Source organism: Odocoileus virginianus, chromosome X (assembly GCF_023699985.2).
Source record: "Odocoileus virginianus isolate 20LAN1187 ecotype Illinois chromosome X, Ovbor_1.2, whole genome shotgun sequence".
NCBI lineage: Eukaryota > Metazoa > Chordata > Mammalia > Artiodactyla > Cervidae > Odocoileus > Odocoileus virginianus.
In genome coordinates this window covers 34,020,215-34,308,572 of record NC_069708.1, presented here as the reverse complement: position 1 = coordinate 34,308,572, position 288,358 = coordinate 34,020,215, and the positions used below count along the sequence as shown (strand labels likewise).

General features: G+C 36.9%; 2 protein-coding genes and 1 pseudogene across 7 annotated transcripts; 2 read left to right on the top strand and 1 right to left on the bottom strand.

Moving 5' to 3' along the window:
- Window positions 1–73,792: 73,792 nt before the first annotated feature.
- On the top strand, window positions 73,793–74,739 carry LOC110129101 (mitochondrial fission factor-like). Its single transcript, XM_070461984.1, is given in 1 exon segment — window positions 73,793–74,739. A coding segment is annotated over 1 exon segment (717 nt). The 5' UTR covers window positions 73,793–73,992; the 3' UTR covers window positions 74,710–74,739.
- Window positions 74,740–120,495: 45,756 nt separating this feature from the next.
- BRWD3 (bromodomain and WD repeat domain containing 3) lies at window positions 120,496–251,961 on the top strand. 6 transcript variants are annotated; one of them, XM_020880247.2, is made up of 41 exons: window positions 120,503–120,754; window positions 120,885–120,943; window positions 121,145–121,174; window positions 121,586–121,645; window positions 133,035–133,185; window positions 134,852–134,950; window positions 169,781–169,941; window positions 171,259–171,480; window positions 175,846–175,946; window positions 176,461–176,531; window positions 177,488–177,588; window positions 179,809–179,849; window positions 182,729–182,833; window positions 183,818–183,971; window positions 187,296–187,430; window positions 188,680–188,808; window positions 189,725–189,950; window positions 192,881–193,048; window positions 195,483–195,666; window positions 199,280–199,373; window positions 201,353–201,502; window positions 203,207–203,283; window positions 203,862–204,030; window positions 205,446–205,559; window positions 214,238–214,345; window positions 219,125–219,249; window positions 221,215–221,297; window positions 222,333–222,444; window positions 223,422–223,483; window positions 223,584–223,739; window positions 224,408–224,528; window positions 225,544–225,669; window positions 225,757–225,835; window positions 230,818–230,874; window positions 232,770–232,910; window positions 233,793–233,867; window positions 235,478–235,630; window positions 236,967–237,130; window positions 237,525–237,622; window positions 241,513–241,671; window positions 250,446–251,961. In XM_020880247.2, the coding sequence occupies exons 1-41, from the start codon at window positions 120,724–120,726 to the stop codon at window positions 251,198–251,200; spliced, it is 5,406 nt and encodes a 1,801-aa protein (XP_020735906.1). In that variant the 5' UTR covers window positions 120,503–120,723; the 3' UTR covers window positions 251,201–251,961. The 6 variants fall into 6 exon arrangements, with proteins under 6 accessions (XP_070318039.1, XP_070318038.1, XP_070318040.1 ...); XM_070461935.1 differs by lacking the exons at window positions 120,503–120,754; window positions 120,885–120,943; window positions 121,145–121,174; window positions 121,586–121,645; window positions 133,035–133,185 and adding an exon at window positions 152,199–152,320 and having other exon boundaries at window positions 134,860–134,950; XM_070461936.1 differs by lacking the exons at window positions 120,503–120,754; window positions 120,885–120,943; window positions 121,145–121,174; ... (1 more) ...; window positions 133,035–133,185; window positions 134,852–134,950 and adding an exon at window positions 163,157–163,507.
- On the bottom strand, window positions 217,168–218,486 carry LOC110129093 (tubulin alpha-1C chain pseudogene; annotated as a pseudogene).
- Window positions 251,962–288,358: the final 36,397 nt, after the last annotated feature.

The window sequence follows — 288,358 nt, the reverse complement described above, 5'->3', positions numbered from 1 at the left end:
ATGTGACTGGTAATGGAAGTAAAGTCCAATGCTGTAAAGAACAATATTGCATAGGAAAGTGGAATGTTAGGTCCTTGAATAATGGTAAATTGGACATGGTCAAACAGGAGATGGTAAGAGCGAACATCGACATTTTAAGAATCAGTGAGCTACAAAGGACCAGAATGGGTGAACTTAATTCAGAAGACCATTATATCTACTACTGTGCGCAAGAACTCTTAGAAGAAATGAAGTAGCCCTCATAGTTAACAAAGTCTGAATTTCAGTACTTGGATGCAACCACAAAAACAACAGAATGATCTAGGTTTGTTTCCAAGGCAAACCATTCAATATCACAGTAATCCAAGTTTATGCCCCAACCACTAATTCCCAAGAAGCTGAAGCTGACCAGTTCTATGAAGATCTATTATGAAAAGTTAGGTATTGGAGTCTCCAATTATTGCTTTTTAAAAAACATTTGTTTATTTATTTGTCTCCGCTGAGTCTAAGTCATGGCACGTGGGATCTTTGATCTTTAATTGAGGCACATGGGATCTAGTTCCCTGACCAGGAGTTGAACTCAGGGCCCTGCATGGAAAGCACGGAGTCTTATCCACTGGACCAGCAGGGGAGTTCCTTGAATTAATGTTGGAATTGTTTATTTCTCCCTTCACTTCTGTTAGTTTTACTTCATGTACTTTTTTGCACTGTTATTAACTGTATATGGACTTTCCAGGTAGCTCAGATGATAAAGAATCTGCCTGCAGTGCTGGAGACCCGGCTTTGATCCTTGGGCTGGGAAGATCCCCCGGAGAAGAGAATGGACTCCACTATTCTTGCCTGAAGAATTCCATGGACAGAGGAGCCTTGGGGACTATAGTCCACGGGTCACAAAGTCAGACACAACTCAGCGATTAACACACACAAAACTGTACATGTGTTTATCATTTTAATAATTATTTATAGTCCTTTTAGATTTCTTGTTGCTGCAATTTGCAAGTATATATATTCCCATCATTTTACTTTCAATACATTTGCATCTTTGAACATAAAGTGTTCCTCTTAAATGTAGCATGTCAGTTCAGTTCAGTAGCTCAGTCGTGTCTGACTGTTTAGGACCCCATGTACTGCAGCACGCCAGGCCTCTCTGTCCATCATCAACTCTCAGGAGTTTACTAAAACTCATGTCCACTGAGTTGGTGATGACATTCAACCATCTCATACTCTGTCATTCACTTCTCCTCCCGCCTTCAATCTTTCCCAGCATCAGGGTCATTTCAAATGAATCAGTTCTTCATATCAGGTGGCCAAGGTATTGGAGTTTCAGCTTCAAGATCAGTCTTTCCAATGCATATTCAGGACTGATTTCCTTTAGGATGGACTGGTTGGATCTCCTTGCTGTACAAGGGACCCTCAAGAGTCTTCTCTGACACCACAGTTTAAAAGCATCAATTCTTCGGCACTCAGCTTTCTTTCTAGTCCAACTCTCACATCCATACGTAACTACTGGAAAAACCATAGCTTTGACTAGACGGACCTTTGTTGGCAAAGCAATGTATCTGCTTTTTAATCAGCTGTCTAGGTTGGCCATAACTTTTCTTTCAAGGTGTAAGCGTTTTATAATTTCATGGCTGCAATTGCCATCTGCAATGATTTTGGAGCCCAAAAAATAAATAAATAAATAAAGTCTGTCACTGTTTCCACTGTTTCATCTATTTGCCAAGAAATGATGGGACCAGATGACATGATCTTAGTTTTATGAATGTTAAGTTTTAAGCCAACTATCTCAATCTCCTCTTTCACTTCCATCAAGAAGCTCTTTAGTTCTTCTTTGGTTTCTGCCATGAGGGTGTTGTCATCTGCATATCTGAGGTATTTATCCTGGCAATTTTGATGCCAGTTTGTGCTTCATCCAGTGCAGCATTTCTCATGATGTACTCTGCATATAAGTTAAATAAGCAGGATGACAATACACAGTCTTGACGTACTCCTTTCCCAATTTGGAACCAGTCTGTTTTTCCATGTCCAGTTTTAACTGTTGCATCCTGACCTACATACAGATTTCTCAAGAGGCAGGTCAGGTGGCCTGGTAGTCCCATCTCTTTCAGAATGTTCCAGAGTTTGTTGTGATCCACACTGTCAAAGGCTTTGGCATAGTCAATAAAGAAGTATATGTTTTTCTGGAACTCTCTTACTTTTTCGATGATCCAACAGATGTTGGCAATTTGATCTCTGGTTCCTCTGCCTTTTCTAAACCCAGCTTGAACATCTGGAAGTTCACGGTTCACATACTGTTGAAGCCTGACTTGGAGAATTTTGAGCATTACTTTTTTAGCGTGTGAGATGAGTGCAATGTGTGGTAGTCTGAACATTCTTTGGTATTGCCATTCTTTGGGATTGGAATGAAAACTGACCTTTTCCAGTCCTGTGGCCACTGCTGAGTTTTCCAAATTTGCTGGCATACTGAATGCAACATTTTCACACCATCATCCTTTAGGATTTGAAATAGTTCAACTGGAATTCCATCACCTCCACTAGCTTTGTTGGTAGTGATGCTTCCTAAGGCCCCCTTGACTTTGCATTCCAGAATATCTGGCTGTAGGTGAGTGATCAAGCATTGTGGTATCTGGGTAATGAAGATCTTTTTTGTATAGTTCTTTTGTGTATTCTTGCTGCCTCTTCTTAATATCTTCTGCTTCTCTTAGGTCCATAACATTTCTGTCCTTTAATGTGCCCATCTTTGCATGAAAAGTTTCCTTGGTATCTCTAATTTTCTTGAAGAGATTTATAGTCTTTCCCATTCTATTGTTTTCCTCTATTTCTTTGCATTGATCACTGGGGAAGACTTCCTTATCTCTCCTTGCTATTCTTTGGAACTCTGCATTCAAATGGATATATCTTTTCTTTTCTCCTTTGCCTTTTGCTTCTCTTGTTTTCACAACAATTTGTAAGGCCTCCTCAGACAACCATTTTGCCTTTTGCATTTCTTTTTCTTGGGGATGGTCTTGATCACTGCCTCATGTGCAATGTCATGAACCTGCATCCATAGTTCTTCAGGCACTCTGTCTATCAGATCTAGTCCCTTGAATCTATTTGCCACTTCCACTGTATAGTTATAAGGGATTTGATTTAGGTCATACCTGAATGGTCCAGTGGTTTTCCCTACTTTCTTCAATTTAAGTCTGAATTTGGCATTAAGAATTTCATGATCTGAGCAACAGTCAGCTCCCAGTTTTCTTTTTGCTAACTGTATAGAGCTTCTCCATCTTTGGTTGCAAAGAATAATATCAATCTGATTTTGGTATTGACAATCTGGTAATGTCCATGTGTAGAGTCTTCTTTTGGGTTGTTGGAAGAGGGTGTTCTCTATGACCAGTGTGTTCTCTTGGCAAAACTCGATTAGCCTTTGCCCTGCTTCTTTCTGTACTCCAAGGCCAAATTTGCCTCTTACTCCAGGTATTTCTTGACTTCCTACTTTTGCATTCCAGTCCCCTATAAAGAAAAGAACATCTTTTTTCGGTGTTAGTTTTAAAAGGTCTTGTAGGTCTTCATAGAACCGTTCAACTTCAGCTTCTTCAGCATTATTGGTCAGGGCATAGACTTGGATTACCGTGCTATTGAATGGTTTGCCTTGGAAACAAACAGAGATCATTCTGTCGTTTTTGAGATTGCATCCAAGAACTGCATTTTGGACTCTTTGTTGACTATTATGGCTACCCCATTTCTTCTAAGGGATTTTTGCCCACAGTAGTAGATATAATGGTCATCTGAGTTAAATTCACCCATTGCAGTCCATTTTAGTTCACTGATTCCTAAAATGTTGATGTTCACTCTTGCCATATCCTAGCTTGACCACTTCCAATTTACCTTGATTCATGGATCTAACTTTCCAGGTCCTTAAGCAATATTGCTCTTTACAGCATTGGGCTTTACCTCAGTCATCAGTCACATCCACAACTGAGTGTTGCTTTTGCTTTGGCTCTATCTCTTTATTCTTTCTGGAGTTAGTTCTCCACTGATCTCAGTGGAGATCATTGCAGCTTAGGTAGTTCAGTTTATTTTTTTAGTCCAGTCTGTGGATCTCTGCCTTTTGATTGTATCATTTAGTCCATTCACATTCAGTATTACCGTTGATGTATTTGGGTTTTGTTTTGCATATTACTTTTGATTTTTTATGTCTGGTGCTTTTTGTTCCTCTTTCTCCTTCACCACTCTCTTTTTCATTATGTGGACATTTTTTTAATATACCTCTTGGTATCTTCATTCATTCAAAGAATAAATAATGTTGAATGCCTACTAATTGTCATAGAAAAATGCATACTCTTTTCATTCAAGTAGTTAAGCAATTAATTAAGCCATTACAACACAATGAAATTACATGCTAATAAGAGATATGTTCAGGATGTCCTGTCAGTGCAGGGAATTCCAATAATTGACTTTGGACTCACCTATAACCAACTAAGTGTGTGAGTGCGCGCGCGCACACACACACACACAAACACACACACACATGCTGCACCATCACCTCAGACTGTATCTGGAATTTATTTCTGGCTTCACTACCACCACTACCATCACCATCTTTGCCGCAATATCATGACAATTAAAAAAGGCATTTTTTGAACATTTACATTGTATTCTAGAAAAATTAAATCATATTAATCTTCAAAATGTTTCACCTCTCATCTTAATTTCTGATTAGTGATCTTGTATCAATTCCTATATTTTATATGCTACCTGGAAGAAGAGCTATAATATCTTATTAAAAGTCAACTTCCTTTGCACAGCATAGCAAAAAGTAAGATAGCAAAGTAGAGTTTGACCTTGACTGTGTCTCTTTCTCAAAAGTTGTTTGGATATTGTCTTGTATATAAAAGACAATTGGTGAAGTTTTTATAAAAAAGAATGGTATGATAAAATTTTATTTTATGAATAAAGCTGTGTTAAACTGCATAAAGAATGAACCAGAATAGGGAAGGTTTATGTTAGACTAATTTGAAATCTGTTTACTAGTCCTAGAGAAATATGGTGAAGTTTCAATCTAAAGTTCAGATCAATGGGATTAAAAAAAAAAGTACAGATTAACTTCTTTAGAAAACAGAAGTAGAGTTATAGGTGTAGGAAAGAAATTTATGGTTACTAGGGAATAGTGAGGGATAAATTGGGAGACTGAGATTGAGATATACAAATTACTATATGTAAAATGCACAGCCAAATAAGAACCTGTTGCATAGCAGTACCTAATACTCTGTAATGGCCTACATGGGAAAAGAATTAAAAAAAATGAGTGGACATATGTATATGTATAACCAACTCACTTTACTGTATACCTGAAACTAACAAAACATTGTAAATCAACCATGCTTCAATAAAAATTTTAAAAATAAAGCTCAAATCAAGAGGGCTCAGATTAAAGTAAAGCTACCTTTTTTTGTTATATTGTGAGGATGACTGTAAAAAATCTAGAGTGAAAGGTTAAGTGAACTGTGACTCCATTTACTGGGATGAATAATAAGCATTCCATAGCCTCCAGAATGAAAACCACAATCACTGAAAGCTAACCAAAATGAGCACATGGATTACTGCCTTGTGTAAATCAATGAAGCTATGAGCTATGCCATGTAGGGCCTCCCAGTACAGATGGGTCATGTTGGGGAGTTCTGACAAAATATTGTCCCCTGGAGAGTGGAATAGCAAAATATTTCAGTAATTTTGCCTTAAGAACCCCATAAACAGTATGAAATAGCAAAAGAATTGACACTAGAAGATGAGTCCCACAGATCAATAGGTGTCCAGTATGCTACTGGGGAAGAGCAGAGAAATAGCTTCAGAAAGAATGAAGAATCTAGGCCAAAGCAGGAAAGACACTCAGCTGTGGCTGTGTCTGGTAGTGAAAGTCAGATGCTATAAGAAACAATATTGCATAGAAACTTGTAATTCTAGATTCATGAATCAAGGTAAATTAGACATAGTCAGTCAGGAGATGGCAAATAAACATCAACATTTTAGGAATCAGTGAACTAAAATGGACAGGAATGGGCAAACTTAATTCAGATAACGATTATGTCTACTGCTGTGGGCAAGAATCCCTTAGAAGAAATAGAGTAGTTCTCATAGTCAACAAAAGAGTCCAAAATGCAGTACTTGTGTTCAATCTCAAAAATGAAAGAATGATCTTGGTTCATTCCCAAGGCAAAACATTGGACATCACAGTAATCCAAGCCTATGCCCCAACCACTAATGCTGAAGAAGCTGAAGTTGAATAGATCTATTAAGAATAAAAAGAACATATAGAACTAATACCAAAAAAAAAGTTATTTTCATCATAAGGGACTGGAATGCAAAAGTATGAATCAAGAAATACCAGGAGTAAAAGGCAACTTATGCCTTGGAGTACAAAAGGAAGCAGGGCAAAGGCTAACAGGGTTTTGCCAAGAGAACGCACTGGTCGTAGCAAACATACTCTTCCAAAAACCCAAGAGACGACTGTACACACAGAAATCACCAGATGGTCAAGACTGAAATCAGATTGATTATATTCTTTGCAGCCAAAGATGGAGAAGCTGTACATAGTCAGCAAAAACTAAGACCTGGGGCTGACTGTGGCTCAGATAATGAGCTCCTTATTTAAAAATTCAGTCTTAAAGAAGTAGGGAAAACCACTAGGCCATTCAGGTATAACTTAAATTAACAGTCATATGATTGTACAGTGGAAGTGACAAACAGATTCAAGGGATTAGATCTGGTAGACAGAGTGTCTGAAGAAATATGCACAAAAGTTCATAATATTGTACATGAAGCAGTGACAAAAACCATCCCCAAAAAAAGAAATGAAAAAAGGTAAAGTGGTTGTCAGAAGAGGCTGTACAAATAGCTGAAAAAGGGAGCTGGAAGGCAAAGGACAAAGAGAGAGATATACCCAACTGAATACAGAGTTCCAGAAAATAGCAAGGACAGATAAGAAAGACTTCTTAAGTGAACAAATCAAAGAAAGAGAGGAAGGAAATAGAATGGGAAAAACTAGAAGTCTCTTCAAGAAAACTGGAGATACCAAAGGAATATTACATGCAAAGATGGGCAAAATAAAGGATAGAAGCAGTACGGACCTAACAGAAGCAGAAGAGATTAAGAAGAGGTGGCAAGAATGCACAGGAAAACTACACACAAAAAAAGATCTTAATGACCCAGATAACCACGATGGTGTGGTCGCACACCTAGAGCAAGACATTCTGGACTGTGAAGTCAAGTGGGCTTTAGGAAGCATTGCTATGAACAAAGCTACTGGAGGTGATATAATTCCAGCTGAGCTATTTTAAATCCTAAAAGATGATTCTGTGAAAGTGCTGCACTCAATATGCTACTAATTTGGAAAACTCGGCTGTAGCCACAGGACTGGAAAAGGTCAATTTTCATTCCAGTCCAAAGAAAGGCACTGTCAAAGACTGCTGAAACTACCACAATGCAACTGTGCTTGTTTCACATGCTACCACTGTTATACTAAAAATGCTTGAAGCCAGGATTCAGCAATACATGAACCGTGAACTTCCAGAAGTAAAAGCCGAATTTAGAAATGTAGAGGAAACAGAGATCAAATTGCCAACATTCATCGCATCATGGAGAAATCAAGGGAGTTACAGAAAAAATAATATCTACTTTTGCTTCATTGACTATGCCAAAGTCTTTGACAGTGTGTATAAAAACAAACAAAACACTATGAACAAAGCTAGTGGATGTGATGGAATTCCAGCTGAGCTATTTCAAATCCTGAAAGATGATGCTGCTAAAGTGCTGCACTCAATATGCCAGCAAATTTGGAAAACTCAGCAGTGGCCATAGGACTGGAAAAGGTCAGTTTTCATTTCAATCCCTAAGAAAGGCAATCCCAAATAATGTTCAAACTACTGCACAATTACACTCATCTCTCACACTAGTAAAGTAATGCTCAAAATTCTCCAAGCCAGGCTTCAGCAATACATGAACTGAGAATTTCCAGATGTTCAAGCTGGTTTCAGAAAAGGCAGAGGAACCAGAGATCAAAATGCCAATATCTGCTGGATCATCAAAAAAGCAAGAGAGTTCTAGAAAAACATCTATTTCTGCTTTATTGACTACGACAAAGCCTTTGACTCTGTGGATCACAATAAACTGTGGAAAATTCTGAAAGAGATGGGAATAACAGACCACCTGACCTGCCTCTTGAGGAACCTGTATGCAGGTCAGGAAACAACAGTTAGAACTGGACATGAAACAACAGACTGGTTCCAAATAGGAAAAGGAGTACGTCAAGGCTGTATATTGTCACCCTGCTTACTTAACTTACATGCAGAATACATCATGAGAAACGCTGGGCTGGAAGAAGCACAAGCTGGAATCAAGATTTCTGGGAGAAATATCAATAACCTCAGATATGCAGATGACACCACGCTTATGGCAGAGAGTGAAGAGGAACTAAAAAGCTTCTTGATGAAATTGAAAGAGGAGAGTGAAAAAGTTGACTTAAAGCTTAGCATTCAGAAGACTAAGATCATGGCATCTGGTCCCATCACCTCATGGGAAATAGATGGGGAGACAGTGGAAACAGTGGCTGACTTTACTTTGGGGGGGTCCAAAGTCACTGCAGATGGTGATTGCAGCCATGAAATTAAAAGATGCTTACTCCTTGGAAGGAAAGTTATGACCAACCTAGATAGCATATTAAAAAGCAGAGACATTACTTTGCCAACAAAGGTTCGTCTAGTCAAGGCTATGTTTTTTCCAGTGGTCATGTATGGATGTGAGAGTTGGACTGTGAAGAAAGCTGAGCGCCGAAAAATTGATGCTTTTAAACTGTGGTGTTGGAGAAGTCTCTTGAGAGTCCCTTGGACTGCAAGGAGATCCAACCAGTCCATGCTAAAGGAGATCCGTCCTGGGTGTTCACTGCAAGGACTGATGCTGAAGCTGAAACTCCAGTACTTTGGCCACCTCATGCAAAGAGTTGACTCATTGGAAAGACCCTGTTGCTGGGAGGGATTGGGGGTAGGAGGAGGAGGGGACGATGGATGATGAGATGGCTGGATGGCATCACCAACTCGATGGGCATGAGTTTGAGTCAACTCCGGGAGTTGGTAATGGACAGGGAGGCCTGGTGTGCTGCAATTCATGGGATCGCAAAGAGTCAGACACGACTGAGCGACTGAACTGAACTGAACTGAACTGATCAAAACAAACTGGAACATTTTTAAAGAGATGTGAATATCAGATCACCTTACATGCCTCAACCAGTAATGCTGAAGAAGCTGAAGTTGAACAGTTCTATGAAGACCTACAAGAGCTTTTAGAACTAAAACCCAAAAATGATGTCCTTTTCATTATAGGGGACTGGGATGCAAAAGTAGGAAGTCAAGAAACACCTGGAGTAACTCAAAGGCAAATTTGGCCTTGGAGTACAGAATGCAGCAGGACAAAGGCTAATAGAGTTTTGCCAAGAGAACACACTGGTCATAGCAAATGCCCTCTTCCAACAACACAAGAGAAGACTCAACACATGGGCATCACCAGAAGGTCAACACCAAAGTCAGATTGATTATATTCTTTGCAGCCAAAGATGGAGAAGCTGTATGCAGTCAGCAAAAACAAGACCAGGAGCTGACTGTGGCTCAGATCATGAACTCCTTACTGCCAAATTCAGACTTAAATTGAAGAGAGTAGGGAAAACCACTGGACCACTCAGGTACGACCTAAATCAAATCCCTTATGACTATACAGTGGAAGTGAGAAATAGATTTAAGGGACTAGATCTGATAGAGTGCCTGATGAACTATGAATGGAGGTTCGTGACATTGTACAGGAGACAGGGATCAAGACCATCTGCATGGAAATGAAATGCAAAAAAGCAAAATGACTATCTGAGGAGGCCTTACAAATAGCTGTGAAAAGAAGAGAAGGGAAATGCAAAGGAGAAAAGGAAAGATATTCCGATTTGAATGCAGATTTCCAAAGAATAGCAAGGAGAGATAAGAAAGCCTTCCTCAGCAATCAATGCAAAGAAATAGAGTAAAACAATAGAATGGGAAAGACTATAAATCTCTTCAAGAAAATTAGAGATACCAAGGGAACATTTCATGCAAAGATGGGTTCGATAAAGAACAGAAATGGTATGGACCTAACAGAAGCAGAAGATATTAAGAAGAGGTGGCAAAAATACACAGAAGAACTCTACAAAAAAGATCTTCATGACCCAGATAATCATGATGGTGTGATCACACACCTAGAGCCAGACATGCTGGAATGTGAAGTCAAGTGGGCCTTAGGAAGCATCACTACAAACAAAGCTAGTGGAGGTGATGGAATTCCAGTTGAGCTATTTCAAATCCTGAAAGATTATGCTGTGAAAGTGCTGCACTCAATATGCCAGCAAATTTGGAAAACTCAGCAGTGGCCACAGGACTGGAAAAGGTCAGGTTTCATTCCAATCCCAAAGAATGTTCAATCTGCCGCACAATTGCGTTCATCTCATATGCTAGTAAAGTAATGCTCAAAATTCTCCAAGCCAGGCTTTAGCAATACATGAACCATGAATTTCCAGATGTTCAAGCTGGTTTTAGAAAAGGCAGAGGAACCAGAGATCAAATTGCCAACATCAACTAGCTCAACACAAAAGCAAGAGAGTTCCATAAAAACATCTATTTCTGCTTTATTGACTATGCCAAAGCCTTCGACTGTGTGGATCACAATAAACTGTGGAAAATTCTGAAGGAGATGGGAATACCAGACCACATAACCTGCCTCTTGAGAAACCTATATGCAGTTCAGGAAGCAACAGTTAGATCTGGACATGGAACAACAGACTGGTTCCAAATAGGGAAAGGCATACGTCAAGGCTGTATATTGTCACCCTGCTTATTTAACTTATGTGCTGAGTACATCATGAGACACACTGGGCTGGAAGAAGCACAAGCTGGAATCAAGATTGCCAGGAGAAATATCAATAACCTCAGATATGCAGATGACACCACTGAGAGAGTCATTTCCTAGGCAGGTTGATAAGAAGTCTAGGGGTCCCCAAAGAGAGAGGGGTCTGGATTTCTCAAGGAGGGAGAAAGGACAAACTATTTTGTCCCTCTACATTCCTTAGGATTATATAACAATAATGTATCCTGCTTGAGGACAGTCTCTGGAAAAAACCTTCTGGCTAGTCCTGTTATCTTAGGGTGTAAATTATGGGAGTAGGACCAGTGACATCTTTACAATCTCCAGACACTATTTTGATTCGCTGTAATACCTAATTAGAGAGTATATAACTCCATGGCTAACACTAGCAAGGGGACACTCTTTCTGCCCCCTTCTGATGCCTATGTCAGAAGCTTTCTTTATCTCCTTTATACTTTAACAAAACTTTATTACACAAAAGCTCTGAGCAATCAAGGCTCGTCTCTGGCCCCGGATTGAATTCTTCTCCTCCGAAGGCCAAGAATCCCAGCATATTGCATGTTCAACAACAATGCTTCATCTTGGGGACTCTTCCGGAATTCTTCAGGACAAGGTAAGGATGATTGAAGCTCTAGTTCTTTATTCTCCTAGCGAACACGTTTTCTGCTGTACTTTACTAACTCTATGATATGCTTGTGTGAATCAGTGACATGCCCTGCGCAAAGCAAGTGAGGAGCCCTGCTCTGCGGTTCCATGGTGACCTCATACAGCTTATGGCAGGAATCTGTCAAGGGTTTATACCGACCTGCCAATGTCAAGAGGCTCCCAATGTCTCTTTCGGGGACCAACCAGAAATGGGAAAAGTATGATAACTGAACTCTCCTTTCTTGGTCAAACTTTTCAGTCTCTTTGACCATTTCATAACTCCTTGGAAATTAGAAGTACTGACCTAATCTGTTGGATCATAGACTTTCAAAGGACTTGTGATCTATGCTGTTACTACGTACTATGACTTCGGTCCCAAACCTGGATTGGTAGTCAGGAAGCGCCTAGCCCCCCAGGCATGGAAAGTTTGGAAGCTAGATGGAGCTCTAGCTCCAAGAGCATCTCTGAGGTTAAAGGTTACTCAGATTGGAACTACAATGGATTTTTTTTCCTGAGGTAACGCTGGCTCTTAGTGGACCAGAGGAGACTCTTATACTGGTGTGGTGACACCTGGAAGAAACATCTCAGTTTCATGTTTGTATCGGTCTTATTGTGGTCAGGAATATACTCAGTGTCGTGCACAGGCACTCAGGTGATGAATGTTTCCCCCAGCGGTTTAGTCTGGGAGGCATTCTGGAAGGTTACTCTGATTGCACCCCAGGTGGCATCAGAGGCATGCAAGGTTTTAATGGTGAGGAGCTGGATGTCAGTCAGGGAGGCCATCAGGTCTACCCCTGGTGCATCTCCACCCTGTCTCAGTGGTAGAACCGGGAAGGACGAGTATGTCGCCTGTGTTGGTAAGGGACAGACTGAGTCCCACCAGGAAAGATGGGCTTTGGTGTAAAGTATGTCTACACTCCCATCTAGAGCAGGGGGTGATGCCTCCAGTAAAAAGAGGGCACTGGTCGCTTTTTTTCTCTCTTACAGACGGGAGCTAACAATTCCAGCCTCACTCCTTTGAACTGTATCTTGAAAAACTGGAATGGATTTGATCCCCAGGGCTTAAAGAAGACACACCTGGTCTTCACATGTTACACTGCATGGTCACGGTATCCATTGGAGGACGGCAAATGGTGGCTGATTGGAGGTCTCTTAAGTATAACACTGTTTTACAATTAGACTGGTTCTGTAGAAAACAAGTAAAATGGGTAGAAGTAACATATGTGTTACCCTTTTTCTCTCTGTGAAATATGCCAGAGTTAAGTCCTAAGGGTATAGATTTGGGTGTGAAACCTTCAGCTCCCTCCTGTCCTCCTACTTTGCTAGATGAGATGGAAGACAGGAGACAAAGAGATAAAGAAAAGCAGGTTTCTCCAATCTATCCCTGGGATTATCTGCACAAAGCAGCCAGAGAGACTGAAGAACAGCCACACAAGCTGTTGCCTCTTCATGAAGCACCTACTGGGAGAAATAATCAGTCTATGAGAGTTGATAAGTCTTTTTCTTATCAAGAAATATAAAAAAAATCAAGGAGGATATGGTAGACTATTTAGAGGACGCAGAAAACTATATTAGATCTTTTAAAGGTGTTACTCTGCTTTGTGACCTTTCTCGTAAGGATGTGATGTATATCTTGGGACAAATGCTGACTCCTGACTCAAAGACTCAAGTTTTGGGAAAAGCGGTTGCTTATGGAGATGAATGGTTTGGTAATGAATCAGTAGGGAAGAGGGAGGATGAGATAACCGCCCTCCCCACTGGGAATCAGGCGGTCCCAACTACAGAACCAGACTGGGACTACAACACAGCTAAAGGAAGATGGGATCAGAGTCATTTTGTCAGATGTATTCTTGAAGGACTCAGGTAGGCATGTGCTAAGCCTTTAAACTATGGCAAATTGGCAGACAAAGGACAGGAGGAAAGGAAGCTCCTGGTAAATTCCTAGATAGACTGAGAGAAGCCCTTCGCAGATTCACTGAAATTGATCCTGAAAGTGAAGAGGGAAAAGTGATCTTAAAGGATAAATTTCTCACTCAGTCGGCTCCAGATATCTGCCATAAGCTATTAAAACGGGAGTATAGACCAAATTAGTCTTTAGATACTCTGTTACAAGTGGCTCAGACAGTCTATTATGGTAGGGAATATAAGGAAACGAAGGAAAGGCAGAAAAGGATAAAGGAACAGGCAGAAGCCCTCACAGTGGCTATGAAAACCATTCTTAAACAGCCTGAGAAAAATGCCCAGAGGGACCCAGGTGAAAAGGGATGGGTCTGCTATTATTGTGGAAAGGAGGGGCACCTCAAGCAGGATTGCCCTCAGGCATCTAAGCCAACCCTGGCTCCCTGTCCGGTCTGCAAAGGACCACACTGGAGGAGAGACTGCTCACAGAGGCGTATGTTTCAGGGGTCAGACTCTCAAGGCAATCAGGACTGAAGGTGCCTGGGGGTCCTCACACAAGCTCGTATCCTAATTACACCTGAGGAACCCCGGGTATTAATAACTGTGGGAGGCCACTCCATTGATTTCCTTTTAGACACTGGGACAACTTACTCTGTGCTTACCGAAGCCCCTGGCCTACTTTCTTCCTGATCCGCTTGCATAATGGGACTGTCTGGACGAGCCAAAACGTATTACTTCAGTGTTTCTGTAAGTTGTGACTTGCTCTGTGCTATTTTCACACAAGTTTCTGATTGTGCCAGAGTCTCCCTCACCCCTTTTGGGGAGGGATATACTGAACAAGGTCCATGCCTCTGTTTTCATGAATATGGAGCCCTCCCTTTCTCTCCCTTTAATTGAACAAAATGTAAATCCTAGAGTGTGGGCTGATGGAAAAATCTGTGGGTCGAGCACAAAATGCTATTCCTGTAGTTGTCAAGCTCAAAGACCCACACTTATTTCCACATGAGAAGCAGTATCCACTGAAACCTGAGGTTAAGGAAGGGTTAAAACCCATCATCAAAAATTCAAAGGAGCAGGGACTGTTAGTTCCCTGTAACAGTCCATGCAACACTCCTATTTTGGGTATAAAGAAATCAAGTGGTAAATGGAGACTAGTTCAAGATTTACAAATAATAAATCAAGCTGTTGTTCCTGCACACCCCGTGGTTCCTAATTCTTATACTCTATTGTCTGGAATTCCTGAATGAGCCAAATATTTCTCAGTAATTGATGTGAAAGATGTCTTCTATTCAGTGCCTTTGGCGGAGGAAAGTCAATTTCTATTTGCCTTTGAAGACCCTACACAGCCAGCATCTCAGTTAACCTGGAGGGTTTTGCCCCAGGGATTTCGTGACAGTCCTCACTTATTTGGACAAAGTTTGTCACGGGATCTACAAAATTTTAATAGCTCCGAAGCAGTGGTGTTACAATATGTAGATGACATTTTGCTCTGTGCTGAGACAGAGGAAGCTTGTTCATGAGTCTCAGAAGACTTCTTAAACTTTCTGGCAGGCTGTGGTTACAGGGCATCAAGAAAGAAAGCTCAGCTTTGTCAACAATCTGTTAGATATCTGGGCTTAATCATATCAGAAGAGACTAGGGCCATAGGCCCCCGAGAGAATTAAACCTATACTAAATCATCCCCTACCTATGACTTTAAGACAATTGAGAGGATTTTTGGGAATCACAGGCTACTGTAGCATTTGGATTCTTGGTTATGGGGAACTTGCCCGGCCTTTATATAAACTTATAGCTGAAACTCAGCAGGCCCAAACCGACAAACTGGTTTGGTCTCCAGATGCTCAAAATGCTTTTAAGTTTCTTCAGACTGCTCTCCTGGAAGCTCCCACTCTGAGCTTGCCCACAGGGTCAGAATTTAATTTGTTTGTCACTGAAAAAAAAGGTATGGCCTTGAGAGTTTTGACACAACCCCAAGGGCCTCACCAGCAACCTATTGCTTATCTAAGCAGAGAATTAGATGTAATTTCACGTGGGTGGCCCCACTGCCTAAGAGTAATTGGGGCAGTGGATTTATTAGCACCTAAAGCTTTAAAAATAATTAATGGACAAAACCTTACTGTACTGACTTCTCATGATGTGAGTGGAATCTTAAATTCTAAGGTTAATATTTGGATGACAGATGTTAGGCTTCTTAAATATCAATCATTGTTGTTAGAAGGACCAGTAACTAAGCTTAAAGTTTGTGGAAATTTAAATCCTGCCACTTTCCTGAGAAGGAAAATGAAACACCTGATCATGATTGTTCCCAATTCCTAACTTTAAACTATGCAGCTAGGGAAGATCTAATGGATACCCCATTAGACAATTCTAACGTGGAAATATTTACAGATGGCAGTTCTTTTGTTCGGGATGGAAAGCATAAAGCAGGTTACTGAGTGGTGACTGCTGAACAAGTTTTAGAAGCAAAGTCTCTCCCCCAGGGAACCAGTGCTCAGTTAGTGGAGCCTGTGACTCTGACCCGAGCTCTAGAGTTAAGCAAACGGCAGCAGGTAAATATCTACACTGATTCTAAGTATGCTTGTTTGAGTTTACATGCTCATGCTGTAATATGGAAAGAAAGACAGTTTAAAACAGCAACAGGAGAACCTATTAAACATTTCAGAGATACTTTTAACTGCTATATATTGTCCTAAAGAAGTAACTGTTATGCATTGCAAAGGACACAACAGGGATGGGAGTAAAATAGCTGAAGGTAATCAACTGGCTGACTGTCAAGCCAGCAAAGTGGCACTTTATGAAACCCCTTCACTGCAGAAACTTTTGATCTAGGCAGGTCCTGTGGAACAGGAAAAACCACAATATACTGAGGAAGGATTAGAAAGATATGAGAAAAGACAGAGCAAAGATTACTGATAAAGGATGATTACAGTCTGAGGATGGACGATTCCTGAAGGTGCTCAATGGAAAATTCTTAAGGGTTTACACCAGAGTTTTCATTTGGGTGCAGAGAGTACTTGCCAGATGGCCTCTCATTTGTTTGAAGGTAAAAATGTCATAAAAACTTTAAAGAACATTATCAAAAAGTGTGAGGTTTGTCAGAAAAATAACCCAAAGACTGAAAAGCTAGCAAAATCTGGATTACAACGAAGTGGAAATTATCCTGGAGAGGACTTGGAAATTGATTTTATTCATATGCCAAAAGCTAATGGATATTCTTGCTTACACATTTGGGTGGATACGTTTACTGGATGGCTTGAGGCTTTTCCATGTTGTAGTAAACAAACTAAGAAGGTTATAAAGATTTTAATCCATGAAATTATCCCCAGGTTTGGATTGCCACAGAGGTTTCAGAGTGACAATGGTTCTGCCTTTGAAGCTGCTGTAACTCAGGGGCTGTCTAAATCTCTAGGAATAAAATATCACTTACACTGTTCCTGTAAACCCCAATCCTCAGGGAAGGTTGAAAAAGCTAATGACATTATCAAAAGACATCTGCGTAAATTAACTCAAGAGACGCAGGACAATTGGATTAAAGTCCTATCCATACCTTTAATGAGGGTTCAAACTGCCCCCCAAAAGGAGGGACTGTCCCCCTTTGAATGCATTTATGGAAGGCCTTTCTTAAGCACAGAAATTGTTATAGACCCTGAAGCCTTAGAATTAACTAGTTATGTAAATCAGCTCTCAGCTTTTCAACAGACATTAACAGAACTCTGGGAGACGACCTCTGACCCAGCCTCTGAGTCAAGCAAGCCTCTGTTTGAGCCAGGAACTGAGGTCCTCATAAAAACATTGGGGTCCAGGGGCCCATCCCTTGAGCCCCTCTGGGAAGGCCCTTACCAGATTATTCTTTCTTCTCCCACAGGTATCAAAGTGCCAGGAACTGATTCATGGATACATCACACTCGTGTTAAGAAGTGGCACCCTGAACAGAACTAAGGGACTTCATTTTATGTCTTTACTTTCTATTCTCTGGCTTTGTACTTTTCAGATAGGCGTGATAATCTATGTAAGCCTACTTATGCTGACTCCAAAAATCCTGAGTCTGTCATTTGAACCTCAAGACAATGCCTTCCTGTCCTGGGCTCAATCCTATGCAGCATCTCACAATTAGTCTAACAGCTGGGTCTGTGGCACGCTCCCCTCTTCATCAATGGAAGGCTTCCTGTGGTGGCCATCTCCACTTCAAGGAAAAGACTTTCTCCAAGTCTACACATACCTTCAAAAACAATTGCATGTGATGTGTCTTCTTAAACTGATGACATCTAACAACCTTAAGATGGATTGATATAACTACGGACATAATGTGACTTTTCATTTTTTTTTTTTATTTTGACTTGGTTTAATGACTATTTTGCCTTACTCCTGTAACTGTATAATGCGGTTTTCTAACCGTCTAAAAGTTTTTACGTTACAAATGGTTGACCAAGCTCCTATGAGTGCCACAGCCTCCTCCAACTATTACTTGGGGCCCCTGGATCAGAGACTCTCATTTTTAGGGTTAGGAGAATATGTTGCCTTAACAATTTAGGGACCATGCCCCTAAACAGAAGGAAGTAGCTATGGAATGAAAATGATGCCCCTTTCCTTTGGCAACATAATTCTCCTAAAAGAAAAGGGGTAATGAGAGCGTCAATTCCTAGGCAGGTTGATAAGAATTCTAGGGGTCCCCATGGAGAGAGGGGTTTGGAATTCTCAAGGAGGAAGAAAGGACAAACTTTTTTTCCCCTCTACATTCCTTAGGATTATATAACAGTAATGTATCCTGCTTGAGGACAGTCTCTGGAAAAAACCTTCTGGCTAATCCTGTTATCTTAGGGTGTAAATTATGGGAGTAGGTCCAGTGACGTCTTTACAACCTCCAGACATTCTTTTGATTCACTGTAATAACTATTTAGAGAGTATATAACTCCATGGCTAACACTAGCAAGGGGACACTCTTTCTGCCCCCTTTTGATGCCTATGTCAGAAGGTCTCTCTATCTCCTTTATACTTTAATAAAACTTTATTAACCAAAAGCTCTGAGCAATCAAGCCTCGTCTCTGGCCCCGGATTGAATATTCTCCACCAAAGGCCAAAAATCCCAGCATCTTTGCGTGTTCGACAACAACCTTTCACCACCCTTATGGTAGAAAGTAAAGAGGAACTAAAAAGCCTCTTGGTGAAAGTGAAAGAAGAGAGTGAAAAAGTTGGCTTAAAGCTCAACATTCAGAAAACTAAGATCATGGCATCTGGTCCCATCACTTCATGGGAAATAGATTAGGAAACAGTGGAAACAGTGTCAGACTTTATTTTTGGGGTCTCCAAAGTCACTGAAGATGGTGATTGCAGCCATGAAATTAAAAGACGCTTACTCCTTGGAAGGAAAGTTATGACCAACCTAGACAGCATATTAAAAAGCAGAGACATTACTTTGCCAACAAAGGTCTGTCTAGTCAAGGCTATGGCTTTTCCAGTGGTCATGTATGGATGTGAGTGTTGGACTGTGAAGAAAGCTGAGCACCGAAGAATTGATGTTTTGAAACTGTGGTGTTGGAGAAGACTCTTGAGAGTCCCTTGGACTGCAAGGAGATCCAACCAGTCCATCCTAAAGGAGATCAGTCCTGGATGTTCATTGGAAGGACTGATGCTGAAGCTGAAATTCCAATATTTTGGCCACCTCATGCGAAGAGTTGACTCATTGGAAAAGACCATTACACTGGGAGGGATCACGGGCAGGAGGAGAAGGGGATGACAGTGGATGAGATGGCTGGATGGCATCACCGACTCGATGGACATGAGATTGTGTATACTCCGGGAGTTGGTGATAGACAGGGAGGCCTGGCGTGCTGCGATTCAGGGGGTCACAAAGAGTCGGACACAATTGAGCAACTGAACTGAACTGAATGAAAACTGTTTGCAGGTCACGAAGCAACAGTTAGAACCAGAGGTGGAATAGTGGACTGGTTCCAAATTGGGAAAGGAGTACATCAAGACTGTATATTGTCACCCTGCTTATTTAACTTATATGCTTTGTACATCATATAAAATGCCAGGCTGGATGAATCACAAGCTGAAATCAAGATTGGCGGGAGAAATAACAACCTCAGACATACAGATGATACCACTCTAATGACAGAAAGCGAAGAGGAACTAAAGAGTTTCTTGATGAGGGTGAAAAAGAGAGTGAAAAGCTGGCTTAAAACTCAATATTCAAAATGCTAACATCATGGCATCTGGTCTGACCACTTCATAGCAGGTAGAAGGGGGAAAGTGGAAACAGTGGCTGATTTTATTTTCTTGGGCTCCATAATCACTGGGGAAGGTGACTGCTCCCAGGAAATTAAAAGATGCTTGCTCCTTGGAAGAAAAGCTACTCCAAATCTAGACAGCATATTAAAAAGCAGAGACATCATTTTACCAACAAAGGTCTGTATAGTCAATGCTATGGCTTTTCCAGTAGTCATGTATGGTTGCTGAGAATTGGACCATAAAGAAGACTGAGCCCCAAAGAATTGATGCTCTCAAGTTGTTTTGCTGGACATGAGTCCTAAGAGACCCTTGGACAGCAAGGAGATCAAATCAGTCACTCCTAAAGGAAATCAAGTCTGAATATTCAGTTGAAGGACTAACACTGAAATGCCAGTACTTTGGCCACCTGATGTGAAGAGCTGATTAATTGGAAAAGACTGATGCTGGGAAAGATTGAGGACAAGAGGACAGGGGGGTGACAGATGGTAAGATGGTTGGATGGCATCACCAATGGACATGAGTTTGAGCAAACTCCAGGAGATAGTGAAGGACAGGGAAGTTTGGAGTGCTGCAGTTCATGGTGTCACAAAGAGTTGGACACAACTCAGCAACTGAACAAGAAGCAGAAAGAAGGAGCATATTGAGGGAAATTATTAGTCTGATTTCAAACACTTAAGTTTTTACTTCATTGTTTTGATCCCAGTTTCCCCATCAGAGAAATGCAAAGGCTGGACTATATACCTATTATGACCTGAAACACTATTTTTTATTCTGCCAAGGAAAACTACAGAAGTTTAGGCAATATGTTTCATCATTTAATAATCTCATCCCTTTGGAATTCATGCATGTACCTTTATTACTACCCCATGCTTCACATTTGACTATTATTATCTATTGACTATTATTATCTATTAGTCTACTCGTTCAAATGTTAATATACCAAAACACCCTGAAACACTCAGAATAATGTTTGACCAAATATCTGGGCACTACATGCCACAGTCAAGTTGACACGTAAATTTACAATCATAATGAGTCTAGAGCATATAATAGTGCCAGAAAGTAAGGAAGTGCTCAAGAAACAAAAATGATAAGGAATGACAAAGTGATATAGTCAGCCTGAAAAATCTCCAAATGGTCAAAAATGAAACAATTTAAACAACAAAATAAATATTATAGCTTTGGATTAGATGAGAGCACGGTAACCCACTCTGGTATTCTTGCCTGGAGAATCCCCATGGACAGAGGAGCCTGGCGGGCTACAGTCCATGGGGTCATAAAGAGTTGGACATGACTGAGCAGCTAAGCACAGTACATATTAAATCCAAAGTATAAGATAAATATCCATTAGTTAATACTGATATAAATAAATGGTTGAGTAAATAAATAGGAAATCAAAGATACTTTTTCCCTATATAAGAATTCCAAATTGCATATGTAGATAATTCCCTCCTTAAGGAAGTAGAAATTACCTTATCCCCTTGGATATGGGTATCCAAAAATGGAGTAAGCAAAGAGAAATATAGTAACTCTTGTGGGTTGTGGGGTGAATGTTTGTGTCTCCCTTCCGAATTCATATACTGAAACGTTATCCACCAATGCGATGCTATTTGAAAGTGGGGCTTTTAGGAAGTAATACTTAGATTATGACATGAAGGTTGAAACCTCATGATAAGATTCGTGCCCATATAAGAAGAGGAAAACAGAGATCTCAGTCTCAGTGTACACACAAGGAGGTTATATGAGCACACAACAAGAAGGTTGTCATCGAAAAGCCAAGAAGACTTCCCTCATTGTGAACAGAATCTCTCAGCCCCTTTACCTTAGAATTCCAAATCTCCAGAACTCTGAGAAATCAATGTCTGCTCTTTAAGCCACCCAGTCTATACTATTTTGTTGTCGTAGCCTGAGTTGACAGTAACTTTTTAATTGGAGGAATCTGTCAGACACCATCTTAAGCTAGTGATCAAGATCAATATCACCAATGATTCCACATTGATATCATATACACCCTTATATAATATGGTGACATATAATATGGACAGGCACTTCCCCTATGTGGTATTCTTTTCCAAAACCCATATCCCCTATCTAAGCTTGAGGAAAACATCAGACAAATCCAAATTAAGCTACATTTTTACAAAACATCTGGCCAGTACTCCTCAAAACTCTCAAGATAAAAGAAAAAAAAGGAAAGATTAAGAAACTGTCACAGACTAAAGAAGACCAAGAATGCATAATTATTAAATGCAATGTGGTATCCTGGACTGAAACCTAGAATAGGAAAAAAGACATTAGTGTAAAAACCAAGGAAGTCTAAAGAAATTCTGGAGTCCAATTAATAGTAATTTACCAATATTGGCTTCTTAGTTTTGACAAATACTCCATTTTACATTAATGCTAAATGTTTAAAAAAGGAAAACTGAATGAGGGCCCTATGTACCACCTTTGCAACTTGTCTTTAAATCTAAAATTATTTCAAAATAAAAGATATTCTAAAACACATGAAATCTTGGTGTTGTTATACACAATCATTCTTTTTTTAAAAAAATTATACAAATTAGTTATTAAATAAATCATTAAAAGCAAATGAAATAAATATTCAAAATTCATAAGTTTCTTATTATTTTACTACATTTTACTATCTATGCTCTTTATTTATATCTATCTATCTGTATGTTGAATATAACAAGCAATTATGTGCTTCTGTGTTCAGTGACTGCTCATTGGTAGCTTAAACTCGGCTTTGGTTGCATTATTTATACAATGAAAACCAACAAATACTATGAATTGGGGCATCCTTCTCACTCTGCAATCCCTATCTCACTGAGAGTTAGTTGTTAAACATTTAACAACATATTATTGTTGGTAATACTACACAGTATTCTTTTAATGAGCAAAACCTTAATTCAATAGATGTCCTTACTGGTGATCATCAGGTTTATCTTTAGAGTTCCTTTGCCACTGGGAATTTTAGACCCTGGGGAATAATTTTAGGAAGTCCATTATGTATAATTGGATTTCTGGTGTTTGGGTTGTGAAATTTTGAGTTTTACTACTATTTTTTTTCCTTCATCCACTTCCCCAAATAGCTCCTTTACCTTGTTATCCATGTGGAATGGGAATCATAACCCTAATAATGTTACAAATTCTTAACCTAAGATCTACAGATGGGATTCAGGGAATCTGGGAAGTCTTCAAAAATTGTATGCAAAATTTGAAATATGTGTATATTTTAAAAGAGGGTCTTCAGCTTTCTTCAGACTTTCAAACGGATTTATGTCCTAAATAATATTAAGAAACATTTATATTGAGTTGAGTACCCTTTCAGAGACAACGGTATGTACACTGTATAAGATGATATAGTAAAAAAAGAAATGACATATCCCACTTACTCTTGTATAATAAATGAGAAACTAACATCTGGTGGTTGCTTAGCTGACTTGCAAGTCACTGTCCTTTCACCATTCTCTTATTAATACCCTCCCACCTACCTAATCCCCCTTGTTAGTTCAGAAAACTTTTCCACACCATTTCTCACCTCTTAATTTAATGTCATCTTTTATTCCTCCATTTTTTTTTCTTTCAGTGTCTATAGCACATCCCAATTTGATTTTGCTTTGAATAACTGATTTTAAAGAACTTAAATCAAAAACAATGAACAAAGAATGCTTTATTATGAAAATCTAAATGTCAATATATTTGACAGGATTACTAGTATTATGAGGCAAAGAAATTTTGTGGAAATATTTGTGTCTATTTTTTGGTCTAAAGTCTAATAGGAATATTCAAGGAAGGAATTTAACAAGTAAACATAAAAAAGAAAGGCTATGGATTCAGATCAATATGAGTTGGCTATTCTATTAATTATTTAGTTGTGTAACCTTGGGCAAGTCACTTAACTTACCTAAACTGGAAATAATAATATTCCTTAAGTCACAGAAATGTAGAAATTAAATGAGGTGATAAATGGGAAGTGTCTACCCCATGCCTAGTACCTAATAATCATTCAATAAATGTTAATAATGATTAACATTTATTAATAATGATGATTATATGATAAACTAAAATGGAATTATGCTAAATCTCCTTCTACTGGGTGTTTAACAAAGAGAAGTGTGAAAGCAAAAGTATTATTTTGCTTGTTTATTTGCCAAATATTCACTGAGCATTTTTTTCTTTTCTTTTCTTTTCTTTTTTCTTTTCTTCTTTTTGTAGTGGTTTTTGTCATACATTGACATGAATCAGCCATGGATTTACATGTATTCCCCATCCCGATCCCCCCCTCCCACCTCCTTCTCCACCCGATCCCTCTGGGTCTTCCCAGTGCACCAGGTCCGAGCACTTGTCTCATGCATCAAGCCTGAGCTGGTGATCTGTTTCACCCTAGATAATATACATGTTTTGATGCTGTTCTCTCGAAACATCCCACCCTCGGCTTCTCCCACAGAGTCCAAAATTCTGTTCTGTACATCTGTGTCTCTTTTTCTGTTTTGCATATAGGGTTATCGTTACCATCTTTCTAAATTCCATATATATATGTGTTAGTATACTGTATTGGTCTTTATCTTTCTGGCTTACTTCACTCTGTATAATGGGCTCCAGTTTCATCCATCTCATTAGAACTGCTTCAAATGAATTCTTTTTAATGGCTGAGTAATATTCCACTTGTGTATATGTACCACAGCTTCCTTATCCATTCATCTGCTATGGGCATCTAGGTTGCTTCCATGTCCTGGCTATTATAAACAGTGCTGCGATGAACATTGGGGTGCACATGTCTCTTTCAGATCTGGTTTCCTCAGTGTGTATGCCCAGAAGTGGGATTGCTGGGTCATATGGCAGTTCTAATTCCAGTTTTTTAAGAAATCTCCACACTGTTTTCCATAGCGGCTGTACTAGTTTTCATTCCCACCAACAGTATAAGAGGGTTCCCTTTTCTCCACACCCTCTCCAGCACTGATTGCTTGTAGACTTTTGGATAGCAGCCATCCTGACTGGCATGTAATGGTACCTCATTGTGGTTTTGATTTGCATTTCTCTGATAATGAGTGATATTGAGCATCTTTTCATGTGTTTGTTAGCCATCTGTATGTCTTCTTTGGAGAAATGTCTGTTTAGTTCTTTGGCCCATTTTTTAATTGGGTCATTTATTTTTCTGGAGTTGAGCTGGAGGAGTTGCTTGTATATTTTTGAGATTAATCCTTTGTTTGTTGCTTCATTTGCTATTATTTTCTCCCAATCTGAGGGCTGTCTTTTCACCTTGTTTATAGTTTCCTTTGTTGTGCCAAAGCTTTTAAGTTTCATTAGGTCCCATTTGTTTATTTTTGCTTTTATTTCCAATATTCTGGGAGGTGGGTCATAGAGGATCCTGCTGTGATTTATGTCGGAGAGTGTTTTGCCTATGTTCTCCTCTAGGAGTTTTGTAGTTTCTGGTCTTACATTTAGATCTTTAATCCATTTTGAGTTTATTTTTGTGTATGGTGTTACAAAGTGTTCTAGTTCCATTCTTTTACAAGTGGTTGACCAGTTTTCCCAGCACCACTTGTTAAAGAGGTTGTCTTGCCTCCTTTGTCAAAGATAAGGTGTCCATAGATTCGTGGATTTATCTCTGGGCTTTCTATTCTGTTCCATTGATCTATATATCTGTCTTTGTGCCAGTACCATACAAAGTACCATTACAAAGTGCTAATTACATTTCTTTATTTCTGTCTTTGTGCCAGTACCATACAAAGTATCGTTACAAAGTGCTAATGACTCCAAAAGACACAAAGATGACCAAGATAGAGTCCTCCCTCTTGGGAAGCATTTAATTTAACGTTTTTTCAAATTGTGTTGCAAGGTATTTAAGAGAGGAAGAAATTGCTATTGCTCTCTTGTCAGCGATAATACCTCTCTCCCTTTTACTCTATTCGTTGTTCACAAGTCTCAATCACTCTGTGCCTCTGTCTTCAATATCCTTTCTTCCTAGACATAGCCTCCATACTCTCCTATTTTCTGCCTCCTTCCTTGCCTCTTATATTAGCTCTCTTTCCAAAGTCATATGTTCTCAGTTATTCTTGTATAACTTATTCTACATAAGTTTAATAAAAATTGTATTCAGTAAGTTACAGGTTCAAGTTGATATGTGTGCAGTGGTCAAGGGACTAGGTGCATAAACTGAACCAATGAAGGAAAGAACATTAAGAGACAGAAATCAAGAGAACTGATCCACAGAGTGATGGGCAAAGAAGAAAATGTCAGAGATATGCCTCTGAGTAGACAGAAGGAGGATCTTATGGGGAAAAGATCCAAGGGCAAAAAGAATATCTAGATCAACAAGAAGACTCAGTAAAGTTGTGGGTGGTGAAGGCCTATTAAATATGAAAAATACATAGAAACTTCCAGTTGTTAGTATAACATCTATTATATCAGCAATGAAATTCAACAGTTTTATCATGCATTTTAAGTTTAGTATTCTAAATAAAACAATCTTGATTCATTAAAAATAGCCTGAAATTGAACAGCCACAAACAGAACTTCACTTATAATAAGAACATGGTAACAAGACCTAATCCTGGTGATGTTTTTATTTATTTATTTTATTTTATTTTTGTCTTCCATTCAAAAGTGGCCTTCTTAAGAAGATAGATTAAATATTAATATCAGAAGAATTTTTATTAAAAAAAGATGTGTCAGACACAAAGACTATAATTCCAAGTCAACTTAATTCTATCAAATAACAAGAAAGGCATCAGCTATGAAAAGTGAAACTGCTTAGAATTTTTTTGGATTTATTCATTTTAAATTGAAAGATAATTGTTTGGCAATATTGGTTTGATTTCTGCCATACATTACCATGAATCAGCCATGGGTGTACAAATGTCCTCTCCTTCCTGAACCTCTCTTGCACTCTTTCCCACCCCTCTAGGTTGTTAGAGAGCCTCAATTGGAGTTCCCTGAGTCATAAGCAAATTTCCATTGGCTATCTATTTTACATAGGGTATTGTGTATGCTTTTATGCTACTCTTTCCATTCATCTCACCCTCTCTTTCCTCCCCCTGACCTTGTCCATAAGTCATAAATTGCTTCAAATTTTTAAGCTAAATGCAATTTATTGTATCATCCTTACAGTCAATCTATCATCAAATCTTAACAATTCTCTTTTCATAATATCTCTCAGAGCTAGCATTTTCCTTCCATTTTTATAGCCACCCATTTATATATATTTCATTAGTAAGATTCCTAGCTCATACCCCTAACTTTAATTCATCTTATATTCAATTGGCAAAATAGTTTATCACAAGTGCTATCTTCATGCTAGTAATAGCTATATCTACTAAGAACTTATTATGAGCCAGGCACTGCTTTAAGTGATGTATTTCAACATTTCAGTTAATCCTTACAACACTATGATGTAATTACTGATATTATTCCTAGTTTGCAGAATATGAAACTGAAGTGCAGAGATTATGTGATTTGCTCAAGGTCACATAGTCCTTAGGCAAAATAAGGTTATTTTTGTCCAACTTCAAAACTTTTAGACATTCTACTATATGGCAGAGTCCAAGAAATTATGGTTTCTCCCTCCATTTTACTGAGTCTAACTTTTAATGTCATAAGCCATAAACAAAAGCAGCTGGAAGGAATCTTGGGTTCCATCGAGTCCAGAGATTGCAAACAAATATCCCACAAGCAGAATATCTCCAATGTAAATATTTTAAAAATTCAGTCTTCATATTGTTTTAGTGCAAATTCTTTATCAACAATTAAAAATCAAAAAATTTTACATAAGAATCAGACTTATTGGTTTCTCTAGAAAAAATAGAATATTGAATCTGCATTGCCACTTAGTCACAAACTGGTGAAGTTTAGTTATTTCTTTCTGTTTAAAAAAGGCATACATGTTTTAGTTAGCAAAGTCTCCACCTGTCTTTCACTCATATAGCTACTTGGTCCTTGCAGGAACCTGCACTTATGATCCATGGTTTGGCTGAAATCTAGATGGGGAATAGAGACTTAGAAAAGGACACTGACTTACCTTAGACCATACAGAGTGCAGGTAGCAAAACAAGAACTATACCCCTGGTATTTTTTACTCCAAATTCAAGTCTCTTTCCACTATATGTGTTTCTATTTCTGTGCCTTTGAATATATTATTTTCTTATCACCAATGGTTTCTCAAAAATTTTTCAGTCTTATTGTTCTTGTCAAAACTGGACTCAAATTTTACCCCTTAAAATATAGTTTTCCAGAATAATCTTAGACTCTGATCACAAATAAACTAAGCATTCCCTTAACACTAATTTTTTTGCACTGCCTGACATGCTGCTTTTTAAACCATTCAATCATTTCCCCTGTGTATATTTCTTTTCCTTACCTAGATAAGCTCCTTAAGACAAAGGTTGGCAGGAGGTAAAATTTTGTGAAGTTGATGAAACTTGTTTTAGGTGGATTCAGCTTCTTTTTCTGCCCTTTTGATGATTTAGTTTTCATATCTATGTTCTCATCTAATTCCTATCAAAGTCTTCCTTAAGGAAAACCACTGATATCAATAATTTACCAAAGATTCATGAACTGGTGGCCCGAAGCTGAATTTGGCCAACAGACATATCTTTGGCGTTTGGTAAACATTGGTTTAATTTTCTTTTTAATTTAAATATCTTAACTGAGACATTCAATTTCTAGTTCTTTACAGGTCTCTTTGATCTAGCATCACACACTTGGCCAGATTTACATGTTTGTGTCATATGCCTCTCCTTCATGGATCACGGCCTTGTCAGAAGGAGGGGCTTGCAACACTCAATGAAGCTATGGTCATGTCATGCAGGGCCACCCAAGAAGGACAGTTCATAGTGAAGAGTTCAGACAAAACGTGGTCCACTGTAAAAGAAAATGGCAACCCACACCAGCATTCTTCCCTGGAGAATACCATGAGTAGTATGAAAAAGCAAAAAAGATATGACACCAGAAGATGAGCACTCAGGGTCAGAAAGTGTCCAAAATGCTACTGGGGAGAGCAGAGGGCAATTACTAATAGTTCTAGAAAGAGTAAAGTGACTGGGCCAAAGGGGAAAAGACACTCATCTCTGGATATGTCTGATGGTGAAAGTAAAGTCCGATGCTGTAAAGAATAATACCGCATAGGAAACTGGAATGCTAGATAACCTGAATCAAGGTAAATTGTACATAGTCAAGAAGGAGATGGCAAGGTTGCACATCGACATTTTAGGAATCAGTGGACAGGAATGGGAGAATATAATTCAGACGATGATCACATCTATTCTTATGGACAAGAATTTTTAGAAGAAATGGAGTAGTCAAAAAAGTTAAAAAAAAAAAAAAAACAGCCTGAGACTCAGTACTTGGGAGAAACCTCAAAAACGATAGAATGATCTCTGTTTGTTTCCAAGGTAAACCATTTAACATCACAGTAATCCAAGTATATGCCCCAACCACTCATGCTGAAGAAGTTGAAGCTGACTGGTTCTATGAAGACCTATAATAATTTCTAGAACTAACACACACACACACACACACACACACACAATGGTTCATTTTCCTTTTCATCATAGAGGATTGGAATGCAAAGTAGGAAGTCAAGAGATACCCAAAATAACAGGCAAGTTAGGCCTTGGAGTACACAAGGAAGCAGGGCAAAAACTAACAGAGTTTTGTCAAGAGAACACTTTGATCATACCAAACACTTTTTCTGACAACTCAAGAGACAGCTCTACACATGGACATCACCAGATGGTCAATAACAAAATCAGATTTAATATGATCTTTGTAGGGGGGAGGTCCCAAGACGGCAGAGGAATAGAACAGGGAGGCCACTTTCTCCCCAAAAATTCATCAAAAGATCATTTGAATGTTGAGCAACTTCCACAAAACAACTTCTAAATGCTGACAGAGTACACCATAAAGGCAGTGCAATCTCTTTGAAAGGAGGTAGGACAAAATATAAAAGACAAAAACAGGGGCAAAAGGTTTAGGGATGGAGAACTGTCCTGGAGAGGGAGTCATGAAGGAGGAGAAATTTCCACACAGTAGGAAACCCTCTCACAGGCATGTCTGTGGGGAGCTTTGGAATCTGAGAGGGCAACATAACTTGGAGGGGGGGGGGGACAGAATATATGCCTAACCACAACTACAAGTGGAGATGGGGAAGTGGCCCAGAGGCTCATGACTGCCACCAGAAAGTGGGGCTGGGAAGGCAGGTGCAGGTTGCATCATCAGTCCTTAGGGTAAGGACTGGGCCTGAATGCCCTGAGGACAATCTGAGGGAGCTGTGAGATAGCAACCCTAACAGTACGATCCCCAAAGAGACAAAAATAAAAGAAAGAGACCTTTCTTGTCAAAGGCTGTAATGCCTCGTGGTGACTCCTGGTGTGCTCACAGAGCAAAGGATTGAGTGAATACCAAAGGAGAGCAAGCCTGCTTGCCCACTAAGGCCCTCCCTCGCCAGAGGCGGAGAGGCAGGCATGAAACAACCAGGGCCTGAAGGCAAGGGGCTGCTTCAATCTCAGCCCCAGAGATAGCATCTTACACCAAACTGTGAGTAGGCTGTCAGTTGATAACCACGTCTTCCTGGGATCCTGGATGGTTGATATCTACCAAGAGGGTCACAGCCTGAGATCAGCTCCCCAGAGGAGACACATGGCGTGCCTGGGACTGTGCTCTCTAGCAGCACACCTGGGAAACTGAGAAGCCGGGACCCGGGGCCCAGGAGGTGAATAAGATGCATGGCCCATCTGGGACAGTGCACTTGCCAAGCATCTGGTTGCCTGAGCTACTCGAACTGGGAATGGCACAAAATGCACAGCCCATCTTGGTCTGTGCCCTTGCAGATCACCTGAGAACCGAAGCATCTTCTACCTGGGAAGGGCATGAAATGTAGGAATGATGTGGGACAGTGCCCTTGCAGAGCACCCTGGAGCCTGAGCAGTGTGGACCCAGGAAGCACGCACTGCCTTGGGCTGTGGCAAACCCAGATTAGTCCATACATGGCGAGCACTCCCCACATGTGCCAGTGGCATTTCTTTGCAGTGTTCCTCCCTTCTCACAATACAACTGAACAAGTGAGCCTAAATAAATGGACACCTTCATCCCCTTGTATCAGGGTGGAAATTAGACACTGAAAAGACTTGCAAACAGAGAAAGTCAGAAGAAACAAAGAAGGGGGAGCCATTCAAGAAGGGACAGTGCAACAGATTAAAGCCCTGCAGTTAATACTTACTGAGCATTTGAGGGGCACCTATAGACCTTGAGAACAAATATGAACCAGAACAAGGGACTAAGCTGAACATGTGAACATGTGACATTGAACTGACCCCACACTGCCCACAACAGTCCCAGAAAAATTCCAAAATATATATTAATTATTACCACTTTTAATTAAAAAATAATTAGACCTTTATTACTCCTATTACTTATATTTGTATAGTTTACTATTCAGTTCAGCTCAGTTCAGTCCCTCAATCGTGTCTAACTCTTTCAACCCCGGGACTGCAGCAAGCCAGGCCTCCTGATACATCACCAACTCACAGAGTCCACTCAAACTCATGTCCATTGAGTCGGTGATGCCATTCAACCATCTCATCCTCTGTCATCCCTTTCTCCTGCCTTCAATCTTTCCCAGCATCAGGGTCTTTTCCAACGAGTCAGCTCTTCGCATCAGGTACCCAAAGTATTCAGAGTTTCAGCTCCAACATCAGTGCTTCCAATGAATACTCAGGACTGACTTCCTTTAGGATTGACTGGTTCGATCTCCTTGTAGTCCAAGGGACTCTCAAGAGTCTTCTCCAACACCACAGTTTAAAAGCATCAATTCTTTGGTGCTCAGCTTTCTTTATAGTCCAACTTTCACATACATACATGACTACTGGAAAAACAATAGCCTTAACTAGATGGACATTTGCTGGCAAAGTAATGCCTCTGCTTTTTAATACACTGTCCATGTTGGTCATAACTTTCCTTCCAAGGAGAAGCATCTTTTAATTTCATGGCTGCAATCACCACCTGCAGTGATTTTGGGGCGCAAAAATAAAGTCTTCAACTGTTTCCATTATTTCCCCATCTATTTGCCATAGAGTGATGGGACCAAATGCCATGATCTTAGTTTTCTGAATGTTGAGCTTTAGGCCAACTTTTGCACTCTCCTCTTTCACTTTCAGCAAGAGGCTCTTTAGTTCTTAATTTTCTGCCATAAGGGTGGTGTCATCTGCATATCTGAGGATATTGATATTTCTCCCAGCAGTTTTGATTCCAGCTTGTGCTTCCTCCAGCCCAGCGTTTCTCATGAGGTACTCTGCGAATAAGTTAAATAAGCAGGGTGACAATATACAGCCTTGATGCACTCCTTTTCCTATTTGGAACCAGTCTATTGTTCCATGTCCAGTTCTAACTGTTGCTTCCTGACTTAAATACAGATTTCTCAACAGGCGGGTCAGGTGGTCTGGTATTCCCATCTTTTTTAGAATTGTCCACAGTTTATTATGATCCACACAATCAAAGGATTTGGCATAGTCAAAAAAGCAGAAATAGATATTTTTCTGGAACTCTCTTGCTTGTTCGGTCATCCAGGGGATGTTGGCAATTTAATCTCAGGTTCTTCTATGTTCTCTAAATCCAGCTGGAATATCTGGAAGTTCTTGGTTCACCTCCTGTTGAAGCCTTGCTTGGAGAATTTGTAGCATTATTCTGCTTGTGTGTGAGATGAGGGCAATTGTGCGGTAGTTTGAGTATTTTTTGGCATTGCCAAAGAATTGGCATTGGAATGAAAACTGACCTTTTCCAGTCCTGTGGCCACTGCTGAGTTTTCCAGATTTGCTGACATGTTGAGTGCAGCACTTTCACAGAATCATCTTTTAGGGTTTGAAATAGCTCAACTGGAATTCCATCACCTCCACTAGCTTTGTTTGTCGTGATGCTTCCTAAGTCCCCCTTGACTTCACATTCCAGGATGTCTGGCTCTAGGTGAGTAATCACACCATCATGATTATCTGGATCATGAAGATATTTTTTGTGTAGTTCTTCTGTGTATTCTTGTCACCACTTCTTAATATCTTCTGCTTCTATTAGGTCCATACCATATCTGTCCTTTATTGTGCTCATCTTTGCATGAAAAGTTCGCTTGGTATCTCTACTTTTCTTGAAGAGATCTCTAGTCTTTCCCATTCTACTGTTTGCCTCGATTTCTTTGCATTAATCACTGAGGAAGGCTTTCTTATCTCTCCTGGCTATTCTTTGGAACTTTGCATTCAAATGGGTATATCTTTCCTTTTCTCCTTTGCCTTTCACTTCTCTTATTTTCATAGCTATTTTTAGTCCTCCTCAGACAGCCATTTTGCCTTTTTGTATTTCTTTTTGTTGGGGATTGGTCTTGATCACTACCTCCTGTACAGTGTCATGAACTTCTATCCATAGTTCTTCAGGCACTCTTCCTATCAGATCTAATCCCTTGAATCTATTTTTCACTTCCACTGTATAATTGTAAGGGATTTGATTTAGGTCATACCTGAATGGCCTAGTGGTTTTCCCTACTTTCTTCAATTTAAGTCTGAATTTGGCAATAAGGAATTCATGATCTGAGCCACAGTCAGCTCCCAGTCTTCTTTTTGCTGACTGTATAGAGCTTCTCCATCTTTGGCTGAAAAGAATATAATCAATCTGATTTTGGTATTGACCATGTGGTGATGTCCACGTGTAGAGTCTTCTCTTGTGTTGTTGGAAGAGGGTGTTTCCTATGACCAGTGCATTCTTTTGGCAAAGCTCTATTAACCTTTGCCCTGCTTCATTCTGTACTCCAAGGCCAAATTTGCCTGTTACTCCAGGTATCTCTTGACTTCCTACTTTTGCATTCCAGTCCTATATAATGAAGAGGATGTCTTTTTTGGGTATTAGTTCTAGAAGGTCTTGTAGGTCTTTATAGAGCCATTCAACTTAAGCTTCTTCAGCATTACTGGCTGGGGCATAGGCTTGGATTACCATGATATTGAATGATTTGCCTTGGAAATGAACAGAGATCATTTTGTCAATTTTGAGATTGCATCCAAGTACTGCATTTCAGACTATTTTCTTGGCTTTGATGGCTACTCCATTTCTTCTAAGGGATTCTTGCCCACAGTAGTAGATATAATGGTCATCTGAGTTAAATTCACCCATTCTAGTCCATTTTAGTTCACTGATTCCTCAGATGTCAATGTTCACTCTTGACATCTCCTGTCCATTTGCCTTGATTCATGGACCTAGCATTCCAGGTTCTTATGCAATATTGCTGTTTACAACATTGAACTTTACTTCCATCAGCAGTCACATCCACAGCTTGGTGTTGTTTTTGCTTTGGCTCCTTCTCTTCATTCTTTCTGGAGTTATTTCTCCACTCTTCTCCAGTAGTATATTGGGCACCTACTGACCTGGGGAGTTCATCTTTCAGTGTCCTATCTTTTTCCCTTTTCATACTGTTTATGGGATTCCAAAGGCAAGGATACTGAAGTGGTTTGCTATTCCCTTCTCCAGTGGACCACGTTTTATCAGAACTGCCCACCATTACCTATCTGTCTTGGGTGGCCCTACCCAGCGTGGCTCATATTTTCATTGAGTTAGACAAGACTGTGTTCCACATGATCAGATTGGTTAGTTTTCTGTGATTGTGGTTTTCAGTCTGTCTGCCATCTGATAGAGAAGGATAAGAGGCTTATGGAAGCTTCCTGATGGGAGAGACTGACTGAGCAGGAAACTGGGTCTTGTTCTGATGGGTGAGGCCATGCTCAGTAAATCTTTAGTCCAATTTTCTGTTGATGGGCAGGACTGTGTTCTTTCCCTGTTATTTGACCTGAAGCCAAACTATGGTGGAGATAATGAAAATAATGGCAACCACCTTCAAAAGGTCCCATGCACACACTCAGTTCCCCCTACATTGAAGCAGGCCACCACCAACCCACACCTCAGCTGGAGATTCCTGTACATTCATGGGCAAGTCTGGGTCAGTCTCTTATGGGGTCACTGCTCCTTTCTCCTGAGTGTTGGTGTGCACAAGTTTCTGTTTGTGCCCTCCAAGACTCTGTTTCCCTAGCCCTGTGTAAGTCTGGTGGCTCTATGGTGGGGTTAATGGTGACCGCCTCCAAGAGGGCTTATGCCATAACCAGGTCTACTGCACCCAGAGCCCCTGACCCTGTGACAGTCCACTGCTGGTCTGTACCTCTTCAGGAGACACTTGAACACAGTTCTATCTCGGTCTCTGAGGGGTCTCTGGGTCCTGGTGTGCACAAGGTATGTTTGAGCCCTCTGAGCATCTCTGGTGGGTATGGGGTTTGATTCTAAAGGTGATTTTACTCCTCCTACCATCTTGTTGGGATTCTCCTTTGCCCTTGCACATGGGGTATTTCCTCAAAGTCACTGCACAGTGCTGGAGCAGAGAAATAGAACCAGGAAGAAATAGAAAATATGAAGAGATCAATCACGGGTCTGAAATTGAAAATGTGATTAAAAATCTCCCGATAAACAAAAGTCCAGAATCAGATGGCTTCACAGGTGAATTCTATCATATTGATATATTTAGAGAAGAGTTAATATCTATACTTATAAAACTCTTCCAAAAAATTGCAGAAGAGGAAACACTCCTGAGCTCATTCTGTGAGGCCACCATCACCTTGACACCAAAACCAGGCAAAGATAACACCAGAAAAGAAAATTACAGGTCAATCACACAATGAAGAAAGATGCAAAAATTCTCAACAAAATGTTAGCAAGCAGAATTCAACAATATATCTAAAAGTCACAATCATGTTATAGTAGTTATTACTGTTATTTGTGTACCCAGTTACAGCAACAATTTGAATAAAACAAAGTATAGATTATGCAAGTAATAGATATAAACACATTTATAATAGGAGTCTTTAACATATCCCATTCTATTAAACACAGATCAAGTAGATAAAAAAAATGGCAGCAATGTAGAAGAACCAAAAAGCATAATCAATATATATATATATATAATAGATATTGAACTATGACTCCCATTCATATAGAACACACTTTCTTTAAAAGTTGCCATGAAGCATTCACCTATATCTTAGTCTAAACAAATCTCAATAAATTTCAACAAGCAGAAATAATACATATATGTCAATAGCATCTCAATAAAACATGACAAAAAGAAATAATACAAACTGCATATAATGCAATAAACTAGAAATTAACAGCTTCCCTCCCCCCAAAAAAATTTTCTGCCTGAAAACTTAAACAAACAAGCAAACAAAGTACTTTATAATTAGTAAATGCCAAAGAGGGTGTGGAGAAGAAAAAGAATCCTCCCATACTGTTGATGGGATTGTAAATAGGTGCAGCCACTATAAAGAACAGTGTGGAGGTTCATTAAAAAAACAAAAAATAGAGTTACCATATGATGTTACAATTCCACTCCTGGGCATATACCTGGAAAAATTCTAATGCAAAAGATACATGCACCTCACTGTTCAAAGCATCACTATTTACAATTGCCAAGATATGGAAGCAACTAAATTGGATAAAGAAGATATATACACACACACAATGCATATATATGTATGCATATATATAATAGAACATATATATAATATGCATATATATACATATATACTATATATACATATGCATATATACATATACACATATATGTAAATATGTGTGTATGGGATATTACTCAGCCATAAAAGAAGAATATGTGTACATGTGTGTACATACACACACATATATATATACAGAAAATATGTACATATACATATATATGTATATATATATGTGTGTGTATATATACACAATGGGATATTACTCAGCTATAAAAGAAGAATGACATAATACCATTTGAAGCAACATAGAAAGACCTAGAGATTGTCATACTAAGTAAAATAAGTCAGAGAAAGACAAATATCATATGATATAATTTATATGCAGAATCTTAAATTATGATACAACTGAATTATACAAAGCAGAAATAGACCTACAGACATGGAAAACAAATTTATGTTCACCATAGGAGGTGGCAGAGGTGGCAGGAGATAAATTAAGAATTTGGGATTAACATATGCCTGTTACTATATATAAAATGGGTAAACAAGAAGGGCATATCATATAGTACAGGGAACTATATTCAATATGTTCAATATTTTGTAATAACCTATAATGAAAAAGAATCTGGAAAAGTGTGTATATATATATATATATATACACACACACATGTATATTCACTATGCTATGCACTTGAAACTAACACAATACTGTAAATTAACTATACTTCAAGTTAAAAAAAAAGGTACTATACAACTCATGAGTCAAAGGGAAACAGAAAATAAAATGATGTATTTTATTTATTTTTTGAAGAAAGGGCTTTTATTTACAATACTAGTAAATTCCAGTTAGTCCTATCACTCTGAGATACAACTAATTAAATTTAATTATAAATTAAATCCAAAATATCAGAATCTATGGTATACAGCTAAATCAGTTAGATGAAATATTATAGTACCAATAACTACATCAACAAACACATCAATAAAGATAAAAATAAAAATAATTAAATACATATTTCAAAAAACTAGAAAAGAACAGCAAAATAAAATAAAATGAGATAGAAGGAAAGAATTAATAAAAGGTAAAAGTGGGGACTTCCCTGGTGGTCCAGTAGTTAAGAATCTGCCTTTCAATGCAGGTGATGCAGATTCAATCTCTGATCAGGGAACTAAGATCTCACATACTGTGGAGCAACTAAGCCAGCATGCTGCAACTACTGAGCCAGCTCACCACAATGACGATTTTGTGTGCTGCAACTATGACACAAAACAACTATATATATAGAAATGGGTAGAAATCATTTATTTCGAATAAAAAGGAATAAAGTCTAAAAAATAATATCTTGAAAAAACTCAGCAAAGTATGTTAACACAAGCTGTAGTTTACCTAATCAAAGAAAGAAAGGGAGAAATTCAAATACACACAATTAGAAATGACAAAGAGAAAATAATCATTGAAATAGATAATTGCTTTTAAATCATGAAACTATCTGTTCTGTGCAAAAAATATTTTTAATACTTTTTATTGAAGGATAATTGCTCTACAGAATTTTGTTTTCTGTCAAACCTCAACATGAATCAGCCATAGGTATACATCTATCCCCTCCCTTTTGAACCCTCTCCCATTTCCCTCCCTATCCCAGCCCTCTAGGTTGATACAGAATCCCTATTTGAGTTTACTGAGCCATACAGCAGATTCCTGTTGGCTATTATACATATGGTAATGGAAGTTTCCATGTTACTCTTTCCATATGTCTCACTGTCTCCTCCTCTCTCCCCTTGTCCATAAATCTATTTTCCATGTCTGTTTCTCCATTGCTGCTGTAAATAAATTCTTCAGAATCATTTTTCTAGATTCCGTATATGTGTGTTAGAATACGATATTTATCTTTCTCTTTTTAACTCACTTCACTCTGTATAATAGGTTCTAGGTTCACCCACCTCATCAGAACTGACTCTTGCATTCCTTTACATGGCTAAATAATATTCCATTGTGTATATGTACAAATAATTTTGACAATTGAGATAAAATTACATTTTAATGCTACTTTCCAAAATTGACCATATCAGTTCAGTTCAGTTCAGTCACTCAGTCGTGTCCAACTCTTTGCAACCCCATAAATCACAGCATGTCAGGCCTCCCTGTCCATCACCAACTCCCAGAGTTTTTCTCAAACTCATGCCCATCGAATCGGTGATGCCATCCAGCCATCTCATCCTCTGTCGTCCCCTTCTCCTCCTGCCCCCAATCCCTCCCAGCATCAGAATGGAGAAAGTCTAAACTACTATAGAATAAATAGCTTGAAAAAACCCTCTGAAAACAACAAAAAACAAACTAGCCCATATGTATCACAGGGGGAATTCTAAGAATTCTAGTAAACTTTAAAAGATGTTTATTTCAATGTAAATTAAATAATTCAGAGCATAAAAACAAAGAAAATTGTCAAATTAATTTTACAGAGTATAACACTGATCCTCAAACCTGAAAACGATTATACCAAAAATGAAAATCATAGACCAATATTATGCCTGAATTTTGATGCAATGATATTTGATAAAATATTGGCAAATGAGATCCTACAGTAGACCTAAAGATATGTATATATATACCACAATTGAGTAGGGTTTATTTCATGAAAACAGGAGTGGATCAATATTAGGAGATCCATGACTATCATTCATTTTATTAATAAAGATAAAGAGAACAATCATATAATAATGTCCACATGTGCAGTCAAGCCTTTTACAAAACTAGCAATCATGCTAAAAACAGTAGGAATCTGTGGATATTTCCTTATTATGATACAACAACAACAACAACAAATTTTTTAAGTGCATAAGAATTGGAAAGAAGTAAAACTATATTTGTAGAAGGTTTATTGTATACCTGGAAAACCCAACAGAACTTGTTTTTTTTTTAAAAAAAAACTACTACAAAAGATGAGAGAACTTAATTAGCAAGTTATAAAATTCATATACAAAAATCATTGGTATATATATATATATACATATATATCCAAAGGTCAGAAAGAAGATATAATGGAAGAGAAGACCCTATTTATGATATGATAAATAATTAAATACCTATGCATAATCTTATCTGGAAATGTCCAAAACCTGTAGGAAGAAATTGTAAAATATTGCTAAAATACAAAAAAGTAAGCTTGAATAAATAGAAAGACATGTTCTTGGTCAGGAAAACTAGAAATAATAATTTCAATTACATTTAAATCAGTAGCTTAATGCAATCTCAATAAAAATGTCATAGCTTTTTTTCCTTACCTGAGGGTAACCAAGGTATTACTAAGTTCATATAGAAGACTAAGCAATCAAGCAAAACTATTGAAATCCTCAGATAAAAGAACAGGAGGAGCTGTCCATACCAGATTTTAATACTAACTGTAAAGCCTCTATAATTGAAACCATACAATTTGAGTATGAATAAACATTAATGAAAAAGAGCAGAAAATTCAATAAAACAGGCACATTTAGTATTTGATAAAGGAAATGTCTTAGCTTGGATTCCTGCAGAAGGAGATCCTGAGACAAAGATTCAAGTGCAAATGTTTATTTGTGAAGTGTTCCTAAGAAAGACCGTAGGGGTGAGATAATAAATCAGGAAAGGGAAGGCAGCCAATAAAGGGTTGGTTATCAAGCAATTACCTCTGTGGCTATTTAAAACTCCCTTGGGCTAAGTAGTTCTGGGGAAACCACATACTTCAGAGTTATCCCTCCTGATGATTATTTTCCCTGCAAATTTTGTTAGTCATTGATTGTAAGCTGCTTCTGAGGGATGTTAATTCCCAGGTATTTCCAGCCTCAATGAGCAAAAAGGTACTGGTGGCCAGTACCTTTCTTTTCCCAAGGTAAAAAAAGGCAGTTTATGGTAACAGGAAATCCTGTTTGCCATGCATTAACATGATAAGAGTAAGGCAATATAGACAGGGCACCAATAGCTTCTGCCTTAGCCAGAGCTTAAGTCAATAGGAAAAAGATGGACTTTTGGTGTAAGGGTAACTGCAAAGCTATATCAGGATTAGGAAAAAAGTGCATACATACCTCAAACTATATAAAAGAACAAATTATATAAAGATCAGATATTAAAGTATTAAAAAAGGCCTACTTTTGGGGGAGTATTTATAATAAATAAATAAAGTTTTTATAATAAATGAGTTTTGAATTTTGTCAAAGATTTCTCTGCCTCTGTTGAAATAACCATATGATTTTTATCTTTCAATTTGTTACTATGGTGTATCACATTGATTGATTTGCATATATTATATGACAAACCCACAGCAAACATTATCCTCAAATGTGAAAAACTGAAAGCATTCCCTCTAAAATCAAGAACAACACAAGGGTGCCCATTCTCACCACTATTATTCAATATGGTTGTGGAAGTCCTAACCACAGCAATCAGAGAAGGAAAAGAAATAAAAGGAATTCATATCGGAAAAGAGGTAACTCTCACTGTTTGCAGATGAAATGATTCTCTACATTGAAAACCCTAAAGATGCCATGAGAAAATAACTAGAGTTAATCAATGAATATAGTAAAGTTGCAGGATATAAAATTAATACAAAGAAATCCTTTGCAGTCCTATACACTAACAATGAAAAATAAGAAAGAAAATTAAAGAAATAATATCATTTACCATTGCAACAAAGCCATAGCTTTGACTTTTCCAGTAGTCATGTATGGATATGAGAGTTGGACCATAAAGAAAGCTGAGCCCCGAAGAATTGATACTTTTGAACTGTGGTGTTGGAGAAGACTCTTGAGAGTCCCTTGGACTGCAAGGAGATCAAACCAGTCCATCCTGAAGGAAATCAGTCTTGAATATTTATTAGAAGGACTGATACTAAAGCTCCAAGGCTTTGGCCACCTGATGCAAAGAGCTGACTCATTGGAAAAGACCCTGATGCTGGGAAAGATTGAAGGCAGGAGGAGAAGGGGGTGACAGAGGATGAGATAGTTGGATGGCATCATCGACTAGGTGGACATGAATTTGAGCAAGCTCCGGGAGTTGATGATGGACAGGGAAGCCTGGTGTGCTGCTGTCCATGGTGTCTCAAAGAGTCAGACACGACTGAGCAACTGAACTGAATTGATTGCAACAAAAAGAATAGAATACCTAAGAATAAATCTACCTAGAGAGACAAAAGACCTGTATACAAAGAACTATAAAACCCTGATGAAAGAAATCAAAACTGACACAAGTAGATGGAGAGATATACCATACTCTTGGATTGGAAGAATTACTATAGCGAAAATGATTATACTACCCAAATCTCAAAAGTTCCCATTACAAGGAAAATTCTGTAAATATGGTGACGGATGGAAATTAAACTTATTGTGGTGATCATTTCACAACACATACAAATAGCAAATCCTGGTGCTGCATGCCTGAAATTAATATAATGTTATATGTTAAGTATAGTTCAATAAAAAAGAAAAATATGAAAGGCTCTACTTTAAACTTACTCCATCAGTCAAAAGAGAGATAGGAGAGAGACTGTAATGGATTAGTTAAAACTCCTCTTGACTGCTCAAGACTTTCGAATGAAAACTAACATATATTACTATTAAAGGCATCAACAGTTTCAGAAAATTATAACTGAACATGAGCTATTTTAGTAGCATGAACTAGGAGGTTCAGAGGACTCAAGAATAAATAACAAGTAAGAATGATTACAGTAGCATCTGTTTCACAATACACGGTTGAAAAATAATAAAACAAAGTCCCTTCTATTAGGAAGTTCATAATTAGCTGGAAATACAAAAAAATATAAGACGTTAAGTGCTACAATAGATATAAACACAATGAATAATAAGAGCACTGAAGACTGAGTTTGTATCTGAATGACATGTGGTAACTGTTCGGAGGAATTAACATTTTGGAGGGCCTATAGTTTTTCAAAGCACTGTGCTCAGTAGTTATTTCTTTCAGTCTCCACAACAATCATAAAAATTACATTCACAAAATGCATTTAATCTAATATTTCTAACACTTAGTTCAAAGGAACAACTACATATAAAAGTATATTGTAAACTGTATGATGTTTTATTCAAACTGAAATGTCAACTTTTTGGGTGCTTCTTCCTAAAAAACTCTCATGTTGACATGACCTACATGTCAACATATAAACTCATATATGTCTACCTACAAGCTCATATACATGTCTACATATAAGTCTACATATATGCTCATATATATGTCTACACATAAGCTACGTATAAGCTCATATAACATATAAAGCTCATAAAAATTATGGGTATGTAAAATTTTCATTTTTAAAATTTGCTAGTGGAAAAATAAGTTTTCTGCTTCAAAACCTCACTGTTCAACAATCATGTTTCTATTTTCCTCTCACTTCTCACACAAAACTGTAGATAGAAGAAGTGTTAAATTACTTTTGATTATCTCCTTTTTACAGATCAAAGGAACTAAAACCTAAAGAAGTTAAGTAACTTGTCCAAGATCACACAAAAGACAAGTGCATGAGAATTTTAGATTTAGAGAAGTCTTTCTGACAGAGGAGAACTTTGAGCTGCACCTTGAAGGATGTGTCTCTCAGGCCATGAAGGGGAATGGTATGAGCAAAGATAGAGCTAAAATTGTTTCTGTTAATGTTCAGGAAATGGCAACTAGTCAGATACTGATGTAAGAGAAAGAGAGAGAGAAAATATGGAGGGAAAAACTGGAGAGTAATGAAGCTGAAATGGTGAGTTGGAGCCATATCGTTAAGATCTTTGTAAGCTTTATGGCTATATTTGTTGTTGTTGTTATTCAGTCACTAAGTCGTGTCTGACTCTTTGTGACCCCGTGGATGGTAGCCCACCAGAGTCCTCTGTCCATGGGATTTTCCAGACAAGAATACTGGAATGGGTAGCCATTTCCTTCTCCAGGGAATCTTCTCAATTCAGGGATCGAACCCATGTCTCCTGTTTGGAAGATGGATTCTTTGCTACTGAGCCACCAGGAGAGCCCATATGGCTATATACACGAGCTTAAAATTATCTTGTGAGTAAATAAAAGTGATAGAATCAGATTGCAGTTTAGAAATTCCTGGTGATCTCATGTAAGATGGAATAAAGAAGGAAGAAACTATAGATATGGAATTCTATTATGGAGATATTACATAATATCAGCTATGAAATGACAGGGGTTTAAGTTAGGAATGTATTATTGTGTGTGGAAAGTTGAAGAATCAAAAAGGTAAGTTGGGGGACAGATTAAGATGATGGAGTTGTAAGACATGGAACACACTTCCTTCCATAAACACATCAAAAATACATCTACCTGTAGAACAATTCTTATTGAAAACTAACTAAAAACCAGCAGAAAGACTCCTGTATGACCAAGGCTGTAAGAAAGATTCATATATAATCAGGTATGAAGGGAAGATAAATAATCATATCAGGACCTGTGCCCCTGGGAGGGGACTTAGAGGAAGAGAATACACAGGTTGAGATACGCTCTAGGGAGTGAGCAGTTTAAACCATATATTAGGTGCCCCAGTACTGGGGTCCAACACAGGGAGGATGAGCCCCCTTCACTGGTTGGAAGGCCACTGGGACTAACAGCAGGGCTAGTTGGAAGCCTGGACTCTTCTTGTGAGCAGTGCACAAGCACTGGCTTTCTCCAGAGGCAGTACAGAGAGTACAGGCTGAGGACTGCACCAAAGGCTACCTGGTTTCCCACAATAGCCCCAGCACACACTGTACCATGAGCCAAGTGAATGTTCCAGCCCCACTTATTTCAACTCGCAACTCCACACTGAAGCTAAAGCACCATAATCAGAGAGAGAACTCAGCTATGGGACACAGAGGACTCAAACCAAGGGTGGCATATGAGTGTGGTAGGGGTGGCTATTGCTGACACTTGTATAGGCATAAATTCAGGGGCAATCAGTCTCCAATGGCAGTCAGGCCACTGGAACCCACATCCCATATATGCAGAAAGCCGTGCAGGCAGCAGCTGCCCTGTGGCATGGCTCCACAACAGGGAGTAGTGATCAGCTGTGAAGAACAAAGGAGACTCAGAATCAGTGGGGGCTGCTATTGCTGGCAATTGTAAACAGAGCATGTTGGAGGCACTCTAGACCTCTGTTTATGGGCAGCCCCCCACGGGCTGCACCCCCATTAAAAGCTGAGAGTCCACACAGGCTGCTCTTGCTCCAGCAGTGCTTCCCTTTGGATCAGGGGTACCAGTACTGGGAGAGGGGAGATCACACAGTTAAAGGAAACAAAGCCAAGTAGGACACAACCCTCAAGGCTTCTGCTCCATCAGCTCAGGATCCAACTCTGACTCTGATAGAGCTTAGACAGCCAGTGACTCATATTTGACTCTAGCATTAGCCCCTCCATCTTCACTCCAATCTCCTACCAGGGTAATAGCTGCCAGTACACCCTGAATAAACACATTACTTCTGTTCATGTCAAATTCAGCACTCCCACCAAAGACACCAGGCACACACAGACTGTATAGGAATGCTCTCATGTAAGGACACACTGTCAAGAATTCAACTATTAAATCTTTTACCTAAATTCATAGAGGCAAAGACAGTTAAGCAAAATAAGAAAGACAGAGGAACCAGTCTCAATTGAAAAAACAAAAGAAAATCACTGCAAATAAATAACATAGAAATAGACAACTTACCAGGTGAAAAATTCAAAGCATTAGTGAAAAGATTGTTAAAATAATTAGGGGAAAGAATAGATGAACATAGTGAAATTCTTTTTACAAAAAATTAGTAAATATAAAAAATAACCAGTCAGAACTGAAGAATCCAAAAACTGAAATGAAAATATGCTATAAAGAAGATACGGCAGGCTAATTTTAAAAAAAGATTTTGCTCTATACTGGAGCATAGTTGATTAACTATGTTGTGTTAGTTTCAGGTGTGAAGAAAAGTGATTTAGTTATACATATACATGTATCTATTCTTTAACAAATTCTTCTTCCATTTAGGTTATTAGAGTGCATTGAGCAGAGTTCCCTGTGCTATACAGCAAATCCTTGTTGGTTATCTATTTTAAGTAGAACAATGTGAACATGTCAGTCCTAAACTCCCAACTTATCTGTCCCAAACACACTTCCCTTCTAGTGACTAAAAGTCCATTCATTAAGTCTGTGAGTTCATTTCTATTTTGTGATTAAGTTAGTTTATACTATTTTTTAAATATCCTGTGTATGTGACATCATATGATATTTGTCTGTCTCTGACTGACTTAATTCGCTTAGTATGATTATCTTGAGGTCCATCCATGTTGTTTCAAATGGCATTCTTTCATTAATTTTAATAGCTGAGTAATACACTGGACAAAGGACATGAGTTTGAGTAAACTCCAGAAGCTGGTGATGGATAGGGAGACCTGGAATGCTGCAGTCCACAGGGTCGCAAAGAGTCGGACACGACTGTGCCACTGAATTGAACTGAATACACTGGGAGGGCTTCCCGGGTAGCTAAGCTGATAAAGAATCTCCCTGCAAAGAGGGAGACCAGGGTTCAGCCCCTGGAGGAGGGAGGTAGAAGATTCCCTGGAGGAGGACATGGTAACCCACTCCAGTATTCTTGCCTGGAGAATCCCCATGGACAGAGGAGCTTAGCAGGCTACAGTCCATGAGGTCACAAAGAGTCAGACAGAGCTGAGTGGCTAAGTACAGTACAGCAAAATACATGCTGAAGCTGAAGATCCAATACTTTGGCCACCTGATGTGAAGAGCTGACTCATTGGAAAAGACTGACGCTGGGAAAGACTGAGGTCAGGAGGAGAAGGAGACAACGGAGGATGAGATGGTTGGATGGCATCACTGACTCAATGGACATGACTTTGAGTAAACGTTGGGAGTTGGTGATGGACAAGGAGGCCTGGCATGCTGCAATCCATGGGGTCACAAAGAGTCGGACATGACTGTGACTGAACTGAACTGATAATAAAGTATAACATTTAAATACTGTGAATCACTATATTGTGTACCTGTAACTTATATAATATTGTACATCAATTATACTTCAAAAAATTTAAAATAAATAAATAATAAAACAGAACTATCATATAACCCAGCAATTCCCCTCCTAGTTATATATCCAAACAAATAAAAAAAACAAAAAACCCAAGTATTTCAGAAAGACACATGGACCTCAATGTTCACAGCAGCATTACTTACAACAGCCAAGATATGGAAGCAACATAAGTGTTTGTCATCAGCTAACTGGATAAAGAAGTTGTCGTACAAAAATGCAATGAAATACTATTTAGTCATAGAAAAGAATAAATGAGATAGATTTAATTGATATCTGTAGGACACTCCATCCAAAAATACAATACACTTTTTTTCAAGTGCATGTGGAATATTCTCAAGGATAGGTCACATCTTGGGTCATAAATCAAGTTTTGATAATTATAAGAAAATTGAAATTGCATCAAGCATTGTTTTTTCCTGACTACAATGCTGTAAGATTAGATATCAGTTACAGGAAAAAAAAACTATAAAAATGGCAAACACATTGGGGGCTAAACAATATGATTTTAAGTAGCCAAGAAGTCAATGAAGAAATGAAAGAGGAAATCAAAAAATACTTAGATACAAATGACAAAAATTCAGAACGACTCAAAACCTATGGGATTCAGTAAAAGAATTGCTAAGAAGGAAGTTTATAACAATATAGGCCTACCTCTAAATAAAAAAAGAAAGAAAAACAACAAATAAACAACTTAACACATAAAGCAACTAGAAAAAGAACAACAACAAAAAAAAAACCCCAAAGTTAGTAGAAGAAAAAGAAAATCATAAAGATTAGAGCAAAGATAAATGAAAGAGAAATGAAGGAAACAATAGCAAAGATAAACAGAAATGACAAGCCATTAGCCAGACTCAGCAAGAAAAGAAAAGGAGAAGGCTCAAATCAATAAAATTTGAAATGAGAAGAAGTTACAACCGGCACCACAGAAATACAAAGATTATAAGAGACTACTATGAGCAATGATACACCAATAAAATGGGCAACTTGGAAGAAATGGACTAATTCTTAGAGAAGTACAACTTTCAAAGACTGAACCAAAACAAATTTAAAAATATGAATAGACCAATAACAAGCACTGAAATTGAAACTGTGATCAAAAACTTTCCAACAAAGAAAATCCCAGGGCCAGATGGATTCACAGGCGAATTCTATCCAATGTTTAGAGAAGAGCTAACACCTATCCTCATAAAAATGCTCCAAAAACTTGCAAAGTGAGGAAAAGTCCCAAACTCATTCTAGGAAGCCACCATCACACTGATACTGAAACCAGACAAAGATACTACAAAAAGAGAAACTTACAGAACATTATCACTGATGCATAAATGCAAAAATTGTCAAAAAGTTTTAGCAAACTAAATCTAATAACATACTAAAAGAATCATATACCATGATCAAGTGGAATTTATCCCAGGGATGTAAGAATTCTTCAATATATGTAAACCATCAATGTGATATACCATGTTAACAAATTGAAAGATGAAAAGCATACGATCATATCAATAGATGCAAAGACATTTTTCTAAAAACTTCAACACACATTTGTGACAAAAATACCAGAAAATTGGCATAGAAGTAACCTACCTAAACGTAATAAAGGCCATATACAACAAACTAACAGCAAACATTACTCTCAAAATGAAAAACTGAAACCATTTCCTCTAAGATCAGGAATGAGACAAGGGTGCCCACTCTCACCACTATTAATCAACATAGTTTTGGAAGTACTAGCCATGGCAACCAGAGAAGAAAAAGAAATAGAAAGAAACCAAATTGGAAAAGAAAAAGGAAAACTCTGTCTGCAGATAACATGGCAAATTATATATATATATATATATATATATAGTATTATATATAATATATAAATTATATGTAAATTATATATATATATATATAACCCTAAAAATGCCACCAAAAACCTACTAGAATTAATCAATGAATTTAGCAAGTTCACATCAGTTTACATTTTGAGAAAAGCTAGATGTGAGGTGTGAAGTCAGATGGTGCTAAGTCGCTTCAGGCATGTCTGACTCTTTGGACGGCAGCACTCCAGGACAGCACCCCATGGACAAGAAGCAACCTGTGGACAGCACCCCATGAACAGCAGCACTCCAGGCTCCTCTGTCCATGGGTTTCTCCAGGCAAGATTACTAGACTGGTTTGCCATTTAGTTCACCAGGGGATCTTCCTGACCCAGTGATTGAACCTGCAACTCTTCTGTCTTTTGCATTGGCAGGCGAGATTTTTACCACTAGTGCTACATGAGAAAGGCAAAATGGTTGTCCAAGGAGGCCTTACAAATAGCTAAGAAGAGAAGAGAAAGGTAAAGGAGAAAAGGAAAGGTATACCCATCTGAATGCAGAGTGCCGAAGAATAGCAAGGAGAAATGAGAAAGCCCTCTTACATAAACAATGCAAAGAAACAGAGGAAAACCATAGAATGGGAAAGACTAGAGATTGATTCAAGAAAATTAGAGATACCGAGGGAACATATCATGCAAAGATGGGCACAATAAAGGACAGAAACAGTATGGGCCTAACAAACAGAAGGTATTAAGAAGAGGTGGCAAGAAGATACAGAAGAGCTATACAAAAATGATCTTCATGACCCAGATAACCATGATATGTGATCACTCAACTCCAGACATATTGGAATGTGAAGTCAAGTGGACCTTAAGAAACATCACTACAAACAAAACTAATGGAAGGGATGGAATTCCAGAGGAGCTATTTCAAGTTCTTAAAGATGATGCTGTTAAAGTGCTGCACTCAATATGCCACTAATTGGGAAAACTCAGCAATGGCCACAGGATGGGAAAAGGTTAATTTTCATTCCAATCCCGAAGAAGGGTAATACCAAAGAATATTCAAACTACCACACAATAGCACTCATTTCACATGCTAGCAAGCTTATGCTCAAAATATTCCAAGCTAGACTTCAACAGTATGTAAACCAAGAACTTCTAGATATTCAAGCTGGATTTAGAAAAGGCAGAGGAACCAGAGATCAAATTGCCAACATCCACTGGATCATAGAGAAGCAAGGGCATTCCAGAAAAACATCTACTTCTGCTTCATTGACTGTGCTAGATCCTTTGACTATGTGAATCACAACAAACTGTGGAAAACTCTTAAAGAAATGAGAATACCAAACCACCTTACCTGCCTCCTGAGAAACCTGTACACAGATCAAGAAGCAACAGTTAGAACCAGACATGGAACAAGGGACTGGTTCAAAATTGGCAAAGGAGTACATCCAGGCTGTATCATGTCACTCTGATTATTTAACTTATATGAAGAGTACATCATATGAAATGCCAGGCTGGATGAAACACAAGCTGGAATCAAGATTTCCAGGAAAAATATCAATAACCTCAGATATGCAGATAACACCACCCTTATGGCAGAATGTGAAGAGGAACTAAAGAGCCTCTTGATGAAGGTGAAAGAGGAGAGCTGAAAAACCTGGATTAAAATTCAGCATTTAAAAAGCTAAGATTATGGCATTGGGTCCCATCACTTCATGGCAAATAGATGGGGAAACAGTAGAAACAGTGACAGACTTATATTTTCTTGGGCTCCAAAATCACTGCAGATGGTGACTGTAGCCATGAAATTAAAAGACACTTGCTCCTTGGAAGAAAAGCTATGACCAACCTAGACAGCATAGTAAAAAGCAGAGACAGTACTTTGCCAACAAAGGTCCATCTAGTCAAAACTATGGTTTTTCCAGTAGTCAGGGATGAATGTGAGAGTTGAACCATAAAGATAGCTGAGTGCTGAAGAATTGATGCTTTTGAACTGTGGTGTTGGAGAAGACTCTTGAGAGTCCCTTGGACTGCAAGGAGATCAAACCATTCAATTCTACAGGAAATCAGTCCTGAATATTCATTGAAAGCACTGTTGCTGAAGCTGAAGCTACCAATACCTGATGTGTAGAGGTGACTCATTGATAAAGACACTGATGCTGGGAAATATTGAAGGCATGAAGAGAAGGGGATGACAGAGGATCAGATGGTTGGATGATATCACCAACTCAATGGACATAAGTTTGAGCAAGCTCCAGAAGATGGTGAAGGAGAGGGAAGCCTAGCTTGCTGCAGTCCATGGGGTCACAAAGAGGTGGACATGACTGAGTGACTGAACAACAAAAAATTCACAGAATGTAAAATTCACAGAAGGTAAAATGTAAAATTAATACAGAGGAATTCCTTGCGTTCCTGTTTACTAACAATGAAAACCCACAAAGAGACATTAAGGAAACTGATTCACCACTGCAACAAAAAGAATAAAATACTTAGGAATAAACCTACCCAAAGATACAAAAGACTTTTATTTGAAAATCTATAAGACACTGATAAAAGAAATCAAAGACAACATAAACAAATGGAGACACATACCATGTTCTTGGACCTGAAGAATCAATGTTGCCAAAATGACTATATTACACCAACAAATCTATAGATTCAATGCAATCCCTATCAAATTATGAATTACATTTTTCACAGGAAGAGAACAAAAAATTTCACAATTAGTGTGGAAATATAAAACACCCTGAATAGCCAAAGTAATCTTGAAAAAGAAAATTGGAACTAGGTGAATCGAATTCCCTGATCTCAATGAAAATGAAAGTCACTCAATCATGTCGACTGTTTGTGACTCCATGGACTATAAAGTTCATGGATTTCTCTAGGCCAGAATACTGGAGTGGGTAGCCTTTTCTTCTTCAGGGGATGTTTCCAACCCAGGGATCAAACTCAGGGATCAAACCCAGTTCTCTGGCATTGCAGTTGGATTCTTTACCAACTGAGCCACCAGGGAAGATAAGAATCCTGAAGTGGGAGGTCTATCCCTTCTCCAGCAGATCTTCCTGATCCAGGAATCAAACTGGTGTCTCCTGAATTGCAGATGGATTCTTTACCAGCTGAGCTACCAGAGAAGCTCTCCCTAACCTCAACTATAATGCAAAACTATAGTCATCAAGACAGCATGTCACTGACACAAAAACAGAAGTATAGGCCAATGGAACAAGAGAGAAAGCCCAGAGAAAAACCCACACACATATGGGCAACTTATCTTTGACAAAGGAGGCAAGAATATACCATGGAGAAAAGACAGTCTCTTCAATAAGTTGTGCTAGACAAACTAAACAGCTTTGTGTAAAGGTATGACTTAACCCCATATAGAAAATAAGTTGAGAATGAATTAAAGACTTAAATGTAAGGCCAGGAAATATAAAGTTCTTAGAGGAAAGCATAGGTAGTACACTCTTTGACATAAATTGCAACAAGAGTCTCTCTGACCCACCTACTAGATTGTTGTTCAGTCCCAAAATCACGTCCTATTCCATCACCTCCACTGCTTTGTTCATAGTAATGCTTTCTAGGGCTTCCCAGGTGGAAGTAGTGGTAAAGAACCCTACTTGCCAATGCCAGAGATGCAAGAGAAATCAGGTTCCATCCCTGGGTTGGGAAGATCTCTTGGAGAAGGGAATGGCTACTCACTCCAGTATTCTTGCCTGGAGAGTCCCATGGACAGAGTAGCTTGGTGGGCTACGTCCATGGAGTCACAAAGAGTCAGACACGGCTGGTGACTTAACACACACAATGTTTTCTAAGCCAACTTGATTTCATGCTCCAGAATGTCTAGCTCTAGGAGAATGACCAGACCACTGTGGTTATCTGGAAAATTAAGACTTTTCCTGTATAGTTCTTCTGTGTATTCTTGACACCTCTTCTTAATCTCTTCTGCTTCTGTTAGGCCCCTGTCATTTCTTTATTGCATGCATCTTTGCATGAAATATTCCCTTGATATCTCCAATTTTCTTGAAGAGATCTCATATCTTTCCCATTCTATGTTTCTCTCTATTTCTTTGCATTGCTCACATAAGAAGGCTTCTTAACTCTCCTTGCTATTCTTTGGAATTCTACATTCATTTGAGTATATCTTTCACTTTCTCCTTTGCCTTTCACTTCCCTTATTTTTTCAGCTACTTGTAAGATCTCTTCAGGTAACCACTTTGCATCCTTGCATTTCTTTTTCTTAGGGATGGTTTTGGTCACCACTTTCTGTACAATGTTACGAACCTTAGTCCATAATTCTTCAGGCACTCTGTCTACTGAATCTAATCCCTTGAATTTATTTTTCATCTCCTCTATGAAATCATAGGGATTTGGTTTAGGTCATATTTGAATGGTCTAGTAATTTTCCCTACTTTCTTCAATTTAAGCCTGAATTTTTCAGTAAGTAGAAAAGGAGTGGAGAAATAGCTACAGAACAAGTGAAGAGGCTGGGCCAAAGTGAAAATGATGCTCAATTGTGGGCATGTCTGTTATGGAAGTAAAGTTTGATGCTATAAAGAACAATATTTCATGGCAATCTGAAATGTTAGGTCCATGAATCAAGATAAAGTGGATGTGGTCAAGCGGAAGTTGGCAAGAGTGAACATTGACATTTTAGGAATAAGTGAACTAAAATGGACAGGAATGGGTGAATTTAACTCAGATGATCATTATATCTACTACTATGGGCAAGAATCCCTTAGGAGAAATGGAGTAGCCCCCATAGTCAACAAAACAGTCCAATATGTAGTACCTGGGTGAAATCTCAGAAACAACAGAATGATGTACTTGCATGCAACCTCAAAAACGACAGAAAAATCTTGGTTCATTTCCAAGGCAAACCATTCAACATCATAGTAATCCAAGTCTATGCCCCAACAACTAATGCAAAAGAAGTGGAAGTTGAGTGGTTCTAGGAAGACCTACAAGGCCTTCTAGAACTAACACCCAAGAAATATTCCCTTTTCATCATAGGAGGTTGGAATGCAAAAGCAGGAAATCAAGAGATACATGAAGTAACAGACAAGTTTGGTCTTGGAGCACAAAATGAAGCAGGACAAAAGCTAACAGAGTTTTGCCAAGAGAATACACAGGTCATAGCAAACACCCTCTTCTAACAACACAAGAGACGACTCTAAACATGACATTACCAGATGGTCAATACCGAAATCAGATTGATTATATTCTTTAAAGCCAAAGATGGAGCTCTATACAGTCAGCAAAAACAAGACCTGGAGCTGACTGAGGCTTAGATCAGAACTCTTTATTGCAAAATTCAGGCTAAATTGATGAAAGTAAGGAAAACCACTAGACCATCTCCTAGATTAATGGAAATAAAAACACAGCAAAGGAAACTATAAACAAGATGAAAAGACTATCCTCAGATGGAAAGAAAACAACTGCAAATGAAGCAACTTACCAAGGATTTATCTCCAAAATGTATAACCAGCTCATACAGCTCAATATCAGAGAAACAAACAACCTAATCAAAAAATGGGCAGAATACCTAAACAGATACTTCTCCAAAGAAAACATGCAGATTCCCAGTAAACACATGGGAAAATGCTCAACATCATTCATTATTGCTGCTGCTGCTAAGTCGCTTCAGTCGTGTCCAACTCTGTTCAACCCCATAGATGGCAGTCCACCAGACACCCCCATCCCTGGGGTTATCCAGGCAAGAATATTGGAGTGGATTGTCATTTCCTCCTCCAATGCATGAAAGTGAGAGGTGAAAGTGAAGTAGCTCATTCGTGTCTGACTCCTAGCGACCCCATGGACTGCAGCCTTCCAGCCTCCTCCATCCATGGGGTTTTCCAGGCAAGAGTACTGGAGTGGGTTGCCATTGCCTTCTCTGTCACTCATTATTAGAGAAATACAAATCAAAACTACAATGTGTTATCACCTCACACCAGTCAGAATTACTATCAAGAAATCTACAAACAGTAAATGCTGGAGAGGATGTGCAGAAAAGGGAACCCTCTTGCACTGCTGGTGGGAAAGTAAACTGATAGAAGCCATTATGAAAAATAGCATGGAGATTCCTTAAAAGACTAGGATTAAATCCACCATATGGTTTAGCAATCCCACTACTGGGCATAGACCTTGAGCAAACCACAATTCTAAAAGATACATGTGCTTCATTATTCCTTGCAACAACAAGCACATCCATAGACAGATGAGTGGATAAAGATGTCATACATATATACAGTGGAATACTACTCAGCCATAAAAAGAAACAAATTTAAATCAGTTCAGGTCAGGTGGGTTAACCTAGAGCCTATTACACAGAGTAAAGTGAGTCAGAAAGAGAAAAACAAATATTATATATTAACATGTATATACGGAGACTAGAAAAGTGGTATTAATATTAATAAACCTATTTACAGGGAAGAAATGGAGATGCAGCTATAGATAATGGACTTGTCGATAGAGTGGGGGAAGGAGAGAGTGGTACGAATGGAGAAAGTATCACATATATATATATTATATATATATATACACACACACATATGTATATATGTATATATAATGTTGTTGTTTAGTCACTAAGTTGTGTCCAGCTTTTTGCCATCCCATGGACTGTTGCCCACCAGGTTCCTCTATCTATGGAATTTCCCAGGCAAGAATAGTGGAGCAGGTTCCCATTTCCTCCTCCAGGGGATCTTCCTGACCCAAGGATCAAACCCATGTCTCTTACATTGCAGGCCAACTCTTTACCACTGAGCTACTCGGGAAGCCCATATATACACTACTATGTGTAAAATAGACTGCTGATGAAAAACTGCTATAAAACACAAGGAGCCCAACCTGGATGACTTCAGAGTGTAATGATTTGGGGAGGCGATATATGTATAATTATGGCTGATTTGCGTTGTTGTATGGCAGAAACCAGCACAACACTGTAATTTTCTTTCATTTAAAAAATAATTTAAAAAAATAATAAATAGATAAAAGCTTTAAAAAATCGCAGGAGATAAACCCATGTACCCATGGTCACCTAATCTTAGACAATTTAGAAAAGATAGTATCTTTATTAAGTGGTGCTGGGAAAACAGAGCAGCTATAAAAGAATGATATTAGAACAATCTATTAACACCATACACAAACACTCAAAATGGATTTAAAGATCTAAATGTAAGGCCTGACACTATAAAACTCTCAGAGAGGAAAACATAGGCAGAACACTCTATGGTATAAATTGTAGCAAGATCTTTTTTTATTTCATCCACTTTCTAGAGTAATGAAAATAAAAACAAAAATAAACAAATGAGATCTAGTTAAGTTTAAAAGCTTTTCCTGAACAAAGAAAACCATTAACAAAACGAAATGACAACACTCACAACAGTAGAAAATATTTGTAAACAAAGTGGCTGACAAATTATTAATTTCCAAACTGTATAAACAGCTCGTGCAACTCAATATAGAATAAGCAAACAACTCTAAAAAACTTGACAGGAGATCTAAATAGAAATTTCTCCAAAGAAGACATACAGGTGGCTAAAAAGTACATGAAAAAATGCTCAACATCACTATTTATTAGAGAAATGCAAATTGAAACTACAGTAGGTATCACCTCACACCAATCAGAAGGGCTACCATCAAAAAAAATCCACAAACAATAAGTACTGGAGAGGGTGTGGAGAAAAGGGAACCTTCCTGCCCTTTTGGTGAGAATGCAAACTGTTACAACTAATATGGAGAACAGTATGGAGGTTCCTTAAAAAAATAAAAATAAAACTATGATATGACCCAGCAATCCCACTCCTGGGCATATACCTAGAGAAAACCATAATTCAAAAATACACATGCACCCCAATGTTCACTGAAGCACTATTTACAATAACCAGAACCTGGAAACAACTTAAATGTCCATCAACAGAGGAATGGATAAAGAAAATGCAGTACATATGTGCAATGGAATATTACTCGGCCATTAAAAAGAACAAAATAATGCCATATGCAGAAAATGGATGGACGCAGTGATTGTCATACTGAATGAAGTAAGTCAAACACAGAAAGACAAATATCATGATATTACTCATATGTGGAATCTGAAAAAGGGAGTACAGATGAATTCATTTAAAAAACAGAGGTAAAATCATGGATATAGAAAACAAACATGATTATCAGGAGTTTGGAGGGGGGATAAATAGGGAGATTGGGGTTGACATATACACACTACTCTATATAAAATAGATAAATAATAGAACCTGCTGTAAGGCACAGGGAACTCTATTCAGTACTCTGTAATGGCCTATACAGGAAAAGAATCTAAAAAAAGAAAAAAAGAATAGATATATGTATGTGTATAACTGATTCACTTTTCTGTATAATTGAAACTAATGCAACATTGTAAATCAACCTTACTCCAATAAAAATGTTTAAGAAGAAAAAACTAATTACACTATATTTAAAATTCTCCAATAATCAATAAACATAAAATCATAATGTCCAACACTGGTTACATTTAAACATCTCCTGAATTAGTAATTTATTTAAAATGGCAGCTAAATACAAAATTATATGTGATAAAACTCACACACACAAAAAAAAGCTCAAAAAAGTTAAAAAAAAATTTTTAATATTCCAAGACAACTCATGTTATTTTCCAATTTGGTACTCTCAGTATGTTGAGACACCAAGGAATTGACATCACTGGCTTTCAGGGTTAAAGTGAGAGGCAGAGTGATGGTAAGAGATTAAAGTTAGAGAGATAATTAGTTTCTTAAAGAGACTAGAGAACTAAAGAATGACAGAATACTTAAGAATAAAGACAGTAAATGCAACTGTGATTTTTCTTAATTAAATGACATTTTTGACATTTTGTAAAATGTAAGTCAAAAAATGTCTGATCTAAGATTTTTCTTATGTATAAAGTTGTAATATTTTTGTGAAATAATGAATATTATAATGAAAATAAATAATAAAATATTTCCTTTAAAATATTCATTATGTATCTATTGGATATGTGTAAAGAAAATTTAACTCAAGGTGTCCTATGTTTTTATTTTTGTTCGTTTTTTTTTTCCAAGGGTAAATTGTATTTTATTTGCATACTTTTAGTGGGTACTCATGGAGAAGGCAATGGCACCCCACTCCAGTACTCTTGCGTGTAAAATCCCATGGACGGGGGAGCCTGGTAGGCTGCAGTCCATGGGGTCGCGAAGAGTCAGACATGACTGAGTGACTTCACTTTCACTTTTCACTTTTATGCATTGGAGAAGGAAATGACAACCCACTCCAGTGTTCTTACCTGGAGAATCCCAGGGATGGGATCACACAGAGTTGGACACGACTGAAGTGACTTAGCAGTAGCAGTGGGTACTCATAATTTTTAACTCTGTATTCCCAAAGTATAAAGTATAGCGATATTTCTACATTCCTCCTGAATAAAATGAAATGCTGAGATCACCCACTCCTTAGTTTGTGTTATTTTTGTCTAAATTGTAACTCCAATTTTTTTTTAAAACCTTCCCAATTTCTCTTCATTTGAAAAACAGTTCATGTTTGTTTATATTTTCCCATGTGTTTGATATTTTATTTTTCCACCATTGTTTCTTGCATCCTACTTCCTTCAGTTTCAACTTCCTTCTTATTCAAGTCCATCCTTTAGTAACCTTCTTTCACTAAGTGTCTCTGATGACAAACTGCCTCCGTGATTACATGTCTGCAATATCTTTATTTCACTTTCTCTCTTGAATCTTAGTTAAACTGGACATTGTTCCACACTGACTTCGATTTTTGTTGCTGAGAAGTCTTTTGTCAATCTAATTATAATTCCTCAGTAGGGAAAATATTTTTGCCCTTTACTACATTAAAATAATTTTCTCTGCAGTTCCATTATGATTTATCAGATGTGGATTTTACTCTACTTAGTACTAATATATTTTTTAAAGTTTCATTTATTTGTTTATTTAGGCCATGCTGTAGGGCTTCTGGGATCTTAGTTCCATGACCAGGGATTGAACTCGTAGCCCCTGTGTGGAAGCACAGAGTCCTAACCACTGTACCACCAGGGAATTCCCAAAAGCTTCACTTTTTAAATGATGTACCTACTGTTTAGCAGATCAAAAGAATACTAAACATTGAACACCAATTAATGGCTGGTTTACATAATGGATATAAGAAATCAGATCATTACACAGCAAAACAGATGGTATTATTCCATACAGAGGGTGGCTTGTGCTTTATTAAATACATTTGTCAGATGTATTTATACATCTTAGAAAAATATATTTGTAGTACTGGTATCCTACAAATTGTGACACTGATAAAATATAGTAGAGAATTTGGAGCCAAAGGAGAGTTTGTTCTTGAATAAGAATATTTGTTAATAGCTTCTAGCCTAAAAGGAGTGATTTGGGGTTATGGAGCACCATCTAGAGGAAATATGTGAAAAAGGTCTTTAGGTAAGAATGGAGTTAAAATAGCAATCATATCTAAAACAACTAAAAAAACCTAAGGAACGAACAACTTTAGGATTGTGAATATATAATTTTGAATTTCTACTTCCATCAAATTCTGATTATTTTTTACTTCAACAGTGACTCTTTAAAAGTGTCATATATGATATTTGTGATTTCTATTTTTTAAGAGAAATTTTCTACAACACAGATCATTTTAGAATGCCAGAGCCAAAAAAAGAGCCTAGAAATCATGTGTCATGTGGGCAAGTTAGGAACCTGAGGTCCAGAGTAGAGAAATAACTTATTCAGGGTCTTAATTACATTAAAAACCAAGACTAAATCTCTAAAGTCTCCTGATTCCCAGAATAGCACTTTCTCATTCCACTACACTACCCATTAAAATATATCATAAATAAACATATACTACTGTTGACAAAGAAAAAAAAAAAACTCTGCAATGATACTGAAGTGTTTACCACAGAGTAATTAGATTTTTATCCTTCCAACAACCTTGATTTCAGTTCAATTCAGTTGCTCAGTCGTTTCTGACTCTTTGCAACCCCATAGAGCAGCATGCCAGGAATCCCTGTCTATCAACAAGTCCCGAAGCTTGCTGAACTCATGTCCATTGAGTTGGTGATGCCATCCAATCATCTTATCCTCTGTCATCCCCTTCGACTCCTGCCTTCAATCTTTCCCAGCATCAGGGTCTTTCCCAAAGAGTCAGTTCCTCACATCAGGGGGCCAAAGTGTTGGAGCTTCAGCATCAGTCCTTCCAATAAATATTCAGGACTGATTTCCTTTAGAATTGAATGGTTTGATCTCCTTGCAGTCCAAGGGACTCGCAAGAATCTTCTCCAACACCATAGTTTAAAAGCATCAATTCTTCATCACTCAGCTCTCTTTATGGCCCAGTTCTCACATCCATATGTGACTACTCTAAAAAACATAGATTTGGCTAGATGGACCTTTGTCGGCAAAGTAATGTCTCTGCTTTTTACTACGCTGTCCAGGTTGGCCATTGATTTTCTTCCAAGGAGCAACCATCTTATAAATTCCTGGGTTCAGTCACCATCTTCAGTGATTTTGGAGGCCAAAAAAATAAAGTCTATCACTGTTTCCATTGTTTCTCCATCTATTTGCCATGAAGTTATGGGACAGGTTGCTGATCTTCATTTTTTGAATGTTGAGTTTTAAGCCAGGTTTTTCAGCTCTCCTCTTTCACCTTCATCAAGAGGCTCTTCAGTTCTTCTTCACTTTCTGCCATAAGGGTGGTGACAATCTGCATATCTGAGGTTATTGGTGTTTCTCCCAGCAATCTTGACTCCAGTTTGTGCTTCATCCAGCCTGGCATTTTGCATGATGTACTCTGCATATAAATTAAATAAGCAGGGTGACATATACAGCCTTGACATTCTCCTTTCTCAGTTTGGAACCAGTCTGCTTTTCCATGTCCAGTTCTAACTGGTGCTGATTGACCTGCATACAGATTTCTCAGGAGGCAGGTTAAGGTGGTCTGGTATTCCCATCACTCGAAGAATCTTCCACAGTTTGTTGTGATCGACACAAAGGCTTTGATGTAGTCAATAAAGCAGAACCAGATGTTTTTCTGGAACTCTGCTGCTTTTTCTATGATCCAACAGATGTTGGAAATTTGATCGCAGTTTCCGCTATCTTCTCTAAATCCAACTGGAATATCGAAGTTCTTGGTTCACCTCCTATTGAAGCCTTGCTTGGAGAATTTTTAGCATTATTCTGCTAGCATGTGAGATGAGAGCAATTGTGTGGTAGTTTGAACATTCTTTGGCATTGCCTTTCTTTGGGATTAGACGAAAACTGATGCTTCTCCAGTCCTGTGGCCACTGCTGAGTTTTCCAGATTTGCTGGCATAATGAGTGCAGCACTTTCACAGCATCATCGTTTAGAACTTGAAATGGCTCAGCTAGAATTCCATCACCTCCCTAGCTTTGTTTGCAGTGATGTTTCCTAAGGCCCACCTGACTTCAGATTCCAGGGTGTCTGGCTCTAGGTGAGTGATCACATCATTGTGGTTATCTGGGCCATGAAGATCGTTTTTGTATAGTTCTTCCATGTATTCTTGCCACCTCTTCTTAATATCTTCTGCTTCTGTTAGGTCCATACCATATATGTCCCTTATTGTGCCCACCTTTGCATGAAAAGTTCCCTTGGTATCTCTAATTTTCTTGAAGAGATCTCCAGTCTTTCCCATTCTATTGTTTTCCTCTATTTTTTTTCCATTTATTTTTATTAGTTGGAGGCTAATTACTTTACAATATTGTAGTGGTTTTTGCCATACATTGACATGAATCAGCCATGGATTTACATGTGTTCCCCATCTTGAACCCCCCTCCCACCTCCCTCCCCATCCCATCCCTCTGGGTCTTTCCAGTGCACAAGCCCTGAGGACTTGTCTCATGCATCCAACCTGGACTGCTGATCTGTTTCACCCTTGATAGTATACTTGTTTCAATGCTATTCTCTCAGAACATCCCACCCTCACCTTCTCCCACAGAATCTAAAAGTCTGTTCTGTACATCTGTGTCTCTTTTTCTGTTTTGCATATATGGTTATCGTCACCATCATTTTAAATTCCATATATATGCATTAGTATACTGTACTGGTGTTTATCTTTCTGGCTACCTTCACTCAGTATAATGGGCTCCATTTTCATCCATCTCATTAGAACTAATTCAAATGAATTCATTTTAATGGCTGAGTAATATTCCATTGTGTATATGTACCATAGATTCCTTATCCATTCATCTGCTGATGGGCATCTAGGTTGCTTCCATGTCCTGGCTATTATAAACAGTGCTGTGATGAACACTGGGGTACACGTGTCTCTTTCAGATCTGGTTTCCCCGGTGTGTATGCCCAGGAGAGGGATTGCTGGGTCATATGGCAGTTCTATTTCCAGTTCTTTAAGGAATCTCCACACTGTTCTCCATAGTGGCTGTACTAGTTTGCATTCCCACCAACAGTGGGCAACACCCTCTCCAGCATTTATTGCTTGTAGACTTTTGGATAGCAGCCATCCTGACTGGCATGTAATGGTACCTCATTGTGGTTTTGATTTGCATTTCTCTGATAATGAGTGATGTTGAACATCTTTTCATGTGTTTGTTAGCCATCTGTATGTCTTTTTGGAGAAATGTCTGTTTAGTTCTTTGGCCCATTTTTTGATTGGGTCATTTATTTTTCTGGAGTTGAGCTGGAGGAGTTGCTTGTATATTTTTGAGATTAATCCTTTGTCTGTCCCTTCGTTTGCTATTATTTTCTCCCATTCTGAAGGCTATGTTTTCACCTTGCTTATAGTTTCCTTTGTTGTGCAAAAGCTTTTAAGTTTCATTAGGTCCCATTTGTTTATTTTCGCTTTTATTTCCAATATTCTGGGAGGTGGGTCATAGAGGATCCTGCTCTGATTTATGTCAGAGAGTGTTTTGCCTATGTTCTCCTCTAGGAGTTTTATAGTTTCTGGTCTTACATTTACATCTTTAATCTATTTTGAGTTTATTTTTGTGTATGGTGTTAGAAAGTGTTCTAGTTTCATTCTTTTACAAGTGGTTGACCAGTTTTCCCAGCACCAATTGTTAAAGAGGTTGTCTTTATTCTATCGTATATCGTTGCCTCCTTTGTCGAAGCTAAGGTGTCCATAGGTATGTGGATTTATCTCTGGGCTTTCTATTTTGTTCCATTGATCTATATTTCTGTCTTTGTGCCAGTACCATACTGTCTTGATGACTCTGGCTTTGTAGCATAGTCTGAAGTCAGGCAAATTGATTCCTCCAGTTCCATTCTTCTTTCTCAAGGTTACTTTGGCTAGTCGACGTTTTTTTTGTATTTCTGTACAAATTGTGAAATTATTTGTTCTAGTTCTGTGAAAAATACTGTTGGTAGCTTGATAGGGATTGCATTGAATCTATAGATTGCTTTGGGTAGTATAGTCATTTTGACAATATTAATTCTTCCAATCCATGAACACGGTATATTTCTCCATCTATTTGTGTCCTCTTTGATTTCTTTAATCAATGTTTTATAGTTTTCTATGTATAGGTCTTTTGTTTCTTTAGGTAGGTATCCTCCTAAGTATTTTATTCCTTTTGTTGCAATGGTGAATGGTACTGTTTCCTTAATTTATCTTTCTGTTTTCTCATTGTTAATGTATAGGTATGCAAGGGATTTCTGAGTGTTAATTTTATATCCTGCAACTTTACTATATTCATTGATTAGCTCTAGTAATTTTCTGGTAGAGTCTTTAGGGTTTTCTATGTAGAGAATCATGTCACCTGCAAACAGCGAGAGTTTTATTTCTTCTTTTCCTATCTGGATTCCTTTTATTTCTTTTTCTGCTCTGATTGCTGTGGCCAACACTTCCAAAACTATGTTGACTAGAATAACCTACAACCCAGATTACTGTACCCAGCATGGATCTCATTCAGATATGAAGGAGAATTCAAAAGCTTTACAGATAAGCAGAAGCTGAGATAATTCAGCACCACCAAACCAGCTCTTCCACAAATGCTAAAAGATCTTCCCTAGACAGGAAACACAGAAAGGTTGTATGAACGCAAACCCAAAACAACAAAGCAGATGGCAATGGGACCATTCTAATCAGTAATTACCTTAAATGTAAATGGGTTGAATGCCCCAACCAAAAGACAAAGACTGGCTGAATGGATACAAAAACAAGACCCCTATATATGCTGTCTACAAGAGATCCACCTCAAAACAAGGGACACATACGGACTGAAAGTGAAGGGCTGGAAAAAAATATTTCACACAAACGGAGACCAAAAGAAAGCAGGAGTTACAATACTCATATCAGATAAAATAGACTTTAACATAAAGGCTGTGAAAAGAGACAAAGAAGGACACTACATAATGATCAAAGGATCAATCCAAGAAGAAAATATAACAATTATAAATATATACTCACCCAACATAGGAGCACCACAATATGTAAGCTAATGCCAACAAGAATGAAAGGGGAAATTAACAACAACACAATAATAATGGGAGACTTTAATACCCCACTCACACCTATGGATAGATCAACTAAACAGAAAATTAACAAGGAAACACAAACTTTAAATGACACAATGGTCCAGCTAGACCAAATTAATATCTATAGGACATTTCACCCCAAAACAATCAATTTCACCTTTTTCTCAAGTGTACACGGAACCTTCTCCCGAATAAATCACATCCTGGGCCATAAATACAGCCTTGGTAAATTCAAAAAAAAATGAAATCATTCCAGTCATCCTTTCTGACCACAATGCAGTAAGATTAGATATCAACTACAGGAAAAAAACTATTAAAAATCCGAACATATGGAGGCTAAATAACACGCTTCTGAGTAACCAACAAATCATAGAAGAAATCAAAAAAGAAATCAAAATATGGATAGAAACGAATGAAAATGAAAACACAACAACCCAAAACCTATGGGGCACCCTAAAAGCAGTGCTAAGGGGAAGGTTCATAGCAATACAGGCTTACCTCAACAAACAAGAAAAAAGTCAAATAAACAACCTAACTCTACACCTAAAGCAACTAGATAAAGAAGAAATGAAGAACCCCAGGGTTAGTATAAGGAAAGAAATCTTAAAAATTAAGGCAGAAGTAAATGCAAAAGAAACAAAAGAGATCATAGCAAAAATCAACAAAGCTAAAAGCTGGTTTTTGAAAAGGTAAATAAAATTAGCAAACCGTTAGCCAGACTCATCAAGAAACAAAGGGAGAAGAACCAAATCAACAAAATTAGAAACGAAAATGGAGAGATCACAACAGACAATACTGAAATACAAAGGATCATAAGAAACTACTACCAGCAGCTATATGGCAATAAAATGAACAACTTGGAAGAAATGGACAAATTCTCAGAAAAGTATAACTTTCCAAAACTGAACCAGGAAGAAATAGAAGATCTTAACAGACACATCATAGGCACAGAAATCAAAACTGTAATCAGAAATCTTCCAGCAAACAAAAGCCCAGGACCAGTTGGCTTCACAGCTAAATTCTACCAAAATATTAGAGAAGAGCTAACACCTATCTTACTCAAACTCTTCCAGAAAATTGCAGAAGAAGGCAAACTTCCAAACTCATTCTGAGGCCACAATCACCCTAATACCAAAACCAGACAAAGATGCCACAAAAAAAAAAAAAAAAAAGAAAGAAAACTACAGGCCAATATCACTGATGAACATAAATGCAAAAATCCTTAATAAAATTCTAGCAAACAGAATGCAACAACATGTTAAAAAGATCATACATCATGACCAAGTGGGCTTTATGCCAGGAATGCAAGGTTTCTTTAATATCCACAAATCAGTCAATGTAATAAACCACATTAACAAATTGAAAGATAAAAACCACATGATTATCTCAATATATGCAGAAAAAGCCTTTGACAAATTTCAACATCCATTTATGATAAAAGCTCTCCAGAAAGCAGGAATAGAAGGAATATACCTCAACATAATAAAAGCTATATATGACAAACCCACAGCAAACATTATCCTCAGTGGTGAAACATTGAAAGCATTTCCCTTAAAGTCAAGAACAAGACAAGGGTGCCCACTCTCACCACTACAGACTGGTTCTAAATTGGGAAAGGAGTATGTCAAGGCTGTATATTGTCACCCTGCTTATTTAACTTACATGCAGAGTTCATCATGTGAAATGCCAGGCTGGGTGAAACACAAGCTGAAATCACGATTGCCAGGAGAATTATCAATAACCTCATATGCAGATGACACCACCCTTATGGCAAAAAGCAAAGAGTAACAGAAGAGCCTCTTGAAAGTGAAAGAGGAGAGTGTAAAAGTTGGCTTAAAATTCAACATTCAGAAAACTAAGATCATGGCTTCTGGTCCCATCACTTCATGACAAATGCATAGGGAAACAATGGAAACAGTGACAGACTTTATTTCTTTGGGATCTAGAATCACTGCAGATGGTGACTGAAGCCATGAAATTAAAAGATGCTTGTTCTTCGGAAGAAAAATTACGACCAATCTAGACAGCATATTAAAAAGCAGAGACATTGCTTTGCTGACAAATGTCCATCTAGTCAAATCTATGGTTTTTCCAGTAGTCATGTATAGATGTAAGAGTTGGACCATAAAGAAAGCTGAGCATTGAAGAATTGATGCTTTTGAACTGTGGTGTTGGAGAAGACTCTTGAGAGTCCCTTGGACTGCAAGGAAATCAAACCATTAAATCCTAAAGGAAAACAGTCCTGAATATTCATTGGAAGGACTGATGCTGAAGCTGAAACTCCAATACTTTGGCCACCTGATGTGAAGAACTGACTCATCGGAAAAGACCCTGATGCTAGGAAAGATTGAAGGCACAAGGAAAAAGGGATGACAGAGGATGAGATGTTTGGATAACATCACCAACTCAATGGATATGAGTTTGAGCAAGCTCTGGGAGTTGGTGATGGACAGGGAAGCCTGTCATGCTGTTTGCCATGGGGTCACAAAGAGTCGGACATGACCAAGCGACTGAAATGAACTGAAAAAACAAGTCAGTGGGCATAACTGTCCCAGACTTCAGACAATACTAAAAAGATACAGTGATCAAAACAGGGTAGTACTAGCACAAAAACAGCAATAAAAATCAATGGAATATCGTAGAGAGTTCAGAAATACACCCTCAGAGTTATGGTCAATTTAATTTGACTAAAGAGGCAAGAATACAAAATGGGGAAAAGGCAGTCTCTTCAGCAAGCAGTGCTGCTTATTTACAGCACGTAAGTCAATGAAGCTACAACATATTCTCACACCATCCACTAAAATAAACTCAAAATGACTTAATAATTTAAACGTAGAACATAACACCTTGAAACTCCTAAATGAGATCGTAAGCAAAACATTCTCTGACATAAATTGTACCAATGTTCTCTTATGTCACTCTCTGAATGTAATAGAAATAAAAACAAAAGTTAACAAATGGGACTTAAACTTATGAGTTTTTGCACAGCAAAGGAAACCATAAACAAGACATAAAGGCAACCTACAGAAGGGGAGAAAATATTTGCAAACAATGCATCTGACAAGGGCTTAATTTCAAAAATATACAACAGCTCATACGACTCAGCAACAACAAAAACATATAGTCACATGAAAAGATGTTCAACATTGTTAATTATTCAAGAAATGCAAGTCAAAACTACAACGAGGAACCACCTCATACCGATCAGAATGGCTATCTTTAAAGTCTACAAATAAATGCTGGAAAGGATGTGGAGAAAAGAGAAATCTCCTACACTGTTGGTGGGAATGTAAGTTGATGCAACCTCTATGAAAAACAAAATGGAGTTTCCTCAAAAAACTGATAGTATATTTACCATATGATCCAGCAATCCCACTCCTGGGCATATATCTGGAGAAAACTATAATTTGCAAAGATACATTCACCCCTGTGTTCATAGCAATACTATTCATGATAGCAAAGACATGGAAACAACCTAAATGTCCATTGACATATGAATAGATAAAGAAGATGTGGTACATATAGTCAAAGTTATGGTTATTCTAATAGTCATATATGGATGTGATAGTTGGACCATAAAAAAGGACCAAAGAATTGATGCTTTCAAACTGTGGTGCTGGAGAAGTCTCTTGAAAGTTCTTTGGACTGTAAGGAAATCCAACCAGTCAATCCTAAAGGAAGTAAGTCCTGAATACTCATTAGAAGGACTGATGCTGAAGCTGAAGCTCCAAAATTTTGACCAGCTGATGCGAAGAGCCAACTCATTTCCCTAATAATGGGAAAGATTGAAGGCAGGAGAAGAAGGGAATGACACAGGATGAGATGGTTGGATGGCATCACAGACTTAATGGACATGAGTCTGAGCCAGCTCTGGGAGACTGTGAAGGACAGGGAAGCCTAGCATGCTACAGCCCATGGGGTTGAAAAGAGTTGCACATGACCTAGTGACTGAAAAACAACAAAGTACTTGTATACAATGGAATACAACTCAGCTACTAAAAGAACAAAATAATGCTACTTGCAGCAACATGAATGCAACTAGAGATTTTCATACTTTGTGAATTCAGAAAGAGAAAGACAAATACCATATGATGTTACTTATATGTAGAATCTAAAATACGGCACAACTTAACCTATCTATGAAACAGACTCACAGACATAGAGAACAGACATGTGGAGGGAGACAGGGGGAGAGGAGGACGGGAGGGATGGACTGGGAGATTGGGGTTAGTAGACGCAAATATATTACACATAGAATATATGAACAACAAGGTCCTACTGTATAGCACAGGGAAGTATATTCAATATCCTGGAATAAACCATAATGGAGAAGAATATAAAAAAGAATGTATATATAGGTATAACTGAGCCACTTTGTTGTATAGCAGAAATTAGTACAACTTTGTAAATCAAGTATACATCATTAATTTTTAAAAATTATTTTAATTCCCTGGACCTCAGTTTTATCTGCAGATATAATACCAACTTCTCAGAGTTGTTATAGGAATTAAAGTGAGATAATACATGTATAACACTTGTCACAGTGCATAGCTAATAAATGTGAGCTTTTACCTGAAAGATAAGTAATGCTGAAGAATGAGTAAATTCCATATCCATTTATAAATATATAAACCTTTCCTGTGTATAATATATTCTGTATAAAGTAACTATCCTACAACTAATAAAAATAAATGGAAAAAATAAAGAAAGAAAGAAAAAGGAACTGCAATTTGTGTGTGGGGAATTCTCAGATCTCTTCTAAAACGCAAATACAGGGGTCTTATTTTGAATATTGGAGTAAAGGTTACCATATAACTTTTTACCATGAATCTCAGAATAAGGTTGCAGTGTTTCTGAACTAGGATTATTTTGCTCCATGGGGAACATTTGTTAATATCTGGAGACATTTTTGGTTGTCACAACTGGGTTAGGGGGTTGCTACACACAACTAGAAGGAAGAGGCCAGAGATGTTCTTAAACATTCTACAATGCACCAGCAGCCCTCACCCAACATGCAAACACACAACAAAGAATTATCTGACCCAAAATGTTAGCTTTGGGCCAGATAATTTAAAGTGGGCTTCCATGGTAACTCATATGGTAAAGAATCCACCTGCAATGTGGGAGACCTGGGTTTGATCCCTGGATTGGGAAGATCACCTGGAAGAGGGCATGGCAATCCACTTCAGTATTCTTCCCTGGAGAATCCCCATGGATAGAGGAGCCTGGCGGTCTGGAGTCTATGGGGTTGCAAAGAGTAGGATACGACTGAGTGACTAAGCACACAGCACAAAATGTCAATAGTGATGAGGTTGAATTACTGAAATGAACTTAGAGTTTATTAAAGCTAATAGATGAGTATATGTTTAACTGATAAATGTTTAAGATATTTGCTGTGATTTGCACTTGAAAAAACTGAGTGTTCAGCTGTAAAGTATTTGCAAATCAGAATACATTATGTCCTAGATAAATGTCCCATTTTCTAGAATATGTGTCCATATTACCTAGAGATATTTTTAGGAATGTTACTAGGTTTAAGCCTTTCAGCTGTTCAGTGTTTTTTTTTTTTTTTTCATTTCTATTATTTTGAGCTCAGACACATTTATCACAAACTTTAGATCATAGTCCCTGACTTCAAGGAGCTTACAGTATAGCTGAAAAAGTAAGAAACACATACAGAAAACTCTACTATATTATCAGCTCCATGACAGCAAGAGGCCAATCTATCTTGTTCACTCCTGTGTCTCTTGTATTCAGCACAGCTCCCAGAAATATATGAATAAAACAATCAGTGAACAAGGTACAAGAGGTCATGTGAAATAAATAGTTAATTATATAGGATTGAGAAAAAGGAAAAATAGAATATAAGTACGATTTCATACTGAATAGGCCATAAAGGTTTAAAGAGGGAGATACTAAATAAATGATAAAATTGAGACAGAGAAGGAGAAATATTGTATGACTTCCATTATATGTAGAATCTAAAAAGAAATGATGCAAATTAACTTGTTTACAAAACAGAAAGAGACTCACACACTTAGAGAATGAACTTATGGTTGCCAGGGGGGAGGATGGGGGGGGCAGTAAGTGGTAGCTAGGGAAGTTTGGGAAGGACATGGGTACACTGTTATATTTAAAATGGATAATTAACAAAAACCTACTGTATAGCACATGGAACTCTGCTCAATGTTATGTGATAGTCTGGATGGTAGTGAAGTTTGGGCGAGAATGGGTGCATATATATGTATGGCTGAGTCCCTTTGCTATTCACTTGAAGCTATCACAACATTGTTAATCAGCTATAACCCAATACAAAACAAAAAGGTTTTAAAAATTGAGTTACTAAAGAAGATGAGAGTGGGTATTTCAGAATAGAGGCAATAGAGTCAAAGGCAAAGGAATAACAATGATCTTGATAGTATAAAAATGCCATAAAGGGGTATGATTTCCATAGAGAAACAGAAAAATAAGAGGTCATAAGTTGAAAGGATGAACATTTAAGAAAAAAACGTTAAACTACGTTTTTTTTATCATCCATACATAGTGAGTTTGACATTTGCAGAACATCATAAAAGAAATGTCTAAGAATTAGGCAATCTGAATTTCTGACTTCCACTTCATTTTAGTCACTCTCCCCTTACACTTTTTTTTTTCATTTATTTTTGTTAGTTGGAGGCTAATTATTTTACAATGTTGTAGTGGTTTTTGCCACACATTGATATGAATCAGCCATGGATTTGCATGTGTTAGCCATCTTGAACCCCCCTCCCACCTCCCTCCCCATCCCATCCCTCTGGGTCATCCCAGTGCAACCTAGATGCCCATAAGCAGATGAATGGATAAGAAAGCTATGGTACATATACACAATGGAATATTACTCAGCCATTAAAAAGAATACATTTGAATCAGTTCTGAGATGGATGAAACTGGAGCCCATTATACAGAGTGAAGTAAGCCAGAAAGATAAACACCAATACAGTATACTAATGCATATATATGGAATTTAGAAAGATGGTAATGATAACCCTATATGCAAGACAGAAAAAGAGACACAGATGTATAGAACAGACTTTTGAACTCTATGGGAGAAGGTGAGGGTGGGATGATCTGAGGGAACAGCATCAAAATATGTATATTATCAAGTGTGAAACAGATCGCCAGCCCAGGTTGGATGCATGAGACAAGTCCCCTTAAACTTTATAGTCTGGCTCACTGATCTACAATTTTATGATCTGAACTAAATGAAGCCCCACCAAAACACTATGCTTTCTAGGATACTTAGACTTTTGAACATACTATTCATTCTGCTTGAAACTATCTTTCTAATCTCTTATTCCCTTTCAAGCCCCCTCCCTTGGTTAACTCCTACTCATCCTCAGGTCTCTAATTACATCTTTCCTCTGGAAAGTCCTCCCTGACCGCCTCCAAGATTAGATTGGGTGTTCCTTTATGCGCCCATAGTACTCTCTACTTCAATTGCAGCCCTTATCACACTGGATAGTAATATTCTGTTTTTATTTACCACCAGTCAATAAACCTGTTGTGTGCAGGAATTGTGCCTTGTTCACATTTGTATGTCCAGTAGCTGCCAATGTCTGGCACATAGTCAGAACTCAGTAAATATTTGTTGAATAAAAGAATGAATGATATAGAATTAAAGTTAGAAGAAGTAAAATGACTAAAACATAGATTGAAAGTAACTATATAAGAGATGGTAGCTGAAGCCATGAGAATGTGAGTTACTTAAAGAAAAGAAATAAACTGAAAGTAGCCAAAGACTAGTCAGACTTTAGTAGTGACAGTTAAGAATATGAGGAAAAATTAGAGTTAATAAAACACAGAAGGAAATATTGGAAATTTGGGAAGACAATTGGAACAACAAAACATCATGGAAGCCAAGGTAGGAGTTATGAGAAGTTTCTACCATAAGCAGCAAAATAGGGGGGTGAAGAAAGGTTTCACAATTTTTCAGTAGCAGTTGGAATAGAAGCCTGACTGCAAATAATTAAGGACTAAATTAAGCTACAAAGAAATAGAATCATCTGCATCAGTTTGGGCCCACACAGTAATTTGAATAGGGAAAGTTGAAAGTAAAGAATTATTAGCTATAAGAGTGAATGGTAATGAAGGGATTGGCTAGTAAGAAGTAAAGCCTTTAAAGAATGTTTTTAAAGAATATTCTTAAATAAAGAATATCAGAAATAAGGAATAACTGTTACTCTTAGGGCTGAGATAGAGCACCCAAAGTAAAGCATCCCTATCAGACCCCCTGGCCAGGGTTGAGATCCAGACCTCATTGGACTGGGCACTACCATGACAAAGAAGTCACTGTGGTGGTATGCTGATGGAACTTGCTGGAAATTTGCCCTCCAAGGTTTACTAGAAACCACCCTCTAAATTACCTAAGAAAGTTGATTATGTGTAAGTATCAGCTAGAAAAATGCCCATGGGGGATGGGGTCAAGGAAAGCTGTGGGAACTGAACACTGAAGAAGCATCTCCGCTGAAGGAGCTAAGTACTTGGGAAGCTACACGTGCTACAGGAGCCAAGTACTGGAGAAACTGACCATATGCTGCAAAGCTAGGCACCAGGGAGGCCACATGCACTGGAGTCTACATGTGAAATCTCCAGTGAGGCAAATCTGGAAAGAAACTGATATCCTCTTGTGAGAACCAGATTTTGTTAGGCTGATAAAAGATTTGGAAAGAAGTAGAATTTGACTACAACCACCAGGGTCTCTATAAAGCACCCTAGAAGAGAGGAAAGGGGGGAAATGCAGAATTGAGAGCACTATGGAGTAGGGTAGGGATATGTTGGATGAGTATTTGTATCTTAAAGGAGATAATAGAAATAAGAGGTTGCATCTTCACTGGACAGATATTGAAAACTGAAATGGATAAAGTAATGGAGTAGAAGCAAAGATTATAGTCACAGAATTTTAGAGTTAGAAGAAATATACTCATTATATAGTTGTTTTCTTAAAGCCTAAATAAGTTAAATGATTTGCCTAAGTTCACTCAGTTAATGACAGAGCCAGAATTAGAACAAAATTTTTCTCACACTCACACTATTCATTATTGTTTGAACTGTCCATGCTGGAAAGATCTATTAATATTTTGAGTGAAATAAAGCTACTAGCAAATTCATAAGAATTTCAAAGGACAAAGTATTTTGATGTCATTAGCTCAGGTAGAAAACAAGTTTACTCAGAATAAGAAATTCACATTGTCAGGAATTTTTGTTTGTGATGCACTTAGAAGAAAGAGTATATATTTGGGGATTAGGTGATTTAACTTTGGCTATACCATTTAAAAATGTAAAACAATAAATCAAATGGGCAATGTGGACTTTAATGCATCTAAAATTAATTACAGTAAATTTTCAATTTAATTAGAGAGCTGGGGAAAAGGAATTATGGTTCATAGTACCTGATTAATCAGAATTATCCAAAACCTAATGTGAAAATTTTGCCTTACAGTAGTAAATAAGAATGCTGATATCAACAATATTTCTTTGAAGACTAAAAATGCTATACTAGACTTTTATATTATCACTGTGTTTAGTGGAACATTTTACAAACTCATTGCCTATACAGAGATTGAACTATATTATCCTGATACCCAGACATTCCCTAAAGTATAAAACAAAATTACTTCTTTATTTTGCTAAAGGTAAAAAGTTATATAAATATACATTTATAATGAAGGTTCTCAATTAGCTAGATATGAATGCAAATTTAGTATGACGTGTTCTGTTCGTATTTATAGACAACATCAATTAATAGTTAAGTGGACAATTTTTAAGGGAGAAGTCTTTAAATCATGATTATAATTTTCTGCTGACACTATATAATTTGCCCCCAAGTAAAGAAAGAAACTAGGCAAAATTCAAAAAAGAAATCTTCTATTCCAGAGACAGAAAACTGGCAGTCATAGGCCAGACCCAGGCCTCAGATTCTCCAGGGATTTGTGTTGTCTTGTTTTATTTTGATTTGTCCATACAGAGTTTTAAAACAGTTAGAATTAGATTTCAATATTTAAAATTTAAGAAACTTAGCATAAAATTCTGGATTTATGGCATCTCAAAAAATCAGATCTTACCACACTGGGTCTACATTCCTACTTTATAACAATCAACTGGCACTGAGTTATAGCTGTTCCATTTAGATGGGGTATGAATTATTTTGTTTGTCACAGCCCCCATCACTTTCTTTGCTACAGTTACAGAGTTTCAGTCTCCATGCATTATACAATTATATAATAGACCCATCTTACTTAAGAATACAGGTGCAACCCCGGGAGCCGGCGGGCGGCAGCCCTCGTCGGGGACCCTCCAGCGGGCCCAGGGGGACAGAAGTGGCTCTAAATTCAGCACGTGCATACTAAGGCAAGTTAATGGATTTAATATGAAGCACAGAAGCAGATAATGCCAAAGAGCAAGCAGTAATTGGTACACATTTAGTGAGTGGGGCCGCCTTTCCTTCTCCCACTGCTGCTGAGATGGCGGAAATTAGTCGAATTCAGTATGAAATGGAATACACCGAAGGTATTAGTCAGCGAATGAGGGTCCCGGAAAAATTAAAGGTAGCACCACCAAACGCTGACCTGGAGCAAGGATTTCAAGAAGGAGTTTCAAACGCTAGTGTGATTATGCAAGTTCCAGAGAGAATTGTGGTAGCAAGAAATAATGAAGACATTCCATTATCAAGACCAGCAGATCTTGACCTTATACAGTCAACTCCCTTTAAGCCTCTGGCTCTAAAAACACCACCTCGTGTGCTTACACTGAGTGAAAGGCCGCTAGATTTTCTGGATTTAGAAAGACCTGCTCCAACCCCTCAAAATGAAGAAATGCGTGCAGTTGGCAGGCTAAAAAGAGAACGCTCTATGAGTGAAAATGCTGTTCGCCAAAATGGACAGCTGGTCAAAACTGACTCCATACCTGTGTTGCATGGTGGGTCTGCTGCCGCCACTTCTAATCCTCATCATGACAATGTCAGGTATGGCATTTCAAATATAGATGCAATGATTGAAGGAACTTCAGAAGACATGACAGTTGTAGATCCAGCTTCATTAAGATGACAGATAATCAAACCAAATAGACGTCCACAACTTCTGGAAGAGGAGAACAAAGAACGGGCTAAAAGAGAAATGGTCATGTATTCAATTACTGTAGCATTCTGGCTGCTTAATAGCTGGCTCTGGTTTCGCCCCTAGAGGTAACCTCAGCACTCAAAAATATTGTCTCAACAGCTGGAAATATAAAGAATTTGTAAACTTAAAGAAAAAAAAGGATACAGGTGCAAAAATCTTAATTCAACAGCATATTATACACTATGCTATATGCAAATATAATATGCAATTTAATATAAAATAATATGCCATTCACTAATAGGGTTTAATCCAAAAATGGAAGGATTATTTTATATTAGGAAATCCATTAATACATAACATCATATCTGGAAAAGGAAATGGCAACCCACTCCAGTGTTCTTGCCTGGAGAATCCCTTGGACAGAGGGGCCCGGTAGGCTAAAGTCCATGGAATTGCAAGAGTCAAACATGATTTAGCAACCAAATCATCACCACCATATCTATATTATTCATGGAAAGATTTCTATGTGGCTCAAAAGAGTACAGCTGATAAGATAAATGAAAAATGAGTAGAAAAAAAGTAAAACAAAGGATATAAAATGACACCAACACTATTAGTTTAATAAGTACTAGAAAAATCTATTTTGATTTATAAAAACAAACCCTTCTGGACACAATAGGAGAAGGAGTAGGTGGGACAAATTGAGAGTAGCATTGACATATATACACTACCATGTGTAAAATAGGTAATTAGTGAGAAGCTTCTATATAACATATAGAGCTCAGCCAGATGCTCTGTGACAACCTAGATGGGTGAGATGGTGGGCAGAGGCTCAAGAGGGAGGGGATATATATATATATGTACTCAGGGCTGATCGGCGTTGTTGTACAGCAGAAACCAACACAACATTTTAAAGCAATTATTCTCCAATTAAATAAATAAAAACCCTTCTTTGAAAATGAAGAATAAGCATCCTTTTTGAATCTGACAAAGAATAGTAACCTTAAATCAGTAGTCAATATTATACTGAACCCTAGAAATAGTCCCAATAAAACTGAATTTTTAACAGTTATGACCATATTATTATTAAACATAGTTTGGAAAGTTCTGATCATTGTATTAAAAAGACGTGAATTAAAAGACTTCCCTGGTAGTTCAGTGGTTAAGACTCTGTGCTTTCAATGCAGGGTGCATGGATTTGATTCCTAGTCAGGGAACTAAGATCACACCTGCCACCCTGAGTGAGGGGGGAGACATGAATTAGAAATAATTATGGGGAGTTCCCTCGTGGTCCTGTGGTTAGGACTTGGGACATTCACTGTCCTAGCCAAGGTTCAATCCTTGGTCTGGGAATTAAGATCCCTCAGGCTGCATGGTGTGGCCAAAAAAAAAAATGTTATAAAGATAGAAAAGGAGATTAAGTCATGATTAATAGATAAATAAACTACCTAGAAAGCCCATCAATTGTAAAATTATTATAATGCCAATAATAATAAATAACAATTTGTTAGTGCTTGCATGTGCTAGGTGGGCCTCCCAGGTGGCTCAGCAGTAAAGAATCCTCCTACAATACAGGAGCCACAGGAGACACAGGCTGGATCCTTGGGTTGGGAAGATCCCCTGGAAGAGGAAATGGTAACCCATTCCAGTGTTCTTGCCTAGAGAAACCCATGGGCCAATGACCCTGGTGGGCTATAGTCCATGGGGTCATAAAGAGTCAGACACAACTGAAACAACTTAGCATGCACATGGATAGTTGTATAGATAGTTAGATAGGCTGGATGAAGGATTTTTAAAATAGTGTTCCTAACTCCAAGTAATAACCAATTTAAAATAATACAAAGCATGTGTGGAAAGACCTCATTCACAATGACAAGAAAATTAAATACTTAATCAAGAGAATCCTGACACTTAGTAGTTTTGTGTACTTGGCAAGCCACTTAGTCTCTTAAGAGTCCTCATCTCCTTATCTCTAAAGTGGGGATGATAAGGGACTTCCCTGCTGGTCCAGTGGTTAAGACTCCATGCTTCCATTGCAGGGGAGCAGGTTTGATCCCTAGTTGGGGAACTAAGATCCTTCATGTTGCACAACACAACCAAAAATAAATTAAAATTGATTAATTAATTAACTGGGGATGATAAGTCCCTATTATGCATGGTTCTTATGAGGACTACATATGAAGATCTAGCCCAGTGCTTATTAGCACATAATAGGAAAAATACACAAATTTTACCTGGATTTAGCTGGATTCCAGAGGAACTAAGGTGAGATGAATTGAGAGAGAAACATTGAACATGTACATTACCATATGTAAAACAGATAGCCAATGGGATTTTGCTGTATGACGCACAGAATTCAAATCCAGTGCTCTGTGACAACCTAGAGAGGTGGGATTGGATGGGAAAGAAGTTCAAAAGAAAGAGGATACATTGAAACAAGTATACTATCAAGGGTGAAACAGATCACCAGCCCAGGTTGGATGCATGAGACAAGTGCTCAGGGCTGGCGCACTGGGAAGACCCAGAGGGATGGGATGGAGAGGGAGGTGGGAGGGGGGATCGGGATGGGGAAAACATGTAAATCCATGGCTGATTCACGTCAATGTATGGCAAAAACCACTACAATATCGTAAAGTAATTAGCCTCCAACTAATAAAAACAAATGGGAAAAATAAATAAATAAAAGAGAGAGGATACATGTATATTTACAGGTGATTCATGTTTATGTATGGCAGAAATCAACACAATACTGTAAAGCAATTATCCTCCAATTAAAAATAAATACATTTTTTAAAAAGGTTTTAGACTGAATAATTTTAACAGGGATTATATAGAGTCTTAAAGAAAATTTACTTAAGAAATATGTATATATAATTGAGTCAAGAAAAATGGTATACATAGCACAATTGCAGTCAATATTCCAACTTAAAATTTTGGAGTAAAAAGGGAAAATGTGACAATTTTTTTCTGAAGTTCCTCTGGGAAATTAAATAAGAGACAGCTTAAAAATGGAAAACAGAAAAAACTGGTGTGTGAAGGCTAGTTATGTCAGATGCTAAAATTTAATATAATGTAAAAATTCAATCAACTTGATACTGGCACAAGAATGACAAGACAGATCAATGGAATAGAACAAATAGCAAAGAAATAAACTTTATTATAATGTTTTAATAAATGATAAAGGCAATATGATACAATTTTGAAAGTAAAGCTAGTCAATAAATAATAATAGAACACTGGTTAGCTATTTGTAAACAATCCTTTCACATCACACAAAATAAATACCCGTTGGCAAAAAAAATTGGTCATATGTTTAAAAAAATAAAATTATTATTAAAAAAGGAACAAAACGTGGGGGAGAAACTTGCAAAAAATATGACAGAAAGCTTATCATATTCTTAATATACAAGTGGTTCATACAAAGTGATAAGAAAAATACAAAAGATTCAGTAGATAAATGAATGAAGGATATAAGTGGTTCAGACAATCCATAGAGGATGAAACATAAAAGGCTAATAAACACATAATAAATGTTTAATTTCACTAAACCAAAGAATTTCAGTAACTAACAAATTAGAAAATTGTTTACTGATACAGAAAATTTCACGGATTGCTGAAAGGAATATTACAAATAGCGAGAGTATAAATTAATACATTTTGGAAGGAATTCCCTGGCAGTCCAGTGGTTGGGACTCTGGGCTTTCACTGCAAGTATAACTAAGTCACTTTGCTTTACACCTGAAAGTTAACATAACATTTAAATCAGCTATACTTCAATTTAAAAAAAAATTAAAGAGATAGTATTGTGTTTACAAGTTCACTTGAAAATATAAATGAATGTACAATAGCTTTCAAAGTAAATTTATGAAAAGTTGATGACTTTTTTACCTTCAATTTTGGGTACAAATATTTGCATGAGACCTTCTTTGTAATGCAAGGTACACAGTTTCAATCCCTGGTCTGAGAACTAAGATCCCACATGCCGTAGTGCAGCTAAACCCACCTGCCACAACTACTGAGCCCGCCAGCCACAACTAGTGTCCACATCACAATGAAAGACCCCACATGACACAATGAAGATTCTGCATGCTGCAACTAAGACCCAACACAGACAAATAAATAAGCAAATAAATATTGAAAATAATTTCTATATTACATTTCAGTTTTGTTTTTCTGAATCGTGGATTCTCTCTAGTATTTTAGACTTCTGTGTGATATCTAATATTGACAATAGAGGGAAGCACCAAGAGTAGAATAGATTTTGTCCTGTTGTTGATTATAAAGGCCATTTTAATTAAGCTGGGCCTGGCTTAATATACAGTAATTAACTTCTAGGGAATTCCTGTCAGTCCAGTAGTTAGGACTCAGTGCTTTTACTGTGGTGGTCTGGGTCCAATCTCTGGTTGGGAAACCAAAATCCCCCAAGATGTATGTTTTGACTAAAAAGAAAAAGAGAAATTAACTCCTAAATTAGGTCTCCTTTTACAACTCATTCACAAATTGTCCACTTGCCATAAAATTAGTTCCCAAATTTAAACTTGCATTTTCATAATCACTATTTTTTATGATAAAAGTATCATATTAAGCAAAAATTACAATAATAGAAGACATTTATCAGTTTTCACAATCAATATCCAGACAAAAAATAGAAGATCATTATAACTGTAAGCCATAATGGAAACATGATTAACCTAACAATATAAAATAATTACAATTGGGGGGTTAACTAGAGTGATGAAAGTGAAAGAGGAGAGTGAAAAAATTGGCTTAAAGTCAACATTCATAAAACAAAGATCATGGCCTCCAGTCCCAGCATTTCACGGCAAATAGATGGAAAAACAATGGAAACAGTGACAGACTTTATTTTCTTGGGCTCCAAAATCGTTGCAGATGGTGACTGCAGCCATGAAATTAAAAGACGCTTGCTCCTTGGAAAGAAAGCTGTGACCAACCTAGACAGCATATTAAAAAGCAGAGACATTACTTTGCCAATAAAATTCTGTCTAGTCAAGGCTATGGTTTTTCCAGTGGTCATGTATGGATGTGAGAGTTGGACCATAAAGAAAGTTGAGCATTAAAGAATTGACGCTTTTGAACTGTGGTGTTGGAGAAGACTCTTGAGAGTCCCTTGGACTGCAAGGAGATCAAACCAGTCAATTCTAAAGATCAGTCCTGAATATTCTTTGGAACGACTGATGTTGAAGTTGAAGCTCCAACACTTTGCCTCCTGATGTGAAGAACTGACTCATTGGAAAAGACCCTGATGCTGGGAAAGATTGAAGGCTTGAGGAGAAGGGGACGACAGAGGATGAGATGGCTGGATGGCATCACCGACTCAATGGACATGAGTTTGAGCAAGCTCTAGGACTTGGTGATGGACAGGGAAGCCTGGCGTGCTGCAGTCCATGGGCTTACAAAGAGTCGGATATGACTGAGTGACTGAACTGAACTGAACTGTTCATATCCTTTCATCTAGGACATAACTTTCTGGTTTTTCATGCTGATTAAGCTTTTGTAATATGTTTTTCTTCTATCTACTATAGGATGGTTGTTCCTACTTCTATTGTCTGTTTTCTGATGGAGGAGGCTAAGAGGCTTGTGTAAGCTTCTGTGGTGGGGGAGGGGGGACTTGGTCTTGCTCTTGTGGGCAGGGTTGTGCTCAATGTTTTAATCCAATTATCTGCTGATGGGTTGGGTTGTGCTCCTTCCCTGTTAATTTTTTAGCCTGAGACGACCCAGCCCTGGGGTCTATGGTCTCTATGGCAGGGTTAGTGGAGAATTCCAAGAGGACTTGCACCAAACAGCCCCTTTCAGGACTGTTGCTGCCAGTGCCCCTGTCCCTGCAGTGAGCCACTGCTGACCAATGCCTCCACATGAGACCCTCCAGCACTAGCAAGTAGGTCTGGTTCAGTCTCCTGTAGGGTCTCTGCTTCTTTCCTCTGGGTTTTGGTGCATGCAAGTTTTTGTTTGTGCCCTCCAAGTCTGGAGTTTGTTTCCCCTAGTCCTGTGGAAGTCATGTAATCAAATCCCACTGGCCTTCAAAGTCAGGTTCCCTGGGAGATTGCATGTCCTTTTGTTGAGTCCCCAGGCTGGGAAGTCTGATGTGGGGCTCAGAATCTTCACAACAGTGGAAGAACATCTTTGGTATTATTGTTTTCCAGTTTGCAGGTCACCCACCTGGCAGATATAGGATTGATTTTGTCATTATTGTGGCCCTGCTACCATCTTGCTATGGGGTTATCATGTTTAATGCTGATATAAACATTCAAATACAAAATTTTTAGTAGACATACATTTCAGTTCTTTGGAGTACATATCTAGGAGTAGAATTGTTTTAACTCTATGTTTAGATTATTGGGGAACTGCTGATCAATTTTTCAAAACAGATTCCACATTTTATGTTCTCACCAGCAGGGTATGAGGGTTCCAGTTTCTCCACATCTTTGTCAACGCTGTAAATTCCAGTCCAAGGTCAGGGCAGGATGAGATGAGATGTCCCAGTTTAACAGTAAGAGAGGGAAAAAGAGAAAAATTCCTCTTTCCTCTGCCTTTTGTTCTATTTAAGTTCTCAAGGGATTAGATAATCCCTATCTAAAATTCACAGATTGAAATGTTAGTCTCATCCAGAAACACCCTCCCAGACACACCTAGTTGTTATTGTTGTTGTTCAGTCACTGAGTCATGTCTGACTCTTTGTGACCCCATGAACTGTAGCCAGGTTTCCCTGTCCTTCACTGACTTCCAGAGTTTGCTCAAACTCATGTCCATTTAGTTAGTGATGCCATTCAACCATCTCATTCTCTGTCACCCTCTTTCCCCTCCTGCCCACAATCTGTCCCAGCATCAGAGTTTTTTTCCAATAAGATGGCTCTTCTCATCAGGTGGCCAAAGCATTGGAGCTTCAGCTTTAGCATCAGTCCTTCCAATGAGTTTTCAGGGTTGATTTCCTTAAGGATTGACTGTTTTGATCTCCTTGCTGTCCAAGGAAGTCTCAAGAGTCTTCTCTAGCACCATGGTTCAAAAACATCAATTCTTCGGTGTTCAGCCTCTATGGTCCAACTCTCCCATCTGTACATGACTCCTGGAAAGACCATAACCTTGACTATACAGTCCTTTGTTGGCTAAGTGATATCTTTGTTTTTAATACGCTGTCTAGATTTGTCATAGCCAGATTTGATGCTTTTGAACTGTGATGTGGAGAAGATTTTTGAGAGTCCCTTGGACTGAAAGGAGATCAAACCAGTCAATCCTAAAGGAAATCAGTCCTGACTATTCACTGGGAAGACTGATGCTGAAGCTGATGGTCCAACACTTTGGCCACCTGATGCGAAGAACTGACTCATTGGAAAAGACCCTGATGCTGGGAAAGAGTGAAGGCAGGAGGAGAAGGGAGTGACAGAGGATGAGGTGGTTGGATGGCATCACTGACTTGAAGGACATAAGTTTGAGCAAGCTCTGGGAGTTGGTGATGGACAGGGAAGCCTGGCGTGCTGCAATCCATGGGGTCACAGTCAGACACGACTGAGTGATTGAACTGAACTGAACTGAAATTTGACACACCTGAAGTAGTGTTTAATCTGGGCACCCCTAGGCCCATTCAAGTTGACACACAAAATTAACCATTAGAAGCCCACCCCTGTCAATCTAAAACCATATATAACTACCAAATAAAGACAATAGCAAGGTCTTAATTCTAACATGATAAAAATATCCTGAAAATAACTGAAAACATATTGACACCTAAAGAGTAAACAAAGTCCTTGAGTGATGTTTAGTCTTCTTAATTTCCCATTATTTAAATATTATAATGTAAAATTGACAATACTTAAATACTATGAGATAAAATCAATACACCTTACATACATATACACACACACCTGCATTCATAGCAAAGTAAGCAGAAAATCATCCATAATAATTACAGTTCTTGTTTTCTGTCACTGATCAGTGGACATAGCTGGTATTTTATAATCACCTTCTGCTATCCATTTTGTATTCCCTTTGTCTTCTATAAGTACTTCAGCTGGTCAGGGTTCTTTACCTGGTAGGATGATTCAAACTTTCATTACTGAAAGATCTGGGTCATTACTAATTTTGCCTGGATTTGTGTGTTGTAGTTTTCCATTGATCTTAATCACAGAACATGGTAAAGAAGAGAAGCACTAAGGGATCTCCTGTATACCAGACATACTCCTCTTTACCTCCATTCTGGAGCAGCAGTCCAATATTTCCTTGGTATTCATGGCAACCCACTCCAGTATTCTTGCCTGGAAAATCCCATGGACGGAGGAGCCTGGTAGGCTAAAGTCCATGTGGTCGCAAAGAGTTGGACATGACTGAGCGACTTCACTTCATTTTATTTATGATCAAACACTTCAGTTAGTCCAATAATTCCCTTATTTGCCTGTTGATTTAGAGGCATTAGGGGAAATTCCTTGTCAGTCAGTGGTTAGGACTCCCTGCTTTCACTACCAAGGTCCTGGGTTTGATCCCTGGTTGGAGAACTAAGATCCCACAAGCCACACAGCATGGCCAAATAAATAAATAAATAGAGGCATTAGGAGCCCAAAGTGCCTGGGTGACAGTCTTAACTTTCTTTTCAATGGAATCATTGTGTCTACTAGTGGAAGCATTCTTCCATTTGGAACTAAGATCTCCAGCCCAACAAAGCATAATATCATGCTAACAACAATCAAAAATCTTGCTAACAGACCACTAAGGGTAATCGTAAGTGGTGCCACTCCCATTTTTATCCCTTGATTCTTGGATCTGTAAATCCTGGCTATTGGAGCAACAGTTATCATATATTGGATGTTGATTCAAAACATACACAGGTTTCGGGAGAATATTATGCTCTGAAAGATATCACCATCTAGTGAGCACTGTAACTGAATTTTTGAAAGCCATTACACTGTACTATCAAGCCAGCTTGCACAGTGATAAAGAATTAGCCTGCCAGAACAGGAGATGCAAGAGACCTGGGTTTGATACCTGCATCGAGAAAGCCCTCTGGAGTAGGAAATGGCAACCCGCTCCAGTATTCTTGCCTGCAAAATTCCATGGACAAAGGAGTCTCACAGGCTACAGTCCATGAGGTCTCAAAGAGTTGAATATGACAGAGTGACTGAGCAAGCATTAAGCCAGCTGCTTCAGGATGGCAGGGAACATGATAAGATCAGTGAATTCCATGAACATGGGCTTATTGACACACTTATTTACTGTTTCTTGATCAGAAACAATGCTGTGTAGTATACCATGATGGTGGATAAAGCATTCTGTTAGGTCCAGAGATGATACTGATGACAGAAGCATTGTATGCTGGAAAGACAAATCCACATTCACAGTATGCTATTTGAGAAAGAACAAAATGCTTTTACTTCCATGATAGAAGTGGTCTGATGTAATCAACCTGCCACCGGGGAGCTGGCTGATCAACCCAGGGAATGGCTTTATAGCAGGAGCTCAGTGTTGTTCTCTGTTGCTGGCAGATTGGGCAATTCAATGGTGGCCATAGTCAGACTGACTTTAGAAATCTATGTTACTTAGCACACCTAAAACCTCCATCCCTGCTCGTTTTGTTCATGAGCCCATTGGCCAATGATAGGTCTGACTGGTACCCAGGGAACGGATCATACTATCAACTAGGTTATTAAAGTCACGCTCTGCTAAGGTTACTCTTTGGTAAAAATTCATATAAAACACAGATATCTTCATATTTTTTGCCCATTCAGAGAGTTCTATCCACATAGTGTTAGTCACCCAACTAACCATGGGGGCTCAGTGACCCCATGAACTGTAGCCTGCCAGGCTCCTCTGTATGGAATTATCCAGGCAAGAATACTGGAGTGGGTAGCCATTACTTTCTCTAAGGGATCTTCCCTACCCAAGGATCAAATCCAGGTGTCCTGCATTGCAGACAGATTCTTTACTGTCTGAGCCACCAGAGAAGCCCTCTTTCCACATACCTCTTCCCCAAATGCGTTTGTTACCATTTTCCTGATCATGTTCCTTCCAAGTCCCAGACAATCCAGCCAAATCACTGGTTACAGCCCATCAATTTATATAATCACACATTTGACCATTACTCCTACCAAGTGAAGTGAACAACCAGGTGCACTGCTCAAAATTCTGCACACTGGGAGAATGTCACTTTATCAGTGGCCTTCAGCAATGTCTCAGAAAGGGCCTGTAGTGCTGTATTTCTCCACTTTCAGGTGGTACCTTTTTGTTGTCCAGAACCATTTGTAAACCAGGTTGGAGTCTTCTCTTTTTCTGTCAACTTATCTTATAGAACTCCCCATAAGGCCAAATGGACCAGAATGGGAGATAGAAGGTAATTTAAAAGGAACGGATTTAAAAAAAAATAAAAGAGGAGTGGAGACCATAGGCATTTGGGTCACTTTTTGCATAACTTACTTGTGCCTCTAAAGCCTGCTTCAGCCCAATTCTGTATATATCACTTACACTTGATAATAGTGTGTTGCTGTGAATTCCCAACTTTATAGCTTGGCATGTCAGATAACACCCGGTTCATGATTGGCAGCTTGGGGAACATGGAAACTCGGTGGCCCATAGTAAAACATTTAGTCTCTGCTAAGGCCCAGCAGCAGGCCAAGAACAAATTCTCAAATGGAGAGTAGCTATCTGCAGATGATGGAAAGATCTTGTTCCAAAATCCTAAAGTTCTGTGCTACAATTCACCTAGACAGGCCTCTCAAAGGCTTTAAAGATTATCTCTACCTGCTTTAAGCACCATTGAATATGCAGGATAATATAGTCCAAGTGGCACAGCAGTCTGCACAGCAGCCAGGACCTGTTGTAGAGCCTTCCCTTGTTCTGGGCCCCACTTAAAAGTAGCAACTTTTTGGCTGACTTGGTAAATGGACCAGAGAAATACACCAAAATAGGAATATGCTACCTCCCTAATACAAAGAAGCCCACTAGGTGTTATGCTTCTTTCTTGGTTGTAGGAGGGGCCAAATGCAACAATATATCCTTCACATAGAAAGCAATTCTCAACATGTCTCATATCACAAGACTCCTAGAAACTTCACTTAGGTATAAGTCACCTGAATTTTAGTCAGATGTATTGCCCATTCTCTGACACACAAATGTCTTACCAAGTTTATAGTAGTTGCTATCTCTTGCTCTCTGGGTCCAATCAACATAATGTTATCAATGACATGGAATAGTGTAGTATCTTGTGGAATGGAAAATTGATCAAGGTCACTGAGAACTAAATTATAACGTAGGGGTGGAGAGTCCATACACTTCAGAGGAAGAACAGTGAAAGTGTATATTTGGCCTTCTCAGATGAAAGCAAAATGCTTCTGGTGGATTTTTATGTACAAAGATGTAGAAAAAGACATTTGACAGGTCTATAGCTGTATATCAGGTACCAGGGGATATGTTAATTTGCTCAAGCAATGAAACTACATTTGGTATCAGTTCAGTTCAGTCACTCAGTCATGTCCAACTCTTTGTGAACCCATGAATAACAGCATGCCAGGCCTCCCTGTCCATCACCAACTCCCTGAGTCTACTCAAACTCATGTCCATCGAGTTGGTGATGCCATCCAGCCATCTCATCCTCTGTCGTACCCTTCTCCTCCTGCCCCCAATCCCTCCAAGCATCACGGTCTTTTCCAATGAGTCAACTTTTCGCATGAGGTGGCCAAAGTATTGGAGTTTCAGCTTCAGCATCAGTCCTTCCAATGAACACCCAGGACTGATTTCCATTACAATGGACTGGTTGGATCTCCTTGCAGTCCAAGGGACTCTCAAGAGTCTACTGAAACACCATAGTTCAAAAGCATCAATATTTCAGCACTCAGCCTTCTTCACAGTCCAACTCTCACATCCATACATGACCACTGGAAAAACCATAGCCTTGACTAGACTGACCTTTGTTGGCAAAGTAATGTCTCTGCTTTTTAATATGCTGTCTAAGTTGGTCATAACTTTCCTTCTAAGGAGTAAGCATCTTTTAATTTCATGGCTGCAGTCACCATCTGCAGTGATTTTGGAGCCCCCCAAAAATAAAGTCTGACACATTTTCCACTGTTTCCCCATCTATTTCCCATGAAGTGATGGGACCAGATGCCATGATCTTAGTTCTCTGAATGTTGAGCTTTAAGCCAACTTTTTCACTCTCCTCTTTCACTTTCATCAAAAGGCTTTTTAGTTCCTCTTCACTTTGTGCCACAAAGGTGGTGTCATCTGCATATCTGAGGTTACTGATCTTTCTCATAGCAATCTTGATTGCAGCTTGTGCTTCTTCCAGCCCAGGGTTTCTCATGATGTAATCTACATATAAATTAAATAAGCAGGGTGATAATATACAACCTTGACATGCTCCTTTTCTTATTTGGAACCAGTCTGTTGTTCCATGTCCAGTTCTAACTGTGGCTTCCTGACCTGCATATAGGTTTCTCAAGAGGCAGGTCAGGGGGTCTGCTATTCCCATCTATTGAAGAATTTTCCACAGTTTATTGTGATCCACACTGTCAAAGGCTTTGGCATAGTCAATAAAGCAGAAATAGATGTTTTTCTGGAACTCTCTTGCTTTTTCGATGATCCAGTGGATGCTGGCAATTTGATCTCTGGTTCCTCTGCCTTTTCTGAAACCAGCTTGAACATCTGTAAGTTCACAGTTCACATATTGCTGAAGCCTGGCTTGGAGAATTTTTAGAATTTTGAGAATCTTTACTAGCGTGTGAGATGAGTGCAATTGTGCGATCATTTGAGAATTGTTTGGCATTGCCTTTCTTAGGGATTGGAATGAAAACTGACCTTTTCCGGTCCTGTGGCCACTGCTGAGTTTTCCAAATTTGCTGTCATATTGAGTGCAGCACTTTCACAGGATCCTCTTTCAGGATTTGAAATAGTTCAACTGGAATTCCATCGCTAGCTTTGTTTGTGGTGATGCTTCCTAAGGCCCACTTGACTTCACATTCCAGGATGTCTAGCTCTAGGTGAGTGATCACACCATCATGATTATCTGGGTCATGAAGATCTTTTTTGCCACCTCTTCTTAATATCTTCTGCTTCTGTTAGGTCCATTTCTGTCCTTCATTGAGCCCATCTTTGCATGAAATGTTCCCTTGGTATCTCTAAGTTTCTTGAAGAGATCTCTAGTCTCTCCCATTCTATTGTTTTCCTCTATTTCTTTGCATTGATCACGAGAAAGGCTTTCTTATCTCTCCTTGCTATTCTTTGGAACTATGCATTCAAATGAGAATATCTTTCCTTTTCTCTTTTGCTTTTCACTTCTCTTCTTTTCACAGCTATTTGTAAGGCCTCCTCAGACAACCATTTTGCCTTTTTTCATTTCTTTTCCATGGGGATGGCCTTGATAACTGTCTCCTGTACAATGTCATGAACCTCCATCCATAGTTCTTCAGGCACTCTGTCTATCAGATCTAGTCCCTTAAATCTATTTCTCACTTCCACTCTATAGTCATAAGGGATTTGATTTAGGTCGTACCTGAGTAGTCCAGTGGTTTTCCCTACTTTCTTCAATTTAAGTCTGAATTTAGCAATAAGGAGTTCATGATCTGAGCCACAGTCAGCTCCTGGTCTTGTTTTTGCTGACTGTATAGAGCTTCTCCATCTTTGGCTGCAAAGAATATAATCAATCTGATTTTGGTGTCAACCATCTGGTGATGTCCATGTGTAGAGTCTTCTCTTGTGTTGTTGGAAGAGGGTGTTTGCTATGACCAGTGCGTTCTCTTGGCAAAACTCTATTAGCCTTTGTCCTGCTTCATTCTGTACTCCGAGGCCAAATATGCCTGTTACTCCAGGTGTTTCTTGACTTCCTACTTTTGCATTCCAGTCCCCTATAATGAAAAGGACATCTTTTTTTGGGTATGAGTTCTAAAAGGTCTTGTAGGTCTTCATAGAACCGTTCAGCTTCAGCTTCTTCAGCGTTACTGGTTGGGGCATAGTCTTGGATTACCATGATATTGAATGATTTGCCTTGGAAATGAACAGAGGTCATTCTGTCATTTTTGACTTTGCATGCCAGTACTGCATTTCGGACTCGTTTGTTGACCATGTTGGCTACTCCATTTCGCTGCAATTACAGTCATCGCCTGCTTAAGCTTATCAAGATCTAGTGTCATTCTCCAAAACCCATCTGTCTTCCTCAAAACCAAATAGGAGAGATGAATGGGGATATGGTAGGAATTTCCACTCAGATGTCTTTCAAGTCCATGTTGGTGACGCAAATCTGTGCAATCCTTTCAGGAATGTGGTATTGCTTTCGATACACTGTTTTTCTAGGTAGAAACAGTTCTAAGGGTTTCCATGTGGGCTTTCACATCATGATAACCCTCATTCCACAGATTATAGAGAAACAATGTGGGAATTCTACCATTTACTAAGTATGTCTATTCCAATATGCATTCTAAAGCTGGGGAAATAACCACAAGGTATGTTTTGGGACACACTGTGAGATGGATCAAGGCATGTCTGTTGATCACCTAACCTCCATAAGCTCTAACTCTGACCAGAGGAACACAGTGACATTTTGGGTCTCCTGGAATCAATATCAGTTCAGAGCCAGAGCACAGTAGTCCCCAAAGGTCTAATTATTTCCTTTTCTTCAGTACACATTTATTGTGGTAAAAGGTCATAGGTCCTTTTGGGTAATGATGAGAGAAAGACTAACAGTATAATTTTTAGGAGTGTACTAGCCTTTCCTTGAAGTAATGTGCCCTTCCCTTTATTCAAGGTTTTCTGGGTATGTCTGTAAACTGGCTTTTCTGGTAATTGATGGAGGGACTATGACTCTATTTCTATGACTTAGTTGGACTTTGGTTTACTTGACTTAGAACTTTTCTGCTCATATAGATCAAGTCAGGTTTTAGTAGGTTTCCTATCTTTTTCACTTCTAAGAATACTATGATCAATTAGCCAGTGCTATAGGTCTGGCAAGTCATACTTTTGTAATTGCAGCTTTAATTCTATTGTCCATTACAGAAATCATGCCCACATTGCCTTTAATGGTTGAATGCAGCCACTTGGCCTCTGTCATCTAAGGATACAATTATTCCCACTGCATTTAGATTTTCTAATACAGTAAACTATAGTTTCCACCATGAGGTGTGGCCTACAAAGAAGAGTGACCACAGAGCTCTTCAAAGAGTCTGTGGCTTGCCTCACAAATATATGCCTCACAACACTAGTAAAATGTATGCCTTTTGGACCATCTCAGTTTGGGCGGGTTGGTCTTTAATGACAACCTCCACCATTCCAACCTCCCTAAGCCCTAAGTCTTTGTAGCCCTTCCTCTGTTAAACCAAGGCATGTCTAGCATTTTCAGCTCACTCATGCTGGCTACCTTTTAATTCTACCAAACAACAAACTAAACAAACTGATAAGAGTCCTTTCTAACTCCCTGGGCTGCAACATTAAACATGTAATTTCTGTTTAATGAGCAGATATCAAAAAATTTGTCCTGATTCATTATGTTCCATTCACTATTATCCACACCCTTCCTATCCATTTCTACATATGTGCCCAGAATTTTGGTTTGTATAATTAGAAAACTCAAGTAGTTCTTTTGGAATGCATACACCTCCTTATGGGTCACACATATTGTACCTCATCTTTAGGGGCCTGCAGGTATTCCAGTCTAGTTATAGATATAGAAGTAAAGAGTGGTGGTGGAGGTGGGCCCTTGGGAGAATCACCATTGTCTCACATGGCAACTGCCTTAGAAGGGATCCTTAAATTTCTTTGGGCAATGCATGATTAACTCCTTTAGGTGGAAGAGGAAACACTGATACTGCTATTGATGGAAAAGCTGGTACCAATCAAGTTTGAGATGTTGCTGCTGCTGGAGGTAAAAGACTGCTTCTTACATCAGTTGGGAAGCCAATTCTACTGGGATTTAAAAGGGCACTTTCCACTGGTGGAAAGATGTCCCTTGGACCAGTAAATAAGATTAATCAGAATTTAGGGGCCCAATGTCCTCACCTTCTTCAGGATCTTCCCACATTTCCCCATTTCAATTTATGAGATCTCATTCTTTCAAAATATATGTCCTCACTTTAACACAGACACCTTGCAAGGCTGGGAGTTCAACTTGCATTATAAGTCAGCCAGTCACAACATGACATCCTGTATTTGATTTTCAGCAATTTCAGCTCTACAGCTGAAAGAGATAAGAGATCGATAAGATAAGAGATAAGATTTCTTTCATGCTACATCTACACCTTCTTAGGTCATTTCTGTGCCTTTTTAAAAAAAATTTAATTTGTTTATTTTCAATTAAAGGATAATTGCTTTACAGTATTGTGTTGATCTCTGCCAAGCATCAATATGAATCAACCATAGGCATACTTATGTCCCCTCCCTCTTAAACAACCCTCCCACTTCCCTCCTCATCCCACCCCTCTAGGTTGTTACAAAGCCCCAGTTTGAGTCTCCTGAATTATATGGCAAATTCCCATTGGCTATCTATTTTACTTATGGTAGTCTATGTTTCCATGTTACTCTCTCCATACATCCCACCATCTCCTTCCTTCTCCCCAGCCCCATGTCCATAAGTCTGTTATCTATGTGTCTCTGTTTCTGCCCTGCAAATAGGTTAATCAGTACTGTCTTTCTATATTCTATATATATATGCATTAAGTATATGATATTTATTTTTCACTTTCTGACTTCATTCTGTACAATAGGCTCTAGGTTCATCCAAGTAATTAGGACTGACTCAAATGCATTCCTTCTTATGGTTGAGTAATATTACATTGTATGTATGTACCACAGTTTCTGTATGCATTCATCTGTTGATGTATACCTAGGTTTCTTCCATGTCCTAGATATTGTAAATAATATTGTAATAAGCATTGGGGTACATCTGTCCTTTTCAACTTTGGTTATTTCAGGATGTATGCCTAGTAGTGGGATTGCTGGGTCATATGGTGGTTTCCTAGTTTTTTTGAGGAATCTCCATACTCACTTCCATAGTGGCTGCATCAATTTACATTCCCACCAACAGTGCAAGAGGATTCCCTTTCTCCACACCCTCTCCAGCATTTATTGTTTGTATATTTTTGATGGTGGCCATTCTGACCAGTGTGAGGTGATATCTCATTGTAGTTTCGATTTTTCATTTCTCTAATAATGAGTGATGTTGAACATCTTTTCATCCGTTTATTAGTCTCCTACATTTTTTTTTTTTTTTGGAAAAATTGTCTGCTTAGGTCTTTTGCCCACTTTTTGATTGGGTTGTTTGCTTTTCTAGTATTGACTTGTATGAGCTGCTTGTGTACTTTTTAAATCAATCCTTTGTCAATTGTTACATTTGCTATTATATTTTCCCATTCTGAGTGTTGTCTTTTCACCTTTTTTATAGTTTCCTTTGCGGTGCAAAAGCTTTTAAGTTTAAGGTCCCACTTGTTTATTTTTGTTTTTATTTTCATTACTCTAGGAGGTGGGTCATAAAGGATCTTGCTATGATTTATGTCATAGAGTGTTCAGCTTATTTTTTCCTCTAAGAATGTAATAGTTTCTGGTCTTAAATTTAGGTATCTAATCCATTTCTAGCTTATCTTTGTATATGGTATTAGGAAGTGTTCTAATTTCATTCTTTTACATATAGCTGTCCTATTTTCCCAGCACCACTTATTGAAGAAGCTATCTTTGCCCCATTGTATATTCTATCTCCTTCATCAAAAATCAGGCACCCACAGTGCATTGGTTTATCTCTGGGCTTTCTATCTTGTTCCATTGGTCTGTATTTCTGTTTTTGTGCCAGTACCATACTGTCTTGATGACTGTAGCTTTGTAGTAGTGTCTGAAGTCAAGAAGGTTGATTCCTTCCAGCTCCATTCTTCTTTCTCAAGATGGCTTTGGCTATTTGGGGTCTTTTGAGCTTCCATATAAATTGTGAGTTTTTTATTCTAGTTCTGTGAAAAATGCCATTGATAATTTGATAGGGATTGCATTGAATCTGTAGATTGCATTTGGTAGTATAGTAATTTTCACAAGATTAATTCTCCAACCAAGGAGCATGGATTATCTCTCCATCTGTTTATGTCATCTTTGACTTTTTCCATCAGTGTCTTATAGTTTTTGTTTTTGTATAGCTCTTTTTTCTCCTTAGGTAAGTTTATTCTTAGATATTTTATTCTTTTTCTTGCAGTGGTAAATGGGATTGATTCCTTAATTTCTCTTTCTGATATTTCATTGTAAGTGTATAGGAATGCAAGTCATTTTTGTGTTTTGATTTTGTATCATGTGATTTGGCTAAATTCATTGATTAGCTCTAGTAATTTTCTGATAGTACCTTTAGGGTTTTCTGTGTAGAGTATCATGTCATCTGCAAAGAGTGAGAGTATTGCTTCTTCTTTTCCAATTTGGATTACTTTTTGTTTTTTTTCTTCTCTGATTCCCATAGCTAGAATTTCCAAAACTATGTTGCATAATAGTTGTGAGAGTGGGCACCCTTGTCTTGCTCCTGATCTTAGAGGGAATGCTTTCAATTTTTCACCATTGAGAATAATGGTTGCTGTGGGTTTATCACACATGGACTTTTTATGTTGAGATATGTTTCTTCTATTGGAGAAGGAAATGGCAACCTGCTTCAGTATTCTTACCTGGAGAATCCCATGGACAGAAAAGCCTGGCAAGCCCCAGTCCATGGTGTTGCAAAGAGTTGGACATGACTGTGCTAGTGGTAAAGAATCTGTCTGCCAATGGAGGAGAAATAAGAAATGTGGGTTTGATCCCTTAGTCGGGATGATCCCCTGGAGGAGGACATGGCAATCCACTTCAGTGTTCTTGCCTGGAGAATCCCATGGACAGAGGAGCCTAGTGGGCTACAGTGTATGGGGTTGCAGAGAGTTGGGCACAACTGAAGGGACTTAGCATGTTTCTTCTATGACCATTTTTCAAAGAGCTTTTATAATAAATGGGTGTTGAATTTTGTTGAAAGCATTTTCTGCATCTATTGAGATTATCATATTGTTTAATCTCTCAATATGTTAATATGGTGTATCACATTAATTGATTTGCATACATTGAAGAATCCCTGCATCCCTATGGTAAACCTGACTCAATTACACAGTATGAACTTTTTATTGTGTTGTTGAATTCTGTTTGCTAGAATTTTATTGATGGTTTTTGAATCTCTGATCATCAGTGATATTGGCCTGTAATTTTCTTTTCCTGTGTTGTTTTTGTCTGCTTTTGGTATCAGGGTGATGGTGGCTTCATAAAATGAGTTCGGAGGTGTTCCATCCTCTGCAATTTTTTGAAAGAATTTTAGAAGGATAGGGATTAGCTCATCTCTAAATGTTTGATAGAATTCACCTGTGAAGCCATCTGGCCCTAGGCTTCTGTTTTTTGGGAGATGTTTGATCACAGTTTCGATTTCAGTGCTTGAATTGGCTTATTCATAATTTCTATGTATTCCTGGTTCAGTTTTAGATGGTTGAATGTTTCTAAGAATCTGTCCATTTCTTCCAGGTTGTCCATTTTTTTGGCATATAATTGCTCATAATACTCTTTTATGATCCTTTGTATTTCTGCGTTGTCTGCTGTAACCTCTGCTTTTTCATTTCTAATTTTCTTGATTTGACTTTTCTCCCTTTTTTTCTTGATGAGTTTGGCAAGTGGTTTCTCCATTTTGTTTATCTTCTCAAAGAAACAGCTTTCAGTTGTATTAATCTTTACTATTGTTTCCTTCATTATTTTTTCTTTTATTTCTGCTCTGCTCTTTATGACTTTTTTTCCTTCTAAAAGCTTTAGCTTTTTTTTGTTTGTTTGTTTTCTTTTCTTCTTTTTCCAGTTGTTTTAGGTGTAAAGTTAGGTTTTCTATTCAATTTAGGTTTTCTTGATTCTTGAGATAGGATTTTATTGCTATGAACTTCCCTCTTAGAACTGCTTTTGATAACATACTATAGGTTTTGAGTTGTGTTTTCATTGTCATTTGTTTCTAGGAATTTTTATTTCCTTTTTGATTTCTTCAGTAACCTATTCGCTATTTAGAAACGTGTTGCTTAATCTCCATGTGTTTGTGGGGTTTTTTGTTTGTTTGTTTGTTTGTTTGTTTACAGTGTTCTTATAATTAATACCTCATCTCATAGTGTTGTCGTCAGAAAAGATGCTTGATATGATTTCGGATTTCTTAAATTTACTGAGGCTTGATTATTTGACCCAAGATGTGGTCTATCCTGGAGAATGTTCTATGTGCACTTGATAAGAAAGTGTATCCTTCTGCTTTTGGGTGGCAAGTTCTAAAGATATCAATTACGTCCATTTGGTCTAATGTTTCATTTAAGATCAGTGTTTGCTTATTAATTTTTTTGTTTTGATGGTCTGTCCATTGGTGTAAGTTGGGGCTTAAAGTTCCCTACTATTATTGTGTTACTGTCAATTTCCCCCTTTGTGTCTGTTAGTGTTTGACTTATATATTGAGGTGCTCCTGTGTTGGGTGCATAAATGTTTACAATTGTTATGCCTTCTTCTTGGATTGATCCCTTGATCATTACATAGTGTCCTTCCTTATCTCTTATAATATTCTTTATTTTAAGGTCTATTTAGTCCGCTATGAGATTTCCCACTCTGGCTTTCTTTTTATTTCCATTTGCATGGTATACCTTTTTCCATCCTTTTATTTTCAGTCTGTACGTGTGTCTATGTCTGAAGTGGGTCTCTTGTAGACAGTATATATATATGGGTCTTGTTCATATATCCACTCAGCAAGTCTGTGCCTTTTGGTTGAAGCATTTAAATCATTTACATTTAAAGTAATTATTGATATATACATTCCTAATGCAATTTTCTTAATTATTTTTGGTTTGTTTTTGCAGGTCTTTCGTCTTGCGTTTACTGCCTATATAAGTCCCTTTAATATTTGTTGTAAAGCTGGTTTGGTGGTGATAAGTTCTTTTCACTTTTGCTTGTCTATAGATTTTTTTTTTATTTCTCTATCAATTTTGAATAAGATCCTTGCCATATAGAGTAATCTTGGTTGTAGTTTTTTTTTTTTTTTTTCTTTCAGTACTTTAAATGTATCATGCCATTCCCTTCTGGCCTGCAGAATTTCTGTTGAAAGATCGACTGTTAATTGTATGGGTTTTCCCTTGTATGTTGCTTGTTGCTTTTCTTTTGATGTGCTTACAATTCTTTCTTTGTGTTTAGTCTCTGTTAGCTTGATTAGTATGTGTTTTGATGTGTTTCTCCTTGGGTTTATCCTGTATGAGACTTTGTGCTTCTTGGACTTGATTCAATATTTCCTTTCCCATGTTGGGGAACTTTTGACTATAATATCTTCAAAAAATTTCTCAGTGCCTTTCTTGTTCCCTTCTTCCTCTGGGACCCTTATAACTCATCTGTTGGTTCATTTAATATTGTCCAGGAGGTCTCTGAGGCTAGCCTCAATTCTTTCTCTTTTTTTCCCTGCTCTTCAGCATTTATTTCCACCACACCATCTTCCTGTTCACTTATCCATTCTTCTGTGTCAGTTATTCTACTATTGGTTACTTCTAGAGTATTTTTAATTTCAGCAATTGTGTTATTCATCTCTGTTTATTATTTCTTCTAGGTCCTTGTTAATTGTGTTAATTGCTTGCATTTTCTGCCTTCTATTTTCAATGTTTTGGAACATCTTTACTATCATTACTCTGAATTCTTTTACAGGTAATTTGCCTATTTCCTCTTCATTTATTTAGTCTTGTGTGTTTCTAGTTTCTTCCTTCATTTGTGCAATATTTTCTGCCTTTTCATTTTTTAACTTATTGTGTTTGAAGTCTCCTTTCTCCGGATTCAAGGTAGAATTCTTTCTTCCTTTTGGTTTCTGCCCTTGGTGGGTAAGGTTTGTGTAGCCTTCCTGTTGGGTGTGACTTGTGCTTGCATTTTGATGGGAGGAAGTGAGTTTTTTCCCTCTGATGAGCAGACTTGTTTGACATGGTAATCCTGTCTGATGGTGATTTGGTTTGTGTTTTTGTCTTGTTTGTTGTTTGGGTGAGACTTCCTGCACTGGTTGCTTCGGGCAGTTGGGTGAGGTCTTGTATACAGTTGTCAGGTCTTGTATACAGTTGGAGACCTTTGTGGGAGTTCTAGCTAATTAATATTCCCTGGGGTTATGAGTTTTCTGGCCGTAAAGAGCCCTGTTGTCAGGGCTCCCACTCTTAAAGCTCAAGGCCCTGTCTCTCACTCGGAAACTGAGATTCCACAGGTGATTCGTTAATGGCATTAAAGGGAATTAGTACACACAAAAAGAATAAACTAAATACAAACCCCTGACACATGAGAAATACAATATCAGGCAAATAATAACAAAAATAATAGAATGTACACACGTATTTACACACATAAACAAAACCAAAACAGTCCAAAAAAGAAAAAAGAAAGCAGAAGTGATTGACCCAGTGAGCAAAGGAAAGCAAAAATGGTATCAGCCTGTTAAAAACTAAACTAACTAAAGCACAAACTGGAAAACAAAACCAAAGCAAGGTGCCAACTTGGAAATAAAGCAATAAAAGCAAAACAAACTAATAAATATAGGGAGAAAAAGAAAAAATATAAGAGCAAAGTTAAATAGAGATGAAGATTTATATATGCTAAAGAATAACTATAACAGGAAAGGGTTTCCCAGGTGGTGCTAGTGGTAAAGAACCTGCCTGCCAATACAAGTTAGGCATAAGAGATGCCGGTTTGATCTCTGGGTCGGCAAGATCTTCTAGAGAAGGGAATAGCAATCCACTCCAGTATTCTTGCCTGGAGAATCCCGTGGACAAAGGAACCTGGTGGGCTACAGTCCATAGGGTCGCATAGAGTCAGACATGACTAAAGCAACTTAGCATGTCACATGGCACAACAGTAAAAGAACAATAAGAAAAGCCAACAAAATCATATATGTAGAAAAATAATAATAAATTTTTAAAATTCTAAAATAAAAAAAAGTTAAAAGAAAAAACCCACATAAACTCATAAATGGACAACATAAAGGCAGAACTACTTATAGGAAATTAAAAAAATGTGATTAGAAAAATTTGCTAAAGCATAAATAAATTTAATAGTACTAATAAAATCAACAACTTCAGCAACAGAAGGGGAAAAAAGAAAAGAAAAAAATTCAGAAGCAACAACAGAACAGGTCAAAATATAAGAATAATAAATGTTTTTCTTGGATCTCAGCTGTCAGTGTCCTTTTTCTTTGCTATGAATCACAGTCCACCTCACCTCCCTAGGATGTCCTTGGTCTGTGGACCTGCTGTAAGGGCAGCTCAGACTCTAATCTGGTCTTACTCCTGCATGTGCTTGCCTACAATGTCCACAAGTGCCAGGGCTAGGGCATTTTCTTTTGTGGGATATCTCATTTTCCTTTTATTTATTCCATAGACACAAAGTCTGCCTAGCTGATCATGTGGATTTAATCTGCAGCTTGTACCACTGGTGGGAAGGTTTTAGGTCCTCTTCCTTAGCCACACTGTCCCCGAGTTTCAATTGTGGTTTTAACTCCAACTCTTCATGTGGGTCATCCACAAGGTTTTGCTCCTGAGGCTGCCCTGGAGGACCTGGGTCTGACCAAGTGAGGACTGGGTGTTGTGGTGGTACAGCTGCTTGGATCACTGAGGCCCTGGCAGCATCAGTTACTCAGGGGAGCTGGAGGCTAGGGCAGCAGGAAACATGGTGATCTTAGGGGTTTTTCCTAGCCTCTGGCAGCACTGTCCCAGTGGAGATTGAGTGTGGAGTTTGGGCAGTTTCTTGGATCATGGTGACCCTGCCAATGTGTCCCTTGAATGTGTGAATTTGAATCTCATCCTTTTCTTTCACCATTAGTGATATCAAGAGCAGTAAACCAACATCATTATACTTATTAGTTTTCAAAAAATACTGGAAAGTATCATATACCAGTTACCTAGCTCTTGCTCAGTGTCATCTTTCAATGTAATTGATTAGAGATTTGAAAAGCTTAAACCCTAGAACCAAGGAGGTTTGTAACATTGTATAGGAGGTGGTAACCAAAATCATCCCCAAGAAAACAAAAGACAAGAAGGCAAAATGGTTGTCTGAGAAGGCCTTAAGAATAGCTGAGAAAGAAGGGAAGCAAAAGCAAAGGAGAAAAGGAAAGATATACCCATTTGAATGTAGAGTTCCAAAGAAGAGCAAAGAGAGATAAGAAAGCTTTCTTATGTGAACAATGCAAAGAAATAGAGGAAAACAATAGAATGGGAAAGATTAGATCTTCAAGAAAATTAGAGATACCAAGGGAATATTTCATGCAAAGATGTGCCCAGTAAAGGACAGAAATGGTATGGACATAACAGAAACAGAGGAGATTAAGAAGAAGTGACAAGAATACCCAGAAGTACTGTACCAAAAAAAAAAAAAAAGTCTAAATGACCCAGATAACCATGGTGGTGTGGTCAGCAACCAAGAGCCAGACATCCCAGAGAGTGAAGCCAACTGGGCCTTAAGAAGCATCACTAAGAACAAAGTTAGTGGAGATGGAATTCCAGCTGAGCTATTTCAAATTCTAAAAGTTGATGCTGTTAAAGTACTACACTCAATATGCCAGTAATTTGGAAAACTAAGCAGTGACCACAGGACTGGAAAAGGTCAATTTTCACCCCAATTCCAAAGAAAGGCAATGCCAAAATGTTCAAACTACTGCACAATTGCACTCATTTCATATGCTAGCAAAGTTATACTCAAAATTCTTCAGGCTAGGCTTCAACTGTTATGTGAGCTGAGAATTTCAGATGTACAAGCTGGTTTTATAAAAGGCAGAGGCACCAGGAATCAAATTGCCAATATCTGTTGGATTGCAGAAAAAACAAGAGAATTCCAGAAAATCATCTACTTCTGCTTCACTGATTATGCAAAAATCTTTGACTGTGTGTATCACAACAATCTGGAAAATTCTTAAAGAAATAGAAATACCAGACCACCTTACCTGTCTCCTGTGAAACCTGTATGCAGGTCAAGAAGCAACAGTTAGAACCAGACATGGAACAGACTGGTTCTAAACTGGGTAAGGAGTACGTCAAGCCTGTACACTGTTACCCTGCTTATTTAACTTATATGCAGAGTACATCATGCCAAATGCCAGGTTTCATGAGTGGCAAGCTGGAATCAAGACTGTCAGGAACAATATCAACAACCTCAGATATGCAGTTGATACCACACTAATTGCAGAAAGGGAAGAGGGGCTAAAGAACCTCTTGATGAAGGTGAAAGAGGAAAGTGAGAAACCTTGCTTGAAACTCAACATTCAGAAAATTAAGATCGTGGCATCTGGTCCCATCACTTCATGGCAATCAAAGGGGAAAAAATGGAAACAATGACAGACTTTATTTTCTTCGGCTCCAAAATCACTGCAGATGGTGACTTCAGCCATGAAATTAAAAGATGACACTTGCTCCTTGGAAGAAAATCTATGACAAACCTAGACAGCATATTAAAAGGCAGACACATTATTTTGCTAATAAAGGTTTGTCTAGTCAAAGCTATGGTTTTTCCAGTAGTCATGTATGGATGTGAGAGTTGGACCATAAAGTAGGCTGAGCATGGAGGAATTGATGCTTGCAAACAGTGGCACTGGAGAAGACTCTTAAGAATTCCTTGAACAGCAAGGAAGTCAAACCAGTCAATCCTAAAGGAAATCAACCCTGAATATTCACTGAAAGGACTGATGCTGAAACTCCAATACTTTGGCCACCTGTGGTGTTACTGAAGGAGTATAGGTGTGGGGTCTGGCTTCTCGCTGCTCAAAAGCCAATACACAGGTCAGGTTGTGGAGAAGAAAGTTTGCTTTATTTCAGATGCTGGCAACTGGGAGGTGGGGGGTGGGGGTGGGGAGGGTGGCAGACATATGTCCAAAGGCCGACTCCCCCTACCTGACAAGTAGGGGGTGAGGGCTTTTATAGAGTGGAGGGGTGGGGGGCGGGCTACATGCAGAAACTGCACAGTCATGTCTATCCACCTGGGGTTTTAGTATCTGTAAGACAGCTCACAGGATATGGCTCATATTATTGTCTACAGACCTTCAAGAACAAAAGGTCCTTGACTATGCCTAATGACTACATTATTATTATTTAGTCTCCTTTGGCTGTCTTCCTTTGTTTCAGCATTTTACACTTCTTTGATTAAGCTTATTCTTTCCCACAGACAAAAGCCAGGTAAAGGACATGCTGTGGGAGATGGGGGCTATGGACAAGGACCATATGATCCTGCTCCACTTCAGTGGGAAGAGTCAACTCATTGGAAATGACCCTGATGTTGGGAAAGATTGAAGGCAGAAGAAGGTGACGGCAGGGTGAGATGGTTGAATGGCATCACCGCCTCAATGAACATGAGTTTGAACAAACTCCAGGAGATGGCGAAGGACAGGGAAGCCTGATATGCTCCAGTCCATGGGGTGGCAAAGAATCAGACACAACTTGGTGACTGAACAACAAACTCTATAACAACTTCAGAAAACAGATCCATAAAATTCTGTTCCTCTAGGAATTGACTTACATGTTACAAAGTCTTGAGAAGTCCCAGTTGTTTCCAGTTTAGAGACTGTGGTATAATTCACTCTTAAGTCTGAAGCCCTGAGAATGAGGGAACCAATGTTGTCGTACTTATTCAGAGGGCAGGAGAAGATGAGATGAGATGCTCCAGCTTGAAGAGTGAAATGGGAAAAAAAAGCTTCAATTTTCTGCATTCCCTGTCCTTGGTCCTTTTAAAGCTGTGAATAGATAGGATGATGCCTACCCACATTAGGAGGGGCAGTCCACTTTACTGAGCCTACCAATTCACAAGTTAATCTCATCCAGAAACAGCCTCAAAAACACACCCAGTATTGTTCAATCTGGTCACCTATTTCTAGTCAAGTTGACACATTAAATTAACTATCACAATATTCATAGGCAATACTGTCTATAGTTTTCTTGTGATGTATTTTGTTGCTTTTGATGTCAGGGTAATGCCTCATAAAATGATTTATAAAGTATTGTTTCCTCTAAATTTTTTGAGGAATTTGTGAAGAATTGCCATTAATAATTTAAATGTTTGTTAGAATCCAGGAGTAAAGTTAACTGGGTCTGGGCTTTATTTTTTTTGAATTTTTTTAAATTATTTTTTGTTTCTGTGAGTTTGGCAAGAATGCCTCACCTTTCATTCTTGATTTTAGTAGTGTGATTCCTCTTTCATTTTTTTCTTGGTCAGTCTATCTACTTTTCTCAGTTTTGTTGGTTTTTCACATTATCAAGTTTTTCTTTCATTGGTTTTTCTCTACCATTTCCCCATTTTCCATTTCATTAATTTTTCTTTAATTTTTCTCATTTCTTTCCTTTTGTGTGTTTTGCATTTCATTTGGTTTTCTTTTTCCAGTGTATTGTGGTGTAAGGTTAGATTACTGATTTTGGAGTTTTATTCTTTTTTAATATAGGCATTTACAACTTTAAATTTCCCTCTAGGCACTGCTTTAGATGCATTTCATAAGGTTTTGCTTCATTGAGTTAATCTAAAATATTTTTAATGCAATTAAAGAAGCAATGGGACCATAGTTATGCACTTAGCATGGTAAAACCGCCACTAGGACACATTCTTAGGTTTTTACAATGCTTTTCAAGCTTAAGTTAAATAGTTTTGGACAGTCTCAATGACAGGTGATACATTATTGTATAGTTCTTCTGTGTATTCTGATCACCAATTCTTAATCTTTTTTCTTTCTGCTAGGTCTTTGTTGATTCTGTCCTTTATTGTTCTTATCCTTGTGTGAAATTTTCCCTTGGTATCTCCAATTTTCTTGAAGAGATCTCTATACAAAAAAAAAAAAGAAAGAAAGAAAGAAAGAAAAAGAAAAGGTCTTAATGACCCAGATAACCATGATGGTGTGGTCACTCACCTAGAGCCAGACATTCTGGAGTGTGAAGTCAAGCGGGCCTTAGGAAGCACTACTATGAACAAAGCTAGTGGAGGTAATGGAATTCCAGCTGAGCTATTTTAAATCCTAAATGATGATGCTGTTAAAGTGCTGCACTCAATATGTCAGCAAATCAGTGAAACTCGGCAGTGGCCACAGGACTGGAAAAGGTCAGTTTCATTCTAATCCCAAAGGAAGGCAATGCCAAAAAATGTTCAAATGCCAAACAGTTGTGCTCATTTCACATGCTAGCAAGGTTATGCTCAGAATCCTTCAAGCTAGACTTCAACAGTTTGTGAACTGAGAACTTCCAGATGTACAGGCTGGATTTAGAAAAGGGAGGGGCTTCCCAGTAGGTGTTAATGGTAAAGAATTCACCTGCCAATTCAGGAGACATCAGATGTAGTTTCCATCCCAGGGTCAAGAATATCCCCTAGAGAAGGACATGGCAACCTACTCCAGTATTGTTGCCTGGAGGATCCCATGGACAGAGGGAGCCTGATGAGCATAGGGTCGCAAAGAGTCAGAAATGACTGAAACAACTTAGCATGCACAGAGACAGCTTATTAAAAAGCAGAAACATTACTTTGCCAATAAAGGCCCATATAGTCAAAGCTATGGTTTTTCCAGTAGTCATGTATGGATGTGAGAGTTGGACCATAAAGAAGGTTGAGTGCCAAAAAATTGATGCTTTCAAATTGTGGTGCTGGAGAAGATTCTTGAGAGTCCCTTGGACTCCAAGGAGATCAAACCAGTCAATACTAAACGAAATCAACCCTGAATATTCATTGGAAGGACTGATTCTGAAGCTGAAACTCCAGTACTTTGGCCCTCTGATGCGTACAGCCAACTCATTGGAAAATACCCTGATGCTGGGAAAGATTGAAGGCAAAAGGAGGAGAGAGTGACAGAGGATGAGAAGGTTAGAGGGCAACACCAACTCACTGGATGTGAGTTTGAGCAAACTCCTGGAGACAGTGAAGGACAGGGCAGCCTGGCATGCTTCATACAGTTCATGGAGTTGCAAAGAGCTGGACATGACTTAGCGACTGAACAACAACAACATTATCTTTTGAGGGTGAAACCAGTTTTGGAGATATTTCAAAAGTAATTCAGAACCAAGTCTAGTGAACAGTGTGTGTGTGTGTGGGGTGTGTGTGTGTGTGTTAGTTGCTCAGTCATGTCTGACTCTTTGTAACCCCATGAACTCTAGCCTGCCAGGCTTCTCTGTCCATGTGATTCTCTGGGCAAGAATCCTGGAGTGGATTGCCATTCTCTTCTTAAGAGGATCTTCCTGACAGAGGGATCAAACCCTGGTCTCCTGCACCATAGGCAGATTCTTTACCATTTGAGCTACAAGAAAGTCTACAATGGGAAGAAGAAAGTGAACAATGAGGGTAACACTATTTTTGTTTGAAAATTATGTCATAGAGAGGACACTGAAAGCAGAGTAATATAATTCTAAAGTCAATCAATGATTTAAAGTATATTTCTATACTTCACAGATACCCTCAGTTTACAAAATGAATTTGAATGAAGTTTTGAGAAATTTTGTACAAAGACTACCACTGAAGTTGATGAAAAGAATCAATATTTTTGCTTTTTGTTCATCATTTACTGAGTTTATAACGGCATGCAAGAAAATCTAAAGTTTCTACTGAAGGGGTTGATGTTCTTTGAAGTCATATTGTTCACGGGGTTCTCACACTGTTCATTGGCTTATTCCTTGGAATAAAAGCTATCACCAACCTAGATAGCATATTAAAAAGCAGAGACAGTACTTTGCCAACAAAGCTATGGTTTTTCCAGTAGTCATGTATGGATGTGAGAGTTGGACTATAAAGGAAGCTGAGAGCTGAAGAATTGATGCTTTTGAACTGTGTTGTTAGATAAAACTTTTGAGAATCCCTTGGACTGAAAGGAGATCCAACCAGTCAATTCTAAAGGAAATCATTCTTGAATATTCATTGGAAGGACTGATGCTGAAGCAACTCCAATACTTTGGCCACCTGATGTGAAGAACTGACTCACTGGGAAAAACTCTGATGCTGGGAAAGATGGAAGGCAGAAGGAGAAGGGGATGACAGAGGATGAGATGGTTGGATGGCATCATTGACTCAATGGACAGGAGTTTGACCCAGCTCCCGGAGTTGATGATGGACAGGGAAGCCTGACATGCTGCAGTACATGGAATCACAAAGAAACGGACATGACTGAGCTACTGAACTGAACTGAAATGAACTGAACTGAAGTCATACTCTAAACATTTTGTTTTATCATTAGGTACTGATGTGAACCTCCAGATGTTCAAGCTGGTTTTAGAAAAGGCGGAGGAACCAGAGATCAAATTGTCAACATCCTATGGATCATCAAAAAAGCAAGAGAGTTCCAGAAAAAACATCTATTTCTGCTTTATTGACTATGCCAAAGCCTTTGACTGTGTGGATCACAATAAACTGTGGAAAATTCTGAAAGAGATGGGAGTATCAGACCACCTGACCCACCACTTGAGAAACCTATATGCAGGTCAGGAAGCCACAGTTAGAACTGAACATGGAACAACAGACTGGTTCCAAATAGGAAAAGGAGTACATCAAGGCTGTATATTGTCACCCTGCTTATTTAACTTATATGCACAGTACATCATGAGAAACGCTGGGCTGGAGGAAGCACAAGTCGAAATCAAGAGTGCCGGGAGAAATATTAATAACCTCAGATATGCAGATGACACCACCCTTATGGCAGAAAGTGAAGAGGAACTAAAAAGCCTCTTAATGAAAGTGAAAGAGGAGAGTGAAAAAGTTGGCTTAAAGCTCAACATTCAGAGAACTAAGATCATGGCATCTGGTCCCATCACTTCATGGGAAATAGATGGGGAAACAGTGGAAGTAGTGTCAGACTTTATTATTGGGGGGCTCCAAAATCACTGCAGATGGTGATTGCAGCCATAAAATTAAAAGACGCTTACTCCTTGGAAGGAAAGTTATGACCAACCTAGATAGCATATTAAAAAGCAGAGACATTACTTTGCCAACAAAGGTCCATCTAGTCAAGGCTATGGTTTTTCCAGTGGTCATGTATGGATGTGAAAGTTGGACTGTGAAGAAAGCTGAGTGCCGACAAATTGATGCTTTTGAACTGTGATGTAGGAGAAGACTCTTGAGAGTCCCTTGCACTACAAGGAGATCCAACCAGTCCATCTTAAAGGAGATCAGTCCTGGGTGTTCATTGTTAGGACTGGTGCTGAGGCTGAAACTCCAGTACTTTGGCCACCTCATGCGAAGGGTTGACTCATTGGAAAAGACCCTGATGCTGGGAGGGATTGCAGGCAGGAGGAGAAGGGGACGACAGAGGATGAGATGGTTGGATGGCATCACAGACTCGATGAACATGAGTTTGAGTAGACTCCAGGAGTTGGTGATGGACAGGAAGGCCTGGCATGCTGCGATTCATGGTGTTGCAAAGAGTCAGACACGACTGAGGGACTGAAATGAACTGAACTGAACTGATTTCCTCAAAGACTAGTTCTCTTAAAAGATCAGAATATCTGACATTTCACGTATATTACCTCTTGAAACATGGACAAGGACTGTCTCTAAAATCTGGTTCATAATAAAAGAGAAATGTAGCTCACATTTCAATTTCTTTTTAAGAGAAATCCAATTTATTTAAATGCAACAATCTTCAGTTATTCTGAAGATTATTGAACAATGAACAAATGGAATGAAATGAACAATCTTCAAATATTCTTTGGGAGAAATACAATTTCAGTGATTTCATCAAATAAATGAATAGATAAAATAGAATATAAAATTTTCCTTTTGGTTTCTTCTTCCTTGGTAATATAGGAGTGTAATGTTTAATTTCCACATATTTTTAAGTTGCCCAATTTTCTTAGTTTAAATTATTTATTTTAATTGGAGGATAATTACTTTACAATGTTGTTTATTATTGACTTCTAATTTCATTTGATTGTGGTCAGCGAACATAATTTGTGTTACAGACCTTCCTTGACTTATGGTGGAGTTACATCCTAATAAACCCATTATAAGTTGAAAATATTGCAAGTCAAAAATGCATTAATACATCTAAATTACTGAGTATCATAGCTTAGCCTAGCCTACCTTAAACATGCTCAGAGCACTTGCATTATCCTACACTTGGGCAAAATTATTTAACACATAACTTATTTACAATGAAGTGTTGAATATCTAATATATTTTCTTGAATAGTGTACTGGAAGTGAAAAACAGATGATTGTGTGGGTACAAAACCTTATGTAAAAAAAACAACAACAAAAAAAAACCCTTATGTATCAGCTGTTTACCCTGGTGATTGCATGCCTGACTGGGAGCTGCAGCTCAATGCTGCTGCCCAGCATCATGACAGAGTATTGTATTATATACTGCTTGCCCAGGAAAAGATCAAAATTCAGAATTCAAAGTATAGTTTCTTCTTTCGCATCATTGAAAATTTGAAAAAATCATAAGCACCAACCTAAGTTGAGGACTGCTTGCATTTCTATCTTTTACAAATTATTGTTGTTCAGTCGCTCAGTCATGTCTGACTCTTTGTGACCCCATGGACTGCAGCACACCAGGCTCCCTTGTCCTTCACTATCTCCCAGATTTTGCTTAAACTCAATGTCCATTAAGGTCAGTTTTATGGCCTAGAATATACTTCTTCCTGATGTATTGAAACTTCTATCATAAAATGTTCTTCTTTATCGCTAGTAACATTTTTTGTTTTTAATTGTATTTCTTCTGACATTAGTATAGACTCCAACTTTCTTGTGGTTGCTGTTTGCATGATATATATTTTTCCATCCATTTCATTTTAATCTGTTTGTATCTTGGAATCAAAAGTGTTTTACCTACAGACTGCATATAGTTGGATAATGTTTTCTTTTTTTAAATCCATTATGAAAAACTGCCTTTTCACTGGATTGTTTAATCCTTCATATTTAATGGCACTATTGATATATTTGGATTTATATATCATTTTAGTTTTCCCCAGCTTTATTGACATATAACATTGTGTAAGTTTAAGATGTATAATGTGATGACTTGATATAAATATGTATTGTGAAATGATTATCATATAAGATTAGTTAACACATCCTTTCAGTTCAGTTCAGTTCAGTTCAGTCGCTCAGTCATGTCCAACTCTTTGCGACCCATGAATCGCAGCACGCCAGGCCTCCCTGTCCATCACCAACTCCTAGAGTTTACTCAAACTCATGTCAATCGAGTCGGCGATGCCACCCAGCCATCTCATCCTCTGTCGTCCCCTTATCCTCCAGCTCCCAATCCCTCCCTTTACATAATTGCAATTTTTGTTGTTATGGTAAGAATGTTTCAGATTTATTTTCTTAGTAACTTTCAAGCATACAATAAATACTGTACTGTTAATTACAATCACTATGTTGTACATCGGTGTTGAGGGTTTAGTTAAAGTACTCTACAATATCGCTTCCTTGGTATCCGTTTTGTGTAGCCAAGTGGCGTCCAAGGTCCCTGAACTGACACTAGGCCTTGGTCTTCCTGGGAGCACCTGCCCTAGAAACAACTTGCAGAGTCACAAGCAACTGCAAGTTCCTGACATGACTGCCCTAAAGGCCCTTGTGATAAACAGTCCCACCACCTCGCAAAGCCTTCCCCTTGTGCACTCCTTAGATAAAACCCTTGTAAAACAGACCAAGCACCTTCTCTTTTTGGTTTGAATTGCTCAGTCTGGCTTTAGCCTGGAAATCTCAAAGCACTGCACCGTCGTACTCTGATAAAGGCATGGATCTTAGGTCGTGCTACACACAGTCCCCTGAGGCATGCTGTGTACCTGCTCCAGGACCTGTGAGGAATAAACTTCACTGGCTTTGTTTTTGTTTTTATTTGATGGCCTCGCATTGCAAGGCTTGTGGGATATTAGTTTCCAATCAGGAATTGAACCTGTGCCCCCTGCAGTGGAAGGGCAGAGTCTTAAACGGTAGGCTGCCAGGAAGCCCTCAAAACTTCTCTGTTTTAATCCTCTTGTGGTCTTCTCTTGAGCTGAGGCTCACCATCTGACACTGAGGCTCTACTTAAAAATAACTTAACACAACAATTAGATTCCCAGAACTTCTTTATCTTATAACTAGAAGTTTGTACCCTTTGACCAATGTCTCCTTATATTCCTACTCCCTTGCTCCTGGCAGCCATCATTCCACTCTTGTTTTTATGTTTAGCCTTTTTAGATTCACATATAACTGTGAATAAAAAAAAAAAAAACGAGATTATACAGTATTTGACTTTCTCTGTCTGACTTCTTTCACTTAGCAAAAGGCCCTCAAATTTTATTCATGTTGTTGCAAATGGCAGAATTTCCCTTTTTTTATGGATGAATAATGTTATATATATGTATATATCAAATTGTTGCTTTTTTTTCTTTTCTTTTTTTTTTTTTTTTTTGGCTGCACTGTGTGGCATATAGGATCTTAGTTCTCCAACCAGGGATCCAACCTGCACCCCCTGCATTGGAAGCGTGGGACACCTTCCTACTGGACAGCCAGGTAAGTCCCTATACCAGATGTTCTCTATCCTTTGTTGGTTGACACTTAGGATGTTTCCCTGTCTTGGCTATTGAGGATAATGTTATGAACATGAGAGTGCAGATATCTGCATGACAGTGATTTCATTTCCTTTAGATATATACACAGATGTGGGATTGCTGGATCGTAAGTTAGTTCTTTTTTTAATTTCCTGAGGAAACTTATACTGTTTTCCGTGCTGACTGCACTGATTTACATTCCCACCAACAGTTATATCATTTTACCTTTTGTTCATTTTTGTCCCTCTACTCCTTATTTGTTTCTTTCTTTTGCATTAAAGTGAATATTTTATGATGCAGCATTCAAATTTCTTTAATAATATTTTCACTACATTTTGGGGAGTTATTTCCATAGTGGTTCTGAAGCTTACTATGTACATTATAAATCATCAGAATCATCTTAAGATTTATACTAAAAAAATAAATTAAAAAAAAGATTTATACTAACTTAATTCTGTGGAGATATAGAAATATTACTCCTGTATGACTCTACTCCATTCCCCCTTTGTGATGTTAAACATATTGTATTTATAAATTTTTCAATCCACACAATATATTATTATAACTATTACCTTATGTAATTTAATCTTTTAAAGAAGTGAAGAGAAGAAGAACTAGTATATATTTATATCTTTTGTTACAGTAATGTGATTATTTGTTATTTTCTGCACTCTGCATTTGTTCCTACAGATCTGACTTACCATTTGGTATTACGTTCTTAACCCAATGCAGCTTTGTTCTCACCTTCTTTTTGCTGTTATCTGCAAATTTATTACACTTTTATATGTGATATGCTAAACATTTTATTTTATACCATCATAAAATAATTCAACAACATAGGAGAAATATATATATTTTTATTGTCTTTTGTAGTTTACCCAGTTATCTTTGCCATTGAGTTTTTGTTTTCCATGTGGACTTGAAAATTTTTTTCATCTGGATTCAATTGCTTTCAGCCCAAATAACTTCCCTTGATAGTTTTTGCAATATGGGTCTGCTAGCAACAAATTCTCTCACTTTTTATCTGGTAATTTCTTTATTTCACCTTCATTTTAAAAGATAGTTCTCTTGGATATAGTATTTGCCTTTTTTTTTTTCTCTCTGAGCACATTAAATATGTTGTCTGCTGCCTTCTGTCCTCCATTGTTTCTGATGAGAAATCAGCTTTTAATCATCCTTTGTAAGATAGAAATCATTTTTCTTTTGCTGCTTTCAAAGCTTCCTCTTTGTTTTTATCTTTCAGAATTTTTACTATAATGTGACTATTTGTGGATCTCTTTGCATTTTTCCTAATTGCAGTTCACTAAGCTTCCTGCATGTTTTGAGTACTGTTTTTCAATAAACAGTCATGATTTTTTCTAATTTTTTTTATTCTCTCTTTTCTCACTCTTCTTTCCTTCTAATATTCCCAAGCCACATATGTTAGTACTCTTTCTTTAAAAAATTATTTATTTATATTTGGCTGCACTGGGTCTTCAGTGCTGCATGAGGGCTTTCTCTGGTTGTGTTGAGTGGGGGCTGCTCTCTAGTTGTGGTGTGCAATTGTGGTGGCTTCTCTGGTTGCCCAGCTCTGCCTCTAGGCACACAGGCTCAGTAGTTGTGGCCCCGCAGGGCTTAGTTACTCCAAGGCATGTGGAATGTTCCCGGACCAGGAATCAAATCCATGCTCCTTGCACCAGAATACTGGAGTGGGTAGCATTTCCCTTCTCCAGGGGATCTTCTCAACCCGGGGATGGAAACTGAGTCTCCAGCATTGCGGGCATATTCTTTACAAGCTGAACCACAAGGGAAGTCCAGCAATGAACTTGGGAGGTGCATATAACTTCTTGAAACAGCGGTTTCATTTTCTTCAGGTAAATACCCAGAAGCAGAATTTCTGGATCATATGATAGCTCTGTGTTTAGCTTTTAAAAGGAAACTCTATACCATTTTCCAAAGTTTCTGCACCAATTTACATTCCCCACAGCAGTGCACAGGGGTTCCCTTTTCTCCACATCCTAGCTAACAGTTGTTATTTCTTTTGTTTTTGATGATAGCCATTCTAACAGGTGTGAAGTGATATCTTATTGTGTGTTTCTTTTTTCTCATTGTGGTTTTGATTTGCATTTCCCTGATGATTAGTAGTGTTGAGCATCTTTTCATGTACCTATCATGTCTTCTTTGGCATAATGTTTATTCAGATTCTCACCCCATCCCGTCCCCCCTTTTTTTCCTGCATCCTGTGGCTTGTGGGATCTTAGTTCTCTGACTAGGGATTGAATCCAGGCCCTAGCAGTAAAACCACTGAGTCTTAACCACTGGATCTCTAGGAAATTCCCTCTCTGCCCATTTTAAAGTCAAATTGTTTGTTTTTTGTTCATTAATTGTATGAGTTCTTCAGGTACTTGGACATTAACCTATTATGAGATATATAATTTGCAAATATTTTCTCCCATTTAGTAGGCTGCCTTTTTAATTTGTCGCTTCCTTTGCTGTGGAGAACCTTTTTAGTTTGATGTAGTCCTACTTGTTTATTTTTATTTTGCTATTTCTTTTTATTCTGCCAGTTCAAATATACTCTTGTTCCCTCTAGTGAGTTTTACATTTTAGTTACTGTTCTGTTGAAACCCAAAATCTCTAGTTTTATAAATATAAGTTATCTTTATATTCTTTATTTGATGTGACATTGATGCCATACTTTCCTTCTTTAATCATGGCTTCCTTTAGTTTTCTGAGCATACTTATAATGGTTACTTTGAAGGCTTTGGCTCTTGAATCTAATATAATCTGATCATTTTCACAGGAAGTTTTTGTTGCCCCCCACTTTTTTTTCTGGTGTATGGTTGATACTTTCCTATTTTTTTCATGTCTTTTTTTTTTTTTTTTGATGGAAACTGGACATTTTAGACATATTGTAGCAAGTCTGGGTACTGTTTCCGCCCCCCCCCCCATCTCCACGTCTTTGTTATGTGCTTGTTTACTTCACTGTGCAAAGACATTGATGGTGACCCTCCGAGGGTGTAGCTTTGAATACACATACAATCACCCTGAGATGACACTGATTTTGGCAGGGCTCTCTTTGTCTCTTTCTCTGACCGCTTCCAGCTCTTAAATTTCATTATTTGCCTGCTGTTTGCTCTACTGTTTTCAACAATACCCTTGGGCATTATTGTTTCACAGTCTGATCCAGTCAAATTTGGGCCCCTTTGAAGAGGTATTTCCCTAAGCTAGTGTTTGAAATTTGCTCTGACTTCGGGAGGGTTTTTTTTTTTTTTTTTTGGCCTCACCACACAGCTTGTAGGATCTCAGTTCCCCAACTAGAGATCTAACCTGGGCCTTTTGCAGTGAAAATGTAGAATCCTAGCCACTGGACCACCAGGGAATTCCCAAGAGGGCTTTTTTCATTTGTCTTTTTTCTATTTTTCTTTTCTGCAAGCTAACCAGCCTATGGTTTAGCCCATAATTCCAAAGAATAAACCAATTTTCTTAAAATCCTCTTTTACCACTATCTTCACTGTTTTCTAAGAGTACTCTTAGGTTTGAATTTGTTTATTCTGTTGCAAATGAAATCAGTTCTTCTGGGTGAAGATTAAGAGCTCTCTATTCTTAGCCCAGTTTCTCCCCTAGGACAAAATTTCTGAGCTACAGCTCTGGTACTGAGGGCCAGGACAATAGCACACTTCTCTCTGACATCTCTGTTTTTGGAGATGAGTGCTCCGTGTAGGAAGGGAGCAACAGGCCTAGATCTCTTTGCCTTGCCTGTTTAGCATATATCTCCTGTGCCTCAATCTGGTGCAAGGGTGATTGAGGCCCCAGTATTCCCAATACTGCCCATCATGTCCAAGATGTAGTCCCATGACTGGGGGTTGGGTAAAAGAAGAGGGCTCCCACCTCTTGGTTATTCAGAAGTTAGCCTCAGCAATAGGTAGCTGGGAGAAGTATGAGAAACACTTGTGTCCCTTCCCACACAAGAATATAGCCCTTCAACTGAGAAGCAAGGGGAGAGGGAGCCCTGTGTTCTTGGCCGTTCTACTCAGTAGCTTCAGTAGGCAGAGGGAGGGAGTGGGTCTTGGTCCAAATACCATAAATTTTCACTGTTTTTAAGGTTTTAGTAGATTTCTTCAACATGTGCTTTTTTTTTTAATTGTTTCATGCCATTAGTACCATTTTCATAAATTTGAAATGATTGTTTACATTTTATAATTTTTACTAGTTTAACTGGGGACCTGGTCTACAAAGCTCTTCATGCTATCATGCCAAAAGTGAAACTTATCCATCTACATGTAATGTTTTTATTGATGTAGTTAGATTTATGTCTGCCATTTTAACAGTTTTTTCTATACGTCTCATGTCTTTCTTATCCTACTCTTCCTTTTTTCCTTTCTTTTGCACTAAGCAAATGCTTCTTAGTGGAACTTTAATAGTTTTTTGAACTTTAAAAAAATTTTAATTTTTTTTCACTACTTTTAAAGTTATTTTCTTAGTGGTTCATCTAGGGCTGACTGTGTACCTCTTAATAGAATATAGTTTGCTTTTATACCAAATTCATTCTTTTGAGATATACAAATGATACTCTTCTATAGTTCTATTCCCTCTTCTTTTTTTCTCTATTTTTGTTATATTACACGTATGCATGTGTTAAAATATATTATTAGTAACATATTATAATGCACATGATATATTTTTAATGTAAGAGCATGTTATTTTAATTGTCATACTATATAATTTTGTTATTTTAAGAAATGGAGACAGGAAAAGAAAGCAACTATTTATTTACAAAGTTTGTTATATTATTTTTTTAAAAAACTTTTTTGGCAGTGCTGAGTTGCTTGCAGAATCTTAGTTCCCTGGCCAGGGATTGAATCTGGGCCCACGGCAGTAAAAGCATGGTGTCCTAACCACTGGAAAGCCAGGAAAGTCCCTTAATCTCCTTATTTACCACTTCTGTCCCTCCATCTCAGAATTTCCTATCTTTTTCTTCTTTCTTTTTGGCCATCCTGGGGAGAATTATTAAATTTTCAAATTTGATCTTCCCTTAACATGTGATTTTTATAGAGTCAGAATAAAATAAATATTTTGTGAGTTTACTTATGTGTTATCCAAAAAATATGTCTATGACTTATCCTCCAGTACCTGTGAATATGACCTTGTTTGAAAATAAAGTCTTTGCAGATGTAGTTAAGTTACTCAAGGTTATTCTGGATTTGGATTGGGGTCAAAATCCAATGACTGGTATTCTTGTAAGAGAACAAAGAGAAGGAGATTTAACACAGGGACATACAAGGAAGAAGGCCATGTGAAGCCAGAGGCAGAAATTTGAGTTTGTGCATGCTAAGTCGCTTCAGTGGTGTCCAGCTATTTGTGACACTATGGATGGTAGCCCTCCAGGCTCTTCTGTCCAGGAGATTCTCCAGGCAATAATACTGTAGTGAGTTGCCATGCCCTCCTCCAGGGAGATCTTCCTGACCCAGGGATCGAATCCACATCTCTCTTAAGTCTCTGGCATTGGCAGGTAGGTTGTTTAACACTAGCACCATCTGGGAAGCCTGAGATATGAGTTAGACAACCATAATTTCCAGGAATGCCAGGAACCATCAAAGCTGAAAAAAGGGTTCTTCACCAGAAATGTTGAGGAATTCTGGCCTGATGACAGTTTAATTTCAGACTTCTGGCCTCCAGAACTCTCATAAAACACATTTCTGTTTTTTTTAAGCTGCCCAGTTTGTAGTATTGGGTTAAATACCACAAAAGGTTTGCTTTGTATTTTCCTTAATATGGCTCTTATAGTGCTTAGTTGTCTTTAACTTCATTTGGAACAATTTTGTTAGATTGTGTTGCGATGGCTGTCATATCAGCATGAATTAAAAAAAAAATCAAAATAGGTTGATTTTTGTATAGCCATTTTAATATTGAAGATGGAAGAGAAAAAGTAACATTTTCTGCATATTATGCTTTATTATTCCAAGAAAGGTAAAAATACAACTGAAACACACAAAAAGGATTTGTGCAGTGTATAGAGAAGGTGCTGTGACTAATTAAATGTGTCAAAAGTGGTATGCAAAGTTTCATGCTAGAGATTTCTGGTTGGAAAACACTCCATAGTCAGGTAGACCAGTTTAAGTTTATAATGATCAAATTGAGACATTAATTGAGAGCAATCAATGTTAGACAATGCAGGAGATAGCTGACATACCCAAAATATCCAAATCAAGTGTTGAAAAATCATTTGCACCAGCTTGGTTATGTCAATCGCTTTGATGCTTGGGTTGCAGTAAGTTAAGTTGGGTGGGGGGGAGATGGGGGACATTCTTGAGTATTTTCACATATGACTCTCCACTGAAACTTAGTAAAAACATTCCGTTTTTAGAACTGCCATATGTCCCAGCAATCCCACTGCTGGGCATACATACCGAGGAAACCAGATTTGAAAGAGACACGTGCACCCCAATGTTCATTGCAGCACTGTTTACAATTGCCAGGACATGGGAGCAACCTAGATGCTTTGTCAGCAGACAAATGGATAAGGAAGCTGTGGTACATATACACAATGGAATATTACTCAGCCATTAAAAAGAATTCATTTGAATCAGTTCTAATGAGATGGATGAAACTGGAGCCCATTATACAGAGTGAAGTAAGCCAGAAAGATAAAGACCAATACAGTATACTAACACATATATATGGAATTTAGAAAGATGGTAATGATAACCCTATATGCAAAACAGAAAAAGAGACACAGATGTACAGAACAGACTTTTGGACTCTGTGGGAGAAGGCGAGGGTGGGATGTTCTGAGAAAATAGCATTGAAACAAGTATACTATCAAGAGTGAAACAGATCACCAGCCCAGGTTGGATGCATGAGACAAGTGCTCAGGGCTGGTGCACTGGGAAGACCCAGAGGGATGGGATGGGGAGGGACATGGGAGGGGGGATCGGGATGGGGAACACATGTAAATCCATGGCTGATTCATGTCAATGTATGGCAAAAACCACTACAATACTGTAACGTAATTAGCCCCCAACTAATAAAAACACAGGGAAAAAAAAAAACTGTGACCAGTGATGAAAAGTGGATACTGTACAACAATGTGGAATGAAGAGATGGTGGGGAAAGTGAAATGAACTACCATCAACCACAGCAAAGGTTGATCTTCATCCAAAGAAGGTGATGTTACGCATATGGTGGGATTGGAAGGGAGCCCTCTATTATAAGCCCCTTTCAGAAAACCAAATGATTAATTCCAATAAGTACTGCTCCCAATTAGACCAACTGAAAGCAGCACTTAATGATAAGCATCTGGAATTAGCAGAGAAAATGCATAATCTTCCATCAGGATAATGCAAGACCGCATGTTTCTTTGATGACTAGGCAAAAACTGTTACAGTTTGGCTGGGAAGCTCTGATTCATCCACTGTATTTACTAGACACTGCACCTTCAGATATCCATTTAATTTCAGTCTTGACAAAACTCTCTTAATGGAAGAAATTTCAATTCCCTGGAAGACTGTAAAAACGCACCTGGAATAGTCCTTTGCTCAAAAAGATAAAAAGTTTTGTGAAGATGGGATTATGATGTTACCTGAAACATGGCAGAAGGTAGTGGAACAAAACAGTGACACACTTTTCAATACATTTCTTGGTAAAAATGAAAAGTGTGTCTTTAATTTTTACTTAAAAATCAAAGGAACTTTTTGGTGAACCCAATAATTTGTCATGGCAGTCCTTGTAACTAACACACCTATCAGGTAAATATTCCTGACTCTTTCTACATAAATCCATATTTGCTTTATGTATGGCAATAAATGCATAATTTATTTAGCCACAGGTTATTTTTGAAATAATTTTATTTATTTATTCATTTTTGTCTGTGCTGGGTCTTCTTGCAAAACACAGGCTCTAGGGCATGTGGGCTTCAGTAGTTGTGGCTCCCAGGCTCTAGAGCACAGGCTCAATAGTTGTGGCACATGGGCTTAGTTGCTCTGGGGTGTGTGGGATCTTCTTGGATCAGGGATCAAACCTATCTCCTTCACTGACAGGTAGATTCTTTACCACTGAGCCACCAGGGAAGCCCCACAGGTGATTTTAATTGCAACAAAATAATTCAAAGCATTAGCCTCATTCTAAGAAACAGATGCGGGGATTCCCAGGTGGCTCAGTGGTAAAGAATCTGCCTGCCAATGCAGGAGACAGCAGGCTTGATTCCTGGGTTGGGAAGATCCCCTGGAGTAGGAAATCAAAACCAGCTCTAGTATTCATGCCTGAAAAATTCCATGGACAGAGAGCCTGGCAGGCCACAGTCCATGAGGTCACAAAGAGCTGGACATGATTGAGCACACTATATTACATACTATGTTTTCAATTTCTATTTTGTTGTTGTTGTTGTTATCATTACACCTTATTAGGTAATTCCTCATTATTCTGATCTTCTGTTATTGTTAATAGTTCTGTATCTTAAACTTTTTCTATTCTAATTACTGTATGCTTTTCTCTCCTGTGTGCACCCAGATTGATACTGAGGATCACGGAAATAACAATGCCCTATAAAGTTTGAAATATGACACAAATATATTCACATTAATTTTAGAGCAGTTCCTTTGAAGTGGGATGGCAAATACTATTACATTTTATACATGAAGAATATGTAAGTGAGTTGTCCAAAGTCATACAGTATTTTTATCATTTGTAAAATGCAGATAACAACAGAAACTACCTCCTAGTGTCATTATAAAGATTAAATGAGATAAATTATGTAAAGTGCTTTGTACATGGTAATGGCTTAATGTTAACTGTTATATATATTATACTTGATCTGTAAAATGTATTCAGTCTGGTGTTTTGCAGAGCTATTTGCAATTACTTATATAGGAATTATATATTTTTTCAATATTTAATTTTTTTTTTTTTAGTTAATGGCATTTGTCTTATCAAGTACTATAGCATAATGACCTAAGACAGACCTATCATATCACATATCTTGTGTGGTTCTCTCTGAGGGGAAAATAATGGCCAGAGTGACAGCTAACCAAGGTATGCTAAGTTTATGTCAGTAGGATATAATTCTAGGCCCACTGTGGTCACTGGCTGAGCTCTGTGGGAGGAAATCAAATTCCTAAGAATCCAGCCCTAACCTTAAAAGGTGGACCTTCAAATCGGAATATTTCACTGTAAATAGTATATGCAGCTTAAACAGCATTTCTGGTCTCATCAGGTTCAGCTTCCATTAAGTACTTTTTGGTCAGGGCATGAGGTGGGAACATGACATTACATAAGAGAAAATAAGAGCTTTGATGAAAGTGAAAGAGGAGAGTGAAAAGGCTGGCTTAAAACTCAATATTCAGAAACCTAAGATCATCGCATCTGGTCCCATCACTTCATGGCAAATAGATGGGGAAACAATGGAAACAGTGACAGACTTTATTTCTTTGGGGTTCCAAAATCACTGCAGATGGTGACTGCAGCCATGAAATTAAAAGATGCCTGCTCCTTGGAAGAAAAGCTATGACCAACCTAGACAGCATATTAAAAAGCAGAGATATTACTTTGCCAACAAAGGTCCTTCTAGTCAAATCTATGGTTTTTCCCGTAGTCATGTATGGATGTGATAATTGGTCTATAAAGAAAGCTGAGCACTGAAGAATTGATGCTTTTGAACTGTGGTGTTAGAGGAGACTCTTGAGAGTCCCTTGGACTGCAAGGAAATCCAACCAGCCCATCCTAAAGGAGGTCAGTCCTGAATATTCATTGGAAGGACTGATGCTGAAGCTGAAACTCCAATACTTTGGCCACCTGATGTCAAGAACTGACTCACTGAAAAAGACCCTGATGCTGGGAAAGATTGAAGGCAGGAGGAGAAGGGGACAACAGAGGATGAGATGGCTGGATGGCATCACCAACTCAGTGGACATGAGTTTGAGTAAACTCCAGGAGTTGGTGATGGACAGGGACGCCTGATGTGCTGCAGTCCATGGGGTCATGAAGAATCAGAAATGACTGAGTGACTGAACTGAAAGAGAAAATAGGGATGAAGACTGTTCATTATATGTGTCATTTACTCTACAAATCCTTTCATCACTTAAATAGTTCAGTAACCAAATACTGAAAATCAGTATTATACTAAAAGTTAGGCGTTTTATATTAAATAACAAACGTTGCCCCAAACCTGTAAAATACCTTGCATACAGATATGAAACCATGAATAAAAGCCCATGGTTAATGTAAAAATATTTTGGCAGTATTTGAAGACACAACTGAAAGTTATCCTATAGGAAACGGACAGATATGGCATGTGTTAAACATTCACTTCATGGCAAATAGATGGGGAAACAGTGGAAACAGTGGCTGGCTTCATTTTTCTGGGCTCCAAAATCACTGCAGATGGTGATTGCAGCCATAAAATTAAAAGACGCTTACTCCTTGGAAGGAAAGTTATGACCAACCTAGATAGCATATTAAAAAGCAGAGACATTACTTTGCCAACAAAAGTCCATCCTAAAGGAGATCAGTCCTGGGTGTTCATTGGAAGGACTGATGTTGAAGCTGAGACTCCAATACTTTGGCCACCTGATGCAAAGAGCTGACTCATTGAAAAAGACCCTGATACTGGGAAAGTTTGAGGGCAGGAGGAGAAGGGGATGACAAAGGATGAGATGGTTGGGTGGCATCACCGACTCAGTGGACGTGAGTTTGGTAAACTCTGGAAGTTGGTGATTGGTAGGGAGGCCTGGCGTGCTGTGGTTCATGCGGTCACAAAAAGTCAGACAGGACTTAGCGACTGAACTGAACTGAAGTGAACTGAAACATTCAGAAGTGGAAAAATAAAATGTTTCATGTCTGACAGCAAATTCTTCCTGAAATATTTATCAGAATCAGGGGACATTTGATAGCTGCTCTCTCTGTGTAACAACATGAGCCCTGCCCTCTGGACTGCTAACTACACAGCATTTTCACCCGGTACAAAAATCATTTTAAAGAAAAAATAAGTGACCACGAAGTAGGGGATCCTTTTCCTTCTCAGTCACAAGACCCTTTAGCGGCTAACCTCCTTTCGGTGGAAGAGAGGTAAAAAAAATAAAGCCTCTTTGGCGCCGTGAGGAAATCTAAGAAAGACGCTGAGTCAAGTTGGCTCCTCACATGTCCCTCATCACAAAGCCAGAGGGAAAAGTCCTTAACAGGAAAAGACCTGACTGCTCTCACAGGAAGGGCAAAGGATTCAGAAGCTCGCGGAAGGGAACGTCACCACCGAGTTCTGCAGCGGCTGCCAGAGCGTCGGCCATCAGTTAGTACCTCCCCTTCCTTCTGGGAGTAGTAGCTAGGCAACCGTGGACGTCTAGGAGAGAGGAGGACTGGCGGCTGCGCTAGCGCCCCTGGCGGCGAACAACGAGCGCTGCAGTTACCTCTTACAGTTTTTACCCTCCCCTCTCTCCACCCCCTTTGCCCCCGCCCACCCCTCCGCCACTTCGGCTCCTCCCTCCTCTTCTCTCTCTTGCTCTCCTTCCTCCTCCGCCTCCTCAGCTCTAGGGCTAGAATATCTATGGGTCGAAACGTGATGCGATGAATCCGAGAAAGACCGAAACTGGGACGCGGAGTGCGGCGGAAGCGGCGGGACTCCTGGGCATGGGGGCTTCACCACAATAGAGACAGCGCCCCCACTCTCCCCCGCCAGCCCCTCTGGAGCGAAGCCCCCAAACCCCCTCAGGAAAAGGATGGCGGCGGCACCTACCCAGATCGAAGCCGGTGGGTGGCTGTGTCCGGGGGTTAAGAGGATGGGGGCTTAGCGTGGCGGCTGTCAGTTTCTTTTGAAAAAGCTTCTATTTCTCTTTGCCTCCCTCTCAACCTCTTCCCACCCCCCCCTCCTCTTCCTCAGAGCTGTATTACCTGATCGCTAGATTCTTGCAATCCGGACCCTGCAACAAATCCGCTCAGGTGAGAAGGGGAAGGAGATCTGGGAGTCTTGGGGACTGGTCCCAATGGGGAAATCGAGGCAGCAGAGTGTGCGGGTTCGTTGTGGTTGAGGTAAAGGCCGGCCTTGAGTAGCTCTAGTCAGCGGCTGGGTTCGAATTGGGGAGGGAGGAATGGGTGATGGCCCGAGCTGCTCGTCATAATCCGTGTTTCCCTTTTGCTCAGGTGCTAGTGCAGGAACTCGAGGAGCATCAGGTACGTAGCCCCATCGAGAAGAGGTGGGTAGGGTTTGGGTGAGACTGGAGGAAGGGGAGGGCAAGTAAGGGGCGGAGGGCAAGGGCTGGGAGGGAGCCTTGGATCTGGGCACTCATAGCTGTTGCTACAGGGGTGAACCGGCTCCTTCCCTCAAAGGGGGCGGATATCTCTGGGGTCCTAACTCACCCCATTTTATGCCTGTGGGAGGTGGTTTTTCAGGATTTCCTCCTCCTTGGCCTCCCCCCCACTCCCCACACACACTCGTCTAGCTCTGAGACAACAGCTATCATGCCAGAGAAATAAAGACGCCAAGGGTCGAGGACCCGGACCCAAGCTGGGTCGGGTTGATGCGGAGCAGAGGCTTGGCCTTTATCGTTGCCCCCTCCACCCTTTCTTTTTGCCGGCCCCCAGCTTATTCCGCGCCGCTTAGACTGGGAGGGGAGAGAGCACCGAAGAAGCTTCGAGGATCTGGTGAGTAAAGTTTTCATTTCAACTCAACCCAACTCTTTCTTCACTCCCTTTCCACCACCTTGTACCCCCAACCTACCCCCGACCCCTCTACCGACGCGGCTCTAGAGCTCCGTGCTGAGCCGACGAACGTCCCTTCCCCCCTCTTGGCGAGTCGGAGAAAGGGTATCTTGCCCTCCCCTTGGCCTCGTTTGTTTCCACCCGAAAACTTTGAAGAATGTGAGTTGGTTATCAGAGATGCCGTATTGTGGTTTATAAATATGTTACAAACATCAGGAAAGGCCCATTGTAGGGGGAAAAAGGAGAGAAACCCGGGGGTTATCTTGGGGCACGTACCAGGACTGACGCTGGCCAATGACAGCGTTGGTAACAGCCGAGAGTTCCGGATTAGTGGAAGAAAACTGGTTTCTGGTTGGTCCTGGCTTAAAATACGGGAACTGAGGCCAGGCTTAGCCTTTTTTGGGGGGGGGGGGGGAAGCAGTCGGGCGGCAAGGCGAAGGGGCTTCCGAAGGGGAATTGACAGACCCCGGACTAGGGAAAAACGACACAATTAAAAATAATAGGGAGCATCGAGCTAATTACAAAATTTGCCAGGTTTAGATAATCGACTGAGGAATAATAGCATAATCATTGTGTATCTCAGATTTTAGAAAATAGCTTTAGTCATTATTTAATCGCGTTTGTGTAGTTAAAATTTCACTAGATAAGAACTATATATTATGCGTTTTTTTGAGGACTAATGAAACACGATTTGGGATTTTCAAGGAGACAACAATGGTTTTAAAATTTTAAAATAGAATGTACTTTAGTAAAGGACCAAAAGCTTTGGATTGACTGTTGTTTGTCTTATAGATATAATTCATAGTGTAAATGCATCTTCTGTTTGGCATTGACACACACAAAAAGGTGATCCTTTTTATTTGGGGGGGGGGGGGTTGTTACCTTATGTTATCCACTGGTGCAGTCAGTTGGAAGGAAATGGAAGGAGAAAAGTATGATGTTACTAAAATTTAAATTCAGCTACTTTTCCTTCCGATAAGATTCGAATGGAGGAAAATTAAAGAAAGTTGGAGGATGTGGTAGACTCTAAATATAAATAACATAATTTGAAGTTTGCTTTCAGCAAGACAATATTTAAATTACTTTGGTGTTCATTTGATTTTTCTTTTTATTAAATTACAAGAATGAAGCCATGCTAATTACCAAATCTAAATTTTTTAGTTTTGCAAAGCACAGAAAATGGTATAATACTTGAAATAAGGATAAACTCCATCATCTGTACTGTTATTAAATGGCAAAAATTCTCAGATGGATAAAAATTATTTCTGAAAAACTGTTTGTATTTCCAGTTTATTTAATTTGTAGTCACACCTTTTTTTTGGACTGAAGTCCTGCCAAAAAAGGGCAAAAACAACAATGTCTACCAATATGTTTTAACACTTCATGACTAATGTGGTTTTGAAAATAGTGCTTCATACTAAGGTGTATCGACAAATTTTTTGGTTAACATTTGTCTCTAAGTCTACCATTTTAAGCAAGTAGCATTTTTTAAAAGGAAAACGCTTTTTAAAAATTAACTTGATGTGGTAAAAAGTAAATGAGCATCAAAATTTTTAAAAATACAGTCTTCTAACCACACACACATATACACAGAAACACACACAGAGAAAAACAAAAAACTGAACAAAGCCCAGTTTACTAGACTTCTTTTCCTTATATTGTAAAGGCATATTTTCATGTATTTGCAATCAGTATCCACTTCATGCTTTATATTTTCTTAACACTTTTACATATACTTATTTATATTTGAATAGCTATTGTTATTTTAATGGCAAGGAAAGATTCAGTTTTATTTAAGTTGCTGTGATTAGAACTCAATTGCTAGTTGAGCATTTGGGTTACTTGCAGTTTTTCACTAATATCTTTGCATAGTTAAGTAGTCATTCTGCTTTTTCTCCCTTTTTTCCCCAGTTGTTGTCCTGGGCTATATTTCTGAAGTGGAGTTATCAGGTCAGGGGTCTCATCCATTTTATATATTATAAAATTGCTCTCCAGGAGAGTGTACTAATTTATAATCTAACCGTCTAGATACTTAGAATGGATTTTTAAAATCTTTTGGTGGATTTAATAGGTGAAAATAATCCTCTTTGTTTATTTAATTAGCTATTTTCTGTTAGTGAGGCTTTAACTTTAGCAAGTTATTTTTTAATTATTGTTAATCCATTTGTATATTCCTGTGTATACTTGACTTTCACCTTTATCTTTTTAATTTATTGTTTTTATAATTCCTTATACATTTTTAATTTTTATATACACAGAATTTCTCTATTAATATTATCCTTAGTTTAGATAGTGTTATCTTCTTTGTTTTTTGCTTAATTTTTATGTTGTACATATAGGCTTTTATTTTTCCACACCAGGATCCAATTTTTCTAGGGATAATACATTTTGATAATATGGTTTTATTTTTCGTCATATGTCTGTTCTCTACCTATAAATTTCTTTGTAAGGGGAGATGAAGCAGAGCTGAATGAGAATTTGAACAGAAGGAAAAGATGTGGCTGAGAACTGAGTGTGTAGTGTTAGATGGATTGCTAGATTCATCAGTTGTTGATAAAAATGATTTCAAATCTGAAGTGAGATTTTGAGTGGCTTCATTGTAGGAGAGATGGATGTTTTTCTTGGGGTATTTTTTAAAGTGCTGTTAGAACAATGGATTTAAACAGTGTGATCTTTGATTTAGCTACATATTTTTGATTGAAATTTAGGAAAAAGTGTTATTAATTAGTATATATAACCTTATATGTTAAATTATATTGCAGAATTTCAAACTTAAATGTACTGGGATATTAAAAGGAAAGAATACAAATGCATAATAAAGAGGCAAAGGAGTATAAACAAGGATATCAAAATAGTGAATTGAAATTGCATAGTCATGTATACTACATACTTGAAACAAAAATCCTGCCTTTCTATCCATATGAATATTTTTAATTGAATTGTAAAAAAACTATCCTGCTTAACTTGATTTATCCAGAAGAATACTAAGGTAATATGTTGGATTTCTTCAGCACGTATTACTACTGTTACTATTACATAGTCTAAAAATCCCTCTTTTTCTTTCTTAAATCTGATTTAGTGTTTTACTTATAATTTGAAACACCAGGAAAGGTGCTTTTTTTGTTAAACCTACTTGCAGCCAAATATCAACATGTTGGGATCTAAAGTGCCTTTTAAAAATGAGTCTTGGTGAAATGTTTGTCAGTATATGTTGAACTGTAACATTTTTGATTATGGCATTAGAAAATTCTAAATTAATTTTCAGAGTTTTGTAGTGATACAGGGAGAGATTTGGAGTCAGGGAGATTGTTTCTGAAGTTTGATCTGAGTATTTTTCTTTATTTCTGTTTGACTTATTTACAATATAATAGAATTAGATTTGCTTCTTACTTCTTAAGGTAAATAATTTAAGTAATTATAAATGTCCTTTCATTTGTGGTGACCCTGTTGAATTGTTCACTATTTTATTGCTTCCTCCTTGGAGCTTTACTGGGGATGATCATTGGGAATGACAGAGCAGTGAGGAGTGTGTGTGTGTGTGTGTAAATGAATAGTTTTTGTTAATATACAAATTTTACATATTGGAAATATGACTTGGAAACATTTTTAAAGACATACCTTAAGATTTTTGAATCATTTTGTGGGTACTTTTATCATAAGACTGAACCAGAGACATAATTATCTTTAGGTGTGGTGTATATTTTTACATTTATTCAGCATTTTTCATCCATAGAATTGAAAGCACCAATTAGTGCTTACATTTGGAGTGGCATAGATTGTATTGCCTTTGTTTTATATGGAAAAGACTTGAAGCAGTTTTATGCTATTTAAAAAAAAAGAAAACTTTATCAAGGTTTTAATCTTCACTCGTATCTTTAAAAGTAATACATCTATGGTGATATATGCCATTATAAGAATTTACACCTGCATTTAACATACTGAAGTTTAAAAATGTTTTCACATTATTTCAGTTGATCCTCACCAACTGCTTTTAAATACCATATTTGAATTCCAGACATACCTGTATTTTTTTCTCCTCTTACCCAGCTCTTGTTCTCTAGTTACTAGTAATAGCTTAAACTGTCTAGTAGAACTGTAGAATGATCTTTGAGTGCTAGTAGCATGGTTGTTGCATCTCTAAGTGTGGAAGCAATTTAAGCACGTGTGACTTATTAACTGTTATGTGAACACACAGCCATAGTTAGGAACAGAATGCATCATGGGAAACCAAAAGGCATGTGCTGCTTGACCCCCTTGTAGATATAATGCTAACTGATAGGTATGGCAGATAGCAATCAATGTCTGGAAACGTATTCTTTGCTACTGATTTGCTTGAGCCACATCAGTTTTAGCTATTCATCTGGATTGATCCTTGGCTTTTCCCCCCACACTTGGGCTCTAGGAATACATTTTCAGTGATTAAAACCCCTTTGGAGATTTCTCATCAGTCCTGGGAGAACTAGTATCTCAGTACAAATGAGATGGTATTAAGGAAATGAAGAGAGTGAGAATTTGGATTGGGTGAATGTTTCTTATAAAATTTTGTCCCGAAAGAACCTTTGTGACATTTGACTATTAAGTTTAGTTTGTGTGTTTTTGTTAAAGTTTTACTGATGTTGGTTATTGATTGATTAATAAATTTTTTGTAGGGATTAAAATAGTAATTTAAAGTCAATTTATGTAAATCCATGGCTAATTCATTTCAATGTATATCAAAAACTACTGTAATGATGTAAAGTAATTAGCCTCCAACTAATAAAAATAAAAATAAAAAAAAAATAAATAAAGTCAATTTAATGTTTATGTCGTATTTTAGAGATGCTTTTAACTTTTTCAAATAGAATTTTGTGGGTAGTAGAAAAGGCCATAATATTTAGTCATTACTTGCTGAGCCACCCTGGGCAAGTTACTTAACCTCTTAGAGAATCAATTTCTTCATTTATAAAACAAGAACCCCCACCTGTTTTGAAAGGTTGTTATGTGGACCAAATGAGTTAAATATGAAATAATGCAAATGAGTGCAAATAAGTTGGTTACTACAATTTACTATATTTTAAAAATAGTACAGAGAGTTTGAATGACCAGCATTAAAATCTGAAGAACTATGACCCCAGAATTTATGTTTTCTTAGCTAGCTAATTATCACTACCCAATTTTCCTAGTAATTTTTCTTTTTATAAGGTAAGGGGCATATATAATAGTAACATTAAAAAAAGCATTTAGAAAGTGTCAGAATTGAGCCCAAAATGAGTGTTTTTGAAGTGCATCTGTGTTAAACAAAGAATGATCATTATGTCAAAAGATATTTAGTGTTATTTACATTTTTATGAATTACAGAAAATAATTCAGTGTAATACTGGAACAGTATTCACTGATTTTTAAGAAGCGGGAGGTATCTTTTCCCATGTCTTGTTGCAGGGATCCTCAACCCTACTGATTGATTTCTTCTTATCCTAATCTTATTTTCTACACATGATTGATAATTTATTTCTTGTACTTTATATTACCTTGTTGAACGTGTTTTTCTTATGCCTTTTAGTACCTACCATGGCACTTTATAATTAGCTAATTCTTACTTGTTCAATTTTCTTAACTTTTTAAAACAGTGTTTCATGGTATATACTTTTTACATATGCTAATCTGCTAGCTAGTATGGAGTTCTTTTCATTGGACCTTTCTCTCCTGAGAAACTTCTAGAATGTGGTTGGGTCCCTAATTCTTGTCTCAATATCATCTGACCTCAAAGTTATAGTACTTTTAGTACTTTCTTGAGGCAGTATAACCCAGAGAATACTTGAGCCCTAGGTGGATTGTTCTGCCTGTTTCATTCCTGAGGATATCTTAAAACTAATAAAAAGAAAAAGATGCTATGAACTATGATTAATATTTTCAAAAGAAAGTGATAGGAAGTCTTAACACTGTAGCCCACCCTATTAACCAGTGGTTATTACTACAATGGGGAGGCCTGTTTTCTTTCCTTTGCTGCCCAGTTTTTCATTTCTCCTTCAAATTCATCAAACATTTAAACTAATTTTTTTAAATTATAAAGGTAATATTGGATTATTGTAGACATTTGTATTTTACTGGAATGTATCAAGCAGAAAATGAACTATTAATTTTTAATGTTCTCTTTCATTCTTCTTTTTTGTACAAATATGTGCATTTTTTTCCTTCAAAATCAGATGGTACTCTGGATAGTGTTTGATTTTTTTTTTTAACTTAATGTTATGGAGGTGCATCTTAAACTTTGGGGAGATATATGTACTAGACACTGTGCAAAGTGTTTTCTTTTTGCCTGGAATGCTTTCTCCTTGTCTCTCTTGTTACCTTTCACTTAGAATCTGGGTGTGAAATTAGACATGAACCCCTATCCCCAGGGTGAATGAGGTACTGTACTTTATGCCTTTAGCTCTGTACTAAACCTCTGGGCACTTGTAGATTTGATTTGTTTCTATCTATTAGTTTTCCCAACTCGGACTATGGATTCTCTTAGGGCAGCAATTTAATCTTTCATTATATCCCTATACTTTAAACGTCTGAATGAATGAATGCATAAGTGAATGGTTTTGTTTTTGTTTTACAAATAATATTAAGTAGCTATCATTACTCCCTATTTTACAGATGAGGGAGCTCAGAGTCAGAGAGGCTGAATAACTTTGCAGGTCACATAAGTAGGAGCCTGGGGATGCTGGAAAAATTGAAATCCAAGTCTTTTCCCTGTATCACACTCCCCAAAGGAGTAACAGCTAGTCAGTTTTAGAACCTGAGTAATTCAGGCTCTTAGACTTCAGAGTATCATGCTTATCTTAAAGCTTTGCTGTATTTTTCAAAATCTGTTCCATTTTCTGTCCCTAGATATCAGAAAGTCCTGTGATAAAGTATGTGCTTTTTCTCTTCCTCCTCCTCCACCAGAAAAAAGAACATTTTAAATCTCAGATAAAATGTTGCATTTTACTTCTTCAGCACATGTTCTCAGTTTCATTCTTCATTTTTCCTGTGTAGTCATGATTTTAGTTAGAAAACAAAATACACAATTCTGTTTTCTTCGTCTTTTAGTTACTTGTGTGATCCTATTATTTCAAAACGCCGAAGTAAAAATACTATCATGGCCATCTGAAAATTAGTATTTCAAATATAGCTCTTGGTGCAGGCCTGGCCCCCTGAGATTAGGGACCCTTTGTGTTTTATTCAGTGCCCAGCTGGATTTCTTTTAACTAATTATGACTAGTAGGATCTCTCTGGTCTTCTCAGTTGTCATAATGATTTTGAAATGTGGTAATTTCAGTTGTTAGATTTGCTCTTTAGGTCAGCCAGTCTTCCTGTTAAGAAGGTTTATTTATAATCTAGGCTTCATTTAATTTCTTTCAGTTTATTCAGATTTATAGTTTTAATTTTTTGTAGTCTTTGTATTAATTGCCTTCATTTTTCAGCTGCCTTAATGGGGCAGTAATAGAAATAACAGTGGGCAGAGAGACCCAGATTGCTATCCATTCATTGTGACCATTTGACATCACTTCTCTGAATCTGTTTTTCCTACTCAGATATGGTATTAAGTTAATTATATATAAGGATCCTTCCAGTTCAAAAGTTTTATAATTTAACTCCTTGTAGTTTTTTTTACAAAATAATACAGAAGTTTGTATTATACTCTTGAACTGTGTTTTTAGAGAATGGTTTTCTTCTTCCAGTCTGAAAGCACTTGTTCTGTTACTTGTTGGTCATTATATTCCAGAAAGAGAAATTTGGTTAAATAGTTGAAATTAGAATGCTTTGAGTTTTAATCAAAAAATAGCTTTTAATAAGGCATTAATTTCATAGAATATTTTAATACACACTTTTGATATTATATTTTATTATATATTTCATTATATTCACATGTAATTCTAATATAGAATTTTTTAAAAAACTTAGAAATGTAATTACTGAGTGTAGGTAAGAGTTCTTATGTTTAAAAAGATCACCTTTAAGAAATTCCAGCTTTAATCAAAGAACATGGGTTGAAGTAAACGTTTATACCACTTCTAAGTCCTGAAGTTTGATTTAGAAGAAACTGTTATTTGCAAGAACTGTGCTGATAAAGTCTGGAAGCCTGCTAATGCTATTTAAAGGAGAAGAGCATGTTCAAACTCAAAAGTATTGTTACTGCCATTGTGTTGATAGAATTTCTCTATGTTCCTCTAATACTGTTTTATAATCAAATTTTTATTGATTTTAGAGTAATGAATTTTTGAATGGGACTGCCTAGAAGTTGAGTAATTTTTCTGTTGTATAGGGTGAAAAGCAAACTTGTGAACTTTACTTAATAGTTTATAATGCAGATTTTCAAGGGCGAGAATTTGAGAGTAGATGAGCCTTGTTTTAGTTGCTTAATTAATGATTCTGTGTTTTAAGATAATTACCGAGGAAATGGTAAAAAGTTTATATAATTGTTGGTGCAGATGGTAAAGAATCCACCTGCCAATGCAGGAGACACACACAAGAGGCATAGGTTCAATCCCTGGGTTGGGAAGATCCCCTGGAGGAGGAAATGGCAACCCATTCCAGTATTCTTGCCTGGAAAATTCCATGGACCTCGCAAGCTACAGTCGACAGGGTCACAAAGAGTTAGACAGAAATGAGCATACACGTGCACACCCGCGTGTGCATGTACACACACACACACACACACACACACACCTGAAAATCGAACATCATTTTTTTAAAAATTTGTTTTCATTATTCATTTGGATGTACACACATATCTGTCTTAGTTGCGGCAGGCAGGATCTTTGATCTTTGTTGCTGCATGCGGGATCTTTAGTTGCAGCATTCAAACTCTTAGTTGTGGCATGTGAGAACTAGTTCTCTGACCAATGGTCAAACCTGGAGTCTTAGCTACTGGACCATTAGGGAAGTCCCTAAACATCATTGTTTTTATAAAATGAAGTGGCCAGGGGGCCTAAGATTTCAGTTTAAGACACAATTGTTGGAATATTCAACTTTAAGTAGTAAGGGTTTTTGAAGTAAGATTATATTTATTTATTTTTTGTCCTTTTCTTACTGCTTGATTCTTAATAAATTTTATATAATCATAAAAAAGACATAAATCTGACAGGTTTCTATAAGAGGGTAATTCTAAAAATTCATATCAGAGAACTCCTATTTTCTGGGTATATATTACTGTATATTTCAAGTTCTAGGGTAGTTAGCTTTTTTAACTTGAGATGGTAATGGAATGAGGAAAAGAAAATTGATAGAATAGAAAATACCACTGAAGACATCAACTACCATCATGTGTAAAGCCTTCTTATAACATTTACTTGGTGGAAAATGTTAACAGAAGCCCAGTTTATACAAGACAGTTTTTGGGGGAAAAAGGCACAAACTATTATAGATGTTAATATGCTGTATTTTAAGGTTTTTTTCTTTGTGATGTATATATTTTTGCGAGTATTAATTATATTTGTGTGTAGGCCTATTTAGGAATGCCCTCTTGTGGAGGTGATGAATTACAAACTAGGATTCTAGGATATCAGTGTCTCTGAAAAGTGAAAGTCGCTCAGTTGTGTCCGACTCTTTGTGACCCCATGGACTATACAGTCCATGGAATTCTCCAGGCCAGAATACTGCAGTGGGTAGCCTTTCTCTTCTCCAGGGGATCTTCCCAACCCAGGGATCAAACCCAGGTCTTCCGCATTGCAATAGATTCTTTAAGGGAAGCCCATCAGTGTCTCTAGGTAACAAAAAAAAAAAAAAAAAAAAGGCTTTTAAATTGAATCATCACCTGCTTTGACTTTAATATTACTTGTATTATTTTAGTTCTATGTAGTTAATTGCTTAGAAGCAAACTAGAGTTGTATGAAGTAACTGAAAGAATTTGCTTGATCCTTTGTCCAATCCAGATGCAAATGAAAAGTAATCAGATTGAGTTGCCATTCTTCCTGACCGTCATGACAGTTGCGCAGGCCCCAGTGATTTGGGTAGATCAAAATTGGTTTGTGGGGGCTTCTCTGATGGTCCAGTGGTTAATAATTCCACGGCAGGAGGCATGGGTTCTATCCCAGGTCTGGAACTAAGATCCCACATGTCATGTCCTGTGGCAAAAAAAAAAAAAAAAAGGTTTTCGAGGGGGCTTGTAAAAGATAATTGGCAATAAATAATTTTAAAAAGTCATAGTAGATCACTTATCCCCAGATCCTACGTACAGGTTGGATTGTAGTTCTTCAACCTGTGTTTCCTAAGAAAACAATCTGATAGGAGAAACATTTTTCCTCTGTGAATTCTTCTGATTTTGCTTATAGGTAGACTTTGTTTTTTATTTATTCATTGATTCAGTGAACCAATATTTATCAAGAATACACATAATCTCTTCTGCTGGTGATCATTAAGGATGATTTACAAAATTATCTTTTGTACTATATTGTTCTTGATTTGGTGGTAATATATTGATGTGTGTTCTATGTGATGGCAGGTATATATACACACACACACATATGTGTTTCTCTCTATAGCACTTATAAAAATTGGTATTGTAACTTTATAACTAGATAGATTTTAGGACCTTTTGTCAAGATGAGAATGTAGGCGTTCTTTTTTATTTAAGGATTTTCAATATTCTAGTTTACCCTGTTTACTGTTTTAATAATTAGGTATTTGTGAAACACATCCGTAACTTTAACACTAGCTTAGATAAAAAATGGAAACCACTTTTGTTGTTTTATTGTCTCATTCCTGTCGGCATTTGTTAACCATCTTCAAAAATTTTGTTTTACAAATGAGTTGTTGCATTGAATTTTGAGTACATAGCTTAGTTGTTTAGAACTTGGTATATAAAATTATCATTAATTTTATACTCTTTTGAAAACCAGTTAGCTTTTTTAGGGAAAGAGTGCTGCTTTAATTAAGCAAATATGTACTGTTAATCCTAAAGGGGCTTAAATGGGAGTTTTATGGAAGTAATACCTTTGTTTGCATTCTTATCATTTATATAGAATCTAGATTCTCTGATTCTTGATCAGTCACTGCTGATCAAGTACTAGTAGAGTTTAGCCATCATCTTTGTACTTCTTTGCTGTTTTGAAACACTTATTTGTATAAGATTAACAGCTAAGCAAATGATTTAATCAAAACATGTAAAAGTAAGTTAAACTGCCTTGTCATTTACATGTTAATATTTGTTTAAATGGTGCTTAATTCTTTGTAGCTGTTTCCTAAATCTGGTTGAAGTATTAAATATTGAAAATGTTGTTTTCCTTGTTGTGTACTTTAAAATTGTACTTTGTTCCATGTTGGAGCAGTTTGGTAATGTTTTTAAACCAAATTTGTTTTCCTGTATTTCATTTATGCTTTTTAGGTGGCAGCCAATGCACACATTCCTCCAGACTACCTCCTTAAAATCTGTGAGCGGATTGGTCCCTTACTAGATAAGGAGATCCCTCAGAGTGTTCCTGGGGTACAGACGTTACTCGGTGTTGGTCGGCAGTCTCTGTTAAGGGATGCCAAAGGTAAGATTTTTACAGTTTTTAGAGAAAGGAATATTTTTATGTGAATGAAATGTTCCCAGGCTTTTCTAAATACTAATTTTCTTCTAGTGTTTCTTATCTTGTCAATCTTGTTTTTATTTTCCCAGTATACAAGTAAATTTCTAGATGCCTAAATGGTGCTCTTTTCTGTAAAACAGTGAATACTGTAGAGGTAAATACTGTAGAGGAAAGGATATAAAATCTCTTTGTAACCCTCAAAAGATCACTGCTCTGATTAGTACAGTATAAATGTGTAAAATATTCTTTCATTACATTTTTGATGTTCTTAATCTTAGAGTCTTGATATTCTAATCACAAGGGGTATTTCATAACAGGTAAATTAGAATTATGATTTGTCAAGATGTTTATATTTAAAGATATTTAAACAAAGGTATCAATCCATCATTTTTCAGTAACAGTTACGCTACTCCACTGTTTTCATTCTTTTACAAATTTTCCCCAAAGTTGTTTTTTAATTTATTAATTGATTTATGGCTGCACTGGGTCTTTGTTGCTGTGTGCAGGCTTTCTCTAGTTGCGGTGAACAGGGGCTCCTCTCTAGTTCTGGTGCTTGGGTTTCTTATTACAGTGGCTTCTCTTGTTGCGGAGCGCAGGCTCTAGGCTCTAGGACTTCAGTAGCTGTGGCACGCGAGCTCAGTAGTTGTGGTACACAGGCTTAGTTGCCCTATGGCTTGTGGAATCTTCCTGGACGCAGGGAATCTGCGTCCCCAGCATTGGCAGATAGATTCGTAACCACTGGACTACCAGGGAAGTCCTCCCCAAAGTTTTACATGGAACCCCAGTATGTAAATTATATAGATAGAATTTTCTGAACATAAAAATGTGTAATTAGGTGTTAAGGATACCTTAGTGAATTAAATACTTAAGGTCTATCTAGAAACCAATTTCTTTCTGTTTTGCTTTTTTAGCATAATGTTTTTAAAAATCCTAATTCACAAAGATAGATAAATGGTTGCATAAATGATACCAGTTTTTTATTATCTCTTTTATAGTTTAAGGAAATTCTTCGATTCAGTTAGCTTGACATCTTTCAGGAGATTGGTAGAATACTTTTGTTTCAAAGTTGAATTATTAGGAATATTTCATATTTGCTTGAATTTTGACATAAACATTAAAGACAAAAAACACAACTATTTTTACTCAGTTTTCATCTGATACATAGTGTTGTTACCTGTTACAGTACTGGCAGTCACTCCATAACATGAGCATACACAAAGTATAAATTTCTGAATTTTACCTGGCATACTTGTGCTATATTCATTTCCTTGCTTATACAGTTTTATATGAGTAGACATGTGTAAGCCTAAAGATCCAGAAGGGGACCAATATAAACTTAAAACCTTATTAATCCATGACATATTTACATAAGATTCAAATATATGTATAATAAGAGCTTTGATTCTAGGTCAGCACAGAAAGTAAAATATCCTGATGATAATATGAAGGCATTGGTGTTTACCTGTCATAATATAGATTATAGCATGTTTAAACATATGTTATTTTTTATTGTGGTTTTAATAGTTATAAATGTATTTCAACAAATGAAATTTAAAATACACATTTGCCTCTGAGGTACAGTTTAAAAAATATTCTTTGCCTTGACTAACTTTTGAATCTTTTTGTATAGACTGTAAGAGTACACTATGGAATGGCTCTGCTTTTGCAGCTCTACATAGAGGCAGACCTCCAGAACTACCTGTAAATTATGTGAAACCTCCAAATGTGGGTGAGTAATGTCCATGTGAGTTATAAACACATTCTTGATTTGTTCCTTCCTGAACTCATTATAAAGCCAAAAATAGGTATCAGAATTAAAACTGAAATGTAAATGAACTGCTTACATTTTGAGGTGTTTCATGGTTGGTCCAGAATTTTTTTAAGGCATTTTTCTTAAAGCAAATATAATCATAGGTTTGTAAAAGGTGACTTTTTTTAAATTTATTTCTTTCTTCCCCTCCCCTCTCTCCCTCCTCCTCCCTCCCCTGCTTCCCTCCTTTTCCTCTCCTCTTCCATCCTCTTCCCTTCTTTTTTCCCTCCTCTCCCCTCTCCCTCCCTTCCCTCTTAAGACCCCTCCTTTTTCTCTCCTCTCTCCTTCCCCTCCCTATCCCCCTTCCTCCTCTCCCCTCTCTGCCTCCCCCATCCTCCCTGCCCCCTTCCACTTCTCTCCTCTCCTTGCCTGTCTTTTTCTTTCTTCTTAGCAGAAGCATTTCCTTTTTTATATACTTCAGGTGTTTTTTAGCCATATGGAAGTGTATTTACATATTTCTGTGCCAAGCTCAAAGATTTTACAGGGAACTATGTAAAGACAGATTTTAGAAGGAAACAGAAGTATATTTTTCTTATATTTGCTTGCCAAACTTATAATGATGTAATAAGTTTTATCTTTATTAAAAGGAAGAAATATCACCCTTCCCATATGTAGTTTACTGAAATTCTTATGTCCTTTTCATATTATCCTGGGTCATCTCTGGTCAGAACATTGTAAAGAAATGCTTGTATGGTTCCTGAGAAGATCTAGCTAACAAAACCATTTATACTAAATTTAATTCTTGCAAAGACTGTATAGAACCAAGCAGCAGATAGATGAGTAACTGCCACTCTGTTTTCCTATTTTCTCACTCTTCTGAACAATTAAATTATTTTATTTAGTGCCCAGTGCCTAGAGAATATTCCTTAAATTTGAATTGAAAAACAAGAATACATAATTAGCTTATAGAACTTATTTACCCAAAGAGGTTAAATAAATTTAGACTAGAAATAATTTTTAAAATATTTAGATGAAGTCATTGATAAAAGATTCATAAGCATTATTAAGATAATTTTGGATTCTTTGATCTATATTGCCAACAGTACTCTTTGATAGCCTGGATTTTATCAGAAAAAGTAGACTACTAGGTTGAGTCTAATTTGACATGGTGTTTTTAACACTTTTTTTCATTTTCCGGAGTAGTTTGTTCACCATCCAGAATTTTCTGGTGTTCACTTTTCCCTTAAGCTTTATTGATAATTAATTGATTGAATTAGATTGAGATAGCTTTTATTATTCATGTATTTATTTATGTTCAGAAGATATAATAGTTTTAGCCACACTATCAATATTGTTCATATGCTTTATGCTTCCTTCAGTGGTCACATGTGAAGTGTTGAAGAGCAGTCTTTAGAGTATTAGGTTTTCAGTATTTCTTTATTCTTTTCTTTTAAAAAATTCTAATACTGTGCATATGCATTTGAACTTTTGTTGGTTTTTTACAGTAATTGCATTGTAATTGAATTGTTATTCATCATGTTAATTGCTTGGAAATTTTACTGTCCCTGTCATTGATGCTTTCACATTCTTAAATCCGCCAAGTTATTTGAGGAGGAGCTATTAGAATAGAGATAGTTCAAATATGATATGTTTTCATGTAGTATGTACTAGTCAAGATACTTAAGTTCAACATATTTAGAATTCAGAACCTGATAAAAACTCAAGAGAGTTGACTAGGAATAGGAGATCTTTTAAAATTTGTCCTTTGAAATAGTTTTCTCATGGTGGAGTATAGTTTTCCATAGCTACTTTTAAATCAGTTAGTTTTATAGTTCCCCTATGTAAATAAAGCTTAATCACGAAAGTAAGTCTTAAAGGTTTTATAAAAGAATCTTAGCACTAGAAAGAACTTTTATTAATATTATTTCTTATCTTGGTCAAGTAAATGTGAAAAACACTGAGTTTAAAAAAAATATGGGAAAAAATGACTACATGTAGGACTGGTCATATACTAAAACGCATTGTGAATCATCTCTTTGGGAAAACATTATCTAAGTAATTTGACAGTGGAAATCCCTTTCCCTGTAACATTCTGAAAGTTTCCTGGTAACAAATTTGGGAAACTGGGTTGTAAACCCCTATTTACAGAAGAAAAATCCATAGCCCAGAGAAGTATGTGGCTGGCATACATTACACTGCTTGTCTTTCAGTTTATTTCTGAACCATTTCATGGGGCATTCCCTGACAGTCCAGTGGTCAGGACTTTGTGCTGTCACTGCCAAGGTCCTGGTTCAATCCCAGCCCCAAAAAACAAACCAAAACCAAACAGATGTTACCAATACTTTGTAACAGATCTATACTTACAGCGCTCAGAAGATTGAGAATTAGCTGCATTACTTTTTTTTTTTTAAGTCAAGTATATTACGGTGTATGTATGATTCACATAAAAAAGTTCTCCCCTTTTTTTCTTTTGGTCCCTGCCATGAGGCTTGTGGGATCTTAGTTCCACAACCAGGGATTGAACCTGGCTGGCCGTGAAAGCTGAGTCCTAACCACTGGACCACCAGGGAATTCCCAAGTTCTGCCCTTTTAAGTGTGCAGTTCAATGAGGTTTGACAAGTGTATACATTTCTATAACCACCAGTAGCACAATACAAATATGGAACATTTGTATCACCCCTTAAATGTCTTTCATGCCTCCTTAGAGTCAGTCCCCTATTCCTCAATCCCTAGAAACCACTAATCTCTATCACTGTACTTTTGCCTTATTTAGAATATCATCTTAATGCAATTATACAGTATGTAGCCTTTTGTGCTTGTTTGATTTTGCTTAGACCGAATTCTTCTGATTCATGCATATCATTTGACCAAGTTGTATTCTGTTGTATGGATATACTACAGTCTGTTTGTTCATTCATCAGTTGATGGACATTTGAGTTCCATATTTTGGCTGTTATAAATAAAGGCCTATAAATGTACATGTTGTTGCATGAACATCTATTTTCATTTCTCTGGGTAAATAGCTAGGTAGTGGATTATTGGATCATATGGTAAGTGCAGGTTTAACTTTAAGACACTGTCAAATTATTTCAAAAGTAGCTATCTCATTTTGTATTCTACTAGCAAGGTATAATTTTAGAATTAGAGTATCAATTTCTATTTAAAAAAGTGATATAGATTTTGTTTGGGGTTACTTTGCAGCTATAGATTAATATTTGGAAAATTAATATCTTAGCAACATTGAGCCTTCAATTCCAGGAACATAGTATAATTCTCCATTTATTTAGATCTTTTAAAATATTTCACAGCAATGTTTTATGAAATTTTTCCCTAAGAATTTCCTGGGTTTCTGATGATATTTTAAATTATTTATATTAAAAGTTCAGTTTTCAGTAAATAGAAAAAATATATATCTATATATATATCACTAAATCCACAATTCCACTAACTACATCAAATAGCCTCTAGTTTTTTGAGATTCTTTGGGGTTCTCTACCTGAATGATCATGTTGTCTGCAAATTAAAATAGGTTTACTTTATCCTTTCTAATCTTGTTTGCCTTATGGTGTTGTTGTTTTTTTTTTTTTTTTGCATTGAACTGCTAGTACCTCAAGTACACTGGTGAATTGAAGTGATGAAACTGGATGTCCTTGCCTTGTTGCCATTCTTATAGGGAAAGCGGGCAATCTCACCATTACGTATGATTATAGATGCTCTTTATCAGGTTGAGAATGTTTCCTTCTAGTCCTACTTTCTTTAGAATTTTTATTGTAAGTAGATATGTCCCACATTTACAATTTTATTCAGTAATGTTAGAATTTTACTAGTCATTTCTTGGCACTCATTTTAACTGATATTTTATGTAGAATAGTGCTATCTAATAGAACTTTCAGTGATAATGGAGATGTACTATCTTGTGATATCTAAAACAGTAGCCACTAGTCACATGTGGCTATTGTATCTGAGGTCTAAGTTTTTGTTTTTAATTTTAGTTATTTTTTTTGGCGAGCTTTTCTCTAGTTGGAATGTGCAGGCCTCTCATTGCAGTGGCTTCTCTTGTTGCAGAGCACTGGCTCTAGAGCACAAGCTCAGTAGTTATAGCACATGGGCTTAGTTGCTCCACAGCATGTGGGATCTTCCTGGACCAGGTATAGAACCAGTGTCCCCTGCATTAGAAGGAGAATTTTTTTTTACCACTGTGCCACCAGGGAAGCCCCTAAGTTTTTAATTTTAGGAAATTTTAAGTAATTTGACATTCTGTAAGCACATATAACTAATGGACAGTGCATATCTAGACCTATGTGGGAATCAGTAAGCAGCCCTCTGGATAGGTGCATAATTTGTTAATAATCTGTTGACTAATATTCACTCTACATACTTAACCTGGAGTGTTTCCAATTTTTATACTCAGAAGCTGACTTTAACTTTTCCTATTATGAGTTTAGTAATTCACTTTAAAAATCACATTGTGCCACTTTTTTTTCCACTCAGAGTTTTACAGTTGTCTTTGGCCAAATCCAAGAAATTTTTACCTTATCTGGACTCTACTATATTGGATTGTGTATTCAGATGTTTCCATCTTCTGTGCACTTAATCAGCAATATTATTTAGTAATTTAATGAAATGGAGTGGGGGAACATGGAATGAAATTTGGGAGTTACTTCCCACATACTCTTCAGGCTAACAACTGTAGTACTTTAAATGTATGTGACTTAAGTGTACCAGGAGTAAATTTCCAAATTACTTTAGGGCAGGGACAGTGCCTATATTTACATTATTATAGGTCTAAGCTCCAGTCATTCTACCTCATTAGCTGTATGCTTGACTAATCAAGTTGATTTTGCTTTGTGTCAAATCAGAGGAAGAAACTTGAACTGAGTTAAAAATAGTATTTTTTCATATTAAGTCTCTGTCTTAATCTTTTTTAACCTTTTTTTAAAAATTGAAGTATAGTTAATATATAATGTTGTGTTTCAGGTATATAGCAAAGTGATTCAGTTATATGTATATTTATCTACTTCTCAGATTCTTTTCCATTATAGGTTAAGATACTGAATATAGTTCCCCACTATATAGCACTACTGTATAGTGCTATACAGTAGGTCCTTATTTAATCTATTTTATAAATAGTAGTGTATATAGGTTAATCCCAATCTCCTAATTTTTTTCCTTCCTGTCCACTGTCCTTTTAGGTATTCATAAGTTTCCTATGTCTGTGAGTCCTTTTTTCTTCAAAACGGTATTAATACCTAATGCCACTCAAAGAAATCTTGGGGCATATGTAATTAATATTTGTAGTATTGTTTGAGATCTTGCACTCTAGTCACTATGTATTTTTACTTCTTTATCCCTTTAAAAATTAGTAGTTGTCTTGGAAACTGTGTAGTGGTCACACTAAAATTTGAAAATATAATTTCACACCAACACAAATCTGCTATGAGCTAGTTTTTCAGTACAGAAATAATTTAAAAAATCTGTTTCATGTCTGTTCAAAATGGGTATTTGGAAGAACTAGTATTATAGTTGTTACCCATCATGGTAAAGATTTCGGAAATTGTCCTAGTTATCACATTCTGAACAGTTTTCATAAAATTATAGAAATGGCAGCAAGATAGCTTGTTCATTTTAGCTTGTGGCTTAATGTAATACCCAAGGAACAAATGTACATTCTTGTATTTCTAAACTGAGTGAAGAGTATGATGCAGTAACACTCTAAACCTTTTTTTGTTTTACCCCTTTTATCTTTAGTACAGTTGACATATAGCAGTGTCCTATAATTTGCATAGTAGGCCTGTAATTTATACCTTACACAGCTCAGGAGACTTATATTAACTCTATAGACAAATTAATATTTGTTTTCATAAGCTTCCATTTAGCATTGATTGACTCTTGATGTATTGGCCTTCATTGTAGGGTTTTATGTCGCACTTAAAGCCAGAATTCACTTGGAGGTGGGAAATCTGCCTCTTGTTAATATGTAAATATAAATTGAAAGAAAGGAGTCTAATTTATGCCTTATTTGGCTGAGGTGACAGGGTTTCTGCCAGGAATATTTGTCATCCTTCTGCTCTGATTTTATGTAGTTTTCATCTCTTACCCATGGATCACTCTTTGGCTAGGCCTTGCTGTTTGTTGCTTGCTTTCCTCCACTTCACCTTCCTCCTTTTTGTGCTTGATAATTGTGCATGAAGCAAGTTGCTTCTAAAGTTATTACCTTTTTATTTAATATCTGGAGAGGAGCAAGTGATTCTTGTCACACCTGCAAGTGATTAGAAGTGGAATATAAACTCAGTCTTTTCGTACATTCTACATTGTGAGTCCTCACTAAATATTAAATGAATGGAAGTGCTATAATTGCTGTTACATGGAAATGGAAGCATCCCTTTTAAAGGCATTTTTATGGTTTTTTACAGCTTGTGTGAGTTTCTAGCCCCTCGTATCCATTTCTGGAATCACCATTGTACTATTAGGGCAAATAATTTTATTTGATTTATTTGAAGGAAAATAGATTTTATTGTCTTAGTATGATCATGTAAAGTATAATGAAAAAAGAGTTTTAGGAGAAGGAAATGGCAACCCACTCCAGTATTCTTGCCTGGAAAAGTCCATGGACAGAGGAGCCTGGCAGGCTGCAGTCCATGGGGTTACATGACTGAGCATGTGTGCACGAGGGTGGAGGGAGATGGGGTGGTAGCGATAAAGTGGTAGAACTAAAGAAAAAAGGGAAAAGAGTTTTGTTTAATTCTGTTATCAACACTTTTTTCTTTTCCTTATCATTTGTTCTCATTTCTTTAGCTTTTTCTTTCAACATACATCAAAGTATTCTAAAAGGATCTTTTAGTACTTGTTATATACATTTTACTCAGTACCTTATAGAAATAGAATTTTTTATTTATAGTTCACAAAAGGAAGCTGTAAACAGTTCTAGATTTGTTTAGTTGGAGGAAAAGGCAGTCTAAAATGTTTGTGTATAATAACCAAATCAAATGAAATGGTTTAGAAGAATATAGTAAAATGAAGATTTAGAATATTTATTCTCAAATTATATTAAGTGAACTTTGCAGAAAGGCTGAATGGAATTAGAAATACTGTTTCTTTGCCATATCTTAGTATTATCTAGCAATAAGACATTCAATGACCATGAATACCAATAGCTTTAGGATTTACTAGTTTTATTTAAATTGTACTGTGGATGGGTGTTAAGAGGGTGGGAATGGCATCAGCCTTAAAGATTGTAAAGCTGTTGTTACTCTATGTGATTAAGGTTTCAGAGACCTAATTTGATTCGTAGTAGCATCAAATCCATGAAAGAAATAGTTCTGTTTTGCTTCTACTACAGTTTTCCAGTTTTATTAAAATTCATTTTTCTTTTTTTTTCTGGCTTCTTTTGAGGCTTTAGGTTAATTTGCTTCACAGGTGGCTCTAGTGGTAAAGAACCCACCAGCCAATGCAGGAGACCTAAGAGGCATGGATTCAATCTTTGGGTTGGGAACATACTCTAGAGGAGGTCATGCCAACCCACTTCAGTGTTCTTGCCTGGAGAATTCCATGGATGGAGGAGCCTGACAGGCTACAGTCCATGGGGTTGCAAAAGAGTTGGACTCTACTGAAGTGATTTAGTAGGCACCCATGCATGCAGAGCTATTTTGGGAAATCCCAAACCAAGCTTCACACAGAAACACTACTAGTCACTTTAAATCTTGAGTTGACACTGAATTTCATGAGTCAGTTTCCAATGTTCTTTTTTTATGTATACATTTTTAAATTATTTCTTTTTTATTGCATTGGGTCTCTGTTGCTGTGTGTGGGCTTTTCTCTAGTTGCAAGGAGTGGGGGCTACTCTTCATTGTAGTGCACGGACTTTTCATTGCAGTGGCTTCTCTTGTGAAGGACAGGCTCTAAGTGCATGGCCTTCAGTAGTTGCAGCTCTCAGGTCCCTAGAGTATGCAGGCTTCAGTAGCCGTGGCACTTGGGTGGTTCATGGGCTCTAGAGTTTTGTGGGCTTAGTAGTTTTGGCACAGAGGCTTAGTTGTTCCATGGCATGTGGGATCTTCCTTCCTGGTCCTGAGATCAAACCCATGTCACCTGCACTGGCAGGTGGATTCTTATCCATTGTACAACCAGGGAAGTCTGATGTTTTTGACAGAGTATTTTCTTGGTTTGTTATAGGCCTCTCTGTTTATAGGAGCTGATTGATATGTTTAACAATATTTTAACCAATCAGAAAGTGGTATATATGCTATCATTCTATTTTCTAATTAAAATTAAAATACCTAACTATAAATGTTAATCATGTGACTTTTTTGTGAAAGAGAAAAGACTAATCCACGAATATTTTAGCACTCTCTAAATAAGGCTTGTTTTCTGAAAAAATGTATTTGAATATGTTGTTGATGGGTGTGGTATAAGAACCCTGATCTGTGAACAATAATCTTTTCTGCCTTGTGTGTATACAGCCTTAAGTCTTTTATTTGGTTAGCAGTTATTGGCTGAGCCTGGTACTGTTTTGATTGTCTTAAGCTTTTGCTGAAAGCAGGCTTCTCCCTGTTTCATCCTCTACCCTACCCCCACATTCCTGAGGTTTGTCTTTGAGGTAGATGTATAGCTACTATTTCCTAGAAGGTCACAACTTTGCTTTACTGTTATGGAGTTGTTTTCAGTTCAGTTTAATTCAGTTCAGTTGCTCAGTCGTGTCTGACTCTTTGCGACGCCATGAATCGCAGCACTCCAGGCCTCCCTGTCCATCACCAGCTCCCGGAGTTTACTCAAACTCATGCCCATCGAGTCGGTGATGCCATCCAGCCATCTCATCCTCTGTCGTCCCCTTCTCCTCCGGCTCCCAATCCCTCCCAGCATCAGGGTCTTTTCCAATAAGTCAACTCTTAATGAGGTGACCAAAGTATTGGAATTTCAGCATCAGTCCTTCCATTGAACACCCAGGACCAATCTCCTTTAGGATGGACTGGTTGAATCTCCTTGCAGTCCAAGGGACTCTAAAGAGTCTTCTCCAACACCACAGTTCAAAAGCATCAATTCTTCGGTGCTCAGCTTTCTTCATAGTCCAACTCTCACACCCATACGTGACCACTGGCCAAACCACAGCCTTGACTAGACGGACCTTTGTTGGCAAAGTGATGTCTCTGCTTTTTAATATGCTATCTAGGTTTGTCATAACTTTCCTTCCAAGGAGTAAGCATCTTTTAATTCAATGGCTGCAATCACCATCTGCAGTGATTTCATCTGCAGAAGCCCAAAAATATAAAGTCAGCCACTGTTTCCCCATCTATTTCCCATGAAGTGATGGGACCAGATGCCATGACCTTAGTTTTCTGAATGTTGAGCTTTAAGCCAATTTTTTCACTCTCCTCTTTCACTTTCATCAAGAGGCTTTTTAGTTCCTCTTCAGTTTCTGCCATGAGGGTGGTGTCATCTGCATATCTGAGGTTATTGATATTTCTCCTGGCAATCTTGATTTCAGGTTGTGCTTCATCCAGCCAAGCATTTCTCATGATGTACTCTGCATATAAGTTATAAGGAGTTGTTTTAGTGGATTTTAAAACATTTCTTCTTGATGCTATAGGTATCATATTAGAGTCTGCTATCTCGAGCTTGATGCCAAGTTGAAGATACGGTGTTTTTTCTAGCAAATATAGTAGTTACCCGGCTTCCCAGCTGGCCCTAGTGGTAAAGGACCTGCCTGCCAGTGCAGGAGATATATGAGATGCGGGTTTGATTCCTGGGTCGGGAAGATCCCTGGAGGAGAACATGGCACCTCACTCCAGTGTTCTTGCCTGGAGAAGCCCATGGACAGAGGAGCCTGGCAGGCTACAGTCCATAGGGTCGCACAGAGTAGTTACCTGGTTTTGGTTAAGCATTATTATCTCTTAGCACCATTGATATTTCCTGTGATATGAGGAGTAGAATTCAGTGTGTTGTTCATCTTTATTGGAAGTGGAAGTTTCTTGTGCTTAGTGATTTTCAGGTTTAGTTTCATGAATTTTTTGTTTTGGAGTGGAGAGGGCTTTTCTCAGTACTAAACTGCTGAATGTGTAGGGTAATTCAAAATAACTTACCTCATTAAGGTCTCATCAGACAGAGACCACCAGGAACAAGCCTGTAGTCTGACAAAATCAAATGTATTGACTCAGTGAAGGAGTGTATTCCTGAGGGACCATTGAAGGCCTTTGGACAAGAGGGAGGAAGGAAGTGTCTTTTGTGAATTTTGGCTTACCACTGAATAATTCTGAGGTCAATCTGAAGGAAGCCAGGATTAGTTCTGGATTGGTGGCTGCTTCTGAGGCAAATTGAGAGAAGTGGGGATTAACTAGGGGTTGGGTACTGTCATGAATCAGGGCAGTATAGGAGTTGGGTATATTGTTCCAGTAAGAAATGAAAATACCAAAGTGAGGATGAGGGCATCATTGGTAAGAAAGCAGTACTCACCCAAAGAAGGGGTCGTTATGATAGTTTACAACTGCTGCATGACCTTGGGAGGAACAGTGTTTCCTGTTAACTTTGCAGCTGGCTTTATCCGTGTCTGTCTTCACAGCCTGATTAATTGCAGAGCTGCTTTTTTCTTTTTCAGCCCTAGCTGATAGTTTACTCTTTCAGTCCCAAATAGATTTTGATTCTTTCAACATTTGTTCTTGTAAGTCTTTTAGAAATGCATGGTCAGCATACAACAATTTGTTATTTTGTTTAAGGGCTTCTCTGGGCTTCCCTGTGGCTCAGATGGTAAAGAATCTGCTTGCAATGCAGGAAACCTGGGTTTGATCCTTGGATTGGGAAGATCCCCTGGAGAAGAGAATGACAATCCACTCCAGTATTCTTGCCTGGAGAATTACATGAACAGAGGAGTTTGGCAGGCTACAGTCCATGGGGTCGCAAAGAGTTGGACATGACTGAGCGAGCAACAAGGGCTTTTCTGGATGTTCTTGTTTGTTGAATCGAAAATCCTTTGTTTAGCCTAGAAATATTTTCTAACACCAGTTCAATGTTCCATGCCAATGTAAAATAATTTTAAAACAGATTTTTCTCCAATGTAAATAATGAGTGGAGTAGAAGAGTGTTCTAACAACTCTGATGTGGCCATTTCAGAATACTCTTTGGATCTTGGTAAACTTTCCAGTAAAATCTAATTTAGTAGATACCACAATCCCTGCTGATTTTGTTCAGTGTCTTGCAGGTAAAGGAAAATATTGAAGAATATAATATAGCATTTTTGGGGGGGGGTGAGAACATTTTTTTTTCATTTATTTTTATTAGTTGGAGGCTAATTACTTTACAATATTGTAGTGGTTTTTGCCATATTTTTAATGTTAAAGTTATTTCCTATTTCAGGATTATATTAGGTTGTATTTCCTATAATATCATTAAGTAAACAACATTGAAATATAAGAAGACTATTGAACTAGAATCAAGAGACCTGGATTGAACCAAGGGTCTGCCATGTATTGATGTTAGGCAAGACACTTAGTTCCTTTGGGCTTTAATTCCCTCATTTACGGATTGAACAAAATGCTTGCCTTCATATCTCACAGAATTGCTGTGAATTCAAATGAGATATCTGTAGAATTATTTTATAAGCTTTAAAATGTTATGCAAATATAACATGTAATTAAGATTTTGGGTCATGTTTGTGTGCTCAGTTGCTTGCTGCTGCTGCTGCTGCTGCTAAGTTGCGTCAGTTGTGTCTGACTCTCTGCGACCCCATAGACAGCAGCCCACCAGGTTCCTCTGTCTCTGGGATTCTCCAGGCAAGAATACTGGAGTGGGTTGCCACATCTTTCTCCAATGTATGCATGCATGCTAAGTCACTTCAGTCGTGTCCGACTGCGACCCCATGGACAGCTTCCCACCAAGCTCCTCTGTCCACAGGATTCTCCAGGCAAGAATACTGGAGCGGGTTGCCATTTCCTTCTCCAGGCTCAGTTGCTTAGTTGTGTCCAATCCTTTGTGACACCGTAGACTGCAGCCTACCAGGTTCCTCTGCCTATGGAATTTTGCAGGCAAGGATACTGGAGTGGGTTGCCATTTCTGACTCCATGGGATCTTCCTGACTCAGGAATTGAACCCCTGCATTGGCAGGTGGATTCTTTAACACTGAGTCACTGGGGAAGCCCATGATATTGGGTCACAGATGCTGATAATAATGTTGATAATAATGACTCAAATATTAAAGATCTAGTATTCAGGTTATCATCACAAAAAGAATATCTAGCTCACATGCATCTGTAGTGCGGTGTTTTTTTAGTATCTAAACTTAAGTTTCAGAATCTGTTCTTTGTCTCCAAATTCAGACTTTCCACAAAAGTCTCAGCTAAGTAAGTAATATATATTTCCTAGTTTCCATAATACAACCCCTTGTAAGAGCTTAGGGTTTGTGCTGGGAGGTGAAACTGGAAAGAGAGGTTTGTTGTTGTTTAGTCACTAAATTGTGTTCGACTTTTTTGTGACCCCATGGACTGTAACCTGCCAGGCTCCTCTGTCCCTGGGATTTCCCAGGCAAGAATACTGGAGTGGGTTGCCATTCCCTTCTCCAGAGGATCTTTCTGACCCAGGGATTGAACCTACATCTCCTACATGAGAGGCAGATTCTTTTCCACTAAGCCATCTGGTGAGCCAAAGTGAGGTTAGGACCCAATTATTCTGAACTGTCCATGTCAGGAGTCAGCAAAATTTTTGATAAAAGAGCCAGATAGTCTAATTTTTTTGGCTTTCTGGATCATTTGGTCTCTGTTAAAATTACTCAACTCTGTGGTAGTGTAAAAACAGCTCTAGATAATATGTAAATGAATGAATATGGTGGTGGGGTGAATTTGGCCTACTGACCCTAGTTTGCCAGCCCCTGTTCTACAATTATGAATTCAGATTTTATCTTATAGGTACTGAGGAAATATTGGATAGTTTTGAATGGGAAAATTATATGTTTGAATTTTTTATTTTGAAAAGATAACTCAGGTGACAGAGGCAGAATATAGGATAAATTGGAGAAGAGAGAGACTGAAGGAGGCAGGCGGGAAAATCAGAGAAGTCTGTTAGTGTAGATGTAGACAGAAGATGATGAGTGTGGGAGCAGTAGCAATAGAAATTGACATAAACAAATTGATTCAAGCAAAACTTTTGAGGTGAGATGAATAATACAGTTTGATTGGAAATGGGGCATAAAGGAGAAGAGTAAAAAAAATCTATCAATAACAAAATTGAGGAGAAGGTGAATATAGAAAACTTGTGCTGAAAGAATAATAAACTTGATTTGGGAACTCTCCATCTGTGGTACACCTCTAGGTAGAGGGGAAGGATGTCTATTAGGTAGAAAATGTGGTCCCGGAGCTAAGATGAAAGATAATGTTCTAGGTAAAGATTTCACAGTAATTAGTATGTGAGTAGGTAAGATTGCAGGGACAGCATGAAAACAGAGAAAAAAGCCCAGGATAAAATTTGAATGAACTGTAAGCATTTCATCAAGAGTGAGTTGGAGTAGAAAAATACAATATAAGCAAGTAAAACGCCAAGGTTTAGAGAGGCAGGCGGAAAATGATATTTTGGAAGTCATAATAAGAGAGCTATAGATTTGATCAATATTCCCTATAAAATTTGCTATTAAATTTATATTCTCAATGGTTTGGAAGGTTTAACACTAGAAATAATTTTTATTCAATTCAGCAAACACTTTAACATCAAATTGATACAAAACCTTTTCTAAGTGTTCAGGCCAGCACTTACTTTCAAGGATTTGACTCTTTGGGAAAGTTTAGACAGATGCTGGAGTATGATTATAGTACAAGGCATTGTCTCAGTCCTTTTAAACTGCTATAACAAAATAGTATAGACAAAGTTATTTATAAACAACATTTATTTTTGACTGTTCTGGAGTTTGAGAAGTCTAAAATTAGGCTCTAGCAGATTTAGTGTCTGATTAGAACCAGTTTTCTGGTTCATAGATACCTCACATGGAGGAAGAAGCAAGGGAACTTTCTTAGGCCTCTTTTATAAGGCCACTAATTTACTTCCCTGAAGGTTCCAATCCATTGTTCAGTCACTAAGTCATGTCTGACTCTTTGTAACTCTATGAACTGCAGCACACTAGGCTTCTCTGTCCTTCACTGTCTCCTGGAGTTTGCTCAAACTCATGCCCATTGAGTTGGGGATGCCATCCAACCATCTCATCCTCTGTCACCTCCTTCTCCTCCTGTCCTCAGTCTTTCCCAGCATCAGGCTCTTTTCCATTGAGTTGGCTCTTCACATCCAGCAGCCAAAATATTGGAATTTCAGCTTCAGCATCAGTCCTTCCAATGAATATTCGGGACTGATTTCCTTTAGGATTGACTGCTTTGATCTCTTGGCTGTCCAAGGGACTGTCAGAAAAGTTCAGTCTAAAGCAGACACAGGCTAACTGATTTAAGGGAAATACAATAATGAACATTAAGGAAGAAGAGAGGAAACTGATTAAGAGAAATAAGGAAAGATATTAAGGAATAAGTAATCTTTGAAATGAACTTTGAAGGATAAGTTATAACTGAAAGAGGGGAACATTCCAGGTGAGAGTATATCTGCATAGGACAGAAAAAAAAAGGCTTGTCTGATTTTAAATGGAAAATTTATACCTTGGAGTAGTGTGAATTATGGTTGGATATTTTGGGAAAGATGGGACTGGATTAGTTGAACAAATATTTGGGTGTTTTTTGCTCCCAAGGGACTGAGCTCAGTCAGTACATGATACATTAGACATTGATCTCTGTCCTTAAAGTGCTGGTAATTAATCTTACATCAGAGATGTACACAAATAACTAATATTAGGACTACGATAAGTGAAGCTGGAGAGTTTACTTTTGGTTGAAGTGATTGAAAAATATTTCATGAAAAAGAATGATTTTAGGTTGTGCCTCCAAGGATAAGGATCTTGACAAGCTGTAATGGCTGAAGTTTGGCATAAGACTAGGGGAATAGCATAAGCAAAGGGGCTGGGTTGGTAAACTTGGAGAAGTTTAGGTTTGAAGTTGAAGTGAAAGTTAATTTTTTTTTAATCAATAGATGTCTAGTTGCTCCAGCACAATTTATTTAAAATTATATCCTCTTCCATTGCATTTTGATTAGTGCTTTTTAAAAATATCAGTTAAGAATATTTGTGTGAATCTACTTCTTGGTCCTCTATTCTGTTCCATTGATCGATGTATTTAACTCTTTATCAGTACTGCATTGTTTTGATTTCTATAGTTACATAGTAAGGCTTAACATTGGAAAGAGTAATCCCTCCCACTTTATTATTTCTTGAGAGTGCTTTCAGTATGCTAGGGCCTTCTAGGGCCAGCCGGTGCCATTCCATATAAATTTTAGGACAAGGATATTAATGTCTGTTAAAGCCTTTGGAAAAGAATTGCAGGAAGCCTTTGGCAAGGAATTGCAATAAGAGCTTACTTAATTGCAGTAAGATCATTTTGGGAGAATTGACGTTTACTTTGTGGAGACTTCCAATCCATGAACATGGTATGTCTCTACTGAGGTCTCCTTTGATTTTTTTCCATCAGAATTTTATAATTACAGCATACATATATTGTACATGTTAAGTATATATCTAAGTATTTTTTGAGTGATCAAAAATGGTATTGTGTTTTTAATTTTGGTTTCTGCATATTCATTATTAGTGTGTAGAAATGCATTTGATTTGTGTGTGTGTATCTTCTTTCCTATGACCTTGCTGAGTCCACCTATTTCTAGGAGTTTTCAATCTCTTTTTAAACATATTCTATCTTGCTTTCTTATACTATAGTTTTGGGATTGGATGATTTGGCAGATCTGATTATGTTCTGAGTTGGTTTGGGCTAGAAGTTAAGGTTTGTGGTGAAACCTATTATAGTCATTGTAGCATAGTTTACCTCTTGGGGCAAATGCTAATTTTAAAAAGTTTTTTCTCTTCAGAAGAGCTATTATAGAATATTGGTTAAGAGATCAGCCTCTGAGGTCAGATTGAATCTTGTCTGTATTGCTTACTAGCTTGGGACCTGAGAGAAGTTGTTTAACCCCTTTTTGCCTCAGCTTCCATGTCTTAAAAAGGGGATATGAATAGTAATCATGGGGTTAAATAAGTTAAACATATAATGTAGATGTGCTACAAAATTCACTTCACTTAATTTTCAAGATGGTGGTATTATGCTTATAGATTTTATAGGTAAGGAAGAAGATAGGCCACTTGTTCTTTTCTCAATACTGTGTTACCTTTTTACTCCATCATTCTGCCAAAATAGGGGGAATTAGCAGAACCCATTCTGCCAAAACCTATTGAGCTACATGCCTGGCTCTTTTATTTTTCCCATAGGATTACTGATGTATATATCCTTACCCCTGCTCTCCTTGCCCGTCAGACACATGTCCTCATTGTCTACCATTTTGTATTGAATAGTGACTTGGTACCCATAAAAACAAGGAGATGAGTTCACTGCTTTGATCATCAATATCTTTTATTTGGTGGGAGATAAGGATTGTTGATATGTTTAAACATAAAGCACTAACTGAAGAGGCAGCTATCATATAAGAAGAAAGAACATTGGACCCAAGTTCAAGCACCCTCCTTCTCTGTTTATTATCACCTGAACGACTTTGGAAAACTTGCTTCACCAACCTGAATCACAGTTTATTTATATGTAAATGAGTGGTTGGACTAGAAATTAATCTTTATAAAGCCCTTTCAAGCTCTGGCAAAATTCTATAATGTACACTAGTTCAAAGAGAGAAAGGTAGAGCATGGTTGCTTGTAGGTTACTTTCTAGGGCCTCAGAAATGGTGATTAGCCTCTCAAAATCTTCCCTAGTGTTGGTTTGCATTTTTCCTTTTTATTTTTGACAGATACATATTGTATACATTTAAGTTGTACAACGTGGTGTTTTGATATATGTCTGTGATGTGAAATGATTACCACATTTGTGTGTGTAATGAGAACACTTAAGATCCACTTTCTTACCAAATTTCAAGTATACACTAGATTATTATTGCTAATTATTGTCACTAAGCTATATATTAACTATATATTAGATCTCCAGAATTTTTTTCATCTTAAAACTGAATGTTTGTACTCCTTGAATAGTATCTCCTTTTCTGTCTCCCCTAAGACTCTGGCAGCTACCATTCTACTTTATTGTTAGTATGAATTCAATATTTTTTTTTTTAAAAAAGATTCTACGTATGAGTGAACTCATGTAATATTTATCTTTTTCTGGCTTATTTCATTTAGCATAATGTCCACCAGATTCATCCATGTTGTCATAGATGGCAGGTTTGCATTTTCTCATTGCAAAAGGCAGCTGTTTTCTCTATCTCCTGCATTTCCTATATCGAGAATTAAAGAGCACAAAGGTCAGTTACTTTTTAAATGTAAATCTCAATGAAAAATTTCATAAGACAGAAAGTGATTACAAGTATTAAATTTCTAATTGTACCTGTGGACAAATGTTTCTTCTTGTGGTTGAATCAAATACTTATTTGAGCCTATGCTTTTTTAAAAAATGGACATTTTTAATGCACATTTTTTAAATTGAGGTAATTTGTTACACATATAGTGTAAATTTAAGGATTGCAATATGTTGATTTGATACATTTACATATTGTAATATGATGTCCATTGTAATGATAGTTAACACCTCTATCACATTATATAATTATCATTTTATTTTAGCAATTGGAATAATTAAGTTCTAGTCTTTTAGCAAGTTTGATGATTATAAATCAGTTCTGTTGTTTGTATTCACTGTACTGTGCATTACACCCCTAGGACTTATTTACTACTTACTAGAAGTTTATACCCTTAAATATCTGTCCTATCCCCTTAGTCCCCAGCCCCTGATAACCACTATTTTACTGTCTTTATGAATTTGGCTTTTTTTAGATTCTGCTAATAAGTGATATTGTATAGTGCTTATCTTTCTCTGAGTTATAACACTTTTATTAAAGTCTTCAAGGTCTATACGTGTTGTCACAAATGGCAAGATGTCCTTCTTTATCATGGCTGAATAATATTCCATTGTGTATATATTTATATACCATAACTTCTTTATCCATTTGTCTGTTGGTAGGTAGGTACATAGATTGTTTCCATATCATGGCTATTGTGAATAATACCACAGTAAACATGGGAGTCAGAGAAGGCAATGGCACCCCACTCCAGTACTCTTGCCTGGAAAATCCCATGGATGGAGGAGCCTGGTAGGCTGTGGTCCGTGGGGTCGCTAAGAGTCGGACACAACTGAGCGGCTTCACTTTCACTTTTCACTTTCACACATTGGAGAAGGAAATGGCAACCCACTCCAGTGTTTTTGCCTGGAGAATCTCAGGGATGGGGGAGGCTGGTGGGCTGCCGTCTATGGGATCACACAGAGTCAGACATGACTGAAGTGACTTAGCAGCAGCAGCAAACATGGGAGTGAATCTCTTCAGTCTCCTGTTTTCATTTCCTTTGAGTATATAATGAGAAGTGGAATTGCTGGATCATATTGTAGTTCTTTCTTTTTTTTTTTTTAGCATGCATACACCTCCTCCCATTTATTTATTTATTTATTTCATTTATTTTTATTAGTTGGAGGCTAATTGCTTTATGTTATTGTAGTGGGTTTTGTCATACATTGACATGAATCAGCCATGGATTTACATGTATTCCCCATCCCAATCCCCCCTCCCATCTCCCTTTCTACCCAGTCCTTTTTTTGACTGCACCATGCAGCATGCAGAATCTTAGTTCCCCAACCAGGAGCTGAACTTGTGCCTCTGCAGTGGAAGCGCAGAGTCCTAATCCCTGGACTGCTAGGGAATTCTCTATTTTTGATTTATTGAGAAACCTCCATATTGTTTTCCATAGTGACTGAACCAATTTACATTCTCACCAACAGTGGACAAGGGTTCCCTTTTCTCCTCATCATTGCCAATTCATGTTATCTCTTGTCTTCTTGATGATAGCCTTTCTAACAGATGTGAGGTGATATCTCATTGTGGTTTTGCTTTGCATTTCCCTGGTGATTAGTGATGTTGAACCTCTTTTCATTTACCTGGTGCACATTTGGATGTCTTTTTTGGTTTTAGTTCCTCTGCCTCTTTTTTCCCTCTGCCCACTTTTTAATAATATTTTTTGTTATTGAGTTTGAGTTCTCTATATATATTGGATATTAACCCCTATCAGATATATGGTTTGCAAAAAATGTTTTCCATTCTGTAGTTTGTCTTTATATTGTCAATTACTTTGCTGAGCAGGAGCTTTTAAGTTTGCAGTCCCAGCTGTTAATTTTTGTTTTTGTTGTTTATACTTTTGGTGTCACATCTGAATAATCATTGCCACAACCAATAGCAAGGACCTTCCCTATATTTTCTTTTTAGAAGTTTTATGATATCAGATTTTTGATACATTTTGAGTTAATTTTTATGAGTAATGCAAGATAGGGATCTGGTTTCATTTTTTGTTGTTGATGTTGGCCTGTGTTTATCCAGTTTTCTCAGCACCATTTTTGAAGAAACTATCCTTTCTCCATTGAGTGTCCTTGGTTCCATTGACTTTGTTTTCAAACATTAGTTAACTGTACATGAAAGAGAATTAATTCTTAGGTAGGTTGGTAAGAAGTCCTGGGTCTCCGAGGAGGGGGAGGGAGTCTGGGACTCTCAAGGAGGAGAAAAGGACAAACTTTTCTTTTTCTACATTGCTTTGTCTTAGTCACATAAGACTTTTTTTTTCTTAAACTCTTGAGTTGTTATGGCAACAGTCTTTAAGACTAACTTTCTTTAAGCCCAGAGCTAATGATTATACAAGAAAACAATGCATTTTTCTCAAGGGTATGTTTTTTCTTAAGCTCTGTACTAATGATTATATAACAACAGTGCATCTTGCTCAAGGACAAGTTTCTCCTTCTTAACAAGAACCTTCTGACTAATCTTATTTTCTTAAGAAATGTGGGACTGGGTCTGGTAAGACCTTCCTATTGTTAGTTCTAATCTTGTTCACTTAAGATGTATGTTGTGGGAGTGGGTCTGGTAAAAGTATATAAGGCCTTGATAATACTATCAAGTGGGGCACTCTCCAACCCCCTTCTGATGTCTATGTCAGAAGCTTTCTCTGTCCCTTTTCACTGTAATAAAACTTCTGCCACACAAAAGCTCTGCTTAATCAAGCCTGGTCCCTGATCCCAAAGCTAAATCTTCTTTGGAGGTCATAAATTCACCATAAGCTATCACATGGAGGCTTATTTCTGGATTCTCAATGTGTTCCATTTGTATGTGGGTGTGTGTTTATACCAGTGCTATACTGTTTTAATTACTATAGCTTAGTAGGATAGTTTGAAATCACAAAGTGTGGTACATCTGGCTTTGTTCTTTCTCAGGCTTGCTTTGGTTATTCTTGTGTTTTTGTGGTTCCCATACAAATTTTAGGATTGCCTTTTCTGTATCTTTGAACTGTGCCATTAGAATTTTGATAGTGGTTGCATTGAATCTGTAGGTGGCTTTTGGTGGCATGGACACTTTAACAATCTTTCCATCCGTGAACATGGGATTTCTTTCCATTTGTTTGTTCTTCAGTTTTTTTCAACAAAATCTTACAGTATTTTTTGTTTTTTTTTTGCATAGATCTTTTACATTATTGGTTAAATTTATTCCTAGATATTTTGTTGTTTTTGATGCTGTTGTGAATGGAATAAGCTTGTTTACAGATGTTTCATTAATTTTTGTGTTTAGAAGTGAAACTTTTATCTTTATGTTGATTTTGTATCCTGCAACTTTACTGAATGTGTTGATTCATTCTAACATGTATAAAATCATATCATCTCAAAAAAAGAGAAAAATCATATTATCTGCTAATAACAACTGTTATACTTCTTCCTTTCCCATTTGGATGTCTTTTATTTCTTTGTCTTAGGTAATTACTCTGTCTAGGACTTCAGTACTAAACTGAATAAAAGCAGTGAGAGTAGGCATCCTTGTCTAACTCCTAGTCTTAGAGGGAAACTTTTTGGATATTTTCCATTGAATATGATGTTAACTATGGATTTGTTGCATATGGCCTTTATTATGTTGGTATGCTATTTCTATATCCAATGTATTGCAAATTTTTACCATGAAAGGATGTTGGATTTTTCAAATGCTTTTTCTTCATCTTTTGTGATGATTATGTGATTTTTATATTTTAATATATTACTGTTATACATTATATTTACTGATTGGCATATGTTGAACCATCCTTGTATCCTAGGAATAAATTCCACTTGATCATTGTCTATGATTCTTTTAATGTTTTCTTGAATTCAGTTTACTGATATTTTGTTGAGAATTTTTTGCATCTGTGGTCATTAAGATATTGATATGCGGTTTTCCTATAATGTCATTATCTGACTTTCAGTTCAGTTCAGTCAGTGTCCGACTCTTTGTGACCCCATGAATCGCAGCATGCCAGGCCTCCCTGTCCATCACCAACTCCTGGAGTTGACTCAAACTCATGTCCATCGAGTCGGTGATGCTATTCAGCCATCTCATCCCCTGTCGTCCCCTTCTCCTCCTGCCCCCAATCCCTCCCAGCATCAGGGTCTTTTCCAGTGAGTCAACTCTTCACATTAGGTGGCCAAAGTACTGGAGTTTCAGCCTCAGCATCAGTCCTTCCAATGAACACCCAGGACTGATCTCCTTTAGGATGGACTGGTTGGATCTCCTTGCAGTCCAAGGGACTCTCAAGAGTCTTCTCCAACACCACAGTTCAAAAGCATCAATTTTTTGGTGCTCAACTTTCTTCACAGCCCAACTCTCACATCCATACATGACCACTGGAAAAACCATAGCCTTGACTAGATGGACCTTTGTTGGCAAGGTAATGTCTCTGCTTTTTAATATGCTATCTAGATTGGTCATAACTTTCCTTCCAAGGAGTAAGCGTCTTTTATTTTCATGGCATCAATCACCATCTGCAGTGATTTTGGAGCCCCCCAGTAATAAAGTCTGACACTGTTTCCACCGTTTCCCCATCTATTTCCCATGAAGTGATGGGATCAGATGCCATGATCTTAATTTTCTGACTGTTGAGCTTTAAGCCAATTTTTTCACTCTCCTCTTTCACTTTCATCAAGAGGCTTTTTAGTTTCTCTTCATTTTCTGCCATAAGGGTGGTGTCATCTGCATATCTGAGGTTATTGATATTTCTCCCGGCAATCTTGATTCCAGCTTGTGCTTCTTCCAGCCCAGCATTTCTCATGATGTACTCTGCATATAAGTTAAATAAGCAGGGTGACAATATACAGGCTTGACGTTTCCTATTGGGAACCAGTCTTCAGAGTAATACTGGCCTTGAAGAATGAATTTGGAAGTGTTCACTTCTCTACAATTTGAAAGAGTTTGAGAAGGAATTGCATTAATTCTTCTTGAAAGTTTTGGTGGAATTGGCCTGTGAAACCACCTATTCTAGGGTTTTCTGTTTTAACAGCTATTTGATTACTGATTCATTCTGTTTACTCGTTATTGATCTGTTCAGATTTTCTGTTTATTCCTACTTCAATGTTGGTAGGTTATGTGTTTCTAGAAATTTATCCGTTTCTTCAAGGTTATGTCAATATTGGCATGTTCATTGTAGTCTCTTATGAACCTCTGTGTTGGGTTGGCCAAAAAGTTCTATCATTTTTTTTCCCCATAGGATGGTTTTTAGTTGTCTTTAACGTGATTTCACACAATTTTGTTAGATTGTATTGTGTATAATGACACTGTCATATCAGTGTGCATTAAAAAAAAAAACTTACCAAAATCGGTGAATTTTTGTGTAGCCATTTTCATATTGAAGATGAAGGAAAAAAGCAACATTTTTGGCACATGATGCTTTATTATTTCAAGAAAGGTAAAAATGAAACTTAAACACACAAGAAAAGATTTGTGCAATATATTGAGACGGTGCTGTGACCAGTCAAATATGTCAAAAGTGATTTGTGAAGTTTTGTCCTGGATTTTTTTCTCACTGTCTGATGTTCCATGGTTGCAGAGACAAGTCAAAAGTGATAATGATCAAATCGAGACATTAATTGAGAATAATCAATGTTATACCACATAGGAGATTGTTGCCATACTCAGAATATCCAAATCAAGTTTTGAAAATCATTTACACCAAGTTGGTAAATTAATCACTTTGATGTTTGGGTTCCACATAAATTCAGTGAAAAAACTTTCTTGACCATATTTCCACATGTTATTCTCTTCTGAAACATAACAGAAATGTTCTGTTTCTTAAAACAAATTGTGACAGATGATGAAAAGTGGATAGTGTATAATAATGTAGAATGGAAGAGAGTGTGGGGCAAATGAAATAAACTACCACCAACCAGACCAAAGGCTGGTTTTATCCGAAGAAAGTGATATTGTGCATATAGTGGGATTGGAAGGGAGTCTTCTATCATGAGCACCTTCTGTAAAACCAAATATTAACTCCGACAAGTACTGTTCCCATTTAGACCATGGAAAGCGGCCCTTGATGAAAAGCGTCTGGAATTAGTCAGCAGAAAATGTATAATCTTTCACCAGGCTAATGCAAGACCACATGTTTCTTTGATGACCAAGCAAAAACTGTTACGGCTTGGCTGAGAAGTTCTGATTGATCTGCCACGTTGATCAGACATTGTACCTTTGGATTTCCATTTATTTCGATCTTGACAAAATTCTCTTAATGGAAAAAATTTCAGTTCCTTGGAAGACTGTTAAAAGGCACCTGGAATAGTTCTTTGCTTAAAAATACAAAGTTTTGTGAAGATGGAATTATGAAGTTGCCTGAAAAATGGCAGAAGGTAGTGGAACAAAACAGTGATACACTGTTCAATAAAGTTCTTGGTGAAAATGAAAAAATGTGTCTTTAGTCCAAAATCAAAGGAATCTTTTGGCCAGCCAAATATTTCTGCAGTATCATTTGTAATGTCTCTTTCATTTCTAGTATTATTTGAGTCTTCTCTTTTTTTCCTTAGTCTAGCTACAGTTGTCAATTTTGTTTATCTTTTTGAAGAACCAGCTCTTAGTTTTGTTGTATCTTTCTACTATTTTTCTTGTCTGTTTCACTTATTTTCCCTCTGATCTCTTATTTCCATCCTTCTGCTGTTAGGTTTTACTTTGTTCTTTCTAGTTTCTTGAAGTGATGTTGTCTATTTCCGATTGTTTTAATTTTTTGATACATTCTGCAGCATCTCATAGGGTTTGATATGTTTCCATTTTCATTTATTTATATATAGTTTTTATTTCCTTTTGTTTTTTTTTTACAATTGGTTGTTCAGAAGTGTGTTGTTTAGTTTTCACATGTTTGTAGACTTTCCATCTTTCCTCTTTTTGTTGATTTGTAGTTTCATACTATTATGGTCAGAAAAGATAGTCAAAATGATTTCAGAATTTGCTAGGACTTGTTTTGTGTCCTGTCATATGATCTTCTAAGGAACAAGCGTCCTTTTTAATAGTCTTTTCCTTTAAGCAGTATACTAAAGTTAAATGGTTAACATACCATTCTAATATGGAATTATAGTTTTCTAACTCTATCCATTTTTAACCTTTACCAGAGTGTTTCATATGTTATCATCTTGCTTTTTAGTGTTGTTTTTTTTTTTTTTTCCTCAGCTTGAAGAACTCCTTTTAGCATGTATTTTCAAAGCAAGTATACTGGTATTGAACTCCCTCAGCTTTAGTTTGCCTTAGAAATCCTTTATTTCTCCTTCACTTTTGAAGGATAACTTTGCTGGGTAAAGTATTCTTGGCTGGCAATTTTTATTTTTCAATAACTTGAATATGTCATTCCACACTCCCCTGACCTATAAAGTTTCTGCTGAGAAATCTGCTGATAGCCTAATAGGATTTCCTTTGTAGATTATCCTTTTTCCTTTTGCTGCCTTTAATATTCTTTCTTTATCATTGATTTCTGAAATTTTCGTTATAATGTGTCTTCCAGAAGGTCTTTTTGAATTGTGGTAATAGGGTTTTCTTTTAGCTTCATGTACTTGCATGTCCTTTCCCCATGATTGCAGTGCTCTCAGCTATTATTGTCCAATTAGTTTTTCATCAAAGGGGAGCAAAAAATAAGAAAAAACTCAACTGCAACAATGCTGACATCAATCCCCTCAGTTCAGTTCAGTTCAGTCCCTCAGTCGTGTCCAACTCTTTGTGACCCTATGAATCGCAGCACGCTAGGCCTCCCTGTCCATCACCAACTCCCGGAGTTTACTCAAACTCGTGCCCATTGAGTCGGTGATGCCATCCAGCCATTTCATCCGCTGTAGTCCTCTTATCCTCCTGCCCCCAATCCCTCCCAGCATCAGGGTCTTTTCCAGTGAGTCAACTCTTCGCATGAAGTGGCCAAAGTACTGGAGTTTCAGCTTCAGCATCAGAGTGCATTTTAAACTTGAATTCTGCTATTGATAGCTGTATCCTTGCAAGAAATCATGTTTACTATGAGATTTAAAAGAAATACTCATTTCATTTATTTTTTAAAAATGTTCATTTTAATACATTTTTATTAAGTATGTAAAATATGAAACCTTAAATTTAGTATAAGATATTTTATACTTTATTACTAATTTCCCCAAATTTAAAATTATTTGCTACTTTGTAGTCTTTGTCCAATATCTGTTATATGATTGTTTCAGCATGTTTTAGCAGAGGTTTCCTAATCTTTTTTTTTTTTTTTTTGGTCTAATAATATTCTATTTTTCATGTATGGAGATAATAGAGGGAAATGTATTTTGAGGTTTTTATTTTTTTCCCCCCACAGAATTTGTGCATTTTCAATTGTGATGATCCTTCTCTCTCCTGCTTACTGTCCTACATGCTTTGATATGATTGACTGGATTTAGGAGAAGAGACTGTGTTGTCTTGAACAATTGTAGAAATAAGCTGATGTACCAATTAAAGTTTTCTTGATACAACCACCCTGTAATAAGTCCTTGATTTGAATTTGCTGTCCTTGTTATTTATTCTTCTAATGTTTTTTAGGTCTTTTTTACCATTTAATATTTGAAGGTCTAATACTGACCTTTGAAGTCAAGATAATAAATAGTACATGTTGTGCTTCATTCAACAAATATTCTAAAATATGCACACTTTTTTCTAACAGTAGAATTTTACCAGTTATTGATACTTTTTAATTTTTTTTTCATATGAAATGATGGATGGATCACTTAATGGAGAGGACAGTGAAGAAAAGAGTAACATAAGAAGCACATCCTTATAAAAAATTGAGGATGTCACAGCATGAGGAAGTTCAAGCTATTATTGAAGACTAGATGAAAAAAGTCAGTGTGATTCTAACTTTATTAATTTGGAATACAGTGTTCTGTATTGTAATTTTGAAACAAATAGAACTTGATTACATGAAATGGTGCATTAATATCCAACATACAGTAGAATGTTATATGCTTTGCATTATAATATTTTGTTTCTTTTTTCAAACGCCATTATTATTCATTTCTCAATGTAACTAAATAACATCTAAAATGTTAATAGAATAAAATGACAGATTTCAGGAGAGCCTTTATGTTAATTTTATTCAGTTTTAAATAATTCTTTAATATGTTCTTCATAAAATTTGAGGCTTTTTAGGGGATTACTGTGTCCTTGTATTCTCTCCCTTTTACTCTTCATTACCACTTCTAACTGATGTTGAGAAAGCACAGTATATTAAGTCAAAATAAGTTTAAGTTACTGTTTTTTAGTGACATTAGTAAAGTTACCTGTAAGAAAATTAGCCAATGATATGATTAAGTATACCAGGTATAACATGAGGAAAAGACCTATAAAGCGGAAAGTGACCAGTAATTCACAATAGAAAATGTTTAAGTTAGGCAGGATATTTTAAAATATTGGATATAATGCAACAGAGTGAGTAGAAATTTTAACATAAAGAGATTCAAAACTTGAAATAGTGTTAGTGCTTAAAATGTGATGAGTGGCTATATTTGGTCCTAAACAAACATATCTGTTGGGAAGGTGAGGCATAGTAGTGCAAGTTAAATGTATTTACAAATCCATGGACCAAAATTTGGCTGTACTACAGTGGGTAGAAATTGAGTGATAAATTTATACAGGATTATATTACAGACTGGGCAGTATAAATGATGCTTTCCTAGTAGAGAGGTAAAAAAGCAGGATATCTAGATCAAACTAAAAATGAATGTCCCCCATTCCTCCCAACTCCAATTTAGTTATTATGTTGAGGCATTTAAAACTACTACTTCTGTTTGTAGAAAATTACTGAATATTAACAATTTCATATGGTTAATCCATGTAAGAATACCCCCAAAACACATTTAAAGTTCCAGTTAACATATGGGGAAGGAATTTATAGATTTATTAAAAAGGAATAGAAGGGATAAGTTAACTACTAAAGTTTTAAGTGTTAGGGATAATTATATTTTGCTTTAGTCTTCTCTATCCAAGAGAAAGTTTTCTAAACTGTAAAGGGTAGAGCTAGCGTGGTGAAAAAAAATCTCAAGATATATGAGTGAGTACCTGGCTACTTTAAGAGTCCCAAATGAATTAAGTCCTGGTATACTGAACTAGTTTAGGTATTCTTTGTTCGATCAGAGTAGACAAAAGAAATGGGAATACCCAATGAACAGGTATACAAAAGGCAACAAAGAATAGATCTTGAAATTATTGATTCGTGAATTTAGCTTAAACCCCAGGAAAATTATAGATAGGCTTATTTAATAACTGTGTACTTTTATTTTTTTAATTTTAATTTTTCATTGCAGTATAATTGCTTTACCATGTTGTGTTTCTGCTGTACAACACAGTGAATCAGCTGTGTGTATACATATATCCCCTCCCATTTGAACCTCCCTCCTACCTCCCCCATCCTACCCATCTAAGTCATCAAAAAGCACTGAGCTGAGCTCCCTGTACTTTACAGCAGGTTCCCACGGTAGTGTATTTATGTCAATCTTAATCTCCCAATTTGTCCCACCTTCCCCTTCTGCCTCTGTGTCCCCATGTCCATTCTCAATGTCTGTGTCTCTATTCCTGCCCTGGAAATAGGTTCTGCGGAAGACCTAAATAGACCTCTCTCCAAAGAAGACATACAGATGGCCAAGAGTCACATGAAAAGATGCTCAACATCACTAATAATTAGAGAAATGCAAATCAAAACTACAATGAGGTATCACCTCACACCGGTCAGAATGACCATCATCAAAAATAACTACAAACAATAAATGCTGGAGAGGATATGGAGAAAAGGGAACCCTCTTGCATTGTTGGTGGGAATGTAAATTGTGGAGAACAGTATGAAGGTTCCTTAAAAAACTAAAAGTAGAACTATATATGACCCAGCAATCCCACTTTTGGGCATATACCCTGAATAAAACATAATTCAAAATGACATGTGTACTCCAATGTTCATTGCAGCACTATTTACAATAGCCAGGATATGGAAACCACCAAAATGTCCAATGACAGATGAATGGATAAAGAAGATATACATAAATACAGTGGAATATTACTCAGCCATAAAAAGGAACGAATTTGGGGCTTTTATAGATGTGGATGGACCTAGAGTCTGTCATACAGAGTAAAGTAAGTCAGAAAGAGAAAAAACAAATATCATATATTAATGCATATATGTGAAATCTAGAAAAATGGTACAGATGTTTACTTTAAGGAGGTTGTCACTGGAACTTAAATATGTATACTTAAAAGAAATGTCTAACTAACTAACCTGGCTAATAGGTAGTTTAAGGCAGCTGTTTTAGAAATCTAATGTAGTCTTTGCAATCTTAAATTGCATTTGTAGAGGTGTAGCTGGAAATAATCCCCTGTATTCTGTGCTGATTAGACCACTGGGATATTTTGCTCAGTTCTTACTGTTTGAAGAAGCTCAGATATTGATGAACTAGGTATTTCCCAGAAAAAAAAGCAAACACAATAGTGTTTATGGTGAAAGAGTTTTTTCTATGGGGAATGATAGGAAAGAAAGGTGTTTATAAATCACTGCTGTGAGTAATGTAAAAGGGGACCTCACATGTTGAGAGGCAATATTAAGGTGCAAATGATAGTGATGTTTAAATATTTCATTAATTACCATATAGCAAAGAGATATGACTTGTCTTTTATGTGTAGCTCTCAAGGGCTAAACTATTATTCTCTGGAAGTTATGGGGAAAGCAATTGAGTTCAGTTAAAGATTGAGTCTCTCCAAAATTAGAGCAATTTTTGAGAAATAATAATCTCTTCTTTATTAGAAGTGTACAGGAAGAGTCTAAAAGGCCTTCAAACAGATATGTTATAGAAAGGATAATTTTGTGGGGAGAGAATTTGGAGTAGAATTGGTAGTTCCCTAATTGGGCACAGTATCAGCATCACTTGCAGAACTTATTAGAAAAATATGTTGAGAGCTATATATATTTCTGTATATAATTTCATTAAAATATCTTATTCATTCCTATAGTTGAGTAAATAATTAAAGCTTTTGCCCAGTAGAATAATGTAAATTCCACAAGGGTAGGGATCTTGTTTGACTTATAAGTTGTATTTCCTGCATCTGTCACAGTGCTTAGCTCATAGTAGGTTGTGAACAAATATGTTTTAAGAAATATAGCAATAACTTTATTTGTAGCTGTTATTAATTTTTGTGACTTAATAAGTTTATAAGTACATAGAGCAAGTCTTGTTATTACTTGAATCTTTAAGCATTTTGGTCTCTTATTGAGCTAGTTCATATATCATTTTTTTAGAGAACAATTTGGAAGCTTACTCTACAAAAAATTAAAGAAAAAAAATTAGGAGACATAATGGATTTTGAATATAATATTTTGTACTTAAATACACTTTATGCATATGTATATTTGACTAATTTGTCAACATTTTATTGTGACATCAAAAATGTTTCTCTCAAAAATTCTTAATATATTTCAAGACAAAGTTGGCATGTTTACGTCACTACTCAAGAGAAGATACTCTGTGGTTGATTGTTCAAACCTGACTATAACCATCTTAGCTCCCTAGATAGAAAGGTGTCCTAGTTAATGTGTGCTATTTTTCAAAGGTTGCCAAATCCTTTACAACAGTGGATGAAGAAGCAGACATTTTGTTCTGACTAAAATTGTGTTGCTTGATTGCCCTGTTCTTACCAGTGTTTTGAATGTTGTAATCTCACTTTTTTAACTTTGAGAGCTAAATTCCTTAGTAAATAGAGGCTGAGATAACTTTTATAGTGTTTTTAAAATACTTTAATCAAGGTAATTAATTATATATACTAAAACTGTTGCCTGCTTTTGAAATACTGTAGATATTAGAAGGCTAAATATTGAGAAGGTGATAATGAATACTGGATATATTGGTATCGAGTTTGTGGGAATTTTTATTTGTAGTTGTTTCTCATTAATACATCATTTTACTTTGTTAGAGTGAAAGTTTAAATTGCTCACCTCTTGTGCTTATAATAGAAGAGGAAGCAATGTAGTGTTTTAATCATAACTGCCAATATCTTTATCTAAAGGCCTGTTGCCATTTTTATCTTTTCTGAAATTTTTGTCACTAACAAAGGCAGGATTACATTTTTTTCCTTCCAGATTGAGTTGGTGTGGTGTATTCTTGGCTATCAAAATACTCATAGCTTTGGGACTTTGGAATGATAAATATTTATGATATGTGAAACAGCATGATACTTAACTGTAAGATCTTATTTACATAAAAATGGATGCTTAGTTGTGAAAATACAAAAATTAGACCTAGAAGAACATATCAAATGGTAGACTGCTTGTGATTATAAATGACTTTGTGTTTTGCTTCTTATGTTTTTTGGTTTCCTATTATGCACATGTTAACCTTTAAGAAATAAATGTTATTTTAAAAACCTTAACAAAAGAATCAATGTGTTCAAATAGTGCATTTGATAGACATTTATTTTTAAAGATTTTTAAAATTTTGGTATATACTTTTTATTTTTTACTTTTTTTTTTCATTTATTTTTATTAGTTGGAGGCTAATTACTTTACAATATTGTAGTGGTTTTTGTCATACATTGACATGAATTAGCCATGGATTTACATGTATTCCCCATCCCGATCCCCCCTCCCACCTCCCTCTCGACCCGATCCCTTTGGCTCTTCCCAGTTCACCAGGTCTGAGCACTTGTCTCATGCATCCAACCTGGGCTGGTGATCTGTTTCACCCTAGATAATATACATGTTTCGATGCTGTTCTCTTGAAACGTCCTACCCTCGCCTTCTCCATTATACAGAGTGAAGTAAGCCAGAAAGATAAAGACCATTACAGTATACTAACACATATATATGGAATTTAGAAAGATGGTAACGATAACCCTATATGCAAAACAGAAAAAGAGACACAGATGTATTTTTTACTTTTATTTCTATTTATTTTTAGTTGACATGTAAATTGATTTACAGTACTAGTTGCAGGTATATAATTGATTCAAAATTTGTATTGATTGTACTGCATTTATAGTTATTGTAAAATACTGGTGATATTTCCCTGTGTTGTACAACATATATCCTTGTGGCTTCTATACATTGTAGTTTGTATCTCTTTACCTCCTATCCCTAAGTTGCCCTTATCCCCTTTCCTCTCTTCATTGGTAACCACTAGTTTGGTTACTGATGGACTATTCATATTTTCTATTTCCTCCTGGTTTAATATTAGGAGATTGTACATTTCTAGGAATTTGTCCATTTCTTCTAGGTTGTCCATATTATTGGCATATAGTTTTTCATAGTAATCTTGATAGACACATTTAAATACAACACAGTAATAATTGTGTATGTGTGTCCCTTTATTTTAATAGTACTTTTGAGGAAAGGAACTTTGAGCATCCTTCTCCCCCAAAGGAGCTATATATATTCATGCTGGAAGAATGAGATTCACTTTCTAGTAAAATACTCAAGCGTTGGTCAAAAGTAAACTCTTTTTAATTGTGTTTTTATAGTTATTTATCAGTCACTACAAAATTTAGAAAATGTTCTTAATAAAATGCTCTTTAAAGATGTGAGAAAAACAAAAAGCATCAGTGCTGAAAATAATGGCTAAATGGAGAATACATGCAGAAGAGTGTTGACAGAGCTCCTTATTGAATATAGAGCCTAAGGCCTGTTGACATTACCAAATGTCTGAGAAAAATGTACAAACATTATCATTTCATGTGATTTTATATATATATATATATATATATAAAATTTTATATATAAAAAGATTGCTGAGTTAGGAAACAAGGAATATTTTGATGATTATACTGTCGAATATGCAATATAGCTTATATTGGAATTTTTTGAATAGCTGTTAATGGACTACAGAACCTAATAGAAAACTTCTGTTTAAGATAAAAATGTATGTTAAAAGAGTGTTAGTGATAAGTGAAAGTCGCTCAGTTGTGTTCAACTCTTTGCGACCCCATGGACTGTATGGCCTGCCAGGCTCCTCTGTCCATAGAATTCTCCAGGCAAGAATACTGGAGTGGGTAGCTGTTCCCTTCTCCAGGGGATCTTCCCAACCTAGGGATTGAACTGAGGTCTCCTGCAATGCAGTTGTATTCTTACCATCTGAGCCACCAGGGAAGCCCATAGAAGAGTGTTTAAATGAAACTTAAAAAAAAATCTACACTTTTATCACAAAGTGGTTGATTTCATTTTTCTTTTTCTTTCTAGTGTTTATGCACATATATATGTATTTTTATATAACTTAAGTCATCATATATTTAGAAGTCCATATGTTTGCTTTGTAGTTCATAATTCCACACTGAGGTAGTTTCCAATTTTAATTATTAATTTTTATGGAATAGTTTATCATATATTCTGTAATTTTTATTCTTTCTCCATCTGATTTTCTGGTTTATTCTTCATATTGATGATGTTGCTTTTAGTTCTTAAATTTCAAATTGATTTTTAACTAGGGGCAATTTTTCCCCCAGGAGATGTTTGGCAATGTCTGGGGATGTTTTTGTATGTCACAAGTTTTTGGTGATGGGGTGTTAATAGCATCTGTTGGGTAGAGGCCAGGTATGCTGCTAAACACTGCAATAGACAGATGGCCCCCCTACAACAAAGATTCACTAGTCTTAAAGTTCCTAAGTCCAGTAGTTCCAAGGTTGAGAAATCCTTCCTTAAAGTAACACATCTTTTCCTCTATTTACTTACAAAATATGAATGTAGAAAAGCAAAGCAGAAGTAATGGTTGATTATTTCAAGGAACTCAGAGCGGTAAGAAATGTTTGCTAGAGAAGGAAGATAACTTCTATAATTTTCAGACTTTAATGCCTGCTCCTCCCAACTTAGACTTGTGGATATTTCTAGAGTTTGGGATGGGAAGCAACTGCCCAAAAGGAATCTTCTTACATAGTACTGATGGTTATGGATTTTCTACCATTATTTACTTAGCATCTCGCTATAAATACTTAGATCTCTAATGTGTTCTTATGTTTTGCATTCAAAGTTGGATTTTGCTATTCATCATTCATTTTTTATCATTTTGTCAATTTAAGGAGACTGTTAAGGTGATCTCTGCCTGAAAAAAGATTGAGATGTTGAAAAGTTTTTTTTATTTTTAATTGTGGCATGGTTCTAATTGTATTAATCACAGTTCTTGCCTTAATTTTGCCTTGTTTCAATAAATAATAATGGTATTATTTATACTGTGTTATTTATGCAGTATGGTAAAATTTTGCCTTGCCTCAAGATCAGAAGGTTTCTGTGTTTTGATTAAAATACAGTTTATGGGATGTGGAATACTGGAGGAATTTCACAGAGTGAGTAGATGCTTGTATATACTTACATAGGGAACAAGATCTTTGTTTTAGGGACGTGAGAAGAATCCAAATAATATTTGGAGAATTGTGCAGATTTATGCTTTATTCTCGGAGAAGGCAATGGCAACCCACTCCAGCACTCTTGCCTGGAAAATCCCATGGGCAGAGGAGCCTGTTGGTCTGCAGTCCATGGGGTTGCGAAGATTCGGACGTGACTGAGCGACTTCACTTTCATTTTTCACTGTCATTCGTTGGAGAAGGAAATGGCAGCCTACTCCAGTATTCTTGCCTGGAGAATCCCAGGGATGGTGGAGCCTGGTGGGCTGCCGTCTAAGGGGTCGCACAGAGTCGGACACGACTGAAGTGACTTAGCAGCAGCATGCTTTATTCTGTCTGCTTTTTAAGAAAATTAGATCACAAAACAAAGAGACAGGATCTAAGATGATATTATAGGAGATGAAACCTCAAAAGTTCATTGGTAACTAGAGGGGGAGTCTAGTTTCTGAATCCAGAAATGAGGAAAACCAATAGACAAGTCTAGAAAGCATTGTTACTGAAAACCTATGTGGTGGTATAGGCTTCTTCCTCTTTTTACTGTATGAATCTCTTGTAATACTCTTAATAAATTTTTAGGGATGACTGTTTATGGTATGGATAGGTGTGAGAAGGTAGGACAGGAGTTCATAAAATTTCCTATATAGTTTTTAAGATGTGTTATACTTGACCAAATGCTGTCTTTATTCTAAATTTCCTTCATGTTATAGTAAGATTTATTTATATATTTAAAGTTACAGTTTCTTTGACTATAGTGAACCAAGGAAGGCAAAATGGAATTGTACTTGAGAAACCATAGGAAGGCAAACAGAAAATCAGACTTCTGGGATTTAAAAGAAAAGTATTCTTAGGGCTTTGTGGTAATGAACTTGAGTTTGTAAAATCGTGAAATGTGTGATGGAATTTAGACTTCTCACAGCATAGAATTGCTGTTGTGTGTGTACCCTCTTGTTTCATCATCATATTGATGATTTAACTTTAAATGTAGATTTCGCTTTTAGGTTTTAAGAAGTGAATCTTCTGTTTTATGTTTTTCAGTGAATATCACCTCAGCCAGGCAATTAACCGGATGTAGTCGTTTCAGCCATATTTTCCCTTCAGCTGCTTACCAGCACATTAAGATGCATAAGAGAATTCTGGGTCACTTGTCATCTGTCTACTGTGTAGCATTTGACAGAAGTGGGAGAAGAATTTTTACAGTGAGTTTAAAATTTATGACACTTGCATATTAGAGATTTACAACAATGGAAGCCAGGCTTCATGGCATTGAGTTATGCTTTGTAAGCAGTTCTTCCTTTTTAGACACATGAATGCAAGAAAAAAATAAACAGAAATTGAAAATCTTTTCTCTTTTTATGTAAGTAAATGGATGAACTATAATGACTTCTATCATTTGGGAAATCTAATTTTTTTAAAAATTAAATCATCAGAAGGCCTTATATTCTAGAGGTGGTTAATTTATGTGAATCAAGTTTTATCTACTTAATTTGATTTCATTCTATTTTAGCAAACATTAAAATGCATTTTTCATTTGCCATTTAGCATAATTGGTGCCAGTTCTGCTTAATTAATGATTATATCATCCTTATAGTTGAGTAGTTGAACTACACAGTTAGTAACAAAGATTATATATTGTAATATTGTATATATCTCTCTTTGAATTCAGTACTGTTTTTAAAATTGGATTTTTATTAACTAGATCATATTGTATGCTTTTTTGTACAAAATTGTAGCACACTATAATGTTTCCAAGTTAAGGCTTAATCTCATTGTTTTAGTACTAAGTTAATGTAAAAGCGTAGGTAATGGCATAATTTTCTTTTTAAATTCCAATGCTAAAACAAAGGAAGTGGTTTGTATTTTGAGAAGTCCGACTTGGAGTTCATTACAGACTCTTCCATTGATGTTTTCATGACTTCAAAATGAGTATATGGATGTTGTTGATGAGGAGGATGATTTTAATTTTTTTATAAATAGATAGCTTATCTACCACATTAGAGTAGAATTGCTTTTTACTATTTTAAAGTGCTTTTGAAATTCTCACAAGGAAGTTCATAATAGTTTCACCAGAGGTTGTAATAAAGCCTCATGTTTACTGAGAAATGCATGTAGGTTTTAGGTTAAAGTTTTAAGTATTTGTAGAGAAAAAATATTCAAAATACTCAAGCAATTAAGAAAAAAGGCTGTCAGGTGTAAGGAAAGAAATAATGGTAGATATACTTAATGCCACCACACTTAATGTGAGTTAAAAATGTTTTGAATTATCAAAATTGATAGTAGCTTTAAGGAGTTATTCACATATGCCATTATCATTTTAGACTGTCAGTGCTATTATTTGGACATCTTTTATATTTGCTATTAGATCCATATTATATGAAGAAAAGAGACTAAAAAGTAAACGCTTAGAAGCAACCTTAATAAAATCCTCACTTTGTTTTTGCTTTTTTTTTGACCCCTTTGTGAGGGGGCAAATTTCTGTTTCATTGTAAATCTTTTGTCCCTTTGTGTTGTTGTAGGGTTCTGATGACTGTTTGGTGAAAATCTGGGCAACAGATGATGGACGCCTTCTTGCTACACTTCGAGGGCACTCTGCTGAAATTTCTGACATGGCTGTTAACTATGAAAATACTCTCATTGCCGCAGGCAGCTGTGATAAGGTTGTAAGAGTGTGGTGTCTTCGAACTTGTGCACCAGTTGCAGTCCTTCAGGGACATTCAGCTTCTATCACTTCCATACAGGTAAGAAAAATACAAAGATACCTCTAATATATGTAATAAGAATGAGAATTTTCTTGTTTTTTGTTATGTTGTTTATATGATATAAAGAATAGCAACAGAAAAATTTTCATCTCTTAAGGGCTTTGTCTCTATCTTAGAGACAGGTATTTTTTTTTAAGTTCCTTTTTCATATAAATCTGTTCCGTTTAGAAACAAGTAAAACGGTTATTGAAAAGGTTTTTCGAGTACAGTGTAAGGCATCTTATTTATCTCATTTGTATTTGTGAAGAAGGGACAAGACTTGGAATTGCCTTAAGGAACACTGATACCTTTTAAGCAGGATATAAATAGATTCTAACTTGAATATTGGCATACTTTGTGTTAATATTTAATGAAAAATGTTTGTCAGTTCAGACTTTGTGTGTGTGTAGTTTAATTTTAGGGAAATTTTTATTCTTATTTTCAATAATTTCTTATTTCAACTTGATGTTTGACATACATCAGCTTTTTAAATATTTGTCCATATAGTGTTTTTACCAGATGTTGGTAGTGAAAATCCTGGATACTCCCCAGAGAACTTTTGTTTTCTTCTTTGTGTTGACAGCAAACAGAGGAATCCTTTTGACACTGTCTTTTAGTTTGGTCAAGGAGACCACTTTTGTGGATGAGATGATTACTCCCATTTAATTTTCTTTGTTCTTTAGTCACTAATAAGTATGCCAGGCAATTTTTGTTATCAATATTTAAATAATATATCACCTGTTTATGAGGCACTAGCAAGAATTGGGTTCAATGTATATTGGATTTGAAAATTTATATGTCAAATTTTTGATTGGTTGAAATTATCTATTGGATTTTGTTTTGGGATATTACTAGTTACTTGTGTTCTCACCATCCTATCTGACAGACTATTTCTGAAATTTGGAGATAGTCTTATACAACATGAAAAATATGAATATTTGTTACTACTGAAAATGTTTATGGAACTGTTTTGCTCCATCATAGTTTCATTTGCTAGTTTCTGTCTCATTTTGTTTGTGTGTGTAAGTGCCCTAGAGATCCATGGACCTCTTTTTTTTGTGTGTGTGTGTGTGTTGTTTTTGTTTGGACCTCTTTTCTATATAACATTCTTTCCCTTAGTGATTGCATCAAATCTCATGGCTTTAAATTTCATCTGTAAGCTGATGACTCCAAATGTGTACTTCCATCTTGGGGCCTATCTTTTAGCTCCATACTTGTACATTCAGTTACCTAGTTGGTGTCATCACATGAATGTCTGCAAGGCATCTCAAACTCATCTTCAAAATTGAACCCCTGTCTTCCTTCCTCAGATTTGCTCCTCCCAAACCTTTTCCCAGATAAACAAATGACTTCATCCTTCCAGTTGCTCAGAGTAGTCATCCCTGACTTTTTGTTTCTTATATCGCATATCTAACTTGTTAGCAAATCATGTTGATTCTACCCTCAAAATATATCTGAACAAATTCTCATGATCTTTGTCATTACTACTGTATTTCAGACCACCATCATCTGTGACCTAGATTATTGAAACAGACTTCTAACTGATCTTCCTGTTTCTTCCCGTCCCTCTTTCCTACCCGAGTCTAGCCTCTGCATAGATGCATAAGTGATTTTAAGGCAGAGGTTTAAAAAAAGGAAATTAAATCATGTCACTGGTGTTCAGAACCTTTAATAGTCTCCCAACTAAGAGTTAAAGCCGAAGGTTTTACAGTGACCCACAAAACCTTACATTCTCAGCTCTTTGCTTTCTTTGACCCTATCTCCTACTGCTTGTTATCATTCTGCTTTAGCTGCTGCTTTAAACCACTCTAGCTACTCCCCTGCCCTTGCTTTTGCTGTTTTATGTCTCTGAAAATGGTCCTTTTTGGACCGTCATATGACTTATTCCCTTACTTTCTAAATGATGGAAATGCCTGTCATTTTTCCCAGGGAGACCTTCTCTGACTAGCTTACTATTTTAAAATTGTAAATCATCACCCCTACTAGCACTATTTCATTTTTGTTCATAGTAATAGTCATCATTTAGCATACATTCTATATGCTTTATTCTTTGCTAATTGTCTCTATTAACATTATAGTTTTTTTTCAGTTTCTTTTTTTTTTCTTTCTTTTTTTTAATAAAATTGAAGTAAAATGGTATGGTGTCAATAGTGGTTGCCTCTGGATAGTGGGGTTATGAATAGCTTTTGTTCTGTTTTTCTATATTTCCTAGCTTTTCTTCAATAACTACATATTAAATAAAATTATAATTGTAATGTAATAAAAATTATATTCAGAAACACACATGTGTTTTTAATTTTATAATCTTAAACATGATTTCTCATTTAAAAACAACACAAAAATGGGGCTTCCCTGGTAGTCCAGTGGTTGGGAGTCTGCCTGTCAATGCAGGGAACATGAGTTCAGTCCTTGGTCCCAGAAGATCCCACATTCTGCAGGGCAGCTAAGCCCAGGTGCCACAACTACTGAGTCCACACTTTAGAGACTGCAAGCTGCAACTACTGAAACCTGCATGCCTAGATCCTATGCTCTACAAGGGAAGCCACTATAATGAGAAGCCTATGCACCATAACGAAGAGTAGTCCCCACTTGCTGCAACTAGAGAAAGCCCATGCATAGTAATGAAGACCTAGTGCAGCCAAAAATAATAATTAATTAATTAATTAAAAATACATTTAATACAAAAATAGATACATTTATGGATTGAATTCCCCTTTGTGATTGAAAAAGTTAAAGTATAATGAGGATAATAAAGGTTTTAGTGTTTCTTCAAACTTAATAAAATCATACTATTTCATCTTTTATTGTCTCATTCCTGTAGATCCTAGATCAGCATATCTACCAGCCAGATAGTAGATATATTAGGCTTTGCAGACCATATGGCCTCTATTGCAGACTGAGCGACTTCACTTTAACTTTTCACTTTCATGCCTTGGAGAAGGAAATGGCAACCCACTCCAGTGTTCTTGGTTGGAGAATCCTGGTGGGCTGCTGTCTATGGGGTCACACAGAGTCAGACGCGACTTAAGCGACTTAGCAGCAGCAGCAGCAACTACTTTGCTATGGTACAAAGCAACCATAGCCAGTTTAAGGTGACAGTGTGGCAATAAAACTTTATTTACATAAACAAGCAGGAAGCTGGATTTGGTGTGTGGGCTATAATTTGGAGGCTTCTGCTATATATTGTGGATTAAGCTTTCTGATGCAAGCTCCTATAGCTCAGAAATGAATATATAAGTGTGCTACCTGAGCACTGGTTTCTTTACTGTTCATCAGCTCTTAATGGATAATATTAATAGGTATTTTTTGTTTGATTTAAGCTTTGTAGTCTTTAGAAGGTCTGTGCTTCCAAACAAGAAAACTAAATGACTTCTAATATCTATGATTATTTGCTTTTGATTTGAGTTTAAAATTTATTCAAGTCATATTCATTTGATCCTTAATCTTCATCTCAGTGGAAGGTATTCATTATGTTTATTTGGAATTTTTATTTTTTTTAATTATTAATTTGGCCATGCTCAATGGCTTATATGATCTTAGTTCCCCACCCAGAAATTGAACCCAGGATATGGCAGTGAAAGTACTGAGTCCTTACCACTGGACTGCCAGGAAATTCCCTGTTGGGGATTTTTAAAACTCATGGGCATGCTCGAGACCCTGGTTTGATTTTCAGTCTTCCTGTGTCCTAGACATCGGGAGTGCAGTTAACTTTTCCCTTATTCTCTTCTGAGGATGTGTAAAATACTGAGAGTTAGAGTTTGAGAATCCTACATGACTAAGACCATCTGTGGTTTACCTAGGATAGTAGTCATACTTCAAATTGGCAACTCAATTTATATTTTTAAATCTTTTTTCCACAATGATACATACAGACATTTGACTTATTTTATCTATGTACATGAAAATGATTTAGATTTAAAAATGCCAAAATTTCCATTGTACTTCATTGCAGTTAAGAATTTAAAATGTTGAAACCCAAATACTTAGACATAACTTCCTAGTTACCAATTTTTAGATTTTCTTTTGATGTCTTTTTTGGGTAAACTATAAAAATTTTATGTTGTTGCTATATAAGCATGTATTCAGCAGATTTATAATGGTTTAACTAGTAGTGACTTTGTGTTTTCTGCATTAAAAGCAGTGAAATAATAATCTTTCAGTGTTATATTGAATAATTTTTAAATAATTGTCTTTAGGACTAAAATAATTCATCCTAAATTAAATGACTGACTTTACAGTTTTTTGATATTTTAATTTTTTAATAAGATATCCATTAATCTAGGAAATTTAAATAACTAATTTCTTGAAACTGAAATTAACTTGGAACATGAAAGGTTTCTATTTTAATTAGAATTTTTTTTCCAGTTTTGTCCATCAACTAAAGGCACAACCAGATACCTCACTTCTACTGGTGCTGATGGAACAATCTGTTTCTGGCAATGGCATGTGAAAACAATGAAGTTTAAGTAAGTATAGAATTTGGTTAAAATTTTTATGAAAAGAATGTTCATTTTTCTTTATCATCTTGAGAGATTCTTGATAGTTCATGTATTAAATATGTAAATTATGTGTGCATGGGTGTGTGTGTACACATCCATACTGACTTCAATTGGATGTTAGAGATTTTAGAGTAAATTTTTTATGAAACCAATGTTGAAGAGACTATACACAAAATTTTGATAAGGAGTATTTGTTTCATTTCTTACTGTGGTAAGAACACCTTGAACTTTTCTTTGTGATGGTAGTAAGTAACATGGTAACTTATTTGTAAAGCTAAAATAACAATACTAATAGCATAAAGTATGTTTGTAAGTTTAAATGCATTTTTAACTTCAGTAGTGGAAATAGTACCTATTGACTACTTCAGTTTTATGGTTTTATAATATTGATGATAAATCTGTCAATGTCTAGCAGTGTGCTAAAATTCCTGTGTTTTAAAAGAACATGATGAAAAATAAAAACATCTTACTTTTCTCTTAGAGATCGCCCAGTGAAATTTACTGAGAGATCTAGACCTGGAGTTCAGATATCTTGTTCATCTTTCAGTTCTGGTATGTATAAAAATTTAGTGTTTTGAGTACCTAAAATATTGTTATAAAAGATTTTTCAGTTGTAAAATATTTTTCAGTTTTGTGGAGAAAAATGCATATATTCAAGAATTAATAGACATACTAAAAATGTGAGCCATGTTATAATAGACCTTTGTGGATTCTAATTAACATATAATAGAATTTGAGTTTTTTGTTATTCACAATTAATGTATTTTTATGTAACAATTAATTTAGTTGGTAAAAAGTACAACCTTCCCCCAACACTCATACACAATTCAACATGAAAATCCTACCCTGACTTTTCAGAAAACATGTACTGTGGCTCCATATAGAAGACCTGTTCTCAGGATGTAAACAGTGTTTTTCTACTGCTATTAAGAATTGTATGCTAATTAACCTTCTGGTTTTTTTTTTGTCATAAAATATAGCATTAAATTTACCATTTTAAGAAACATTTTTTAAGTGTACAGTTCTGTGGCATTAAGTACATTCACATTGTTCTTCATACATTACCACCATCCATCTCTAGAATTTTTTTCATTATCCCAAAAGCTGCTGAGTTTTCACCCTTAACCACTATAGCCACTAAACAGAGAATTGTAAATATAGATTATTTTATAAATAATTTTGGAACATTATATTTTTATAAGATATAAAGCAATGAATCCCTCAAGGCTTTTAGTGTTTATGATCCAAAGACCTATATTTGGTATAAAAGTTGTGTTTTTATTGGGTGAGTGATATAGTTGTTCCTTAAGTAGTCCTCTTGTTTTTCTTGAATTTTACTTATTTTTCTCTGAAATATTAATATGCTTTTAATAATTAGAAGATAACCTTGTGTTTGTTGAAGACTTTTTTATTAATAAGGTAAAGTATAACTAAGGAAGCAATCAGAGGGTTTTTAAAGTTTCTTGGTATAGTTTTCTTAAAAGTTTGTTTATTTTTTAATCCTCTAGGTGGTATGTTCATTACAACAGGTAGCACTGATCATGTGATTAGAATATATTATTTGGGTTCTGAGATCCCTGAGAAAATTGCTGAATTAGAGTCACATACGGTAAGAACAAAATGAAAAACTTAAATATCATGCTTTCTTTTTAAACACCCATGGAAAGCTGGTTTTATTTCTTCTTTGCTGATCTCTAATCTAATACAGATTTGTCCTGAAACCTGTATGGTAAGATGTCTCTTTAGTGGTAAAGATTGGTATGAAATTCTGAATTTAGTATGCTTATAATATTTAAGACAATTTCTGACTATATGAGAAGGGAAAAATATGCATTGCAGTAATAATTTATTAAAAAATCATCTTTTAGCCTGCTTTATTAATCATGTAAGAGTTTGTTACTTTGAAGTCTACTTATTAAAAGACATATTAAGGTACATCTTAGGAAAACAATTCTCTTCACTGAACTTAGCTCATTGGTCTTAGTTTGATTGTTTTTAGAATGCCATCAGACTCCTGAAATCTAATCCCACTTAATTGTCAACAACAGCCTTCCATACAGGGAACAGTTTTATACTAGGGTGACAGCTATTGGTGCCTGGGACTTTTCTTCTCAAGCTCTCTCCACTGTTGTGTGACATTTACAAGAAATTTTGGAGCCATTATTGTTTATTTATATCCCTGTATACTTTTTATTTCTTCCTCCTCTTTATTTCCTTACCTTCTTCTCCAGACTGTTGTTTGCTATTGAATACAGGAGTATTTGTTTCAACTCACTGTAGATCTCGTGTTCCTCATTGTCAAAGCTATATAGTCTGCATCTGAAAGTACCCAGCTTTACAAGTCTTACTGTTACTGTTCCTACTAGTTTTGATGCTTAATTGATTTGGAATAGTATTAGTACATATCAGTAAAACACAAAATTTCCCTGAAAGATAACTTTTAAAAAAAGATACTTTGTGAGTTCCAGAATCACTCAGGTTCCTGAAATTTGAGTAGAACAGAGACCCCTGTTAGAAACTTTTCCTTGAACTTTTGGAAACAGCCTCCTGCTTTTGTCTTATCATATGAACATAATTGGATATTCAGCTTATGAAGAGTCACTGAACCAAGCTGAGCTCTCACCTTGGTGTAACTTATTCCTAGATATTAAAATCCTGAAATATTATTTAAATTGTGAAATACAAAAACTTGGGAAATATATAACAATCTCGATCTTGAGACTATCCAGTGGGAAAAATCCACTGTGCTAGAGCACACAAAGGAGGCATCTTTACAGTTACCACCCAAGCAAGGTGTATGTACAGTGGGGCAAATTTATTGAGAACTGAGAAAAGAGGAAGTAATAAATAAATGGGAAATAATTGAGGGGAGAAGATGAAGAAAAATTGATTGGTAGAGGGTGTTTTTTCAGAGGCCTGGATAAAAAAAGTCAAAAAACTTAAACAGTCCCTGTTGAAATTAGTGGCAGCTGTTAGTCATTGAAACTAAGATGTCCTTTCATAATATCTAAAACCAGTTACTGGAACTGGCAGTGAGAGTCCTGAATCTATCAGATAAAAATACTCAGTGAAATCATGGAACAGTGCAAATCACAGTCTGAACACATGAAGATGGTTTAGTGTGTTTTTAAGATGAAAAAATAACTAAATATGAAGACATTTAGTATCTGAGCTTTTTATTAAAATTTAAGTACAAATAAAAAAATAAAATTAAAAGAAATTAAGTTCAAATGTAGTTCAATAATTGTGGTTTGTGAAAATGTTTACTACATTTGAAGGTACATTACTATAGCATAATCACTACAGTACACATTATATTTGTAATAAGTATAGTTTAGTCATAAAGGAAGATTCAAACAACAGTATCTAAATTAAGATACCTAAACTGTCAAATGAATTCATTGTAAAATAATTAAATAAACCATGTGAGAAACAGCAAATGACTGATTTGTTTTCTAAAATCAAAAAAATGTTAAATGAAAAATTTAATTCAACTACTATTAAATGAATTATTTTAAAGTGGCATTTTAGTGTGTTGTTTTATTATGGGGAATATAATAAACTAACACCTATTCAGAACTATCTTGTCTCTTGAGATTGTGGTTTAGAAACAAGTTTGTCTCAAATTACTGCTGATAACTAGTCCTCCTTAGTTAATAATTTCACTCTTCATTAATTTTTTTAAAGAAAATTGGAGATTTTTTTTAAAGAAAATTATAACGTTAAAAAAATCTACTTAATGAAACTTTCGCATGTGAATTTGAGGGAAAGAGTACTTTATTAATTTTAAAAATAATTCTAATCACAAACCTTTTGTTTTATGTCTTAGGACAAAGTTGTTGCTGTTCAGTTCTGTAACAATGGAGACAGGTAATTATGTAGTGCATATCTGTATAAACAGATGTTTCACATATTTTACCTCTATGTCTTCAGAAAAAGCTACTTCTACTATAGATGTTTTATTTCTGTCTAGTTAATTAAACTGAAAGCTGTTGTCTATTTTTGATGACATTCTCATCTCAGATCTTCTTTTTTTTCCACAATATTGTTCATTTATTATTTTTCTTCTTTTTTCTTGCCTGTGATTTCATTTTTTTTCTTTTTTTAAAATTTTATTTATTTTTCCCCAATTATTTTTATTAGTTGGCGGCTGATTACTTTACAATATTCTAGTAGTTTTTGCCATACATTGACATGAATCAGCCATGAATTTGCATGTGTTCCCCATCCTAAACCCCCCTCCCGCCTTCCTCTCCATCCCATCCCTCTGGGTCTTCCCAGTGCACTAGCCTTGAGTACCCATCTCATGCATCCAACCTGGGCTGGTGATCTGTTTCACCCTTGATAGTATACTTGTTTCAATGCTGTTCTCTATGGATATCCCACCCTCGCCTTCTCCCACAGAGTCCAAAAGTCTGTTCTGTACATCTCTTTTTCTGTTTTGCATATAGGGTTATCATTACCATCTTTCTAAATTCCATATATATGTGTTAGTATACTGTATTGGTCTTCATCTTTCAGCCTTACTTCACTCTGTATAATGGGCTCCAGTTTCATCCATCTCATTAGAACTGATTCAAATGAATTCTTTTTAATGGCTGAGTAATATTCCATGGTGTATATGTACCACAGCTTCCTCATCCATTCGTCTGCTGATGGGCATCTAGGTTGCTTCCATGTCCTGGCTTTTATAAACAGTGCTGTGATGAACATTGGGGTGCACGTGTCTCTTTCAGATCTGGTTTCCTTGGTGTGTATGCCCAGGAGTGGGATTGCTGGGTCATATGGTAGTTCTATTTCCAGTTTTTTGAGGCATCTCCACACTGTTCTCCATAGTGGCTGTACTAGTTTGCATTCACACCAACAGTGTAAGAGGGTTCCCTTTTCTCCACACCCTCTCCAGCATTTATTGCTTTTAGACTTTTGGATAGCAGCCATTTTGACTGACTTGTAATGGTACCTCATTGTGGTTTTGATTTGCATTTCTCTGATAATGAGTGATGTTGAGCATCTTTTCATGTGTTTGTTAGCCATCTGTATGTCTTCTTTGGAGAAATGTCTGTTTAGATCTTTGGCCCATTTTTTGATTGGGTCATTTAATTTTCTGGAATTGAGCTGCAGGAGTTGCTTGTATATTTTTGAGATTAATTCTTTGTCTATTTCTTCATTTGCTGTTATTTTCTCCCAATCTGAGGGCTGTCTTTTCACCTTTCTTATAGTTTCAAACCTAGAAATATATCTACAAAATACAGTTGACCTTTGAAAAACATAGGTTTGAACTGTGCAGGTCCACTTATGCATACTTTTTTAAAATAAATATATTAGAAAACTTTTTGGAGATTTGTGATAATTTGAAAAAAACTCAGACAAATCACATAACTTAGAAATATTGAAAATATTAAGAGAAAGATATGCCATGAATGCATAAAATATATGTAGATATATGTATAACACATAAGATATGGGGTCTTCCATCTTCGCTGGGATGTGGGATCTTCCATCTCCGTTGTGGCATGCAAACTCTAGTTGCAGCATCTGGAAAAACACTATAAATCAGTGTGTGTGTGTGTGTGTGTGTGTGTGGTAAATCGCTTCAGTCATGTTTGATTCTTTGCGACCCTATGGACTGTAGCCCGCCAGGCTCCTTGTCCGTGGGATCCTCCAGGCAAGAATACTGGAATGGATTGCTATGCCCTCCTCCAAGGGATCTTCCTTTGTACTGTAATTCTATTCTCTGTAGTGGGAATATATAAATGTATGTGTCTATATAAAGTCTGAAAGAATAGAAACTAAGTTACGGATAGTAGTAGGTTATAGGTTATAGTTAATAGGTTAACAAATGTATTTTTATTTAGTGTTATTGAGATGTATTCCACATAAAATTCAGTGTTTTAAGTATATTCCCAGGGCTGTGTAGCCTTCACTATGATCACTTTTATTTTTTAATTAAAATATTTTTAATTTATAAGATTATATTAATTTCAGGTATAAAGGATGGTGATTCAATATTTTTATAGATTATGCTCCATTTAAAGTTATTATGAAGTAATAACTATATTTCTCCATGCTTTACTCTTATATCCTTATTGCTTATCTGTTTTATACATAATAGTTTGCATTTCTTAACCCCATATTCCTAGAACATTGTCATCACCCCCAAAAGAATTCCCATATCCATACCCTTTAGCTTTCAATTTCCCATCTTTCTACATCCCTACCCTCAGCTCTGAACAACAACAACCATTAATCCAGTTTTTATTTTTGCTGATTTGCCTATTCTGGATGTTTCATATAAGTGGAATCATACAGTTTTTGGTCTTTTGTGACTTTTTTTACTTAGCATGATGTTTTCAAGATTCACCCATGTTGAAGCATGTATAAGAATTTGATTTCCTTTTTATGGCTGTCAAGAATTCGATTGTATGGCTATACAATATGTTTATCTATCTATCAACATTTGGGTTGTCATCACTTTTAGAATATAGTGAGTAATACAATGAATACTTGTATACATGTTTTTCTGTAGACTTATGTTTTCATTGCTCTTGTAGACTTATAGAGGAGTAGAATTGTTGAGTCATGTGGTACTGTTTATCATTTTGAGGAACTGCCAAACTGCTTCCCAAAGTGTACCATTTTCATTATCCGCAGAAGTGTATGAGGTTGAATGTATTACTTTTATAATTAGAAAAGTAGTGATTTCCATTCTAGAGAAACGGAATAAGAATATTTTAACTGTTTCTTTGCAGTTTAAGATTTGTTAGTGGAAGTAGAGATGGAACAGCAAGAATTTGGCAATATCAGCAACAAGAATGGAAGAGTATAGTACTAGATATGGCTACGAAAATGACTGGGTAAGATTGAATGTTAGATATTTTAGTGATTCTCATATATTATAGTATCTTTTACATTATTGTGTTCTATTTAATAATGATAATAAATATCTTTTTAATTTGCAGTTAATTGTTAGAAATTTGTATCTGTGTTTAGTCTCTTAAGAACATTGTCTTTAACCGTTGATTGACAGATTGGATGATAGAAACATATCTGACTCATTCAAACTTCTGGTCTTTTGTGATCCAAAGATCTGTGTGCTTTAATAATGCCTATAGGATCATTCTCTGCCCTAGTTTTCTATAAGTCATTTTTATATTTATTTATGCTAGACAACTTTGGGGGTTGTCTGTATTAAATGTCATCTTTTTAAGATATTTCTCTGACTTACTGAGAATACCTTTGTGTTTCATATTGTTAGCATTCCTACTCAACATTATAAATACAGTTAATCAGAATTACATTTCATCATCTTCACTGTTAACTGGAAGATACATACTTACATAATTACCACTTTAGGATACAACAGTTTCTTTAGGGTATGATCCTGAAATTAATTATTTTCCCATTAATAACAATATAGAATCAACTTTGTAGTCATAGTCAGCTACTGATAATGTCATTTGATTAAACAATTAACTGAATTTCTTACTGCTTTTTTGTATAATGCCTATTTTAGTTTCAAAAAAATGAATATTTAAAGGAATAAAATGTCCATTTAATTATGTTTTATTCATATTTTATGGTAGCCAACCTGACCTTGTATTTTACTTTTCAAGGTATCTGAAGAGTCCTTTCTAACTTCACTGTTTTATTGCTCCCATTTAACTAACTATAAAATTTTTGTCATTTTGTGTTTTCTTTCCTCCCTAAAATAAGCCTATAGATGTTGCCCTATGTGATAATCTAAAAAGTTGCATGCTTCTAGGGAGATTTTCTTCATAATTTGCTATTTAGATGCACCTTTGTTCAATATCTATTAGCCCTGAAATTATTTTGTTTAGGAACAATTTGTCATCTGGAGAAGACAAGGTCACTAAACTTAAGGTGACTATGGTGGCCTGGGATCGATACGACACCACAGTGATTACTGCAGTGAACAATTTCCTTTTAAAAGTATGGAATTCTATCACAGGCCAACTTCTTCATACTTTATCCGTAAGTATTCTATTTTTATAATAATTAAAAATGATCTAAAAGGGCATTATTCTAGAAGACAGGAAACTTAAGTGTTCTAGTTTGCTTTCTATGGCTTAATGTTCCTTGGAGAATTATTAAAAGTTCCTTTGTTGACATATCTACAAAATAAGGATGGCACATCGTGTAGTATGAAAATTTTTCAACATCTTTTCCCATATTTATTTACCCATTATGTTATCATGTGCAGTCAAGGGTATATAAGTTATTTGTTCGCAGCATGAGTTGGGATTTTTTTGTTGTTGTTTTCAAGGGTAGAGCTGGCTTTATTTAACCCAGTATATACAAAATAGTAGCTTTTCAACATGATATAAGAAATATTAATGAAATTGTTGACATTTTTTCATACTAAATCTTTGAGATCTAGTGTGTATTTTAAGTTTATAGACTATCTCAGCTTCCATTAGCCACATTTCAGATGCTTAGTAGCCACATGTAGCCAGTGGCTACAGGTCTTTATCTTTAAAAATCACAACTTCAAAGGCCATTTGTAGCCATTGTTTTTATAAAATCCATGTAAAACTCTGTCTTAATTAATATCTTAATTTACAGTTCTGTTCAATGGTACTCTTCCCATGGGCTGATGCATGGGTCATCTTTCCAGTGAATTTTACTGAAGAAATTTTAAAACAGACTATTTTTAGTCCTTATAACAGTTAAATCTGCTTAGTTTTGGTATAGAATTTATATTTTATATGTTAAGAATTTGTGTACCAGAGTCTTACTAGGGTGTGAAGTTCTTCAACAAATACTTATTGAGTATCCATTGTTCCAGCCACTGAGATAGCTTTAAATAGTAGATTAAAGAGTCCCTATCCTCCTGGAGTTTATAGCCTATTAAATAAAACAAAGAAACAAGCATTTAATCAAGTAAATGCTAAGAAGAGCAAAATGCAAGTTTCTACTAGGATAACCAAACCTGGTCTGGAAGGGTCAGAGAAAGCTTCCTGAGAAGGTGAAGCTTGTGTTAAGATTTGTAAGATAGGTAAAAATTTCCCAGCTCTCATCCTAAATGTCACTTCCTTGACAAGGCCTTCCTTGAGCAAATAATCTTGGGTAGCCTCCCAGTCATCATCTTGCTTTATTTTCATCGTAGTGTTGATCACTCTCTAGTATTTTCTTACTGTATTTTTTGTTTGTTTATTTTCTGTCTCAGCATGGTAGGGGATCAATACATATTTGGTAAATTACATGTGTAAGGAGGTTGAAAGTTCCCTCCAAGTAGAGGGAAAAGCATGTACAAAGGTCTTGAGGTAGAAAGGAGGTGAAAGCCAATTTTTTGGCTAAAGCACAGAGAGCAGAAAGAGTATCACCTGATAGGAGGAGAAATAGGCAGGAGCCAGACCATGCAAGGTCTTATAGGATCTATCCTGAGACCAATAGGTACCATGAAAAAGTTTAAAAGCAAAGGAATAGCATGTGAATTTTGCTTTTGAAAACTGCCTCCTAATTGTAGCAACAGAGTAGAGAGAATAGATTGGAATGAGATAAGGATGACTCCGAGTATACTGTAGGATTCTATGATAGGATGGGCCTTAATGATAATTTGGATTTGTATCGTAGTGGTGGAAATAGAGGTGTGCTTAATAATTAAAAATAGGGCAAATGGTAAATCTTAAGATATTACTTAATCTGACTAGGTTTTGTTTCCCATGACCAAGGACCAAAAATGGAACCCCCTATTTAAAAGTCTCTCTTTCCTAATGTACACTAGTGTAGTTGTATCATTATCATTTGACTTTAACAGAGTAATTTTACTGCTTACTGATTAGGAACCTGAGAAAGTATTTACTATATCAAATTGGATAGTCAGTAAGAGATTTTGTTATGACAAATTTTTTTGATAGTCACTGGGAAAAAAGTGTTTTGTTAGTATTGAAATGGATTTTGCCTCTTCATCTTCCACTTTTCATTTTGAGTCATTCTGAAGTTACTTTTTAATAAGCTACATTTTTAACATAATGGTAGTAGGACAGGATAGTCTTCTATTTTTTATGCAATGATTTGGGGTAAAATGCACTTTTTAGGTTCACAACATGTGATTATTTCTGGAAGCTCCTGATGTGTAATATGCTGATATGTTCCTAAGTGAAATGCAATTTCAGGATGTCCCATATGCTTCTGTAAAACTTGGAGCCTGTACTCTAGCCAGGAATTAACGAAAATGAACAGTGATCTAAATTAGCTGTTGACAAACTTTTTCTTTAAGAGGCCAGATAGTAAATATTTTAGGCTTTGCAGGCCACGTATGGTCTCTGTTGAATATTCTTTCATTTTTTACCACCTTTTAAAAATGTAAAAATCATTCTCTGTCCAGAAACATTGGGGAGCTAGTTGGCCTAAAGTTTCCAGACTCCTGATCTAAAGTCTGTAGAGATGCTGATATTGATTTATTGTGGGGACAATATAGGAACATTGACTTTCAAACTTATTTTATTTTTTTAGCAGTATATCCATTTTTCAGGTAGAATATTAAATGAAACCTTCAACTATAAAGTAGATAAAGGTAGAAAAGACAAACTATAATTTGTTGTTTGAACGTATCATAGGTCCTCCTATGATACAATATGAATATCAGTGAGTACTGGATGAAGAATAATGAAGGTTTGTCTGTTATTACTGTGTCAGAATTGGGTGTTAATAAGAGATTTTGTTTGTCACATATTCTGTGACCTTTTAATAGCAAAGTCCTCGGAATATGAATTCCACTTCAGGGGCCTGATTTTGGATTGTATTTCAAATACCTTTCAGGTTTTCTGTCTATTGAATATTTTATGAAGTGAAAGTGAAAGTCGCTCAATTGTGTCTGACTCTTTGAGACCCCTTGGACTATATAGTCCCTGGAATTCTCCAGGCCAGAATACTGGAGTAGGGAAGATCTCCGGGGGATCTTCCTAATCCAAGGATTGAACCCAGGTCTTCCACATTGCAGGCAGATTCTTTACCAACTGAGCCACAAGGGAAGCCCAGGAATACTGGAGTGGATAGCTTATCCCTTCTCCAGTATATCTTCCCAACCCAGTAATTGAAGTGGGGTCTCCTGAATTGCAGGGAAGTTCTTTACCAACTGAACTATCAAGAAAGCCATATAGTTTATGAAGTCAGCATTTAAACATATAAGGAACTCTGACAACTATTTCTTGTAGTGTCCATGTTTGTAAATGCTGTTAAATTTGCATACATGAATTCATCTGAATCAGATTGATAGGATATCCTGAGATCTTTTAACCAAATAAGACAGATATTCAATGTTGCTTTTCATTTTTAATATTGATTTTATCACAGGGACATGATGATGAAGTATTTGTTTTGGAAGCACATCCATTTGATCAAAGGATCATACTTTCAGCAGGTCATGATGGGAACATTTTTATTTGGGACCTTGACCGGGGGACCAAAATTCGGAATTATTTTAACATGGTAAGGGAAATCTATGCTTGTGAAAGTCGCTCAGTCGTGTCCGACTCTTTGCAACCCCATGTTCTATATAGTCCATGGAGTTCTCCAGGCTAGAATACTGGAGTGGGTAACTTTTCCCTTCTCCAGGAGATCTTCCCAACCCGAGGATTGAACCTGGGTCTCCTGCATTGCAGGCAGGTTCTTTACCAGTTAAGCCACAGGGGAAGGCCAATCTATGCTTAGTTGATATAAAAGCAGACTATTATAATTGGGTAATTAAAGTATACTTAATGCCAAGGAACCTCTTGCCCTCTGTTTAAATCCATGTAATAACTTAGAGAATGACTCAAGATCTGAGAGTAAGACCAATTGAGAATTACGCCTTTCAGGGTGCCTTTGTTTTGTGGTGTTAACATTTTCCAAATTCTGTTTCCCAGCTCTTAGTTCTAGAAACTCAAATTGAATAAGCATTTGAATTTAACATTAAACAAAATTACAAAAAAGTTAACGTTTAAACTATAATCCTAATGAATGAATCACAACAGTGACTACATTGTATCTGTCTCTGGTAAATCCTGTATAATTTAGTTAGTAATCAGGAAGTTGTTTGTCACACATGGAATTGGAGATGTGGATACTCCTAAGATATATTTCATACAAACAATGGAAAAATATGGTGAAGTATCTCTTCTCCCAGTTGAACACCCTCCTATGGTGATGGGAATACTCATGTTTCCCATATTTATTGTTCCTTTCTGAAAAATAGTTCTGACTCATTATTTCTAAATTGTTGGCCTTTGAGCTACCTTTTATAGGCTTTATACAGATTCATAGTATTAATAATAACCCTTTGTCTTTTGTCAGTGAGATTGATTTGTGTGCTTTAATTTTAGGATGGTTCTTTTAAAGTTTGATTTGAAAAAAAAATCAAGTTTGATTTGCAGTTTAAATAATATCTTGACTTTCCTGAAATAGCACCTTTGTCAATTTGGTTGTGTTTAGGTCTTTTTTATCCTCCTCAGTCATTCATGCTGTCCTTCTTCAGTTAGGGCATTGCTAGTAATGGTTGATGCGATACATTGCATATTGAATCTCCCTAATTTCTTTCAGAGCTTTACTATTGCAGTAGGATTCTGGCTAGAGAAATCAGAGAGTACATTGGAATGTTGGTGTATCACAGAATCCATGATATTAGCAAGCAGAAACTACTGACTACTTATTATTTGAAAATTACCTCTTAAGGTGACTTAAAGTGACTTCTAAATTTCAGATTGAAGGCCAAGGCCATGGTGCAGTGTTTGACTGTAAATTTTCACCAGATGGAAACCATTTTGCCTGCACTGATTCGCATGGGCATTTGCTGCTGTTTGGATTTGGATGCAGTAAATACTATGAAAAGGTTAGTATACTTAATTGTTGTTATAGATTGTGATTTTTGATAGTATCATTCATACATCTTATTTGAAACTTTACGGTTAACAAGGGTCACTATGTTTCAATAGATATAAAATAACAAAGTCGCTTTTTTTTTGGTAAAATTTTTTATCACTGCCAGAATATAAGGCTTGGCAGTTCAAATTACTCTTAAGATGTAGGGTGATGTAGATATAAAAATTCATTGGAAAATACTCTTGCTTAGTACATATTCTCTCTCTGTACTACCTTTTAGGTGTAATGAGAGAATAAGTTGACCAGGTTACATCCTTTACTTATCCTAATTTAGAAATAAACAGCTCGTTGCTGAATGTTTATTTTACCTATATTGATCTTGTTAAAATACTTTGGAAGCTGATTTAATTGGTTTCTTTTATTTTATTAGCTGTGAGTTTAGGATAGAGGATAGAATCTTGGAGTTGGAAAAGAACTAGAATCTTTGAGTTCATCTTGATACTTAATCACCTTTGTGTCTTTCATACATTGATATTTACCTGTCTTACCATTTATATTATACTCTGTCTATTCTTGTTTGAATAAAAGCAAGCAAGAAAAATAGTTATTAAAGTTTGTATGTTTTTTGCAACTTGAAAATAGCTAACTTTATCTACTACATTGTTGTTTTGCTTCTTCTTATCCTACTTGGAGAAATATGATAGGAAAGGGCCAGAAAATAATATATATTATAGGGTTTTGTGGAGAAAAATAAGACTATGATCTAGGTGATTCACTTCTACCTAGGGAGAACACGTGACAATAAAGGAGTATATAGATAATGCAAAAATTGTCTGATTTGGAAAACAAACATGATCTAGGAATGAAAATAAATGCTTGTTAATAAATTTTCTGTGCACATTAAATACTAAAAGTCTATCATAAAGATTCCAGATCAGATGTTCTTCCATACTGATTATCGGCCTCTTATCCGTGATGCCAACAACTATGTATTGGATGAACAAACCCAACAAGCTCCTCATCTCATGCCTCCACCATTTTTGGTGGATGTTGATGGAAATCCTCATCCCACAAAATTTCAAAGACTGGTACCAGGACGGGAAAATTGTAAAGATGAACAGCTTATACCACAGCTGGGATATGTGGCTAATGGTATGTTATCAACAAAATTAAATTTAAAACATTTTGTAAAGTATTAAACTTACTGTTCTCTCCATAATATATCCCCATGCTAAACTATGTAGTAGGTTATAATATATTTTACCTGAAAATGAAAAGTGTTAGTCGCTCAGTCATGTCCAACTCTATGTGACCCCATGGACTATTGCCCACCAGGCTCCTCTGTCTATGGAATTTTCCAGGCAAGAATACTGTAGTGGGTTGCCATTCCCTTCTCCAGGGGATCTTCCCAACACGGGTTTAGCTAGCAGATTTTTTACATCTGAGCCACCAGGGGAGCCACATATTTTACCTTTTCAGTGGCATAGAACTTTTTCCCTTACCAATGTACTTTTTTGCATTGTTTATCTCATCTGAACACAGATAAATGGATTAGGGCAAACAAGAGTATACTCAAGCAGAGAAAGTATTGACCTACTTCCTTAGAAACCTGAACATGTCTATGATTGTGATGCTTTTAGTATTGACTTCTAGTCATAATTTAAGCTGGTTTAAAACTCAACATTCAGAGAACTAAGATCATGGCATATGGTTCCATCACTTCATGGCAAATAGATGGGGAAACAATGGAAACAGTGACAGACTTTATTTTCTTGGGCTCCAGAATCAGTGCAGACAGGAACTGCAGCCATGAAATGAAAAGATGCTTGCTTCTTGGAATGAAAGCTATGACAAACCTAGAAAGCACATTAAAAAGCAGAGACATTACTGTGCCTACGAAGGTCCATATAGTCAAAGCTATGGTTTTTCCAGTAGTCATGTATGGATGTGAGAGTTGGACTGTAAAAGGAGACTGAGTGCTGAAGAATTGATACTTTTGAACTGTGGGGTTGGAGAAGACTCCCTTGAGAGTCCCTTGGACTGCAAGGAGATCAAACGATTCCATTCTAAAGGAAATCAGTCCTGAATATTCATTGGAAGGACCGATGCTGAAGCTCCAATACTTTGGCCGTCTGATGTGAAGAACCTACTCGTTGGAAAAAACCCTGATGCTGGGAAAGTTTGAGGGTAGGAGAAGAGGGCAACAGAAGATGAGGTGGTTCGATGGCATCATTGACTCAATGGACATGAACTTGAGCAAACTCCAGGAAATGGTGAAGGACAGGGAAGTCTATGCTTCCTGCAATCCACGTGGGTGCAATCCATGGGTTCGCAAAGAGTCAGACACGACTGAGTGACTGAAAAACAAAAGTGACTAAATTTACTAACTTTAATGTGTCAAGCTTTTTATAATTGGTGAAATTCTACTGCTCTTACTATTGGTATTTTGAGAGTACATAGTTAATGGACTGAAGAAGAGGAAATTTCAAGAACTATAAACTGGAAGGTGGCTGTTTACCCAACCTCATGTTTGAAATATAAAGAATCATTGAGTGTTGGAGAGGAAAATGCTAAGTGTTTAAATAACAATAGTATTGGTGGATATTGAACACGCAGTGATGAGTGTGATGCATGATGGGAGCATAGTAGAAAAAGACATTAAAAAACAACTCTTTTGGTTGACATGTTTCCCTTAGGTATACTGCCTCCATCCAACCCTGACACCAGAATGCCTTCATATGTTAGTTTGTTACTTGTAGGTTTTCTTCCAAGTTTGAGGCAATGAGTTATTTATTTGCAAATGGAATTTTATATCCTTACTTGCAAATTAAGACTTGACCTTTATAGAATGAAGTGTTACATATCCTTTTTATATTCTCTCATAAAGATTTGTAGAGCAATGAAATGGTGTTAAACATGTGATAATAGTTACTTTATTGATGTCATATTTAATTAAACAAGGGGGAAATGTATGAATATTAAATAGGAGGTAGAGCTGAAAACATATGAATTAAAAAATCTATACTTTATTTTGTTTCCTGTAAGATCTGATCACTTGGCTACTCTTAATAGATACCATTTATTCTGACTAGAAGACAAAATGAAAAACAGGTCTAAGATGTAGTTAAGAAAGAAAAAGATCATAGAAATAAATAAAATTTTCATTTGGATGTAATAATTGAATTTTATTATAAGAAATAATTTTTATACTCAAATGTATGAAAAGTGAAAATGAATGTTGCTCAGTCATGTCCGACTCTTTGCGACCCCATGGACTATATGGTCCATGGAATTCTCCAGGCCAGAATCCTGGAGTGGGTAAGCCTTTTCCTTCTCCAGGGGATCTTCCCAACCCAGAGATGAAACCCAGGTCTCCCGAATTGCAGGCAGATGCTTTACCAGCTGAGCCACAAGGGAAGCCCAAGAATACTGGAGTGGGTAGCCTATCCATTCTCCAGGGGAATCTTCCCGACCCAGGAATCAAACCGGGGCCTCCTGCATTGCAGGCGGATTCTTTACCAACTGAGTTTATCAGGGAAACCCTCACATCTGTCTACTGAGATGTTATCAAAAGAGACAATATATTAAAGACCATAATTTTGATTTCTTTCAGAAAGGAAGTTCTCATGAAAGATGCAAAGCATTTTCAGTGTTGAACTTATTAAAACCTTACTCAAATATTTACTCCTAACTTTTAGCTTCAGGGGAACCTGATGGGCTTCAGTCCATAGGATCACAAAGAGTCAGACATGACTGGGCAAATGAGCATGCACACAACTTTTAGCTTTGAATATTCCATAGAGAAAATTCATTCTTAATAATTTAATCACTTTTTTTTCCCCTGTAAGATGAGAAGGTCCTCATCAAAGTGTCTAATTTGGGGACATTGGTTAAGTTAAACACACAAGCTGACATACTTAAAAGTTCTTTAAAAGTATTTTGTCTGCTATGTGCTTTATTTTCATTTTAATCCTTTAAAAACTATTTGTCTAGCAACTTATAGATTGACCTTGATTTTACTCTACTTATGGTATACAAAAATGTAAATAATTTTGTGGCTTTATATCTTTGGTCTGATTTAGGTGATGGTGAAGTAGTAGAACAGGTAATTGGGCAACAAACCAATGATCAAGATGAGAGCATTCTTGATGGAATAATCAGGGAGTTACAAAGAGAACAAGATCTGAGACTAATTAATGAAGGAGATGCTCCACATTTTCCAATTAATAGATCATATTCTGCTAATGGTGGTAAGTATGTATATATTTGTAAAAGATATGATGAATGTACTTTATTTTATCTGTACCAAATAATTACACATGAGGAACATTTTAGATTTTTAAATAAAAGCAACATTTTGTTAAAGTTTTGATATCAGATACACCAAAGTGCCATGATCTCATTATCATTTGGGAGTAAAGTGATTTAGCATGTTCTAAGGAATACAGACCGTGTATTTTAATATACTATTTTCTTTTAACTTAGTAATATATTTGTAGTCTTGTTCTAATAAGCAAGGTGCTATAACAAGTCCAGTCCCTTCTAAGGGAACCAACCTATAAAGTTTTCAAAATTAAAATCACTTTAAATTTTAAAATTACTTTCAGAAATATTTGCTCTCATTTGTTGAAAAAGTGGGCTTCCCTGGTGGCTCAGGTGGTAAAAAATGAAAATAGCAACATATCATCTGTCTCTCTTGAGTTTACAAAAACACACTGGCAGACAACAAGCCCTTTTCTTAGGGAATACAGTTTCTTAATCTACTCTCACAAATTTGATCTCATGGTATTATTCTAATCTACTGTAGGTCTTCCTTCACTTTACATGAAATGTGTTTATGCATCTGAGTTTTATATAATCTTAGGTTATGTTAGTTTTATTTTTGTTAAGAACTGTTCAACTTTAAAAATGCATCCTCTTATGGGATTTTGGCACATTTTTATTTTTATGTTTATATAATTGCAGTCATTGATTTGGGTAGTGTAGCATTTTGGAGTCCACAGAAATGTGATCTAAATTTGAGATGATTGACAGGGTGGCATCACCGACTCGATGGGCATGAGTTTGAGTAAACTACGGGAGTTGGTGATGGACAGGGAGGCCTGGCGTGCTGCGATTCATGGGGTCGCAAAGAGTTGGACACGACTGAGCGACTGAACTGAACTGAACAGGGTCTTTTACTCACTCTCTGATTTGTTTAATATCCCATAAAATTAAAATTAAAATATTACTTGTTCATGTCATATGGAGCACCTATCTCATAAAACTTTCCTTGACCTGGAATAAGATAAGACATGGACTGATGATCCTATATGTCCAAGCCTTTTGTTCCTAAGACATAAAACTTTCTTACAACCCTGATTTAGAGATCAGTAACTTCATTACTAGGTTTGCATGAATAGATTTGAATGCTGTTAAGCAAAGAGATTCCATTGTCTTCTCTTTGCAGTGTTCATTTGTTTTGAGTTTTTTCTGATGCATACTTTAATAGTTTAGTGTTTCAGTTTCCATTTTTGTTTCATTTGCAAATAGAACAAAGTAATCAGAAATCTTTGTGAAAGATTAAAAAGAAAAGTAACATTTCTATTACTTATTTCCCTTTTCTTTCCTTCCTTACCAATTTTGAAACTGAAATTTTGATAGTTTAATTTTTTTTTTATAATTTTATTTTTAATTTTATTGTATTATTTTTAAATCTTTGGCTGCCGTGGATCTTCATTGCTGCGTAAGGGCTTTTCTCTAGTTGTAGCAAGCAGGAGCCCCTACTCATTGCAGTGCACAGACTTTTCATTGCAGTGGATTCTCTTTGTTGCAGAGCATAGCCTCTAGGTGTGCAGGCTTCAGTAGTTGCCACGTGTGGGCTCAGTAGCGGTTTTGGGCTGTAGAGCATGGACTCAGTAGCTGTGCACAGTTTCTCCTTTTTCCTTCAGCTATTTTTTTAATAAATTATATTTATGTTGTTTATTTATTTATTCTTGGCTGCACTAAGTCTTCATTGCTTTGCTTGAGTTTTCTCTAGTTGCAGTGAGTAGGGGCTACTCTTTGTTACAGTGTTCAGGCTTCTCATTGCTCTGGCTTCTCTTGTTGCAGAGCGTGGACTTATAGGCACAAGGGTTTCAGTAAAACTGTGGCCCACACGCTCAGTAGTCATGGCTTATGGGTTTAGTTGTTCCACAGCATATGGAATCTTCTGTACCAGGGATAGAACCCATGTCTCCTGCATTTGCAGGCTGATTCCCAAACACTGGACCACACAGGAAGTCCTATAATTTTTTTCTTCCTATTTTTGAAAAGTTTATTGGAGTTTTATTCAGAAGCCTTTTAATGGGCTAAAGGTAGAATTTAGATTAAAAAGCTGCTTTCTGAACTAGTACTAAGAACATGTATAAATCTACCAAATATATTAAATACACTTTTTGTATTTACTGAGCGTTTAGTAGATGACAGATGTGAAAGTACTTTGAAAAAAATTAAAAGAGCTATAGAGACAATAAACATTTATTGAGTGCCTGCTTTATTTATAAGACTATAAAGACCATAAAGGGGATACAGAAAATAAAGGAACAGCAATATTGTCTAGCAGTATTATCTTTGAATCTCTTATTTTATTTAGAGCTCTGATCTGGAAAAGTTTGGTGTCTTTCTTTGCTCAGAGCATGGAGCATTCCTTTGTTTTTGTTTTAGCTCTGAGAAATCCAGATATGGACATATCTTCTTCCCCAAATATTGGACTGCGACGTAGTGGTCAGATTGAAGGTGTCCGACAAATGCATAACAATGCTCCTAGAAGCCAGATGGCCACTGAACGAGATCTCATGGCATGGAGCAGAAGAGTGGTAGTCAATGAGCTAAATAATGGGGTTAGTAGGTGAGTCAATATGGTAACATTCATAAGAACATTGAGAGTTTTCTTTTTTAGTAAATAAATTAAAATGTACTATGTTAGGCTAATAACTAAGATTTTTTTTTAAATTTAGCTGAGTCATGCATTAATTTTTCCACATTCTTCCATTAGTTCATTCCATAAAAACTATTTAAAGATTATCTTAAATTTTCTTAGCTTGTTGCTAAATGGTTTGGGGAATAATGAAAAGTGAAAAACATGATCTCTGTCTTCTTTGAGTTTACAGTCTAGGTTAGAAGATAAGAAAAAATAGTATTAAGTAAGAACATGAGGCCATATGTGAGTAAATATGTCAGTGATACATGGACCCAAAAATTCAACAGTGGTTCTGAGGATACTCAGAATTGGAACAGTTTGGGAGTGCAGTACAGATATGTAGTAGAGCCCAGTGCATAGTGTAGTTTATAAATATATTTAAGTAGACCTCTTTGGATGAAAAGATTTCAACAGTGGTTCTGAGGATACTCAGAATTGGAACAGTTTGGGAGTGCAGTACAGATATGTAGTAGAGCCCAGTGCATAGTGTAGTTTATAAATATATTTAAGTAGACCTCTTTGGATGAAAAGATTTCATTAGGATGCATTTCAAACTTGGAATCCCTATCTTTATCTGTAAACCTTAACATTTACTATAATATTGACTTCAAATAATGCGCAACAACTGGAAATAGATTTGGAAAAGAGAAAGCGCATTGACAGAGGACCTATAAAATCCATTTAAATCATGATATCTTCCCAGGAGACCTTTTCACAAGCTGAGCCAACAAATAGCAAAATTAATTTGGCTTCACCTTATTATTTCTTTAGCAGTAATAAGAAAAAGGGAGACATGGCTAATTTATGAACTGAATGCTACCCCCTGGCAGTAGAACAATTTAATGTAATTCTCTGCTCAAGGTGTTAAAAATAGAATTGAAAGCAGGGACTCAGATATTTGTATGCCAATATTTATTGTAGCATTATTCATAATAACTGAATGGTAGAAATGATTCAAAATATATGTCAGTGGATGAATAGGTAAATAAAATGTGATAGATCTAATACAGTGCCTGAAGTACTATGGATACAGGTTCATAACATTGTACAGGAGGTGGTGATCAAAACCATCTGCAAGAAAAATAAATGCAACAAGGCAAAATGATTGCTGAAGAGGCATTAATGTACAGCTGAGAAAAGAGACCTGAAAGGCAAAGGAGGAAAGGAAAGATATACCCAACTGAATGTAGTTCCAGAAAATAGCAAGGAGAGGTAAGAAAGACTTCCTAAGTGATCAGTGCAAAGAAAAAGAGGAAAACAGTAGAATGGGAAAGACTAGAGATCTCTTCAAGAAAATTAGAGATACCAAAGGAACATTTCATGCAAAGATGGGCATAATAAAGGACAGAAACAGTATGGACCTAACAGAAGCAGAAGATATTAAGAAGAGGTGGCAAGATTACACAGAAAAACTATACAAAAAGATCTTAATGACCCATATAACCACACTAGAGCCAGACATCTTGGAGTGTGAAGTTAAGTGGGCCTTAGGAAGCATAACTACAGACAAAGCTAGTAGAGGTGATGGAATTCCAGTTGAGCTATTTCAAAGCCTAAAAGATGATGTTGTTAAAGTGCTGCACTCAATATGCCAGCAAATTTGGAAAACTCAGCAGTGGCCACAAGACTGGAAAAGTTCAGATTGCATTCCAATTCCAAAGAAGGGCAATGTCAAAGAATGTTCACACTACCACACAATTGTACTCATTTCACATGCTAGCAAAGTAATGCTCAAAATTCTCCAAGCTAGGTTTCAACAGTACGTGAACTGAGAATCTCCAGATGTTCAAGCTGGATTTAAAAAAGGCAAAGGAACCAGAGATCAAATTACCAACATCCATTGGATCATAGAAAAAGCAAGAGAATTCCAGAAAAACATCTACTTATGCTTCTTTGACTACACTAAAGCCTTGACTGTGTGAATCACAAGCTATGGAAAATTCTTGAAGAGATGGGAATACCAGACCACCTTACCTGCCTCCTATGAAACCTGTATGCAGGTCAAGAAGCAACAGTTAGATCCAAACATGAAACAACGGAATGGTTTAAAATTGGCATAGGAGTACGTCAAGGCTATATATTGTCACCCTGCTTATTTAACTTATATGCAGAGTACATCATGCGAAATGCTGGGCTGGATGAAGCTCACACTGGAATCAAGATTGCAGGGAGGAATACCAATAACCTCAGATATGCAGATGACACCACCCTTATGGCAGAAAGTGAAGAGGAACTAAAGAGCGTCTTGAGGAAAGTGAAAGAGGAGAGTGAAAAAGCTGCCTTAAGCATTTAAAGAACTAAGATCGTGCCATCGGGTCCCATCACTTCATGGCAAATGGGTGGGGAAGCATTGGAAACAATGAAACGCTTTATCTTCTTGGGCTCCAAAATCACTGCAGATGGTGACTGCAGCCATGAAATTAAAAAATGCTCCTTGGAAGAAAAGCTATGATAAACCTAGATAGCATATTAAAAAGCAGAGACATGACTTTGTCCGTCTAGTCTTTGGTTTTTCCAGCTATGGTTTTTCCAGCAGTCCTGTATGGATGTGAGAGTTGGACCATAAAGAAGGCTGAATGCCAAAAAATTGATGCTTTTGAATGTGGTGTTGGAGAAGACTCTTTGAAAGTCCCTTGGACTCCAAGGAGATCAAAGAAGTCAATCTTAAAGGAAATCAGTCCTAAATATTCACTGGAAGGACTGATGCTGAAACTCAAGCTCCGATACTTTGGCCACGTGATGCAAAGAGCTGACTCATTGGAAAAGACTCTAATGCTGGGAAATATTGAAGGCAGGAAGAGAAGGGGACGACAGAGAATGAGATGGTTGGATGGCATCACATTCTCAATGGACATGAATTTGAGCAAACTCCGGGAGTTGGTGAATGACAGGGAAGCCTGTCATGCTGCAGTCCTTGGGGTCGCAATGAGTCAGACATGACTGAGCGACTGAACAACAACAGTGTACTTCAGTAGAATGAAATTCAGCTGTATAAACTTCTCATACTTGCTACATGCTTGAACATCAAAAACATTATGCTAAGTGAAATAAGTGAGACACAAAGGGGCAAATAATGTATAATTCTACTTATATATGAAGAAGGAAATGGCAAGCCACTCCAGTATTCTTGCCTGGAGAACCCCATGGATGGAGGAGCCTGGTGGGCTACAGTCCACGGGGTTGCAGTGTCGGACACAACTTCACTTTCACTTTCATTTTCACTTCCTACTTATATAAAATATCTAAGGTAGACAAATTGATAGAGGCATAAAGTAGATTGGCAGTTAACAGGCACTGGTAGGAGGAGAGAGAATTATTGCTTAATGGTTACAAAGTTTATGTTTGGAGTGATGAAAAAGTTTTGGAAATAGTGATGTTGGTTACACAACTTTGTAAATGTCAACAGAACCACTGAATTATACACCTAAAATGGTTAAGATGTCCAGTTTTACATTTAAAAATGTTTTTATTATCTGATTTTAAACCATTTGGTTTGCTTTTCGATGATTTTCTATTATGTTGATCTTCAATTTATTACTAGGGTTCAGGAAGAATGTCGAACTGTAAAAGGTGACATAGAAATCAGTCTTTATACAGTTGAAAAGAAGAAAAAACCATCTTATACTAACCAAAGGGTAAGTTTAGATACAAAGCACTCTGCAGTACACTATTTGCAAATACAAAGTGTTTGAAAGGCGGCCATTATGTATTAAGTGATTATTTTGATAGGTCTGTATATAAGGAAACTATTTTTTGAACCCCATATTGAGATATGATTATTATTAATAAGGGTAAAATTGCACAGCATTAGGACTCTCTTCCCAAGTCTAGGACGTGGTTATTGTAGGTATAAGATATTTGGATTAAAATATCATTTTCATTTGGTTAAAGTAGAACCTTAAAATTATTGCCTGATCACTAATCACAATGTAAAACAAATGCTGAGATACCCTAGGCCAGAGGTTGACCAACTACTGCCCATGGACTAAATCTGGTCTACTGCCTATTCCTATTAATAAAGTTTTATTGGAACACAGCTATACCTATTCATTTATATATTGTCCATGGCTGCTTTCATGCTCTATGGAGTTGAGTAGTTAGCACAGAGATCATATCAGCTGCAAAGCCAAAATATTTATACTCTGACCCTTCACAGAAAAAGTTTGCTCACCCCTGCTGTAGGCTTACTTCTGTCCTACCTAAATAGGTGCAAAATCTGATCTATCCATTAGGAAGATTAATATTCCCAGTAGAGACTTGTAAACAGGGTAAGATCCTATACTCCATTAGGTGCATAGTAAACCCCTTACTAGGGCTTCTCAAGTGGCTCAGTGGTTTAAAAAAAAAAAGAAAAGAAAAGAAAATCCACCTTCCATGCAGGAGACATGGGTTCCATCCCTGGGTTGGAAATATCCCCTGGAGAAGGGCATGGGTATCCACTCCAGTATTCTTGCCTGGGAAATCCCATGGACAAAGAAACCTGGTGGTCCACAGCCCATGGGGTCAAAAAGAGTTGGACACGACTTAACAGCTGAACAACAACAGGAAAACCCCTTACTAGTTCTTAGAGGTTGAACAAACTAGGGGCATAAAATACATAGTTTTGTTCCCAGATCTAATAAATGTAACTCCTAAAGAGTATGATAAATAGGGAAGTCTAGGTTGATTTTAATTTTATTAAACAAATATAGGGGATGGATGCTGAATTTTAAATGTCTTTCAGTATCAATAAACACAGTTTTAGATAGTGTATTACTATCTCTAAATATACTTAGATCATTTTGATACCCACTTTCTTAATTTCTATTCAGATTTTATTAGGTTATTTGATGTTCTCTGATAAGATTGCTTTCTTAGAGATTATGAATAACTCATATCCATGATTTATATTCTTTTTTCCTGCTAAGCTGATTTATCAGACATCAGACTTGTCTAAGACTAATAAACAGGGGAGTTGACTCTGTAAGCATTTTTATTTATACAGAAAATGAGAAACATTTACACATAAGATAAAAACCTGGCCCTTGATACTGATTTATAAGAACTTTAAAATTATTTACTTCTGATGATATATTAGGGTTATAGGTTTGACATATGATATATCAATAATAATATTTTATACTTGTAAAGTTTAGAATAAAAGTTTTTGTTTTAGTTGTTAAAAATTACATTTTTATTTTGACTTGTTTACTGAATGTAGTTTTTATAGAACTAAAGAAATACACATTAAGAATTATATATATATATATATATAGATATGATATAGATAGCTTGCTTTATCCTATGATAATTTGTAGATAATATGGTATATGTAAATTCTGGGCAAATTCTTGTAGCTTAGAGTTTCAGCACTATCTAACTTGATCACAATGTTTTCAAAATAGGAAAGTAATCAATATTAATGGAAATAGGTTAAATATATAGAAATGAAATATATTTTATATAAAAATGTAGTATAAAGGTATATCTTGGGTTTTCTTTTGAGTATTCATTCCTATATTTCACCTCAACCCTTACTCTACCCATACCCAATTGATTTGCTTTATATATATTCTTTTGTGCATATTCACTGAGCTTTTCATTTTTTTAAATTTTTTTTCATTCTGTTTTACAGAGTGATTATCAGCCTAGCTATGGGCGGTCTTTACGAAGGACACAACGCAAACGACAGCATACTTACCAAACACGATCCAACATAGAGCATAATTCACGAGCATCATGTCAAAATTCAGGTGTACAGGAAGACTCAGATAGCTCCTCAGAGGTTAGATATCTGCTATTATTTATTCAGTGTAATTTTTTGTTTCCCAGTTACTATCATCACTTTGGATTTACTTTGTGTTTTTTTTTTTTTGCTTTGTCAATATTCCTTTTTCAATTAGATTTAATAACATGATACCATCAATGAAGTCAATATCTGAGATTTTGTAAAATCACGAAGAAGTTAATGAATATCTGATACCTAGATTCCTTTTCAAAGTTATTTTTATCTATGAAAGGCTGAAGATCTACACATCACAAAAGAATCAGCAATTTGATAAAGTCTGGATTTACTTTTAAGGGTCACCTTAATAAAAAATTATTTAAATAACTTTCTTATAAGAGGATTATTCATTAATAAGGCATTTAGTAGGCAAATTTGAGCATTATATCGAATTCCTTTAGATATCTTCTCTTATTTGTACCTAAGATATTATCTTGGTTGAGGTTATCAAACATGCCAGGAAAAGTTTGACTTTGGGACAATGAGAAAAGACAGTGAGAGCAAATCTGCCTAGAAATGAAAAAAAGTAAATATTAACAGAGATAACTAGTTATACAGTCCCAGAACTTGTTCACTGGGTAATCATAATATACATGTTTTCTGTTATTGTTGACTTTACTCGTCATGGAGATTACTGAATAATGATTTTTCTGAGACCTAACCCTTTTCATGGTAATGGAATAAAGACCATAGCAGTTCTTTTCTTCACGTTCCTCTCTTCTTTAGTCCTTTGCTTTTGTTCTTTTAAACATCTGTCATTGTTAAGTGAACAATGAAGGTTTCATTATGTACTGACAATATATGGTACCCCCATTCTTCTCCCAGCATTCACAGTTCTTTAATTCTTATCAATGATATGCCTCCTTCTCTACCCCTGTTCATGAAAATCTTGATCTGAAAAGAATGATCACATATTCAGGAATTGATATTGTCTTTTTAATATAATAATTGTGGTTGTGCTTTAAAAAGTTTTCCTGGTCTTAATAAATATTTATAGTAGAAATGCTTCCCCCTCCCAAAAAAAAAAATCCCTGAGAGATGAGGCAGTTGGTAAGAGTATATATACAATAAAATAGGCAATGTGATACTGTCTAAACTGGTGATTGTATATACAAGGGTGTTATCTAGTTCCTCTACTTTGGTATGTTTGAGATCTTATATAATAAAAGGCTTATTAACTTTTTTATAGACAGTAATTACACTAACTTAGTATAGGCATATAAGTATTTTTATCTTTTTTATATAGATATTTTTAAAATAATGGTTTTCTATAAGAAAATAATCTGAACAAGAATATATTTTATATGTATATACAAACATATATATGTATATATACATATAAGACTGAATCACTGTGTTGTATACCTGAAACTAACACAGCATTGTAAATCAGCTATACTTAAATTGAAAAAAAGTTTTAACAAAATTTAAGAGAGTTATATTTGGGATTCTTAAGGAATCTACTGAACCTTTGAAATAATAATAGATGCCTCATATCAATAAGATAGTAGATGCTAGAAATCTTTAAATACTTGGTAGGCTTAGTTGTGAGTTATATAGAATAATGATTATGTACATTTTAACCAGAACTTTTTTTTTGGAGGGAGGAATACAAAAAGTTTTATGAAACAAGTAGAACACACTAATTAATAATATATTAGTTAATAATAATCGTATATCTGAATTGCTGGCTCTTTCTTCCAGGAAGATGAAACAGTTGGCACAAGTGATGCTTCTATAGAGGATCCTGTTATTGAATGGCAAAGTGAAAGTTCCTCCAGGTAGTTTTAATGGTTTTGATTTGGTCAAAATTATTTGATGGTTTTAATGTGAAATTATGTACTTATAGAAATTTGGTAAATCCAGTTAAAATAGTGTTTTATAGTAGAATGAGTACTAGGTTGGAAGCCCAGAGATCTGTTGTGTTATCCTGGCTCTACCAATATCTGTTTGCACATGGGATTTAGTTCCCTCGTCCTTAAAGTAAGATTCTTTGTAAATCTAAGATTCAACATTTTGGCAGGCTATTTATATTTATTTCAGGGTTAAAATAACTATATTTAAGCATTTCTAGGGATAAGGAACATCTTTAAAGAAGTTTTTGTGGTTTGGGCAGGAATTTTGAATTTTAAATGCTGTTATGGGAAATTAAGCATTATACTTTATCCAAGAATCATTTCGTTAAAATCACTTAGGTAATGCTTAAAATTCTATATTGATTAATTTTGTCTTTAGTTGGAACAAAATCAAACAATGTCATTTATAATACTGTTTGATTACAAAATAATCATCTTTCAATCATAAGGCAAAACTATTCCTTTTCTAAACTTATGTACTCATAATTTTGATTTATTTACAGTGATTCATCAAGTGAATATTCTGATTGGACAGCAGATGCTGGAATAAATTTGCAACCTCCAAAAAGGCAAACAAGACAGGCAACACAGAAAATATGCAGCAGCTCTGAGGAGGAAAATTTGAAGTCACTTGAAGAAAGGCAGAAGAAACCTAAACAGACTAGAAAGAAGGTTTGTGAGTTTACAGGGTATTTTTGTTTTTTGATTTTTTTTTCTTTTGATATTTGAATATTTGGGCTTCCCTAGTGGCTCATATAGGCTTCCCTGGTAGCTCAGCTGGTAAAGAATCCACTTGCAATGCAGGAGACCCCAGTTCAATTCCTAAGTCAGAAAGATCCCCTGGAGAAGGGATAGGCTACCCTCTCCAATATTCCTGGGTTCCCCTGGTGGCTCAGATGGTAAAGAATCTACCTATACTGCAGGAGACCTGGGTTCAATCCCTGGTTTGGGAAGATCCGTTGAAGGAGGGCATGGCAGCTCACTCCAGTATTCTTGCCTGGAGAATCCTCATGGACAGAGGAGCCTGGTGGGCTACAGTTCATGGGGTCACAAAGAGTCAAACTAAGCATATAGCACAGTGGCCCAGATGGTAAAGAATCTGCCTGCAATGCAGGAGACTGGGATTTGATCCCTGGGTGGGGAAGACACCCTGGAGAAGGGAATGGCTACCCACTCCAGAATTCTTGCCTGGAGAATCCCATGGACAGAGGAGCCTGTTGAACCCCAGTCCATGGGGTCACAAAAAGTTGAGCATGACTGAGCAACTAACACTTTCACTTTCTTTCACTTAAATATTTAGCAATAACACTTCAGTTTTCTCTAAAAATACTGTCCCATGTGAGAAACTAAGTAAAATTGTATATAATGACTTTGAAATGTAAAGACCTTTTGAAATTTTTCAAAAGTAGAGGCTAGAATATTTTCATTATTTTCATTATTAAATTAAAACATATTGACAGTTTGTTAAAATGTAGTAGAGTTTTAAATAAGCTACTACAGTATCAAAGGATTATTCTTGTCAATGTTACGAGTAATACATTTCTATACATTGTTAACTTGTAAAATGGAAGGATGTTGTAAATCCTGTAGGGCTCTTATATTTCTTTGTGTTTTTATTTCACTCCAGTGATGGATTTTTCTCCACTATAATTTCATTTGAATGATATAAAAACTTAATCCACATAATTCTTTGAATACTAATTTAAATATGTATTCTGTGTGCATGCTCTAACTTCTTGCTTTAGTAGACAATTATCTTCTTGATGGTCACTATTTTATTGGCAAAAAGTTACTGTGTTACTTGTGTTTGAATTCATATGATATACTAGGGACATGAAGAGTAACATTTATGGTTTTTATATAGTATATAGTGTCATATTATCTGTCAACCAAAATTGAGCAGCATGTTACTCACTTGACTGTTTTATTGGTACAGAAGTTGTATGTAATTAATTGGTAAATTAAATGTTTAAAATGTATATATTTTGTTTTATTATAACCTGATATTTTTTTACCATTTTCTACTTTTGATTTTTCCTGTGACTGTTCATATATTAAACTTTATATATTTGTGAACCATATTTTAGAAAGGAGGACTAGTTTCTATGGCAGGAGAGCCCAATGAAGAATGGTTTGCCCCTCAGTGGATCTTGGATACCATACCACGACGTTCACCATTTGTCCCACAGATGGGAGATGAGGTAATTGTTTCCTATTGTAACATTTTTCTCTTGTAATCTCAAGAACACTCACTTTAATCAGTCTTAGGTTATTTATATTCTCAATTCTATTAGTTATATATATGCCATCTAAAGTGTGCTGCTCAATTATATATTTTTTGTGTACAGTGACTGAATCTTACTGATTTTTGTGTCCTTTGTAGGACCGGACACAGAGTCTTTAATTTAGTGTATGCTCAATGAACACTGAGATAAATTTATTGGTTTGTGATGCCATGAACATAATTGTCTTTGTTTTTATCTTAATTGCCATATAGTTGAATTGAGTGGTATTTTGAATCCTAATCAAGTCCTAATATTTTTTTTAATATTTACTTATTTTTTTATTGAATGATAATTGCTTTGTAGAATTGTGTTGATTTTTGCCAAATATTAACATGAATCAGCCATAGGTATACATATATCCCCTCCCTCTTGAACCTCCTTCTCATCTCCCTCCCAACCCCACCCCTCTAGGTTGTTACAGAACCCTGGTTTGAGTTCCATCAGTACCATCTTTCTAGATTTCATAAATATGTCTTAGTATATGATATTTGCTTTTCTCTTTCTGACTTACTTCACTTTGTATAACAGGTTCATCCTAGGTTCATCTACCTTATTAGAACTGACTCAGATTCTAGCTTTTTATAGTTGAGTAATATTCCATTATATATATGTACCACAGGTTCTTTATCCATTCATATGCCAGTGGACATCTAGGTTGCTTCCAAGTTCTAGCTATTGTAAATAGTGCTACAGTGAACATTGGGGTGCATGTGTCTTTCAATTTTGGTTTCCTCAGGGTATATGCATAGTAGTGGTATTGCTGCCTCATATGGTGGTTTTATTCCTAGTTTTTAAAGGAATCTCCTTACTGTTCTCCATAGTGGCTGTACCAGTTTGCATTCCCACCAACAGTGTAAGAGGGTGCCCTCTTCTCCACACCCTGTCCAGCACTTGTTGTTTGCAGACTTTTTGATGATGGCCATTCTGACCAGTGTGAGGTGATATCCCTTTATAGTTTTGATTTGCACTTCTCTAATAATGAGCAATGTTGAGCATCTTTTCATGTGTTTGTTATCCATCTGTTTGTGTGCTTTGGAGAAATATCTGTTTAGGTCTTTTGCCCACTTTTTGATTGCATTGTTGGTTTTGCTTGTATTGAGTTGTATGAGCCACTTGTATGTTTTGGAAATTAATCATTTGTCAGTTGTTTCATTTGCTATTATTTTCTCCCATTCTGAGGGTTGCCTTTTCACATTGTTTATAGTTTCTTTTGCTATGCAAAAGCTTTTAAGTTTAATTAGGTACCACTTGTTATTTTTGTTTTTCATTTCCATTACTCTAAGAGGTGAGTCATAGAAGACCTTGCTGGGATTTATGTCATACAGTATTCTGCCTATGTTTTCCTCTAAGAGTTTAATCATTTAGGTTTTTAATACATTTTGAATTTATCTTTGTGTATGGTGTTAAAAAGTGTTCTAATTTCACTCTTTTACAAATAGTTGTCCAATGTTCCCAGCACCACTTACTGAAGAGGCTATCTCTGTCCCATTGTATATTCATGCCTCATTTGTCAAAAATAAGGTACCCATAGGTGCATGGGCTTATCTGTCTGCTTTCTATCTTTTTCCATTGGTCTGTATTTCTGTTTTTGTGCCAGTACCATACTGTCTTGATGGCTGTAGCTTTGTGGTAGTATCTGAAGTAAGGAAGGTTGATTCCTCCAGCTCCATTCTTCTTTGTTAAGATTGCTTTGGCTGTTCAGGATCTTTTGTGTTTCCATATGAATTGTGAAATTTTTTTGCTCTAGTTCTGTAAAAAAATGCCATTGGTAATTTGATAGGGATCACACTGAATCTGTAGATTGCATTTGGTACTATAGTCATTTTCACAATATTGATTCTTCCAGCCCAGAAACATGGAGTTTCTCTCCATCTGTTTATGTTGTCTTTGATTTCTCTCATCAGTGTCTTACAGTTTTCAGTATACAGTTCTTTTGTTTCCTTAGGTAGGTTTATTCCTAGATATTTTATTCTTTTTGTTCCAGTACTAAATGGGATTGATTCCTTAATTTCTCTTTCTGATTTTTCATTGTCAGTGTGTTTGAATCCTAATCAAGTCCTAATATTTTTTTTAAAGAAGCCGATAGTCAACCTGATAGAAAGTATTATAGCAGATAATCACCCCTTTCATTGCTCGGGAGAATGTTATTTCACAAACATGGCCTTCCTACTGAACCTATGATCAAGTAACAGCCATATTTATGATTGGTCAGTCAAAAGTTGATTTAAATTCTATACAGTGACAAAACTTGATTTTCTTGTAAAAATTATGGTAGCATTATTATATTTTGAGCCCTAGTTGACTTGTATAGTTTCTGATACATTGACTAATCATTCATTTTTGAATCATTAATTGTTTACCCACAGTTTTCAACTTAAGACCAATAGTAGGAATGCAATACTATCATTGTAACAAAGAAGGAGCAAAACCTTGGAAATGGTTCTAAATGTCTTGGGCCATATAACAATTTCACCAAACATTTCTATAATTGTCTTTTATAAGTACTTTGAGAGACAGCTGTGGAGTAACCTTAAAATTAAGCTATTACTTGCTGACTATGTTTTGATTTTATTAAAATGTCTCCTAGCCTAAGTGTGTTTTTTTATAAGTGTTGAACTTTTGAGCAATGCTTGTTTGTGTGGTTATTTTAGTAAAACGTGCTCTGAAGGAATGTTGTATGAAAAAAGTTAGAAGAGCTTTTTAGGAGCATATCCAAAATCAAGTTTCTTGTATTTGTTGCCTTTTATATGGGAGCTTAAGAGAAATATTTTTGAATTAATCTTAGAACAGAATAAGGATCTGTATACTCTGTGATCTGAGACCCCTTTCTCTTTTATAGGAATGCATTTACCTTTCCTTCTATTTTATTAAACTTAGCACATGCTTATATGTTTCAAGATTAATGTGTGTTAGGTGATGACAGTTGTTCAGGTAATCGGAAAGGTGTGTAAGTGAATCAAACAATGAAATGTGTTAATTAAAGAATGTTTTTAAAGAACTCATAAAGGCAGAAATATAATTTTTATATAATCATTCTCTTAATGACAGCATTATTTTTTAAATGTTAAGTCTTCATTATTTTGCCTGGAATATCCCTACCCACACATCATTACCTCTCAAAGTGCTCATTTTTCAAGGTTTAACTTAAATACCAACTTCTTCTGCGTGTTGTCCCTACTTTCCATTTGCTTCCACGCCTTCTTCATGAACTTTCCCATCTAAATTATTTCTCTCATGATACCTATTACTTTCTGCTGTGCATTGTTTATCTACATGTCTGTCCATATCCTTGAGGGAAAAGATTTTATTTTGATGATGTGCCTTGTACATACATATATATTTGTTCAATATTTGTTGAGTACAGAAATAAATAATAAAGGATAACTGAATAACATGCTTATCATGTTATTGGTAAGCATGGTAATGACTTTTTTTCTTAACCACTGTGGTTGTGTTTATGTGTGTATATATATTAGTCATTCAGTTGTGTCTCACTCTTTGTGACCCCATGGACTATAGCCTTCCAGGCTCTTCTGTCCATGGAATTCTCCAGGCAAGAGTATTGGAGTAGGTAGGCATTCTGTTTTCCAGGGCATCTTCCTGACCCAGGGATTGAACCTGAGTTTCTGGCATTGTAGGCAGATTCTTTATCATCTGACCCACCAGGGAAGCCCCTGTGTTTGTATGCTAATATTTAAACCTTTAAAAATTTTACCTGTATTTTTAACTATTAGAAATTCTGACTTAGACAGTGTTGATAGATATATGTCAGAGTATTTTAGAAATCTCCACAGTATGGTATTTTTTGTGTTACTTTCTTCTATTTACCTCTACCACCACTTTAAAATTATTGTAGAAACATAAGGTTTTTTTTTTTTACTTTTTAAAAATTTTTATTGGAGTATAGTTGATGTACAATGTTGTGTTAGCTTCAAGTGTACAGCAAAGTGAATCAGTTATACATATACATATATCCACTTTTCTTGTCAGATTCTTTTTCCATATAGGCTATTACAGAGTACTGAGTAGTATTTCCTGTGCTATACAGCAGGTTCTTATTAGTTATATTATATATAGTGTATGTATATGTCAGTCCTGATCTCCCAATTTATCCATTTCCTTCTTATCCCTGATAACCATAAGTTTGTTTTCTGTATCCATGACTTTACTTCTGTTTTATAAATAAGTTCATGTGTATCTTTTTTAGATTCCACAAATAAGTGATATGATATTTGCCTTTCTCTGTTTGATTTACTTCACTGAGTATGATCTCTAGGTTCATACATGTTGCTGCAAATGGCATTATTTCATTCTTTTTTATAAATGGTTCATATTCCGTTGTATATATGTACCACATCTTCTTAATCTATTCCACTGTTGATGGGCATTTACTTTGCTTCCATGTTCTGGCTATTGTAAGTTGTGCTGCAGTGAACATTGAGGTGCATGAACCATAAGATTTTGACCAATTTTTGACCAATTACTTAACCTCTCTGTGCCCTAGTTTCCTCAACTGTATAATGGCGATAAAAGGTATCTACCTTATCGGGTTCTGAGAATAATTAATGGATATTTGTAAGGCATTTAGGATAGTACCTGAAGCATTCTTCTCTACCTCTTGTTATTAATCTTTAAAACATACCTGGCAGCAGAGTGTTCTCTTCATTTGATAGGTGAGCATGTGAAAGACCAGAGTCACATGGCCTATAAAGGTAGCACCAACAGCAGTCAGGTCTCCTGACTTTGTCCCTGTCCCCAGAGTTGCCTCTGTGTAATGATTGTGAGGTGTTTGGAGTAATAATAAATCAAGGAAGTAGAGTGGGAAAAACTCCTCCAAAATATGTCTGCTGTTTGGGAGTAGCTACGTGTTCAAGAAGGGTAGAACTACTTACCTATTCTACATGCAAGCTGACCTTTAGCTTCTCAGGTATGCCCCCAGGGGTATTTGAGGACCAATACCATGCAAGGACCAATACCATGCTAGGCTATTCACTCTGGCATTGTTCTACCCTGGTGGGTACATGCTTGGGACAATAAGCTATATCCAGGGTGACACTCACTTGTGAAATGTTTGCTGATTGTTTAGTCAGATCTAGTATTTGTAGCTTTAAAGGAAACTAAGACTTTTGTGGTTGGGAGGTGATTCAAACTTGTCAGTAGGGTGTGAGGTTGAAAAAATAATTATTATGGGAAGGAAACTTTTTTAATGAATTTATATGGTAGTGAATGCTGTCTTAGGAGGAAAAGGGTTTTATCAAACACTTGGATTAATTTTTCTTTCATACCATGCCAATTCTGATGTTAACTTCTGAAAAAGAAAAATTTTAATTTGGAAATTACTGTATTTAGTAGTAGACTGTGGTATACACTCACACAGACAGGCTTCCCTGGTTGCTCAGATGATAAAAGAATCTGCCTACAGTGCAGGAGACCCTGGTTCAATCCCTGGGTTGGAAAGATCCCCTGGAAGAGGGAATAGCTATCCACAATAATATTCTTTTTTTTAAATAATTTTTAATTGGAGAATAATTACTTTACAATATTATGGTGGTTTTTGCCATTCAATGACATGAATCAGCCACAGGTGCACATGTGTCCCACCATCCTGAACCCCCTCTCTCACCTTCCTCCTTACCCTAACCCTCCGGATTGTCCCAGAGCACCAGCTTTGAGAGCTCTGCTTGATGAATCAAAGTTGCACTGGTCATCTGTTTTACATATGGTAATATACATGTTTCAATGCTATTCTATCATATCATCCCACCCTCACCTTCTCCCACATAGTCCAACAGTCTATTCTTTACATCTGTGTCTCTCTTGCTGCCTAGCATGTAGGATCATCATTATCATCTTTCTAAATTGCATATATGTGTGTTAATATACTGTATTGGTATTTGTCTATCTGACTTACTTCACTCTGTATAATAGGCTCCAGTCTCATCCACCTCATTAGAACTGGCTCAAATGTGTTCTTTTTTTTATAGCTGAGTAATATTCCATTGTGTATATGTATGTACAATTTCCTTATCCATTCATCTGTGGATGGACATCTAGGTTGCTTCCATGTCCTAGCTATTGTAAATAGTGCTACAATGAACATTGGGGTATGTGTGTCTCTTTCAGTTCTGGTTTCCTTGATGTGTATGCCCAGCAGTGGGATTGCTGGGTCATATGGCAGTTCTATTTCCAGTTTTTTAAGGAAACTCCATACTGTTTCCATATTGGCTGTGCCAGTTTGCATTCCCACCAACAGTGTAAGAGGGTTCCCTTTTCTCCACACCCTCCAGCATTTATTGTTTGTAGACTTTTTCATGGTGTCTATTCTGATCAGCATGAGATGATACCTCATTGTGGTTTTGATTTGCATTTCTCTGATAATGAGTGATGTTGAGCATCTTTTCATGTGTTTATTAGCCATCTGTATGTCTTCTTTGGAGAAATGTCTGTTTAGGTCTTTTGCCCACTTTTTGATTGGGTTGTTTGTTTTTCTGGTATTGAGCTGCATGAGCTGCTTGTATATTTTGGAGATTAATTCTTTGTCAGTTGTTTCGTTTACTATTTGTCCCATCCTGAAGGCTGTCTTTTCACCTTGCTTATAGTTTCCTTTGTTGTGAAAAAGCTTTTAAGTTTAATTTGGTCCCATTTGTTAATTTTTGTTTTTATTTCCATAAATAAAAACACTCACCTCTGGGAGGTGAGTGATAGAGGACCTTGCTGTGATTTATGTCAGAGAATGTTCTGCTTGTTTTCCTCTAAGAGTTTTATAGTTTCTGGCCTTACATTTAGATCTTTACTCCATTTTGAGTTTATTTTTGTATATGGTGTTAGACAGTGTTCTAGTTTCATTCTTTTACACATGGTTGACTAGTTTTCCCAGCACCACTTGTTAAAGAGATTGTTTTTTCTCCATTGTATATTTTTCCCTCCTTTGTCAAAAATAAGGGGCCATAGGTGCACGGATTTCTCCCTGGACTTTCTAGTTTGTTCCATTGATCTATAGTTCTGCCTTTGTGCCAGTATCATACTGTCTTGATGACTGTATGTTTGTCATATAGTCTGAAGTCAGGAAGCTTGATTCCCCCAGTTCCATTCTTTTTTCTCAAGATTGCTTCGGCTATTCAAGGTTTTTTGTGTTTCCATACAAATTGTGAAATTATTTGTTGTAGTTCTGTGAAAAATACTATTGGTTGCTTGATAGCAATTGCATTGAAACTATAGATTGCTTTGTATAGTTTATTCATTTTCACTATATTGATTCTTCTGATCCATGAACATGGTATATTTCTCCATCTATTTGTGTCATCTTTCATTTCTTTCATCAGTGTTTTATAGTTCTCTGTATATACGTCTTTTCTATCTTTAGGTAAGTTTATTCTTAGTATTTTATTCTTTTTGTTACAATGGTGAAAGGGATTGTTTCCTTTTCTCTTTCTATTTTTTCCACTCTAGTATTCTTGCCTGGAGAATTCTATGGACAGAGGAGCCTGGTGGGCTACAGACCATGGGATAGCAAAGAGTTGGACATGACTGAATAACTTTAACGTGCACACACACACACACACACATACTTTATATATATATAAACTTATATATTTATATATATATACTTTATATATATATATATGAGAGAGAGAGACTTCCTAGGTGGCTCAGTGGTAAAGATCTCCCCCTGTGTCAGTGCAGAAGACAAAAGAGACACAGGTTCAGTCCCCGAGTTGGGAAGATTCCCTGTAGGAGGAAATGGCAACCCACTCCAGTATTCTTGCCAGGAAGATCCCATGGAGAGAGAAGCCTGGTGGGCTACAGTTGTTCATGGGGTTGGAGAGAGAAGCCTGGTGGGCTACAATCCATGGGGTAGCAAAAGAGTCAGACAAGACTTAGCGACTAAACAGCAACAACAAATGTGTGTGTTCACACACATACTTAGGCTCACTATTAAGATGTTGATGTTTTAGAATGTCAATTATAGTTTGAAATATATTATTTTAAAAGATGACTGCTTTTGTGTACATTTGTCATTAGTCTGTTTCTTCAGAAATTTATGGAGGAGGACTGTGTTTTTGGGCTTCCCTGATAGCTCAGTTGGTAAAGAATCCACCTGCAATGCAGGAGACCCCGGTTCAATTCCTGGGTCAGGAAGATCCCCTGGAGAAGGGATAGGCTACCCACTCCAGTATTCTTGGGCTTCTCTGGTGGCTCAGCTGGTAAGGAATACACCTGAAATGTAGGAGACCTGGGTTTGATCCCTGGGTTGAAAAGATCCCCTGGAGAAGGGAAAGGCTACCCACTCCAGTATTCTGGCCTAGAGAATTCCATGGACTGTATAGTCCATGGGGTTTCAAAGAGTTGGGCATGACTGAGCAACTTTCACTTTCTCTCTGTTTTTATTATGCAGTGCTTAGTGCAGGGCTGCATAGGCATAAGTACTGAATGAACATTATTTGACGCTGACAAGTAACTTTATTGTATATTTTTTTCAAAATTATAATTATATTTTTTGTTAATAAAAGAGGACATTTGTGGGAATCTATTGGGTAGTATAGAGTGGTTAAATGGGATGCTGCTGTTTAATAACTCATTCTTTTTTGTTTTAGCTTATATATTTTAGGCAAGGACATGAAGCTTATGTACGGGCTGTAAGAAAATCAAAAACATACAGCGTTAATTTACAAAAACAGCCATGGAATAAAATGGATCTCAGGGTAAGTTTGTCAAATTAATAAGCTATGCACTTGAAGTATCTTGGAATTAAGTTACTTTCCTGTATGCTTATTCTCAGCTTCTGGATATTTCAGTGTTGATTATATGTTCAGGATAAGGTGATGTACCATACTCATGTACAGCTGAATGTTGTGGGCCGCATTTTGTTTCCTGGAATTTGTATGCCATCTGTTTTCTTGATTATTTGACCTAATTTCCTTCAAGCTTCAGGTTCTCTGGTGTATACCATATACTTGGAGCAGTGCAGTAGTTCTATGGTATGGATATTTTCCTTAGCAGCTTTGTAGTTTCGGGAGGCTCTATAAATTGACTGCATGTGTGGACCACAGACACCCTCAAGATTCTGGCAGCTTTTGAATATAGTAAATATCATAAATCCTAAGAAACTTGTAACTTTGAGGTTCTGTCACCCAGTCATGTCCAACTCTTTGCGACCTCATGGACGATGGCAGCATGCCAGGGCTCTCTATCCCTCACCATCTCCCAAACTTTGCCCAAGTTCATGTCCATTGTATTTGTGATACCATTCAACCATCTCATCCTCTGATGCCATCTTTTCATTCTGTTCTTGATCTTTCCCAGCATCAGGGACTTCTCCAGTGAGACAGCTATTCACATCAGATGACCAAAATAGTGGAATTTCAACTTCAGCATCAGTCCTTCCAATGAGTATTCAGGGTTGATTTCCCTTAATATTGACTGGTTTGATCTCCTCACTGTCCATGGGACTCTCAGGAGTAGTTTGAATGCATCAATTCTTTGGTTCTCCGCCTTCTTTTTAGTCCAGCTCTCATAACTGTACATGACCACTGGGAAGATCATAGCCTTGACTCTACGGACCTTTGTCAGCAGAGTAATGTCTCTGCTTTTCAACATACTGTCTAGGTTTGTCATAGTTTTCCTGTCAAGAAGCAAATTTCTTCTGATTTCATGGCTGCAGTCATCATCCGCAATCATTTTAGAACCCAAGAAGGGGAAATCTGTCACTACTTCCACCTTTCCCCTATATTTGCCATGAAGTAATGGGGCTGGATACTATGCTCTTAGTTTTTTTAATATTTAGTTTTAAGCCAGCTCTTTCACTCTCCTCCTTCACCCTCATCAAGAGGCTCATTAGTTTCTCTTCACTTTCTGCCATTAGAGTGGTATCATCCGCATATCTGAAGTTGTTGATGTTTACCCGCCCATCTTGATTCCAGCTTGTAACTCATCCGGCCTGGTATTTCTCATGATGTGCTCAGCATATAGATTATGCCAAGAGGGTAACAGCAGACAGCCCTGTTGTACTCCTTTCTCAATCTTGAACCTATCAGTTGTTCCGTACAGGGTTCTGATTGTTGCTTCTTGACACGCATACAGGTTTCTCAGGAGACAGGTGAGATGGTTTGGTATTCCCATCTCTTTAAGAGCTTTCCACAGTTTATTATGATCCACACAGTCAAAAGCTTTGACATAGTCACTGAAACAGAGGTAGATGTGTATTTTTTTGTTTGTTTGTTTGTTTGTTTTGTAATTCCCTGGCTTTCTCTATAATCCAGTGAATGTTGGCAATTTGGTCCCTGGTTCCTCTTCCTTTTCTAAATCCAGCTTGGACATCTGGAAGTTCTTGGTTCACATAATGCTGAAGCCTAGCTTGCAAGATTTTAAGCATGACCTTACTAGTATGGGAGATGAGTGCAATTGTCCAATGATTAGCACATTCTTTAGTTGTTTTGTAATGATGCTTAACAGGAAGGATAGAAGAGAGAATGTGTGTATTTATTGAAATAAAGATTTAGGCACTTGTAAAAATTGTATTAAGGCTATAAGGTGCCAAAATATCAAGTGAGCTTTACATAATCATTTCTTGGGAAATAGGGGTGCTACCATCTATTGTGAATTGGGTGAAAAATAAGATTTTTTTTTCTTTTGGCTTCTATACATTTATACTTGACACCTGACCACGCTTTCAGTCACCATAATACCTTCTCTCCAGGTTTAAAAAATAGTATGCTGATTTCTGTAACAAAGCTTTTTTTCATACAAAAACCAAATAATGGCCAACAAGTCACAACAGTGCAATAGGTAGAAAATAAAACACCACATTAACAAAGTGCTAAAATAAATACTAACAGGAGGAGAGGACGCGCCCTCATGGGGTGTTTCTGTCACTGGGATGTGTGGGGTTTGTCTTCATAGCCCAGAGGCCACAGCCTCATGGAGCCACATCCTCGGACTGAGTGTCATTGGACCCAGTGCCTGCAAGTTGGATGCCTCGGGTCACCAAGGTTGTGGTGGGGTCAGGACCATGCTGACTCCCAAGGAAGGCCATTTCCTAGTGCTCAGACTGGCCTACTGGGCATCCAGCAGCAGTTCACTGAGCCTATGTGATTTCTTATTTTAAATTCTAACCCTGTGGTTATAGGAAATTTTAGAAGTCAACTTACTTGTGGTATAAGACCCTGGACTTAGGAATTGGATCTGAATTTCAATCCTAGCTCTGCTATATACAAGTGTGTTAACTCTAAAAACATCACTGTACCCACGAGGCTCTGTTTTGTCATCATTAAGTGTGACTAATAACAGTGTTTAAGGATGGTATTTAAAATAATATTATAGCACTCAAAATTGTGTGTTCTTTCCCCAGTCATATACATAACATGTCCACCTGCCTAATTACAGACTGTATTTCTGCTAGAGGAATGATTTTTTTTTATTAGAGTTATCAATAGAATTTAATATATTGACAAGATAGGGCCACAATGGGCAGCTCCACAGAACACAAATAAGACAATCCCAAGAGTGTAAAATTATAGTAGACAGGTTAATATTTTCTAACCTCATCCTCTTCCTCAGCCCTATGCACTGCAACTTCCTCATAATCCTTCTCAAAGGCAGCCATGTCCTCATGGGCCTCAGAAAACTCTTCTTTCTCCATGTCCTCACCCACATACCAGTGAACAAAGGCAAGCTTGGCATACATGAGGTCAAATTTGTGATCCAGGTGAGCCCAGGCCTCAGCATGCACAAAGCTCGCTGTACTTTGGCTTGGTCTCCACCAGGTAGCACAGTGGGAGACTGGTAATTAATGCCAACTTTGAATTCAGTGGGGCACCAGTCCACAAACTGGATGCTGCACTTGGTCTTGATGGTGGCAGTGGTGGCACTGACATTTTTTGGAATCATGTCGCCATGGTACAACAGGCAGCAAGCCATGTATTTACCTTGGTGAGGGTTACATTTCACCATCTGGTAGGCTGGTTCAAAGCAAGCATTGGTGATCTCTGTTACAGAAAGCTATTCATTTTAGGCTTTCTCACCAGAGATGGCAGAAGCATAAGTGGCCAGAAGGAAGTGGATGCAGGGATAGGGTAGTATCCCTGGTCTGTAATTCTGTCAGATCTACATTCAGGGCTCCATCAGATCTCAAGGAACTAATGATGGAAGACACTACTTGTTGGCTTATGAGACAGTTAAGACTAGTGTAGATTGGGTGCTCAATATCAGGGTTTCTACCACAGATGTCATAGACGGCCTCATTGTTTACCATGAAGATACAGAGTGCTCAAGGGTGGTGTGGTTGGTGAGGGTGGAGTTGTAGGGTTGAACTATGGCTGTGGAAACCTGGGAGCTGGGTAAATGGAGAACTCCAGCATGGACTTCTTGCCATAATTGACAGAGAGATGTTCCAGTGGCAGGAAGGTAAACCCAGAACCAGTTCCCTTACCAAAGCTGTGGAAAAGCAAGAAACCCTAAAGACCTTGCATTGGTCAGCCAGTTTCTGAATTCAGTCCAAGACGAGGTCAATGATCTTCTTGCCAAACATGTAGTGACTGCGAATATAGTTATTGTCAGCATCTTCCTTGCCTTGATGAGCTTCTTTGAGTGGAAGAACTGGCAGTAGGTGCCAGTACCAGCTTCACCAGTGGGTTCCAGGTCTACAAACACTTCCCTGGGCACATGCTTGCCAGTGTCTGTCTCACTGAACAAGGTGTTGAAGGAGTCTTTTCCTCTTCCAGTGGTTTTATCACTTGACATCTGGCCATCAGGCTAGATGCCATGTTAAAATCAGTAGAGCTCCCAATAGGCATTGCCAGTCTGGACACCAGCCTGGCCAATGTGAATTAAGATGCACTCACACATGAATGAAACTTGTAGGGTTCTGTGGGACTTGAGGAGGTGAGGGATTGGCCACAAAGATTTCACACCAACAGACTACCAAGGAGTCCAAGGGAGAAGTAGTGACTAGAGGAGTTATTCTTAACCAGCAGAAAACTTAACTCTCCAGAGGAAAACCTGGGGAGTTTGTTCAAAATACATATGACTGAGCTTTACCCTAGACATAGTGAACTCAGTTCCATAGTAGTATGGTTTAGGAACATAAATTTTAAAAAGATTACTGAGGGGATTCTTCTGCTTATCCTTGGTTTAGAGCCATGCACTAAACTACAAATTGCTGTTAAGGGGTCAAAAGCCATGTCTTATTACCTTTAACACTTAGTGGAATGCCTCAAAGCTGGTGGGTATTCAGATAATTTTAAAATTTAATAATTTTTAAAATAAAATTTATCAGATAATTTTAAAAATTTTAATGGAGTATAGTAGATTTACAATGTGTTTCAGATAATTTTTAAATTGTTCAAATAATAATGAAATAATATGCAAATATTAGGCAATTATATTGAAATTAATATATTAATTATATTATATTATATTATTATTATTATATTACATATATTATATTATATTATATTATATTAATATAATATTCTCATGAATAGGAACAAGAGTTTGTTAAGATTGTAGGAATCAAATATGAGGTTGGACCACCTACACTATGCTGCTTGAAGCTTGCATTTCTGGACCCCATTTCAGGCAAAATGACTGGAGAATCTTTTTCCATTAAGTGAGTATCTATGCTGGATCATGTGTGTGTGTGTGTGTGTGTTTTAATTCCTAACATGTATTCTTGATGGTAAAGAAAACATGACAGCACTACGGGCTTTAGTGTCTTAAAGATCATGGTTTAATGTTAAATTCTTGTTTTGTTTTTCCACTTAATAGGGTCACAAAGAGTCAGACATGACTGAGCGACTTAGCATGCACACTATATATATATATATATATACATATATATATACACACACACATATATATATATATATGTATCTCAACTGAAATAAAAACATATAACATGAGACCTATGGGTTTCAGTTTTATTTGGGAGCTTGCTGAGGACTGCAGTCTGGGAGATAGCCTTAGACATCTCTGACAAGATGTTCTCAAGAGGTAGCAGGGGCAGAGCCAGGGTATATTTGAATTTTTTTTGGCTGGGGAATACATATAGTTGAGCATACATCTTGCCTAGTTATTGGTAGTCATGAGGATCAGATATCTCAGTGATTTTAGTCTTCTATATATGGAAAGATGCAAGAGTCCAGGGTCATTGAAATTCTTCCTTACATATGCATCTTAATTATCTAAGAGTCCATATATCCAAAACACAGAATGCTTCATCTTGAATTCCTTTCAGGGTGAGCTGTTCAGGTGAACAACTACAGTGGCTCATGACTTGATTCTTTTATTGGGATAGCCCGAGTTCTTTTGTTTTTTTCCATAAGATGACTCTCATTGTCTTTAACTTCATTCAGAACAGTTTTGTTAGGTTGTATTATGACAGCTGTCATATCAGTGAGCATTAAACAAACAAACAAAAAAAATCAAACGTGAATTTTTGTGTAGCCATTATAATATTGAAGATGGAAGAAAAAGAGAAACATTTTTGGCATGTGATACTTTACTGTTTCAAGAAAGGTAAGAACAACTGAGACTCAAAAAAAAAATGATTTGTGCAGTATATGGAGAAGGTGCTGTGACTGATCAAACATATCAAATGTGGTTTGCAAAGTTTTGTTCTGAAGATTTCTTGCTGGACAATGCTCTATGGTCGGGTAGATGAGTTGAAGTTGATAGTGATCAAATTCAGACATTAATTGAGGACAATCAAAGTTATACCACACAGGAAATAGCCAACATTCTCAAAATATCCAAATCAAGTGTTGAAAATTGTTTGCACCAGCTTGTTAATTAATCACTCTGATGTTTGGGTTCCACTTAAGTGAAAAAACCTTCTTGACTATTTCTGCTTGTGATTATCTACTGAAACAAAGCAAAAATAATCCATTTTTAAAACAAATTAGGACAGATGATGAAAAGTAGATAGTGTACAATAATGTGGAATGGAAGAGATCATGGGGCAAGTGAAATGAACTATTACACAACCACACCAAAGGCTGGTCTTCATTCCAAAGAAGGTGTTATACATATAGTGGAATTGGAAGGGAATTATGAGCTCCTTTCAGAAAACCAAATGATTAATTCCAACAGGTACTACTTCCAATTAGACCAACTGAAAGCAGCACGTGACAAAAAGCTTCCAGAATTAGCAGAAAATGCATAATTTTCCATCAGGATAACTCAAGACCACATGTTCCATTGATGACCAGACACTGGAAAGTTCTGATTCATCCCCTGTATTCACCAGACATTGCACCTTCAGATGTCCATTAATTTATGTCTTTACAAAATTATCTGAATGGAAAATATTCCCTGTAATACTTTAAAAGGCATAACAGTCTTACAAGATAGGATAAAAGTATATAGCTAGTGATTTAAGGTCATAAGTAAATATTTAAGACAAACATCAAACACATGGTGTTTAATTTAATTAAAAGCATTTGTAAGGACCTTGAGGTTTGCAACAGTTTGCTCAATAGCTCCACATTAAGCGTATATATCCCTGGATTTTTAGAAAGTGACATATACTGTTGTATCTGTATACTGAATCACATGTACTTTATTTTCTCTTCAGGTATCATGACATGCCAGATGTCATTGACTTCCTTGTGCTACATCAGTTTTATAATGAAGCCAAAGAAAGGAACTGGCAGATAGGTAAATATAGAATTCACACTTAAATATTGTTTGAAGCAGAGTAACTTTTACACTGAATTAACATTGAGAAACTTTAGACTGAAAAATCTGTTAGCCAAATTAGAAAAATTAAATTTTTCTTTTCAGTTATGTTTAGGTGATTTTATATACTTTGTATGTGTTACAAAACCTTTTCTATGAATATCTATTCTATTAGAATGCAAATCTAAATTAAAATGAAACGCTAAAGTTTCAATTGCCTTCACATGGGGTGCTTAACACTTGGGCTCTTAACAGACCTTTACTGATTGTGGCTTTGTCTCTCTCTCTCTCTTTTTCGTCTTCCACCTCTCTCCCTTTTTCTCCCTTTCTCTCTTTACCCCTCCTGTTGTCTCCCTGTCTATTCCTTCCACCTTCTCTAGCTATTTAATCTTGGGCACGATTTTAACATCTCTGTGCCTCACTTCCATTATTTGTAAAATGGGAATTACATCTGAGCATACATATCATATAAGGTTGATATGAATGATAAATAATATGTAGAAAGAACTTAAAATGTACCATAGAGCAAACACTGTATAGTTATCTGCTATTAGTAGTTTTTTTTTTTCTATTAGTATCTTCTATCTTTTCTAATGTGAAAGAAACATTTTTATCCGCATGGTTGGTTTTGTATTCCTTAGCCATTTAGAGGCACAAAACTAGTATGAAGAGATTTTTAGAAACAAAATGGTAAAACAAAAAATAGGAGGAAGAAAAAAAAAGAAACAACTGTGGTATCAAATGCGCAGTACAAAAAGCAGACTGTCTAATGATGATCCCAAGTAATTGAAAGAAGTTAAATTATATTGGTAATATGTGATTTTATTTCATAATAATTATTAGCACTTGGAAATCAAAATCCTTGAAGAGAGTAATATGGAATACTCATATTGAAATCTGTAATAATGCTGGGTACAATGATGCTATTGTATTCATCAACATGTACAGTTTAGACTGGGAACGTAACAATTATGCTCAAGAGCACTCTTTTAAGAATTTTTAAAAACATTGTAGGTGATAGATTCCGCAGTATAATAGATGACGCCTGGTGGTTTGGGACTGTGGAAAGTCAGCAACCTTTTCAACCAGAGTATCCTGATAGTTCTTTCCAGTGTTACAGTGTTCAGTAAGTACAGTTATGGTCTTTTACATATGATAAAATACTTTAGTACTATATGGACTTTCTATAAACCCTGCCTTATCTAGTCTTATAAGACCTGTACCTGTAAGGAAGGAATCATAGTACTTTTAAGGAAGGAATTTGATGATAAACCTTCTGTTGCAATACGCATGCTAAAACAAAGCAGGAGCTGAATACTTATTTCTGCCTCCATAATTCTTGTGTTTTCTCTTGACTATTTCTATTTTATTCTATTTTTTAAATATTTCTATTTTAGACAAAAGTTACAACTATTATTTCATAAAGAATACTGAAATTAATTCAGTGTTTAATTGTTTCAGCTGGAATATAATAGTGAATATTTATATAGTCTTTTATTTGATGGTATAAGTTCTAGTCAAGGGTAAGTGCATTACTTTTGGATATATTGATATTATTTGTCTACATTTACTTTTGTTCTTCATGAAATACCAGAGTTGTAAGATTCCTAATAAATAAAACTTTCTTCTTAAGAATGATAAAACATATGTTTATTCTGTGAAGACTGACTTTTAGTCTTCATATTATAGATCAAAAGGGAATTGTAAACTTTTGGAGAAGCTATAATACTCAACCTGGTAGAAAAAAGCAGGTTATCTCACAGAAATAAGTGATGTATTAAATTGATTTTTTAGCCTAAAAGGAATTTTCCATCAGATCTTTTTATTCTCTACCCTGGCTTAACATTGAATGTATGCTTGGTTGAAATTAAAAAGAAAAAAAAAAAACAGAACTAAGAATAAGCTTAGGGCTCTCTAACTTTCATATTAGTGGACCATGTTTTCTCTGTTAGAGGGTTATTGTTATCTTTGTGTAAGCAAAGTTATACTTTAAAGAAATTGTACTGCCCCTTTCCAGATTTCACCCCCAAGAAGTCCTCCAAATTATGCTAGTATGTAAAAGTATCATGTGAATTTGATTTGTATCTTGTTATTTTTCAATAGCTGGGACAATAATGAGAGAGAAAAGATGAGCCCCTGGGATATGGAGCCAATTCCAGAAGGAAGTAAATATGCTTTTAAAAAATGAATTCTAATTTTTCTAAAAGAATGGCAATAACATTATTCTGAACACTAATTATTTCTGATTTTTTACCTTATGCATAGCTGCCTTTCCAGATGAAGTTGGTGCTGGTGTTCCTGTGTCCCAGGAGGAACTGACTGCTTTGTTATACAAACCTCAGGAAGGAGAGTGGGGGGCTCATTCCAGAGATGAGGAATGTGAACGAGTTATTCAGGGAATCAACCACCTTCTTTCCCTGGGTATGGTGAATGTGAAAGAATATTAAGAAAATGAGAAAAGAATATTAGGAAGATGAGAAGGAATAAGGAAAATCAGCAGATTTTTAAGTTCTGTAAAAGGAAATACAGTTTTTCACTGTATACTTCTAACTCAAGAGACACAGTGCTTCTAGTTTTAATATTTTTGTATGCTTGGCCAAAGTAATGACTTGCAAATGTTTTCAGTTCTGGGGTTATAATAGTGAAGGCATATAAGTGTCTTTTGTGAGCCATTTTGGCTCTCTAGCTATTCCCTGAGCCTAACTTTGGATGGATTTTTTTGGTAAAGACTATGTGTGGAGTAATCAGCTTTACTCCATGAATAGTTAAATTTTCTGAAGCATATCACATGAGACATTTGGCATTTATCCAGAAAAGACATAAATTTGAAGTTAAAGAACAGTTCTGCAATAATTTTTCTTGTTTTTATCTGATTTGAACCAGTGTATCATGCATGATTCATAGATAATATGTCCAAATAAAAAGAATAACATTATAATAGTATTGGTCTAATTTTGCGTGATTTAATAATCTCATTTTAGTAATGTACTTTTATATTGCCCACACTTCTTGTTTATATGTGGTTTTTGTTTGTTAACATGAGATGTTAGTGTTTATAACTATCTTTTCTGATTTTGTAAATATTGTAGATTTTGCCAGCCCTTTTGCTGTTCCAGTGGATCTCAGTGCCTACCCCTTGTATTGTACTGTAGTTGCTTATCCAACTGACCTCAACACCATCAGGCGGAGACTTGAAAATCGCTTTTACAGGTTTGTTTAGTTTTTACCATTTCCTATAAAGCTTATAGCTTTATGTCTTTTGCTTTTGTTCTTGCATGATGATACACTGAGGTCTTTGTTTTCAGAAGGCCCACCTCAAAATTTCTTTTGAAAATTTGGAACAATTGATTTCCTTTCCTTCAGAAGATTCTCAGTCTTCCCGGGTAAAAAGGAGTATGGACAGGGAGAAAATTATGACTAGTACAAGTCACATATGAAACAATAATTACAGTTAACTTTTAGGTTACTAAAGGCAGATTAAGTGGTTTGTAGATTTATCCTGATTATGGTACTTCAGAGTCTTTGAGCATGTTTTAAATCCCCTGTTGGGAAATTAGGCAGCAGTTAATTAGATTTAATCACCAGCCCCAAAATGTGTAAAGAAAAAAAAATCAAGTTATTTTTTTTCTTTGGTTTTGTTGGAATTTATGTGATTATGGGGAGGCGGTGGAGGGCAGCTTTTGTTCTGTCTCTCACCGTCAAGTCTACTGTGTCCTAACAACAATTATTCCATGAAATTGTTATAAATAATACCATTTGGGTGTATCTTATAACATTACCTATGATTTCTTTAGTAGTGTATTATCATAACAGCAAGTATGTTAAAATATGTGTCCTTTTCTACAACCTGGCTTCTTGATTTTTGGTCTTCTCTGAAAACTAAACATTTTTTTGTTGACTTTATCAAAGCACTGTTTGTTTCTATTTGTTTCTTTGTATTTGGTCAAATCACTATTTACCCATAATATCATGGGTCAGTTCTCTTTCAGGTTGTAATATCCAAGTTTATAATCCAGTGCTTCTGAACTCTTGCCTATGCTTCAAATACTGTAACTATATACTTTTATTGGTGCATATTAGTCACACAGATATATTGAGTCACATACATGTATTTGAACACCTTTGACGCATCATGATTAAATGCCTAGTTGTTCTACATTGTCTAATTCTAGAATAGATTTTAAATGTATCGACCAAGAGTAACAGGATATTTTTGCTTTCATAGGAGAATATCAGCATTAATGTGGGAAGTACGCTATATTGAGCATAATGCTAGGACTTTCAATGAGCCAGACAGTCCTATAGTTAAAGCAGCCAAAATTGTAACTGATGTCTTACTTCGATTTATTGGGTAAGAAGCAGTTTTATCTTTCATAGAGGCTGACTTCTGAGTTTTTAAAATTTATTGAAGTGTATTTTAACTTATCTTGTTTCTCAGGGATCAGAGCTGTACTGATATACTGGATACTTACAATAAAATTAAAGCAGAAGAACTAAACAGTACTGATGCAGAGGAGGTAAGAATCACAGCATGACCATAGGCATTAATTTCTTTTCTGTCATTTAAAGTACATTAGGTATTATACGTGAGTGTTGTAACTGGATATTAGCAATGAATCTGATTTCTGAAAGCCCGCTGAACATCTGCATCTTTTTGTATTAAGCTTTTTAACCTATATTTAGATAGTGTATACCAAAAATGTAGTGGTGCTGCAGTGTTTGGTCAGAGAGAGGTGGCCATTCATCCTTTTGGACACAGTGGGTTTCAGTGTTGAGAAATCAATACTTTATTTTCCAGCCCTTGAAAACAGGACAAAGCACTAAACTGTGTTTTAAAAGAATGGTTAGTTGATGGAAATTTTAGTAGGGATTAATTTTCTATACTACAGACATATATATACATGTATATATATATATATAATATTAAAGTATTTCATAGTTTAAGACTTGAAAGTCTCTATTTTTAGTAGTTTCATGGAATTGCTATTTGATTTCCTTTGTGGAAATTTATAAACATAAACCTGTTATTCTTAACGAAATGAAATTAGTATTGTCACCAGACCTTCATGTATCTTATTTCCCCACCCAGTCATATCCCTAATTTACATTAAGTTATTTTTGACTAGAGGCCATGATAGAAACAAAAACCAGGTTAAGAGGCTGAAACAATATGGAAAGTGACAATTCAAAATATTTTATGGAAAACAGTTCATCCCAGGGATAAGTGACTCAAATATGCTGGATTTTATTGCAGTGGGTATGATTATACAGAAGTATTTTACATGTTTATATTTTCTGTACTGTTAATTCTCAGAATGGTAAATCTCTAATAGTTTTTCATTTCACAAAAATGTGTTTGACTATAAAATGTTGTGAGTATTATTGAAATTAAATGCTATTTACATATTAAAGAAAACTCATATACCAATTAGATATTATCTTCCTGAAACTAATAAAAAAATGTATTATTCTTATACCTGATATTTTCTCTAACCTTTAATATAAATGCATTTTGACTCAGAATTTGATGTAGCAAGAATTTCTCCTCAAAATAACATAACTTGGATTAGAACAGGAAAGTAAAGTGAAATATAATTCAGCAAGCTTATTTTTTCTTTTTCTTTCTCTCCCTTCCTTCCTTCCAACATTTGAGTTCTACACTTTAAACAAATTGCAGTTATACAATACAGTGTTATGAACTAGAGTCACCATGTTTTACATTAGATCCTTATATTCTCAGACTTGATTCAACTTATAGCTAGAAGTTTGTGTCCGTTTACCACCTTCTCCCTGTCCCCTCCCACCATCAGTCCACTACCCAACAACTTTTCTATATTCTGTCTCTGAGTTTGACCTTAAAAAAAAGTTCTACATATAAGTGATACCATGCTGTTTGTCTTTCTCTGTCTGACTTAGTTTACTTAGCAAAATGCCCTCAAGTTCCATCTGCATTGTCGCAAATGGCAGAATTACCTTCTTTTTTATGACTGAATACTATTCCATTGTGTATATGTGTGTGTATACATATATATACACATATATACACATATATATAGGAATGTATATATTATATATATACAGTTTTTCATAGCTGTGGGCATGTAATATCTTTCCATTTATTTGTGTATTCTATTTCATCAGTGTCTTATAGTTCAGTGTACAGATCTTTCAACTCCTTGGTTAAATTTATTCCTATACACACACACACACACACATATATATATATATATATATATATATATATATATATATATATATACACACTGTGTGTATATATATATATATATATATATATATATATATATGTATACATATATATACACACACCATATTTTCTTTGTCCGTTTACCTGTTGACAGACACTTAGATTGTTTCCATATCTTGGCTATTGTGAATAATGCTTCAGTGAATATGGGAGTGCAACTTTATATCTTTGATATCTTGTTATTATTACAGAAATGAAATTGCTGGATCATATGGTATTAATAGTTCTATTTTTAATTTTTTGAGGAACTACCATGTTGTTTTCCATAGTGGCTGTACCAATTTATATTCCCACCAACAGTGCACAAGGGCTCTCTTTTCTCCACATCCTCGTCAATACTTCTTATTTTTTTGTCTTTCTGATAATAACCATTCTAACAGGTGTGAAGTGATGTTTCATTGTGGTTTTATTTGCTTTTCCCTGATGATCAGAGATGTTGTGTGCCTTTTCAGGTACTTATTGGCCATTTGGATGTCTCCTTTGTAAAAATGTCTATTCAGTTTCTCTGTGCATCTTTCATTAGGTTATGTGTTCTCCTGTTATCAAGTTGTTTATATATTTTAGGTATTAACTCTCTGTATATTATTTGCAAATATTTTATCCCATTTGGTATATTGCTCTCATTTTGTTGATGGTTATTTTTTGCTTTGAAGAAGCTTTGTAGTTTGATGTAGTCCCAATCTTTTATTTTTGCTTTTTTTTGCCTTTTATTACCTTTTGATTTTGTTAAACCAAAAAAAATCATTGCCAAGACCAGTGTCAAGCAGCTTACCCCTGTGTTTTCTTTTAGGAGTTTTATGGTTTCATGTCTTATATCCAAGTCTTTAATCCATTTTGAGTTGTGTTTAATGTATGGTGTAAGATAGGGGTCCAGTTTCATTCTTTTGCAAGTGGATATCCAGTTTTTCCAGCACAGTTTATTGATGAAATTATCCTTTCTTCATTTTATATTCTTGGTTCCTCTGTTGTAAATTAATCGACCAATATGCAGGGTTTATTTCTGTGTACTTTCTGTTCCCTTTATATATTTTATGTTAATACCATACATTTTGATTATAATAACTTTGTAATACAGTTTGGTATCAGGAAGTGTGATGCCTCCAACTTTATTCTTCTTTCTCAAAATGGTTATTAGAATTCTTTTTTGTAGTTCTACATGAGTTTTAGGATTGTTTTTCTATTTCTGCAAAAATTACTGTTGGGGTTTTGACAGGGCTTGCATTGAATCTGTATATTGCTTTAAATAGTACAGATGTTTTAACAGCATTAATTTTTCATAGCTGTGGGTATGTAATATCTTTCCATTTATTTGTGTATTCTATTTCATCAGTGTCTTATAGTTTTCAGTGTACAGATCTTTCAACTCCTTGGTTAAATTTATTCCTAGTATTTTATTCTTTTTGATGTAAGTATAAATGGCATTGTTTTCTTAATTTTTCTTTCTGATAGTCCATTGTTAGTGTATAGAAACACAACTTATTTTTCTATGATGGCTTCATATCCTGCAGTTTTACTGAATTTGTTGATTAGTTCTAACAGTTTTATGGTGGAGTATTTAGACTTTTCTATATGTAATATCATGTCATCTGCTAATAGAGACAGTATCAATTTTTCCTTTTTGATTTTAATTTTTTTGTTTTTCTTGACTAATTGTTCCAGCTAAGAATTTCAATACTATGTTAAATAAAATAAAAGAGTGAGCATTCGTGTCATGTTCCTTATCTTAGAGGAAAAGCTTTTAGCTTTTTACGATCGACTGTAAATTAGTTGTGGGTTTTTCATATATGGCCTTTTTTATGTTGAGATACAGTCCCTCTATACCTGTTTTATTGAGAGTTTATATCATGGATGGATATTGCTCTCCTCAGAGTAGCATTCTGGGTTAGAATAGAAAATGAAACTAAAGTGTAATTCAGCAACTTCAGAAAGGGAAACTAATGGCTTGTGAGCTACTTCTCTTCTTTTTGAAAAAAAATTCATAGTTGATTTTCAATGTTGTGTTAGTTTCAGGTATACAACAAAGTGAATCTGTTATACATATATGTAGACCCACTCTTTTTTAGATTCTTTTCCCACATAGGCCATTTCAGAGTATTGAATAGAGTTCCCTGTGCTATACAGTAGATCCTTATTAGTTATCTATTATATATATAGTAGTGTGTATATGTAAATCCCAATCTTCCAATTTATCCCACCCCTTTACCCCTGATAGCCATAAGTTTATTTTCCACACCTATAGCTCTATCTCTGTTTTGTAGATAAGCTCATTTGTAGCATTTTTTTAGATTCTCCTAAGCATTCCCTCGGAGAAGGCAATGGCACCCCACTCCAGTACTCTTGCCTGGAAAATCCCATGGACAGAGGAGCCTGGTAGGCTGCAGTCCATGGGGTTGCGAAGAGTCGGACATGACTGAGCGACTTCACTTTCACTTTTCACTTTCATGCATTGGAGAAGGAAATGGCAACCCACTCCAGTGTTCTTGCCTGGAGACTCCCAGGTACAGGGGAGCCTGGTGGGCTGCCCTCTGTGGGGTCGCACAGAGTCGGATATGACCGAAGCGACTTAGCAGCAGCAGCAGTAGCAGGCATTACCTATATGCTTCACCATCACCAGATTAGTAGTGGTGTGTGGGACTTGTCTCTTTGTATTAAAAAAACTATCTCTCAGAGTGATACTTCACTGAATCTTATTTTTTAATACATATTCTTATTTTCCCTATAGAAAAGAGGTTTGTTTCTTGAAGTAGCAAAAGATTAATCATGAGCAATTCATGATGATAGTATATTAGATTAGCATGTTGTATAAAATAAGTTTCTTTTTAAATACTAGTACTTAAGGGGGAATACATGTAAATCCATGGCTAATTCATGTCAATGTATGACAAAAACCACTACAATATTGTAAAGTAATTAGCCTCCAACTAATAAAAATAAATGAAAAAAAAATACTAGTACTTAGGTACAACTTTAGAGACCAGTCACTGTACTTTCCCCCTCATTTCCTGTTGTGAGTTAAAGAGAAACCTTGCTTATTTCTTCTCCCAGTATATTTTCCAACTTGTATATAGCATGCAGCTGAAGTTTAGAGTGGATCTTTCTCCAACCTCTGTTCTGCTGCCTGCTTCAATGAGGGAGTTAATTATTATTGTATTTGTCATTTCTTCGTAAACATTTATCTAGTTTATAAGACTAAATATAACAATATCTTCTCCCACTCTTCCCTTTTACTTTTAGGATACAGAAATGGTTGATTTAGATTCAGATGGACCTGGTACTTCATCTGGAAGAAGGGTGAGTGGATAAATGAACTGCTAATAAGAAAAAATTCAAGCTTCCTGCATCAAGGATCCCTAAAACCAACTCCACAAATTTGGAGAGTTGCTAGAAAGACTTATAGAACTTAGTATATATACTTGTTGCTGTTGTTTAGTTACCAAGTCGTGTCTGAGTCTTTTGGGACCCCATGGACTCTAGCCTGATAGAGTCCTCTATCCATGGGATTTTCCAAGCAAGAATACTGGAGTGGGTTGCCATTTCCTTCTCCAGGTGATCTTCTCAACCCAGCGATCGAGCCCATGTCTCCTCCATTGGCAGGTGGATTCTTTACCACTGAACCACCAGGGAAGCCCTATGTATACTTGTTAACTCATTGCTAAGGTTTATGACAGTGACAAAGTAAAGATACACAGCTGGATCACAGGGAAAAGGATACTGGCAGAGCCTGGAGGAATCTATGTGCAGTTTTCCTTATGTACTCTCTCTCCTCTGAAAGGCCACACAGACTACGCTCTTTCCCCACAATGAAAATGTAGCAATATGTGAGTGACTAGAGACTCAGTTCCCAAAGAATTTATTGGGAACTTATTATGTCTACCTCATCTGACTAGTCCATGCCAAGATTCCAGACTCTCAGAAAGCAGGAAAGCAACGGAAATGTACAGGAAAGTGGGTATTCAGCACAAATAACATTGTACCAACTTGGGCACAGTAAACTACTTTTATCATCTAAAAAAGAGTTCAAGTCCCAAGTTCCGAGACATCAATCAAGGGCTAACCTGACAAGCAAGGCCTGTTAAAGATAGCCTCAGATCTTTTATGTTAACTCTGTTCTGCACACTTCTACTCTATGATAATTAGACAAACATTTGTTATATATAAGGAAAATGTTTCCTTTCAAATACTGAAAAAGAATGCATACAAAAGACATCAAAATAGTAAAGGCTAGAGTATATTCTGATGACAAAGAATTTACTTTAAAAATATACATATTGTTCAGGTGTTATTTTGAGGAAATCATGGTGCCATTGTCAAATATCTTAACTACCAGCAAAGATTAAGGTATTGAAATTATTGCCCTTGTACAGGAAAAATTTGTTCCTCTTTGTTTAATTTAAGATTTGGATTTTCTCAAAATGAGAATTCAGAATACTAGAGTTCTTGCTGTTTCCATGAATATAATCTAGTTTTTGTTTATATTTTTGCCAGGAAGAATGATGTTTAATCAAAACTAAGAAACTTTTATTTTTTTTTTCCATTTATTTTTATTAGTTGGAGGCTAATTACTTTACATCATTACAGTAGTTTTTGTCATACATTGAAATGAATTAGCCATGGATTTACATGTATTCCCCATCCCAGTCCCCCCTCCCACCTCCCTCTCCACCCGATCCCTCTGGGTCTTCCCAGTGCACCAGGCCCGAGCACCCGTCTCATGTACCCAACCTGGGCTGCTGATCTAAGGCAAGTGCAGATAAAAAGAGACTGAGCCAGGCAGACAGGCAAGAAAAGGAAATTTATTAGAGGGAAAAGAGAGGGTGACTGGCTCTTAAGGAGAACCAGCATTCTCCCTTTCTGTCGGAGTCCTTCTTATACCCCACCAATGAAAAATTCTCTGAAGGGGTGATCACGTAGCCAGAGATCTGGAACCTGGTGGTCTCACAACTTTGAGAAGATAGGCGCCAGGGAGATAACAGGATGCCATTTGGGAAATTTGGTCAGTCTCACAGATCACTGTGATTTATTCTTTGTTTGTGAGGTCAACATAATGAGCATCTTTTCATGAGACCCCATGTGGGCCCTATCAGGTGCTCTATCTTATATAGATATATTAACATTAGGAAGACAGGAGAAAAATCAATGAAGACTTAAGGAAAGAGTTTTAAATATAATTCTTTAAAAATCTACAGGTCAAATGCCGAGGCAGAAGACAGTCTTTAAGGTGTAATCCCGATGCTTGGAGAAAACAGTGCAAAGAACTGTTGGGCCTCATTTATGAACGTGAAGACTCAGAGCCATTTCGACAACCATCTGATCCTCTTTCCTACCCAGTAAGCATAGTTATTTAAATAATTACCAATATGTATTTTAATTTGCTATAAATAACTATGCTAAGGTCTAGTTAAGAGCTCTTTCTCCCCTTTCTTCTTTCCTTCCTTCTTCTTTGTTAGTGCATCTCTGAATTTTGAAAGTGAGTAGTGTGATTAGTCCTGACTTTTTAAAATGGCTGACATACTTTGTGCGTAAATACACAGTTGTAAACCAAATTTTAATCTAAATATCTTTGCATTTCCTTCCTGCTTTTATTTTGGATATTTATTTAATGCTTTTTACTAACTTCTAATACACTCCTACACACTGGAGACCATTCATAACATATGTCAGCCTTATTTAATTTGTAATAAACATGTTATTCAATATGGTCACTTATTGAGTAACCAGTATACCATATTACTTTTCATCAAAGATAAAAGCATGAGATCTTTAAATTATAGGATACCTTTTCTAGGAGTTTATCTATTTATATGTTGAATAACCTTTATTACAGATAGCAAATCTTTTAACTTTTTCAGAAAAATGATACAGCAATATTTCAGAAACACCATCAGACCATCCTCTGAAATTAACAAGCATCAGTAGTTTCTCTGTATACACAGGTTTCAGTTGGGGGAAAATGTCATTTGAATAAGGATCAAAATTATGTTCAACAAAGCTTGATTTGTTTTTTGTAGTGGATTTAGGTAGAATAAATTAGTCCTGTGTTTTTCATAATAGAGAATGGTGAAGTAGAATTCCTCCTTCATCTTAAATTATAGTCAGTAAAAACATTCCAATTTATGGATCTTTGTGCATCATATCATAATTGCATTATAAATTTTGATATTTTGTTGTGGTAGTCTGGAAACACAATATATCTTTTTTTACCCTAATAGGGGCATCAAGAGCAAGAGGGTGAATCCTCTGAGTCTGTTATTCCAGGACAACAACAAGATTCATCTCTTTGTGAGGTATGCCTTGTAATCTCTTAAAAGGTATATATGTTCTGATTGTTTCTGTGTTATTTTACTTTTTTAAATCTCCATACTGTAAATAAACCTTGTAATTTGTAAAGCTGTTTTCCAACTTTGCTCTCTGTCTTTTTACCTTTGCTTAAGCCTTTGGTTGTTTTTTTTTTTTTTTTTTTAATAATGCATGTTCTCAAGAGTTCTTTGTAGCATCTAGGCAAGTGTTTGTTTCTATAGATGTAAAGCTACTGTAGCAGAGTAGAAAACATCAGTTACAAGCATAACTATGTCTATAATTGCAGCTGATTACTCTGAGTAGGACTTCATTCAGCAGACTGAGTGGGTCTTTTGAGTTTTGGCCATCATGTTATACAAAGTACCTATAATTTTTCTCTATAAGAAATCTTTCATAAACCATATTATATTGGAATATACTTTTTTAATTTAAGCCAAAAAATTGAAGATATATTAATGCATTAAGATCAATTGTGTTTTCTTGTACTTAGAAAAATATTTTTGCCCTCATTTTATAATAACTTTCTTCTGCCCTGTCTTCTGGCCCTTTGGCTTCTCCTTTGAGAGAAATGTGCTTTTGCTTCTTAATGATTCTAAATAGGATGAAGGAGCTAATATTGGCTATGGTTTTCACTCCAAAACATGTTTATTATTGGTGGTAGTGGTATATATAAGACATAAATTCCAGATGTAGTTCCATATGATAACCCTAAGAACATCTTAAGTAAACTTGAAATATTTAGGCTAAAATAGAATCTTCTCCCACCCTTAACTAATGAGTTGGCCAAAAAGTTTGTCTGGGTCTTTCATAAGGTGTTACAAAAAACTTGAAGGAACTTTTTGGCCAACCAAATAAAAATCAAGCTAATTATGAATCTGAGACTGAAGACTTTAGATGAAGCAAAAGTGTCACATTTATTAAAAAACAAAAAGGAGAAATACACAGACATGACCAATTTGATTATAACCTTCAACTAATGACAGTTTAGGGAGAATGCCCTCATGCCAGCTCCCTGGCAAATTGCTCAATGAAAGTAGAAAATGGGGTTATTCACACAGAATTAAATAATTTGATATCACAAATTAGCTACCTATTTTTTTAATTTTATTATTTTTTTTCCATTTATTTATATTAGTTGGAGGCTAATTACTTTACAATATTGTAGTGGTTTTTGCCATACATTGATATGAATCAGCCATGGATTTACATGCGTTCCCCATCCTGAACCCCCCTCCCACCTCCCTCCCCATTCCATCCCTCTGGGTCATCCTAGTGCCCCAGCCCCAGCTACCTATTTTCAAGATACTCTAAACTATGTAGTGTTGAAGTCAGTGGCTGTGGATTTTCTGTTCTGTCCCTTGAGAGAGTCAATGGTTTTTCATTGAAGGGTGAGGGTTAAGGCTCTTCCACAGAACCCTACTATTTCCCTGGGCCACCAAAAAACCTCTATTAAATAGATGATTTGGGGGCTAGGAAGAGGTAAGTGGCAGATTAAAGAGCAGTATATTTATTTCATGGCGATGCAAATCTCAGTCCCATTGTTTTGTGTAGTATTGTTACTTAGCCTTTGTGTTTAATAACACATTCTTCTTTGTAGGATCATCATGATGTTATAGACACTCCTATGGACTTCAGCACTGTGAAAGAAACATTGGAAACAGGAAACTATGGTAGTCCTCTGGAATTTTATAAGGATGTTCGCCAAATATTCAGCAACTCCAAAGCTTACACCTCTAATAAAAAGTCACGGGTATGAAGAACCATTATTAGGTGGATTAATTACCTAGATGTTTAGTTATATATATCAGGCAGCTTTCTATAACCAGTTTTAAAATTACTAAACAAGTATGTACTATCATTCTGATGTAGTTTCTGAAGTGTGATTTCTCAGTACTTTCTCTGAAACAGTTTCTCAAGCAAGCATTAAAGAGAAATTAAGCTGCCCCTCTTGCTTTCTCCTACTTGCCTCTTTACTCTTAAATAACACCCTATTTGCCAAAAAGAAGTCAAAGAAAGGAATATTAGAAATTTGAGTACTCTTTAATATGTTCAATAAATAATTTAATAAAAATGGTTGGCAGGATTAGTTTATATGAAGTATTTATTTAGATTAGCTCTGAATATTTATGTTCCCTTTATTATAACAAATTAATGAACTATGTTGGGAAATTATAACTTTATTCATACTCACATTTAGTGTAAGGCTTTTTTATGTTCTATCATAACTTACACATCTTAAGAATAATGTAATTTTCATGTTTTTTTATCACTAGTATCTGATTAACTTTTAAATCAGTTGCACAGTAGATATATACATGGTCACTTCTACTTCATATAAAATGAACTTTTACTGATTTCTGCACACATAATTTTTCACACTTTTTTCCCTATATTTTCTGCATATTTCTAAAATAAATGTAGATTTATTTTCTACATTTACATGTGTACTTATAAATGTTTATATATCTTTTAGTAGGATTTACATTTTGAAGCCTTTCTGAAAATATATAATGAACATTTTCCCACTTTATCATTACTTTTTGAAGACAGAAGTTTTAATGTCTCCATTGTATTCCACCATATAGGTGGTTTTCTGTTGTTTAACCAGCATCCTATTGCTAGAGATACAGGTTGTTTTAAATTTTTCACTTTAAATGGATAATGCTGTGGCTAACATCTTTAATATCCTTGAACATAGTGAGCATGTGTAATTCTCTGATATTACCTTAGGATAAATTCCTAGTGAAGAAATTATTAGCCAAAGGATGTGTATATTTTTAAGGGTTTTGGCATGTATAGCCAATTGTCTTTAGATTTTGTTCAGGTTAAAATATCCACTGGCAATGTATAAGAATGTTTTTTCCTACCCTTCCCAACACTGGATATTATCTTTTGAAAATCCTTATTATTTGTAGGTGAAAATGGTTTCTCGTTTTAATTCTTCAGGAAGAATTTTTCAAGTGTAGAAGTAGCACATATATTATGTCTGACAGGATGATGTTGATATTGTTCAAGCATGTTTGTAACCTTTTATTTTTATATAATTGAAGTAGTTGGTAAAACAAGACTAATTTCTACCTTTTCAGATCTATAGCATGACACTGCGATTGTCTGCCTTATTTGAAAGTCGTATTAAAAATATCATCTCTGAATATAAGTCAGCTATCCAGAGTCAGAAGAGGAGAAGGCCACGGTACAGAAAACGTCTAAGAAGCAGCAGCAGTTCATTATCTAGTAGCAGAGCTCCTAGGTATATTAAATTGATGTAGCAGTTTAGTTTTCAAAACATTTTGTATGTATTACCTTACTTCTTAAAGTTTATTAACTACTTTGAGGGAATCTCAAGACCCAAGAGGTTTTTTTTTTCTTTCTTTCTTTTTTTTTAAGAACTCTTAAACCTGTGTAAAGATGGAGCTGGTAACCTAAAGCTTTGTTTATATGAATTTTACTATACCAAAACCTTTTTTAAAAAAATTTTTAATGATTGAAATTTAACTCTGTCCTATTACTAGTTTGAAGTATTTCATTTAAATTATATTGTATTTCTTCTATGCTTAGCGTAGGCATTTTGTAACATACTATCTATCATAACATATTGCTACTAGAAAAAAGAACTGCTCATTATTATATATTTTTACTTATAGTCCAAAAGGGAAACAGAAGCAAATGAAGCTGCAGCCTAAAAATGACCAGAATACCTCAGTGTCTTATGCCAGGACTAGCTCTCCTTTCTCATCTCCTGGTAAATATGTCTTTTATTTTTGGTGTTCTGTATTTTAGCTAAATACTAAGGATATAGAAGAGGCAGTGTGGTTTATAATGCAAAGGGTAATAGATATAGATATAGGAAAGTTGCATTTTACCCCTAGTTCTTCTATCTCTGTGGCCCTAGGTAAGATATTAGGTCATAGTTTCTTTATTTTTAAAGTGAGGGTGTTAAGACCAGATGAATTTTCAAATAACTTATATTTAAAATTACGTGACTTTATGATTTTTAACATCTGTAACATCTCAGACCACTCATCATCAATATATTTTCCAACATAAAAATTGAAGAGTCATTATGTGAGGAAATAGTTTCCTTGGAAACATTTTTTTGACATTCTGTGCTTGAAAGTTTGTTTCGTTCAGCTCAGTTGTGTCCTACTTTTTGTGACCCCATGGACTGCGGTATGCCAGGCCTCCCTGTCCATCACCAACTCCTGAAGTTTACTCAAACTCATGTCCATTGAGTCGGTGATGGCATCCAACCATCTCATCCTCTGTTGGCCCCTTCTCCTCCTGCCTTCAGTCTTTGCCAGCATCAGAGTCTTTTCAAATGAGTCAGCTCTTCGCATTAGGAGGCCAAAGTGTTTTAGTTTCAGCTTTAGCATCTGTCCTTCCAATCAATATTCAGGACTGATTTCCTTTAGGATGGACTGGTTGGATCTCCTTGCAGTCCAGGGAAAAGTCTTCTCCAATACCACAGTTCAAAAGCATCAAGTCTTTGGCGCTATGCTTTCTTTATAGTCCAACTCTCACATCCATACGTGACCACTGGAAAAACCATACCCTTGACTAGACGGACCTCTGTTGACAAAGTAACGTCTCTGCTTTTCAGTATGCTGTCTAGGTTGGTCGTAACTTCCAAGGAGTAAGTGTCTTTTAATTTCATGCTGCAGTCACCATCTGCAGTGATATTGGAGCTCAAAAAAGTAAAATATGTCAGTGTTTCAACTGTTTCCATGTCAATTTGCCATGAAGTGATGGGACCAGATGCCATGATCTTAAGTTTCCTCAGTGTTGAGCTTTAAACCAACTTTGTCACGCTCCTCTTTTACTTTCATCAAGAGGCTCTTTAGTTCTTCTTCGCTTTCTGCCATAAGGGTGGTGTCATCTGCATATCTGAGGTTATTGATGTTTCTCCCGGAAACCTTGATTCCAGCTTGTGCTTCGTCCAGCCTAGTGTTTCTCATGATGTACTCTGCATATAAGTTAAATAAGCAGGGTGACAATATACAGCCTTGACGTACTCCTTTTCCTATTTGGAACCAGTGTGTTGTTCCATATCCAGTTCTAACTATTGCTTCCTGACCTGCATACAGATTTCTCAGGAGGCAGATCAGGTGGTCTGGTATTCCCATCTCGAAGAATTTTCCACAGTTTATTGTGATCCACACAGTCAAAGGCTTTGGCATAGTCAATAAGGCAGAAATAGATGTTTTTCTGGAATTCTCTTGCTTTTTTGATCATCCAGTGGATGTTGTCAATTTGATCTCTGGTTCCGCTGCCTTTTCTAAATCCAGTTGGAACATGGAAGTACGTCATCTGGAAGTACTGGCTTGGAGAATTTTGAGCATTACTAGCGTGTGAGATGAGTGCAATTGTGCAGCAGTTTGAGCATTCTTTGACATTGCCTTTCTTTGGGATTGGAATGAAAACTGACATTTTCCAGGCCTGTGGCCACTGCTGAGTTTTCCGAATTTGCTGGCATATTGAGTGTAGCACTTTCACAGCATCATCTTTTAGAATTTGAAATAGCTCAACTGAAATTCCATCACCTCCACTAGCTTTATCGTAGTGATGCTTCCTAAGGCCCACTTGACTTCGCATTCCAGGATGTCTGGCTCTAGGTGACTGATCATACCATCATGAATATCTGGGTCATGAAGATCTTTGTTGTATAGTTCTGTGTATTCTTGCCACCTCTTCGTAATATCTTCTGCTTCTGTTAGGTCCATACCATTTCTGTCCTTTATCGAACTCATCTTTGCATGAGATGTTCCCTTGGTATCTCTACTTTTCTTGAAGAGATCTCTAGTCTTTCCCATTCTGTTGTTTTCCTCTTTTTCTTTGCACTGATCACTGAGGAAGGCTTTCTTATTTCTCCTTGCTGTTCTTTGGAACTCTGCATTCAAATGGGTATATCTTTCCATTTCTCCTTTGCCTTTTGCTGCCCTTCTTTTCACAGCTACTTGTAAGGCCTTCTCAGACAGCCATTTTACTCTTTTGCATTTCTTTTTCTTGGGGATGGTCTTGATACCTGACTCCTGTACAATGTCACGAACCCCTGTTGAAGTTCTTCAGGCACTCTGTCTATCAGATGTAATACCTTGAATCTATCTCTCACTTCCACTGTATAATTGTTAGGGATTTGATTTAGGCCATACCTGAATGGTCTAGTGGTTTTCCCTACTTTCTTCAATTTAAGTCTGAATTTGGCAATAAAGAGTTCATGATCTGAGCCACACTCAGGTCCCAGTCTTCTTTTTGCTGATTGTACAGAGCTTTTCCCTCTTTGGCTGCTAAGAATATCATCAGTCTGATTTTGGTTTTGACCATCTGGTGATGTCCATGTGTACAGTCTTCTCTTGTATTGTTGGAAGAGGGTGTTTGCTACGACCAGTGCATTCTTTGGCAAAACTCTTTTTAGCCTTTGTCCTGCTTCATTCTGTACTCCGAGGCCAAATTTGACTGTTACTCCAGGTGTTTCTTGACTTCCTACTTGTGCATTTCAGTGCCCTATAATGAAAATGACATCTTTTTTGGGTGTTAGTTCTAGAAGGTCTTGTAGGTCTTCATGTAACCATTCAACTTCAGCTTCTTCAGCATTACTGGTCAAGGCATAGACTTGAATTACCATGATATTTAATGGTTTGCCTTGGAAACAAACAGATCAGTCTGTTGTTTTTGAGATTGCACCCAAGTACTGCATTTTGAACTTTGTTGACTATGATGGATATTCTGTTTCTTCTAAGGGATTCTTGCCCACAGTAATAGATATAATGGTCATCTGAGTTAAATTCACCCATTCCAGTCCATTTTAGTTCATTGATTCCTAAAATGTTGATGTTCACTCTTGCCATCTCCTGTTTGACCACTTCCAGTTTAGCTTGATTCATGGACTTAACATTCCAGGTTCCTATGCAATGTTGCTGTTTACAGCATCACACTTTGCTTCTATCACCAGTCACATCCACAACTGGGTGTTATTTTTACTTTGACTCCGTCTCTTCATTCTTTCTGGAGTTATTTCTCCACTGATCTCCAGTAGCATATTGGGGACCTACCGACCTGGGGAGTTAATCTTTCAGTGTCCTATCTTTTTGCCTTTTCATACTGTTCATGGGGTTTTCAAGGCAAGAATACTGAAGTGGTTTGCCATTCCCTTGTCCAGTGGACCACATTTTGTCAGAACTCTCCACTGTGACCCGTCCGTCTTGGGTGGCCCTACACGGTGTGGCTCATAGTTTCATTGAGTTAAATGAGACTGTGGTCCATGTGATTTGATTAGATTAGTTTTCTGTGATTGTGGTTTTCAATCTGTCTGCCCTCTGATGGAGAAGGATAAGTGGCTTATGGAAGCTTCCTGATGGGAGAGACTGACTGAAGGAGAAACTGGGTCTTGTTATGATGTGAGGGGCCATGGTTAGTAAATCTTTAATCCAATTTTGTGTTGATAGGTGGAGCCTGAAAGTTTAATGATGTAATAAACCATTTGTTCTCAAAATATTCATATTTTCTCCTTCAAACAACTTGTAATTTTGATGTTAGAGTGAAATAACTGAGTGAGCTATAGTTTTAAAAGCAGCCTTTTTAGTTTTTATGAAAGCATAATCATGTTAACATTATAGTCTTTTTTAAAATGTTAAGTTTCAGATGCTGCTGAAGGGCTTTCACTGTATTTACTTGATGATGAACCAGATGGGCCATTTTCTTCATCGAGCTTCAGTGGATATAACCGAAGTGGAAATAGCCATGACCCAGGGAAAGCCAAATCATTTCGAAATAGAGTTTTGCCGATTAAGCAAGGTAAGAAATAAATGTGAACAGGGCATTTATTCTTTGTTCCTTTAAGACAAATCCTTTAAAAGCTGATATATTTAGGTAGTAAAAATTAGCATTTCCTTAAAATTAATGAGGATTTCAATATTGTCAAATTTGAGTCAGATAGGATTTCATATGCACATTTCTAAACATATCTTAGTCTTTTAAAATAAAATTTAAAATGAGTAGGGAAGAAAAACTAAATAAAGTGATCTTTCCCTGAGCATATAAAACCCAGACTGTTTGACATATTTAAGATTGTTCATTTTATTAAACCACATTAAGAAAAAAGGAAAAAGTTTTCCAGTATCATCTTTAAATAGTCCTAATATTTCTAAGGGCTACCCATATTTTACAAAGGGTTTATGTTGAAAAATGAGCCTTCTTTCAATCAACACACACTTCTGAAACCTTCTTTTTGTTTTCCAGTTAAATAACTCAGATATTCTCTTTCTCTGGGGCCTGCTCTCTCAATAATTCAGGGGTTTTCAGACTCCTCTACCTATTTCTTGATAATCCACAGAGGTACTTCAGAAAGTCTCAGAAGAACTTTCTCCATTCAACCAGACAACTCTTTTTTTTTTTTATTTCATGTTATGAGCTTTCATGTAATTTTCATTTGAAGAATAATTTTCATTGCTAAAAAGGAAATCACTGACTTAATAATTCATTATCATGTACATCCAGTTTGGACCGTGCCTGGGGGCATCAGTTATAAGTACTAAACGTTATGCAAACTTTATGTTGTAGACCCTGACCATGTTCAAAGGAAGTTCTGATGTAGTCATCTGTTTGAAGTTTGGAAGAATGATTAATATTCTTTTACAAATATCTTTTTTGGAATATATACTTTCTAATTTATATAAATTTTAATGAAAGATTAAGTAGTTTATTGCTATTAAAGTATTAAATAGCTTAAAAATATATATTCTATAGTTATATTTTGTTATATGACAAATATTGAAGCATCTGATTACTTTAAAATGGTTAGTGCCTTTATTTTTCCCAGTCTATATCTTTACCTTCACCTTTGATCCTGCTATACATTGTATATTCATTGCCACTTCTCTTTTTGTCCTTTCCTTCACTGTCAAGCTTTTAGAAAGAATAGCTTCTACTTTCCACCTCTGTTTTCTTTCCATCTAAACATCCCTTTATCCTCTGTAGTCTGACCTCTGCCGCCACCACTCCCCAAAGGCTATTCTCAGAATCACCAGTAATCTTCAGTGACCAACCAGTGTCCTTTTCTTAGTACCCCACCTCCTCGATCTCTCTATATCTTTGCATGCTATTGACTCCCTACTCTAGGAACTCCACTGCTTGGCTTCTATACTCTACTAATTGTATATCTCTGTTTCACCTCTATTTCTATATTTTGTCTTTTCTTTGGCCCTTCATGCCTCCTATGTGCAGTTTCTCACTTTTTTTGTCTTCTACAAATAAAGGAATCTAATAACTACATCAGTCGTCTTTATGCTAATGACTCCAAATTCATGCATCTAGCCCTGACATCTGTTTGTTCTATCAGTATAATTTATAGTACTTCCTAAAAAAAGTTTCCCTTGTGTGCTTAGCATCCATTTTTCTGTTTCAAGTGTGCTTCTTTCTCTGCACTCACTATTTTAGTTAATGACACCATCATCCTCTGTGTCATCCACCTTAAAATCTTACAACGTTCTTTTGACTAACCTTTTATCCCTCATAAGTGTCACTTTCTAAGTTTTGTAAATTCTACAACTTTTTAATATCACTTAAATCTCTTGTCTATAGATCATATGGCTATCCCCATAGTTTCTCGCCTAGTCTAGTAGTCAACGTGGGTGGTCACAATAAGATACTACAGACTGGGTAGCTTAAACAACAGATACTCATTTTTTAGCAGCTTTATTGAGATACCATTTGGCATTTAAAAATTGTATGTTTAAAGTGTACCACTTGATATTTTGTTATATATATGCACTGAGAAATGGCCACCAGAGTCAAGCTAACATTATCCATCACCTCTACATAGCCACTGCATGTGTGTGTGTGTGGGTGTGTGTGTGTGCGCGCGTGTGCATGTGTGGAGAAGATTTAAAGTCTAGCCTCTTAGTGAATTTCAGGTATACAATACAGTATTAACTGTTGTCACCATGCTATATATTTGATATCCAGAATAACTGAATCTCTGTACCCTTTTACCAACACCTCAACATTTTTCCTCCCTCCGGCTCCTGGCAGCCACCATCCTACTCTTTGCCTCTATGAGTATGACTATTTTAAATTATACATATAAGTGATGTTGTGCAATATTTCTTTTTCTGTATGTTGCTTATTTTGCTTAGCCTAATGTCTTCCAGTTCCGTGCATGTTGTAAATGGCAGGATTTCTTTCTCTTATCCATTCATCTGTTGGAAGATAGGTTGTTTCCATGTCTTGCCTCTTATGAATACTGCTATATTGAACATGGGAATACAGACATGTCTTCAAGATCCTAATTTCTATTTCTTTGGATATATGCCCAGAAGTAGGATTGCTAAATCAAATGGTAGTTCTGTTTTAGGGAACATCTGTACTGATTTTCATAATGGCTGTACTGATTTACTTTCTCTCCAACAGTGTGCGAGGGTTCCCTTTTCTCTTTATCCTCACTAACACTTGTTATCTTTTTTCAGTTTTGTATTTTATTATTTAGTTTTTAAAAATTTTTGTCTGTGCTGCACAACATGTGGGTTCTTAGTTCCCTGATCAGGGATTGAACCTATACCCCCTGCATTGGAAGTGTGTAGTCTTAACCGCTGCCAGTCTTGATCTTTTCAATATTAGCCATCCTAACAGCTGTGAACTGATACCTGATTGTGGTTTTGATTTGCATTGCCCTGATGATTAGAGATGTTGTGCACCTTTTCATAAATCTGCAATAGACATTGTTTTCTCACAGTTCTGAAGGTTCAAAATCCAAGATCAAGGTGCCAGCAGGATTGGTGTCTGGTGAAGACTTTCTTTTTGGCATGCTGAAGGCTACCTTCTCCCTGTGTCCTCATGTGGCTTTTTCTGTCTATACACAGTCAGGGAGAGCCAGCAAGCACTGGTGTGTCTTTCTCTTAAAAGGATGCCAATCCTAGTGCATTAGGGCCCATCTACCCTTATGATTTCATTTAATTTTAATTATTTCTATAAGGGCCCTGTCTCTAAATACAGTCATATTCAGGGCTAGGGCTTCAGCATATGTATTTGGCAAAGGTGGGGAGGGCACACAAAATTCAGTCCATAACACTTAGACTATTATGCCAATCTTGTAATTATGGTTACCATACAACCCTACTCTTTTTTCTCTCCAGTTTTTCCAGTTCACTCTACTGTTTTCCTCCTACCCTGCTTATCTTTGCCAATTATTTTTTATTTCTAAATGTTGAAATATACCAAGTCTCAGCACTCAGCCACCTTCTTGCTCTCTCCGTGAGCTTTCTCAGTTCTCTTCACCCTAAATGTTATCTCTTTATTGAAAATTTCCAAAACAATATCTCCAATTCTATCCAAGTCACCCTTGATTTCTAGACTGCTATATCCACCTGATTTTCTTTTTCTTCTTAAAATGCCTTAAGAGTTCTAATAGTATTTAAATCTGGAATCTCTATTTTTTTTTTCAACAGCTTGTCCAAACCTATTCTCCTTCATTGTTCTCTAACCAAGCAAAATATCTCCACCATCCACCAAGTTATTCAGGCCATAAAACCTTGGAGTTGACTTTCCTTTTTGCTTAGCATTTCATATCCAGCCAGTTAACAATTCCTGTCAGTGCAAACTATAAGTGTTGGTTCTGATAGCTCCTCCAGAAGGAAATATGTAAATCCAATCACTTCTCATCACCTCAATTGATAAATCTCTTATAATATCTTACATATCATGTCTATTACAGTGTACTGCCAATTGATCTCTGCTTCCAATCTTGCCCCTTCTCTATTCTGTTCTCTGTATAGCAACCATTGGTGTTCAGTCGCTCAGTCGTGTCCAACCCTTTGTGATCCCATGGACTGCAGAATGCCAGGCTTCCCTGTCCTTCATCATCTCCTGGAGCTTGCTCAAACTCATGTCCATTGACTCAGTGATGATGCCATCCAACCAACTCGTCCTATGTCACTTCTCCTCCAACCTTCAATCTCTCCCAGCATCAGGCTCTTTTCTAAAGAGTTGGCTCTTCAAATCAGGTGGCCACAGTAATGGAATTTCAGTTTCAGCATCAGTCCTTCCAATGAATATTCCAGGGTTGATTGCCTTTAGGATTGACTGGTTTGGTCTCCTTGCTGTCTAAGTCTTCTCCAACACTACAATTCGAAGGCATCAGTTCTTAGGCACTCAACCTTCTTTATGATTTAACTCTCACATCCATACATGACTACTGGAAAAACCGTAGTTTTGACTAGATGAACCTTTGTCGACAAAGTAATGTCTGCTTTTTAATATGCTGTCTAGGTTGGTCATAGCTTTCCTTCCAAGGAGCAAGTGTCTTTTAATTTCATGGCTGCAGTCACACCCTGCAGTGATTTTGAACCCAAGAAAATAAAGTCTGTCACTATTTCCATTGTTTCCCCATCTATTTGCCATAGCACAGCAACCATCAGTTCAGTTCAGTTCAGTCACTCAATTGTGTCCAACTCTTTGCAACGCCATGGACTGTAGCACACCAGGCCTCCTTGTCCATCACCAACTCCTGGAGTTTACTCAAACTCATGTCCATTGAGTTGGTGATCCAATCCAACCATCTCATCCTCTGTCGTACTTTCTCCTCCCGCCTTCAATCTTTCCCAGCATCAGGGTCTTTTCAAATGAGCAGGTCTTTGCATCAGGTGGCCAAAGTATTGGAGTTTCAGCTTCAACATCAATCCTTTCAATGAATATTCAGGACTGATTACCTTTAGAATAGACTGGTTGGATCTCCTTGCAGTTCAGGGACTCTCAAGAGTCTTTTCCAATACCATAGTTCAAAAACTTCAATTCTTCAGCACTCAACTTTCTTTATATTCCAGCTCTCACATTCATACATGACTACTGGAAAAACCATAGCCCTCAATAGATGAAACTTTGTTGGCAAAGTAATGGCTCTGCTTTTTAATATGCTGTCTAGGTTGTCAGAATTTTTCTCCCAAGGAGTAAGCGTCTTTTAATTTCATTACTGCAGTCACCATCTGCAGTGATTTTGGAGCCCAAAAAAGTGAAGTCTGCCACTGTTTCCAGTGTTACCCCATCTATTTGCCATGAAATGATGGGACCGGATGCCATGATCTTAGTTTTCTGAATGTTGAGCTTTAAGCCATCTTTTTCACTCTCTTCTTTCACTTTCATCAAGAGGCTCTTTAGTTCTTTGCTTTCTGCCATAGGTGGTATCATCTGCATATCTGAGATTATTGATATTTCTCCCAGCAATCTTGATTCCAGCTTGTGTTTCATCTGGCCCAGTGTTTCTCATGATGTACTCTGCATATATGTTAAACAAGCAGGGTGACAATATACAGCCTTGACATACTCCTTTTCCTATTTGGAACCAGTTTGTTGTTCTGTGTCCAGTTCTAACTGTTACTTCCTGACCTACATACAGATTTCTCAAGAGGCAGGTCAGGTGGTCTGGTATTCCCATCTCTTGGAGAATTTTCCACAGTTTATTGTGATCCACATAGTCAAAGTCTTTGGCATAGTCAATAAAGCAGTAGATGCTTTTCTGGAACTCTCTTGCTTTTTCGATGATCCAGCAGAGGTTGGCAATTTGATCTCTGGTTCCTCTGCATTTTGTAAAACCATCTTGAACATTTGGAAATTCTTGGTTCACATATTATTGAAGCTTACCTTGGAGAATTTTGAGCATTACTTTACTAGCGTGTGAGATGAGTGCAATTGTGTGGTTGTTTGAGCATTCTTTGGCATTGCCTTTCTTTGGGATTGGAATGAAAAACGACCTTTTCCAGTCCTGTGGCCACTGCTGAGTTTTCCAAATTTGCTGGCATACTGAGTGCAGCACTTTCTCAGCATCATCTTTTAGAATATGAAATAACTCAACTGGAATTCTATCACCTCCACTAGCTTTGATCATAGTGATGCTTCCTAAGGCCCATTTGACTTCACATTCCAGGATGTCTGGCTCTAGGTGAGTGATCACACCATCATGATTATCTGAGTCATGAAGATTTTTTGTACAGTTCTTCTGTGAATTCTTGCCACCTCTTCTTAATATCTTCTGCTTCTGTTAGGTCCATACCATTTCTGTCCTTTATTAAGTCTGTCTTTGTATGAAATGTTCCCTTGGTATCTCTGATTTTCTTGAAGAGATCTCTAGTCTTTCTAGTCTATTGTTTTTCTCTGTTTCTTTGCACTGATCACTGAGGAATGCTTTCTTATCTCTCCTTGCTATTCTTTGGAACTCTGCATTCAGATGGGAATATCTTTCCTTTTCTCCTTTGCTTTTTGCTTCTCTTCTTTTCACAGCTATTTGAAAGGCCTCCTCACATAGCCATTTTGCTTTTTTGCATTTCTTTTTCTTGGGGATGGTCTTGATCCTTGTCTCCTGTACAATGTCATGAACCTCCGTCCATAGTTCATCAGGCACTCTTATCAGATCTAGTTCTGTAAATCTATTTCTCACTTCCACTGTATAATTGTTAGGGATTTGATTTAGGTCATACCTGAATGGTCTAGTGGTTTTCCCTACTTTCTTCAATTTAAGTCTGAATTTGGCAATAAGGAGTTCATGATCTGAGCCACAGTCAGCTCCCGGTCTTGTTTTTGCTGCCTATATAGAGCTTCTCCATCTTTGCCTGCAAAGAATATAATCAGTCTGATTTAGCTGTTGACCATCTGGTGATGTCCATGTGTAGTGTCTTCTCTTGTGTTGTTGGAAGAGGGTATTTGCTATGACCAGTGTGTTCCCTTGGTAAAACTCTAAAGTATTTACATTTGCCCTGCTTCATTCTGTACTCCAAGACCAAATTTGCGTGTTACTCCAGGTGTTTCTTGACTTCCTACTTTTGGATTCCAGTCCCCTATAATGAAAAGCACATCTTTTTTGGGTGTTAGTTCTAGAAGGTCTTGTAGGTCTTCATATAACCATTCAACTTCAGCTTCTCCAGCATTACTGGTCAGGGCATAGACTTGGATCACCTTGATATTGAATGGTTTGACTTGGAAACAAACAGAGGTCATTCTGTCGTTTTTGAGATTGCATCCAAGTACTGCATTTTGGACTCTTTTGTTGAGTATTATGGCTTCATTTCTTCTAAGGGATTTTTGCCCACAATCACAGAAAACTAACCAATCTAATCACATGGACCACAGCCTCGTTTAACTCAATGAAACTATGAGCCATGTGGTGTAGGGCCACCCACGATAGATAGGTAATGGTGGAGAGTTCTGACAAAATATGATATACTGGAAAGGGAATGACAAATCACTTCAGTATTCTTGCCTTGAGAACCCCATGAACAGTATGAAAAGGCAAAAAAATAGGACACTGAGAGATTTAACTCCCCAGGTTGATAGGTCCCCAATATGTTACTGGAGATCAGTGGAGGAATCACTCCAGAAAGAATTAAGAGATGGGCCAAAGCAAAAACAACACTTAGTTATGGATGTGACTGGTGATGGAAGCAAAGTCCAATGCTCTAAAGAGCACTACTGTATAGGAACCTGGAATGTTAGGTCCATGAATCAAGGCAGATTGGAAGTGGTCAAACAGGAGATGGCAAGAGTGAACATTGACATTTTAGAAATCAGATAACTAAAAGTAACTGGAATGGGTAAATTTAACTCAGATGACAGCAACCATAGCACTCTCTTAATGTAAATTGAATCCTGTCATTCTCTAGCTTTAAAATTATACACTGGCTGTCATCTCCTACTTATTTCCTATTTTTCTCTTCTACTCTTAATTTTACTGGTTTTTCTTTCCTCCAGTGGAAATCCAGATATCACCTTATTCAGTTTTTTTCTCAAATACTGCCTCAGCCGAAAAGTCTTTCCTAGCCATTATACATATATTCACACTCTTTTCTTTACCCACTTTTCCTTTTCTTTATAACCCATTTTAGTACTTGAAATTATTTATTTGCCTGCTTCATTGCCTGTCAGGGTTTCCACACTAAAATATAAAACATAAATTCAAAGAGCAAATACTTTGTCTCATCATTGCCATATTCCAATGTCCAAACAATGCCTAGTTGATATTAGGTAGTCAATAATAATTGTTGAATGCATGCATAAAATTAATCTGAACATGTGCCCATGTTCCCTTTTAGAGTTCAAGCCCTTAAATTTTTGCCTAGCTTTTTCATCCCCCATCATCCCTACACAGTCCCTTCATCCCTGCAAAAATTAGTCAGACAAACGTAAAAACCTTAGTATCTTCCGTTTCAGCAGCTTCCCTGGTCACCTAGTGATAATCTGCCTACCAATGCAAGAGATGTGGGTTTGATCCCTGGGTTAGGAAGACTGTCTGGAGGAGGAAATGGCAACCCACTCCAGTATTCTTGCCTGAGAAATCCCATGGACAGAGGAGCCTGTCAGGCTGCAGTCTACGGGGTTGCAAAAGAGTCAGACATGACTTGGCGTCTAAACAACAACATCTTCCATTTCAAACAGATTTAAATTCATACTCGAACACTCTGTATGGTTTTACCCCATCTATATTTGGGCACCAAATATTTTTTGATAGATTGTTTCTTTACTTTTGAACGTAAATAATCATCTTATCAGTGTCAAAGCTTAACTTTAAAAAATTATTCATCTTGATTTAGATCACTCCCTTGATGGACCCCTTACAAATGGTGATGGCAGAGAGCCCCGGACAGGAATCAAGAGAAAACTACTTAGTGCATCAGAAGAAGATGAAAGCATGGGAAGAGAAGAGAAAGAGAAAAAAGAAACAAAAGAGAAATCACATTTATCCTCCTCAGAGAGTGGAGAGTTAGAATCCAGTTTAAGTTCTGAAAGTACCTGTGGTTCTGATTCTGACTCTGAATCAACTTCCAGAACAGATCAAGATTATGTAGATGGAGACCATGACTATAGCAAATTCATACAAACTAGGCCTAAAAGAAAACTCAGAAAGCAATATACCAATGGAAAAAGAAACTGGAAGACGAGAGGCACGGGAGGAAGGGGCAGATGGGGCAGATGGGGCAGATGGAGTAGAGGAGGCAGAGGAAGAGGAGGCAGGGGACGAGGCAGTAGAGGAAGAGGTGGAGGTGGTGGGAGAGGGAGAGGGAGAGGGAGAGGAGGAAGAGGTGCTTCTAGAGGAGCCACCAGAGCCAAACGTGCACGTATTACAGATGATGAATTTGATACTATGTTTTCAGGACGCTTCAGTAGACTGCCTCGAATTAAAACAAGAAACCAAGGCAGGAGGACTGTTTTATATAATGATGATTCTGATAATGACAATTTTGTGTCCACTGAAGATCCTCTGAATCTTGGTACATCCAGATCAGGCAGAGTGCGTAAAATGACAGAAAAAGCCAGGGTTAGCCATCTCATGGGATGGAATTATTAGCAGTTAATCAATTTAGGATAATTTTAAAAATTCAAATGGCCTTCTACTGCAGGGAATTTACCAGGAAATCTACAAAGCAAGTTGTGTGGGGACTTCTGCTTCCTTTCACATTGGTGCTTTTCCATTATGCCAGTATACATTTGTTTCAAGACTTTTGATCTCCACACTTCATTTGTTCAAACAAGCCTTACTCATTAGGCCTTAAATTTTAAAAAAAATTCTACACACATACACACACACACAAACCACAGACACACTACAGATTTACTACGTTAAGGGAGCATTCAGCTTCTTAAGAGTAGCATGACATTTTTATCTAAATGGAATATCCCTCTTTTGCTTTTGTATCACAGAAGTATAGCACCTTCTTACAGAGTTTTATATAGTTTGTTTTTGCCATTTTGATTCTTGTACCAGTAATAATAACTTTTGCACAATACACCAATCCTAAAGGCAGCTATTAAATGTTTACAGTTTCTATATTGTAAGAACGATCTGGATTATTTTACTCTTCCCAGGCCAAACTTTCATGAATTGTACTGAACTGAAGTATATATTTATACTACAGTTTTTTTTTTGGGGGGTGGGGGGGTTCTTAATATGCTTTTCATTGATTTGCTTAATTCATGTTAAAGGTGAGAAAGGGTTGGTGCCTTGTAAATATGTAGCAAATCTTTGTGGTGTGTCCTGATGTGTGCATTAACTTTATTAAAAAAAAGAATACTTGAGGTATCAATCTAGACAAGGTGCCAAATGCAAAAGTATCTTGCATCCATTTTCTTTGCACTATGGATATATAATTTGAATCAATTGTAGGTTTTTATAAACATTCCAAAGGTTTACTTCTGATTACATTCTCAGAATAGAACTGGGTTGCTGCATACTGATTATTTGAGTCATTTTTATAGATTAAAAATGAACTTTAAACCCTATGATTTGTTTAACAGAGTAGATCCATTGGTTATTTAAGAAGCTTATTCCAAGATCAAATTTACTACCTCAAACTTGAGAGATTAATTCTAGTAATTCTTTTAGATACCTATGATTTTTAGTAAGATAATTGATCTCTTTTTTGTAATAACCAAGTTATAGACACTTTAAGAATAAAGTAATTTTTAATTTATTGCTTAGTAATCCCAGATATTCTTAAGCTAATGTATCTTTTAATGTTTTCAATCATTTCATCATTGAAAATCCTTAGTGCCAGGAAGGAAGTTTCAAATATGAATAAGTATATTTTATAGTTTTTTGGGTTGGGTGGGGGTTTTTTGACATATCAATCTTTCTGTTATATTTTATTGCATTAATAGAACTTGTGTAGCTTAAAGAATAACTTAAACATTTGAAAAATCCTCATCCACAAAGAATAACTGAATAGTAGCTCAGCTACCTCTATTAACTACAACTACTGGAAACATTAAGAAAAATAGATGCTGTTATTCATTACTAACTAAGGAGAAATAGAACAAGCTTGGTAGGAATGAATCCTCATAAGTTATAAGCTGAGAGGTTGTTGATAATTGTATTGGCTCTCAAATGAATAGTTGTAATTAAATTTTCTCAAGTATCATAAGCTCTACCTTATTAGGCTTTTCTTAGAGCATATTTGTGTAAGTAGACTTGATCTACTGCTTATATATCTCTGCTACCACTTGCTATTTAACAGCTGTGAGTGACTGGTATTGAATTTTAAAATGTAGCACAGCACCTAGTTTGAGTTGGAATGTTTTAGCTAGCTAATATTTTGAATCAATGTAGGTTCTTCTCATACCATTCCAAAGGGTTCTTCTGTTAATCTTTCAGAATAGAACCTGGTTGCACTGCATACTGATATTTTGAGTCATTATTTTATAGATTAAAAATAATCTTTAAACCCTATGATCTTGTTTACAGCAGTAGAGTGCACATTGGTTCCATAAGTGAGCTTGAGTTCCAAGATCAATTTTACTCCTCAAATTTGAGAGATTGCAAATTTGCTAATTCTTTAGATACCTAGATTTTTGAGGTAAGAATAATATTGATCTCTGTTTTTGTAATAACCAGTTTGCCCATAGATCAGACTTATGGAATAAAAGGAACTTCTTAATATATGCTTAGTAATCCCAGGATATTTCTTAAGCTAATGTATTTGTCTCATGTTTTCAATCATTTCATGCATCTGAAAATCCTTAAGTGCAGAGGAAGGAGTACACACATAGCATTGCTTTTTTGGTTGGGTTGGGTGGGGGGTTTTCTTGGACTAACATCTTTAAGCAATTTTCACTTGCAGTAGAAATGATGTTCAGGCTTTAAGAAAGTATTGTGAATTATTAATGGAACTAACTTCTATTTCCTGACAGTAGATCAAGTTTATTTTTGGTTGTTGTAGTCTACTTTTCACTAAACCAAAATTACTCCTGGTTGTAACTCAGCTGCCACTTTTAACCCATAATATAGATTTAAAAACATTCATGTTTAAAACTCTACATTTGATTTTTGATAAAATGTACTATTTTAGTTATTCATATCTTGGACATTTAGACTAAATTTGTGCCTGTGTTTTCCTGGAATCGATAACACTTTGGCCTACCCTATTCAAAGTAACATAGTTACTTAAATTCATGGATATATCCAAATGTGTATCATGTATATCGTTTTAGTGTGAAATTTTTTTCGACATTCTTCTATGAAGAGCTGACCTCTTGAAATGTAGAAGAATTGCCATTTATGTGATTTAGCTATCTCAAGCTTTATTTATAATTTATTTTGAAAAATAAAAATGGCACATTTATTTCCCAAATGTCAAGATTTTCTAGGTTTAGATAATTAGAATAAAAAGGGTGAAGACATTTTAAAGAATATTTTATATGTAGTGAGATACTGTGAAAATACTAGTGAACAGCATTTTGCTGTAACGTTGATTTCAGTTATTAGGATGTAAAGAGTTAGTCACCAGGGTATGTTAGATGAGCATAGTTTTCACTTACTACAAAACAAACAGATAATTTTCTGTTTGCATGCAAATTATTTTAATAAGTGTAAAAATAAAACTTTGGAAGACAGTGTTTTTACCTTTATATCTGGATTCCCACCCCCCAATTTATACTTTGCTTTTTTTTTGTAATACCACCTCCTGTGAATGTGTTGTAATTTGTATCGCATTGATATTTTATCACTTTAATTTTTTAGAGGTTCTTTAAACCTAAATAAGATCTGGGTTTAGCCATAGCAAAGCAAGTAGGAAATGAGCTAAGAAATTTGAAAAAAAAAGTCTAAATTTTAAATGAATTTCTAAGAAAAAAGTTACATTTAGGTCCATGAGAGCATATACATGTACAAGCCTATTCCCGTTCTAGATATGAATAGTCATTGAATTGTAATATTTCTCATGAATGCTAATAATGTTTAAATTCCAAGCTTTAAGATTCTAGCATGTATATCTGTTTATGAAACAGATTGTGTTGCTTCTATGGCTTGCTGTGTGTATCTCTTCCAGCAATAGGATGCTCTCTAAAACATTCACTGGCCTCTTAGTGTAATGACTAAATTTGTGTGTGCGTGCATGCACGCATGCACTCATATGTGCGCATGCACAGATCTATATGTAGATTTTTTCCCTCAACTTGACATGTTTTATCTCAGACATTAAAAAAAAGTTTGTATGGCAGACAGCTGTATTCACTGTCTACCAATTCATTGCTTCTGTTGTAAAGCACTTACCCTGTATATATACTGCTTGATTATCCATATCATTATGCCTTCTAGATAAACAGTCTAGGTTTTGTTGTGTACATATGCCCTATTTTTAAAATTTAATTTGCCCTTCTTTCATGTGTTTCTTTGTCCGTTTCCTTTCCCAGAGATCAGGCTTGTGCTAGAATTCTTCCATACAGCACTTTGTTTCACCCAGAGGCTAGGAAACTGAGTAAAATTATTAAATCTTATTCTGCACAACTATGTGCTCAGATTTCTAACTCAGCCTTCCAATATTTTAAAGTAAATTTGAGTGATTTATCTTTGTCATTGCTTTTGTTGTAATCCTAGATTGTCATCAAATAATAACAGAATGATTGAAATAGAAAGATGTGTATGCCACTTCTAACTTTTGATAAAAACTTTTTGGAGAATTTTTCAAAATTTGTATCTTGTAGTGATAAAATTAAACATCTATTACTTGCTTATATATCTCGGGAATTATTTTATGCACATTTATCAACTGGTACTTATGTTTAAAGTTGGCATTTTCTTTTTAAGTTGGAATTTTCAAATCTACAGAAGGGAGACTTACTACATAATTTTCAGTATATTTTGATATCCCGCCTTTTAAACGATAACCAACATTTTGAGTTGAGAAGTAAATAATTACTTCTGGGGGAAGAAATGGAACTTTCAACATTTAAAGTTCATTGTTTTAAATGTTAATTCCACCCCCAACATTTTTGTGTTACATGAGGCTTTATGAAAGTTATTGAAAGTAGAATATTCAAAGATCATTTTCCCAAATTTAACAAGTTTTGATTAAATTTTAATTATGAAGTTAAATTATATTTATGGTGCTGTATTTTGTATAATATGTATTGTCCTCAAATTTCTTGACATTTATTTCTCATATAGTCTTATTCTTATTTCCTATTCCATCATTTCTCTCCTGCTTGCTCTTACCTTCATTTCTCTTTCTGCAATGAAGACTGCACCTAATTTAGCAAACTTCAACAAAACTGGCAATTTATGATTCATTGATGGGAGAAGTACAGTAGAAAGGCCCTGCAGTTTAGAGTTAAGATGTGTTTGTTTATTTATATGTGTGCCCATTTGTTACTCTTAGACCTATCTTAATTAAATTTAGAATATGATACTTTGACATAAAAGCATTGTAAGTATTTTCTAAAAAATAAAACTATTGATACATATTAAAATTGCCATTGGTAATTGACTTTTGAAATCACATAAAAGAATATTTAGAAACCCACTTGGGAAATGTGGTTTACATGTGTCACCAGATACATATTAGGCAGTACTACAAATGTTGCTTCTTTAAACAATACTGTGGTGATGGCAATCAGTAATTTATTTCTTTGTCCTGTAACTTATCATCCTTGTCTTTTGTAATTCCTAACAAAGTATTAACAAAATTGTACCTTATGTTTGTTCTTAGTATCCGTAAGTTTTAAGGTGGAAAATCATTCAGTTAATAGTTGATGTGATGTTGTATATGGACAAAATGTCCATTAAACTAAAATTCAGTAAAGAAAGGTAAACTAAACTGGCTTGGTTTATAAAAGATGTTTTGTTTGGCAGTTATTAGTCATTATAAGCAATTATCTTCAAAGAAAAAAACTGGACTAATTTGTTGCCATTCTTTATGGGATGTTTACAATAAAATTCCAAGTTGTTTGGAATCAGTTGCACTCTTGCTGCTTTGTGCTTCAACTCAGATACTGGAGATAAATTAACAAGAAGAAAGAAATATGGAGTTACCTTTCCATTATCCAGCTTCAGAGACTGTAACATGTAACTCTTAGGCCTTTCCTTTCTTGTTTCTTGTCATATAGTATTTTATTGTTAATATTTTAGTCTGAGAAACTAGGGTGCTTCTTCCTATCAAAGAAAATTAAGGTTTTTTGTTTTGTTTTTTTTTCCTTAGTTTCAGATATTCTTTAGGTCATTTTTAGGTAGTAACTATGTTAACATTTCAAATGTGGGCTGCTTGGTGCATTAAAAAACAGCCTGCAAAGCTTTATTTAACATTTTGTTTTATAGAGAGAGCTCTTTGAAATGAATAGATTTCTAATGTGTTTAAAGCTTTTTAGAAGTTGTAGCAGCTGAGCTTTTGAATCTCCACCATTCTTATTTATAGTAAAATTGCCCACAGAGGCTTAACTATATTATAAATGGAGCTTTGATTCAATGTACGTGAAGGAGGGAGAGAAGTAAGGTTAGAGGTAACTTTTGAGCCAGGAAGTGAAGGCTCCTTTAACAAGAACATTCCACTTCTGCAACTAAATGGTTGCTGAGAATTTTCTTCCCAGTGGTCAGAACTCCATTCGGTTCAAGGTAAGTAAGCTGGCTAAAGACTGGACTGTATGTTTTATATATACACTGTTTATTTTGTGCATTTAGAATTAAGAAATAAGGTATTTAGAAAAAAATACTACCTTTGCCTTCCAGCATCATCCTATGGCTATGAGAGTAGTCCACATTTTTGCAGTATTTGGAGATTGAAGTAGAGATACATTGTTTGGTATTTATGTGTAGTTGCTTGATTGGTTAAAGATAGCCCTCTTTAAAGATACAGAAGTGTACCTTAAAAATTATTTATTAACAGGCTCTGATGTTTTCTGACTTCACCTGATAGGTTTTTTAAGATTGTTGTTATTAAATCACTAAGTCTTGTCAGACTCTTCTGTGACCCCATGCACTGTAGCCCACCACCTCTGTCCATAGGATTTCCCAGACGAAAATACTGGAGTAGGTTGCCATTTTCTTCTCCAGGGAATCTTCCTGACCCAGGGATTGAACCCCCTCTCCTGCATTGCAGGTGGATTCTTTACCTCTGAACCACCGGGGAAGCCTTTTTAAGATAGAAAAAGTAAATAATTGTTTATAACAAAATTTTACAGCAGTATTCAGAGGATCCATTTTTTTCCTAGTTGGGAAGGTCAAGGACAGGGTGCTCTCTACCCTATTCTTGAGTTATATGTCCCTGATAATTTAAAATTACTTTCCATAAATGCACAAAATAAATTAAAACTTATGTATTGAGCCTGTGGGTTGGTTTTCTTTGGATACTTAAGCCTGCACACTTATGGTTGCTTTCTTAGGGCTTTTATATAAGTAATTAAAAGAATTTTTTTAATGCTACTTATTGTCAGTAAACCAAATATATAATTAAATAAAAAAGAACTTTTTATGGTGTCAACGTTTTACTGAATTTTGAAGAATTTTTTTTCCTTTTTTTGTAACTTTAGTATGTTTTTCCTTTACCAGCTATGTCAGTTGTCTTAGTAAAGTTACCTCTTACCTATCAATTATAAAACATCTAATATATAATTCTAACTTTTATTAATTATTAACAAATTAAACCTTAATTTGACATTGGAGCACTTTTAAAAACAACTTTGAAGCTAGTATCCTTTAATTTGTAAACTTTATGTACTGTTATATTGCCTTCTCAGCATCTTTATGTATAAAGAATAAGTTTTATAGTAAATGTATGAAGAAATAAAAACATTTTAAATTGCTTGATTTAGGTTACTAATATTACTTAGTGGAATTTATTCATTTTTAAGATTGCTTTTGTGATTGATTTTTGTCATGTTACAGTTCTAAGTAGTATTTATATAGCACAATGTTAATTTATATTTGGTATTTTGTGTATTCTGTCAAGTAATTTAAGGCATTAAAACTCTGAAGGTGTTTTTTAATTTCATTTTTCTTTGCTTTTTAGAAAAAGTTTAGAATATTATGCTAAAATGAGATATTTCAGCCCAAATTATACATTAACTCATTTTTTAGAGGATTTTTTAAAACTGTTTGGTATTGTTCACCTAAAACATTAATGATATACTGGTCATTCTGAATTGTTTCTGTTTGTTAATTTTTTTTTTTTCTAATTTGGCTGCTCCAGATCTTAGTTGAGGCATGCGAGATCTAGTTCCCTGACCAGGGATTGAACCCGGGCCCCTGCATTGGGAGCACAGAGTCTTAACCACCGGACCACCAGGGAAGTCCCTATTTGTTAAATTTTAATTTATAAATTAGAGCAAGCCTTGTATACAAGGACATAAATGTTAATTTTGTCTAGTCTGATGGTATGGAGTAGTAAATGCTTGGTCATAAGTCACATTGCCTTTCACTTTTGAAGGATGCTATTCATTTTTATTGCTAATTGTGTTGAGTAGTTATCATAATATAGAAAATACTTATTAAGTGATATATTTCTACTCTCCAGTCACCTCAAAAATATGACTGGTAAATATGTTTCAACATTGTCAAAATATTAATCTTTTATCACTTTGCTTAATTATTCAGGTAAAAATTGTTGGAAAAAAAATCTGAGATAATGAGTTACATTCGTTTTCCAGATACATGTGAAGATCTCCTTCGTAAATGAAGATACTTACCACCAGGAATTTATAGCCTATATTCTTCATATCAATGATAAGAGGTGGCTAAACGAAGACTGATTTATTCCTTCTCAGACTTGTTTGTTCATTTTATTAATTCAGTCAACATGTATTAATTAATTTCAGCCTTTACTGAGTACTTGTTATGTGCCAAGTATTGTGATTTTTTTAAAAGAGCTTTGCAGTATACAAATTTCATCTTTAAATATATACTCAAGCACCAGAATGACACTATCAGTAAATTCTGTTTTTCAGATCAGAAAAAGTGAGTTTCAGTGAAGTCTAGTAATTTGCTAAAGGTCACATGGCTAGTAAATAGAAAAGTCTTGATTAATCCAGACTATCTGCTTCCAGGTTTCTAGTCTTAACTTTTGTATCTTATTAATGGGGTAATATTTGGTTCCATTTTCCTCTTTTCCATTGTCCATGAAATAAAGACTGCAAAGTCATACAGTGTGTATTTTGAAGGTCACATTTCTTTTTGCTTATGGCTAAGATTACTTAATAAAGGAGATATTAAGATGTGGATCTTTATGCTTCTTAGTACTTTGAGGAGGTGGTAGATAGGAGCTAAAAATTTTAGAGATATCAGATTTATAAGTAGGAAAATACATATCTTATGCATACTTACACAAAGGTAATATCCAAGGAAAATCAAAGAATTTACTTATATCTTATTTTGAGGAATAATTTTGCTAATAGTCTATACAAGTGTCCTTTTCAGTGCATGATACAAAATTTATTGGTTACCACTACTTTACACACTGATCTCTTTCCAGCTGCAAAACCTAGCCTGTCTTTTTTCTTCAGAGTTTGAATGGGTTTTAAGTACAGTTCTCACAGAATATAGGAAGGTTCCTGGTTGAAGCCATGGGTTTAATTTAGTTAAGTGTTTTCATTTGTTTTTTTTTTATTCCTTGAATCACTTCTGAGTTTCACTCATTTAATTTGTCACTCTTCCCTTTTACGCTCATTTAAAAAAATTTTAACCCATCTTTCATACACCAGTCCTTTTGTACCATTTTAATTTGGATTTTTTTGTAAGACTTTGGGTCAGGGATGATTTGGTGGGTTTCAAGTAGCTGTATAAGTATAGTAAAACTGAATTTGAACCCCTGCTAATTTGAATTTAAAACAGTTTTTGTATTTTATTTTTATAGCAGTAATGTTTATGTAGTTATTGGGGGGAAAGCTTCAATAACTCAGAGTTAATGTTTTTGTTCCATTGTAGATCTCCCCTTGTTATTCTTAAGTAATAGAATTCTTCAGTGGGTTTTGGAAAGCCATTAGGACTGCCTGAGTTGAATTTTGTTATGTCATTTTACATTGGTCTCATTCATATTTCATCATGCCACCTTTTCTAACCACATTCCACTCATTGTCATCCAAGGAACAGAAATGTTGATTTCTAACAGATTGACTATTCAGTTCTTCTTCTTTTTTTTTTTTTTTCCTTTTTGCCTATTTTTTTCCCATTTATTTTTATTAGTTGGAGGCTAATTACTTTACATCATTGCAGTGTTTTTTGTCATACATTGAAATGAATTAGCCATGGATTTACATGTATTCCCCATCCCGGTCCCCCCTCCCACCTCCCTCTCCACCCGATCCCTCTGGGTCTTCCCAGTGCACCAGGCCCGAGCACTTGTCTCATGCACCCAACCTGGGCTGGTGATCTGTTTCACCCTAGATAATATACATGTTTCAATGCTGTTCTCTTGAAACATCCCACCCTCGCCTTCTCCCAGAGTCCACAAGTCTGTTCTATACATCTAAGTCTCTTTTTCTGTTTTGCATCAAAGATTACTGTAAAAATCAAACAGAGAGTAAAAAATAGAATATATTAATTTTCTTCAGGCTTGCTGCCTAATTTCTAGTAAGTCAATTCTACTTTATTTTGGGCATTGAAATGAATAATTTATTTTCTAGCTAAATAGAGCAAGTCTGGTTTGGCTAATTTAGTATACCTATGATAATCTTTGCTTGTATTAGGATAATATAACCTGGAAACTTGGGTTGAGGCCTTGTGCTGTGGTTGGACACCATTCTGTGGCCTAGCTTGTAAGCTTAACATGTGTTTTGATGGAAAGAGTCTGACTCGAGTCAGGTACTGTGGTTATGGTGGAGGGTAAGGGGAGAAAGGGAAGCTGAGGGGAAACTTAGAAATTTCTAAAATCATCATAACTAGAGGAGAGAGAGGAATGGGATTTGGTGGGTTAATAATAAAATTCTCTAGTGTTCAGGTTGCCAATGATACCAGATAAGATAGCAACCTAAAATATGCAGATGATACCACTCTAATTGCAGAAAGTGAAAAGGAACTTTAGAACCTCTTCAGAGCCTCTTGATGGGGTGGAAGAAGAGAGTGAAATAGCTGGCTTGAAACTCAGCATTAAAAACCTAAGATCATCCCATCACTTTGTGAAAAATAGAAGGGGGAAAAGTGAAAGCAGTGACAGACTTTATTTTCTTGGGCTCCAATATCACTGGATAGTGACTGCAGCCATGAAAATAAAAAAATGCTTACTCCTTGGAAGGAAAGCTATGACAAACCTAGAAAGCATATTAAAAAGCAGAGACATCACTTTGCTGACAATGGTCTAGCTAGTCAAAGCCCTATTTTTTCCAGTAGTCATGTACAGATGTGAGTTGGACCATAAAGAAGGCTAAGCACCCAAGAATTTATGTTTTCAAATTATGGTACTGGAGAAGACTCTTGAGAGTCCCTTGGACTGCAAGGAGATCAAACCAGTCAATCTTAAAGGAAATCAACCCTGAATATTTATTGGAAGGACTGATGCTGAAGCTGAAGCTCCACTACTTTGACCACCTGATGCAAATAGCTGACTCATTGGAAAAGACCCTGATGCTGGGAAAGATTGAAGGCAAAAGGAGAAGCGGGTAGCAGAGGTGATTAGATAGCATCACTATCTAACTCAATGGACATGAATTTGAGCAAACCCCAGGAGGCAGTGAAGGACAGGGAAGCCTGGTGTGCCGCAGTCCATAGGTTCACAGAGTCGGACACGGCTTCTCAACTGAACACCAAGTGTTCAGGATTTGAGTGTCGATACCTTCACGCACAGCAGCCTCAGAAACAGGATAGGGGAAGCTCCACCTGAGTTTTATTTTTTGAGGGGACTGGGTTGGAAAGGGATTATTTGTAATGGGTGAGATTTTAATGTCAGAATTGATACTTTAGTGATAGATTTCTTGAGAGCTCAACACTATTGAGAAGGTATTATTAGCTCTATTTTGCAAATGAGGAAACTTGAGGTGTAGAAAAGCAAACAACTTGCCCAATATCACACAGCTGATAAATGGCAGGGTTTACACTCAGATCTGTTTCCAAAGCCTGTATATATACTTAACTGTTACTACACATGCCACTTCCCATTGGTCTATTTTAACCCTAGATCTGTCAGAGACTGACTGAGTGGCTTTGGCCAATTTCTTTTTCTTTCTTGGTTTCAGTTTTCTTTAGCTATACAAGGGTGAAGTTGATCACTAAATGATTTCTAAGGTCCTTATGAGTTTATTCTCTTAATTTTTTGCATATTCTTTATGCATTTTCCTAATCTCCAAAATATACTTTCATTGGAGACTTGATTTGCTTAGATTTTTTATAACCCTTATACTGTATGGATTAAAGTTATTCATTTGAAGACAAATATCTGAACTACTTTAGGATGTTTCCATTTTCTTAAAGGAAGGCTTACAAAATATAATTTTAAGTGTAAAGAAAGAATTTAAAAGATTTATTTTTAGCATGACAATGGGAGGCTCAAGAGGGAGAGAAATATGTCATACATATAGCAGATTCACGTTGTACAGCAGAAACTAACACTATATTGTAAAGCAATTATACTCAAATAAAAAATTAAAATAACAGGACTCAGGTGGAAAGAAAAAAAAAAAAAACAGGCCAATATGTAGGCAGGCTAGTTTGCATGAAAGAGCTGGGGAATGAGAATTCTTCAGGGCAAATATCAAACATGGACTTCAAAACCTTTAGTTTGTAGAGCAATTTATGCAAATAGGCCTTATTGAAAAGAATTAAACCATCAGTCTAATTAGTGGAGTTTAACAGCTGAGTGCAGTCAGGAAAAGAGGATGAGACCCCTTCTCAAATCACTGTCATCCCAGTGTGATTATAGGCATACTAGAAACAAACTCCCTGAGGCACAACATTAGACTCTTAACACTGAGGGTGGAGAAATAGACCTCATTAAAATCATCTAATCAGTTACTAAACAATTAAGCAAATAACATTAACAAGCCCAGAGTTGCTACAATATATTATTTTAAATGTCCAGTTTCCAACAAAATAGTCATGAGACAAAAAGTGAAAGCAAATGGCAAAAGTAAATTCAACTGTATATGTGACCTTAGATGTGAAAGGATTAAACAATAAGATCAAAAGGTAGATATGCTGGACTAGATTTAAAAAAAAAAAACAAAAACAGCAGCAACTATACATTGTATACAGGAGATATTTAGATTTAAAGATACAAATAGGTGACAAGTAGAAGGATGGCAAAAAGTAAAGAGGGTATAGTAAATATAAGCAAAAGTAGACTTTAAGACAAAAACGTACTAGCAATAAAGAGGTCTATTTTAGAATAATAAAAGGGTCAATCTTTAAGGAAGATCATTATAAATCTTCGTGTACCTAACAACAGCCTGAAACACATGCAGCAAAAAGTGACAGAATTAAAGGATAGTTAAACAGTATTTGGGGACTCAGTTCCCCACCTTCAATAATGAGTAGACTAACTAGGAAGAAAATTAAAGATACAAAAGGCTCAAGCAACACTGTGCTACAATTAGACCTAACAGACATATATAGAACACCACTAGTAACAGCAGAATACACATTATTTTTAAGAACACATGAGATATTCCCCAAAATATACCATATGCAAAGCCATAAAACAAGTTTTGGTAGATTTAAAGGATTAAACCATGCAAAGTATGTCCTCCCACTAATGACATTGAAAGCAAACAACAGGAGGGAATTGGAAAATTTATGTAGAAGTAAAACAACACTCAAATAACCAATAGACCATAGGAAATTATAAGGGAAATTGGAAAATAATTGATATGAGAAAAAAATGAAAAACAAAACCAGCAAAAGGAGTACTCAAAGCAAAATTTATAGTTGTAAATACCTATATAAAATGGAAGAGAGACTTTACTGGCAGTTCAGTGTTTAAGACTTCATATTCCACAAGTCTGTTCTATACATCTGAGTCTCTTTTTCTGTTTTGCATATAGGGTTATCGTTACCATCTTTCTATATTCCATATATATGTGTTAGTATACTGTAATGGTCTTTATCTTTCTGGCTTACTTCGCTCTGTATAATGGGCTCCAGTTTTGGGTGCATGAGACAAGTGCTCAGTCCTGGTGCACTGGGAAGACCCAGAGGGATCGGGTGGAGAGGGAGGTGGGAGGGGGGACCGGGATGGGGAATACATGTAAATCCATGGCTAATTCATTTCAATGTATGACAAAAACGACTGTAATGATGTAAAGTAATTAGCCTCCAACTAATAAAAATAAATGAAAAAAAAAAAAAAGACTTCATATTCCCAATACAAAGGGCATGGATTCAATCCTAGGATGCAGGACTAAGATCATGCATGCTGCACAGTGAGGCCAAAAATAAAAAATTATATATATATATAATGGAAGAAAACTCTCAAGCCAATAACCTAACCTTTCACTTAGGAAATTAGAAAAAGAACATTCCAAAACCAAAGATTAGAGTGGAAATAAATGAAATAGAGAATAGAAAAACAATAGAGAATATTAAACAAAAAAGTCAACTCTATGAATTGATTGACAAAACTGACAAAACTTTAGCTACACTAAGAAAAAAATGAGATAGACTCAAATTACTAAAATCAAAAGTTCAAGACTTTACCTTCTACCTTAAATAAATCCAAAGGATTACTAGGGAATAGCTACCCCATGCCCGAGGCCATGGGTGGCGGCCGAGAGGAGCTACTCCAAGTCCGAGGTAAGGAGCAGCGGCTATGCTTTCCTGGAGCAGCCGTGAAGAGATACCCCACATTCAAGGTAAGAGAAACCCAAGTAAGATGGTAGGAACTGAGAGGGCAGAGAGACTGAAACCACAGTCATAGACAACTAGCCATTCTGATCACTCGGACCATAACCTTGTCTAACTCAATGAAACTAAGCCATGCCGTGTGGAGCCACCCAAGACAGACCGGTTATGGTGGACAGGTCTGACAGAATGTGGTCCACTGGAGAAGGGAATGGCAAACCACTTCAGTATTCTTGCCTTGAGGACCCCATGAACAATATGAAAAGGCAAAAAGATAGGACACTGAAAGATGAACTACCCATGTCGGCATGTGCCCAATATGCCACTGGAGAACAGTGGAAACATAACTCCAGAAAAAATGAAGGGATGGAGCCAAACAACACCACCACCACCACCCTGTTGTGGATGGGACTGGTGATAGAAGCAAGGTTCAATGCTGTAAAGAGCAATATTGCATAAGAACCTGGAATGTTAGGTCCATGAATCAAGGCAAGTTGGAAGTGGTCAAAAAGATGACAAGAGTGAACATCGACATTCTAGGAATCAGCGAACTAAGATGGACTGGATGGGTATATTTAACTCAGATGACCATTATATATCTACTACTGTGGGCAGGAATCCCTTAGAAGAGATGGAGTAGCCATCATAGTCAACAAAAGAGTCCAAAATGCAGTACTTGGATGCAATTTCAAAAACGACAGAATGACCTCTGTTTGTTTCCAAAGCAAACCATTCAATATCAAGGTGATCCAAGTCTATGCCCTGACCAGTAATGCTGAAGAAGCTGAAGTTGAACAGTTCTATGAAGATCTACAAGACCTTCTAGAACTAACACCCAGAAAATATGTCCTTTTCATTATAGGGAACTGGAATGTAAAAGTAGGAAGTCAAGAAACACCTGGAGTAATGCAAATCTGGCCTTTGAGTACAGAAAGAAGCAGGGCAAAGGCTAAGAGAGTTCCGCAAGAGAACACACTGGTCATAGCAAAAACCCTCTTCCAACAACACAAGAGAAGACTCTACACATGGACATCACCAGATGGTCAACACTGAGATCAGATTGATTATATGCTTTGGTCTACAGCCATACCACCCTGAACGCGCCCGATCTCGTCTGATTATATGCTTTGTAGCCTAAGTTGGAGAAGCTCTGTAGAGTCAGCAAAAACAAGACCAGGAGCTGACTGTGGCTCAGATCATGAACTCCTTATTGCCAAATGCAGACTGAAATTGAAAAAAAGTGGAGAAAACCACTAAATCATTCAGGTATGACTTAAATCAAATCCCTTATGACTATACAGTGGAAGTGAGAAATAGATTTAAGGGACTAGATCTGATAGACAGAGTGCCTGATGAACTATGGACAGAGGTTCATGACATTATACAGGAGATAGTGATCAAGACCATCCCCAAGAAAAAGAAATGCAAAAAAGTAAAATGGCTGTCTGAGAAGGCCTTACAAATAGCTGTGAAAAGAGGAAAAGCAAAAAGCAAAGGAGAAAAGGAAAGATATACCCATTTGAATGCAGAGTTCCAAAGAATAGCAAACAGATAAGAAAGCCTCCCTCAGCGATCAATGCAAAGAAATAGAGGAAAACAATAGACTGGAAAGGCTAGAGATCTCTTCAAAAAAATTAGAGATACCAAGGGAACATTTCATGCAAAAATGGGCTCGATAAAGGTTAGAAATGCTATGGACCTAACAGAAGCAGAAGATATTAAGAAGAGGTGGCAGGAATACACAGAGGAACTGTACAAAAAGATCTTCATGACCCAGATAATCACTAGGGTGTGATCACTCCCCTAGATCCAGACATCCTGGAATGTGAAGTCAAGTGGGCCTTAGGAAGCATCACTACAAACAAAGCTAGTAGATGTGATGGAATTCCATTTGAGCTATTTCAAATCCTGAAAGATGATGCTGTAAAAGTGCTGCACTCAATATGCCAGCAAATTTGGAAAACTCAGCAGTGTTCACAGGACTGGAAAACGTTGGTTTTAATTCCAATCCCAAAGAAAGGCAATGCCAAAGAACGCTCAAACTACCTCACGATTGCATTCATCTCAAACGCTAGTAAAGTGATACTTAAAATTCTCCAAGCCAGGCTTCAGCAGTACGTGAACCGTGAACCAGATGTTCAAGTTGGTTTGAGAAAAGGCAGAGGAACCAAAGTTCAAATTGACAACATCTGCTGGATCATCGAAAAAGCAAGAGAGTTCCAGAAAAAACATCTATTTCTGCTTTATTGACTATGCCAAAGTCTTTGTGTGGATCACAATAAACTGTGGAAAATTCTTCAAGACATGGGAATACCAGACCACCTGACCTGCCTCCTGAGAAATCTGTATGCAGGTCAGGAAGCAACAGTTAGAACTGGACATGGAACAACAGACAGGTTCCAAATAAGAAAAGGAGTACGTCAAGGCTGTATATTGTCGCCCTGCTTGTTTAACATATATGCAGAGTACATCATGAGAAACGCTGGGATGGAGGAAGCACAAGCTGGAATCAAGATTGCTGGGAGAAATATCAATAACCTCAGATGTGCAGATGACACCACCCTTATGGCAGAAAGTGAAGAAGAACTAAAGAGCCTCTTGATGAAAGTGAAACAGGAGAGTGAAAAAGTTGGCTTAAAGCTCAACATTCAGAAAACTAAGATCATGGCATCCAGTCCCATCACTTCATGGCAAATAGATGGGGTAACAGTGGAAACAGTGGCTCAGTTTAGTTTTCTGGGCTCCAAAATCACTGCAGATGGTGATTGCAGCCATGAAATTAAAAGACGCTTACTCCTTGGAAGGAAAGTTATGACCAACCTAGACAGCATACTGAAAAGCAGAGACATTACTTTGTCAACAGAGGTCCGTCTAGTCAAGGGTATGGTTTTTCCAGTGGTCATGTATGGATGTGAGAGTTGGACTATAAAGAAAGCATAGCACCAAAGAATTGATGCTTTTGAACTGTGGTGTTGGAGAAGACTTGTGAGAGTCTCTTGGACTCCAAGGAGATCCAACCAGTCCGTCCTAAAGGAGATCAGTCCTGGGTGTTCATTGGAAGGACTGATGTTGAAACTGAAACTCCAATACTTTGGCCATGTGATGTGAAAAGCTGACTCATTTGAAAATACCCTGATTCTGGGGAAGATTGAGGGCAGGAGAAGAAGGGGACGACAGAGGATGAGATGGTTGGATGGCATCACCAACTCAATGGGCATGGGTTTGGGTGGACTCCAGGAGTTGGTGATGGACAGGGAGGCCTGGCGTGCTGTGTTCATGGGGTCACAAAGAGTTGGACACGACTGAGGGACTGAAATGAACTGAATACATCATGAATAGTGGTGTATTAGCCTGCTATGTCTGCCATAACAAAATACCACAGCCCATGGGCTTTAAACAATAGAAATTTCACAGCTATAGAGACTAGAGACCAAAGTGTTGGCAAATATGTCTTTTTTTTTTTCTGAGGCCTCTCTCTCTGGCTTACAAATGGAGGACTTCTTGCTCTTTCCTCACACAGAGAAGCATGCATCCCTCGTGGCTCTTTCTCATCTTAGGAGGACACCAATCATACTGGATTAGGGCCCCATCCTTGTGACCTCATTTGACATGAATTGCTTCCTTAAAGACCCTTTCAAAATACAGTCATATTAGGGGTTAGAGCCTCAACATACAGGGCAGAAGTCAACAATTCAGTCCATAACAACTGCATACCAACAAATTAAATAACACATGAAATGCACAAATTCTTAAAATGACAAAAACTGCCCAAACTGACAGAATAAATAGAAAATCCAAATAGCACTTTAGCAAATGTTATGGACTTAATGTTTCTGACTCCCAGAAATTCATGTGTTGAAACCATAACTCCCAGCAGGATGATATTAGGAGGTGATATTAAGAGGTGATGCTTTTAGGATGTAATTAGGTTTAGGTGAGGTGATTAGGGTGAGGCCCTCATAATAATAATAGGGTCCTTAAAGCACTTTTTGGGGGGCTCCAAAATCACTGCAGATGGTGACTGCAGTCATGAAATAAAAATATGCTTACTCCTTGGAAGAAAAGTTATAACAAACCTTGACAGCATATTAAAAAGCAGAGACATTACTTTGCCAACAAAGGTCCATCTAGTCAAGGCTATGATTTTTCCAGTAGTCCTGTATGGATGTGAGAGTTGGACTATAAAGAAATCTGAGCACCGAAGAATTGATGCTTTTGAAATGTGATGTTGGAGAAGACTCTTGAGAGTCTCTTGTACTGCAAGGAGATCCAACCAGTCCATCCTAAAGGAAATCAGTCCTGAATATTCATTGGAAGGACTGATGTTAAAGCTGAAGCTCCAATACTTTGGCCACCTGTTACGAAGAGCTGACTCATTTGAAAAGACCCTGATGCTGGGAAAGATTGAGGGCCAGAGGAGAAGGGGATGACAGGGGATGAGATGGTTGGGTGGCATCACCGACTCAATGGACATAAGTTTGAGGAAGCTCCAGCAGTTGGTGATGGACAGGGAGGCCCAACGTGCTGCAGTCCACGGGATTGCAAACGGTCGGACATGACTGAGCGACTGAATTGAACTGAACTGAAGAATTGTTTGGCCTGAGGACAGCCAGCCCTGGAGTCTACAGGCTCTATAGTAGGTGGTGACTTCCAAGAGGACTTAACCAAGGAGCACCTCCCAGGACTGCTATTGCCAGTGCCCCTGTCCCTGAAGTGAGTCACTGCCAACCCATGCCTCCAGAGGAGACCCTCCAACACTAGCAGTCAGAATCCCAGAATACATTGAAATTTCTTTTCAATTGAAGCTTGTTGCTGTTCAGTTGCTCAGTCATGTCCGATTCTTTGCGACCCCATAGACTACAGCACACCAGGCTTCCCTGTCCTTCACTCTCTCTCTCTCAGAGTTTGCTCAAACTCATATCCATCAAGTCAGTGATGCCATCCAACTATCTCGTCCTCTGTCACCACCTTCTACCTTCAATTTTTCCCAGTATCAGGGACTTTTTCAGCGAGTCAGCTCTTCATATCAGCTGGCAAAGTACTGGAGCTTCAGCTTCAGCATTAGTCCTTCCAATGAATATTCAGGGTTGATTTCCTTTAGGATTGACTGGTTTGATCTCCGTTCTGCCCAAGGAACTCTCAAGAGTCTTCTCTAAAATGCAAATCAAAACCACAATGAGGTACCATTATAAGCCAGTCAGGATGGCTGCTATCCAAAAGTCTACAAGCAATAAATGCTGGAGAGGGTGTGGAGAAAAGGGAACCCTCTTACACTGTTGGTGGGAATGCAAATTAGTACAGCCACTATGGAAAACAGTGTGGAGATTTCTTAAAAAACTGGAAATAGAACTGCCATATGACCCAGCAATCCCACTTCTGGGCATACACACCAAGGAAACCAGATCTGAAAGAGACACGTGCACCCCAATGTTCATCGCAGCACTGTTTATAATAGCCAGGACATGGAAGCAACCCAGATGCCCATCAGCAGACGAATGGATGAGGAAGCTGTGGTACATATACACCATGGAATATTACTCAGCCATTAAAAAGAATTCATTTGAATCAGTTCTAATGAGATGGATGAAACTGTAGCCCATTATACAGAGCGAAGTAAGCCAGAAAGATAAAGACCATTACAGTATACTAACACATATATATGGGCTTTAGAAAGATGGTAACGATAACCCTATATGCAAAACAGAAAAAGAGACTCAGATGTATAGAACAGACTTGTGGACTCTGGGAGAAAGCGAGGGTGGGATGTTTCAAGAGAACAGCATTGAAACATGTATATTATCTAGGGTGAAACAGATCACCAGCCCAGGTTGGGTACACGAGACAAGTGCTCGGGCCTAGTGCACTGGGAAGACCCAGAGGGATCGGGTGGAGAGGGAGGTGGGAGGGGGGACTGGGATGGGGAATACATGTAAATCCATGGCTAATTCATTTCAATGTATAACAAAAACTACTGTAATGATGTAAAGAAATTAGCCTCCAACTAATAAAAATAAAAAAATTAAAAAAATTAAAAAAAAAAAAAGAGTCTTCTCTAGCACCAGTTTGAAAGCATCAGTTCTTTGGTGTTCAGCCTTCTTTATGGTCCAACTCTCACATCCATACATGACTACTGGAAAAACCATAGTTTTGACTAGACAAATCTTCGTCAGCAAAGCAGTGTCTGCTTTTTATTTATTGATCGGGTGGAGAGGGAGGTGGGAGGGGGGATTGGGATGGGGAATACATGTATATCCATGGCCGATTCATGTCAATGTATGACAAAAACCACTACAATATTGTAAAGTAATTAGCCTCCATCTAGTAAAAAAAAAAAAGTATTTAATTAGATACTAATTTAATTAAATTTAATTAAATAATCTAGTATTTAATATGCTGTCTAATATGCTGTCAATTGAAGCTACTTCAGATTATTCCTATCTCCTAGATACCTTTTAATTCAAAGAACATCTGACTTGAGTTCGGTTTATTAAATTGAACTTAAACGTTTTGAGAAAGGTTAATTAAACTTTGAGTCAGCCAAAGCAAAAGCAGCAACAGATGGTGGATTTACTTTAAGTGATTTTTGTTACCAGGCAAGACAAGGCTGACAACAACATAAGCCTGAAGGGGTTCAGAATGAAACTCCCAAAAATGTTGCACATTGGGATGTAGACTATTTTGAGTTGAAGGCAATCAAGAACTAGAAGACTTAAAAATTTTTACCCCTCCCTTAGATACCTAAAGTAATTTATATAGTGGGCCTGCCCTGTGAAAGAGTTATTTCCAAGAGATCACTTTTTCTCTGAATGACTTATTTGTATGGCAGAATAAACATCTAGTTACCAATCATCTTCTTCCCATATAGTACTGTGAATCACCCACCTCCCCTTTGAAGCTCCAGGCCCTAATCCTATTCCTTAGCTCAACTTGGCGTATGCTCAGTTGCTCTGTTGAGTCCAACTCTTTGTGACCCCATGGAATGTAGCCCACCAGGCTCCTCTGTTCATGACATTTTCCTGTCAGTATTATTGGAGTGAGTTGCTATGTCCTCTTCCAGGGGGATCTTCCTGACCTAGGGATCGACCCTAAGTCTCCTGCATCAGCAGGTGAATTATTTACTACTGAGCCACTTGGGAATCCCTCAACATGGCATATAAGCCCCAACTTCCCAACTTGTCCTTAGGTCTCATTGTCTTTGTGGAGCCCCTTGTGCATGCTAAGTCACTTCAGTCGTGTCTGACTCTGTGATCCTATGAACTGTAGCCTGCCAGGCTCCTCTGTCCATGGGATTTTTCAGGCAAGAATACTGTACATGTGCAATTGAATTTTAATCTATTGGGACTTCCCTCGTGGCCTAGTGGTTAAGAATCCACCTTGCAATGCAGAAGATGTGGGTTCAGTCCCTGGTCAGGGAACTAAGATTCCCCGTAACACAGAGAAACTAAACCTGTTCCCCATAAGTACTGAAGCTTATGCACCACACCTACTGAAACCTGTGCATTACAACTAGAGAGTTCATATTGCCACAACAAAAGATACTGCATGATGTGATGAAGATCCCAAGTGCCTAAACTAAGACCTGATGTAGCCCAAAAAATAAATAAAAATTTAACCTGTTAAAAAATAGTGTTCTTATTAGATGAGAGACTAGAGCCTCGCTCCATATACATGTAAGGATGCAATAAGAAGATGTCTGTTGCAAGCCAGGAAGATGACGCTAACCAGCTATTGAATTTCCCATTACATTGATCTTAGACTTTCCAGCCTCCAGAAATGTGAGAAATAAATATTTGCTGTTTAAGCTATCTGCTCTATTGGTATTCTTGCTATAGAAGCCTGAACTCAGACAAGTAAATTTAATACATAATTTTAACACATCCCACAGAAAACATCCATTTTGCTGTTAAGCTATTTCAAATCCTAAAAGATGATGCTCTTAAAGTGCAGCACTCAATATGCCAGAAAATTTGGAAAACTCAGCAGAGGCCACAGGTCTGGAAAAGGTCATTTTTCATTCCAATCCCAAAGAAAGGGAATACCAAAAAAATGTTCAAACTACTGCACAATTGCACTCATCTCACACACTAGCAAATAATGCTCAAAATTCTCCAAGCCAGGCTTCAGCAATACATGAACCATGAACGTCCAGATGATCAAGCTGGTTTTAGAAAAGGCAGAGGAACCAAAGATCAAATTAACAACATCAGTTGGATTATCCAAAAAGCAAGAGCACTCCAGTAAAACATCTGCTTCTGCTTTATTGACTATGCCAAAGCCTCTGACTGTGTGGATCACAATAAGCTGTGGAAAATTCTTCAAGAGATGGGAATACCAGACCACCTGACCTGCCTCTTGAGAAACCTGTATACAGGTCAGGAAGCAACAGTTAGAACTGGACATGAAACAACAGACAGGTTCCAAATAAGAAACGGAGTATGTCAAGGCTATATATTGACACCCTGCTTGTTTAACATATATGCAGAGTACATCATGAGAAACGCTGGAATGGAGGAAGCACAAGCTGGAATCAAGATTGCTGGGAGAAATATCAATAACCTCAGATGTGCAGATAACACTACCTTTGTGGCAGAAAGTGAAGAAGAACTAAAGAGCCTCTTGATGAAAGTGAAAGAGGAGAGTGCAAAAGTTGGCTAAAAGCTCAACATTCAGAAAACTAAGATCATGGCATCTAGTCCCATCACTTCATGGCAAATAGATGGGGTGACAGTGGAAACAGTGTCAGACTTTAGTTTTCTGGGCTCCAAAATCACTGCAGATGGTGATTGCAGCCATGAAATTAAAAGACGCTTACTCCTTGGAAGGAAAGTTATGGCCAACCTAGACAGCATACTGAAAAGCAGAGACATTACTTTGTCTGCAGAAGTCCATCTAGTCAAGGGTATGGTTTTTCCAGTGGTCATGTATGGATGTGAGAGTTGGACTGTGAAGAAAGCTGAGCACCGAAAAATCGATGCTTTTGAACTGTGGAGTTGGAGAAGACTCTTGAGAGTCCCTTGGACTGCAAGGAGATCCAACCAATCCATCCTAAAGGCGATCAGTCCTGGGTGTTCATTGGAGGGACTGATGTTGAAGCTGAAACTCCAACACTTTGGCCATGTAATGTGAAGAGCTGACTCATTTGAAAACACCCTGATGCTGGGAAAGATTGAGGGCAGGAGAAGAAGGGGACGACAGAGGACGAGATGGTTGGATGGCATCACCGACTCAATGGATATGGGTTTGGGTGGACTCGAGGAGTTGGTGATGACAGGGACGTCTGGCATGCTGCGGTTCATGGGGTCACAAAGAGTCGGACATGACTGAGGGACTGAACTGAACTGAATTGAATGCACCATATTAATAGAATAAAACGGAAACTACATTATCTTGTTATTAGAATTACAAAAATCATTTGAGAAAATTCAACACCAAATTTTGACAAAAATGTGCAGCAAACAAAAGGGAACTTCCTCAGCCTGATAAAGGGTAGCTATGAAAAAACCCATTTAATATCATACTTAACAGAGAAATACTGAATACATTCCACTTAAGATCAAGAAGAAAGGATTTCTTCCTCTTCCACTTCTATTCAACATTATCCTCTATGTCCTCACATGGGTGTTTGCATAAGAAAAAAAAAAAGGCAACCAGAGTGGAAAAGAAGTGAAACTATCTCCATTTGCAAATTACATCATTCTATATATTAAAAATCCTAATGAATATAAAAAAGTATTTGAATGAGTATAGCAAGTTTGCATGATACATGGTAAATATTAAAAAATAGTTATATTTCTGAGGGGCAGTCCTAAGACGGCAGAGGAGTAGGATGGGGAGAACAATTTCTCCCCCACAAATTCATCAAAAGATCATTTGAATGCTGAGCAACTCCCACAAAACAACTTCTAAACACCGGCGGAGGAGAGCAGTCACCCAAAAAGGCAGCCCATTCTCTTTGAAAGGAGGTAGGACAAAATATAAAAACCAAAAAGAGAGTCAAAAGAGTTAGGGATGGATACCCATCCCAGGGAGGGAGTCGTGAAGGAGGAGAAGTTTCCAAAAAGCAGGTGTGTGGGGAGTTTTGGAATCTAAGAGGGCAACATAAGCGGGAGAAAAAAAAAAATTCAGAATACACGCCTAACCACAACTCCCAGCAGAGAATTAGCCCAGACGCTCCTGTCTGCCTCTAGCAAGTGGGAGCTGAACAGGGAGGCATGGATTGCGTGCTTAGGGTAAGGACTGGACCTGAATGCCCAGAGGACAGTCTGAGGGAGCTAACAGAAGATAGCAACCCAAACTGTGGGATAGCCAGAGAGAGAGAGAAAAAGAGAGAGAGAACTTAGCCATGAAACGCTCTAACCTAAGGCAAATCGGGGCCCACTCACAGAACAAAGGATTGAGGGAACACCAAAAGAGAGCTAGCTGGCTGCGGACTGGCCCATTCCTTCACCAGAGGCAGAGAAGCAGGTGGGCGACAGCGATAGCTAGAAGGCAAGGGGCAATCTTGGCCCCAGTGATGGCATACCCCACCAAACTGTGAGCAGGCATGCAGTTGCTAACCAAGTCTTCCTGGGATCGTGGATGGTTGACATCTGCCAGGAGGGTAACAATCAGAGATCAGTTCCCCAGAGGAGACACACAGCACACCTGAGAAGGCGCTCTTGCAGCACACTGGGGAAACCAAGCAGCCGGGACTGGGGAGGTGATTAAGATGCACAGCCCACCTGGGACATTGTGCTCACCAAGCACCTGGTCACCCGAGCTCCTTGCACCTGGGAAGGGCACACAATGCATGCCCAACTGAGTCTGTGCCTTTGTGGAGTACCCAAGAACCTGAACCTGAGCAGCTTAGACCTGGGAAGTGCACAAAACCAGGGCTGGCTTTGGACAGCTCCCCTGCAGAACAACCTGGAGCCTGAGCAGTGTAGATGGGGAAAGCACACATGCCGTGAGCTGGGGCAAACCCAGTGTGGTCCATACACTGTGAGCACTTTCCACATACACCAGCAATATTTGTTTGCAGTTTCCCTCCCTCACCACAGCACAACTGAACAAGTGAGCCTAAATAAGTGAGCACCTTCGCCCCCTTGTGTCAGGATAGAAATAAGACCCTGAAGAGACTAGCAAAGAGAGGAAGCCAAAATAAACAGAGGGAACAGCTCTGGAAGTGACAAGTGCAACAGATTAAAACCCTGTAGTTAGCATAGACCAAGCATGGCAAGTGGCCTATAGATCTTGAGAAGAACAAGGAACAAGGAGTATCTGGAACTGAACTGACCCCACATTGCCCTCAATAGCTCCAGAGAAATCCCTAGATAATTTTATTATTATAATTTTTAACTTTTTAAAATTTTAAGTTATTAATTACTGCTTTAATTTTCATTTTATAACCTACTATTACCTTGCCAAAAAAAGATCGTATTTTTAAAGCAAATTTCATATATTTTTAAATAATTTTTGTGATTGATTTTGATTTGTATTTTTAATATTGTATTTTTGAAAATCTACTCTAGATTTCTAATCTTTGCTTTTTGATATTTGTTATCAATTTTGTACCTTTAAGAATCTAGTCTTCAGCACATATTTTTATTTATGGGTGTGATTACTGGTTTGATTGCTATCTCCCATTTTGACTCTCCCTTTTCTCCCGCAGATCACCCTATCTTCTCCCTCCTCCTTCTTTTCTCTACTTAACTCTGTGAACCTCTCTGGGTGTTCCGGGCTGTGGAGAACACGTAGGGAACTGGTTGCTGGCTAGACTAGTCTCTCCCCCTTTGACTCCCCCTCCTCTCCTCTTGGTCACCTCTATTTCCCTCCTCCCTCTTCTCTTCTCTATGTAACTCTGAGAACTTCTCTGGGTGTCTCCCACTGTGGAGAATCTTTTCACCATTAACCTAGATGTTTTATCATCAGTGCTGTATGGATGGAGAAATCTTGAGGCTATTGTAAGTATAAGACTGAAAGCCAGAGGCAGGAGGCTTAAATCCAAAACTTGAGAACACAAGAAAACTTCAGACTCCAGGGAATATTAATTGACAAGAGTTCGTCCAAAAGCCTCCATACCTACACTGAAATCAAGCTCCACCCAAGAGCCAACAAGTTCCAGAGCAAGACATACCAGGCTAATTCTCCTGCAACAGAGGAATATAGCCCTGAGCATTAAAATACAGGCTGTCCAAAGTCACAGCAAACCCATAGACACCTCAAAACTCACTACTGGACACTTCATTGCACTCCAGAGAGAACAGATTCAACTCCACCCATCAGAACACAGACGCAAGTTTCCCTATCCAGGAAACCTTGACAAGCCACTCGTCCAACCCCACCCACAGGGATGAACCTCCACAATAAAGAGGAGCCACAAACTTCCAGCATATAGAAAGGCCACCCCAAACACAGCAATCTAAACAAGATGAAAAGGCAGAGAAATACTCAGCAGGTAAAGGAACATGATAAATGCCCAAAAAATAAATAAATAAATAAATAACAACAACAAAAAAAAAAACAGGAGGAGATAGGGAGTCTACCTGAAAAAGAATTCAGAATAATGATAGTAAGGATGATCCAAAATCTTGAAAACAAAATGGAGTTACAGATAAATAGCCTGGAGACAAGGATTGAGAACATGCAAAAAATGTTTAACAAGGACCTAGAAGAAATAAAAAAGAGTCAATCATTAAAGAATAATGCAATAACTGAGATGGAAAGCACTCTTAAGGGAACCAACAGTAGAATAACTGAGACAGAAGAGAGGATAAGTGAGGTGGAAGATGGAATGGTGGAAATAAATGGAGCAGAGAGGAAAAAAGAAAAAAGAATTAAAAGAAATGAGGACAACCTCAGAGACCTCTGGAACAATGTGAAACGACCCAATATTCGAATCATAGGAGTCCCAGAAGAAGAAGACAAAAAGAAAGACTATGAGAAAATACATGAGGAGATAATAGCTGAAAACGTCCCTAAAATGGAGAAGGATATAGCCACCCAAGTCCAAGAAACCCAGAGAGCCACAAACAGGATAAACCCAAGGAGAAACACCCAAAGACACATATTAATCAAACTAACAAAATCAAACACAAATAACAAATATTAAAAGCAGCAAGGGAAAAGCAACAAATAACACACAAAGGGATTCCCATAAGGATAACAGCTGATCTTTCAATAGAAACTCTTCAGGCCAGAAGGGAATGGCAGGACATACTTAAAGTGATGAAAGAGAAAAACCTACAACCCAGATTACTATACCCAGCAAGGATCTCATTCAAATATGAAGGAGGAATCAAAAGCTTTACAGGTAAGCAAAAGCTGAGACAATTCAGCACTACCAAACTAGCTCTCCAACAAACGCTAAAGGATCTTCTCTTGACAAGAAACACAGAAAAGATTTATAAACTCAAACGCAAAAAAACAAAGTAAATGGCAATGGGATCATACTTATCAATAATTACCTTAAATGTAAATGGGTTAAATGCCCCAACCTAAAGACAAAGACTGGCTGAATGGATACAAAAACAGGACCCATATATATATATATATATATATATATATATGTTGTCTACAAGAGACCCACCTCAAAACAAGGGACACATACAGACTGAACGTGAAGCACTAGAAAAAGAAATTTCACATAAATGGAGACCAAAAGAAAGCAGGAGTAGCAATACTCATCTCAGATAAAATAGACTTTGAAATAAAGGCCATGAAAAGAGACAAATAAGGACACTACATAATGATCACAGAATCAAATCCAAGAAAAAGATATAACAATTATAAATATATATGCACCCAATGTTGGAGCACCACAGTAAATAAGGCAAATGCTAACAAATATGAAGGGGGAAATTAACAGTAACACAATAATAGTGAGAGACTTTAATACACCACTCACACCTGAGGATAGACCAACAAAACAGAAAATTAGCAAGGAAACACAAACTTTAAATGATGCAATGGCCCAGTTAGACCTAATTTATATCTGTAGGACATTTCACCCCAAAACAATGAATTTCACATTTTTCTCAAGTGCACACAGAACACTCTCCAGAATAGATCACATTCTGGGCCATCAATCTAGCCTTGGTAAATTAAAAAAAAACAGAAATCATTTTCTGATTACAATGCAGTAAGATTAGATGTCAACTACAGGAAAAAACATATTAAAAATACAAACATATGGAGTCTAAACAACACGCTTCTGAATAACCAAAAAATCACAGAGGAAATAAAAAAAGAAATCAAAATATGCCTAGAAACAAGTGAAAATTAAAGCAAAACAACCCAAAACCTATCAGTTCAGTTCAGTACAGTCGCCTCCACTGAATATCCAGGGTTGATTTCTTTTAGGATTGACTGGTTTGATCTCCTTGCTGTCCGAGAGACTCTCAAGAATCTTCTCCACCACCACAGTTTGAACTCATCAATTCGTTGGTGCTCAGTCTTCTTTATGGTCCAACTCTCACATTTGTACATGACTACTGGAGCATCCATAGCTTTGACTAGATGGACCTTTGTTGGCAAAGTGATGTCTCTGCTTCTTAATAGGCTGTCTAGGCGTGTCATAGCTTTTCTTCCAAGGAGCCAGCATCTTTTAATTTCATGGCTGCAGTTACCATCCATAGTGATTTTGGAGCCCAAGAAAATGAAATCTGTCACTGTTTCCACATTTTCCCATCTGTTTGCCATGAAGTGATGGGACCAGATGCCATGATCTTCATTTTTCTTTTAATTTAATTTATATATTTTCTTGTTGCACTGTTTCTTCATTGCTGCATGAGGGCTTTCTCTAGTTGCAGTGATTGGGAGCTAGTCTCTAGTTGCCATGCACAGGTTTCTCATTGTGGTGGCTTCTCTTGTTGCAGTGCACTGGCTCTAGGTGCATGGGCTCAACATCAATGGCACAGGGGCTTAGTTGCTCCAAGGCATGTGGGATCTTCCAGGACGAGGTAGCAAACCCATGTCCCTTGCTTGGGCCGGCCGACTTCCAACCACTGGTCCACCAGGGAAGCCCTGATGTTCATTTTTTGAATGTTGAGTTTTAAACCAGCTTTTTCATTCTCCTGTTTCAGCATCATCAAGAGGCTCTGTAGTTCCTCTTCACTTTCTGCTATTAAAGTGGTATCATTTAAGGGTGCCCACTCTCATCACTACTATTCAACATAGTTTTGGAAGTTTTGGCCACAGCAATCAGAGCAGAAAAAGAAGTGAAAGGAATCCAGATAGGAAAAGAAGAAGTGAAACCCTCGCTGTTTGAAGGTGACATGATCCTCTACATAGAAAACCCTAAAGACTCTACCAGAAAATTACTAGAGCTAATCAATGAATATGGTAAAGTTGCAGGATATAAAATTAACACACAGAAATCCCTTGCATTCCTATACACTAACAATGAGAAAACAGAAAGAGAAATTAAGGAAACCATACCATTTACCATTGCAACAAAAAGAATAAAATACTTAGGAGTATATCTACCTAAAGAAACAAAAGACCTATACATAGAAAACTATAAAACACTGATGAAAGAAGTCAAAGAGGACACAGACAGATGGAGAAATATACCGTGTTCATGGATTGGAAGAATCAATATTGTCAAAATGGCTATATTACCCAAAGCAATCTATAGATTCCATGCAATCCCTATCAGGCTACCAATGGTATTTTTCACAGAACTAGAACAAATAATTTCACAATTTGTATGGAAATACAAAAAACCTCGAATAGCCAAAGTAATCTTAAGAAAGAAGAATGGATTCCTTTTAATGACTGAGTAATATTCCATGGTGTATATGTACCACAGCTTCCTCATCCATTCGTTTGCTGATGGGCATCTGGGTTGCTTCCATGTCCTGGCTATTATAAACAGTGCTGCGATGAATATTGGGGTGCACGTGTCTCTTTCAGATCTGGTTTCCTTGGTGTGTATGCCCAGAAGTGGGATTGCTGGGTCATATGGCATTTCTATTTCCAGTTTTTTAAGAAATCTCCACACTGTTTTCCATAGTGGCTGTACTAATTTGCATTCCCACCAACAGTGTAAGAGGGTTCCCTTTTCTCCACACCCTCTCCAGCATTTATTGCTTGTAGACTTTTGGATAGCAGCCATCCTGACTGGCGTATAATGGTACCTCATTGTGGTTTTGATTTGCGTTTCTCTGATAATGAGTGATGTTGAGCATCTTTTCATGTGTTTGTTAGCCATATGTATGTCTTCCTTGGAGAAATGTCTGTTTCGTTCTTTGGCCCATTTTTTTGATTGGGTCATTTATTTTTCTGGAGTTGAGCTGCAGGAGTTGCTTGTATATTTTTGAGATTAATCCTTTGTCTGTTGCTTCGTTTGCTATTATTTTCTCCCAATCTGAGGGCTGTCTTTTCACCTTGCTTATAGTTTCCTTTGTTGTGCAAAAGCTTTTAAGTTTCATTAGGTCTCATTTGTTTATTTTTGCTTTTGTTTCTGAAATTCTGGGATGTGGGTCATAGAGGATCCTGCTGCCATTTGAATCAGTTCTAATGAGATGGATGAAACTGGAGCCCATTATACAGAGCGAAGTAAGCCAGAAAGATAAAGACCATTACAGTATACTAACACATATATATGGGCTTTAGAAAGATGGTAACGATAACCCTATATGCAAAACAGAAAAAGAGACTCAGATGTATAGAACAGACTTGTGGACACTGGGAGAAGGCGAGGGTGGGATATTTCAAGAGAACAGCATTGAAACATGTATATTATCTAGGGTGAAACAGATAACCAGCCCAGGTTGGGTACATGAGATAAGTGCTCGGGCCTGGTGCACTGGGAAGACCCAGAGGGATCGGGTGGAGAGGGAGGTGGGAGGGGGGACTGGGATGGGGAATACATGTAAATCCATGGCTAATTCATTTCAATGTATGACAAAAACTACTGTAATGATGTAAAGTAATTAGCCTCCAACTAATAAAAATAAATGGGGGAAAAAAAAAAAAGAAAGAAGAATGAAACTGGAGGAATCAACCTGCCTGACTTCAGACTATACTACAAAGCCACAGTCATCCAAGACAGTATGGTACTGGCACAAAGACAGAAATATAGATCAATGGAACAGAATAGAAAGCCCAGAGATAAATCCACGAACCTATGGACACCTTATCTTCGACAAAGTAGGCAAGGATATACAATGGAAAAAAGACAACCTCTTTAACAAGTGGTGCTGGGAAAACTGGTCAACCACCTGTAAAAGAATGAAACTAGAACACTTTCTAACACCATACACAAAAATAAACTCAAAATGGATTAAAGATCTAAATGTAAGACCAGAAACTATAAAAGTCCTAGAGGAGAACATAGGCAAAACACTCTCCGACATGAATCACAGCAGGATCCTCTATGACCCACCTCCCAGGATATTGGAAATAAAAGCAAAAATAAACAAATGGGACCTAATGAAACTTAAAAGCTTTTGCACAACAAAGGAAACTATAAGCAAGGTGAAAAGACAGCACTCAGATTGGGAGAAAATAATAGCAAATGAAGCAACAGACAAAGGATTAATCTCAAAAATATACAAGCAACTCCTCCAGCTCAACTCCAGAAAAATAAATGACCCAATCAAAAAATGGGCCAAAGAACTAAACAGACATTTCTCCAAAGAAGACATACAGATGGCTAACAAACACATGAAAAGATGCTCAACATCACTCATTATCAGAGAAACGCAAATCAAAACCACAATGAGGTACCATCTCACACTGGTCAGAATGGCTGCTATCCAAAAGTCTACAAGCAATAAATGCTGGAGAGGGTGTGGAGAAAAGGGAACCCTCTTACACTGTTGGTGGGAATGCAAACTAGTACAGCCACTATGGAAAACAGTGTGAAGATTTCTTAAAAACTGGAAATAGAAATGCCATATGACCCAGCAATACCACTTCTGGGTATACACACTGAGGAAACCAGATCTGAAAGAGACACGTGCACCGCAATGTTCATCGCAGCACTGTTTATCATAGCCAGGACATGGAAGCAACCTAGATGCCCATCAGCAGACGAATGGATAAGGAAGCTGTGGTACATATACACCATGGAATATTACTCAGCCATTAAAAAGAATTCATTTGAATCAGTTCTAATGAGATGGATGAAACTGGAGCCCATTATACAGAGTGAAGTAAGCCAGAAAGATAAAGAACATTACAGCATACTAACACATATATATGGAATTTAGAAAGATGATAATGATAACCCTATATGCAAAACAGAAAAAGAGACACAGATGTACAGAACAGACTTTTGAACTCTGTGGGAGAAGGCGAGGGTGGGATGTTTTGAGAGAACAGCATGTATATTATCTATAGTGAATCAGATCACCAGCCCAGGTGGGATGCATGAGACAAGTCCTCGGGCCTGGTGCACTGGGAAGACCCAGAGGAATCGGGTGGAGAGGGAGGTGGGAGGGGGGATCGGAATGGGTAATACATGTAACTCCATGGCTGATTCATGTCAATGTATGACAAAACCCACTGCAATGTTGTGAAGTAATTAGCCTCTAACTAATAAAAATAATTGAAAAATAAAAAAAAATTGGTATCATCTGCATATCTGAGGCTGTTGCTATTTCTCTGGCAATCTTGATTCCAGCTTGTGTGTTATTCAGGCCATGACTCAGATGGTAAAGTATCTGCCTGCAATTCAGGAAACCGGGGTTCAATCACTGGAACAGGAAGATCACAGAGAAGGGAACAGAAACCCGCTCCAGCATCCTTGCCTGGAGAATTACATGGACAGAGGAGTCTGACAGGCTACAGTCCATGGGGTTGCAAAGAGTCATACATGACTGAGGGAGTAATACTTCCACTTTCTACTCTGCATATAATTTAAATAAGCAGTGTGATAATATACAATCTGGACATATTCCTTTCCCAATTTTGAACCAGTCTGTTGTTCCATGTCCAATTCTAACTGTTGTTTCTTGTCCTGCATACAGATTTCCCAGGAGGCAGGTAAGGTGGTCTCATATTGTTGCAGAAACCAGTAATCGAGAAACCAAGCACTACACTTGCAGAGTTGGAGAACTCAGGTTTATTACACTGGCAGGCCCAGAGGAGTTAACACTCCAAGATCTGAGCCCTGAACAAAGGGATTACAGAGTTTTTATATATGGACATGCATGATTAAGCGGGTTTGTGGGTCTTCAGGGGCTAAGGCGATTGCAAAGAGTAGGACAAGGGTGAGTGAGATAAGCTCCAGTTCCTAGTACTGTTAATCCCACTTTCTGAGACCTACATGATCAGAGCAAGCTGAGTTACAGAGGCAGAAAAAGCAGGAGGTTGTGTAAAAATTTTAACTTTTCCTCTTCATTCCCCCCTCTTGATGCTTCTATCACTCATTGTAGAAAGCACCATCTCATGTTTTAGTAGGATGTTTAGAGCTCCCCATTGTTTAGGGGACTATACTGAGTTATTACCATTTGTAATTTTATGGATTCAATCCAAGAGGTTATGAACTGGGTAATTGCATTGAGAATACAAGGGCCAAACAAGAGCACCACAAAGAACATGAAGAGAGGACTGGTTAAAGGGAGAAGCCACGATGCCCAGCTCCAGATATTGTTCCAATTATCCCAGGAATTTGCTAGTTCCTCTCTCCTTTTCATGATTTGTTCCCTTAGCTGTTGGGCCATGTCCCTGACTATTCCTGATTGGTTTACATAAAAGCAGCATTCTTCATTTAAGAAGAGGCAGAGTCCTCCCTTTTCAGCTGTCAGTAGGTCTAGCCCTCTCCTATTCTGTAAAAACCACCTCAGCCAGGGATTCTAGTTGGTCCTGTAAGGCCATTAAAGATTTGGCTACTCTCTCAATGTTGTTTGTGAAGTCTTTGGATAGTGTATGGTAAAAGGTGGTTGATGAAGCAATTCCTTCTATTCATAAAGCTATCTCAGCCTTGATTCCTAGACCAACTAGTAGGGATATAAACTGGATGGCTCTTTTTGACCACGTATGTGCTGCCAGGGGTACGATGAGAGTCTGATTGCTAGGGACAATATTTATCTGGGGAGTGAGGACAGCTAAGGTGCAGATACCCATCCAATTGACTGGTAGACATAATTAAGCATCTGCCCCACAAACAAACAGGCCTTGGGAGTGGCACCACATTGTGTTTGTGGGAGGATGAGTGGGCCACTCACCTTTTAAAGTTTGATTACATTGGTCCCTGGCTAAATTGCCTACAGGTTCAGTTCCTCCATCATTTGTAAAGCATTCTGAAGCCTTTTGAGTTAACTCAATTGCCCTTAAGACTGGCCCTTGTAAGGGTGGATCTATAGGAGTTCCCATGGCTGTTGCATTAATAGTACTGGTGCAGCTAAGTACCGTGGAGCTCCTAAAGATAAGCAAAGCCAGGAATTCTTGGCCAGCTGGGGGTTGGTGTCATTTAGGAGGTGATGAGTTGTCTTGAGAACCAGTTAGACTAAGGTCTAAGGGGGAGTTAACCCTGTAACCTGGGTTATACTGCCAACAGGTACAGTATGATTTTTTAGGGCAAAGTTGGTCTGTGATTTTGTTTGTCTGCATTACTGTCCCTGTCCAGTAGGTTTTTCCATTTATTTGACAGAAACCTGTACTGGGTTGTAACATCTGAGTGACATTTGGGGTAGACGGAGGCACAGGGGTATTATGGCAATGCCATGGTGTCGGGATACTACCCAGGGTTTGGATCCTCTGGTGGGGGAAAGGTAGCGGCAGTGGGGGGCATGACTGGAAAACATTTTTGGCACCCAGGCCCCTGGATATGCATCATATGGTTAAGAAGGCAGTAGTTGATAGGCCTATAGGATTGGCTATCTATACATTGTTCTAGCTGATGGTCAAGTAAGTGATTTTCCACAGGTAGACTGTAATGTCAACAGGTGCATGATGGGTAAGGAAAAGCACCATCTGTTACAGCAAGGGACACCAAAAGGCTGCAAAGCAGCCTGCACATAACAGGTAACTGAACACTAGCAAAAGGTTTTCTCCCCATCCCTGGGTTGTCATGGCTATAGCAACTGAGCCTATCGTGAAGAGGGGTCAGTTATACTGTGAAGCAACTTAGTTAATAGCAAGAATTGATCATAAGAGACACCTAATAAGAATGAGGCTTCCCGCTACAGTGAGATAACAGACAGCTAGCCACAGCTTCTGACCCAAATCCCAGTCCTGGGTTGTGACTGAAGCTAGTCATATAGCAAAGAGCAACAGTAATAATACCAATCAGAGATAGAGTTCAGGGTTGACAGTGAAAATCCACGGATATTTTGATAGCCGGATCCTCAAGCTTCCACCGTGCGTTGACCAGCCAGCTGCCAGAGTGAGGCTGGAGCAAAACTGAAGAATCCTCAAGCTTCTGCTGTGCATGGACTAGCCAGCTTCCAGAGTGACAAGAGCAGGGCTCAGCGTCTTTGGTGGGTGAAGGCCATTGTTTTTGGAACCAGAACTTGAGGGGGTTTTGGGGGTCTGAAACTGTTTTCCAGGTGTCCTCGTTACAGGAAGCCACTGCCTTCTTGACTCTGGCGAGGTGGATCCAAAGAATGATGCCTGTAACTTTAACAGCAGTAGGGGTTGCCAGGACGACCATGCGAGGGCCCATTCAAACTGGCTGAAATGGTTCTTTTATCCAATCTTTAACCCATACTTCATCTCCTGGCTGGCAGGGATGAACCCAGTTGCCCAAAGGAATGGATGTCCTTTCTAAGGTTTCTCGGGCAATATGGTGGAACTTTTCCTAGGGCCTGAAGGTGTCAGGACATCTCCAGGTCAGCTAGTTGTTGGGAGTTTCCCTTGAGTTTTCCTATCACTGGGGGCGTTCTTCCATATAAGATCTCTAAGGAAGAATAGCCTGAGGGCCTTGGAGTGCATCAGGCTTGGAGTAAGGCTAGGGGTAAAATGTCAACCCAAGATAACTGGGTCTCCTGACAGAGTTTAGCTAATGTAGTCTTGAGGCCCCAATCCATGCATTCAACTTTCCCTGAGCTCTATGGCCTGTAAGCAGTGTGAAGCTTGATCCAGTGTCCTGGATAAAGTTTGTATTACCTCAGACACAAAAGCTGGCCCATTGTCAGACCCTAACTGATATGGGCTGAGAGAGGCAGCCCATATCTCGGGAGTATGTCTCTTAGTAAGGCCTTGGCCACCTTGGGCCTGTTCAGTGTTTGGGGGTAGGTTTCAGCCGATCCTAAGTAGGTGCAGACTACCACAAATAAATACTTTTAGCCCCGATAGGGCGTGACTTCAGTAAAGTCCATTACAAGATCTTCAAAATCAGTGTCCCAGCTGTCTGCACCCCTGGATTGGGTCTTGGTCCTTGGCTGGCATTGTTTTGCCCACAAGTCACACAGCTAGCCCTGATCTGGACACACAGGATTGGGAGCTTAGGAATGAGATAGTAGTGGCTCAGTAAATTCTCCAGACTAGTTTTTCCTAAATGAGCTGTCTCATGATGGTGTTTTACTAGCTGGATTGCTATATTACTGGGGATAAAGAGTCTTTGGTCTGGGAGCTTCCACCAGACCTTCTTTTCTTTTATTCCTCCCTCATTTAGAGTCCATTGATCTTCTTCTTTGGTGTATCTCAGGGACAGAGGCAATTCTGGTGCCAAGAGGACCTTAAAGATTGACTCGGGGCCCACTGTGGGGCTTGGTTGGGCTGCCGCCTCCTTGACTGCCTGGTCAGGCAAGAGATTTCCCTTGCTGATTGGATCAGTTCCTCGCTGATGGCTTTACAATGGATGGCTGCCACTTGGGAAGGCTTCCAGACTGCTTGCAACAGCTGAAGGATTTCTTTTTTGTTTTTAATCTCCTTCCCCCACTCCCCACCATCAATAGTCCCCTTTCTTTATAAATGGCTCCATGTACATGTAAGGTAGCAATGGCATACCTTGAATCAGTATAGATGTGGACTCGTTTTCCTTTGGCATGCCTTAGGGCCTGGGCGAGTGCCCGTAGCTCAGCCCGTTGTGCTGACCACCCTTGTGGC

Coding starts and splice junctions, on each gene's coding strand:
- BRWD3 (XM_020880247.2), top strand. CDS start 120,724: ATGGCGGCGGCACCTACCCAGATCGAAGCCG. Junction 195,667..199,279: donor CTAAATAATGGGGTTAGTAG/GTGAGTCAATAT, acceptor ATTTATTACTAG/GGTTCAGGAAGAATGTCGAA. Junction 233,868..235,477: donor AAGATTCATCTCTTTGTGAG/GTATGCCTTGTA, acceptor TCTTCTTTGTAG/GATCATCATGATGTTATAGA.